General features: G+C 56.2%; 89 protein-coding genes across 89 annotated transcripts in view; 41 read left to right on the top strand and 48 right to left on the bottom strand.

Annotated features, from left to right (window-relative positions):
- The window catches only part of WHR41_02906 (uncharacterized protein), a 1,257-nt gene extending 189 nt beyond the window's left edge, over window positions 1–1,068 (top strand). The window contains exons 1-2 of the mRNA XM_069371512.1: window positions 1–709; window positions 770–1,068. The exon at window positions 1–709 is cut by the window's left edge and continues 189 nt beyond it. Coding sequence (XP_069231320.1) covers window positions 20–709; window positions 770–1,009 — 930 coding nt within the window. The 5' untranslated portion in view covers window positions 1–19 and the 3' untranslated portion in view covers window positions 1,010–1,068. The remainder of the gene's footprint in view (window positions 710–769) is intronic.
- A 1,352-nt stretch (window positions 1,069–2,420) lies between these two features.
- On the top strand, window positions 2,421–3,821 carry WHR41_02905 (uncharacterized protein; the record flags this gene model as incomplete). Its single annotated transcript, XM_069371511.1, has 1 exon — window positions 2,421–3,821. The coding sequence occupies one exon, from the start codon at window positions 2,421–2,423 to the stop codon at window positions 3,819–3,821; it is 1,401 nt and encodes a 466-aa protein (XP_069231317.1).
- Window positions 3,822–4,629: 808 nt separating this feature from the next.
- Window positions 4,630–6,267, bottom strand: WHR41_02904 (uncharacterized protein; the record flags this gene model as incomplete). Its single annotated transcript, XM_069371510.1, has 1 exon — window positions 4,630–6,267. The coding sequence occupies one exon, from the start codon at window positions 6,265–6,267 to the stop codon at window positions 4,630–4,632; it is 1,638 nt and encodes a 545-aa protein (XP_069231318.1).
- Window positions 6,268–6,685: 418 nt separating this feature from the next.
- On the top strand, window positions 6,686–7,387 carry WHR41_02903 (uncharacterized protein). Its single transcript, XM_069371509.1, has 4 exons — window positions 6,686–6,797; window positions 6,849–6,956; window positions 7,017–7,044; window positions 7,102–7,387. The coding sequence occupies exons 1-4, from the start codon at window positions 6,730–6,732 to the stop codon at window positions 7,156–7,158; spliced, it is 261 nt and encodes an 86-aa protein (XP_069231323.1). The 5' UTR covers window positions 6,686–6,729; the 3' UTR covers window positions 7,159–7,387.
- On the bottom strand, window positions 7,308–10,038 carry WHR41_02902 (uncharacterized protein). Its single transcript, XM_069371508.1, has 4 exons — window positions 9,739–10,038; window positions 9,433–9,648; window positions 9,281–9,384; window positions 7,308–8,914 (listed from the first exon to the last, which is right to left on the bottom strand). Exons 1-4 carry the CDS (start codon window positions 10,009–10,011, stop codon window positions 7,696–7,698), a joined length of 1,812 nt encoding a protein of 603 aa, XP_069231324.1. The 5' UTR covers window positions 10,012–10,038; the 3' UTR covers window positions 7,308–7,695.
- A 143-nt stretch (window positions 10,039–10,181) lies between these two features.
- WHR41_02901 (uncharacterized protein) lies at window positions 10,182–10,925 on the top strand (the record flags this gene model as incomplete). Its single annotated transcript, XM_069371507.1, has 1 exon — window positions 10,182–10,925. One exon carries the CDS (start codon window positions 10,182–10,184, stop codon window positions 10,923–10,925), a length of 744 nt encoding a protein of 247 aa, XP_069231321.1.
- Window positions 10,926–10,970: 45 nt separating this feature from the next.
- WHR41_02900 (uncharacterized protein) lies at window positions 10,971–12,302 on the bottom strand. Its single transcript, XM_069371506.1, has 2 exons — window positions 12,007–12,302; window positions 10,971–11,949 (listed from the first exon to the last, which is right to left on the bottom strand). The coding sequence occupies exons 1-2, from the start codon at window positions 12,124–12,126 to the stop codon at window positions 11,200–11,202; spliced, it is 870 nt and encodes a 289-aa protein (XP_069231322.1). The 5' UTR covers window positions 12,127–12,302; the 3' UTR covers window positions 10,971–11,199.
- Window positions 11,944–15,423, top strand: WHR41_02899 (uncharacterized protein). The gene is made up of 2 exons (XM_069371505.1): window positions 11,944–14,099; window positions 14,151–15,423. Exons 1-2 carry the CDS (start codon window positions 12,728–12,730, stop codon window positions 15,329–15,331), a joined length of 2,553 nt encoding a protein of 850 aa, XP_069231636.1. The 5' UTR covers window positions 11,944–12,727; the 3' UTR covers window positions 15,332–15,423.
- Window positions 15,424–15,765: 342 nt separating this feature from the next.
- On the top strand, window positions 15,766–17,310 carry WHR41_02898 (uncharacterized protein; the record flags this gene model as incomplete). The annotated part of the gene is made up of 1 exon (XM_069371504.1): window positions 15,766–17,310. One exon carries the CDS (start codon window positions 15,766–15,768, stop codon window positions 17,308–17,310), a length of 1,545 nt encoding a protein of 514 aa, XP_069231637.1.
- Window positions 17,311–17,350: 40 nt separating this feature from the next.
- On the bottom strand, window positions 17,351–18,916 carry WHR41_02897 (uncharacterized protein; the record flags this gene model as incomplete). The annotated part of the gene is made up of 2 exons (XM_069371503.1): window positions 17,351–17,881; window positions 17,936–18,916. 2 exons carry the CDS (start codon window positions 18,914–18,916, stop codon window positions 17,471–17,473), a joined length of 1,392 nt encoding a protein of 463 aa, XP_069231638.1. The 3' UTR covers window positions 17,351–17,470.
- Window positions 18,917–19,328: 412 nt separating this feature from the next.
- Window positions 19,329–21,047, bottom strand: WHR41_02896 (uncharacterized protein; the record flags this gene model as incomplete). The annotated part of the gene is made up of 1 exon (XM_069371502.1): window positions 19,329–21,047. One exon carries the CDS (start codon window positions 21,045–21,047, stop codon window positions 19,329–19,331), a length of 1,719 nt encoding a protein of 572 aa, XP_069231639.1.
- A 430-nt stretch (window positions 21,048–21,477) lies between these two features.
- Window positions 21,478–24,110, bottom strand: WHR41_02895 (uncharacterized protein; the record flags this gene model as incomplete). Its single annotated transcript, XM_069371501.1, has 10 exons — window positions 21,478–21,801; window positions 21,854–21,998; window positions 22,114–22,156; window positions 22,214–22,543; window positions 22,634–22,937; window positions 22,992–23,023; window positions 23,082–23,249; window positions 23,309–23,640; window positions 23,701–23,733; window positions 23,792–24,110. 10 exons carry the CDS (start codon window positions 24,108–24,110, stop codon window positions 21,600–21,602), a joined length of 1,908 nt encoding a protein of 635 aa, XP_069231640.1. The 3' UTR covers window positions 21,478–21,599.
- A 2,540-nt stretch (window positions 24,111–26,650) lies between these two features.
- Window positions 26,651–28,188, top strand: WHR41_02894 (uncharacterized protein). The gene is made up of 4 exons (XM_069371500.1): window positions 26,651–27,248; window positions 27,321–27,530; window positions 27,589–27,786; window positions 27,847–28,188. Exons 1-4 carry the CDS (start codon window positions 26,786–26,788, stop codon window positions 28,002–28,004), a joined length of 1,029 nt encoding a protein of 342 aa, XP_069231641.1. The 5' UTR covers window positions 26,651–26,785; the 3' UTR covers window positions 28,005–28,188.
- A 3,529-nt stretch (window positions 28,189–31,717) lies between these two features.
- On the top strand, window positions 31,718–35,755 carry WHR41_02893 (uncharacterized protein; the record flags this gene model as incomplete). The annotated part of the gene is made up of 1 exon (XM_069371499.1): window positions 31,718–35,755. One exon carries the CDS (start codon window positions 31,718–31,720, stop codon window positions 35,753–35,755), a length of 4,038 nt encoding a protein of 1,345 aa, XP_069231642.1.
- Window positions 35,756–36,186: 431 nt separating this feature from the next.
- WHR41_02892 (uncharacterized protein) lies at window positions 36,187–37,121 on the bottom strand. The gene is made up of 3 exons (XM_069371498.1): window positions 36,949–37,121; window positions 36,767–36,893; window positions 36,187–36,700 (listed from the first exon to the last, which is right to left on the bottom strand). The coding sequence occupies exons 1-3, from the start codon at window positions 37,072–37,074 to the stop codon at window positions 36,633–36,635; spliced, it is 321 nt and encodes a 106-aa protein (XP_069231643.1). The 5' UTR covers window positions 37,075–37,121; the 3' UTR covers window positions 36,187–36,632.
- A 152-nt stretch (window positions 37,122–37,273) lies between these two features.
- Window positions 37,274–38,254, top strand: WHR41_02891 (uncharacterized protein). Its single transcript, XM_069371497.1, has 2 exons — window positions 37,274–37,387; window positions 37,454–38,254. The coding sequence occupies exons 1-2, from the start codon at window positions 37,366–37,368 to the stop codon at window positions 38,149–38,151; spliced, it is 720 nt and encodes a 239-aa protein (XP_069231644.1). The 5' UTR covers window positions 37,274–37,365; the 3' UTR covers window positions 38,152–38,254.
- WHR41_02890 (uncharacterized protein) lies at window positions 38,135–41,434 on the bottom strand. The gene is made up of 2 exons (XM_069371496.1): window positions 41,025–41,434; window positions 38,135–40,975 (listed from the first exon to the last, which is right to left on the bottom strand). The coding sequence occupies exons 1-2, from the start codon at window positions 41,250–41,252 to the stop codon at window positions 38,318–38,320; spliced, it is 2,886 nt and encodes a 961-aa protein (XP_069231645.1). The 5' UTR covers window positions 41,253–41,434; the 3' UTR covers window positions 38,135–38,317.
- A 234-nt stretch (window positions 41,435–41,668) lies between these two features.
- WHR41_02889 (uncharacterized protein) lies at window positions 41,669–47,601 on the top strand (the record flags this gene model as incomplete). The annotated part of the gene is made up of 2 exons (XM_069371495.1): window positions 41,669–41,762; window positions 41,814–47,601. Exons 1-2 carry the CDS (start codon window positions 41,755–41,757, stop codon window positions 47,599–47,601), a joined length of 5,796 nt encoding a protein of 1,931 aa, XP_069231456.1. The 5' UTR covers window positions 41,669–41,754.
- A 1,460-nt stretch (window positions 47,602–49,061) lies between these two features.
- On the top strand, window positions 49,062–51,700 carry WHR41_02888 (uncharacterized protein). Its single transcript, XM_069371494.1, has 4 exons — window positions 49,062–49,279; window positions 49,421–49,697; window positions 49,746–50,272; window positions 50,327–51,700. The coding sequence occupies exons 2-4, from the start codon at window positions 49,618–49,620 to the stop codon at window positions 51,478–51,480; spliced, it is 1,761 nt and encodes a 586-aa protein (XP_069231455.1). The 5' UTR covers window positions 49,062–49,279; window positions 49,421–49,617; the 3' UTR covers window positions 51,481–51,700.
- A 628-nt stretch (window positions 51,701–52,328) lies between these two features.
- Window positions 52,329–53,320, bottom strand: WHR41_02887 (uncharacterized protein). The gene is made up of 3 exons (XM_069371493.1): window positions 53,156–53,320; window positions 52,975–53,087; window positions 52,329–52,914 (listed from the first exon to the last, which is right to left on the bottom strand). Exons 1-3 carry the CDS (start codon window positions 53,309–53,311, stop codon window positions 52,743–52,745), a joined length of 441 nt encoding a protein of 146 aa, XP_069231460.1. The 5' UTR covers window positions 53,312–53,320; the 3' UTR covers window positions 52,329–52,742.
- Window positions 53,321–53,488: 168 nt separating this feature from the next.
- On the top strand, window positions 53,489–54,757 carry WHR41_02886 (uncharacterized protein). Its single transcript, XM_069371492.1, has 2 exons — window positions 53,489–53,571; window positions 53,625–54,757. Exons 1-2 carry the CDS (start codon window positions 53,549–53,551, stop codon window positions 54,652–54,654), a joined length of 1,053 nt encoding a protein of 350 aa, XP_069231459.1. The 5' UTR covers window positions 53,489–53,548; the 3' UTR covers window positions 54,655–54,757.
- On the bottom strand, window positions 54,652–57,295 carry WHR41_02885 (uncharacterized protein). Its single transcript, XM_069371491.1, has 6 exons — window positions 56,661–57,295; window positions 56,570–56,603; window positions 56,286–56,480; window positions 56,180–56,234; window positions 55,888–56,115; window positions 54,652–55,837 (listed from the first exon to the last, which is right to left on the bottom strand). The coding sequence occupies exons 1-6, from the start codon at window positions 56,780–56,782 to the stop codon at window positions 55,044–55,046; spliced, it is 1,428 nt and encodes a 475-aa protein (XP_069231458.1). The 5' UTR covers window positions 56,783–57,295; the 3' UTR covers window positions 54,652–55,043.
- A 2,574-nt stretch (window positions 57,296–59,869) lies between these two features.
- Window positions 59,870–61,648, bottom strand: WHR41_02884 (uncharacterized protein; the record flags this gene model as incomplete). Its single annotated transcript, XM_069371490.1, has 1 exon — window positions 59,870–61,648. The coding sequence occupies one exon, from the start codon at window positions 61,646–61,648 to the stop codon at window positions 59,870–59,872; it is 1,779 nt and encodes a 592-aa protein (XP_069231457.1).
- A 2,129-nt stretch (window positions 61,649–63,777) lies between these two features.
- rpt4 (putative 26S proteasome subunit rpt4) lies at window positions 63,778–65,475 on the bottom strand. The gene is made up of 4 exons (XM_069371489.1): window positions 65,070–65,475; window positions 64,620–65,006; window positions 63,998–64,560; window positions 63,778–63,933 (listed from the first exon to the last, which is right to left on the bottom strand). Exons 1-4 carry the CDS (start codon window positions 65,278–65,280, stop codon window positions 63,919–63,921), a joined length of 1,176 nt encoding a protein of 391 aa, XP_069231464.1. The 5' UTR covers window positions 65,281–65,475; the 3' UTR covers window positions 63,778–63,918.
- Window positions 65,476–65,958: 483 nt separating this feature from the next.
- WHR41_02882 (uncharacterized protein) lies at window positions 65,959–67,766 on the bottom strand (the record flags this gene model as incomplete). Its single annotated transcript, XM_069371488.1, has 3 exons — window positions 66,730–67,766; window positions 66,543–66,674; window positions 65,959–66,481 (listed from the first exon to the last, which is right to left on the bottom strand). The coding sequence occupies exons 1-3, from the start codon at window positions 67,278–67,280 to the stop codon at window positions 65,959–65,961; spliced, it is 1,206 nt and encodes a 401-aa protein (XP_069231463.1). The 5' UTR covers window positions 67,281–67,766.
- Window positions 67,767–68,190: 424 nt separating this feature from the next.
- On the bottom strand, window positions 68,191–68,825 carry WHR41_02881 (uncharacterized protein; the record flags this gene model as incomplete). The annotated part of the gene is made up of 2 exons (XM_069371487.1): window positions 68,191–68,281; window positions 68,350–68,825. The coding sequence occupies 2 exons, from the start codon at window positions 68,823–68,825 to the stop codon at window positions 68,191–68,193; spliced, it is 567 nt and encodes a 188-aa protein (XP_069231462.1).
- A 280-nt stretch (window positions 68,826–69,105) lies between these two features.
- Window positions 69,106–71,817, bottom strand: WHR41_02880 (uncharacterized protein). Its single transcript, XM_069371486.1, has 3 exons — window positions 71,604–71,817; window positions 69,908–71,542; window positions 69,106–69,849 (listed from the first exon to the last, which is right to left on the bottom strand). The coding sequence occupies exons 1-3, from the start codon at window positions 71,677–71,679 to the stop codon at window positions 69,467–69,469; spliced, it is 2,094 nt and encodes a 697-aa protein (XP_069231461.1). The 5' UTR covers window positions 71,680–71,817; the 3' UTR covers window positions 69,106–69,466.
- A 2,477-nt stretch (window positions 71,818–74,294) lies between these two features.
- On the top strand, window positions 74,295–75,965 carry WHR41_02879 (uncharacterized protein). The gene is made up of 6 exons (XM_069371485.1): window positions 74,295–74,608; window positions 74,662–74,680; window positions 74,749–74,838; window positions 74,891–74,922; window positions 74,973–75,227; window positions 75,282–75,965. Exons 1-6 carry the CDS (start codon window positions 74,342–74,344, stop codon window positions 75,771–75,773), a joined length of 1,155 nt encoding a protein of 384 aa, XP_069231596.1. The 5' UTR covers window positions 74,295–74,341; the 3' UTR covers window positions 75,774–75,965.
- WHR41_02878 (uncharacterized protein) lies at window positions 75,933–77,789 on the bottom strand (the record flags this gene model as incomplete). The annotated part of the gene is made up of 3 exons (XM_069371484.1): window positions 76,777–77,789; window positions 76,658–76,709; window positions 75,933–76,603 (listed from the first exon to the last, which is right to left on the bottom strand). Exons 1-3 carry the CDS (start codon window positions 76,846–76,848, stop codon window positions 75,933–75,935), a joined length of 795 nt encoding a protein of 264 aa, XP_069231597.1. The 5' UTR covers window positions 76,849–77,789.
- AMT16 (Phospho-2-dehydro-3-deoxyheptonate aldolase AMT16) lies at window positions 77,102–78,524 on the top strand. Its single transcript, XM_069371483.1, has 2 exons — window positions 77,102–77,174; window positions 77,272–78,524. Exons 1-2 carry the CDS (start codon window positions 77,166–77,168, stop codon window positions 78,412–78,414), a joined length of 1,152 nt encoding a protein of 383 aa, XP_069231600.1. The 5' UTR covers window positions 77,102–77,165; the 3' UTR covers window positions 78,415–78,524.
- Window positions 78,525–83,884: 5,360 nt separating this feature from the next.
- On the bottom strand, window positions 83,885–89,857 carry WHR41_02876 (uncharacterized protein; the record flags this gene model as incomplete). Its single annotated transcript, XM_069371482.1, has 1 exon — window positions 83,885–89,857. One exon carries the CDS (start codon window positions 89,855–89,857, stop codon window positions 83,885–83,887), a length of 5,973 nt encoding a protein of 1,990 aa, XP_069231601.1.
- A 2,872-nt stretch (window positions 89,858–92,729) lies between these two features.
- On the bottom strand, window positions 92,730–94,247 carry WHR41_02875 (uncharacterized protein). The gene is made up of 3 exons (XM_069371481.1): window positions 94,068–94,247; window positions 93,701–93,944; window positions 92,730–93,646 (listed from the first exon to the last, which is right to left on the bottom strand). Exons 2-3 carry the CDS (start codon window positions 93,902–93,904, stop codon window positions 93,206–93,208), a joined length of 645 nt encoding a protein of 214 aa, XP_069231598.1. The 5' UTR covers window positions 93,905–93,944; window positions 94,068–94,247; the 3' UTR covers window positions 92,730–93,205.
- Window positions 94,248–95,129: 882 nt separating this feature from the next.
- On the top strand, window positions 95,130–97,346 carry WHR41_02874 (uncharacterized protein; the record flags this gene model as incomplete). Its single annotated transcript, XM_069371480.1, has 1 exon — window positions 95,130–97,346. One exon carries the CDS (start codon window positions 95,130–95,132, stop codon window positions 97,245–97,247), a length of 2,118 nt encoding a protein of 705 aa, XP_069231599.1. The 3' UTR covers window positions 97,248–97,346.
- WHR41_02873 (uncharacterized protein) lies at window positions 97,229–98,916 on the bottom strand. The gene is made up of 2 exons (XM_069371479.1): window positions 97,969–98,916; window positions 97,229–97,896 (listed from the first exon to the last, which is right to left on the bottom strand). The coding sequence occupies exons 1-2, from the start codon at window positions 98,679–98,681 to the stop codon at window positions 97,455–97,457; spliced, it is 1,155 nt and encodes a 384-aa protein (XP_069231604.1). The 5' UTR covers window positions 98,682–98,916; the 3' UTR covers window positions 97,229–97,454.
- Window positions 98,917–98,922: 6 nt separating this feature from the next.
- Window positions 98,923–100,249, top strand: WHR41_02872 (uncharacterized protein). The gene is made up of 2 exons (XM_069371478.1): window positions 98,923–99,253; window positions 99,312–100,249. Exons 1-2 carry the CDS (start codon window positions 99,224–99,226, stop codon window positions 100,095–100,097), a joined length of 816 nt encoding a protein of 271 aa, XP_069231605.1. The 5' UTR covers window positions 98,923–99,223; the 3' UTR covers window positions 100,098–100,249.
- Window positions 100,250–100,330: 81 nt separating this feature from the next.
- On the bottom strand, window positions 100,331–104,029 carry WHR41_02871 (uncharacterized protein; the record flags this gene model as incomplete). The annotated part of the gene is made up of 1 exon (XM_069371477.1): window positions 100,331–104,029. The coding sequence occupies one exon, from the start codon at window positions 104,027–104,029 to the stop codon at window positions 100,331–100,333; it is 3,699 nt and encodes a 1,232-aa protein (XP_069231602.1).
- A 759-nt stretch (window positions 104,030–104,788) lies between these two features.
- Window positions 104,789–105,331, top strand: WHR41_02870 (uncharacterized protein; the record flags this gene model as incomplete). The annotated part of the gene is made up of 1 exon (XM_069371476.1): window positions 104,789–105,331. The coding sequence occupies one exon, from the start codon at window positions 104,789–104,791 to the stop codon at window positions 105,329–105,331; it is 543 nt and encodes a 180-aa protein (XP_069231603.1).
- A 1,840-nt stretch (window positions 105,332–107,171) lies between these two features.
- hcr1 (Eukaryotic translation initiation factor 3 subunit J) lies at window positions 107,172–108,618 on the bottom strand. The gene is made up of 2 exons (XM_069371475.1): window positions 107,567–108,618; window positions 107,172–107,513 (listed from the first exon to the last, which is right to left on the bottom strand). Exons 1-2 carry the CDS (start codon window positions 108,370–108,372, stop codon window positions 107,498–107,500), a joined length of 822 nt encoding a protein of 273 aa, XP_069231406.1. The 5' UTR covers window positions 108,373–108,618; the 3' UTR covers window positions 107,172–107,497.
- A 1,153-nt stretch (window positions 108,619–109,771) lies between these two features.
- WHR41_02868 (uncharacterized protein) lies at window positions 109,772–115,350 on the top strand. The gene is made up of 3 exons (XM_069371474.1): window positions 109,772–110,020; window positions 110,102–114,721; window positions 114,786–115,350. The coding sequence occupies exons 1-3, from the start codon at window positions 109,958–109,960 to the stop codon at window positions 115,164–115,166; spliced, it is 5,064 nt and encodes a 1,687-aa protein (XP_069231405.1). The 5' UTR covers window positions 109,772–109,957; the 3' UTR covers window positions 115,167–115,350.
- Window positions 115,351–117,660: 2,310 nt separating this feature from the next.
- pyc (Pyruvate carboxylase) lies at window positions 117,661–121,649 on the top strand (the record flags this gene model as incomplete). The annotated part of the gene is made up of 4 exons (XM_069371473.1): window positions 117,661–118,039; window positions 118,303–120,123; window positions 120,181–121,484; window positions 121,545–121,649. The coding sequence occupies 4 exons, from the start codon at window positions 117,661–117,663 to the stop codon at window positions 121,647–121,649; spliced, it is 3,609 nt and encodes a 1,202-aa protein (XP_069231402.1).
- Window positions 121,650–123,978: 2,329 nt separating this feature from the next.
- On the top strand, window positions 123,979–124,960 carry WHR41_02866 (uncharacterized protein). Its single transcript, XM_069371472.1, has 3 exons — window positions 123,979–124,367; window positions 124,424–124,557; window positions 124,623–124,960. The coding sequence occupies exons 1-3, from the start codon at window positions 124,320–124,322 to the stop codon at window positions 124,651–124,653; spliced, it is 213 nt and encodes a 70-aa protein (XP_069231401.1). The 5' UTR covers window positions 123,979–124,319; the 3' UTR covers window positions 124,654–124,960.
- A 304-nt stretch (window positions 124,961–125,264) lies between these two features.
- Window positions 125,265–126,555, top strand: WHR41_02865 (uncharacterized protein; the record flags this gene model as incomplete). The annotated part of the gene is made up of 2 exons (XM_069371471.1): window positions 125,265–125,376; window positions 125,435–126,555. 2 exons carry the CDS (start codon window positions 125,265–125,267, stop codon window positions 126,553–126,555), a joined length of 1,233 nt encoding a protein of 410 aa, XP_069231404.1.
- Window positions 126,556–126,999: 444 nt separating this feature from the next.
- On the bottom strand, window positions 127,000–128,298 carry WHR41_02864 (uncharacterized protein; the record flags this gene model as incomplete). The annotated part of the gene is made up of 1 exon (XM_069371470.1): window positions 127,000–128,298. The coding sequence occupies one exon, from the start codon at window positions 128,296–128,298 to the stop codon at window positions 127,000–127,002; it is 1,299 nt and encodes a 432-aa protein (XP_069231403.1).
- A 372-nt stretch (window positions 128,299–128,670) lies between these two features.
- On the bottom strand, window positions 128,671–129,747 carry WHR41_02863 (uncharacterized protein; the record flags this gene model as incomplete). The annotated part of the gene is made up of 1 exon (XM_069371469.1): window positions 128,671–129,747. One exon carries the CDS (start codon window positions 129,745–129,747, stop codon window positions 128,671–128,673), a length of 1,077 nt encoding a protein of 358 aa, XP_069231398.1.
- A 407-nt stretch (window positions 129,748–130,154) lies between these two features.
- WHR41_02862 (uncharacterized protein) lies at window positions 130,155–131,736 on the bottom strand. The gene is made up of 3 exons (XM_069371468.1): window positions 131,494–131,736; window positions 131,259–131,438; window positions 130,155–131,207 (listed from the first exon to the last, which is right to left on the bottom strand). Exons 1-3 carry the CDS (start codon window positions 131,719–131,721, stop codon window positions 130,248–130,250), a joined length of 1,368 nt encoding a protein of 455 aa, XP_069231397.1. The 5' UTR covers window positions 131,722–131,736; the 3' UTR covers window positions 130,155–130,247.
- Window positions 131,737–132,237: 501 nt separating this feature from the next.
- Window positions 132,238–134,999, bottom strand: WHR41_02861 (uncharacterized protein; the record flags this gene model as incomplete). The annotated part of the gene is made up of 2 exons (XM_069371467.1): window positions 134,895–134,999; window positions 132,238–134,838 (listed from the first exon to the last, which is right to left on the bottom strand). Exons 1-2 carry the CDS (start codon window positions 134,988–134,990, stop codon window positions 132,238–132,240), a joined length of 2,697 nt encoding a protein of 898 aa, XP_069231400.1. The 5' UTR covers window positions 134,991–134,999.
- Window positions 135,000–137,188: 2,189 nt separating this feature from the next.
- WHR41_02860 (uncharacterized protein) lies at window positions 137,189–138,641 on the top strand. Its single transcript, XM_069371466.1, has 3 exons — window positions 137,189–138,152; window positions 138,207–138,309; window positions 138,379–138,641. The coding sequence occupies exons 1-3, from the start codon at window positions 137,922–137,924 to the stop codon at window positions 138,444–138,446; spliced, it is 402 nt and encodes a 133-aa protein (XP_069231399.1). The 5' UTR covers window positions 137,189–137,921; the 3' UTR covers window positions 138,447–138,641.
- Window positions 138,642–139,268: 627 nt separating this feature from the next.
- WHR41_02859 (uncharacterized protein) lies at window positions 139,269–142,595 on the top strand (the record flags this gene model as incomplete). The annotated part of the gene is made up of 1 exon (XM_069371465.1): window positions 139,269–142,595. One exon carries the CDS (start codon window positions 139,269–139,271, stop codon window positions 142,593–142,595), a length of 3,327 nt encoding a protein of 1,108 aa, XP_069231571.1.
- Window positions 142,583–143,708, bottom strand: WHR41_02858 (uncharacterized protein). The gene is made up of 3 exons (XM_069371464.1): window positions 143,651–143,708; window positions 142,855–143,579; window positions 142,583–142,782 (listed from the first exon to the last, which is right to left on the bottom strand). The coding sequence occupies exons 1-3, from the start codon at window positions 143,674–143,676 to the stop codon at window positions 142,700–142,702; spliced, it is 834 nt and encodes a 277-aa protein (XP_069231433.1). The 5' UTR covers window positions 143,677–143,708; the 3' UTR covers window positions 142,583–142,699.
- A 578-nt stretch (window positions 143,709–144,286) lies between these two features.
- WHR41_02857 (uncharacterized protein) lies at window positions 144,287–145,445 on the bottom strand (the record flags this gene model as incomplete). The annotated part of the gene is made up of 4 exons (XM_069371463.1): window positions 144,287–144,577; window positions 144,634–144,879; window positions 144,931–145,261; window positions 145,315–145,445. 4 exons carry the CDS (start codon window positions 145,443–145,445, stop codon window positions 144,287–144,289), a joined length of 999 nt encoding a protein of 332 aa, XP_069231575.1.
- A 1,465-nt stretch (window positions 145,446–146,910) lies between these two features.
- WHR41_02856 (uncharacterized protein) lies at window positions 146,911–148,134 on the bottom strand (the record flags this gene model as incomplete). The annotated part of the gene is made up of 1 exon (XM_069371462.1): window positions 146,911–148,134. One exon carries the CDS (start codon window positions 148,132–148,134, stop codon window positions 146,911–146,913), a length of 1,224 nt encoding a protein of 407 aa, XP_069231576.1.
- Window positions 148,135–149,505: 1,371 nt separating this feature from the next.
- WHR41_02855 (uncharacterized protein) lies at window positions 149,506–150,472 on the bottom strand (the record flags this gene model as incomplete). The annotated part of the gene is made up of 4 exons (XM_069371461.1): window positions 150,257–150,472; window positions 150,020–150,092; window positions 149,758–149,916; window positions 149,506–149,680 (listed from the first exon to the last, which is right to left on the bottom strand). The coding sequence occupies exons 1-4, from the start codon at window positions 150,327–150,329 to the stop codon at window positions 149,506–149,508; spliced, it is 480 nt and encodes a 159-aa protein (XP_069231577.1). The 5' UTR covers window positions 150,330–150,472.
- Window positions 150,473–150,577: 105 nt separating this feature from the next.
- WHR41_02854 (uncharacterized protein) lies at window positions 150,578–151,867 on the bottom strand. Its single transcript, XM_069371460.1, has 4 exons — window positions 151,666–151,867; window positions 151,581–151,589; window positions 151,453–151,524; window positions 150,578–151,394 (listed from the first exon to the last, which is right to left on the bottom strand). Exons 1-4 carry the CDS (start codon window positions 151,693–151,695, stop codon window positions 150,909–150,911), a joined length of 597 nt encoding a protein of 198 aa, XP_069231656.1. The 5' UTR covers window positions 151,696–151,867; the 3' UTR covers window positions 150,578–150,908.
- A 171-nt stretch (window positions 151,868–152,038) lies between these two features.
- Window positions 152,039–153,289, top strand: rpl-11 (60S ribosomal uL5 domain-containing protein; the record flags this gene model as incomplete). The annotated part of the gene is made up of 4 exons (XM_069371459.1): window positions 152,039–152,041; window positions 152,201–152,399; window positions 152,478–152,727; window positions 152,782–153,289. The coding sequence occupies 4 exons, from the start codon at window positions 152,039–152,041 to the stop codon at window positions 152,906–152,908; spliced, it is 579 nt and encodes a 192-aa protein (XP_069231572.1). The 3' UTR covers window positions 152,909–153,289.
- Window positions 153,290–153,340: 51 nt separating this feature from the next.
- Window positions 153,341–154,645, bottom strand: WHR41_02852 (uncharacterized protein; the record flags this gene model as incomplete). The annotated part of the gene is made up of 2 exons (XM_069371458.1): window positions 154,063–154,645; window positions 153,341–153,948 (listed from the first exon to the last, which is right to left on the bottom strand). The coding sequence occupies exons 1-2, from the start codon at window positions 154,121–154,123 to the stop codon at window positions 153,341–153,343; spliced, it is 669 nt and encodes a 222-aa protein (XP_069231444.1). The 5' UTR covers window positions 154,124–154,645.
- A 356-nt stretch (window positions 154,646–155,001) lies between these two features.
- WHR41_02851 (uncharacterized protein) lies at window positions 155,002–156,035 on the bottom strand. Its single transcript, XM_069371457.1, has 2 exons — window positions 155,550–156,035; window positions 155,002–155,480 (listed from the first exon to the last, which is right to left on the bottom strand). The coding sequence occupies exons 1-2, from the start codon at window positions 155,764–155,766 to the stop codon at window positions 155,110–155,112; spliced, it is 588 nt and encodes a 195-aa protein (XP_069231573.1). The 5' UTR covers window positions 155,767–156,035; the 3' UTR covers window positions 155,002–155,109.
- A 654-nt stretch (window positions 156,036–156,689) lies between these two features.
- On the bottom strand, window positions 156,690–158,578 carry ENO (Enolase). Its single transcript, XM_069371456.1, has 4 exons — window positions 158,487–158,578; window positions 158,082–158,271; window positions 157,677–158,016; window positions 156,690–157,623 (listed from the first exon to the last, which is right to left on the bottom strand). The coding sequence occupies exons 2-4, from the start codon at window positions 158,260–158,262 to the stop codon at window positions 156,828–156,830; spliced, it is 1,317 nt and encodes a 438-aa protein (XP_069231574.1). The 5' UTR covers window positions 158,263–158,271; window positions 158,487–158,578; the 3' UTR covers window positions 156,690–156,827.
- An 866-nt stretch (window positions 158,579–159,444) lies between these two features.
- WHR41_02849 (uncharacterized protein) lies at window positions 159,445–162,996 on the bottom strand (the record flags this gene model as incomplete). The annotated part of the gene is made up of 1 exon (XM_069371455.1): window positions 159,445–162,996. The coding sequence occupies exon 1, from the start codon at window positions 162,937–162,939 to the stop codon at window positions 159,445–159,447; it is 3,495 nt and encodes a 1,164-aa protein (XP_069231388.1). The 5' UTR covers window positions 162,940–162,996.
- Window positions 162,997–163,995: 999 nt separating this feature from the next.
- On the top strand, window positions 163,996–165,231 carry WHR41_02848 (uncharacterized protein; the record flags this gene model as incomplete). The annotated part of the gene is made up of 1 exon (XM_069371454.1): window positions 163,996–165,231. One exon carries the CDS (start codon window positions 163,996–163,998, stop codon window positions 165,229–165,231), a length of 1,236 nt encoding a protein of 411 aa, XP_069231387.1.
- Window positions 165,232–165,340: 109 nt separating this feature from the next.
- cmkB (Calcium/calmodulin-dependent protein kinase cmkB) lies at window positions 165,341–166,993 on the bottom strand. The gene is made up of 2 exons (XM_069371453.1): window positions 166,560–166,993; window positions 165,341–166,501 (listed from the first exon to the last, which is right to left on the bottom strand). Exons 1-2 carry the CDS (start codon window positions 166,813–166,815, stop codon window positions 165,603–165,605), a joined length of 1,155 nt encoding a protein of 384 aa, XP_069231396.1. The 5' UTR covers window positions 166,816–166,993; the 3' UTR covers window positions 165,341–165,602.
- Window positions 166,994–167,164: 171 nt separating this feature from the next.
- WHR41_02846 (uncharacterized protein) lies at window positions 167,165–168,858 on the bottom strand. The gene is made up of 2 exons (XM_069371452.1): window positions 168,551–168,858; window positions 167,165–168,499 (listed from the first exon to the last, which is right to left on the bottom strand). The coding sequence occupies exons 1-2, from the start codon at window positions 168,655–168,657 to the stop codon at window positions 167,251–167,253; spliced, it is 1,356 nt and encodes a 451-aa protein (XP_069231395.1). The 5' UTR covers window positions 168,658–168,858; the 3' UTR covers window positions 167,165–167,250.
- Window positions 168,859–169,533: 675 nt separating this feature from the next.
- Window positions 169,534–171,273, bottom strand: WHR41_02845 (uncharacterized protein; the record flags this gene model as incomplete). Its single annotated transcript, XM_069371451.1, has 2 exons — window positions 170,210–171,273; window positions 169,534–170,140 (listed from the first exon to the last, which is right to left on the bottom strand). The coding sequence occupies exons 1-2, from the start codon at window positions 170,500–170,502 to the stop codon at window positions 169,534–169,536; spliced, it is 900 nt and encodes a 299-aa protein (XP_069231394.1). The 5' UTR covers window positions 170,503–171,273.
- An 869-nt stretch (window positions 171,274–172,142) lies between these two features.
- Window positions 172,143–173,056, top strand: WHR41_02844 (uncharacterized protein; the record flags this gene model as incomplete). The annotated part of the gene is made up of 2 exons (XM_069371450.1): window positions 172,143–172,809; window positions 172,878–173,056. 2 exons carry the CDS (start codon window positions 172,143–172,145, stop codon window positions 173,054–173,056), a joined length of 846 nt encoding a protein of 281 aa, XP_069231393.1.
- Window positions 173,057–173,128: 72 nt separating this feature from the next.
- cyt-1 (Cytochrome c1, heme protein, mitochondrial) lies at window positions 173,129–174,643 on the bottom strand. The gene is made up of 4 exons (XM_069371449.1): window positions 174,474–174,643; window positions 174,201–174,349; window positions 173,452–174,114; window positions 173,129–173,392 (listed from the first exon to the last, which is right to left on the bottom strand). Exons 1-4 carry the CDS (start codon window positions 174,546–174,548, stop codon window positions 173,302–173,304), a joined length of 978 nt encoding a protein of 325 aa, XP_069231392.1. The 5' UTR covers window positions 174,549–174,643; the 3' UTR covers window positions 173,129–173,301.
- A 457-nt stretch (window positions 174,644–175,100) lies between these two features.
- Window positions 175,101–177,761, bottom strand: WHR41_02842 (uncharacterized protein). The gene is made up of 3 exons (XM_069371448.1): window positions 177,061–177,761; window positions 175,620–176,983; window positions 175,101–175,564 (listed from the first exon to the last, which is right to left on the bottom strand). The coding sequence occupies exons 1-3, from the start codon at window positions 177,692–177,694 to the stop codon at window positions 175,187–175,189; spliced, it is 2,376 nt and encodes a 791-aa protein (XP_069231391.1). The 5' UTR covers window positions 177,695–177,761; the 3' UTR covers window positions 175,101–175,186.
- A 157-nt stretch (window positions 177,762–177,918) lies between these two features.
- WHR41_02841 (uncharacterized protein) lies at window positions 177,919–178,550 on the top strand. Its single transcript, XM_069371447.1, has 3 exons — window positions 177,919–178,091; window positions 178,143–178,286; window positions 178,343–178,550. Exons 1-3 carry the CDS (start codon window positions 178,056–178,058, stop codon window positions 178,424–178,426), a joined length of 264 nt encoding a protein of 87 aa, XP_069231390.1. The 5' UTR covers window positions 177,919–178,055; the 3' UTR covers window positions 178,427–178,550.
- A 2,836-nt stretch (window positions 178,551–181,386) lies between these two features.
- WHR41_02840 (uncharacterized protein) lies at window positions 181,387–181,899 on the bottom strand (the record flags this gene model as incomplete). Its single annotated transcript, XM_069371446.1, has 1 exon — window positions 181,387–181,899. One exon carries the CDS (start codon window positions 181,897–181,899, stop codon window positions 181,387–181,389), a length of 513 nt encoding a protein of 170 aa, XP_069231389.1.
- A 216-nt stretch (window positions 181,900–182,115) lies between these two features.
- On the top strand, window positions 182,116–182,734 carry rpl-38 (60S ribosomal protein eL38; the record flags this gene model as incomplete). The annotated part of the gene is made up of 3 exons (XM_069371445.1): window positions 182,116–182,179; window positions 182,328–182,453; window positions 182,554–182,734. 3 exons carry the CDS (start codon window positions 182,116–182,118, stop codon window positions 182,616–182,618), a joined length of 255 nt encoding a protein of 84 aa, XP_069231616.1. The 3' UTR covers window positions 182,619–182,734.
- Window positions 182,735–182,803: 69 nt separating this feature from the next.
- WHR41_02838 (uncharacterized protein) lies at window positions 182,804–183,874 on the bottom strand (the record flags this gene model as incomplete). Its single annotated transcript, XM_069371444.1, has 1 exon — window positions 182,804–183,874. The coding sequence occupies one exon, from the start codon at window positions 183,872–183,874 to the stop codon at window positions 182,804–182,806; it is 1,071 nt and encodes a 356-aa protein (XP_069231617.1).
- A 414-nt stretch (window positions 183,875–184,288) lies between these two features.
- WHR41_02837 (uncharacterized protein) lies at window positions 184,289–186,148 on the top strand (the record flags this gene model as incomplete). Its single annotated transcript, XM_069371443.1, has 1 exon — window positions 184,289–186,148. One exon carries the CDS (start codon window positions 184,289–184,291, stop codon window positions 186,146–186,148), a length of 1,860 nt encoding a protein of 619 aa, XP_069231623.1.
- A 475-nt stretch (window positions 186,149–186,623) lies between these two features.
- On the top strand, window positions 186,624–187,490 carry WHR41_02836 (uncharacterized protein; the record flags this gene model as incomplete). The annotated part of the gene is made up of 1 exon (XM_069371442.1): window positions 186,624–187,490. The coding sequence occupies one exon, from the start codon at window positions 186,624–186,626 to the stop codon at window positions 187,488–187,490; it is 867 nt and encodes a 288-aa protein (XP_069231624.1).
- Window positions 187,491–189,212: 1,722 nt separating this feature from the next.
- WHR41_02835 (uncharacterized protein) lies at window positions 189,213–190,451 on the top strand (the record flags this gene model as incomplete). The annotated part of the gene is made up of 1 exon (XM_069371441.1): window positions 189,213–190,451. One exon carries the CDS (start codon window positions 189,213–189,215, stop codon window positions 190,449–190,451), a length of 1,239 nt encoding a protein of 412 aa, XP_069231621.1.
- Window positions 190,452–191,612: 1,161 nt separating this feature from the next.
- WHR41_02834 (uncharacterized protein) lies at window positions 191,613–193,759 on the top strand (the record flags this gene model as incomplete). Its single annotated transcript, XM_069371440.1, has 3 exons — window positions 191,613–192,933; window positions 193,000–193,432; window positions 193,738–193,759. 3 exons carry the CDS (start codon window positions 191,613–191,615, stop codon window positions 193,757–193,759), a joined length of 1,776 nt encoding a protein of 591 aa, XP_069231622.1.
- A 4,870-nt stretch (window positions 193,760–198,629) lies between these two features.
- Window positions 198,630–200,076, bottom strand: WHR41_02833 (uncharacterized protein; the record flags this gene model as incomplete). Its single annotated transcript, XM_069371439.1, has 2 exons — window positions 198,630–198,813; window positions 198,872–200,076. The coding sequence occupies 2 exons, from the start codon at window positions 200,074–200,076 to the stop codon at window positions 198,630–198,632; spliced, it is 1,389 nt and encodes a 462-aa protein (XP_069231619.1).
- Window positions 200,077–202,750: 2,674 nt separating this feature from the next.
- Window positions 202,751–203,998, top strand: WHR41_02832 (uncharacterized protein; the record flags this gene model as incomplete). The annotated part of the gene is made up of 1 exon (XM_069371438.1): window positions 202,751–203,998. The coding sequence occupies one exon, from the start codon at window positions 202,751–202,753 to the stop codon at window positions 203,996–203,998; it is 1,248 nt and encodes a 415-aa protein (XP_069231620.1).
- A 64-nt stretch (window positions 203,999–204,062) lies between these two features.
- WHR41_02831 (uncharacterized protein) lies at window positions 204,063–205,128 on the bottom strand. Its single transcript, XM_069371437.1, has 2 exons — window positions 204,822–205,128; window positions 204,063–204,764 (listed from the first exon to the last, which is right to left on the bottom strand). Exons 1-2 carry the CDS (start codon window positions 205,005–205,007, stop codon window positions 204,555–204,557), a joined length of 396 nt encoding a protein of 131 aa, XP_069231618.1. The 5' UTR covers window positions 205,008–205,128; the 3' UTR covers window positions 204,063–204,554.
- A 270-nt stretch (window positions 205,129–205,398) lies between these two features.
- WHR41_02830 (uncharacterized protein) lies at window positions 205,399–207,957 on the bottom strand (the record flags this gene model as incomplete). The annotated part of the gene is made up of 1 exon (XM_069371436.1): window positions 205,399–207,957. One exon carries the CDS (start codon window positions 207,955–207,957, stop codon window positions 205,399–205,401), a length of 2,559 nt encoding a protein of 852 aa, XP_069231293.1.
- Window positions 207,958–208,335: 378 nt separating this feature from the next.
- Window positions 208,336–209,877, top strand: WHR41_02829 (uncharacterized protein; the record flags this gene model as incomplete). Its single annotated transcript, XM_069371435.1, has 1 exon — window positions 208,336–209,877. The coding sequence occupies one exon, from the start codon at window positions 208,336–208,338 to the stop codon at window positions 209,875–209,877; it is 1,542 nt and encodes a 513-aa protein (XP_069231423.1).
- A 7,016-nt stretch (window positions 209,878–216,893) lies between these two features.
- WHR41_02828 (uncharacterized protein) lies at window positions 216,894–218,750 on the top strand (the record flags this gene model as incomplete). Its single annotated transcript, XM_069371434.1, has 1 exon — window positions 216,894–218,750. One exon carries the CDS (start codon window positions 216,894–216,896, stop codon window positions 218,748–218,750), a length of 1,857 nt encoding a protein of 618 aa, XP_069231422.1.
- Window positions 218,751–221,770: 3,020 nt separating this feature from the next.
- Window positions 221,771–225,265, top strand: srcA (Endoplasmic reticulum calcium ATPase srcA). The gene is made up of 3 exons (XM_069371433.1): window positions 221,771–222,066; window positions 222,123–224,596; window positions 224,654–225,265. Exons 1-3 carry the CDS (start codon window positions 221,949–221,951, stop codon window positions 225,062–225,064), a joined length of 3,003 nt encoding a protein of 1,000 aa, XP_069231344.1. The 5' UTR covers window positions 221,771–221,948; the 3' UTR covers window positions 225,065–225,265.
- Window positions 225,266–226,016: 751 nt separating this feature from the next.
- On the top strand, window positions 226,017–227,315 carry WHR41_02826 (uncharacterized protein; the record flags this gene model as incomplete). The annotated part of the gene is made up of 1 exon (XM_069371432.1): window positions 226,017–227,315. One exon carries the CDS (start codon window positions 226,017–226,019, stop codon window positions 227,313–227,315), a length of 1,299 nt encoding a protein of 432 aa, XP_069231343.1.
- Window positions 227,316–227,936: 621 nt separating this feature from the next.
- Window positions 227,937–229,899, bottom strand: WHR41_02825 (uncharacterized protein). Its single transcript, XM_069371431.1, has 3 exons — window positions 229,669–229,899; window positions 228,157–229,587; window positions 227,937–228,072 (listed from the first exon to the last, which is right to left on the bottom strand). Exons 1-3 carry the CDS (start codon window positions 229,838–229,840, stop codon window positions 228,002–228,004), a joined length of 1,674 nt encoding a protein of 557 aa, XP_069231346.1. The 5' UTR covers window positions 229,841–229,899; the 3' UTR covers window positions 227,937–228,001.
- Window positions 229,900–230,276: 377 nt separating this feature from the next.
- On the bottom strand, window positions 230,277–231,950 carry WHR41_02824 (uncharacterized protein; the record flags this gene model as incomplete). Its single annotated transcript, XM_069371430.1, has 1 exon — window positions 230,277–231,950. The coding sequence occupies one exon, from the start codon at window positions 231,948–231,950 to the stop codon at window positions 230,277–230,279; it is 1,674 nt and encodes a 557-aa protein (XP_069231345.1).
- Window positions 231,951–232,102: 152 nt separating this feature from the next.
- Window positions 232,103–233,949, top strand: cct2 (putative T-complex protein 1 subunit beta). Its single transcript, XM_069371429.1, has 3 exons — window positions 232,103–232,199; window positions 232,250–232,304; window positions 232,358–233,949. The coding sequence occupies exons 1-3, from the start codon at window positions 232,197–232,199 to the stop codon at window positions 233,875–233,877; spliced, it is 1,578 nt and encodes a 525-aa protein (XP_069231348.1). The 5' UTR covers window positions 232,103–232,196; the 3' UTR covers window positions 233,878–233,949.
- Window positions 233,950–234,176: 227 nt separating this feature from the next.
- WHR41_02822 (uncharacterized protein) lies at window positions 234,177–235,274 on the top strand (the record flags this gene model as incomplete). Its single annotated transcript, XM_069371428.1, has 1 exon — window positions 234,177–235,274. The coding sequence occupies one exon, from the start codon at window positions 234,177–234,179 to the stop codon at window positions 235,272–235,274; it is 1,098 nt and encodes a 365-aa protein (XP_069231347.1).
- A 209-nt stretch (window positions 235,275–235,483) lies between these two features.
- WHR41_02821 (uncharacterized protein) lies at window positions 235,484–237,558 on the bottom strand. The gene is made up of 5 exons (XM_069371427.1): window positions 237,233–237,558; window positions 236,651–237,181; window positions 236,231–236,558; window positions 235,653–236,157; window positions 235,484–235,575 (listed from the first exon to the last, which is right to left on the bottom strand). Exons 1-5 carry the CDS (start codon window positions 237,407–237,409, stop codon window positions 235,551–235,553), a joined length of 1,566 nt encoding a protein of 521 aa, XP_069231425.1. The 5' UTR covers window positions 237,410–237,558; the 3' UTR covers window positions 235,484–235,550.
- A 1,136-nt stretch (window positions 237,559–238,694) lies between these two features.
- WHR41_02820 (uncharacterized protein) lies at window positions 238,695–243,484 on the bottom strand (the record flags this gene model as incomplete). Its single annotated transcript, XM_069371426.1, has 3 exons — window positions 238,695–238,781; window positions 238,854–243,192; window positions 243,249–243,484. The coding sequence occupies 3 exons, from the start codon at window positions 243,482–243,484 to the stop codon at window positions 238,695–238,697; spliced, it is 4,662 nt and encodes a 1,553-aa protein (XP_069231424.1).
- A 1,040-nt stretch (window positions 243,485–244,524) lies between these two features.
- On the top strand, window positions 244,525–245,994 carry WHR41_02819 (uncharacterized protein; the record flags this gene model as incomplete). Its single annotated transcript, XM_069371425.1, has 1 exon — window positions 244,525–245,994. One exon carries the CDS (start codon window positions 244,525–244,527, stop codon window positions 245,992–245,994), a length of 1,470 nt encoding a protein of 489 aa, XP_069231614.1.
- Window positions 245,995–247,055: 1,061 nt separating this feature from the next.
- On the top strand, window positions 247,056–247,706 carry WHR41_02818 (uncharacterized protein; the record flags this gene model as incomplete). The annotated part of the gene is made up of 1 exon (XM_069371424.1): window positions 247,056–247,706. One exon carries the CDS (start codon window positions 247,056–247,058, stop codon window positions 247,704–247,706), a length of 651 nt encoding a protein of 216 aa, XP_069231615.1.
- Window positions 247,707–249,114: the final 1,408 nt, after the last annotated feature.

Raw genomic sequence — 249,114 nt, 5'->3', positions numbered from 1 at the left:
TCCCGGCACGCACCCAACCATGCCGTTCTCGCACCATTCGCACTCGGGCCAATTCTGCGGCCATGCAGCCAACACGCTCGAAGAAGTGGTGCAATCCGCCCTCTCAAAGGGCATGTCAACCTTCTGCCTAACGGAGCACATGCCGCGCGAGGCAGCGGACTTCTACCCCGAGGAGGTCGACCACCACGACGAAGCCAGTCTCGCAAAACTCTACGATGATTTCTACGTGGAAGCGCGGCGGCTGCAGAAAGCTTACGCGTCGCAGATCCAGCTCTTCGTTGGGTTCGAAGGCGAATGGATCAGGCCTGGGTCGTTGAAACTCTGCCAGACGATCTTGGAGAAGCATGATGTCGACATGTTCGTTGGAAGCGTGCACCATGTTCACACTGTGCCTATCGACTTTGACACGCCGATGTATCACAAAGCGCGGAGTCTTAGCAATGGAACGGATGAGGGAATTTTCGCGGATTACTTCGAGTCACAATATGAGATGCTGCAGGCGTTGAAGCCGCCTGTCGTGGCGCATTTTGATCTGATCAGACTCAAAAGCGATGACCCGGAACGAAGCTTCAAGACATGGCCTCAAGTCTGGGACAAAATTGAGCGAAATCTGAAATACATCGCCGCATACGGCGGCGTGTTGGAGCTCAATTCGAGCAGCTTGCGGAAAGGCATGACTGAGCCGTATCCGCAGGTCGAGATTTGCAAGGTGAGTATTTCTCGCACGCTCAGATATTTACACGTCCGGAAGGTGCTGACCCTGAACCAGAGATTCATCGAACTGAACGGCCGTTTTACGCTATCTGACGACAGCCATGGCGTGGATCAGGTGGGACTGAATTTCTCGCGCGTTTTGGAATCGATCAAGAAGGCTGGCATCGAGGAGCTGGTGTGCCTGGCGCCGGCCGGATCGCCGAATTCAGTGGCCGCGGACGAGCGGTTCCCTCATGTCATCTGGGCGACAATTTCTCTGAAGGAATTAGAAGCTCACAGATTCTGGAAGCGCTGAGAGCCAACGGCGGGATTTTCTTAAACATCTCACCATGATCGACCATAGAAAACGGTGAGAGATTTTTTGAATCGGCAATCGCTGTGGTATGAGCGACTTCTTCCTCGAGCGCACGGAACATCGACCAAAAACCATAGAGCCATTTTGATCGCGGCATGTGACACTGTATTGGGGAGCCCGAATCAATTGAGCGCCAAAGAGCCAAGTCGTCGAATTGGAGAGCGCCGAATCGCGCAGGGATGGCGTTTCATCGAACGTCACACGCGCGAATCGTCGACGAAAAGAGGGTTATACATCGTTATATATCTGCGAAGACAATATCGAGAACACCTCATGCCAATTAGCCATGGCCATGATACAAGACGCCTATGCTGAGACATCCAGAAGTGACGACATCAGGCACCGGTTCACGCGACGGCAGACGGCCGTTGATGGCGCGGGACATCTGCAGCGATGTGCCTGCGCCTGTGCCTGCGCCTGTGCCTGAGCCGTGTTCGCATGAGGCCCGCCCGTTCCGCTACCAGACGCCACAGCAGCATCAGAGCCTCTTCACGCGCCAGAGTGGGCCCCCAAGCCACGAGGGCGGCGGTGGTTGGCCACGCGCCCGAGGGCCCGACGGCCATGACATCGCCGCGCCCGTCTGCGCAGCCTCGCCGTGGAAATAATCACGCAGCCTAAGCGAGCGGATGAAAACACCTCACGCACCGCTGCACCCAAAACACCCCTGCGCCCGGGCGAGCACACCGTATTATTCCCCTACTTAAAATCAACTTCACTTCACTGCTCGCCTCCCGCTGCCACTGCCACTCCCATCCGCCCCAGCGTTTTGTCCCGCACCGCAGCGTGAGTTGCCCGTTTCCCCCAACATTCGGGAGCGGCTGCCGAGGCCAAAACGCCAAACCTGGCCCGGCGTCAGCAGCCTAGCCCACCACCTGCCCGAAATCCTTTTCACCACTGCACTCCCTGCACTGCACCAGCACGCTCCCATCCACACGCCTCGCTAACGTCGCCAGGACAGCAAACTGGCTCCTTCTACACCGTAGACCCGCCTTTGGTCCTCTCAAAGGCTCCCTTCGCACCACGGCCCCGTCGGCCAGCGACCGAGTAATCAGCCAAATTGCATCCATTCGCAAGAACAAGGACACTCTCAACAGCAAGCCTCCCCCTTTTGGATTCGCCTCAGGATCTTGAACGCGTGCTTTTCGAGTCTTCACCAGACCCGTCGCCATCTTCGCCTCCCTCTCAGCTGCCGCATAAGAGTATCTCTGGAGCTCTTCCCTTCGCCGGGGAAGACTCTGCGAGGCCTCGCCGATCGAGTCTACTTGCATTGGGCTTTACGATCTTCAAACCTCCCTAACGTCCCTACACAATCATCCGGACTATAATTTTACCCATTACCTGTACTAAGGGAATGGCACCTATCGCGATCGACATCCTCCCTGACAATGCGCCCTGGTCTGTGAAGACCAATCATTTGGACAATCCAGTCTCTAGCGACACTGGGTCGAAGAACAAGCAGGATGGCGTCAAACTAGCGAAAGAGATGATTGGTGCGGCGCTGCAGAAGCACGTACAGGCCGTGGACACCGATGACTGCGAGCCGGGAGACGAGGACGCTTTCTTCGTGGCAGACCTTGGAGATGTCTACCGCCAGCACCTGCGCTGGAAGAAGCACCTTAACCGCGTCATCCCGCACTTTGCGGTCAAATGCAACCCGGATCCCATGGTCATCCGCCTGTTGGCTGCCCTTGGGACTGGCTTCGATTGCGCCAGCAAGTCTGAGATCGAGCAGGTCTTGAATGCCGGCGTTGACCCGTCGCGCATTATCTATGCACAGCCCTGCAAGACCAAGAGCTACCTGCGTTACACCGCCAAGGAGAGGGTCAAGCAGATGACTTTCGACAACAGCGACGAGTTGTACAAGATCAAGGAGCTTTTCCCGGACGCAGAGCTCTACCTCCGTATCTTCACGGACGACTCCCAGAGTCTCTGCCGCTTGAGCCAGAAGTTTGGTGCCCACATGGACACCGCTCCGGAACTTCTGGTCCTCGCTAAGAAGCTCGACCTCAACATCGCCGGTGTTGCGTTCCACGTCGGCTCCGGTGCATCCGACCCAAGCGCCTTCCTGAAGGCCGTCACCGACGCACGCAGCATTTTCGACCAGGCCATCGCCCTCGGCTTCAACCCGCACACCCTCGATGTCGGCGGCGGCTTCGTCTCCGAGACCTTCGACGACATGGCCGGCGTCCTCTCCGCCGCCCTGGACGAACACTTCCCTCCCTCCGTCCGCATCATCGCCGAGCCCGGCCGCTACTACACGTCCTCGGCCTTCACGATCGCCTGCAACGTGATCGCGCGCCGCACGGTCGAGGACGCCGCGCTCGCCACCAAGAGCTACATGCTGTACCTCAACGACGGCGTCTACGGCAACTTCAGCAGCATCATGTTCGACCACCAGCACCCGGTCCCGCAGATCCTGTCCACCCGCCGCCGCCCGGACGGCTTCAACTACAGCACGGACTCGCTCGCGGACTCCGGCTACGCCTCCGCCGAGGAGAGCGACGGCGGCAGCGGCCCCGCCAAGACCGTCGAGTACTCCATCTGGGGCCCCACCTGCGACGGCATCGACTGCATTGCTGAGAAGTGGCTCGCCCGCGAGACCGTCGACGTCGGCGACTGGCTGTACTTCGAGGACATGGGCGCTTACACCAAGTGCTCGGCGACTCGCTTCAATGGCTTCACGGACAGGCACGAGACGAAGTATGTCTGCAGCGAGCCGGGTGCGAGCGCGCTGTTGGGGTTCGCTGCTTGAGGGGATGTTGTGTCGTCGTTGAAATATAGATTGGGAACCATCACTGGGAGGGAGAGGAGGAGGACGGTGCGTTTGACTTTTTGATTGATTGTTTGTTTGACGTCTCGCGGCTGTTTGCGGAAAAAAGTCTGTTGCATCTTTGCCTGTCGCTTCGGATTATCCTTGTGAATATTTGGCTTTCGGTAGTCGCATTAATGGCATTCATGAGCATGGACATCGTTTCTTTTCACACGACATCCTCTGGTGTCAATATCGGCGGGTCTCGTAAGCGTTGATCTTAGCTCCCTAAGATTCTCCATGTCAAGAGTCACATCGTGCTCACCGAGAGATTATCTTGGGAGACTTCCACTGCAAAATTGTCACTGTGTCATGTTTGCGCCACAACTTCATTGCTATGGCGATTTTCATAGGCCTCTTGCAGCTTCTACCAGGGGCTGGCGCAGGCTGTGCGGATATCTATTATGCGCTTTCATAATACCAATCGAAGCGCGCGTCCGCTCAGTCACCCGACGAACGGAGACTATGCCTCCCTCGCACCCTGCGCATCCGCGCTCTGCGCAGCCTCTCCTGCTCGCTAGTGCTATTGCCTTCCTCCGCCTGCGAATCGCTCAACCGCAACCGACGCAACGCCGTCGCCTGCTCGTTCCTCTCCGCAGAAGACTCCACACCCGCATCTCTATTCGCATTCCGCCGCCTCCGCTTCTGCCTTTTCGCCAACCGATGCGTCTGCGCCCCCTGCACGGTCCTGTGGTCTTCAGGCGTCGTGGCGGCCTCATTGCGCGTCGTCCGAGTACCTGCGCCGCGCACGTTAGCAGCTGCAGCCACTGCTGGCAGGCGAGCGATCAGAGGGAGCGGACCCAGCAGTCATACTTCTTGCGTCGTCGTCGGCGCCGCCGTAGGGGTCCCAGGCGTCTTCGCCGTCGTCCACGCCGTACGTGTTGTGGTAGTCGGCGTCGAAGATGGCGTGGCCGGGGCCGTCGTCGTCGCCGTCGCTGTCGCCTGGGTAGTAGGATTCGTAGGCGCCGTAGGTGCCTTCGTGGCCGCTGGGAGGGGAGGCGGAGCCGCTGGCGGCGGCGACGCCGCCGTTGGAAGAGTCGGGGGAGGAGAACTCGTGGATGGAGGCGTTGGAGTTGTCGTTGTTCTCGTTGTCTTGGCCGTCGCCTGAGGACTCTTCGTCGTCGCTCGAGGAGAGCTCGACGATTTGCGGTGGGCGGCGGTTGGGCTTGGGCCGGCGCTGGAGCTCGCGCTGAAATGTAGTAGCGGCCGGTGCATCCTCGTCTGTGTCGGACTCAGGCAGTGCAACGACGTCTCGGCGCGCTGGTCGCGGCGGCTCGTCATCGTCGTCCGAGTCGATGGTGATGGGACGTGCCGGCATTCTACGCCGGTGACGTGGCGTTTCTTCCGCTTCCTCCTCACTGTCGTCCTGCTCGTCGCCGGATTCGCTATCCGAACCTTCGGGCTCGCCCTCGTCGTCATCAACGAGGAACCCATCCATTTCGGGATCATTATCTGGATCTTCTGAATCTTCCGAATCTGATTCGCTATCAACGCTCAGCCGGCGCGGGTGATTCCTGGATTGTCTCAAAGCCGGGGCAGGAATCGGCATCGCGCCGAAAATGTTAATGTCGATGCGAGGACGTGGATGCGGGCTGTCAGGATCTGGACTCCATTCGCGGTGTGCGTCCTCCCAGTATTCGTCCTCATCCAGCCCGTCGAAATCCCCTGACCCATCGCCTGGAATGCCCTGGTCGCTGAGATCCTCGTCGTCGTCCACCTCATCGTAGCCAAACCCGTCCCCGTCTCCGACCTGAAGACCGCAGCTGTTGCACACGCCATCTTCCTCCAGCTCCCAGTGACAGTTCGGACACCTCTCGACATCATCACCGGGATCATGTAGCGGCTGCCACTGTGTGCGCTCTCCGTGCTTGAACATCCCGTTGAACAACCCCCTTCCCTCCTTGTCCTGCGCCACCTTCGCCACAGCCTCTTTGATGTACTCGTCGTGCTCTTCCACTGTCTCTCCATCGGGTAGCAGCTCGGCGCGGTATGCAAACACCCTCGTCATCTCGCGGATCAAGAACGAAGGCACAGGCTGCTGTCTGATCACGGCGCGGCAATCGGGACATGTGCGCTTCTTCTGCATCACGAGCCAGGCGTCGAGGCAGACGTAGCAGTATGTGTGGCCGCAGGCGAGGCCGTAGGGTTCGGAGAGGAAGCGCTGGCAGACCTTGCAGGTGATCAGGCCGCGCATGGAGTCCAGGTCGGGTTCGAGGCGCTTGAGCGCCTGCTCGTAGTGGCAGCTGTGCTCGCCGCCGCCTGGCGCGAGGCTTGTAGCGGACGGCATGTCGGTGAGAGGGGAGCCTGCGTCGCTGTCGTCGGAGCTGTGGTGGCGTTTCTGTCTCTTTCGTGGATTGCTTTTGGCAGTCGGCTGAACGCGGGAGAACATGGTCGAGTGTCGGGAGTCCTGGGCGAGCCGCTCGAGGACGCCGGTGTAGAAGTTGGGAGGTGCGCAGCCTGCGTGTCACGAGTTCGAAAGAATGTGCCCAACCAATACGCGCGATGGGTAAGGTGGGCTGCGGGCTTGCAGTAAGCGGCAGCCGGGCGGCCGGTGTGTGTTTGTCGTTCTCTGTCCTCGCTGGGGGTCGGAGGATCACGTGAGGTTGGAGTGAAGGTGTTGCATTCTCCTGCTTCCGCTATAAGATGAAGTAGCAGATATTGCCTGGGATGTCGCGTGTGTCGTGATCGCCCGCTCGTCAATAATTGTGCACGGTTTCCGCTCTGCAGGGAAGGCGGGCTCGCACTAGCGCGCGGCTGACCCCGCAACCCTAACTGCCTAATCCATCGACTGCGACAGACATCAATCGAGACGCGGTGACCGGCGTGTAAGTGGTCAAAGAATCTGAACAACATGGCAGACGCTCCCAAAGCCCCCGAAGAAGACTCGAATTGGAAGAAAGGCTCATCGCAATTCAGCAAGTATGCAACTCCAGCTCCATGCATTCAGATCGTTCACTAACACGGCACCAGCAAACGCTACAGCGAATACTTCGACCCCTGTCAAGACGCGGCGAACAAGAGTCTCAAATGTCTACGAAGGAACGGCGGTGATAGGGAGATGTGCCAGGACTACTTCGAGTAAGCCCGGGCCTTTTGCGACTTCATCTAGATTCGCCACACGCTGACATATTCTTGCAGGGCATACAAAGAATGCAAGAAGAACTGGGTAAGCACGATGTCATCTCCTTCAATTCTTTTGCATCTCCTGGCTAACACTTCCCAGATGGAGGAAATGAAGGAAGAGAAACGCAAGAATGCCAAGCCCTGGTTTGGGTCCTGAAGTTAGGAAATACAGGTGGCGAGGCGAGCAGAAGAAGAGTAACCTTGGGAGCGAGCGCATCAGAACAGTGCGCATGTAAGATACGAGAAGTGACTGCTCCTACGAGGGCTCTGGGAAAGTTTCGAGCTGGGAAAGCGCGCCCACGTTTCTCGAGTGCAAGTTGTACATTCAGCAGGACAATGTATTCATACTCAACCCTGACAATTAAAACATCAACAGAATCTACGCACGACCGGCATCGACGATGAAACACGTAAACGTTGCTCGCAGATCTTTACCGAAAGTATTTTCTGAATCAAAACTACTCTCCAATAGCTAGACGCAACTCTCCTTGGGAGTGCTGACTTGAGCGCTGCGGTCTTCGCACGCCACATTCGGTATAATACACACGACCACCCAGTCCGTGTCAAGGTCCTCACAGGCCTTCACGCAATAGGCCCCCACTGAAGCAAATCCGCCCATTGACCCATACCTAGCCCATCGTCAAAAGTTTACAGGGGTATCGGATCCGTCTCGGCCGTTTCACTGCCAGTGCACTTAGGCACCGGAAACCTTCTGAATGCTCGCCGGACCATTGAGCTCCAGATCGAGCTTCAGAAGCTCCGCGATTGCATCCTTTCCTCCACGCTCCTCCAGGTACCTCGTGTACTGTGAGCTCAAGCTCTTGATAAGCTCCGGCGGGAGCGTAGATTTCGAGCGGATCGCCTGATGCACAGCCCTGATGCGTTCGTGCGCCGCCGACTCCTCCGCCTCGTTCGACGGCTGCTCGATCTCGAACATCAGCCAGCTGCTCCAGAACGGCTGCGAGTCCAGGAACTGGTTCTGCGCGCTCTGGAAGAGTTTGCGGGCTCCCGCGGTGTCGTTTCGGCAGCGCCAGAGGATACGAGCCCACTCTGCCACCAGAGCGCCGCGTGTCTGAGGCGTGCAGTTTCCGTCCTCGGTGTATCTTCTCAGCACCTCCACGGCAGCGTCCACGCCGTATTGGCGCCTGTGGAGGTTTACCAGCGATCTGATTGTTTCCAGGTGGCTAGGGATGTGCATGAGGATGGCCTCGTGGATATCGTTTGCGACGTCGGGCCGACCTTGCGACTCTTCGAAGTTGGCGTACGCAAGGCGAATGGCAGGCTGCGCGATGGGGATGTAGATACAGCTCGCGCGTTCGTACGCATTGCGCACTTCTTCCTGCTTTCCCTTCTGCGCCGCCAGCCATCTCGCGTATCGGAACCAAAGCTCATCGTAGTTCGCTGCAGTGACTAAGCAGCGCTCATAGAGGAATTTGATGCGGCTGTAATCTCCTTCGGCTTCTTCAGAATCCAGATATTTACCCCAATTCGTCAGCTGTTCTTCGTCCAGCTCGGTGACGTGGTAGTAGGGACGCTTGATGCCCTGCTCATAGGTCCAGCGCTTCGTCACTTCGGCCTGGGTCTGACTGAAGATTTCCCAATGGATAGCTTCTATTTTGGTGCGGACTTCTCGTTCCACGTCCGCTGGATTGCCTGAAATCTGCTGGGCTTCGCCCTGTAGCTGAGCAAGTACTTCCGGAGCTGCGAGCTTCCCGATGGGTTGCTGCTTGCTTATAGAGTTGTAACGTTCAAAGTAGCGGGAGTACTGATGCAGAGGTAGATGGATTACTCTGCTCAGGATATCGAAGATGCGGTTCTGCTCCTCGAGTCTTTCCTCGAATTCAATGTACTTGTCCCAAAAGGGGTGTGCCAGAAAGTCTTGACCGCAGCTCTCTGCACCTCTCTCGAACAGTCTAGATCACTTAACGTTAGTCGCTAGAGGCTATGTGGCGGGAGGGGTGGGTTCTGGGGCAAAGGAAGGTGGAGGCGAACATGATGCGGAAAAGAGCACTTGTGCTCGTGGAGCAATCTTAATTGCACGCATTCAGCATGCGGATCGTGGACGTGAGATGAAGGGCAGGCTCGAGTGCAAGAAATCAAGCGTGGCGTATGAGTGCTGATGAAGCAGACGTGAGACATAATCGCAACCTGTCGCAGGGCTGGAATGCTCACCATGCGTGTCGCGACTGCGTTACACGTGCAAAATATGCCAGGATGCCTTCGGCCTTCCGTGCTGTGGTCATGGGCAATGGGGGAAGAGGGAATGCCCTTGAACTTACTCTCTGATCAGGTCGGATTCGTGGTTTGTCTCGACTTTGAAGCCACAGTAGTTCGTCCAGAGGTCGACTGAAATGCCAATGCTCGCGACGCCGCGTTCGTAGACCTGCACTTGTCAGCGCAAGTCATTTATCCATATTCCAAGCTCACTTACCATCTCAGCCGCCTCGGTTCCTGCGATCGCAAACTCCATATCGGCATATCTCTTCCAGAAACCGTAGAACAACGGGTAACGAGCGAGGAATCGGTCATATGCTTCTCGGGTGGACGCGATTGCTTGGGGGCTCGAGTTGCGGTTGAGGCCACCTTCTTGTGCTTCGGCGGCGCGAACGAGTTTTTCCCAGTGCTCGAACTCTTCGGGATCAGAAGCCTGTGCCGATATTGTTAGCTCATGCCTCTCGTGGACCGTACGTTGTTTGCGACACAATGCGCCGGCCGGCCATCAGTTGAGGCTCTTTACCACTTGGGCGCTGAGCTTTTGGAGCTCAGCGTCATCGCTGAAGCTGAAGTCGATCATCTTGTGCAGTGTTGTCTTTCCGCTTGCGTGCGACGGCGCTGTAGCAGCAACTGTCAAACTCACAACACGAATGTTGCGAAGGGCGAGGAAGAGGGCGCTGACCAAAGCAGAAGCTAAGCTTTCCAGCTGCGCGGGAGCCGGCCAGCCGGCCAACCAACCCTGGCTAGCGCGTCTCCGCACTTGCATGGGCGATCGACATGTGAATGTTGGAGGCATGAGATCACCACGACGGAACCACGACCTGTAGTGCTTACGAGTGAATGCGCGCGAGTATATATATCAATGAGAGGACTCGAAATGTAGCAATAACACGTCACTAGTGAGCTTGACTCTCAATCTGTGTCACAACTATTTCCACCACTCCGTTGCCACCCCTCTCAGGCAGCATGCCGCCAACCACGCGAAGCGGAGGCAACAAACAAGCGCACATCGACAACCCAAAAGAGACCAAAGCAGCAGTTACAGGCACCAAAGACAAGGCCAAAACTAGCGATAGCTCATCAAAGAAGCGCAAAACATCCCCCTCGAACGAGAAACCCCAGAAAGCATCCCGCAAGGACAGTCCACAAGACGACCAAGCCGAAGATTCGAACGATAGCATCCTCATCAATCGCGCACCAGTCCTGGAGCTATGGGCAGCGACTGTGACCTCATTCATGTATCCTGCCCTTTCCTGGGAGACGTGTCTCAGCGCCGGAAGTGCCATCTCGACGCTCTGCGCGGTATCCAAAGGGCGTGCCATCGGCACCATAGACCAGCCGGACCCTGCCGCCGCGGAGAAGAAGCGCGAGGAGAGGCGGCGGCGCGCTGAAAACGAAGAGCTCGAGGAGCTCGAGGTCATGGGTTTCCATTTAAAGCTGAAGGATGGGTTCGCGATGGTCGGCGATAAGCCGAAGAAGGCTAACGAGGCTACGCTGATGAAGAAGTTTGGTGAGAGCGAGTACGCAAGGGCGAAGGGTGTGTTCCAAGATGCTCTGAAGGATTGGAAAGGCAAAGAAGAGGATTTGAACGCGCAGGCGTTTCACCATTACGAGGACTTCCGGCCAACCGTGGCGCAGGGACAAAAAGGATGGGGTAGGAAGGGGATGCTAAATCTGCAAGCGGTCAGAGAAGCTGTCTCGACGACTTAGTCAATGGTCAGGAACTACTAAGGAAGCATTAGGTTTTACGATGGATCCGTGAAAATTCTAATGACATACGACGTTACGAATATCCGATCCCTGAATCCCGGAGTTGTTCTGCAGTCTCAGAAAATGCCATTCCTCGTCCTCAAATCGATCATGATTCATGTAAGGAGCACACGATCCAGCCCTCCCGACGCGGACTGTCCTTCCAAACGCCAGCGCTAATATCTCGAATCGTAACCTGCGCCCATTCCCAAATGTATTCATAGCAATGGTGCTTCTATTTTTCGTTCTCGTTCTCGTCACCGATACGCGGTGGGCTCCTGCTTTTCGAATTGCCTTTCGTGTAAGGCGAATGGCTTCGGCTCCTCCTCCGCTCGCCTTCCTTGCGCCGGGCCTCAATCACTCGCAGCATCTCCTTACGTCCGTTGTACGCATCGACTTCTTTTCCGCGCATACTCATGCTGATCTTGTCCTGTGCATGGGCCTTGAGTAGTCGCGACATGAGTAGATGCTGCATCAGAAGGCAGACGTACACGCCGCAATCCGAGCTGTTCTCTTGCTGAGGGGAGTCGTCGAGGTTGATGAACTTGAGAGGCTTGCCGAGAAGCTGGCTGATCCTATGGGCTACAAGCTTGGCCTCCTGAATGTTCGCGGGCGTGAGCGAATCGTAGTGAAACGCAACGCCATCAATCACCGAAACGAGCAGCAAGCTCCAGTGGGAACCGCCTTCAGCGACATCGACGCTACGACAGTCGTTGATTGGAAGAAAGATATGTGTGGTCTTTTCGAAGTTCGGTAGGGCAGACTTCAGGCTGAGCGGGTCCTTGGTGTTGAGGAGGAGGAAAGCCATCGAAGGCCGGAGGAGAACAATGTTCGCTCTGGGGTAGTCGCGAAGCTTCTCGTGCTCGAGGTATTCTTGCCAGAAAGCGATTACGTTGTCGGTGAGCCAGTCGTCCTTGATGCACTGGACATCCTCACGGGTCAGGCGCACATCGTGGTAAGATAGGTAGGCGTCGTCTGGAGACAGCTGCTCACGCGCGTCAGCCGGACAATCTTCACTTGCGGATTACTACATCAGACGCACCATATCGCCAAAGTGTTTGCTTACGCGACCACCGAAGGGGTGGAAGCCTGAATGCGAGCCTTTTCCCGAGTGTGCGGGCGAGTTGCGTCCAGACGACGATCCGGGTTTGGTAAGCGGCATGTGGGCTGGTTGCGGCGTGTTGAAAAAAGCTGTGATAGAAGCTGTCGGACAGTGCGGCGGGAGGAGTCCGAGAGACTCTTTGCTGTGAGCTGGCAAAGGTAGAGGTGGAGGGGTAGGTGAAGGTTGCTCGGCTGGTGTTGTGATCTCTGCAGGGACCACTCGAGGGTTCAGATGTCGGAGGATGGAGTGAAACAAAGTTGGGCGCAACTCCAGACTCCAGACTGTCGCTTTGCTCACAGGCTGACGCGCGATCTCGCGGGGAAGGCGACGAGGCAAGCGCGGGCAGTGACGTCGTCCTTGCGCCAGCGCCAGCGCCAGCTCAAATCGCAGGACAGGAGCCTGTTTATACAATCCACACGTCTGCACGCGTGTCCAACGAGTCTGCCTTCTTCTGATACCTTGATATTTGCAGCAGCACACCATCGGTCTTCCGTCTCTGTGTTTACTACGTTCGGATTAGCAGTCTTCTCAAAAACCCGAGGAAGAAGCACCCTCCCGGACCAGCATGTATCTCTGAACCTTCACTGCATCCCGAAGCGCGTCGACAGCACATTGCTAAGCTTGAAGCTGCTATTTATCAAGGCTTCTTGACAGCATCACAATGAGCATCTTGGAAACTAGGGGAGGGGGATATGGTGGTCACCGTTCCTCAGGATCAACCTCGGGGGCCGCCATCCTCGCTGCATTTGTGCCGACCCTCGTCTCTGCCCTAGTATACCTGGCAATCTTCGTGGCGATCAGAAACAAATTTCAAAAGCACTATGCCCCTAGAACGTTCTTAGGCACAGTTCCTGAAAAAGACCGAACTCCGGCACATCATTCTTCAGGCGCAGGATGGTTCCACGATTTCCGCAAACTTCCCACCCGCTTTGTGTTGAACCACAGCTCGCTGGATGCGTACCTCTACCTGAGGTTCCTAAAATTCACCATTGCCATCTGCATTTTTGGATGCTGCATCGCACTTCCCGTCCTGATTCCGGTCAATGCAACCGGTGGCGGCCATGCTTCGCAGCTGGATAAGATCACTTTCAGCAACATCGACAAGAACAGTCATCTATGGGCACACACAGTCATTGCATGGGTGTTCTTCGTGGGTATACTACTCTTGATCGCCAGAGAGCGACTGCTTTTGATTGGCACGCGGCAGGCATACTTGTTGGCGGAATCTCGTGCCAAAAAGCTCTCATCGCGAACCGTACTGTTTCTCAACGTGCCTCTTGAAGCACTTCTTCCTGAGAACTTGAAAGGCTACTTCGGCGGACAAGCTGAACGCTCTTGGCCTGTGAAGGATACCAGTGAGATATCAAAGGTGGTCTCGCAGCGCAACGATGCTGCGATGCTACTGGAGTCTGCAGAGTACGACTTCGTTGCTCGCGCGGAGAAGCAGTCCCGTAAAAAGTCAAATACTTCATCGACAGTTGAGAACGGCCATCCCTCAGCAGGCGTGCAGAGACCAACAACACGACAGCCTCCTCTATTTGGGAAGAAATCCGACTTGATCGAAAAGTCCCGAGCCTCTGTTGTTGATTTCGCCAAGCGAACTGATGCTCTTCGTGCTGCGCCTAGTTCGAAGCTACCTGGACAGTCAGCTGTGTTCGTGGCATTCTCTAACCAAGCAGCAGCGCACAGAGCTTTCGAGAACTTGAGCTTCAAGACTCCGGCTATACCGCTCGAAGACCGATACTTGGAAGTGCTGCCGAAGGAAGTCCTCTGGGATAGTCTCTCTTTGCCTATGGAAAAGCGACTATCGAAAGCATCTCTCGGCTTGATCTTCGTGATTGCGTTCACCATATTTTTCTCAATTCCGGTCGGAATCATTGGCTCGATCAGTAACATCAGCTACCTTTCGGAGCAATACGAATGGCTTCACTTCCTCCAAGATTTGCCTGACTGGCTGCTGGGCCTGGTGTCCGGTCTCTTGCCGCCATTTCTGGTCAGCTGGTTCGTATCATACGTACCCAAGCTTTTCCGACGTAAGTAGCAATTTGGCTTCTTTTTTCACGCGAATACTGATCAGTTTGTAGACATTGCGAAACTCTCTGGCGAACCGACTACTCCGCAGGCTGAACTAAAAACGCAAGCTTGGGTGTTCTTCTTCCAAGTTTCTCAGGTCTTTCTTGTGACTACCTTCTCTTCTGGCGCCGCAGCAGTGGCCTCCAAAATCATGAGAGAACCACACTCGGCTCCGAGCTTGTTGGCGGAGAGCCTACCCAAAGCGTCAAACTTCTATTTGACGTACTTCCTGATCCAGGGTCTCACGAGTGCAGCAAGCAACGTTTTGAACTACTCAGACCTCTTTGAGTACCTGTTTTACCAGTATTTTTGGGACAAGACGCCGCGCGAGAAGTTCGCATCCTACTCGCAGATGAAGGGTATCTCTTACGGCAGTCTTTATCCCAAGTTCACGAACCTGCTAGTGATCGCGGTCGCCTACTCGTGCATTGCGCCATTAGTGCTTGCTTTTGCCTCTATTGGTCTGACCTTTTACTACTTCAGCTACCGGTACAACCTGCTTTATGTTTGCCTGAGCAAGATTGATACCCGAGGAGAAGCCTACAAGCGCGCTCTGCAGCAGATTCCCACAGGCATCTACTTGGCGGAACTTGCTCTCATCGGATTGTTCAGCGCACGCAAAGCTCTGATCCAGACTATTTTGATGGTGGTCTTGCTGGTCTTGACAGCATTGATCAACCTTGTCTTGGATCGCATACTGCGCCCTCTGGAGCTCTACCTAGGTCTCGACACCCTGCAAGATGCCGAAGTGCCGTTGCTCGCGGAGGAAGACGGCGTCCCCGCAGACGACGAGGTAGCCCTCCACATGTCAGCTCACAACCGCCGGCTCGGACTGGAGCGTCTTGGAAAGGGCCCTGCGACTCGTCTGTCAGAGTTCTTCGACACCTTCATCACGTCCTCTCGCGACCAAGTCAAAGGCTGGCTCGCGACGCCGGATCGCGAAGACGACACTCCGGCTCCTACCGAGGAAGAGCTGGCTAGCGCATACGAGAACCCTGTCTTTACGTCCAAGATGCCGAAGCTTTGGTTCCCTAGGGATAGGGCTGGCGTCTCCAAGGAGGAGATTAGGGAGAATGAGGAAGTTGGCATTCAGTCTACGGATGAGGCGGCTGATTTCGATGAGAATGGAAAGCTTCGGTATGCGAGGAATTTCGAGGAAGTACCTATCTGGAAGAAGCCGCGGAGTCTGTGATGAGCTCCACCTGAAAGTGATTTCTGTGGATGTAAATAACATTTATGCGTACAATGGCAATGCAATCAAAGAGTCAATTTCACATCTCAACAGTTCAAGCTTCCTTCAACCAATACTGCGATAGGCGCCATCTTCTACATGTTCAACATGTGTTCCGCGGACTTAATGAATAGTACGGTATGTATCAATAGTTCGCGGGACGGGAATCCTGCCGAGTCCAAAGCACTGCGTAGCTACGTAGCTGATCTGCACAACTGATGCACTAGCTTCTAGGCGGCAACACCGCCCCTCACTCGTTTCTACCACTTTTCTGCTCACTACCTTACAATTTAACGCGGAAAATTGACACCATTCCTTGCTCAGATAAGCCCTTTTGTCAACAATCACTTACTGTCCATACCGAGGTATTCATTCCTCAAGATCACCGTGCAAGCATGGCTGAGGAGGAGCCTTTCACCTTGATCGAAGAGAACAGCCATGCAGGCCCGCATCACCTGTTCAACAATGTCGTCGATCAGTCTTCTGCAAAAACTGCCGACCAGGACCTGCAATACGTATCTGCATTGCGAGATGCCAATCCGGACATGATAGTGACTTCTATACCCGCGAACAACGTCAACCTCCGTGCTTTCGCAGCTTCTGGTAATGCCACATGCGAATTGGACACAAAGACCGACTCCTTCGCAAGCTGGAGGGGCTATCTCGCACCCGTCGTTCGATCTAAGAAGGGTCAGCTCGGCGAGCAAATTCATTTTGCCAAATATCATTACAAGTGGAATAATGAGGACTTCATCTTGTACACAGTCGGTAATGTGCAATATGTACTCAAGGAACGAAACCCATCAGAACCAACGCTGGGACCGTCAAAGACCACAGACATACTCATCATGACCGCTGGGGAGTGGCAAAACTCCGGCCTGAGCGAGACCGTCCTTGTCTACGACGGCTACTGGCAGCGAAGCCGGGACCTATGGCTTGCCGTCCAGAAAGCGAACTGGGACAAAGTCATCCTGGACGAGAAAATGAAGAGCGAGCTGACCTCAGTCGTCGATAAGTTCTTCGACTCGAAAGACGTCTACGAGGAGCTCGGCGTGCCCTGGAAGCGCGGCTTGATCTTTGGCGGCGAGCCAGGCAACGGAAAGACCATCTCCATCAAAGCCCTCATGCACACCCTGCTTTTCGACCGCAAAGAACCCATCCCGACGCTGTACGTCCGCGACGCGCCGGCCAACTACCACATCCGCAACGTCTTCACCATGGCCCGCCGGCTGGCGCCGTGCATGCTCGTGCTTGAGGATATCGAGACCATCGTTACGCCACAGACACGGAGCTACTTCTTCAACGAGATGGATGGGCTGGAGAACAACGATGGTCTTTTCGTAGTTGCCTCCACCAACTTCCTTGACCGCTTGGATCCTGGCCTCTCCAAGCGGCCCAGCAGGTTCGACAGGAAGTACATCTTCCCAATCCCCAACGAGCACGAGCGCACGCTCTACTGCGAGTTCTGGCGGAGGAAGCTGAAGGGCAAGCCTAGCATTGAATTCCCGCACAAGCTCTGTCCGGCTATGGCACATATCACCAATGGCTTCTCGTTTGCATTCTTGCAGGAGTGTTTTGTAGCGACTTTGCTCACGCTGGCTCGCGGCGAGGATGACACCTGCGTGTTGCAGATCGCACAGCTGAGATTGCATGACGGCAGAAACGGCCTGGACCAGTACGTGTTGTGGCGAGCTTTCAAGCAGCAAGCGGATGCGCTTCGCAAACAGATCGAGAGCGGCGGCGACGTTAAGGAGAGCTTCCAAGACAGACACGAATGTGTGCCGATGGCGCCAGGCCACGATCAGGATCCGATGTTCTCGGCATTCGAGAGTGTTCAGCACGACCTTTCTGAAAGCCCTGATACAGGCATGCTTCCTGACCTCCCCTACGGTCATGGCAAGAGGAGGGTGGTCAACTCCTCTGCCTTTGCATTGGTCTAAGTATTTAGAGTATCATCTCGGGCGGAGCGGACCAATTCACTGGCAACAAGACGCAATGTCAACAAAGGTTTTGACTCCTAAATGCAGCATCTATGTATCTATATTTTGTCTCTACCGGTCTGTGCTGTTTGAAGGGCCTATAAGTGTCCATACATCCCTCCTACTTGCGGTTCCTGCATTCCGTCACCACATCGGTCTTCTTCTCATCGACAAGCGGCTTCTGCACACCGGCCTTCTTGCGCTCAGCAGCAGAGACAGGCTTCTTGAATTTGGCCTCGATTTCCTCCTCCGTGAATCGCCTCGTCTTGGTGCGCAGCATGTCCGCGAGCTCCCGCTGCGACATGCCAATCTGGTCGCCCATGGGCACGAGGCAGTTAGCAAGGTACATATAGTCCTTCTGCATCAGCTTAAATGTCATCATCAGGTAGTCGATATTGTGGAAGACAAGCGCTCGGCCGTCGCGGTAGGCGGCCTTGGATTCGATGAAGTGCACGGGCTGATCGCGCCAGTGTCTGCGCGGGTTCAGGTGGTGGCCGGTGTGGTAGCCGTCATTGAAGCAGAAGCGGTTACTCTGTGAACGCTATTAGTGGCTTTGCGTGTTTTCTTAAGGCCTTATTGAGCTTACAGGTACGTCTACCAGAGTGATGCTGGACCGGTAGTCTGAATCCGGCTCCAACTCGTCAACGAGGGCGTGCTGGCCCCAGTTCCCGATCATGAGACCCAAGCGCAGGAGCATGAAGGGGATGATGAGGACGGAGGTCGATGCACGGGCGTTGACGTGGAATGTCATGTAGTAGAGGAAGGCGTAGGCAGCGTACTCTGAGCCTCCGGACTGCAGAGCAAGCTTGTAGTTACCTTTGCGAACAAAGTACAGCGGGAGATCGAGCCAGATGAGGAAGAGGAATCGGCCGACGTAATGCAGGAAGTGCCAGATGTCGTCACGTTGGTATCGAAGCGTTGAAGACAGGTCGTTGGGTCCGTTGCCTTCGACGTGATGGTGCTTTACGTGGTGGTAATAGTAAGAGTCCCATGTGTGGCCCATCAGTGGCTCTAGGACGTAAGGAAAGCAAAAGTCAAATATTGCCCATTCTCTTGCCAGGATACCATTGTTGTGGATGTGGTTGTGCATTAATAATGTGAAAGATCCGGCGCACCAAAAGGTAAAGGCGGTGTGAATAATTCCGTGGAGGTACGAAAAATTGTAGAAAAGATAGATCGCACTGGGTAGATTGACAAATGTGTAGAGAAGAACATGCGTCAAAAAGACAACATCTGCTGGATGGCGGACAATGCGTGAAGCGACCTTTGCATATGGCCGGATGAGGTACTCATTGATAATAGGATGGATGTCTTTTTCGTCCCAGGTGACCAGCACTGTAGGCTGAAACTGCGAATTCTCCGGATCGTTCAAAGCTTTCAGACGGTCCAGTGCGCCTCTGTCGGTCTTGAGATGGTCGATGTCTTCTCCTAAGGTCTTGTCGCTCTTAGGGTCTGTCTTCGATTCACCCGTCTTTTTCTGATCATCTGCTCGACTGACATCGTTGAACAGATTCCGTAGGACTATGATATCCGGCTCTGTGAGATACGGATGGATTGTCGAAGCCATGACGGCGGCGATGCTGTGTTACGAAGCACAAAGGAACGCTGTGCCAAGGGGCATCTGGAATCAACAGGCAGCTTGGGACGAGCCACGCGTAGACCCTTGAAACGCTAAATTGAGACAAGCTCGGCCCCAGATCGGACATTTTTTGACCAATGAAAAGTGGGCAAAGCATGGACCTCAGTGTGCGCGGAATGTAAACACCGCGACCGCTTTGCCTTTGATGAACAAACAACAATATTCGTCACCAGACAGCAATGCGACGTCAAACCACCCTCAGTCGATCATCCGCTGATGTCATTGGCGTCAAACGTACGCATTCTATGAAGAACGGTGGACACGTCAGGCGGGCGTTCGAAACTCGCATTATTGACTGAGCGATCTATAGATACCGAAATACATGGAATAGATGTCAGCGTCACGACTCTCTGCATGATCTCAATGCGTCTAGGACACGCATCTCCACTAATTCATCTTGCTTGTGATCAAGACACAACGCGATAGCTTCTACAAATTTTGGCCCGACATGGAATGAGAGCTCCTCCTGGAAACCGGTATCCCTGGAAAGCTCGTTCAAGGACGGAAGCCTTTGCTGTAGCGTCGACGCGCGATAGTTGACCAAGATTTCCTCCAAACGTCTCCAGAGAGCTAATTCGGTGAGCACGCACGCGAGACCGTACATGTCAAAGCGTGTCTGGAAGGAATGCCTCGCTTCGCCGCGGGCATTGGGGTGTCGGTAGAGGTCTCGGTTGGTGGCAGTCACAGGCATCTCGGTCATGACTGCGGCGCTGACTGTGTCTGGCCTCGCATACCCGTACCCGAATAGATACGGTCTCCCTGTGAGGATCTCCCTTTGGCTCGACCTTGCAGCTGCGACAAACACCACGTTCTCTGAGCAAATTCCCTTGTGAAGCCAGCCGGCAGTGTGAAGCTGCAACACTGCCTCTGCAATGTCACATGCGATACGCACTCGATCTACCATAGAGACGAATCGACAGCCTGGCATGAGGTCAAACAGTGATCGACTCCAGATAGATGTTGCGTCAGCACCCGAGGCCAGCTCCGTGACATCGTATACGAAGCCGAAGCGACCAGACTCCTGGATATCCACATATCCTGCACAGGGCAAGCTGTGGAACGACGAGTCGTCCGCTTGCTGAAGAAGCATCGCGAGATCACGGAGGGATTCCCTCACAGCCTCCCAATTGGCCGTGATCGTCCGCCACTCCACCATCACCACACTTTGATTGTAAGTCGTGATTCGCGTTCCGTAGGACTCTTCTTCCAGGTTGGCCATCAGCTTTTGCGCTCTAAAATGTTTGCAGCCTTCTACGTGAGTCGAAGAACCGTCCGTCATGATGGAGAGCCCGCTACTACTTCTGGCAAATTTGAGGGCGAGGCGTAGCTTTTTAACATGTGCAGCGGCGAGTATCGCCGAGGGAGCATCTGGCGGCATCGATTGACGGACCACATCAAGCTCGTCGGTGGCCTTACACTCCGAGACTAAGGCTCGGTAGAGAGTGCTAATCTCATGACTGAATACCTCTTTGTCGGAGTCGTTCAGGAACTCGACCAGTTGGCTGTTCAGACCTGTGATTTCCGAGATGATATTTTCCAGCTTCTCCTTGTCTTTAATAGCCCATGTCATTCTCCGAAGTATGCCGTTATGCTCGCGGATACTGTTGGCTGCATCCTGCCGCATACTGTGTGTGCTGAGAAAGAGTGGTTTCAATCTCTCGACTATGTCTGGTGTCTCATATCTGGAGCCCTCTGGTTCGACTGAAAAGGGATGCTCAGCAATGTTGTGCAACAGCGGCTGCTCATCGCCAATACTCAGCCGATACCGCTCATGCAGCGCCTTGGCAGAGCGGAGGAGCTCTTGTTGTTGGCCCAGGATAAGTATGATTGAGTCCCATTGAAGCCGCTTGAATGGACCGTTGGGGAGGCCAGCCTTGCGAGCCCAAGCTACGAGCCTACTCCATTGTACTTGGAGCTTCGTGTGCAGTCTGCCGCCGTCTTTGCCTATATTCTGAGCACTGTGGCACAACTTGTACCCTTCCACACACCCATTGAACAATTGGGCAGCAAGAGAGACGACGCTAAGAGCCGAAGCCGCGGTTTCGAGACCTGTCACCATTTTCGGAAGGTGTAATGCTGCTATCAGAGCTTGTGGAAGAGCACTAATTTATGAACACGCAATGTTACGATGGAGGAATTGATTACCCGTCCGAGCACGACCCTCAATATGTACCTGCAGTTTGTAGGACTTGCAGATGACTGAGTTGGCAGTGCTGGCTGCGCCACTTGGCTGCGCCCAAGCAGTCTGCATGATCAGCACGGGCTAGTCTATAGTGGTCTAGGATTCACCGGTCCATCTTCTCAGCTGCTGCTGCGGCGAATATTCAGAAGATACGATGACGAAATACCGTGGACGCAGTTCGTTTCAGTTTCACCCAGCTAACCACTGCGGACGTACCCTGCATGCGAGATTAGGGTTGCTCCAATATACCAAGTCCTGGCAACCAATTACGCACAGCCAACAATCACCAGACGATTCCACTGGCTCATTCGGTGCAGAATCTTTCATTCTCTGAGAAGTGAAGGACGCTGCAATACGCTGGTCAAAGCCACAACAACACAAATCCCATCTTTGGGCAGCTTGACAACGAATGAAACTGATCAGATGGACCTAACCATGTCTCATCATCTCCATATCAGGACCCGGTGCTCGCTTCTCCAACACTGGAACACTCAGCTTCTTTTTGGGCGATAGGCACCATCGCATTACAGCTCTGGCTTGCTGTATGCCGAGTCTAGCATGCCTGGCCGTTGAAACACGGAAGACATACGAGAGCTCCTCGAGTGTCAAGCCCTTTGTCTCTGGCACAGTGCTTATTTTTGGTCAGCAGGAATCCACGCTCGAAAAGCCTTGACGGTACTTACAGGAGTATAATCACCTCGCCAGCAATGCACCACCCGGCGTACCATATGAAAGCTCCATACTGATCGAAAGCTTTGAAGAGTGGTGGCCAAGATATCGCAATCACGAAATTTAGAAACCAATTGATGGATGTCACTGGCGCCAACGCTTCAGCCTTTCGCGTCATTCATGTACTCAGGTCGACAAGACTCACCTATGCCCATGCCTGCGCATCGAATTGTCAGCACTTCCATGATGCAGCTGGAGTCGAGCAGACACGTACCAATGTCACGATTATATAACGGCATGCTCTCAGCAGCATACACCTGAGAGCCGGGTCAGACGATGAACGAGAATCCGCTATTTTGAGGGACCAGTCATACAAACGGAACCGGTCCTTCTCCTGGACTGTACGCGATGCCGAAGAGGTACATGCTCGCAATAGTGAGCCCAATCCTGAGAGGACTATCCTCGTTCGATTTTGTGACCCCAAATGCGATGGCAATCAGGGCATGACACAGTGCCATTAGAGGGAAAGTCGCTAATAGTAGACTTCGTCTGCCAAAGGTGTCAATCGTCCAAAAAGCCGGAAACGCAAAAACGAAATTGATGACGCCGAATCCGAGAGATCCAAGCAAAGCCGGTGTAGGCTGAGAACCAGCGCGAAGAAGAATTATCGTGCTATAATAGGCAATCACGTTGACACCGCAGAACTACAAACTCAATGAGCATAAGGCATGTCCAACAGATCGAGCGGTTGAGGATTCGGTTTCGGTAGTTTTCGTTTGCCTGCGAGGACTTACCTGCTGGAAGAACATGCATGTTACGCTGGCAAACAGTGCGCGAGCGCTCCGGCCATTGGTGAAGAGTGTTGCCAGCGGTCTCTTGGAAGATTCGGCAATGTAGTCAATTTGTTGGAGCTCATGATGTATGAGAAAAAGGTCTCTCGCGGCTTGTAGCCGTGTGGGACGGAGTCGAACCAGTGAGTCGAAGGCTTCCTCGTAACGTCTTCGCTCATTAGGGTGATTGTGGGCACGATTCAGCAGCCATCTTGGACTTTCCGGGAGAGTGTAGACGTATGCTGCGACTATCAAAGGCAATACCATGCTGAAGTGACAAGAGTCAGATATATCCCAGACTAAGCTTCCGAATGGAACTTACGGACTAGCCAGCATGAGCCTCCAGTTCCAGCTCTACCTGCTGTCAGTTATCATAGCATTAGTGAGGCACACAAAGCAGAAGCTCACTCACACAAGCCAGACGAAGTAAATTGGACTCCCCAGAGTCGTCAGGGCAGCTGTGGCTAAGACTAAGGTTGCCTTCTGAATCTTTAGGCTGGAACTCAGATCCACTGCCAGCAACATCGTGTAGCACCGCCCCTGCAGCGTATCCAAGCATGATTCCGAACGCTGTCCACATCTACGGCGGAAAAATAAGTAACCCTGGTTGAATGCCATCCAAGCTGCGGTGGAACATACCTGCCACATCATCACTAGAGCACCACGGACCTTCGCTGGCGCACATTCTGCGGAATATATGGGAACCGTCGCGCTCTTGGGGCCAATTCCGAGGCCAAGTAGTAGACGGGCAATAAACAGCTGTTGCCATGATTGTACGAAAGCCTGTCCAAGGCAGGATGCGAAAGAGAGCAAGCACGTGACGAAAATAGCGCCCCGCCGCCCTAGTCGATAGTTCAATGGGTATGTTAGTAGACAAGAAAAAGTACAAAACAAGTATGGGGCGCTGTTGACGAGTCCGAATTTGACATCATCCGGACCTATCGATAGAGCCTGCGAATAGTATATCTGGGCTACAGTATTGTCAGTCTCTTAGCCTCCTCGTTCTTCGCTTCACCGAGGGCCTTACTCACCACCGTTGACAGCTGATTCATCCCATCCTTGGACTGAAAACTGCAGGTCAGCGAATCCAGTGCAGATGCGGTCGTGATTCACGATTCGTACCCGCTGCTGCGGCTGAACAGAGAGCGACCAGAAGATAGAGGCCTCTGGTCTGGCGAAATCTGTCAAACCCACTTTTGGGGCATTGCTCGACATTCAAAGCATTGCATTCCTCTTGAGAAAGCCTGTGGCCATCCTGACGGATACTCTGAAATGCCTCCGGGTTCAGATTGAGTAGTCCACCACGCACGAAGAAATCTTCGTAGCTGTGAAGCCCGTTGCCCCGCGCGAATTCCCGAGCCTTCTCCTTGACCTCCTCCTCGTCCCATTCATCGAACGGGTTCTGAAACTCGAAAAACTGATCCGTATTCTGAGAGACCATGGTGCCTTTGTACTCCGAAGACAAGCCTTAGGCGCAAGCAGCCCGCCCGCCGTACTTATAGTTATGTGTACGAGGCTGAACCCGCAGATGCAGACCATCGTGGCGATGCTCGGAGTGTTCATGCACTCCATATGCACCCCTCATCCACACCGGTCGCCTGGTCGGCTCAGCCTGGAATTGGCATCCAGTAAGGTCACGCGGCATGTGTGTCAAGATCATTCACGGGACTCGCTTAGATGCACTGTATGCTCTTCCCGCCGTGGGGGATTGCCTTGAGCCGGGTACTGCAGATGCGAGAGATCACGGCATCGGGGGCGGTGTTGCTGCCTCGTATTTCACGCCACCCGGATCACTGGTAGAACTTCACTGACAACCTTGTGCGGCTTTGAGGGCTTAGCTATGTCCATTTCACTTTCGCTTTGAACATGCGAACAAGTATAGGCCTTTGAACTTTTCATCGGCGCAACATGCCCCCGCGGGCCTCCAGCACATACTCCGACAGTGCATCATCCATAAGATGGGTCGGTATGCACTCTCTTTGCTGCAACAAGGCATTGCGCACTCGTCGATATTTTTGCCGCGCATTGTGCTAATCTGACATAGACAAAAAGCGTCTAGCCGAACACTTGGAGGCGAAGATCTGCGTCTTACTGCCCTCCTTGCCTTTTGAGAAAGACTATGCCAGCAGGAGCGACGTGCTTTCAGAGAAAGACTGGGAAAAGTTGGAAGGGATACTACGATCGGATGAAAGAACGGAGCCATGGAGCGAGAACGTCCGGCTATATGTGTTGCTTCGCATCACGACGGGCAGCGGTGAAGAAGACCTGACCGACAGACGATACGCGCACGATGAGCTACTTGCTGCGGGCCTAAGCGACTATGCTATTCCATACACTCACGAGCTTCTCCCACCGATCATCAGGAAGCAAAGCGTCTTTTCCCGACGCCTTCTCCAGCTCCAGGAGGCCGTCAAAGACTGCGCGGATTTGATACCCTTTGGGGGCACACATGCAAACAAAGTGCTTCCGAGGCATTTCAACTCGGTGGAGGCTTCGTTCACGACCATCAAAGAGATATCTCGAGGCACATTTGGGAGTGTAGAGAGTGTACAAGACAGTGAAACCGGCCGCGTTTTCGCGCGCAAGACCATGCGGCGTTCGTGCGAAGGCACGATGTCCCAGACTCAGCGCTTAGCCCTCTTCAAGAACGAGGTGGAGGTGACAAGGAAGGCTCAGCAAATTGGAAATCCGCATGTTGTGCAACTGGTGGCAAGTTACACCGATTCCATATACTTTGCCCTGTTGTTATTGCCCGTTGCCGAGCGCAATCTTCATGACTTGCTGGCTCAGCCCGCGCCAATCTCTAGCGAGGACAAAGCGATTCTGCGGCTATCCTTTGGCTGTCTGGTATCTGGACTCGCATCGCTACATTCGGTACTGATTCGGCACAAAGATGTCAAACCCAAAAATATCATCGTCAGCGGAACCTCCTTACTGTTTTGTGACTTTGGGTCTGCTAGGGATGCAGAGTTCAAAGACACAACCGAAACCGAAGGCATAGCACGCAACCGAACGCCACGATACCTCTCGCCAGAGGCCCACAGCCAGAAACCAAGAAACGAAGCATGCGACGTATGGTCGCTCGGCTGTGTGTTCTTAGAAATGCTGACGGTACTCATTGACATCAGCGTGGACGAGCTCCTCGAGTATGTTCGTCGGAAAATCAACAATACTGGTTCCACGCAAGATATATGCTACTGGATGGCCGCGGATTCAGATGTATTTCAGAGCCGACTCGGGCAAATAGCACAAGACGCTAGCTTGCCAGAGGCCGCTAAATGGACGGTCCAAATGGTAACTATAATGCTGCATCACGCTGACGACCCGCTGGTGAGCCCAGTTCTAATTCTGCCTCAGATGAAAAGAGACCCTCGCAGCCGACCTACTGCGGAAGCTCTGATGAGGCATTTCCAAGACCATGCTGCCGTCAATCCAGAATCTGGCCATATTGGACCGTGCTGCATTGAGGCTCCCGCTCCCGCCATACCAGAGCGTCAGCAATTTAGCCTCCCTATTAGCGAGCAGCGACAGCCACATCTACTATGGAAGTCTGAGCACAGTACTGCTACCAATGGCCCATCTGTAGGGGATCATCCGCAAATGTGGCGGAAAGCTGGTGGCTCGCTCGACTCGGGCTATGTGACGAAGCCACGTACAGATTCTTCGTCATCCCAAGTGCAATCTGCTCACAGAAGATCAGAGTCAACATTGAACAGGCGAGTCTCCGCTGCAGACACACTAGTGTTTGAAGCAATGCTCAATGAAAATCCATTGCAAATCCTGCAAGGCAACCCGTCCGAAGGGACCTTTGCTGCTGCCACTTCTGTGCTACACCTCTACGAGTCTCGAAAAGCCGATCTCTATCTTTCCACACGGCGACTGGTCTTTTTGCTCTCTGGCAGCGATTATGTTGGATTGGACTTCTGGTTACCTCTTGCCGATATCACCATAGAACGACGAGACACTCACGTACTACTGTCGTGGTCGGATTGTGACCACGATAGTCAAGAGAAGGCGGACGGTACGACCTTACACTCCCGGGTGTATTCCCGCACGCACCCCAACAATACTGTTCTCATCCATTTCTGGTCGGTAGAGAATGCTCGGGAATTTACCATGAAGATGAACCAGCCATGCGACGGGATGCTCTCCCTCCGGGACAGTCCGATTGATCTTTCTCCGTACCCTGCCCAAAGTGCGTGGACATTGACAGGGAACGATGAAGCTATGAGACATTCCATGCCTGATAGAGTGACCCATACTGTACAGGCTTTTGATTGCCCGGATATCGACAACCGTAGCGCGAAACGTGGGCTACTCGTTAGAGGACGTGACGACGCAGCAGCTTCTACTTCACGGATATACTGGCTACCTGAGATGATTGACATGATGTTAGGAACCGAGGTCGAGGGATCATTCTCTAGATTCGAGCCTGGCTTAAATCTGATTGGACTACTTGCGGCAGACTATAAGTCCGACGTTCAAGGTGTTCGCGGCTACCAAGCACCTAGACACGGCAGTTGCGTATCAGCTGAGTACTCGAAATGTCATACGATTTGGACCTTCACTTCTCTGGAAGGTATCGTACGCCCCATGAGCATCTTTCAAGATGCGGTCGCCAGTGCAGGGTGTGTGATTGACCGACAGATAGACAGGTATAAGCTCCTCAACAGCATCGGCTCCTGGGCTTTGTGGTACTGTGTAACCACGAGTGACCTCTCTGTAAAGAGAAAGCCCTTCCCGCATCGCCACGGCATGGCTGATCTGTTTTTCTGGGTTCATGAAGGCAGTGGAACTGCTGCACTGACTTTTAGAATGAGAAACCCAAGGCCACAGAAGCCTTGTTGGATCACTGGTCGACGTAAGCCTCCCCTTTAGACATCGTTGAGGACGTTTACACCTGCTGACTACACCTTTAGTCCCAAGAGAAGACCCTTCCGAGAGTTATGGAGACAGCAAAGCGAGTGTCAAATTGATTTCCTACCAGGAAGGGGGGATGCTGCACCTCAACTCGATGCAAGCGTCATCACCAGAGCGCACCCAAATTTCAGGCGCACATCACAGTCCGAAGGGATCTCGAGAGAAAGTGATCACAATACAATTCCGAAGTGCAGCTGGTGAGTCAGATCCAGCGTCGTATCTTTCATAGGATTGCCATCTAACCCTTGGTTCGGCAGACAAGATTCTTTTCAAACAGTCTGTGATACGGTACCAAACACACCATGACAGCGACAATGTCACGGGATTTCAGCTACCTTTCACAGCCGAAAGGAGTACCCAAGACAGGTATTCCCTCGATCTTTCATCCACCAATTCGTCTTCACGGCAGAGTTGAGTGATTTTATGAAGCCCGAGGCTCGCACGCGAGAAGCTTCTATAGACTATGGGTTGTATCGGTCTGGCCACATTGCACATACTCGAATCACTTGCTTTTGATACCCCTGACTGTGTCTCTGAATCCGCAATCGGCGTTGTTGAAGCATTCGCGCAGCATCCTCGCCGAAAACCTGTCAAGTGCCCGTTCCAGTAACTGTCCACAAAGTGAAAGAGCCTATGCTGCCGCTCAAGGAGCGTCGTCGCATGAGGCCAAACTTTGGGCTAGAAGACAACATCGCCAACTCAGTCGCTCTGATCTCACGTCATCCCCATTGGGACAAGAGAAGACTTTTCGGGAGACAGAAAGACGAGCTATACCATCAAAATCGAGAGGGAAGATACGTATCGCAAACTTGAGAGGGTGATGACAATCCACCAGCGTGAAAACCAGCAGTTGAAACAGACACAAGTGTGATCCTAGATACTTGCGGTCCAGAGCGGTCGTCCACGACGCTCTCTCATAGAACCCAGATCACCCGGCGTTGTCGACAGCCTTGGCCGCATGCTGATATCCTACGAAAGAATCCTTATCTCGTGGTCGTGACCCTTCACATTGCACCTATTAGACCCAGCCTCGTGTGAGCGCAACCCTCATGCCAACTATCGGTGCCACGGGCGCTGCTTCCTTTTTTCAATCCAATCTCCCAGACCGTGCCATCAAGACATAAAGCGTCTGACTATTGAGTAAAATCGCCATTGAGATTTCACAAGAGGCTGTGCCAGTTGCTGCGCTGTAGCGTGAGCCGCCGTCCCACAGCTTTTGTCTTGTTCACTCTCGCGACCCGCCAAGAGCGCGCGCGCGCGCGCGAGACTGCCATAGAGAAGTCGCAGCTTTTCGACGCCGCCTCTCTTCTCCTCCTTCTCTCTCCAGCGCGGTTTTCAGCAGTGTGACCTCCCATGCTCACACAATCCTGAAGTAAACGTGCCGCGCTCACCCCCTGACTGCGCCCTCGAGCGTCTCCCCAGAGCGTGAGAGGTGCGCGCAGTCTGCCTGCACCCGGCTCGCTCATTTGGGCTTGCTGGTGTTGCGGCATGCCAGCACCCGACTTGCTCACTCGAGCCTGTCGGTGTTGCGGCCTCCTGGGACCTGGCATTTGCCGGCCCCCTTTTAATACTTCCCCCCACTTGCCTCTTCATTGAGTGCATGTGACCGGGTCTGGTCTTTGTCAGACCCTTGTCAATACATCAGACATATGTCTTGCGACGTGTAGTAATCTTCCAACGAAGGCAATGGCACTGGCAAAGCCGTCGGTCCGCCTGGCCTGGTGGTCCGCGGACTGGAAGGCGGAAATCGCTCGATCCATTGGGCGAGACTTCGATGGCATTACGCATTCTCCTCCCCATCGGTTGCTTCGCAGCAAACGCGGTAGGAAGTCGGCGTCGACGCCGATTACGATGCTGTCGCCGACATTGGCAGCTCGTCCGGAAAACAGACAGCCGCCAGCGAAACTCGACAAGCCCTCACTTGACAAGCTAGCAAATCAACTTCAAACGGGTTGGCCAGGATCGACCGTCGTGATAGGTCCGTGGAAAGTCAGCGAAGAACTACACCATCGATACATCCGGGAGAGAAGCTCTCTTGACAACTTCAAACCACTCGTCATTCCAAAGGCCGGTATGAGTCTCGCATCGTACGAGAGGGCGCTCATTGCGTTATCCACAAAGTCGGCAATCCTTTCCGGTTTCCATGAACGAGGGGCCCAATTCCAAAAGATAAGTCTTGTCACTGAGCAGAGCCGTCCTCGATGGCAGCGGCTGCTTGTTCCGTCCCTGGGTCGATGCAGCATCTTGTGTCAACCATGACGCCTTCGTCAGGATAAGAGGTTCATATCGGGTCCAGAACAGGCTAGCCCACTGGAGCTGCTGTGGAAAATAAGGGAGCGTCAACACATATGAGCAGGAGCATAAGCAGCAGCTACAGCTTTCGGCATGTCGAGTCCTCTGTAGTTCTTAGCAGTGCTGCCGCGGATACTTTCCATAGCCATTGTTGGCATGCTAGAAAAGAAAAAGAACACCATCACCGCCATCGGCATGAAGCGACCACGACACTCCTCGCGCCTAAGGAGCGCACAATAGGGAAGCGCAATCTGCGCGCACATGTGTCAACAAGGACATCGCAGATTGTGCGATATTGACCTATGCAGGAAGCAGATATGAATCCCGGTGGACACTCCTGAGATCAGCCCTTCAATTTCATCCGCCGCGTGTAGATGCTCGTTATCGCATCAGTATGATCAAATGCAATCAAAGCAGGGCTAGGCAATCAGGGCAAGCCAACACACAGGCTCGACAGGTCAAACTTCGCCATGGAACTCTGGACGCCCGGATGCCCGCGGACAATTACGCCATGTGGCCATGCCAGTCAACAATAGCAGACCCCGAATATAATGGCGAACGACGGTTGAGAGTCGGGGTCAGGCCAACAAGGCGTCGTCATGATCCAGAAGACAGCAGCGGTACGCGGCTGCTCACCTCATGTGCTAGCGCGAGAGTCCTGCCAACTTCGGGGCTCGCGGCAGCACATGTGTGGACTCTGAAGCTTGGCCAGGCGCAGTGGGTACCTGCTGGTAACCGGGCAAGCCTGCTTTGGGAACCGGGAAGCGGCCGGAAAGCCGACACGCCGGGGCACGAAGTGGGAAATCCGCATAGCAGCATGCACTGGGCAGTGCTGCATGCGATTGGCATCGAGATCTGCAGCGTTAGAAGCCAGCGACCGAGGCGATCTGGCGCGAGGAGTTCATAGCTCCTGTGCATGCACCGCAGCATCGATAGCGCGGGTGGCGCAACACTGTGGCTGGGAGCAAGCGGTTGGCCAGGGTACGTGGATAGCGGCCGAAGCTACAAGGATTGTGTTTACAGTGCGCCGTCAGCATCCTAACCGCTGATCTCGGAGGGACGGCGGAGTGGTGAACGAGTTTTCAACATGCAAGTAAGCGTATGGTCTGCACATACATGTATATACTGGTCGGCCACCGGACACAGGTCGACAGGACGGGCGTATCACCAACTTCGTGAACGCTCTTGGTGAAACGACCGACCACGGCAACGCGACACCTCGAAATTGGAGAGGCTGAGCCCCACTTGGGTGCATTTGCTCTGGAGGTTTACCAGAGCTCTAGCTGAAACGCGGGCGAAGCGCCGGGCCGCTGGCATCATCGCTGGCCCGTCCAAGGAAGTCGTCAGTCAATACTTCGGCCTTGCAATCCGCAAACCTCGCAGCAGGAACATCGCCAACCTGGCACCCTTCACTCCTCGACACTGTGAGACCGAGACCTGTATCTGGGTGTCCGACCGTCGCTGCAATGTCACCTTGAGCGCCTCACTGCACCTCTCTACCAACGGCTAGCGATAATAAAGTTCCGCCCTAGCAGCGACGCCCTAGCAACCAACCAACGGCGGTATTGTCTCACGATGGGCTATGTTCCCTCGCCACCAAAGGCGAAGACACTGCTTTCGAAACCGAAGACACATGATCATACCTCGACAAACTTCTCCCGACCTGGCCGGTCGTCTTCGTCTTCGTCTTCGTCGTCGTCTTCCAAGAGGCCCTCGCAGCGAGAAACTAACAAAAATGGCCCCAAGAACTTGAAACAACAGCTGCAACAGATTCCGGAAGCCACAAGGAGGCTCTCACTCGAAACCTTCCGTCGATCATCTAGCGACTCCGCAGATATGGGTGTCAAGGATCGCTACCCCAAGGCGATTACCACTGCCGCTGCCAACTCCAGCGCAAGCACGAAATCGGCATCATCATCGCTGAACAGCCCCAGCCCGCTGGCTCGACAACTCTCAGTCGTCCACGAAGCTCCAGGCATGGACATTGCGTCTGCGATCAACCTTCTGCAAGAGCTGAAGAAGACGGCGACGCCGGAAGAGCTGGTCGCTTTGCATCGGGCGTTGCTGCCTCAAGCAAGACAAGGGGACAGCGGCATTGACGGCTCGCTGCCGCGAGACGAGCACCGCGCTGTTCAGTACCCGTCACAGCGAAACTCGAAGTTGCCTCCAGGGTTGAACACACGCGGAGAACCTGGAGATGATCTGCTTAAGAGACTGGGCGATGAGGTCCGGCAGCCAGAGTCGGTACGACGTCAAGATTCAGGAGTACGACAGTCGTCTGCGAGACGATCGGCATCCGTTGGCAACGCAACTGTTCCTGAAGTAGTACACAATTTTCATGATGACACGGCCAATCGTTCCACGACGCCAAGCGACCAGGAATATTCGCAGACCGGAGCTTACCGGACGGGCACTCTGCGTGTTACCAATGGTGCTGCCTCCCCAGATCCGACACAGATGTTTCGACAGGCCACTCAGCTGGAACCAATTTCAACTTACGACAATTTCTCTGATAGCCCGATTGATCCTCATTTCACACCAAACGGCACGAAACCCGCCTTGACCGAGTCTTTTCCCGGTGTGCATCGCCTACTCCACAGCGAACAAAGGAAACCAAGCCGCCCTTTGCCACCACCTCCATCTGATTCGCGCAGAAGTTCGGATGCCTCGGTCAACCAAGTTCCGAATCTTGATTCGCTGGTGTTGGAAGCCACTCCCGCAGAACCCCAGGAGCCGGAGAGCAATGACCGCGCATCCAATGAATCTCCTGCTTTCGTGCTCGCACGACCGCCATTTCCCCGGCAACATACAAACAACACGGATACGCCACCTTCGTCAAACCGAGCTTCCCTGAGCGAAGATAGCAGCAGCCTCAACGGATCAAAGACAACCGTTGCCCAGTTCGCCTCAAGGCTAAGTACGGTATTTGGCGAGCCTGAATCGGGCGAAGACTCGCCTGGAACACCAAATCACGCGTGGGCAAAATTGACTGGCGAACCACGGCCTCTAGGCCCACGAGAGCCCCGATCGATCAAATCTGCAAAATCCTTGAACAGCCAAAGACCTGACTCGGCTTCAAATGTCGACAGTGGATACGGATCTTCTGATGCGTCCTCTCAAAATCAAGACTCTTCTCCGAAACTTTCACAAGAGACCCCGCGCGCGCACGACATGGTACCTCGGGACGATCTTACTTCGAGACAGGATGGTCTTGCAGCTAAGGCCGACGGAGACGCTGGTAGTTTGTACACCTTTTCGGAATTCATCTCGTCAGCGAAGACACCCTCAGAAGAGATCTTCTCGACTGCCAACCCTGCAAACTCTTCAGGCGCTGCAGCAGACATTCCAAAGAAGGATTTGCCAGCCTTCCTGGGACTTCGGGACAAGGCCCCTAGCAAGCGCATGAGTCTTCCAGCAGGGAACCTTGCGTCAAATGATTCTTTGACCTCTTTGACGTCGACCAACGGCTCCGGAAAGTCATCAAAGCCAAAACGAAAACTGCGCAAACCTATGCCAGAGCCGGAGCGCATCAGGAGAGAGAAGAGCTTCCGCGTGAGGCCTACTAGTGAGATTTTCGTGAACGAGTGCCCACTTGTGTCAGACGACATGAACAAGTCACTGGACCAACGATACTTCCAACCATCCGAAGACCAGGAGATCAACCGCAGCGCGTCCGAGACCCAGAATTATTGGGATGACGGCTCTCGGGAATCCGGACGCAACGTGAAGGTTAACGCTCCGTCCGGAGCCCGCAAAAATCCTTTCCAGCGCAATCGCAGTGCTAGCCGAGGCCGCACGGCGAATGCTCGCGGCCGCGAAACGACTGATGACCAGGAAGGTACAGAAAGAGGCGGCCGGTTCCAGTTTTTGCGAAGTCTGAGCCGCAGTCGCAGTCGAAGACGGCGGGCGAGCATCGACTCCGCCGATTGCAATACACCGACACGCAATGACTTTGCTTCGGTGACAAGCAGCAACGCACCCTCAGGATACGACACTCCCAGAGCTCAGCCTGACCGTGGCGGTAGCAGGGAACGAGGTACCGAGACCTGGCGGACTGGCCCTCCCCTCAAACAAAAGTCGAAATCAATGGGAATGACGGAGGCCATGGCTTCCGAACTCGCCCGCTCAAAGAGTCGTGACGTGGCTGGCCACGAGCGCGCTGCAAGCCATGATCGACCTCGCATGGCGACGCCCAAGAAATCGAATGCACAGAGTCACAGCCGAAGTCCAAGTGTCGGTCCGCCGAAGTCTGGCAGATCGGTGGAAGACTTTGTTCCTGGCTGGCACAGCAAAGAAAGCTCTCCCGAACCTGCCTCCGCCCTTCCGCGTCCCGATCTTGCACGTAGACCGTTCAGCATGTATGCTGACAGCATCCCGCCGATGCCCGACATTCCCGTCGACGTTGCGGCAAAGGCTGCGAAAGCCAACAAGATGATGCAGAAAAAGAAAAAGGACGGTGTCCAGCAGTCGGTTGACTTGTCGAATGAATCTGCTGTGCAGTCGGCTCAGAATTCTGCTGCTTCCTCACCAAACATCGGTAGAGTCAAGAGAGCTGTGATGGAGCGCGAAGAACAGGAAAGGAGGCTCGAGGAGAGAATGGCAATCGATCGTGAAGCCGAAACTGGTCAACATGCCGCTCGAACATCGAAGTCGGAGGGGAGGCAGAACGCCCTTCGCGAACTACAGGGCTTGGGTTCCGAGCAGTCCAGCATGACAGGCACAGACTCCCGGCCCAGCACTGCAGGCCGCGGAAATATTCAACAAGCAGCATCGCCGACGCAAGAGCAGGAAGCAGAGCAGCCGAGCCGCGAAAGTCAATCAGAGCTCTGGCGTGAGCGCAGAAAGTCACTTGGAACATATCTTCCAAACTCCTCGTACGCCTTCAGTGATGATGGTTCAGAAGTCTGCGCTGCGCCTCCACTCGCGTCGCCGGATATCGTCGTCTCACGCTACATCACGCCAATGGGCAACGTGGCAGCCCGCTCATACACCACCCCCGACCCTACAAGCGAGGCCGCCCGTCATGCCGACCTTTACCGCAGTCTGCTCGACGACGATGGAGCCTGTCCGTCGGGCTTTGATATCCCAAGAACAGACAGCGCCTACTCGAGCGCGTCCTCGAACGGCACCGTGCCGAAATACCAGGACTTGCCCACTGCGTTTGCTTCCCGCCCTGTGAGACCTGTCCAGTCTCGCACAGTCTCCGGCTTGACCGCAGCTTCTTCGGCCTACAGCTCACAATACACCCCTCTACCTCGCACCCGTAGCCCTGGTGGCCGCGTCCGCACGCCTTCTGGCAACTTCTACGCCTACGAACCCACCGCCCATTCCCTCCAAGCTGAGCAGTCTCGCGCCGCCAGCCTGGGCAAACTCCACCCCGGCGGCCTTAAACAGGGCCCCAACGGCACCCTTAGCCCCGCTAGCAGCACCGACGGCCTCTCGACCATCTTCTCCGACACCCTAACCGTCTCCTCCTGCGGCGGCACCGTGCGCGCAAAGCCCAAGAACCCTCACCAACGCCACCGCTTCCCCGACCCCCAGCCGCAAAACTTCCGCCAGCAGCAACAGCAGCAGCAGTACGGGCAGCGCTCCCGCTCCAAATCCCAGCCCCGCCGCCCTCGACCCGTCAGCAGCCACTCGAGCAATCTCGCCGACCGCTACTCAGGCGGCTTGGCTTGGGAGTGGAACCGGGAGAGCGGTTTTGGAGGCTCTGCTGGCACTAGGCTCACTGGCGAGACCGGCACGCGCCGCAAGGGCCAGAGACTTGCGGAGAGCTTTGGCGTGGATCTCGGGGATGTGCCGATTTTCTTGTGTCAGAGCCCGGACGGCCTGGCGCCGGCGCAGCAGCAGAGGCAGGGGTACTTTGGGCGGTGATGACTGATTAGCTAGATGGTCTCTTGCTTGGTGGATGAGAACTTTGGGGGGCACTGGGGAGCTTGTCATGCAATGCTCGGATGGAATAGGAGTTTCAATGGGTAGGAGACGCAGAGTTGGGTTCTTTTCTGTTGTCACTGGTTGACACAGGTATACACGTAGCATAACTTAGCGTAGCATAGCGTAGCATAGTGTCTGAACAAACGGAGTAATGCAAGCACATCAAGACGTCCACATCTCCGGCAGTGATACACGAGAATTATAATACGGCTGCAATCATAATGCTCCATCAAATCCTATCCTCGTCATATATTTTCGAGCGCGGATTGGCATGTAGGTGAGACGTCGGTGAAAGTTCACTGTCTAGGAACATGGCGATCTCCCAGCGTTTCGCTTTTATGAACTCATGGAAAATGTCAAGTGACATGGAGTGATGGTACAAGTATTCTTCCTTTTTAGTATAACAGTTGCTATACAGGTTTGAGTAATCCTCGCGAGGACCCTTCATCCGGGCAGCGGTGCTCAATAGCCTGCTAATCTGAAGTTGAGGGCAAAACCCAACATCTTATTCCGAAGTTCGGTCTCAGATTGGTGATCGTGAGTCGGTAGCAGGCTGCCGCAAAGTTCCGAGCATTTCGGCGCTCTCGCCCACAATCCTCCGGAGTCTCCTGTTGGAGCAATGTGCCAGCATCTTGTGCGAACCTAGGTGAATCTAGGTGCAGGGGCTGGCCGCAGCAGCTTTTCGCGCACGCGCGGGCATACATTCATAGTCGGCCACTCGAATCGAACTTGCACTGCCTGGTCTAGTAGGTAATGTGACCCACCACCAGACATGAAGGATGGCGGCATGTCTTCTTCTCAATCGTCGTCGTGTACGCTAGGTCGAGCCGCTCTTTCTGCCTTGGGCATGACGCCGAATCTCGGATTCAATAGACCTGAGTTCGCCTTCCATCCAAGATCAGCCAGTGTCCGCCAATGTGTCGCGTCGCGCTCATTCATGCTCTTGCGTACCCTCCTTGTTATGCTTGGTCTCCATGCTCTCCAGTTTAAGCCAGCCCCAATACAAGACCTGGTATGTGAAGATGGCGACCAGAACGCTCTTGAATACTGGTCGGCTTCGGTACTTGTAAAAATCGCGCTATTGAATGTCAGTATCGTTTCTTGCATTTGGAATGTCTTCGTGGACCGCTTACGTGAGGGTTGCTCTTGGGCTCCTCGGATTTGGGCGGCTCTGGAGGCTGCTGTGTTGACTGTAGGCGGCGTTGGAAAACAGGCATGCGGCGCGTAGCCGTTCCAACTAGTCGTGTGGTGCGAAACATTTTGGTGAGGCTTTTGATGCGCACGTCAAGAGGATTGTCTCGAATGCGCCCAAGCTTGTCGCGACGCAGGGCGACGTCTTGGTGGATGAAGCTGCCTCGGCGACGGAAAGCAGCCGCGAATGGGATTGCCTCTTTGGGACGTCAAATGCAAAAACCGATGCGTCGTTCAACGAGACCGACTCGCGATCGTTTTCAGAAATCACATTGGAACTATTAAACAGATCAGTCACTATAAGAAAGGAAATGCGCCTTTGAAAACTCAGAACGTCCAGGAAGACTGAACATTTCAAAATGCGTCTCAACGAGCGCATCGGTCAGTCATCATCCACTCAAGACTTCGAAACTAATGAGACGCCGAATGACTGAATCTTCCACTCAGCTCTCTCTACGAGCAAAGCTCTTCTCGTGCCCTATTCAGCTCACCATGTTCCAACCTACCACGAGTGGATGCAAGACCCCGAGCTCCAAGCCGCCACAGCATCAGAGCCTCTTTCTCTCACAGAGGAGTACGATATGCAACGAAGCTGGCGAACCGACAACGACAAATTGACTTTCATCGTCTGCCTTCCGCGTAATTCGGATGACTCACACGTGAAAGGCGGCATCGAAGATAGCCCAGAACAAATGATCGGCGACATCAATCTTTTTCTTTTCGAGCCTGAAGACGAAGATGAGGACGATGACGGGACTTCGCCGGCTCCCAGTGCCACAAAGCCGTCGACTGCTATCGTGGGTGAGATCGAGCTCATGATCGCTCGCACAGATTTGCATCGGAAGGGTTATGGTCGCGCCGCATTAGTCTCGTTCACCAGCTATGTCCTTGGCTCTTGGGCGCAGATCGCCGCCGAGTACGACGCTAGAAACGCCTCGCCCAGGGCATTGGGGTATCTGCGAGTGAAGATCAACCAGTCCAACGCACGCAGCATTGCTCTGTTCGAAAGCGTTGGCTTCAAACAAACAGCTGCTGGAGCCAACTATTTTGGCGAGGTCGAGCTGCGATGGCAGCCCAAGCAGTCAGAACTTCGGGACTGGAAAGGCTGGGAAGAAGTTAAACCACAGGCGTATGTCGAGCCCTAGGGCATGAAATATTCTGATATTCGCATGATACAGATACTCGTAGGCTACATAAAAGACTAGACCACTGCAATCTGGGCCAATTTCGCTAACCGCAGCACGAATGCCTCCCAGGACCAGCTAGGAGACACGGGTAAAACTTTTCGCAGCAGATCGAGGCAAGCCTGGCTCAGTCAAAATCCATGGGCTTGTCTTCGAGCTGCACGCCCTTGGAGACTGGCTCAGGCTCTGCATTCTGCGCCTCCACGGGGCTTTGAACCAGGCTCTCGGTGGCGATGCTGTCGCGCTTCGAGATGACACTCTGGCGTTGCAGGCTGCCGGTGCCCTTTCTTGTGAATTGGCCGCGGGCAGCGCCAGAGCGAGTGAGACTATCGCGCTTCGCAGGGACGCTGTCGCGGTTGGACGGGCCGTCGGACACCGTCGTGGCAGGAGATGAGGTGTCTCCGTCGGCATGAGAAATTCCTAATGGAGTAGAGCTTCTGAGGGATGAGCCAGTGTCACTGCGCTCACGAACCTTATCGGTCTCGTTGCTACTCGGCTCGGCAGGTGGAGGCTGGTGCAGAGACCCGTTCGTTTTCGGAGGCGTCTCAGGCGCTTCGTCTGAAACATTGGCGCCGCTCTGGGAAGGTGGCGAGGCGGGCAAAGTCATTGGCTGAACCTGGCGAGTCTGCGGCGGACTCAATGGAACCTCAAGGCTCAGCCTTGTCGATCCTGAGTTTGGAGACATTATGCGCTTCTCTGTAGGGCTGGTAACGTTGCCGGTGGAGATTGGAAACCTGGTTTCGGGGCCTCTACTACGATCGCGGCGGTGTCCGTGTCCTTCAGGCAGAGGGACGCGGCCTGTAGGGCCTGGACTCGGTTGTCGCGACCTGTTGCTGTTACTGCGTTGAAGGCCTTGTGCTTGCTGCGCAGCCGCGATAGCACGCTGACGCTCAATCATGTTTTCGCGCCTGCTGGACTCGTCGGTGCTGATGGCACGATTGGGTCGGGTGGCGCCCGAGCTGGAATGTGCCAGACTGGATTGCCTCTTGAGCTCGCCAAAGATCTCATCTTTGTGTGTAAGCAAGTCGCGAAGCAGTCTCACGTTGTACTTCTCGGTCATGCTCAGACCAGTCTCCTGCTTCGGTCTGAGGATACAAGGAGCTAGAGTACTGGCCAATTGAGTCACGTAGGCCTCGTCGGCGTTGGTTAGCTCGATCAAGCGAGCAAAATGGCTCACAATGGCATCGAGTGTCGCGATATTCGCAAGCCTGAGCTGGCCAAGAGTGGACTGAATGACCTGCACTCGTGCACTGTCGCTGGCAGTCTGCGCAGTAGAAGCGTAAATCGTCTTCACGATCTCATACACATGGCTGCTGACCAAAGAATCCGGGAGCTCCAGGAGATAGAGTTTGAGCACAGCAGCTATGATGGGCACTTCGTACTTTTCGAGAAGTGCAGGCGACACGGGCTTTCCGGTGTTGAGTAGACTGCGCAAATGATGAGTTGCTCCCAGAGGCACATCGATCACCCAAATCCTGCGGCGAGCTTCATCGCCTTCCAGTTCCGGGTATTGGTTGTCCAAAAATGTCAGGATCGTGGTCACAAGCAGCGGAACGCGCTTCCTGTCGCTCCGTGCTCGAGCCTCAATGTCAACACCAAATGTCTGCTCGTCGACCGTGTTATAATAGTTTTCGTAGATCGTCACTTTGGGAATGTAGCTTCCTGTCCGGTAATTTTCCAGCAAATAACGGACGTCTCCTAGAGGCTGCACAGTTTCTTGGTACAGCATCATATTATCAACAGTGCTCTGCAGACTGGGGATCACATTGCTGATCGCGCCGCTAAAGTCCAGGATTACAGCCTTAATGGCTTTCAGGCGATCGAGCTCACAGCGCTCCATGAACTTCAGATGGTCAATGATAGCCTCTTCAAGATTGCAACGTAAACCGTCCAGTTTCCTGACAGCAGCCTTGTACCGCTCGTCGGCTTCACGGGCTTCCCGTCGGAGCTTTTCGGCTGGCGTCTCGTTAGGGTGCGCGTTGTTGAGCGGGTTCCAGCCGCCAAGGTAGTCGCCCATAGCAGCTATCGAAGGGCTGTCCGGGCTGGAGTCTTGACTAGCCATGGTCGATGTTCGGCTGAGAGGCTTTGATTTCTTCTCCGGGATGCCAGTAATTTGAAAGACCTTCGGACGCCATTGGTAATTCATCCTGCTGCTGTTCGCAAAAGTATTTCCCATGTTGCCAACCAGCCGCAGAAAGCCATTGTTGACCAGGTCTTGACCAATTCGCTCAGCGTAAGGAAGCGATGTCGTGCCCATGTGCCTCTGGATGTATTCCACAATGTCGGCGCCAGTCGAGACATTTTGATACGTGCCGAGAATGGGGACCTTGGTCTCGCCGAGCTTGATGTGGTCCAGCATATGGGTCAGAATCTTCTTGACTTGCTCAGGCTGATATGTCTCGTCTCCAATATCGATGGGTTCAGGCTCTTCCTCCGACTCTTCTTCCTCCACCTTGATGCTCGGCACAGATTGAGGACCGGGTTTGGGAGATCCTGTGGCTGCCGCAGAATTGGGATCCTGGAAAGCAAGCTTTTCCTCCTCGTCAAGGTCCTCGACTCTCCTGCATTTATTGAAGTAGGCGCTACGGTATTGCCTAACGGTCTCCGCTTGGCGGTCGTGAGCCTTCACCCGGTTGTGCAAGTCGTCCTGACTATTTTGGACCCGTGCAGCGTGCTGATCGCACCACCTGCTGAAGGGATTGACAACCAACTCCCGTATGTTGGATGCGATCTTGCGGTGGTTGCGCGAGGCTTCGGACATCTCGGTGCGCACGCCCTCGTATGCCTGTGCTGCTCAGCTAGTATTCACAGTCAAAGGCTTCCTGCTTGCATACCTTCTTGACACTTGCTCCATCGTCCTTCTGGAAGCCGCCGGTAATTCTGTTCGTGGCTGCTTCGATGTCACCCAGCTTCATTCCATACGCATCCTCAGCTTCGGCGCGCATGCGCGCGACGGTGATAAGCTGGGAGTTTTCCTGCACGCCTTGCTGGAGCTTTCCAAATAGCACTCCAAGCCCGGCTGCATAGTCGGTCGACCAGAACGAGCTGGCAAAGGTCGACATGATTGTTGTTGGTCCCGTGCGTGCTAGAGAGCCTGTGCAAGGTTTAGGGGTAGCGAGAGGTGATTGCAACTGCGGACGAGCGCGACTTGGATTGCTGAGTATGGGCGTAGTCGCGTAAATGCGCCTAAGGGGGCATTTGCGTATGTATCGGCAAAGGGAAATGAAGTGTCGTATTCGGGCGTGGAAGGAGCTGCGTAAGGACCAGGCGTCGGCGACGGTAGCGCTGCGTTTACAAGTAAGGTACGGAGACCCTGCGGAGGTGCAACCAGCTGCGCCTTGTCTTCAAAGCTGTAACCTGGCTTTGGCCGCAGCGAGTGCATTTAGGGTTAGGGTTCAGGTTACCTGATAGTCGCATCTCAAACGCGACGTCACTACCTACCAAGCTTCTCCTGGAAGCAACACGGCCTTCACATCTCAGACCCTCAGACCGCCGCGTCCTCGCGCCAAACTGCTGTTGGCGTTGGACACGAATACCGGCTTTTGATATCGATAGACACAAGCCATGAGATTGTAGGTGAATAACACGCGTACGTCCTGAGCCAGCTGACAGGCATCCCCTAGCACTGCCGGCGCGACGCGGCGCAACGCCTTGGACAGGCTTGCTTGTCTTTCGGCGCAAACGGCAGGAGATCAAGGTGGCAGGCAGGACTTTCAAGAGCTGTGCAGACTTGGATCCCCGAAGGCAAAGTCAGGCAGCCATGGGCTTGCTGGTAATGGCGAAGGCGCAGTTGCGATACCAATGAGCACACGCGAACTGGATGTGCTCCTTGCGCTTTGCAAAGCAGCTCCGTTGCTCCAGAATGTCGAAGATGCGGAAAAGCTTTTGCTCCAGCTGGCGCCGTACATGCCTGAGGCGCATCGACAGTCAATCAGATCGACCTCGTTGACCATGCACCTGCCGCCATGGGAGACATTGGCTTTCGAACTGACGTCTGCTGTGCTCATTCTAGCAACCAATCACCCCTCATTGGCCTCACGCGCCTTTGGGTGCTTAGATGAGACTATTCAGGTGCTCAGCAAGAGCGCCGAGAGTGCCGCTTGGTTGCAGTCGCAGCCGGACGAAACTGCCGAACGCTATCTCGATCAAACACTCCGTTCCATTCAACTTGCTGTATCTCTTCTCGGGCTACTGGATGCTGCGGCAACACATGTGCGAGCGTGGTCTCCAGAGCAGCGGCTGGACATCGTTCAAAAAGCCCGTGAGATACTATCAGAGAAGTTCATGGTATCATTGGAGGGCTCACTTTCTGCGATTCGGAATATTCGTTCTGGTAACAGATCTGTGAGGGAGTGGAAGCGCTGGCTTCGCCAGTATGCCCTTCAATCAAGACCCTTAGGAGCAATGCTTCTCCAACGCGCGTTCTCTGCTCTCGTGGAAGAGAGCGTCCTTGTTCTTGTCTCTCCCTACGAACGCCTCACGGATGCCAGTGTGCTCGATACTTTGCTGCATCGGTCTCCACTGATCAATCGCTCGGGTCTTGTGGCCAGTGATACGATGCTTGAAGGATTTGCTGGCCTCATCGCCGCTGAGATGGATCTTCTCGAAGCTGACGCTGACTATCTCCAAGTCAGTTCGGCCTGGCAACAGCGACTGGCACTGGAAGTCAAAGCCAGTAATCTGCGTAGCTTCCTTTGTTGCACACTCCTCGACAGAGATATTGCCGACGACGATATCCTAATGGCGTGGTTGGATGCTATCACCGCTGACCCGGTGCAGATGAGCGACGATCAGACCGCACAGACAGTACTCAAATCCATGGCCGTCCTAGCAAGAACGTCGCCTACAATAGCCACAAACCTGAGTCGTGCTTTGCCACGCCTCATCGTTCAAGGCAAGATGACGCCTCAAACATCTGTGGTCGCAGGCCTGTGTCTTGCCCAGGTGCTGAAGCTTCTCTCGCAAGACATCGTGATCAGCACGCTCTACTCGCTAGGCAACGTGCTAAGTGCAGGCTCTTCAGAACATCCTAACGGATTCTCGCCCTTCCTTGATGGGAGTTCGAATAGTATGATTGCCCACAGTTCATACGGCAACCACCATGCGTTGGGCAGCAACTTGTCACTGGTGCTTAGCGATGAGGAAGAGTCTGCAGTTGTATATGCAGCCATCGTCCATGCCATTGTCGCTGTCGCTGATGCGCGCAGCGATGAGAAGATTACGGCGCTCGTGATTTCAATGCTGGTACAGAAGATTGGCCGCGTGAACCAAATCGTTGATGCCAAGATCATCACCGAGACCGCCTCATTAGGATCTACTGGAAGCTTGAACGAGCTGAAGATGCTGCTCAGGCTCTACCCCCGCGTCGCCTCTCAGGCAAACGTGAATGGCAATACGACGATGATTAACGCTGTCACCGAAGCACGTGTACGCATAGCCTCTGCTATTCGGAAAGACTCACCGCATTACGAGGTTTTCCTCGCTCAACTTCTAGGTCTCATTGTCGGTAGTGGCGATGCGGCTGGAGACGGTGTAGTGGATGCTGCATTGGAGGCTCGAACGATCTCCCAACTCTTTAGGCCACTCGCCGCATTGGTCTCTAGAGATTTGCACGTGACACCAGTCTTCGAGAACGAAGATGAAATCCGTCAGCTTGGACGTGATGCGTGGTTCAACATCGTCGCTCACGGGTTTACTATTCATTCCGTCGGCGGGAAGGAGCACGCTGCAGACTTGGAAATCCTGGCTCAGTTCAGCCTGCCGCTCGTCGATGAGCAACGCGTGGATATGCCAGAAAGTGGCATCGAACTCAACACGGTCTTGCGTCGTGGATCTAATCCTCAGACAACTATCGACCAGAAGTCAGCCCTCGTCGCTTCCATTCCGACTCGCGAAAACGATATCAAGGCTCTTAGTTACCCCGACTGCGTTTATCTCAATACCGCTGTGCTTGTTTCAACTTTGAGAGCGCGTGCGGGTGATTGTACTGCTGTCCTGCCTTACTTCCTGGAAAACAAAGTCAAAACGACAAACATGGGCAATTGCATGCTTGCCATAGCGCTTAATGCTGTCGACATCTATCTGCAACGTGCGATCTCTGGCAAGCAGCAGAACTTTGCCGCGCCTCAGGTCGCCTTGCAACTCGCTGCATTCTTTGAGGGATGCTGCCATCGCATTTCCAAAGTACAGCAGGCTGCTGTATCGGCTGCGGACAGAATTGTCAATGCCATACCTTCGGCTTTATGTCAGAAGACTTCGCTGTTTGCACTCCTTGAGTTGCTGACACTTATGTGGAGAAGTTGCCTGGACGCTGAGACTGACGAGTATGATCTCAAATCTCAATACACGTCCGACAAAGGGAACGTATCAGTGCAGCTTCCCGACGACGTCCACTACCGCCAGACGACTCTATCGAACTTCCACAAGCGCTGCCGTGTGTGGGTGACTCAAGCAATTGATGTCGCTCCGTTGGATACCAAGGGCCTACTGCAGGCCTACCTTGAAGATTACGCTGATGATGGCGCATATGGTCATGTTGGTCTCGGAAGGTCGTTTGCAGTTGAGATGGGCACTATAATTCCAAACACGGATCAAAGGCTGACTTCCCTCGAACCGCAACGAGACGTTGGCATTAACACCGCATCTGACTTCATTGCGCAGTATACTACAAGGCAAGAATATCGCCATGTTGATAGCAAGCTAATCGACATGGATGACTGGACCTTGGTAGAGCACAATGGAACATCGCGGCCAATGCCTGCTGGTCTCGATGCCGAAATGACAAATGATCGGAGAGAGCTTGCACTTCTTGAACAGCGGTTGAAGCATCACGAGACGGTGCCGTTTTCGGCGGTGCGGGAGACTTTACGCAATGCGGCGGGTATGCTCAGCCGGATCACCACCGACACCGCCCCATTGATCCGTGGACTTGTACACATTCCGTTCATGCTCTTCACGAAAGATTCGATCAAACTCGGTATTTCTTTGTGGTTGGGTGTCGCGAAAGAGAATCCGAGCCTCGAAGCGAGGATCCTTGCCGAGGTCGCTGCTGGGTGGGAATCTTCAGTTCGTCTGCGCAAGGGATTCTTCAGCGCAGGCAATACGCACGTTGACCCGTTCTACGTCAAAGAAGAGTTCGCGCCCACCAATTGGGAGGCTATCGCGAAGTATCGTCACATGGTCAGCGATCTGATCGCGCCGCATCTCCGCCTGACTCAGTTCCTCTCGAGCCATTTCAACTCCTCTCGATTGACCGCTCCTTCCGTGGAGCGCATTTACGCGCGCCTCATCCGAATCACAGCAGCGGCTATGAAGAATGCGATAGGCCACCCTCTGGCCCGAGAAGTTCATTTTCACATCGTCTCACTGGCGCTTGATTTCCTCAAGCTCAGCACGAACCTCACCTCAGCAGCACAGTGGCGCCTAAAAGATTCCATTCTGTCGGCCGGCCTTGCTTGGTTCGCGAACCCTCCGTTGTGGTCTTATGGAAGTAACAAGCTGCAATTGAAGGCTGAAGTCAAACTGCTGTCTGACGTGACATACGCCCTGCAGCGTATTGCTGGTGTCAGTGCTCGGCCAAGTGGAGCTCAAGCATCGCTTCAGAACAAGCAAGAGCTGTTGCAGCATCTGCTGGCTCACGAATCACAACGCCTCAACGTTTGGATTCATCCTCTGACTCCAGACTCCCGCGCTACCGCAGGCCCAGGCTTGCAGAATCAGCCCGTCAAAGAAACCACGTTCTTACCTTTCGTCAAAACTGCGTGGCTCGAAAACCCGAGTATCGCTATCCATCTCACGACACGATTCCCGCGATCGGCGATTCTAGCCACCGAGATCAGGGCTCTTATACTGCTGAACCCGGAGAAAGCCATAACAGAGCCGGAGGCACTGTACCAATTGCTGGGTCAGTCTCTGCCGAAAGATGTCAAGTCACAGCTGAAGTATCTGCTCTACTGGGCACCGGTCAATCCAATGGCAGCTGTCACCTATTTCTTGCCGGATTATGGCAACCATCCGACCATAATACAGTATGCTGTCCGTGCGTTGGAGAGCCATTCCATTGACATCACCTTCTTCTATGTTCCTCAGATTGTGCAGACCCTCCGCTACGACGCTCTGGGGTACGTCGAGAGGTACATCGTCGAGACAGGCATGTTCTCGCAGCTGTTTGCTCATCAGATCATCTGGAACATGAAGGCAAACTCCTTCAAAGACGAAGACTCGCAAGAGCCAGACCCCGTCAAGCCGACTTTGGACAAGGTAACCACCGGATTGGTCTCTAGCTTCTCGAAGGAGGACAAGGCTTTCTACGAGCGCGAGTTTGACTTTTTCGGAAGGGTTACTGGCATCTCGGGAACCCTCAAGCCTTTCATCAAGAGTCCGAAACCGGAGAAGAAGCAGAAGATTGAGGAGGAACTCCGGAAGATTCAAGTGGAGTCTGGAGTCTACCTTCCGAGTAACCCTGACGGCGTGGTCATTGGCATCGACAGGAAGTCCGGCAAACCGCTCCAGAGTCACGCGAAGGCGCCATACATGGCTACTTTCCGCATCCGTAAGGAGGAAGACGAAATGCCAGGTGTCAACGATTCGGACTCCCAGGATGCCCTCGAAACGACCCGCAAATCGTATGAGGTATGGCAATCCGCCATTTTCAAGGTCGGAGACGACTGCAGACAAGATGTGCTGGCATTGCAAATGATTGCAGCATTCCGGGGCATTTTCAACAGCGCTGGCCTGGACGTCTTCGTCTTCCCATACCGCGTCACCGCCACAGCGCCTGGTTGCGGTGTGATCGACGTGCTCCCTAACTCGATCTCCCGTGATATGCTTGGCCGTGAGGCAGTCAACGGCCTCTACGACTACTTCATTTCGAAGTACGGATACGAGGACTCGATACGCTACCAAGAGGCCCGCAGCAACTTCATCAAGTCTATGGCTGCTTACTCTATCATCTCGTACCTGCTGCAGTTCAAAGATCGTCACAACGGCAACATCATGGTGGACGACGCAGGACACATTCTGCACATTGATTTCGGCTTTTGCTTCGACATCGCTCCTGGTGGAGTCAAGTTTGAACGTGCACCATTCAAGCTCACGCCCGAAATGGTCGCTGTCATGGGCGGCTCCAATTCCGCTCCTTTCCGTATGTTCGAAGAGCTTTGCATCAAGGTCTTCCTAGCGGCACGGCAGCACGTGGAGCAACTCAGTCACATCGTTCTGACCATGCTGGATTCCGGCCTCCCATGCTTCAAACCGCAAACTATCCAGAACTTCAAAGATAGGTTCGTCCTGGAGAAGTCGGACCGTGAGGCAGCGGATTTTGTCCGCAAGCTGGTTCACTGGAGCGAGAGAAGCTACTCCACGGCAGTCTATGACTATTTCCAGTTGCTGACCAATGGAATCCCGTACTGAGCTCGGTACCGAGGGGTTCTCGGTATGTAGCACCTCGGCTCCGCGAGCGGTTCGTCTCGAATATTGGCCGAGGACAAGGAAAAGCAAAGGCACGACGGTTCACGGTGAGGTCGAAATTGCCGAGCCTTCGAGCCGGGAGCTATGGATTTGACTGATATCGATTATCGGACAAGTTTCCGTGACTTGAGCCGCTCGTAGGAATATGTGTAACTTGTACATAAATGAAGAGCCCCGTATCTTATTCGAAACCGATGCGAATGTGCCTATTGCTTGAAGTCCCACAGTCTCCTCAGCAAGGGTGGCTGCAATGTTCATCTAATAGATCTTAATCTTGGTTCTACCTTCTCGAGAAGGAAAACGCTCGTGATCTAGGAGCGCCCTCAGCCGAATCGGCGCGACTGCCAACTGATGCCAGGGTGAGTGGCGACTTGACCTCGTGGAAACGACCCGGAACAGCTAGAGCAGTTGTCGGGGGCCGCTTGTGTGGCGTTACGCCATCTCCACATGGGAGCCGCGCAGCCTCGCGAGTCATTGGCTCGTCGGCTTCGGACATGCCTCCGACGACTCAACTTCAGGTGGACCCTCCGAGCGCGCGGATGGGTTTGACATTAGGCTTGGGCTCCGCGCCCGTCATGCCGCCAACAGTCCGCACGCTTGCCACAAATGGAGGTCTACGCATTGAACATGTTGCTGGACGCGCAAGACGCTCAAAGGCGATTCATCGCCTGAACTATCTGCGCATGGTGTCGTCCTGCGGTCCCCGACGGCGCTCGATGCGACGACGCAGGTGGCGACCCGCACCTCTGCCACGCGATCCAGGCGGCTGCCACCAATGGGGCTCTGGACAAGCCTCCACTCAGTCGCCCGACGATGCTTCGAGCGATAGACTCAATCTTGTCGTCACGGTGACGGCCCAAGAGGCTCGAGCCGCCGACCCACAGAGCTATTCCAAAAGCGCTGTATCTCGAGCCGATGAGCCTTTACCGCGTAGCCGCGGAGCGGACAATAATTGACAGCTGAGCAGTGGCGCAGCTGGGCGGCGAAGGCACCACCAACAGACAGATCACAGCAGGGAGCTGGATCGAGGCCTTGAGGTTGCCAGCCGGACGGTGCTCTAGGAGCAGACTCCGAAGCTCATTTCTGGGCCCTCTTGATCCGCTAGAAACAGTCTTCAAACGGGAAGCGATCTCTCATCCTGCTCCGGCACACGCTTCGATTTGTAAATGCTGGTTTCTGAAGGGCTGGCCCGACTGTCCGCTAACGTTGGCACCGCAGGGTCCGCGCGTAGAGGCCACTGGTTCATCTTTTCGTGCTGCGAGTCGCCACACGTAGAAAGCTTCGGCCAGCCTACCGCCGGAGACTGGCATCCGGGGCAACCTGCTCCACGATTGCTTCCTTGTGCACGTGTCGCTTTTCACTTCCGCCCTTTTCTGTCTGCCCATGTACGCCCGCCTGCTCCCGCATACGCTACGCCCTGCCACTGCTCCCGTCAGACACTCGGTCTCGCGGCATCTAGAATCAACGTTCAGGGAAATCCGCGTGCCCACGCCTCAGCCCCGGAGTTATCTCCCACCTGGCACTCCTTTCATTCACCGTTGATGTGCTAGACCCCGGGGCGAGCTCTGATTTGCCCTGCGAATGCCATCAGCGCTGCTTGAGTTTGTGCCCGCCCACCAAGGTACGTTACTGCCGATGAAGTCAAAGGTACTCATTGCCGTGCCTGCCTTGAACCTCTTCCTTGGCGCCTTCACAATGACCCGCTAATCGGCTTGCATCCACTCGAATACACGTCGTAATCCTGACATTTGCATTCGGGCAGCTCTCCTTCTCCGACATTAGTCCAGATTACTCTTTCAAGTGCGTCGGCGCGCTCTGCATCGCCCAAGACTCTACAATCACGCTTCTTGCGCCCCAACACGCATTCCTCCTCGCCGTATACATAACCTTTTGTCCCGTTTTCCGCGCTCTGCATTCAAGCGCTCTTGGATTTTTGGCAGTACCGCAGCACAACCCACGATGGGCGACCAATCTGCGGCTTCCGGCTATGCGCCCCCGGATCTGAGCAGTTTGTCTCCTGGGCAAAGCAAAACAGAGCAGTATGATTCACCTTGTTCATTCTCGTGTGCGCGCACTGACTGTTCTAGATATCCATTCCATGCACAGTTAGACGGTGTCGCTCAGCCTCGCACAGATGGCGACGGACCTCGACCCTTCGACCTCCGCTCAATGGCAAACGCTCTCCCCCCAAATTCCTCCCAGGCGCCCATGGAAGCAAGACGTCCTTCCGGCCAGTTCAACGCTCCCATGTCAAGTGGAATGATGGGGCCTGGCTCTTTCCCCTACATGCCGCACACTCACCAGTATGGTCAGCCACGTCAAGACTCGAGGGCATTCGCCGGCGCACCGCAGCACCAGCACCAGCACCAGCACCAACAGCAACAACAACAACACCACCAGCCGCAGCCACAGTACTATTATCCCGCACAAAATGCGCAGTACCAGATGGCGAACAGGCCTCAAGCGCCGCAACTTCAAACGAACCCGCAATTTGCGCGAATGGATCCTTATGGGTATGGCATGGCTCAGCCCACCTACTCACCCGTGGATATGCGATTCCCGCAACCGCAGCTTCCGGTAGGCTACGGTGCGCCTGGCGGTTACGCGGACATGAGTTTGTCGACACCCAAGCCGGTTGGTGAAGCATTGACTGATCTGTTATCTCAAGGCCATTTTCCCCGGCGCGAATCAGAAACAGCGGCTATTCCGTCTTTCCCTCGAGGCCCTCCGCGAAAACCAAAACAATCCGGACATGCGCTCTGGGTCGGCAATCTCCCTCCGGCCGCAACCGTCACCGATCTGAAGGATCATTTTTCCCGAGACGCAACTACGGACATCCAGAGTCTCTTTTTGATCTCGAAGAGCAACTGCGCTTTTGTCAACTACCGAACTGAAGCTGCCTGCGTCGCTGCAATGAACCGATTCCACGATTCGAGATTCCACGGTGTCCGACTAGTATGCCGTTTACGCAGAGGATCCACAAGCACCAGCAACGCATCCGCGGCGGCAGAGACATCGAGGCCCAGCACTGCTACCATACCTGACGGCAACGCTGAAATCAAAGCCGAGGACTCTTCCGAGGATCCTGTCATTGTAGGAGGCAGCTCCGGAAACACCCCAAGCTTAGACGCTCAGACGGCGACACCCTCGCAGTCAACAGCTACCAAGGTTCCCGAGAAATTTTTCATCGTTAAAAGTCTCACCTTGCAGGACCTCGAGGCGAGCGTGCGGAATGGAATTTGGGCAACGCAGTCGCATAACGAAGCGACGCTGAACCAGGCATACAACGAAGCGGATAATGTTTACTTGATCTTCTCGGCCAACAAGTCCGGAGAATACTTCGGCTACGCGCGAATGGGCTCCTCAATCAAGGGCGAGTCAGTCCCCATTGGTACCACGCCGACTCCCCGCGAAACTCCAGCAACGAGCGACGGGCCCAAGTCCATTCCTACGCCTGCGACTGCGACCGCGCCCCGCGGCCGGATCATCGACGATTCGGCGCGCGGCACGATTTTCTGGGAGGCAGAGTTGTCGGATGAGGAGGGCAGCGCGTCGCCGGATAAGGAAGTGGACGAGGGAAGCGGTGGTCAGGATCTGGGACGGCCCTTCAAGATTGAATGGATTTCCACCGCGAGATTGCCGTTCTACCGAACCCGAGGCTTGCGCAACCCGTGGAATGCGAACAGGGAGGTCAAAATAGCGAGGGATGGAACAGAGCTGGAGCCATCGATTGGCAAGAGGCTGGTGCAGATGTTCCACCGTCCGGCGCAGATGGTTGGTCCGCCGGCTCCGATGCAACCGGGTGGTATGCCGTACGTATAGCCCTAACATCAAGAGCCGTGGCGAGAGAGATAAAGACGAGGTCATTTCATGGTCGGAGGTGCGAACGGATACTTCTGCACGAGGCGTACACGGCTGGGGATATGAAACAAGCAATATACCATGGGAATACACAGGCAGCATAGGCCAGGCGTTTTGAACAGATTTGAAAATTAGCATTTGCAAGGCCAATATTGACCCAGTCAAACATAGCTCGCATCTTTGAGGACCTTCCCACGTCCGAAAAACAGGCATGGCTCATGAGACGGAAAGGTTACAGCAGGTACCGGAGCCAGGTACCGGTGAGCAGCCGCCGAGCCATCAATGCCACCTGTGCTCATCGCACAAACGAAGTTGGCAAAGTCAAATCAGTGCTTCATGTTTTGGCCCCAAGAGCCCTGAAAGATCATCACTAACATTCGTGCTGCTGTCGAGAGGGGCAATCATTCAAACATGATCTTGGCGTGATCGACCGTGAAGATGGGCGATCTCGATCTCGCAGTCAAGACCAACCACATATGATAGGCCCACGACGTCGTGGAATCGTCATCGAGCTTTATTTCCATTATTCACCTGTATCGAAGCTGTCTATGTTTGCAGGAAGAAGCTCTGATCGAGCGGTTGCCTTTTTGGGACGACTTGTGGTTCAGGGCAGGAAGTGTTGCTTCACGAAGCGGCGGAGCACGTGCCGAATCATCGGGGAAGGCAGTCCTGTGTGGCGTCTAGGCCTGGGTTCATGCACGCAGCCAATCGTCAAAGGCTCTAGGCGTTGTGGTGAGTAGGCTCGATGGATTTTCCTCGGTTTCGCATACAAACTCAAAAGCGCGAGGAGGTCTCGCCACAACATGGTGCTCTCTCCGTCTATCCACAGGGTGAGTAGGTAAGGCACCTGAAACTTGCATCGGGCGAACAACGTCACAGGCTTGGATGAAGAATCTGTTGCCGCATCTTCATATTGAGGTAAGATCTTCGCTGAGTCGCTCAGTCCTCCGACATTCTATTTGAGCTAAAGCAACGTCACTTTGGACCTCCAGTCGGACCAGTGTACCCTGTATCAAAGAAAGCTTTTTTGCCACCTCGATCCAGGCCAGGCTGATGAAACAACATCTGCCAATACGGACATACTCTCATCCATGTAATCACATATCAGCCATAGACGTCTCACCGAATCCTTTAAACTTGCTGGGCAGTAGCAGAAGGAGCGAGAGATTGTGTTCGTTTGCGGGTAGGTCAGAGGCATCTTCGACGCATGCTATCACACAAATTCAAGCACGCAAGGCATCCACACGGTTTCTGATGCACGCGCTCAGCTGTTCTGCCACAGCCGAATCGGCGCGCTCTAGATTCTCGCAGAGCCTTTCGATCTCGATCTCAAGTTTCTGCTTCCTCTCAAGAAGCTGGGCGAGGCGGTCGAGATGCGGACGCTGCGCCTGTTTGCTTGGCTCAATCAATACATCGAGGGAATCGAAAGGATCGTGGCCGGTAGATGCCACTCACAGATTCTCCTCATAGGAAGCCTTGTCCTCGTCATGTCGGCGCTTCAAGTTCCCAAAACCCTCCGCGTGCGATTGGCGAAGCTGTGACTCGACGTTGCGGCGCCTTGCTTTCACCTATTCGAGGCCTTTGGCAAATTATTCCAAGATGATAAAGCGTCCATTCGTTGGAATTGAATGCTAACCGTAGCCGTGTGCTGCGCCTGCATGATGCTGAAGTCCAGGGCTTGCGAGCCGCCTGGAGACTCTCTGTTTAAGTCGTTTTCCTCGCTTGAACTAGCTTTTAATGGTATATTCGCCATTTTCGAGCGTTCTCCTTTCGCGTAGTTCGTTAGGTGCATGAGGTCTTTGAGGAGCGAAGTCGAGTTTAACTTCGTCTTCTCTTGGAAGGCACGCTGTTGTATATTGCAGCCTGAGGCACTCATGCATTCGCCTAGCGCCAAACCGCACCCTGCAGCGCAAAAGCCGAGACTGCGAAGAATTCGGGCCCGGGCGCAATATCAGCGCCTGATTTCTCGAGGCCGCATTCTCACCAAGATTCCCGCATACGCAACCCTCCGACACTAGATCTGTTCACGATGGGACTCGCCGGGCAGAAAAGGTAACCCAGTTGTGCCAACTCCCTCTTATTTCGGAGACTAACCGCCCCGCCAGACGCAACAAAATCGGCGCCGACCCCAACAATACCGCCTGGGCGAAGTCGAAGGACAACTACGGCCACAGGCTCCTGGCCAAATCCGGCTGGCAGCCCGGCCAGTTCCTCGGCGCCGAAAACGCAAACCATTCAGACCACTACACCGCCGCGAACGCATCGCACATCCGCGTCGTGCTGCGCGAGGACAATGCCGGCCTGGGGATGCAGAGGGGGAAGAGCAACGCGGAGACGTTTGGGCTGAGCACGCTGTCGGGTATCTTTGGCAGATTGAACGGGAAGAGCGAGGCGGAGGTGCAGAAGCAGTCGGACTTGCAGCGCGATTTGGAGCTCCAGACTTATCAGTCGAGGAAGTGGGGGACGCTGAACTTTGTGTATGGAGGGCTGCTGGTTGGCGATAAGATGGAGGAGAAGAAGAAGCTGGAGCAGTTGCAGGCGGAGGCGAACGGGAACAAGCGCAAGGCGGAGGACGAGGCGCCGGCCGTGGAGGCTGCGTCGTCGAAGAAGAGAAAGCACACGTCCGAGGCTGAGTCTGCGTCTTCATCAAACAGTGACGAGAGCGAGGCAGAGCCGGTGCCGGTGCCGGTCAAGGAGAAGAAGCAGAAGAAAAAGAGTAAGAAAGAGGCCGCAACGGAGAACACGGAAGAGGCCTCGGAGCGCGTGTCCAAGAAAGAGCGCAAGGAAAAGCGCAAAAAGGACGGCAAGTCAGGAGATTCTGACGAGAAGGCATTGGCCAAGCAAGAGAAGCGCGCCCGCAAAGAAGAACGCAGGAAGCGAAAGGAGGAGAAGCGACTACGGAAAGAGGCCAAGGGCAAGACATCATCACAACCGTCACGAGACCAGTCTTCAGACTCTTCCTCCGACGAAGACGAGAGATCCTCAACAGCACCGACGCCAAACCCACAACCCGCAGCGATGTCATTCGGCGGCACAAGGCACGCCGTGCGGCAACGGTACATCCAACAAAAACGCCAGGCAGGCATGAACCCGCAAGCCATGGCCGAAATTCTGATGCTGAAAGCAACCGCATAATCGATCACGAGAAGTAATACAGTCTCTCCAGAATATTATCGAAGTTTATTACCGAGCGGTGTGTGTATATATTCGTGCCATCTGTCCTGCCATCTGTCCCATATTGCTTTGCTCGCGAAGGTCGTGATCGCGTATGTGCATGCGTGCATAGCTCAACCGGTGCCACCCATAGGCCACCGGTCTCAATCTCGCCATGTCCAAATTTAAAGAAATGGTATCACGCTGAAAGAAGCCAAAACCAAAATGTGCGCGTTCCGTGTTCATTGTTGCCCCCGGACCAGATCTTCGGGCACCATTCCATTCCTGCCTAAGCACCAGACTCCTGCGTGATTGTCCTGAGAAGGTTTTTGGCAAGCGAAGAATAAGATCCGCCGCTGTTGAGAGGTCGCTTAAGCCCTCGACTCCGGGTCATAGATCTCTGGACGGGCGTCGTCTCTAGATCCATTGGAGGCCAGATGCTCCCCTGCGCGCAAGAGGGTCGCGAGTCCAGAAACCTGCGGCGAATAGATCCCGGGGGAGCCGGGGGCCTTGATGGGAGGGAGCGATGGAGTCCCGGACGAAGTTTTGGTAAGAAACGGAGGAGGCAGCTCCCTGCTCGGAAGCGCGCGATTGAAGGGAGGCAGAGATCCGTTGGAAGTATTCAAGGGGGAGCCCGCCGAATTGCCAGAGCTCAACGATTCCGAATGTCTCAATGAAGGCAGAGAGTGTTCGCTTGCCAGCGTGGATCTCCGCGACGCCAACGAGGGCACAGGCGAGTCAGATCCATTCGTGGTTAGCATTGGATGAAACCCGTACGCAATGCTAGTGCTTACGGCCATAGGGTGGTCACCCATCGGCGTCGCGCTCTGGCTCATGTGACGATGGGAATTCAGATGGGACGTGTTGTGAGGCTGGGATCCGTTGACGCTGGCGAAAGTCGGTTTGGCGGGTAGGGGTGAGTGGTGCGGTTCCATGGCTAGCCTGCTAGACGATGATTCTGTGCTGCTCTCTTGCGGCATCGCGGGACGCCAGTCCCCACGGCCGAGCATCCGCGGCGAACCAAAGCCCGAACGACGTTTTTCACCGCGAGAATATTCGCTGCCGTTGTTGCTGCTGTCTCTGGTATCGGGGCTGCTCATGAACCTATCGCCGCTGTCTCGTCGGCCTGGACTTGCCGGCGAGTCTTCTTTCACTCTTTTTCCGGCTGTGATATGTTAGAGAAAATCGGTAATGGTTGTTGGGGATCGAACATACTCCTCGGCTCATGTTTGGCCTTGAAATCGACGAGATATCGTTGGTAGTCGGCATAGTCTTGCGTCTTCTTATACTCGGCAAGCTGAGTATAGTAATGATCTTTCATAGCTTGACTTCTGCTCTCGAAACCCGCCTTCTCGTCAGGTGGGAGGACCTGCCATTTTTCACCCACTGTCTTGGCGATCTCAGTGAAACTATACTCCTGCCCTTTCAGGCTTTCTCTCACTTCTGCGATGGCGGTTAGCTGACAGATTTCTTGGTGGAGACGAGGGTTGCGAACGCAATTACATACGGTTGGAGAACAGAACATAAGCGGACGGCGGCCGGTCGGGCGCATTATCGTCAGGCTGGAAATTGGTCAGTCATGCAACTCGAGCTGAGAAGACCGCTGCATATACCTTTGGATGACGTCTGTATTTTCGTTTGCCACCTGTTTGCACACGAGGGGGTCCGCTCGCTTCGGTCTGGTGATCTGGTATGCCGACAGATCCGTTTGATTTCGTAGTCTTGTGCTTGGGTGCGCTCGATTGATCAATGGCAGGCATCGACTGAGGTTCATTTTGGCGATAGTCGGCAATTGCTCGCTGTAGGATCTGCACGAATATGTTAGAATTTGAGCCGTGTAGGCGGGCGGATGCGAGAGGCAACGCGACTCTTGCCGTCTTGCCAGGCGGTAACACACCCTGCGATGGCCCAATTTTACCCCGAGGGCGTCTCTGAAAGGGCTGTTAGTATGGAGATGTTGTCAAGGTAGATGGTTGTTAATGACGCACAGATCTTCTTCCGTTATGTCGGCAAGGACTTCCCAGGAATCGAAAGCTTCCTGAACAAGGCCGTCGTGATATTGCGCAAGGCCCAAGCGATCCAGAGCCTCACGAAATTCGGATGAGGCCATCGTAATGCGCAGTGGTGGGGCGAAATTGAGTCTGCCCACGTTCGAACACCAGAGCTGGAACAAAAGCGCACAGCGCTTGAGTGCGAAATCGCGTCAGGTCACTTCCAAGCGCTGCTTCAGGGTGTTGAGCAGAAGCACGATGTCATGGCCAGGGAGCGGCGAAGGTGGGTTCTCGATGCTGTCGTCCTCCCGATCTGCGCGGTAATTGGGGCCCTGTGGCTCGCGATCGAGCCGATTGGAGTGGCAGATGCGTTTCTCTCTGAGATCTCGACGATGCAGGAGATTTGCGAGGAGCCTGGGACGGCTAGCGCTTCCAGTAGGCCAACGCGGGTTGGCAGCAAGGGTTGCGATGATTCATGGGACGAAGAGTGAAGCAGGTCGCTGCGCATTGTCGGCCACGCCCTGGCCCGTCCTATGACCAGCGTGGAAGCCAGTCCTGTGCGCCCGCTGTTATTGCGTCGACGGAGGGTTCTCCGCGTCCGTACCGAGCCTCCCCTCCGCATCGCGCCTAATGGGAGACGTCCGCCCTAGCATGCTTTGCTCCTGCAGCGCCGGGCGCTCTCGCGGCTGCGCCCGCATTCATTGGGCCGAGAAATATCGCAAGCCGGCCATGCCGGTGTCTGTAGCGTTTCGGCACCCCGTCCGTTGGCGTGCCAGAGCCCAAGAGCAAACCTTCCGCGAGAAAACGCTGGAAGTCACGAGAGACAGGCGGTACGGCACAGTGCAGCCTGACACGCGGGAGCTGCAACGCCTCTTCTCCCAACGAGCGCCCTGCGTTCTCATTGGCATTCAGACACGGACTCGAGTCCGCGCGAGCCGTGCAGAAGGGTCGCAGGCTGCAGCCACCGGCAATCGTCGGTGCGTCTTCGACGAGAGAAGGATCAGATTCCGATCACAGGTGCCTGACGCTCTTGAGAAAGGCCCGAGCTATTTGTTGTTGCATTCCTGCTCTACGAACTCGACATACTGGCTCGAACCGCCTGCGCGAGTCTGTACAAGGCCAGCGGTCTCAGGGAGTATTGACCGTGTGACGGGCAGGCTTGCCGAGCATCGCCGATGCCAATTCGGGCAAGGGTGCTATTTCGGTTTCCCGCACTTGGAATCGCCAGATCGAATGTGATTCCTGGCTCCCGTTTTGACTTCTGCATCTTCGGCTGATTTCTGCGCTTTCCCATGGCTTGTGGCTGGAGGCTCACATCCGCCGCCTTGGTACGGTACATTACACTCCCAATAGGATCGTCGCACCACGCGACATAAGCGACTTAAGGCGTAATCGCAGGAGTCGTGTGTCTTTCTTCTTTGACAAAGGTAACCCGTATACTGTACATACTGGCCTGGAAAGTTCGCATGCTTTGCGGCTTCGACATGATCGGCGATTGAATCGCCAGAATCGCTGTATCGAGGGCAGGCATCGATGATGAGCAGGCTGATACGGCATATGGGCCAAGTGCTATTGCATTGGTCCTTCACACTTCAAATGTCGCGAGCGGGCATAGCAAGGGTTTGAGGCTGCCGTTCAATCGTTCCTTTCTTGCCTGCCTACGATTGAGTGGGTAAGTGTGTCGAATTTCCGCGCACGAGTCTCATGAATACTTCAGGCCACTGACTTTACCTCACTTCGATAATAGCGTGAAGAAACGCAAACCGGCACATCTGTATTGGATGCGTCTTCTGAAATGCGTATCGTGTTTCGCCATGTCTTGTAATTTTCTGTTCAGATTTGGTCCGGATAGACCACAGCGATCTGTGCGTAGTTGCGATCGCCAGGTGTGCCTGATGAACAGGAGCTTCCGCAACCGCTAAAATCAAGGTTTGCAGTAGCAGTACGTACAGAGCACGAGGCTAAAACCTGACGCGTAGCGCGTGGATCCTCACCGGGTGCGTATCTACCAGTAAGGCCTTTTCCGTACAGCCCTACGTAGCATAGCATATGCCTCGCGAAGCACATCGCATCAACACCAGTGCATCTAGGCACCACCGGTACAGGTACAGCGCACAGCTCTCCCCACCCCACGCGCACTCTCGAGAGACAAAGGCGGGAATGGTCGGACGTAGGTCCGCCGGTGCAGCAACAGCCAAGGGAAGCCACTCGACATGATCTGCAGGCCAGCGCTCGCGATCGAAACCTGCGCGTGCAATCGGCATGACGTGTAGGGCAAAAGCGTGAACGCTGGCACACATGGGGGAGTGGGACTCCTGCCTCTGGTCCCCGGCACACAACGCACGCTATCACCACCGGGCCGAGGTCCGCTCCCTTGTTGATTAAAGTGGGATTAATTGGTCTCGCGCGGTCTCACGCGTGAATGCGCACGCGGCAACGACTTGGTGAGGCTGAGCTGAGATGACATCCGAGTGGCGATACGGCCGTTGGCCGTCGACGGTCGCATGATGGGCTGGGTCTCGATGGCAAGTATGTGGTTCGAACAATCATAGACCATTAGTTGAATAACTGTGATTCGACAAACATCGCGAGCTACGCGGCATCTCATAGCAGGACGTCCCGAGGTCTCGTATCGTGTCGTTTAGAGGTTGCAACAAACAGAGTTGTAAGGTACTCACGGCTGAATCACGCTACCAGACTTGCGAACATCGGGATTCTCAATCAGACTTTCGATGGCACATTCCGCCAGGTGCTCAAAATTGACTTCTGCATGTCAAAGGGCAGGCTGACAGGCATCTGCGTGGCACAATTCGCTTGTCGACTAGGCTAGGCTGCTTTCGAGTGTTTCCAGTGGAAACGCTCAGGACACCGCGCGGATCACGGCACCCGATCACACAGCGTACCAGCACATGTACAGTCGCGGGGGTCTGCGCCGTGATCATTACGCACTGTCCCTCAAAGTCGCTCGCAAGAATGTGGGCATCATTCTTGCGCACTACACCCTTGCACTCGCCCCTGCAGCCTTGCTTTTTTCGCCTATAGAGTTCCTGTGCGCATCTCGGGAGGGTCGGAGCAATCTCCAGGCTCGCAAGAGATCCCTGACCGTCAAGTTGAAATGGGAATGGTTGGAAACAGAATCCTCGCAGGATCGGTGCGGCAGCTGATTGACTGCATTTGATACATTATGATATACACGCCAGGCCAGATCAGTCGAAGCCCGCGAAGTCGCCTGCATCGCTGTCCTGAGCACCATCTGCCGCGTTCGACTCGTCGGCGCCCGCTCTTCGCGGCACGTTGAAGAGCACCGCGCAGTTCCTTCCATCGAAGCTCTCCCATCGCCCGAGCTTGTGCTCTCGGCCGATAGCTGCAAGGACGTAGCAGCCGCTCTTGCCGCGCTCGTCCTTGTCCACGATGGCCAGATCATTGACGACTCCCCTCACGAGAGACGGAGCTTGCGCTCCTCTTGAGATGGCGTCCATTGCATCCGCTCCCAGACCAGCGGATGAGATTCCTGCGTCCTCCAGCGCAGCGATAACATCGATTTCGGGCGTTGCGAGAGGATCAAGGGGTTCAATTCGGCGTTTGTCCGAAGAAAGACGCCAGGCTCTGACGTACCCGTCCCAGCTTCCAGTTACGAAGACATCTGAGAAGGGAATGGCTTTCAGGGCGGTAATCCAACGAGGCTGCGGATCGAGCAACATTGGACCTTCAGCATCCAATGATTGTGTGGGGTCCATCTCTGCGCTCCTCTGCTCGATCGGCGCAGGAGGCTCGAGACCATGCGCCAGAGGGTAAGTGAACACCGGCTTCTTCTTGTGGATGTTCCAGAGTGACAGCGAGCCGTTGTCAGAGCCTGTGATGAAAGTGTCGTCGTCTATGCATGTTACGCGCTCCATGCTTCCCTCGTAGTGTGGTTTGATGCCTTCATCATCTTCTCCCTTCTTTATCTTGCGATCAGGTCCGCCGCCACGGAAGACAAGCTGGCTCTCCTCCACGACTTTCCAGAAGCGTGCGGTCCTGTCGCGTGCACCCACCGTGACGCAAGTCTCGTTCGCCAGAGCGCTCACATCGAGGATCTCGTCCTGATGACCGAATAATGTCTCCACATATGCCAGCTCGTCCAGGCTCCAGATCTTGACCGTTCTATCCTTACTTGAGCTGAACAATTGGTTTGTTCCTCTTCGGAAAACAACAGATACCACACTGTCTCTGTGTCCGTTGTCGCGAAGAAGCCCGCTGAAGATCTTTAAAGGCTTCAGTGTGTTTGCGTCCCAAATGATCAGCCTGTTATCCGCGCCACCAGTCGCAACGAACTTGCCATCCTGCGATGCTGCGACGCAAAGAATTTGTTTCTGATGGTGTTGTGTTGCCGTCTTGCTACCACGGGTGAAGCCCACCTTCTTTGGTTTTCTTGAGGTCTTTTTCTTAGAGACGCCGTCTTCCGAAGAGGTCTCGAGTTCCGGCAGTTCCCACTTCACTAACGCGCGATCTTGTGTAACGAAATAGACATGCCTTCCAGCAATAGCCACGCCGTTGACGCCTTTTGTGTCCGCCCTGAAATGATCGTGCTGTGCTCCAGTCCAGTCCAGCTCGTCCGCGATAAACCGATAGAGCTTTCCCTTGCCCTCTGCTGTGTCCTCCTTCAGCCGCTCGCCCATGCGGCTCCGCAGAATTTCCTGATCGATTTCCGCCGCATCGAATCCTCCCAGCTCAAGAACCTCCTTTTGCGTGTTCGCAAGGTACTGCTCGGCCAGCCGTATCCTCTTCGCAGCGGGGTCCTCATTCTTGAACTCCTCATCCTCCGACTCCGAGCCAGAGTAGTCGTCTGCAGGCGCATCGTCGTCCGAGACGTCGCTGCCGGAGATGGATTCGTCGCGGCTTTCCTGGCGTCGCGAGGACGCACCGCGCTTTTCGGTGGCGTCTCCAGCTGCTTGAGGCCTCTTGCGCTTCTTCTGCGAGGCGGGCAGCGTGAAGAACGACGACATGGCTGGTGGCGGGCTGGAGTGCTGCGGCGAGCCCTTTCGTTTTTAGAATTTGATCTCGGGCTTCAGACGCCGCTGGAAAATATTATCGGCAAGCTTCTCGACGTACCCCAGGATGCGCGCCGGCCCGCGTGCCGAGGGACGCTAGCAACCTTACAGAGTGCCTGTCATTGGCCTGATGAATTGGAAGTCCATGTTCCTCGTCTTCCCTCACTACCTAGGTATTCTCATAACCTACATTTTTTGGTCATTTCCTCTCTAGCTGATCTCGACACCTGCATATCTTTCACTACGTCAGTTCAACCCCAAGCCATCGACTCAGGGGCACAAAAGACCCCCGCCAGACTTTGTCCGTGCATGTAACCGCGTGAATACGTTCGTTCGAGTAGATCACCACAATCATCTGGACGACTTAGAATCTCTGGTACCCAAAGTTCCTCAGTCGATGGGTGACTCGGGATTCTTCCATTGTCATAAGAGCTATGGGTCGCCTGCAGCATCTCGAAAGAATGGCCCTAGGCCGATCGGCTTTCCAACCATTACCGGAGACACCAGAACCTGAAGAGGATGATCACCGCCCTGACTCTGACGACAACGCGACAAATATCTACAGGCAGCAATACGATTCCAAAGGTCGACCGACATGTCCAGAGATAGATGCCCAGAAGGCTCAACTTCGACACGCCTCGAATTCCGTGCTGGCCCTCGTTGGCGTTGTTGAACGAAAAGAATCCGCCGATGCCAAACTCCAGGTGGACATGACCCTCAAACGCTCAATGCGAGAAGTGCTTTTGACCCAGGAGGATGGCAGAGGCCAAGAATGGGGAGCGCTCGCCGAGGTGGTGGGGTGGTTCGCTCTTTGGTGGCCCACTACACTCATTAGGAGAATCCAAATTGGCCTTTACTCAACAAATTTGCCTTTCCTGACCATTCTACGAATAGAAGCAAACATGGTTTTTGGGCACGGCTGGCGTGGAATCCTCTTGGGCCTCTTGCCAGGTGCGGGCATCGCCATCCTCCACAAAGTCACCTGGCAAGTCCTCGCCTTAACGGCGGAAGAAAGCATCGGTGCGATCCAAAACCGCATCGTCGCCTCCAACACGCCCCGCCGCCAAGCGCGACGCCTCATCCGCTCGCTCACTATTTTGGTCGACGTCCTCCTCGTCGCCATCGACGTGCTCCTCCTCCCCCTCGAAACCTACGCGCTCGCCCGCCAACTCAACCTCGCAGCGCCCACCCCTTGGCGCCCCCTCTTCACAGCCCACCTCCCCTCCTTCACCCGCGCCTCCTACAAAACCACCTTCGCCAGCCCCGCCTCCTTCCTTACAACCTCCGCCCCCTACCTCATAGGCTACAGTCTCTTAACCCGCGACCCCAGCCCCGAAGCCCCCGCCTTCAGCGACCTGACCTCGCACCGCCTCCCCGCCATCAGCGAACCCATCAGCGCCAGCACCCTCCCGCCCACCTCGCCCCTCCTCGACCCCTTCGGCACCATCCTGCACTACACCTGGACCATCAGACAGAAATTCCTGCACCTCGCCGGCTGGCGCATGTACGAGACGCACCGCGCGGGCGCGACGCACGGCTTCGAGACCGACGTGCACTACGGCTCGGCGGCGCGGGAATCCTACGATCTCGGCGTTGTCAGCCACCGGAGCACGGCGCTGGCGCGCTTGCCGGCGACGTGGCTGGGGATGCGGGTCGATATGTTCCTCGTGAAAGTGCTGCTGCTGCCGGTTGAGGTGGCGGTGATGCGGAAGGTGGCGAGGGAGTATTTGGCGTCGGAGATGCCGCTGACGGGGGCTGTGGCGGGGTCGGGTGTTGGGGAGAGGGTTTGGGGTATGAGGCCGGGGCAAGGAGGGTGGGAGGGGCTGGGTGGGCATTTGAGTCAGCTTGGGCTTGCGATGGCGGTGAATCTTGGGGTGGAGGCGGCGTGCTTTGCTTGTGTGTATGCTCTAACGAGGAAGCAAGGTATTGGGGGCTTTGGTTGGAAATATCAGGATGACAAGGACGACGAGGGGAGAGCGGGAAGATGATGGTCTAATATTCGACGGCCTTCAGAGCAACGATAGAATGGACTGTAATATCACGTCTTTAGGCTTCAAGCCACGCTTAATTATGAGACGAAGACGTGCGTGGTATGACGTTCAATATCAGTACGGCGGCGCCAATCCGCCATTCATGATTAAGCTGATGTTGGCTTCTATGATACATTTTCACTTCCGCCGATGTATAACGCTCTTCCACACCATAGCGCAACACAAGAGTCAACCTTACAACTTCTCGTACTGCAAAATACAAGTCAGCAAATATCCTCAACATTCGGGGACAATCACAAGCGACCCCACTTACCTCGAGCTTGCCCTCAAGCTTCTTGCTCTCAGCAACCTTTCGTACCGCCTTGTTGAAGTCGTCCTGGTTGACAACGTCCCTGTAGTCCTTGATGGCGAAAAGACCCGCCTCGGTGACGACGTTCCGCAGGTCCGCACCGTTCAGGCCATCGCTCATCTTCACCACAGACTCGTAGTCGATCTCGCCGTCCTTCTGCACACTCGCGGCATGGATCTTCAGCACCTCCAATCTACCAGCCTCATTAGGCAGCGGGATCTCAATCTTCCTGTCCAGGCGACCGGCTCTGAGAAGGGCTGGATCGAGGGTATCGGGGCGGTTGGTTGCCATGATAATCTTTGTCTTGCCCAGGTAGTCGAAACCGTCGAGCTGGTTGAGGAGCTCCATGAGCGTACGCTGGATTTCGCGGTCGGCGGATGTGCCTTCGGAGAAACGGCGGCCACCGATGGCGTCGATTTCGTCCATGAAGATGATGCAGGGCTCGTGCTCTTTGGCGTAGCCGAACATTTCGCGGATGAGACGGGCGGACTCGCCGATGTATTTGTCTACGATGGCGGAGGAGACGACTATGTTGTGTTAGCAAAAGGGGAACGTACTTCCAGGAACAAATCAAAGTATGGCTTACCCTTCAGGAAGTTCGTCTCCAGACCGCTGGCAACCGCTCTTGCGAGCAAGGTCTTGCCGGTACCAGGAGGACCGTAGAGCAGTACACCCTTTGGAGGCTTGATACCGACACGCATAAACAGCTCGGGGTTCTTCAGAGGCAGCTCGATGACCTCTCGAAGCTCTCTGATCTGATCGTTCAAGCCACCAATCCCACCAAACGAGACCTGCCCAGGGTCCTCCAGCGACATGTTGTACACCAGCGGGTCGACCTCACGAGGCAGCATGCGCATAATGGTGAGCGTTGTCATGTCCAGCGCCACTCTTGTGCCCTGCTTCAGCTTCGCCTTGTCGACCTTCGAGCGGCAGCCGACGACATAGCGCGGTCCTGACGATGCCTTGACAATGACTAAACGACAGTCAGCCTCCATCCATGTATCCTATCTTTACCCATGTAGTATCCAAAACTTACATCGCTCTTCATCCAGCTGCTTCAGCACCTCGCCGATGATCTGTCCCACGCTCTGCAGCGCCTTGATGTTGTCCTCTGAAACGTCGAAGTCATGCTGCAGGCCCTTGATCTCTAATCGCAGCGCCTTGAGCTTTGCCTCCCACTCTCTCGACTCGAGCAGCGTCTTTTTGTACTCCTCCAGCGCGTGATCTCTCTCCGGGTCGCTAGCCATCTCGTCCGCGATGTCTTTCAGTGTGTAGCTGTTGGGGGATGTGTTTCCACACGCGATCGATGGCGCGCGCTGACTTTTGGCTGATCGCTACAATCTCTGGCAGGCAGTGGATGCAATCGGGATGGCGTTGAGATTTGATGAGAAGGTGAACGTGTGACGGGGACAGTTGGTTTGGTAGGCTGGTGATTGAAGCCGCTTGGGCGAGCGAGCTTGTCCCGTGGCGCCGTCGTCACTCGACGTCTTGCAACAGCAGCCTGGCGTCAACGGGGCAGGTGCGCCGAGCTGATCGACCACGCCGCCAGCAACTACACTGCCGTGACTGCGGTGTCACCAGCTGACTCGCACACTTCGACGACAGCCATGTCGCATCGATGAGGCGTCATGTTTCCTGGCTGGTAAGATCGGATCTAACACTCAATTGTTGCTTTGAAGCACGACCCAGCGGGCAATTACTATCTCCAGGTTTCTTCCACTTAACACGATAAACATTACTCTAAATCTATATCGCAATGCAACATCAACACATCAAGCAACGTGGATGATTGCTCCCCAAATTTGGCCTTTGTTTTCTATGGCCGACCACATAGATCTGCAGGCGCACCAAGAAACATCATTCATCTCATGAACGACCAATCCAAAACAGCAAACCAAACTCCTCTCATGCCCCCTCAACCCCAGCTAGTGCATTTCCAACTCAGTCGTCTTCGTAATGCCCTCGGGCTTAATTCCATTGCCCAACTCAACATCATCCTTCTTCTGAGCCCCCATCTCCTCAAGATCCGGCTTACCGCCATAGCAAGTCGCCAAGCTGAGCACCGCCCCACCCGAAAACGGCTTGAACAAACTCCTCCTAAACGAAAGCATCCCGACAGCCGGCTGCTCCTCGACCCGCGCGGCCTCGACCCGCGCCACATCCACCGACTTATCGGATGACGTCTTCGAGAGGCTCGAAGCCGAGCCGACGGCCGTGGCGGCAGAGTCGTCGCGGGCGGAGCGGCGCCCGGACGATGCGAGGGAGTCGAGGAATTTGGGCCAGAAGCGCTGGACGAGGCAGCGCAGGGTCGGGGCGCAGGAGCACAGGATGGCGACGTTCATTTCGACGGCGGACCAGATGCAGAGGAGGGGCGAGTGCCAGGTTTGGTCGGGGTTGACGGCCATGGGGTAGATGTAGACTAGGCGGAGGATGGAGATGAAGCAGGTGCTGGGCGGTGTTAGCGTCTGAAAACAGGTGTGACGATAGCCGTGAGACGGCAAGGACGTACATGAGACCGATGCCGAAAACACCGAGGAGCAGGTTCTTCTGACGCCGCGGCATGTCGAGACTGTTGATTACACCGACGGGGAGGAGCGCCGTCATGCAGTCTGTCACGATGTTTATGGCGGCGTTAGCGTACCTGCGTAGGTCAGTTGGTTGGCCTTGAACCGCAATCGACACAGCAATCAACTTACCACACCTCCAAACGCGGCAAGCAGCGCGGATCATTGAAGAAGTCCTCCGCGGTCCAGAAAGCATGTATCGGAACGCACATGACCAACGCGCTGACGACAGTCCACAAACTCCACAAGACGATGAACCCGATCATGGCGAAGCAAAGTCTCCTGAAGTTGATCTGAGGGAAGATGCGGAGATACTGCAACAGAATCGAGAGCTTCGTGAAACCCAACGCAGCATAGTACGTCCAGACCGAAGCCCAGAACCACATGGCGATAACCGCCTTGTCATGTTGCGGGAACTCCCAAGCGTGCTTTCCCATGCCATATTCGGTCTGTTTGTAGGTGGTGATGCAGAAGGCGACCGAGAAGATACCAGAGATGAAGATGAAGCCATCGTCGGTTCCAGCCTGCTTAGCGACGACGGTGCGGGCGAAGACACGTGCAAGGATGGCCAGGCACGCGACGGCGGTGAAGATCACAGTCACCACGTAGAGTGAGGTCTGAGAAGCGTGGCCAGAGATGGTCGAGCGCTGGGCGGCGATAGCTTCGATATCCATTTCTGCCATTGCGTTGACTGAGGATGCGAACGAGTGATCAGAGCTCTACAACGAGACGCACCTGGTGCAGCGGAAAAGAAGGGTGTGGATAATGCCCCCGGGGGCGTTACATGATGGCCCACCTTATACCTCGCCTGCGATCCAGTAGACGCGTGGGGTGCGGTCGGTGAGCATAACGGCGCCACATTATGAAGAACAAGATGAGGGTCGGATGCGGGTTGGGACCCTTGATGCTCTGAGTACCGTGTCCACGGGGTACGTTGACTCTGGGCTCTTAACAGTGGTTCGCTATAGCGCTTTCTCGCGGAGACGCGCGAAGTGAAGGCGGTTGTCATTCAACGGTTCATTAGGAATCGTGTTTTCCATACGAGTGCATCTCACAGTGGCATCGTGAGTCGCTGTTAGAGAGATCACTCTGTATATTTGCCTGCTCTGTGTCAATGTACGGGCGGCAGTGAAGGATGAAGAACGACGGCGTCGCGCCTGTCGGCACCTCGTCTGCCGGCATGTTCTTGGTGACAACGGGGAGGTGGCGCCTCGGGCCGCAAGATGTGCCAACGGCCAAGAGCACCCTTTATTCAAGGACAGATATACCAGAGAGCGACAAGATCACAGGGTCGTATGGTACTTAATCTGCGGAGTCGCCATAGCTCCTTGCATCGACACGAGCTCTGACGCGTCGTACTGTAGTCTGCCCGTTCGTCGTAGAGCTCATACGCGTTGCACTTAATGAAAGGGCTCTACCAAGAGCAATGTGTGTCCTTTCGGGTTGAGAAAGATCAGACTGCATTTCCTGCACGGGTGCCAGTATGGATATCATCATTGCCGGCTTTCCCACGGACAGGGTGAACGGGCGCTCCGCCCTCACGACCATCCATCTATCGTGGTGCAAAGCCCAAGGCCCATACCTCAGATGATCTCAATCCACACGCTTCTCCAACACCGTCGCCGCCCACCCACTCTCATCCTCCACGTCCCCCAGCGACCTGAACCCCAGCCCCTCATAATACCTGCGTGAACAACATCAGCACAGCAACAACAACATCACCCCCCTTCCCCCCAAAAAACAAAAACTCACCCAACAAGCCCACCCCCACCACCCCTCCACGCATCCAAACAAACCCTCCGCACCCCCACCTCCCTCGCAACCCCCTCCGCAACCCCCACCAGCACCCTCCCACTCCCCCTCCCCTCCTCCCCCGCCCCGCGATCCCTCACCACCAGCCTGACATAAACGAACCCCTCGCGCCCCAGCACTCCCTCCGCGTACTCCGCCCCCCGCGCCTCAAGCACCATCATCGCGACCGCGCGGCCGCTCGCTGCTTCGAGCACGTACGCGCGCGCCCAGCCCGGCGCGCCCCAGGCGAGGGAGCGCTCGGCGCGGGCGACGAGGGCGGCGTATTTGGCGCGCTGGGCGGGGGAGGGGAGTTGCGGCTCGGTGCCCCATTGGGCTGGGGGGAGGTGGGGGAGCTGGCTGTCGGTGAAGGAGAGGAGGCGGAGGTGGTCGGCGGAGGCGGTCGTGGCGGGGCGGAGGGTGTGGTGGGGGGCGGGCATTGAGGGGACTGCTGGGGCGGAGGGGGCTTTGGGACGGCGGCGTGGGACTTGGATTATTGCACATGCGGCTTTGGGCTGATGTGGTTGTGGGTTTTGGGGAGAGGTTGGGTCGCTAAGAAGGTAGGAGGAGGGTAGGTAGGCGGGTGATTTTGCCTGCTTATGTACGTTTGCAGCAGGATGACTGTCGTCCGGCGGGGTTGGGGATTCGGGAAGGGTGGTCGCTCTGGGTCTGGACGCGAGTCAAGCGCGATGGATGAAAGAGAAGACCATGAAAAAGAAGCAGCCCAAATGGAACACATTTCGCATACAAGACAACAGACAAAGACAAAGACAACCATTCTGTATCTCGCTGTAGTAAGGTAGTCTCGCTCGCAGCTGGCCGGAACAATCGTAGCGTAGCGCCTTCATCAACGCCCCTCGGACCCACCAACACGTTCTGCTGTTGTAGTTGGTGTCCAATTACTTTCCAAAAAAGAAAAAAAGGACAAGATCAGAAAAGCAAAAAGCAGAAGCAACTCCCCTCGCTGTAGGCTGTATTCGTGGCACGAACCATCTCGCTCCCCCAATTTTTGATTCTTTTTTCTCCCTTCTACCCGCAGCACAGAACCAGCTGAGCCCGGCCGCCATCGTCCTCCATTATCTTACTCAACCGTGACCGACTTCGCCAAGTTCCTCGGGAAATCGACGTTCAGCCCCTCGGCGACCGCAAGCCAGTACGCCATGAGCTGCAGCGGGATGACGTTCAGCAGGCCCTGGAGCAAATCGTGGGTGTGCGGGACCTCGATCTTGTCCGTCTTCTCGCCGGGGAACTCCTCGTCGTCGGTGTTGCAGATGACGATGGGGCGGCCCTTGCGCGCGATGACCTGCTGGTAGGCGTTGAGGGACTTGGCGAAGATGCTGTCGCGAGTGAGGATCATGACGATGGGCAGGTTCTCGTCGACGAGCGCGAGGACGCCGTGCTTGAGCTCGCCGGACATGACGGCTTCGCAGTGGAGGTAGGAGATTTCCTTGATTTTGAGGGCGCCTGGGAGGGTGCGTTAGTGGTTTCGGGGGATGGGTGACGGGGTATGATGGGAGCTTACCCTCGAGAGCAGTGGCGTGCTGGGAGCCACGGCCGAGGAGGAGGAGAGACTTCTGGTCCTTGAACTTGAGGCACATCTCCTTGATGCTCTGGTCGAGCTTGAGGATCTCCTTGAACTGGTCAGGGAGCTTGCTGAGGCCCTCCATGATGTCCAGACGCCTCTGGTGCTTGCTCGCGCGGTCCTCAGACAGAGAAAGAGCGAACATGATCATGCAGACGAACTGAGAGGTGTAGGCCTTGGTGGAAGCGACACCGATCTCGGGACCGGCGTTGATGTGGACACCGCAGTGGGTCATGAGAGAGATGCTGGAGCCGACGACGTTGACGATACCAACGGTCAGGGCGCCGCGCTCGAGACAGTAACGGAGGGCCATGAGAGAGTCGGCGGTCTCACCAGACTGCGAGACGAAAACGCAGGTGTCGTCACGGAAGACGGGAGCTTGACGGTCGAGGAAGTCAGAGGCAAGCTCGACCGAGATGGGGATCTCAGTCAGCTCCTCGAAAGCACCACGGACAGCCATGCAGGAGTGGTAGGAAGTACCGCAAGCAATGAAGATCAGACGCCTGCAGCGCCTGATGGTGCTAATGTACTGCCTAAGGCCACCAAGTGTGACGGTCTTCTCCTCAGCGTTCAGACGACCACGCATGGCGTTGACGACGGACTCGGGCTGCTCGAAGATCTCCTTCTGCATGAAGTGGTCGAAGCGGCCCTTCATGATTTCCTGGAGCTCGATCTCGATGGTCTGGATGGCACGGACGTTGCTGGTGCCGTCAGTCTTGGACAGACGGTGAATGTTCAGCTGGCCCTCGTGGATGTGCGCAATGTCGTCGTCCTCGAGGTAGAGCACCTTCTTGGTGTGCTCAATGATGGCGGAGGGGTCAGAGGAAAGGAAGAACTCGGTCGGCTGGGGCATTCCGTCGTCAGACAGGAAAGCGCGAGACTGGGAGCGGTGGAGGAGGGACTTGTCGGCGGAGAGACCAGGCACAGACAGGAGGTCGTTGCCCTTCTTAAGAGCGACGTTCTGGCTGGCACGCTCGGCGGGGAGAGCCTGGCCGTCCTCGGCGAACTCGACGTCAACAAAGTCGACCTTCATCTTCTTCTGGGTCTTGACACCGATGACGAGAGGAGAACCCTTGCGGGCAGCGACAACCTCGCCAGGGAAGTGGACGCTCTTCATGAGCAGACCGAAAGCGCCCTCCAACTCCTTGACGACGGCCTTGACAAGGCTGGTGAAGTCGAGGCTGGGGTGCTCGTCGAAGATGTACTTGGCCAGCTTGGCAATGGCCTCGGTGTCGGTCTCGGTCTCAAAGCGCATGCCCTTGGACTCGAGGAGAGCCCTCAGCTCCTTGTAGTTGGTGATGATACCATTGTGGACAATGGCGAACTGCCACTTGGGGTCGGAGCGGTGGGGGTGGCAGTTGACCCTGCTGGGCGGGCCGTGGGTGGCCCATCTGGTGTGTGCGATACCGGCGTGGTTGTCGAAGACCTTGGTCAGGTCGGGCTTCTCCTCCTCAATGAGCTTCTTCAGCTTGGCAACCTTGCCAACCTCCTTGTACGCGAAGACCTCGTTCTTCTTGTCGCCATCGACAGCGACACCTGCAGAGTCGTAGCCGCGGTACTCGAGACGGGAGAGGCCTGCAGAGAGGAAAGGTCAGCTGGGATTGCGGGCTCGGGTCCGGCGATTGGAGCCACGTACCATTGACGAGGGTGTCGAGGATGAACTTCCTGTCCTTCTCCACCAGGTAGTTGATGTAGCCGAAGATGCCGCACATGTTGGCTGGTTGTGGTGTGTGTTTGTGGGAGGGAGAGAGGGTGGTGGGCGCGGGAGAAGCAGGTCAATGGCGCGGCAGGGCGGTCCAAGCGGTCTGGAGCAGGCCCGGCGGAGGGCGGCGGTGGGGAGTGGGGTGGGTGGGATGAGGCTCAGCGAGTGGCTTGCGGCAGATAGAAGATTCGTAAGCGGTCGTGAGCGCTGGCAGAAAGACAAGCAACGGCGAAGGGAAGCGAACGGGCGGGATGGAGGGCAGATGGGGGAGGAAGGCTGGGTGCGAGCGGTGCGGGCGGGCTCGTCTTGTAGTCGTCGGGTGGTGTCTGGCGGCGCGGGCAGAGGGTGGTGCAGCTGCTACGACGCAGGGTCCGGCCGGCGGCAGCCCGCAGACCACAGCAAAACAACAGCCTGTCCACTCGAGCCACTCCACCGCGCCGCCCGTTGTCCCAAGCTACCGCGACGCCATCCACGTGACCCGCCGCGCCCTCGAAACCATGCGCGTTTCACCATGCGAGCCCGCCGAGCATTCACTCCTAGTACTGCGCACGTCGACACGAGACTGCTGGCGCTGCCCTGAGCGATCGCCGCCGACGCACCCGCCATCCCTGCTGTCCGCAGCCTCTTGATCGCCCCGTCGTCCACTCCCTACGGTGCAGTACCTGGCATTCGCCCACCGTGTCTATTTCCGCCGCTCGCCACGGCCGCGCTGGGGCCTGCAGGCTGCGGGTGCGTGCCCGGTTTGCATACCGCAGAGCCAGAGCCATCGCACGCCCTGCTGTCAACCGCAGGGCGTCCACCCGCAAACAGAGACCAGACCCCTCTAAGCGCGCCACTCGCGCGTCGCTGGCGACAACCGTGCCGTCGGCCTAGCGCCAGGAACCGACGGAGCCATCCACGCCATTCTATTCTCAGGCCCGCCAAGCCCTGAACAGCCACAACACCTTCGTCACCGCGATCGCAGTCGACTCGTGTTTGCCCTCCCAGAGCACCGCCTGCCGGCATCCGAATACGACTGCACCGTTGTTCTGTTCGTTATACTAGCATCGATGTCCATGCTCCACCCTATTCCTGGCAACAGCGCGCTCCCGTTCCATGTGACGTCCTCTCCCGGCGCTGCGAAGACGTCGTCTGGTGCCCAACGGCGCTGCCGAACTTTTGCTTCAAGCGTCTGCTTCCAGAACACCTCGGCTGAGCGCCGCTATTGTTGGACTAGCCCACGGCATAGCGTAGCAATAGTGGCGACGGGGTGTGGAGATCTCCTTCTGTTTACTTCTGTACTGTTTTTGGTTGAAATGGTCCGTGTTCTACAGCGAGACGCCCCAGCAGCGCCTTCAGCATGGGCGTGAAGCTGGATTGCTTGATCTTCACGCTTTTTCGCCTAACCAAAGGTTCGGTGGCTTGAGACATTCAGCCTCACGGTTCTCCGGCCTTCAAGCTCGCTCTGGACGCCTCGCAGTGGCACACACATTCCCATGTTTTTCCAAAAAGTCAATCCCTCTCAGAAGAAGCTTCTCAAATTCTAGAGCTCAGCAGTCGAGCCAATGGCTGGCTCGCGGCTGTTTCCCTTTCGAGGCTTGCCTGCGATCCTGCTGAATCCTCCTAGCCCTACCAAATACCCGGCTTTTGCGACTTGCAGTCCCTTGACCTGGTCCTTGTCATTTCTTCAAGAACAAGGAAACGTCCTGCGCAATCAGACATAGATTAAAACATCGTCATGGAAGCTGTCATATGCCAAGTGACTGCTATACATGAGGTGACGGACAGCGCGATGTGAATGCACGCACTTATCCATTCGACGATGTCTTGCAAATAGCATACGCAGCTCGTGCACTCTGCTGCTCTGCAGAGTCCATAGCCTACACCCGTACAAGGTGATCCTCAGGCTCGTTTTCTCCTGTCTTCGCGCCATGGTATTTTGAAGCAGCACGGCTGCACACCTGACCCCATGGCGCAGTACGGTACTTCTGCGTGGCTCTCCTCTGCACTGCTCAAGCACATGCATTGAGTTTCTGGCCACGTGGGGCCGCAAACGACAAGATCGAGCCGTCGAGAACAAGCTTCTCGTAAGTGCTCGCTCGACGGCTCGGGACACTCGGTTGCCCAGCGACATTTGCCAAGCGTGCGCCGCCGGCGAAAGCAGGGAGTACACGCACAGCATCATCAAGACGCCAAAACTACATAGCAAAGCTGCTACAAAAAGGGACTGTACAGCTGATCATTGCCCTCCACTCCATTGTCGAAAAAGACGAGGAGCGGACGGCACCCAAGATCCTCTGAAAAGTCGTTCTCCACTAGCACAGACGGTTTTCGTCGTCATGGAGCATCACCTGTTAGGCGGCTCTCGAGTCGAAAATGCTTTTAAAGGCAGTGTTGTTATTTGCGTTGTTCATGGAGAAAGGAAAAGGGAAGAGAAGGGCGCGGCCGCGCGCGAGTTTTATTTTCTTGCGCGCGGGCCTGAGCGCCTGCGGGCGGAGGAGGGAACGCGGCGGGCCGGCCGCGGCAAGCGAGCCAACGAGCGGCCGATATAGGGACCAGTCACCTCACATTTTTTGGCCCGCGCGTGAGTGACGCATCGCGGTGGGCGGGACGTAAGCTAGTTAACTACTTGTACAACTGCCATTGGAGTCGTTCGATTGATCTCCAATACTACCCACATCCACACTTCCACAATGTCGTCAACAATCCTCCACGTCAGAGCCGAGACCAAGCCCCTCGAGCACCGTACGGCTATCACGCCTACGATCGCTAAGAAGCTCGTCGATGCCGGTTACACTGTCAACGTCGAGAGGTCGCCTCTGAGCATCTTCCCGGACTCGGAGTACGAGGGCACTGGTGCTTCTCTTGTTCCTACCGGCTCGTGGACGGATGTTCCTAGCGACCATATTATCATTGGTCTTAAGGAGCTTCCTGAGGAGGATTTCCCTCTCAAGCACACTGTTAGTGATCAATAAATAAGTTACGTTAGACAATTGGCTGACACTCATACCAGCACGTTCAATTCGCACACTGTGAGTGACTATTCCGCATTTTTCCGGAGCCATTGCATCTTTCCACAAACGAATCTAACAAGTCGTAGGCTACAAGGGCCAGGGCGGCTGGGACACCGTCCTTGGCCGTTTCCCCAGGGGCAACGGCACTCTCCTGGATCTCGAGTTCCTTGAGGACGGTACGTATTTCTGTAAAGATGGCCAAGAGCCTTGATACTAATAATGTCACAGAGAATGGCCGCCGTGTTGCTGCCTTTGGCTACGTAAGTCTCTCAATCGACAACGCCACCGAACGAATCTAACAACACTACAGCACGCCGGTTTCGCTGGTGCTGCCCTGGCTCTCCGCACTTGGGCCTGGCAGCTCACCCACGGCAAGGACGAGCCTCTTCCTGGCGTCTCCAGCTATGAGAACGAGGACCTTCTGATCGCCGACGTTAAGAAGGCCGTCGAGGAGGGTAAGGCCAAGGCCGGCCACTACCCTCGTATTCTTGTAATTGGTGCTCTCGGTCGTTGCGGTCGTGGTGCCGTCGACCTCTGTGTCCGCGCTGGCCTCGAGGACATCATCGTAAGTCAATTCGGCTTCACTCCTGCACTCTCTACAGACTAACCCTATCCTCAGAAGTGGGACCTCCCCGAAACCTCCGCCAAGCCCGGCCCTTACCAGGAGATCATCGAGTCCGACGTCTTCGTCAACTGCATCTACCTCTCCGCCAAGATCCCGCCCTTCATCGACGCCAAGTCCCTCTCCGCCGCCTCCCGCCGCCTCAGCGTCGTCTGCGACGTCTCCTGCGACACCACCAACCCGCACAACCCCATCCCCATCTACGACATCAACACCACCTTCAGCGAGCCCACCGTGCCCGTCCCGCTGCCCGAGGGCAGCAACGGCCTGCCCCTCAGCGTCATCAGCATCGACCACCTGCCCAGCCTGCTGCCCCGCGAGGCCTCCGAGGCTTTCAGCGCTGCGCTGCTGCCTAGCTTGATGGGCTTGAAGGACTGGAAGAACGTCCGCGTCTGGCAGCAGGCGGAGAAGCTGTTCAAGGACAAGGTCGCGACGCTGCCCGAGGGCGCGGTGGACGGCAAGACGGAGCTGCTCGCCAAGCAGTCGTAGGCGCTTGAGCTACGTTTCGAACGAGAACGGGCCATTGTGCGTCCGTAACTTTGTGAATGATACATTGTTATCTCTCCGGCCCATGCGGTCCAACCAACCATGCGCACGTACATATTCCTCTCCCTCGCCGTCCCTTCTCCCCCCTTCCCTTCCTTCGCTTCACGTGTCAAACTTGCTCCTCCTCCCCCCACCCGCCACCCCATCTTTCCCCTCCGTTTTCGCAGCAACAAACTCCACCCCCCTCCCCCTCTCCCTTTCCCTCCTCCTCCCCTCCCTCCTCTCATTCCCCCCCACCAACCCCTCCACAAAGCAAGCCCCGGGCCACTCAACCGGCACCCCCAGCCCCTCCGCCAGCGAACTCTCGCACGCTTCCAGCCCCTCTATCCCCGCGAATTCCAGCAGCTTCGGCAGCAAGCTCGGATTCCGCAGCGAGGCAGAGGCCGCGAGCCGGGAGTTGAAGTGCGTGTGCTGCGCTTTGAGGGCGAGGAAGCGCTCGAATTGTTTCGTCGTTTGCGAGAGGAGGGCGGCGGGTTCGGAGTTTGGGGGCGGTGGGGAGGGCGGGGAGGGGAGGGAGAAGTTGGGGACGGGCGGCATTGTGAGGTCGCGTAGGCGTTGGCGCGTGAAGGTGTAGGGGGAGAAAGCGGGGTCGGTTGGGGAGTGTGAGGTGGTGGGGAGGGCGGAGGGGCCGGGGGCTGCGCCTGGGGCTAGTTCTTGGGTGGGAGCGGTGGGTTGTTGTAGCGGTGGTGTGTTTTGAGGTTCGGCGGATGGGTTGATTGTTGACGCTTGGAGGGGTTGCGTTTCGATTGAAGCTTTGGGGTGGGCGGTGGGTGCTGGGTGAGTGGTTAGTAGGTCGCAATGGTGGGATGATTTTGGTTCGATTGTACTCTTTAGAGGTGCGGTCAGGCGGTCTGGCGCATTGTCGCTCGTCTTCGCTACCTAGCATGCGCGCATCGTTAGTAGGTATCCGCGTCTTCGCAGTCGAGATTTCTTAGCAGTGGCCTACCTTTGCCGGTCTCTCTGGGAGGACGTCGTCTTCCTCTTCGTCGCTGCTGCCATATCCCACGAGGCCGTTCATTGTGTTGTTGCACGCGGTGTTTGGTGTCCGCCCAATCTGCAGGGCCGCTGTCACATGGGATAAGGTACGAGACGGCGTTTCTGTCGGCGCGTTCCTCACCAGGCGCACGTCATGGCGCGCCTGGCCCTGGCTGCTGCAGCCATTGAGGGCCCTTCGATTCGCGGCGGAGTCATCCAGCGCCCATTGGAGTCAGACCTGGGCTATATTTTGAGCCGCATTCCAGCTCTCTGCTGCTGAGACTGTTTTTGCTTCGTGAACTACTCATCAATCATCTAAATCTCACTGCTTGTTTGTAACAGTAGACCGTCTGTTCCACCATGGCTGAGGTACGATCACATCCAGCTGCCGCTCCATCAAGTGGGGTATCAGCATTGCAAATAATGTCGCTTGTGCAGAACACCAAGAGACTGACCATGCACGCAGTTCTTCTTCCCAAACAAGTCGGTCGGCGACCAGGATAGCGTGGAGGACTGGCGCATCCGGGGCATGACCCCTCTGACCCCGCCTGATCTTCTTCAGCATGAGATCCGCCAGACGCCCAAGTCGCGGGAAGTCGTCGTTCAGTCTCGCAAAGAGGCGGTGGAGGTCGTACACGGCGTGGATGAGAAGAGAAGGCTGATGGTCGTGATCGGCCCCTGCTCGATCCACGACCCCGCCATGGCCTTGGAATACTGCGATCGTCTGCTCGAGCTCAAGAAGAAATACGAGGATGACTTGCTCATCGTCATGAGGAGCTACCTCGAGAAGCCCAGAACCACCGTCGGCTGGAAGGGCCTGATCAACGACCCGGACATCGACAACACCTTCAACATCAACAAGGGTCTCCGCACGGCCAGGCAGATGTTCCTCGACCTGACGACCAAGGGCATGCCCCTAGCCAGCGAGATGCTCGACACCATCAGCCCGCAGTACACCGCCGACCTGCTGTCCGTCGGCGCCGTCGGCGCCCGCACTACCGAGTCCCAAGTCCACCGCGAGCTGGCATCCGGCCTCTCCTTCCCCGTCGGCTTCAAGAACGGCACCGACGGCACGCTCGGCGTAGCTGTCGACGCGATCGGCTCCGTCAAGCACCCGCACCACTTCCTCTCCGTCACGAAGCCCGGCAACGTCGCCATCGTCGGCACGGCGGGCAACAACGACTGCTTCGTGATCATGCGCGGCGGCAAGAAGGGCACCAACTACGACGCCAAGTCCATCGGCGAGGCCAAGGCCGACCTCGAGGCCAAGGGCCTGCGCCCGCGCCTCATGGTCGACTGCTCGCACGGCAACTCGCTCAAGGACCACAAGAACCAGCCCAAGGTCGCCGCGGACCTGGCCGCGCAGATGCGCGCCGGCGAGACCGCCATCATGGGCGTCATGATCGAGTCGAACATCAACGAGGGCGCGCAGAAGGTCCCCGCCGAGGGCAAGGCGGGCCTCAAGTACGGCGTCTCGATCACTGATGCTTGCATCGGCTGGGAGGACACCGAGAAGGTGCTCGCGGAGCTGGCGGCTGCTGTTGCGGCGCGCAGGGAGAAGCTGGGCCACAATATGGAGAAGCACGAGGGCGCTAACGGCAGCAAATAGTGGAGCCTAAGGCGTGTGTTGGTTGCGAGTTGGCCTGGCGTTGCTGTTTGTACGGATATACCACTGGATGCATAGGTATGAAAAGTCAATTGATCTCTTCAGAGCGGACAGCCTGCTTCACGAACTCGTCTTCATTCACTATTGGTGCTGCTGCTTACCTTAGTGCGTCGGAGGATGTTGTACAAGCTGAGGCTCTCCCTCAGGGGATTGTTTGCAAGGCTACTACAGAAATGCCCGATTGATCGATGGCTCACTGCAGAGTAGTATCTGACGAGGATTGCGAAGATCGGCCAACGTCTAGCGATTCAAGTGTCTTCCTCGCCTGGGAATCACAATGAGCTTTGCCTGACCCATTTACCTCTCAGCCAGCTTCTAGTGACCGCCCTTCTACGGTCTCGAAGATGAGGAACATTCGGACGAGCGCACCGACTACCTCGTGCAATCTGATTAGCTCTGATGCCTGCTATGAAGCCTGCGTCGCGTGCTCTACCGCGAAAGGGATGCTCCAAAGAAAGTCCTCCACACCCACGCGTGCCGCCACCCAAGCCATCCCGTCTCGCTCGGATCAAACTTCGCGCACGCCGTGAGGTGTGTTGCGGCCGGGCCGGGCTCCGTTCTCATGCAGGTATGCGGTGTCGGAGCGACCGATGGTTCTATGCTACACCAGGCAATGCCACGACGAAGCAGAATGATGCACCGATCGACAGACGTCCGCCTCGTGTCTCTCGAGCACACTGTTGCACATTCGCTTCGTGATGTGGACCATTCGTTAAGTCCAGTGTAAGGCCCACTATGTCCTGGAGATAGTCATAATTGAGGTGTCTGAAGCATTGATTCGAGCACGGAGGATGCCAATTGAAGGGTCAATCGAGCATGACATCTGTTTACTGATCACTCTGCAGATACTGACTCTCGCTAAATCGTTATAGTGTTGGTGTCTCGGAGATGTTGATGTGGGTGCCTCAGGTCCCATTTGCACCGGGGCCGTCCGCTTTCTTGGCAAAGGGATGAGGTGAGGTCGCTGGCTTCACAACATCCACCTTCGTATTCGCCTGACCCAACGACAAGCCACCATTGGGCTTGCACTGCTCTTGGCCGGACTGCATAAGGTTCCAAGCGACTAACACTTTTCGTGCTGGAGCTATTGCGTTAAAACAGCTTCTTGCATTGATGTGCTTGCAAAGCAGGTGAGTAGACTAGGGTATGTTTGCTCCAATCCCTAGCTCGAAAGAATGCAAATCATCGGCCATTGTTCCGCCAAAGCCGCCAATCTCAACATGTCTTCAAATCAAAAACCGCACTTGCATAGACTCTTGATCCTACTAAACATCGTCCAAGCCCAAGAGCAACACAAGGCATCAGCACTGCCCCTACGCGCGTCATCTGGCTCATACATCGACTTTCGTCGGCTATTGAAGCCTTGCAGAGTCCACTCGTGGAACACGGGAAACCTTCAGGCCGCAACGACTGTCCTTTGCGCTAGGTCAAGCCCAGTCTCATTACGTCCTTGGAACGAGCAGTGCCGCATTGTTGGGCATTAGCCATCCTTCTAGACTGTCACACGAAGCAGCCGAGCAGCAGCTGTCAGAATGCAACTCCCTACGCTTCTGGCAAGCGTGAGCAAAACATACTTCGCAACATTCATGCCCGGGCTCGATTAACCGAGCAGGTAGCACGAAAATCGCTTGATTGAGAGTCCCAAGCCACAAGAGTGGATCAGGCGCGTTCCACTCGCGTCGAACTGAACGTTCCCCGACGCGGACTGCTATCGTGACTGCCATTCAGGGCAGTGGCTGCATGGAGGCAGTGTCAGCGTCTGTCAAAAAGCCGGCGCCCACGTTGATAGCCGACCCATACTTCGCGAGCCGGCTCGCTTACCTCGTTACCTCGTCCTATCCTAGGAGATCAATGGCCGCCACCGGCGCCATGGACGACGCCCACACATGGCAAAATGTCAGACTCTGAGACCAGCATGGCAGTCAGTAGGGCATGTTCCTGGACCGTGGCGTCAAATGAGCATCTGGGGCCTGCACACAGCCGCAGGATTTCTTGCTTCGTGTGGCCACACCACATGGTCTGATGCAGGGTCTGTTTTGACGAGTGAAGTAGGTAACATCGTTAACAAGACCTTGGCAATGCCCATCCGACTTCCGAGCACGAGGCCATGTGGACATTGGCTGTTTTGCCACTCTCGCCGCTTGGTTGAGGCGCACACGTGCGCGAAGAGGCTTAATTACGCGCATTCTGCGTGCTTCTGGAAGACTCAATCCGTCGCCGACTGGCGAAATTGAGCGCCTCCGCGAAGTTGAGTTAAGGTCGTGCGCGCATGCACGCCCATTCGGCGACTTCCCGACCCGATGCTTGTACCCGCGTGGAAGCCCAGGCTATCCTTGCTCCCATGGGACGGATCCTCGAGAAGCAATCGAAGGAATCAGTCAGAAGATGCTCGTCAGCAGAGCAACTGCACGTGCGCTTCGTAATGGCTCGCCAATGCTGTCGATCTCACTCTGATTAGGCCTGTTTCGCATGATCTGTGCTATCGCAAACAGCTTGCTCAACGCAGCCTGCAGCATCTCGGACGGACCCCTGGCGAAATCCTGCTGAACTATCGTCGAACAATGTTGTGACACCAACGCTCCCCTTCCTCTGCTTTCAGTTCCGCGTGCCACGAAAACAAGCTCGTCTTTCTTTCGTTCCCTCGCCAGAGCTAGAGCAGCTGGTCGTTCACGATTGGGCATGCACTTTACGACTGATTCCGCAGCGTGCAGCAACAACGCCTCACCAGGACCGGATTGTCCGGAGCACACCGACCCTCCCACGGTGATCTCCTTTGATATAATCACGCGCAACGCGAAAAAGTGGATGCCATGTGCGGTGTATCCGGAGAGTTGTCGTTACATGAGGCTGGATACTATCACAATGATGTGACGATGGTTCGATGTTCATTTCAAGCTTGTGCTCCACGCCCTGGATCTAGTCGAAGAGCGCGCTTGTGACAACGCCCTGCTTGGGCACAACGCCCTCGCGAGTCGCCCTTCCTAAAATGCGCCCTCTCATCCGGGCGACCGCCCGGGTCGCAGGTATAAGAATGACTTGGTCCTCGAGAAAACCCTCTCGACTTTCATCACTCAACCGAACAACTCTGATTGTTAGCAATACTACGACGAGACATCACAATCACCAACACACCACGATCTACCAAGCCTATATCAACATCCGCCAGCTACAACACAATGTCTTCCCGTCCCAGCAAATCAATGCACTGCAGACACGACCCAACGACATTCTGCACACCTTGTCGCCGCGAGCGCGAACGGAATGATCTGCAGCATGTCGGCACGTGGGCCAGGGGCTCCAGCAACGGCCGCAACGAGTCCACAGATTACGAATCATTCCTGCGCAACAGTAAGCCTCCCGTCTCGCCTATAGGGCGAATACCACAATTGTACTCCCCCCGCTAACGAAAACGCCAGACCCGGACGCCCTCTCTTCCGGCCGCGGCACGAGCAGCGCCACTTCACGCCACCACGCTCCTTCTAAGAAGCCCAGTAACCCCCCGAGCCACAAGTCGTCAGACAAGCATCACCAAAAGGGCTCGTCGCACACCGCGAAGCCCGCCAGCAGCGCCGCAGCCACTCGCTCGTCCAGCCCTGCCGCCCAGCGCTCGCCGCACCACGGGAAACCGGCAGCTTACAGCTCGCGCCAGACGCTGCCGGCTTCGAAGAACGCTGCCGCCGTCGCTCGAGATAACCTGCGAGCCATGACGCCGCAGACCGCGCGGCTCGTCGGTCTGCACATTTCTCGTGCGCCAGAGTCCGACAGCGACAGCGATAGCGACAGCGACTAGGCAGGGCTGAGCGTGCCGCCACCAGCGCTGCAAGCAGAGCTTCACCGAGTCTTGGGCCCTCGTGCAGGTGGGGCTAGGGGAGGCGTTCAGGCGCGGACGGAAGGCTGCAGTGTGAGAATTGGAGGAGGCTCGAATTGGAAGAATCTCAAATCACCCAGAGGCGTTTTCGAGTCCCTTTGTAGATGTTGCCCCAGAATGCGCTCTCAGGGGGTTCGGCCGTGTTTCTTGTACTCTCGCAGTCTGTTCAACAAGCACAAGCACATATAGAGGCAGTCCCGTCTATTCTTCCTGCATTTCACTGCACTGTCTTATCTCAACCGCACCGGTGCGGCTCAGTAAGATCATGTAGATGCCTCGATACTGTACATCTTCCAAGTTCAAACGATTGGCCGCCCTCATCTTGGTCTTCATCTGCACCGCTCTGGAGCATCCCCTCTCCTCCGGCCCAACCCCCAGCACCTCCCCCTCTCATCCATTCCTTCTCCCGTCCGTAGTTGAACTCACATCCACATCTCCATCCCAACACAGATCCCGCCCTCATCACGTGCAACTCAGACCGGCAGCCCGCCTCCGCATCCGACCAACGCACAACAGCGCCCTTCCGCCTCAAAACCCCAAGAACGAAGAGCGCAGCGAGCCAGCTAACGCCGTCGTCGCGGACGAGATCGGGGCGTCCGCATGTTCCCCGACGACCTGCCGGCCGATGGGCACATCCATTTGGTCTGAGGAGTGCACAAATTCGGCGTTCACTTGGCCCCTCGACATCCCCACTCACGGAGCGAAGACCCGGGCGGGTGTGCTTGAGCGGGAAACCAGGGCATCCGTCGACGGTGCGGCAACAGCATTAGCGCGATGGGTTTGAAGATCAGATGGAGGAGTTCACAAGTCCCGAAAAAAAGTGCCATTCCCGGTTCCGATACACAGGGGCCCATTCACATGTATGTATACTCTGCCCGCCATTCATCCTTTCCTTCCCAACCCACTCCGCTCCTCTCCTCTCCTTCCTGCCTTTCGCCGGGCCAAATAATGTACACGATCCACGCCTGGACTTTCCGTCCCATCCCACCAGTGAACCCTCTCGATCAATTCCAAGCCCCGATTCCCGATTCCATTCGCATCTGTGCACAAACCCCCCTTGCAACGCCAAACCCCAAAGCCAAACCAAATCAAAGCACAGAAAAGAGAAAAAAAAAAAGAAAAAAAAAAGCATTACCCTTTGTTCGCCTTCCCGGTCGCCTCGCGGTCTCTGTATGTGTGGGTGTGTGTGTCGATTGGCCCATGTGTGACGACTGATGCTCGTATCCTGCGTGCGTAGTAAAGAAACCCTTCGGTAGGAAAGCATCGGCAAAAGAAGAAAGAGAGAAGAGTGCCGCATCGGGTCACGCCTCCTCCCTCGCGCTAGGGGCAGGTCCGCACGCTTAGGGTTCTCGCTCCAAAACGCGAACAAAAGCCAGGGGGAAAAAAAAGCAGAAAGGGAAAACCCGCGCTCGAAACGCAAAGCCCGAAACCAGAGCCCAAAAAAAAACAAAAAACCCCCAAGACCCCTCGTCGTCAACCCCCGTCTCCTCCCTCCTCCCTCCTCCCTCCTCCCTCAACGCATCGCCATCAAACCCCTCCCCAAACCTAATCCTGCGACAAAATCACAAAGTGCTGCTCCCAGATCCAGCCGAGACTATTCCCCGCGTCGTCCTGGTTCTTCGCCAGCCAAAGTTCGCCCTTCTGCGCGACGACGTCGAAGACCTCGCCCTGCACGTACGTCAGGTACGGGTATCCCCCTTCCTTGCGCGCCTTGTCGATGTTGAACTCGAAGAGCGAGGCGCAGACGAAGAGCACGGAGGTGCTGTCTGTGGCGGGCAAGCGGGAGGTGGAGAGGGTGGAAGTCGAGGAGGCGGGGCGGGGGTTGCTTGAGGTTTGCTGTTGCGGGGCGGAGGGCGTGATGGTCGAGGAGGTGGGGACGAGGGTTAGGTCGGGGCTGGTGTCGGAGGGGGGCATGGCGGAGGAGAAGATGCCGCTGAAGCGGTGGGAGGGGATGTCGTCCATGCCGCGGGCGGTGAAGTAGGTTTGGCTGCTGGAGGGGCGCGGTGAGCGCGGGTTGTCGACGCTTGGGCGCGGGGAGAGGAAGGCGGTTGTGGGGCTGGGCTGGTTGGCTGTTGAGGGGCGGCCGGAGGTTGTGGTGGAGGTTGAGGGGTAGAGGCCGGAGGTGTTGATAGAGTTGGACCATTGCCTGGCGGTGGAGGAGGAGCTGGAGTTGGCTGCTGAGAAGCCGCGGGTTGAGACAGAGGAACTGGAGCGCATGCGGCCCCCACCTGGTAGCAGTGCGGCTTCCATGGCGGCGGTGTCGGGGGTGTTGATGCCGCTCTGCCTCTGGCTCGAGCTGGGCGTGTGCAAATTGGGTGAGCCCTCGCTGCCCATTGACAGTGTTCGCTTAGAGCTGCTCAAAGTCGAGGGCCGCTTGTTATAGCCAGAGTCAGAGTCGCCAATAATAGTGTTCGTAGGCGACAAGAAGTTGTCCGCATTCGCAATAGCCGAGCCATTGACGATGTTCAGCTCCATGATCTTCGACCTCACGATCTCATAGTCCGCGTGGAAAGCAGGACCAATATCTTGGAGGCTGAGAGGAATGTCGGCCTCCTCGATCAAAGGCCGCAGCTTCTTCTGCCACGTATCCTGCCACGTGAGCTGGATGTCCAGGAAGCAATTGAGACACGCGCGGACCAGCGAGCCAGTCAGCTCATAGAGCTTCGGCAGGTCGAGCTTGAGCTGGTCGTTCAGCGCGACGTACATATCGGCGGCCTCAGCAGTCTTCTTGTCGGGCTTCTCGCCGCGCTTCTCGATCGACTTGCACCGCGCGTAGTCGACGATCCGCTTCTTGCGCTTGGCGATGGCGGCCTGGGGGTTCTCGTGCAGCTTGATGCAGGCGATCATAGGCGCGACGACGCGTTTGTGCAGGGTCGCCTTGTGCTCCGCCAGAGCGACTGCGGTCAGATCGCGAATGGCATGCCCGTAGCGACGCCACTTGCTCGAAACCTCAGGCAGGCTGCCGTGCGAGACGTCACCGTAGGCCTCGAGCGCGGTGGCGAATGCATTGATCTGCTCGACCGCCCTGCTGGCCTGGTTGACGTAGTCTTGGACGTCGCGCATGCAGATCTGCAGCCGGATGTAGTGTCCGCCGAACTTGTGCGCGAGGGCGTCGAAGTCCGCGTCTTGGAAAGCCTCGTTGATGCCGACACGTTCCCTCAGCTTCTCCGTCCGGCGGCCGAAGGCTTTGGCTAGGCCAGTGCGGACGTCGGACTCCTTGCCCTTGTTGCGACCGATCATCTGCTCGACGAGATCCGCCCGCTTCTTCGCCTCGTTGATTCGAGTGAGCATGGCGATGGAATCCTTCGATGCGGCTTTGAGCGCATCGTGATCCGGGTGATCGCTCGGTGTAGAGTCGAGAAGTTGCTGCAGCATGAGAGGATACTTGGAAACGCGCTGCGTAGGCTTGACAAGGAGAGAATCCAAGTCCCACGCCGAGGTGATATCGCTTGCGTTGTTGTGGCACTCATCCAGCCAGCATTTGACTGTAGGATTGCTCTGGAGAGCCGAGAGCCTCTGGTTGGCGGCGTCGTGGTTCTTGAGGTAGTTGCCGTAGATCAACTCCATGTAATTGAGGTTCTCCAAGAAGCACTTGCCGATCGTCGTGCCACGGTCCTTCTCCTCGTCAACAGACTCAGAGCTCGAATTCGTGCCGTCGCTCTGAGTCGTAGAAATACTCCCGCGCTTGCCGTGCCAGCGCGTGCTCTTCGAAGGCTGATAGATCGACGTCACAGCCTTCCGCAGCTCGTCGTAGAACTTCAGCGAGAAACGCTCGATCTCGTCGCAGTTGCCGAACAGCGTCTTCTTGTCCTCGGCGCTGACGAAGTCGTCGACAGTAGCCTTGTAGATGTCTTCTATGATCTTCAAGTCCTGATGATAGCTGTTCTCGGTGTTCAGCAGCTCCATGATGACGTGCCGGCGCTTCTGCAGCCGCTTCTGCTCAGGGCCGGGCGAGGCTGTCTTCACGGGCTTGCCGTTACTGTCGCGTCCCACATCCAGGGAGGGAACACGGGTAGAATCAGCACCAAACGATGACATGGACACAGAGCTCGGAAGAGGCGGCGGGTGACGCTGGCTGTCGACAGAGGGGCGAGACGAGCCAGGACTGGGGCCCCACAGATTCTTGAGAAGACGCGGTGACGCCTCACTAGAAGCTCTCTCCATGGGCGGAGCAGGGATATGCGGCGCTTCAGACATGCCATTGGGAAGTGCTGGAACAGGCGGAGGTGGCGGCGGGGCATGGTTCGGCAGCGGAGGCGCAAAGCCTGGCGACGGCAGCTGAGACGGCGGAGCAGAGTCGGTGACACTGTTCTTCGCGCTGTCCCCTGCGGCGTGGATTTGCGACAGATCGAGTTGGCCGGAGGTCGATATGCGCAAGCCTTCAGTCATGAGATTGGCAGAGATTGACTCGTTCGTAGGGCCGGTGCTGGACCTTGGAGTGTAGCCCAAGTCCTTGGGAGGGGGAGTCGGCGGCCTGAATTCGTCCTGCGCATCCTCCGTGTCCTCCTCACCGCGTTGCTTCCTCTCCCACTGCTCGTTCGCCTTCCTGATCTGGGTTGCGAAATCATCTTCGTCCTCCTGCACATGCACCTCAGGTGGAGGTTGAAGACCGTCTTCACCTTGATTGTCCACATCCTCGGTGCGGCCGAAATTGCGGAACCCGTCATCCTCGCGACCAAACACGACAGCCGTGCCCATCGTGATATCCGCGTCCGGTGGTGTATCAGGCGTGACAGCCGGCAGATCATACTGAGAATTGCTTCGAGACGGTTCGTCCAAGGGAGGCGGTGTCATTGATCGCTGGCTCGCGATGCTATCCAACAAGTTCTGGATCATGATCGCGTCCGAACCGCCGTTGTGAGACAGCCTCTCGAGGTCGACTGAGTGCTTCTCCATCTCGCGCAACAAATCGGGTGCGATGACGCCAGTGGTGTTGTACTCGTCCAATGCCCGGGAAATGGCAGTGTTGGGTACGACATCGTCGCTAGTAACGGCTATGGCGGTCGCAGGCTGGAAAGCCGCCGGTTTGAGCGTATCCTGTCGGTTGTCGTTCTTTCGAGGTGTTTCCTGAAGTTCGCTGTTTTGGAACTCCTCGCGATCAGGGGACTCGGTCCAGCCATTGGCCGTGAAAGCGTCATGGCTCTGCGCTTGACTGTTCGCGGCTTCATCCTGAAGAGCGCCGTTACCATGGTCGTGTCCGATTGCATGGAACTCGTTCGGCTGGTGCTCATGTTGCAGACCATTTTGTGCCGGGGCAGGTTCATTGTCGAACATTATTCTTATTGAACCTTGGTCGGCAGTCAAGGCAGTCCCGATTCCCCAGCCGTCATCTGCATCAATTGAGGAAGATTCTTCCGCCGAAGGTCCGCTGGCCTCATAGCCATCGTCGGCTGAGGATTTGTTCGAGGAAGACCCGCTCTGTTGCCGCATGAGCATGACATTGTCCAGGATACTATTTCGGACGGGATTTGAATATGTCCCTTGAACGTTGTTTTGATCCGCTTCAAGATGTGCTGAATGGCTCGGCGCTGATTGGTATGTTGCCGAAGTCAAAAGCTGAGGCTGCACCTCTTGCATCTCACGAGACTGGTTGCGTTGATGAGAAGCATGACCAAGGACGGGGCTCTCGTCGTCAAGCTCAAAATCAGTGTGGTCAGTACCGGCTGTCAAGGGTTCTGCTGGATCAAGCAGTCCTCTCGGCAGACCTAGCGAGTTAGTGTCCAGACTCAGGCCTCTCGGCCTCTCCAGCATCGTTTCACTCCTTGGCTGCAGGGCCATTTCTTGAGTCTCCTGATTAAGCTCAGACGCCTGGTGCTGATCGACCTCGTTAACTCCGTCGTCAGCCAGAGCACCAGCAACTGCTTCCGGGGACTCCTCGACCGAAGGCTGACGCGATCGGCTCCTCGATCTATTCTTCAGATCGTCCTGCGATTTGCTTTCCTCAAGATTCTGCGATATCGCCTGCTGTATTCGCGCGCGGCGTTCCGCGAAATCGACCTTGCCGAGCTCTGGAATCCTCCGCTTTGTGTGCTCCCGAGATGCGTCGTACGGCTTCCCGAGCCACTGTTCACTGGGTCGTCCTTTGGCTGTGCTATTGTGCGCGCGATCGCCTGCTGCACGTGCTCGGCTCGCTGCCGTTGTCGCGGCGCTGACCGGCTGTCGGGGTCTGGAGGAGCGCAAGGGCGGCGAAGTTTTCGGCGGAGGAGCTACGATCTTCGCTGAAAGTAGCTGGTTGTTGTTGCTCGTCGTCAAAGGTGGTGGGTTGTATCTTCGGCTGTGTATTGTCGCGGGCTTCTCGTTCTCCTTGTTCAAGTGCTGTTTCACGCGAGTTGGCGATTTCGAAAGCCTATTTCGTCCGCCGTAGTTCGACAATGAAGAGCTGGCTCGCGATTGAGGTGCTGAGGTAGAAGAATCGCGGGACTTATGTGCGTTTTTAATGGGTATGCGCGAAGTCGGTGAATCCTTGCGTAAGGTCGATTTCGCAGAATACGTTCCCGAGGGGCTGAGGATCGGAATATTCGCTGTTTGGAGGTTTGGCATACTAGGTGGTTGCGCCGGCATGTAAGCATCCATTTCACTCCTGCTGCGCTGATGGTGAAGCCTGTGGTTCTCACGAGGAAATGAAGGCTGATAGATCTCGTGATGCGACTGGCTTCTCCCATGGCTCAGCGCAATGCTGCCATCGCTTTCTCGACGCGCTGCAGAATGGAAAGTGGGCAGTGGCCCGTATTTGTCCAACATGAAGTTGCCGTTCCACTGGCCGTCCGCTGTTATCTCGCCAAAAAGAGGCCGGCTGTCCTTCTGCTCCTTCTGTCTCGCCTGTCGCGGACTGAAAGCGGCATGCGGCTGACTCTTCGTGCTTAAAGTGCCAGAACCGAAAGAACTGCCGGTGTCAAACGATGTGGACGGGCTCTTGTGCGGCGATCTCGGCTGTCCAGGCCTCCTCTTCTGTAGCTTCGTAACCCCAGTCCCGCTCTTAGTTGGACTGGTCGGAGATCTGTTCTTGGAAATGTCGCGTCGATATCTCTCATTACTCGTCCGTACCGCTAGGTCAGGCTGAGCGACGCCCGGTGCTGCGTTGCGATTGAACCTGTTGGCGATGTCCTTGACGGTACCCGGAGCGCGCGAGGATGGCAGCAGCACCGGCTGCGACCTCGCGTTGTTCAGTGATTTCCCAGCGGAGGGTACGCCGGAATTTGCAGAGCCAGAAGCGCTGCGGAGTTTGTTCCTCGAGGGTGACCGTGAGACAGCCCTGTGCGCTGCTTGTGTAGTAGACGCGCCCGCACTGACGGTCTGCACGGCAGCAGGTAGAGAGTGTTCCATGGAGGCAGATTGCTGCTCCAACGGCGGGGGCGTGGGTGTGAACGAAGTCTGGTAGAAGTCCGAGGGATCGACAGGGCCATTGACGTTAGCGCCCACAAAGGGCGGCGGAGACGTGTTGTCGCGGGTGTGCTGGGAGCGCATCACGTCGAACTGCTGTTCCTGCTGCGCCCACTGGTGGTGGCCTGGGGCTTGCATGGCGGCGGATGCATTCGCGGTAGGCTCATCGCATGCTGATGCGGATGTAATTGAGGTGCGAGCGAGCAAGCGTTTAGCCGGGCGACGTGGACGGGTGCAACGGCGTGGTGAGGGAGAGCGTGCGGCAATCGGATCGCGGAGTCGGGCTCCAGGAGCACAGCCGATGTCTCACGGCGGCGGAGGCGGCGTGTCGAGGGGGGAGTATGGGGAGAGGACGCGGTCGGGGTCGAGGTGGTATGTCAGGTCTTGGATGATGTCTCGCGCGGCCAACGTCTGCCGGCGGATCGGGCTGGACTGGGGGAGCAGGTCGGGGCTTGGCAGGCAGCTTGCTTTGGGTGCAAACGCGGCTGGTCGCTGGCGGGGCGAGGCGCGAATGGGATGTTCGCGGGGAGAGAAGTGAGGCAGTGAGGCAGGTGAGGTGTCTGGAGGTATGAGGCAAGGCGAGCGCGAAGGGCGAGGTGTGAGGTGTGCGACAGAGTGCCGTGTCAGGCAGGCAGGCAGGAGTGCCGGGCGGGATCAGAGCAGGGCAGCAGGGCAGGGCAGACAGGCCAGAGGCCCGGACGCCGCTGCACGTGCCACGCCGCAACTCTCGAACGGCCACGGCCACGGCGACGCCTACAGCGGCAGCATGCACACTGATCCTCCGAGTCCTCCAACGGGCGCTGCAGCCAGGAACGCCGTCTCCGCTGTCAGCTTGTCACGACTCACGGCGCAGACAGCCCTTCACCGCAGCCTGCGCGAGCCCGTCGAGCGGGGATCCGCCTGAGAGAGTGCGTCCGTCTACACTCACGAGATTCACTACTCATAGACCGCACTCCGCGGCGTCGTCGTTGGAGGAAACAGGTGTGCCCTCCCATCTGCTCATCATCACACACTGCACCTCACAACCCACTCCCACTCCAACTCCCACACCCCCCAGCCAGCCGGCAGGCACCGCAAGCCGCCATCCCCGTCTGACAACCAACCTTCTCCCCATTACTCCGGAGCCAAAAAACGACCTATCACCCACCCTCTTGCCATCATCCCAACCCTTGCACCTTGCAACACCTACCGTAGACGTTTCCCCGCCCAGAGCCGCCATCCCGCCGACCAGGCCAGGCACACCAGCACTCGTCTCTCGACCGACGTAACAGACCAACCCAGCGCCCAAGCCGCCCACTGGCTCCTGCGCCGCCTCGATCTGCAGGAACCTGGACTGGCTCTCAAAGCCCGCCCCGCTGCCCGGCCCCGGCCACTGCCGGCCCGGTTCGCGCCCGGAACACCCGCGACTCCGTGCGTGCTGCTAGGACGCCAGCGCTCGCTGCACCACGTGCGTTCTGGCGCGGCGGACGGAATGCACGCCGCTGTGAGCGTGAGAATGGTGAAGATGGGCGGACTGAGGAAGTGAAAGGGGGACTCGACAGGACAGTACAACACAGTGCTCTGCCAGTGTGCAGTAGCAGTAGTAGTACCTACACCCTGTCACGTCACGTCACCCACCTCCCAGCCAGCCAGCACCAACCCACCCCAGCTACCTACGCACCGTACCTGCACCTATGCGCTGTTCCTGCGCCGCGTGCCACCACACCGCACCCATCGAACTACCCACCAAAGGAAACCGCAAGGCGCAACAATCTGCGCTGCAGCACGATAGATAAGGTAGGCAAGCGCACCGCAGCAGAGCCTCACATCACCGCCTCACATCACGTGGCGCTCTGAGCGGTGACACCCATGCGCTCGTGGGGTGATGCGGCGGCGGCGGCGGCCGGCACTGCAGCCGCATTGCTGCACACAGGGGACTCCCTCCCTTTCCGCGCAGTGCACGGCTGCGGCGAGTAGGAGGTGTTGGCGCGTGAGGTGCAAATCATGCTCGGTTCATGACTCGATGCCGGCTGTCGGCGCTCGAGTCGGGGGGGAATGAGGATTGGAGGTGGGTGAAACGGGCGGTGGGGGTTGGGTGTTTGGGGGCGTGGGCGTTGCGAGTGCGCAGGTGAGGTACATATTTACAGGGCCAATTGATGAGGAGCGAAGCGGTGTCCAATCGTAGCGAATCGGCGAAAAAAAAAAAGGCTAGTAGGAAGGAGAATTAGAGAACGGGGCATCCACGGTTCGGCCTAGGTACGGTCGATGGAGCTTGGGGTCAGGTACCTACATATGTATGGGTAGGTAAGCTTTTAGAACCACAGAACGGCTCCGGCCGGACGATTGTGAAGAAGATTCACTGATGGTTCCCAAACTCAAACTCACTGCGCGGCGCGGCGCGGAATCCGATGTGATGAGATGAGATGAGATGCGATACATGCTCCGAAGCCCTAGGTAGGGGCTGCGATCCTCAAACGCGCTGTCACGTCCTCTCACGCCCTCCGAAGTTCGACGGCTGATGAAACGGCGTGGGGTGTGGTGTGATAGGCACCTCACGATGGTGAAACAGCTCCAACCAGGACCCTGAACATCACGTACGTATCTTTCCAAACCTCTCGGGGCAAATCATCTTGAAACCCACCCGTCGGCATGAAACGCATTGCCAATCCTTCCGCGCCCGCTTGTTGCTTCAGAATTCAAAACATACAATGCACCCAGACAGACGTGCCCTGATTCTCCGACTGCCATAAGGTAGCCGCGACGAGAGGAAGCCTGTGACAGTATGTCCTTCGTGGGACCACGCCCGAAGCAGCCGGATTCGCGAGGTGTTTGCAGGTCGGGTACATGTTCGTTGCGTCGGAGTTGCGGATTGAGGTTGCTTTGTGCGTGAGGTGAAGGGATGGGGCATGCTGACCTTTGCTTTGGCCGTGTTTATAGGTCTGGTGAGGAAGAAGGTTGGGTGATTAAGCTTGATCGATGCAATGTCGATTGGTGAACCTAGACGTCACGTCCGAAATGATAAATGAAGAGATGTTGTAAATGAATTCGTTCCTGTTCATTACAGTGCTAAAGCCGCCGCAGTCCGAGCGGACATTGGCTGGTACGAGAAGTAAGAAGAAAGAGGAACAATGATTATACTGAAAGCCACCCTGCTCCTCTCGCCCCTGCAATGCCGGAGATCGCATCCAACAAGCAAGCAAACAAACATTACCGCGTCGACTTCCTCCTCTCTCTCTCTCTCTCTCCCTCTTCTTTTGCTGCGCGTCTCGGAGGTGGTGGGATTTCGTTCGTTGGAAAGTCGTGAAAAGGTTTTTTTGGTTTCGAAAGTCGTGAATGGTGAAGATGAAGAAGCGCAGGGCCACCGACCGAACTAGACCGAGCTCGAGGATAGCCCGGTGTCCGCACGCTGCCCTTGCCCTTGCGAGCTCTTTACATGTGGCTTTTGTCCGCGCCGACGCCTACGCCAACGCTGTTGCCGAGCATCAATCAATCGACGATCGATTCGATTTACAAAGCGAGGCCGAAGGCGCCGAGGATGCCGGCGGCGAGCAGGCCGGTGCCGTAGGTGCTGGCGAGGTTGAGGGCGACGGCGGCGGAGTCGGCGGTGGCGGAAGCCGCGCCGTCGGAGGCAGTCTGCGAGGCGGCCTCCTCGCTGCCGGACGTCGAGCTGGCGGTCTCGGAGGCCTCGGAGGAGCCGGAGCCGGTGCTGCTGGCGGACTCGGTGGCGCTGGAAGCGGAGGAGACGGTGCTGCTGGCGGAGTCTTCGGTCGGGAGCTTGGTGCCGCACTCGATGGCCAGGCAGGCGTCCTGGGCGTCCTTGTCCGTAGGGTTGTTGGCGACGCACTGGTCCCTGTACTTGCGGCAGACGAAGCTGGGCAGAGTCTGCTCGTAGTCGGAGGTGTTGGGGGTGGTGCCGTCGGCGCAGACGCAGCCGTAGGTCAGGGTGTTCTGTGGGAAGTCAGCGATTGGTCGTGCGATTGATGGCATAAAGACAGCGCTTACCGGGTCGCAAGTGTTGGAGTCGAAGCGGCCATCGCAGATCTGAGGGCAGGTCTGTGTCTGGGAACGGCACCAGTTCTGGCGCTCCTGGTAGGGAACGCTGTTGGCATCAATGGTGGGGCCAGTGCCGGTCTCGTTGGTGCCGCTCTGGGCGAGGCCCAGGCTGGAGAATGCCGTGGCGGCGAGGAAGACGGCGGAGTAACGCATGCTTGCGGAGGAGAGGGGTTTGAGACGTGGAGATGGAGATCTGGAGGTGGCGCACACCGCGTCAGCAAGATGATCGTCTGCGTGAACAGGCCGGCCGTGCGTTTGGACGGGCTGGCGCTGGGCTGGGCGAGCGCTGGGGCGGCGCTGTTGGGGCAATACGTACCTGGGTGTCGGCGGCGATGGAGGGACGATGGCGTATCAATGGCAGAGGCGCGGAGGCTGAGCGGTGCGGTGAAGATGGAGCTGTGTGTCTGACGAGCAGAAGAGCGGCGGCGCAGCGGTGGCGGGCGGGCTCGCGGGTATTTGTAGCGGTGGCAGCGGCAGCAGCAGGCGCTCTGGCAGTGAGGCACGGCGAGGGCTCGATAGCGAGCTAGGGAAAGCTCTGGCCATGCCTGGCAGAGAGCCACCGTGCCAGCGTCTCCCGGCAACACACTAAGATCGTGCTTGGCGCCCGCGAGATTGTTGGCCTCACGCCTGCCTCAGGTAGAGCGAGATTGCGGTGTCAGCGTTGATTGAGCTGCTGCACGGCCGCTGTGCGCCCGCCCGTGTGCCAGCACGTCGCTGGTTTATTCGTCGCAGTGCCCAACACCGACGCTGCTCCTCCGCAAACGCAATGCCTCGGTCGCTGCCCATCGCCGCGCATCCATGCCGCTCTCGGCCAGATCGTCCGTGGTGCACGCTCTTGTGCACATGCACGGCAAGCGGCTCCAACGGCCTGCCCACAAAAACCCGCACGTAGCGTTCACGGCGCCCCATCTGCATCGCCTAGTTTGCGCCGGAAGTGCATCTCTCCGGTCCGGTGATTGGCTCGCCTCGCCACAGCTTGATAGCGTTCGCTGCAGGTGAAGAGATGGAGTGCCGAAGCAGGCTGCATCACGCCCGCACGAGTGGCTGGAGCGAGCGTGAACCTGCAGCTACTGGGCATGGTACCAATGTAACAGCAACACCGATGATCCCTACTTTCATGTACGACAATCCAATGTCGCCGCTGTCGTGACGGCTCCTCGGCAGTGACATACCACCATCCCATCGCCACCGACTTTTTTGCAGCGGCCGCTGCCCACGGTCCACGTGATCTTAGTCCCGAACTCTCCGTGCTAGCCGAACCTTTCGCGAGCTGCCGCCTCCAACGGCCACGGCCAGCGGAACGTCAGACCGCGGGAGTCCAACGTCGGCCCAGCTTTGCCGCAACACCGACCAAGCAATTTAATCAACCATCGACACAATGACTCGAAAGTGCGTGCTGGCCACCTCCCAGCTGAACCAGTGGGTGCTCGACTACGACGGAAACAGGGACCGCATTGTCGAAGCAATCACCCAAGCCAAGGCCAAGGGCGCTTCAATCATCCTCACGCCCGAGCTCTGCATCCCTGGGTATGGCCTGCTGGACCACTGGCTGGAGAACGATGTGTACGCCAACTCCTGGGACGTCGCCGCGGACATCATTTCGCGTCCGGAGTGTCAGGACATCATCGTCGACCTTGGTCTGCCCATCCAGCACCGAGGATGCAGCTACAATGCAAGACTCATCGCTCTCAACGGCGAGGTGCTGGCCATCAGACCCAAGTTGGATCTCTGCAACGATGGCAACTTCAGGGAGATGAGGTACTTCACCCCGTGGCCTCGAGGAAGGGTGGACGACTATGCTTTGCCTCCTGTAATCCAGGACCTTGCGGCTAAGCAGAAACGCTGCCGTATCGGTGAAGTCGCCTTCGAAGCCCTTGATGGATCGTTTGCGTCCGAGACGTGTGAGGAGCTCTGGACGCCAAACTCACCGCACTCTCTCTACAGTCTGGCTGGTATCGAGATTGTCATGAACTCCAGTGGTAGTCACCATGAGCTGCGTAAGCTTGACACCCGCATCAACCTGATCAAAGAAGCCACTGCCAAGACTGGCGGTGTTTACATGTACTCCAACCAGAGAGGTTGTGATGGTGATCGTCTGTACTACGACGGCTGCTCGCTCATCCTCAACTCCGGCCATGTGCTTGCTCAAGGCTCGCAGTTCTCCCTCCGCGATGTGGAGGTGCAGACCGCCACCGTAGACTTGGACGAGATCTGGGCATGGAGGACTTCACGTAGTCGTGGCATGCAGGCGAACGATCCGAATGTTCACAAGCTCGAGCGGATACAAGTTGACTACAAGCTCTGCAAATCTGCGAAAGCGCTTGATCCGCGCCAACGACTCTCTCCAGCTATCAACCCATTCTACCATGTCCCCGAAGAAGAAATCGCTTTGGGTCCGGCATGTTGGCTGTGGGACTACCTTCGTCGAAGCAGGACAGCTGGCTATCTCGTCCCGCTCAGCGGCGGCATCGACAGTTGCGCGACCGCAACCATCGTCTTCAGCATGTGTCGCCTGGTCATCAAAGAAATCAAAGAGGGCAACGAGGCAGTCATCACCGACGCCAAACGCCTCTGCGGCGGCACCGAAGACGTCTCCCAGCTAACTCCTCAGCAATTCTGCAACCACATCTTCACAACCGTCTACATGGGCATGCAAAAGCAATCGTCCAAAGAAACCCGCGACCGCGCCCGCGACCTCGCATCCGCCATCGGCGCCCACCACGTCGACACCAACATCGACCCAATGTTCAACGCCCTCTTCGAAGTCGTCTCCTCCACCCTCTCTTTCCAACCCAAATTCAAAACCGACGGCGGCCAGCCCACCGAAAACCTCGCCCTCCAAAACTTCCAATCCCGCTCCCGCATGGTCCTCGCCTACGGCCTCGCCCAGCTCCTCCCCTCCTCCCGCGGCAGCGCCGGCAACCTCCTCGTCCTCGGCTCCGCCAATGTCGACGAGTGCCTGCGCGGCTACCTGACCAAATACGACTGCTCCTCCGCCGACATCAACCCCATCGGCGGCATCTCAAAAACCGACTTGAAGTCCTTCATCGCCTGGGCCGAAACCCACTTCGCCCTCCCCATCCTGCACTCCTTCATCACCGCCGTCCCGACCGCCGAACTCGAGCCCATCACCGCCTCCTACGTCCAGTCCGACGAAGCCGACATGGGCTTCACCTACGACGAGCTCTCGACGCTCGGCCGCCTGCGCAAAACGTTTAAACTGGGCATGGTCGGCATGTTCGAGCGGCTGGCTGTCGACTGGAGCGACCACATGCGCCCGCGGCAGGTTTATCAGAAGGTCGCGGATTTCATGAAGTTTTACGCGATCAATAGGCATAAGATGACGACGATGACGCCGGGCTTGTACTTGGAGAGTTACACGCCGGACGACAATCGGTACGATCTGAGGCCGTTTTTGTACCCCGTTTGGTTCCCGTTTGAGAGGAGGAAGATTGAGAATTTGCTGCGGAGGATGGAGGAGGGGGAGGCGGAGTGAAGACGATACCTAGATCAAGACGGACAAAAAGGGGGAGAGAGCCACGCAAGTCATCCGCGATAAACGAGCCATACACAATGCAAAATACATTTTAGAGCACTTCTGGCCACGTAAGACTTCATTGCTGGCCCTCTATCCACCCACCAAATCATGTCGTTTCACGTATCATATCGTTTCATTCCATGTCATAACATCCCTCCACCCCACTCAAGACCCCTCCTCACACTCCCTCAACAACCTCTCCTGCGTCCCCATCGCCTCCCTCGCAAACTCCCCCATCTCGTAGTCCTTCCCCTTCCCATCCGGCCCCTGATCAAACACCTCGTAGCTAAAATACCCCCGGAACCCCGTCTGCAGCACCGCGCGCGCAAAGTCCGCGCACGGCAAGTACCCCTGGTAGGGCACGGGGCGGTACGCCGAACTCCAGCGCGCGCGCGGCCGCATCCCATTCGAGTCGGCTTTGTCTTCCAGCGGCGGGTCCATGCGGTAGGCGTCGGAGATTTGCAGGAAGAAGATTTTCGAGGCGGGGATGCTGGACGCGAGGGTTTGGCAGGAGGCGCGCCAGTCGGCTTGGAGCTGGGAGGCGTCGCGGCCGTCGGAGAGGAGGCCCGAGGGCGTCGTGGGGTCGGCGTATTCGCCGCCGGCGGATCTGGGAGGGGGTGGTGTTAGTTTGGGTTTGGTTTGGATTCATGTGGGGGGGGGAGGGGGGATAGACGCATACTGGAAGGTGTCCAAGCACAGCCCGAAATTCTCCCTGTCGACCTTCTGACAAATATCCCACACGTCCTTCCAGTCCGGCGCGTGCGTCGACCAGCACCAGTTCTCGTACGCGCACCGGAACCCCTTGGTGGCCAACCGGTCCGCGAGCTCTCTCAAATCGCTCACGAACCGCTCGCGGTCCGTCCCGATCTTCTCCGCCGGCGAGTCCGACGAGCCCACCTGCAGCATGTCCGTGCCCGCCGCCTCCATGATGCGCATCCAGCCCGCCAGGCGCTCGAAAGCGTCCTTGCGCTCCGGCGAGTCGGCCGGCCAGCCCTCGAAGTTCGCGAAGGGCTGCAGGATGAGGATCTTGAGGCCCTGCGCGTCGCATTGGGTTTTGATGACTTTGGCTGCTTCGGCGAGGTCGTCGTAGTCGCGGGGCCCGAAGGAGTCCGAGGCCGTGTCGCCTTGCTTGTGCGGGCGGAGGTGCAGGTTGGCGAAGGCGACGATGTCGGGCATCGAGAGCTCGATGGCGGTGAAGCCGGCGGAGGCGATGGCTTGGAGTTTTTTGGGCAGCGTGTGCGAGGGTTTGCAGCCGATGGAGCAGGAGGCGAAGGCGAGGGGGACTTGGGTGTTGGTTAGGGGAGCCATGGTGGAGGAGGATTCTTGAGGTGGTGGTTTGGAGGAGAGTGCTTTTTCGCCAGCGAGGAAGGCTTCGAGTCTGGAATCTGGCATTGTAGCATAGAGGGAGGAGGGGCTTTTATTTTGTTATTTACATTGGTGGGCGGAAAGCATCATGATGGATCGATCACTCGTTCATGGTGATGTCAAGTCGAATGACGTCGATTCTCCCCATTTGTGAGGAATTCTATGCATATTCTCGGTCGGCGAGGGTAAGAGTCGCTATTTGTGATTGTAACGATCGATAGATTGTTTTCATCCTCACACGTGCATCGAATAGTTAAAAAGATATGTTTCTGTTGGTGGCGTAGACAACAGAAACAACGAGTCAGCATGTGACAACTGATGTCTGGACGGGAGCAGCCGTCGGAGGCTTGCCCGACAGCTTCACGCGTCAGTCAGTGGTCGGCCTAGAGCCAGCAGCCAGCTACGGTCACCACCACTGCACCCATCACCAATCCACGCTATACCAACAACACCTGCCCAAACCCACCCATCGACTCTTGCACCAGCATTTGACCTCGCATACCTGCCGAACACATCCAGACTATCGCATCGGCGCCCACCTCTCCGCCACTTTACTCCATACCGCAAACATGAACCACTTCCCCGTCGGCTGGGGCAGGGTAGGCTACCCACGTACATCCAACCGTTACAACAATACATCGCTAACCTCCTCTCCAGCCCAGAGATGATGTCTACGGCGCATACAACCCCTCCTACCTCCCCCAATCCCACGGCGGCACCCAAGCCAACCCGATCACGCACACCCAGTCGCCCATCGTAACCGGTACCTCCGTGCTAGCAATCAAATACAAAGACGGCGTCGTCATCGCCGCCGACAACCTCGCCTCCTACGGCTCGCTCGCGCGCTTCACCGACGTCAAGCGCCTGAAGCAGTTCAACCGCAAAGCCGTCGTGGGCTTCGGCGGCGACGTCTCCGACATGCAGTACCTGGACCGCCTGCTGAACTCGCTCGACGTCGAGGAGAACTACGGCGGCGACGCGCCCGCCGAGTCTGGCCCGCACATGTCCGCCAAGAACCTGCACGCCTACCTCAGCAAGGTCATGTACAAGCGGCGCAGCGACTTCAACCCGCTGTGGAACGCGATGCTGGTCGCCGGCCTCGACGAGAGCGACAAGCCCTTCCTGGCGTACGCGGATCTGCTCGGCACGACGTACTCCAGCCCCAGCTTGGCGACGGGCTTCGGTGCCCACCTGGCGCAGCCGATCATGCGGCGCGCGGTGCCGAATGAGGCGGCTAGCCGTGAGCTGAGCAAGGAGCAGGCGGTGGAGTGTATCAAGGAGTGCATGAAGGTGCTGTTCTACCGCGATGCGAGGAGTATGCCGGTCTACTCGATCGCGGTGATTGACGGCAAGGGCGTGGACTTGAAGGAGGATGAGAAGCTGGAGAACCAGAGCTGGGCGTTTGCGGAGCAGATTCGCGGATATGGCACGCAGACCGTGTAAGCGGTGAACGAATTGTGGAAAGATTCTACGATGGGAGAGCACCAGTTATGATCTGTTGGCCGAGAGGAGGCTGGCTTATGTATACTATACAATGAAGCATCCAGCGGGAAACGGCGTAGAGGCCGGATGAAAATGCTGGATAATCTTCGTCACTGTCTGTGATATTTCATTGGCGTGAATCCGATATCATATGTGCTGTTACATGGTACTATTACATTATGATATTGGGTGACCTATCCAACCTTCGACCTCCGCGAACGTTTGCGAGCAGGTTCCTCTTCATATTCACTCTCAACGTCGATTCCTCGCCGTGAAATCGATCTCCTCCGCGACTTCTTTGCCGGCGCCACCTCGCCAGCCTCATCTTCTCCATCTCCCTTCCCAGCAGCCTTCCTCGCAAACTTCTCCTCCCCCTCATCCCCAAACCCCATCCTCCCCCTCTTCGCACCCTCCATCTCCTCCGCCGTCGCCTCCCTCCTTCCCCCACCCACCGGGTCCCAAACCCACCCCTCCCTCAACCACATCCACCTCAAACAAGCCCTGAGCTCCTTATCCAGCGGCAGAACCCTCTTCCACTCCGGCTCGAACTCGGCCCCCTCCACCGCTCCCTTGCCATTATAGTCCTCCGCAACCCCACGCACAACATCCCGGCAGAAAATTCGCCAGCTGTCCCACGCGTACGGCCCACAGCCGGGGATATGCCCGATCTCCAGCGCGCCGGCACAACTCTGCTCATCCTGCTCCAGAAGCTCGTCCCTCTTGATCCCCTTCCCATCGCCCTTAGCAGGATAATGCAGCGTCCGATACCGCACGCCCCTCACCGGCGGACCCGCGAACCACGCCCTCGCGATCGCGACGAGCCGCTTCGCGCGCTGGTTCTGCAAGCCCAGCGAGGCGATCATCTCCACGAGGTCTGCTTCGCTGGCTTGCGAGAGAGCGAGGGGCGTCGGGTAGAGGGCTTTGAGGGACCAGAAGATGGGCGCTGCGGAGCGGCCGGCGGTTTTGTTGAGGAAGGTGACGGCGATGAGGAGCCAGAAGGGCTCGTGGGCGAGTTTTTCTTGGATGAGGCCGAAGTGGGGCGCGGTGATGGGGGGGACGGGGGAGGTGGATGTGCCTTTTGGGGGGCGGGGGAGGGGTTTGGTCGGGGAGGGGGAGAAGAAGGTGCTTGTTTTGCCGGTTTGTTTTCTTTTGGGTTTGGGGGGTGGGGGTGAGGGGGTGGGAGAGCTGAGTGGGGATGAGTCTTCTTGGGAGGGTGCTGGCTCTTTGGCTTCTTGCTTGGGTAGTGACTTTTGTGGGGAGAAGTGCTTGCTGGTAGTACCTGTCATCCTGCGCTTCTTCTCTTCGGAGGATTCGGCATATCTGCCGTCTTCGATGGTCTGACTAGTATGCTCATCGACGTGCTCGTCTTTGTTGCCTTCGATTACATGTGCCAGTCGGCCCAAATCGTCAAGCGGTGGTGGCGATGGGGTCAGTGAGCTTACGCTGCTGAGCGGACTGCTGTAACGTCTCGTCTTCGAATTCCCCGGCAAATGCAACAATGGCCGCTCAGCTTCTTGCTCGCTCTCCTCGTTGGCAGTCTCGATGGCATTGTCTGGTGCTCTATCGCTTCCAACTTCAATATCATTCACTATCCACACCATTGGTGAAGATCCGCGCGGGACATAGCTGAGAGGTATGGCCTTGTCCGGCGTCCTATCGCCAGTCAATGTCTTCTTTAAACCATGATTGCTGAGAGATTCCGTTACAGGGTGCTCTGTTATGACGTCCATGAGATTTTGTGGTAGCTTACAGTCAGGCAGTGCGCGTGTGGATCCAAAGACCTCGCGAGACACATCTTCAATCGATCGGTACAGATCGTCTGTATCTTGTGTCGAGGTGAGCTCGCCGCTGGCAAGTTGTGATGAGAAAGGCCGAGCCTTCGTGCCCGCAGAGTGATCATCGCTCTGGCCATGTCCAGAGGGATCGCCACCAAGACCTGCGCCTAAAAAAGAGCTCGAGTTTGGAAGGTTGGTATTGGCGGGTTGGTTCGGATCCCTGGTATAAAAGTCACTAAACAATGGGAGGTCGCTGGCGCGTTCCATTCGCGATCCTGGCTGAGCAGCTCCGTTCGAACGACTTTCATGTATGATACCTGGGTGATCGGAGCTTTCGTTGGTGGGAGCCTGGCTGCTTTCGACCAGGGGTGGTTCAGGCCGCTGCGTTGTAATATCGTGGTTGCCCTCCTCCACAGCTTGCTCATCGTCGACCTCGCTCTCATTCTCCTCGGACGAAGTTTCTGTTACATGGTCTTGCGCAAGCGCCCCGTCATGCTCGTTCTTTCTTTCTTGTTCAAACTTCCCTTTGCCATCTTCTTCAGGCATGTCCTGAGAACTCATATGAGGGCGGCTTTTCCCCGTGGGACTTGCATCACACTTGGCAGAGGATTTCTGGACTTCGGCATTCTTCACTTCTGCCTCACGTTCGCTCTCGCTATCGCTGCTGTCATCACTACTCTCGCTACCTTCGTCGCTATCGGATTCATCCCGATTGTGCGCGAAATTATTGAAACGTGCAAAGGCAGCTTTAGCATCACCTCTGCTCGAGTATGACGGCACACTGGTAGCCTTCAATGCACTCATGGGTTTGACAGAGCCCCCAAAAGAGCCCGTGTCCATTCGGAGACCGCTGAGGCCTGATGCGCGCTTCTGGTTCGAGGGAACGCTAGCGGGCTGTGGTGTCATCGGGAATGAAAGCGATGTGACTGTCTTTACGACTGGCTTCGTAGTCTGTTGCGTGGGCTTTGTAGAGACGCTTAATTTCGCGGAAGTCTCCGCTTCGCTTGAACACTCTGAGTCTGACTGTTCCGGCGAGGAGGGTGCTGCGTGCTGGGAATTTGGACGTGGCGAGCTGACCTTGCGCTCATTTTGCGGAGGAGAGGCGACAGATCCATTGTTGGTTTGTACGTGTTTTGATGGAGCCTGGGCCTCGCTTTGGTGCTCTGGAACCTCGGCCTGGCTCATATCATTTCCAGTATCGGGAATGTCAAGCTCATCCTGCTGTAGCCACTCCTTATGTGGCCTTGCCAGGAGATTGGTTTGAGCCACTTCCCTAATTGACGGCTGCTCAACATCAGATTCAGCATCATGTACCCAATGTTTCGTCGGTCGCGGAAGCAGGTTCGTTTGCGTCGTCCGTTGCAATAACGATGCATTGATGGGATCCCTTTCCTTTACATCACTGGAAGGTTTGAATGGATTCGCAGGAGCGGAAATTGAAGCGTCTTGAACAGCAGCCTCAGCCGATTGCCCTTTGCTATGGCCAAAGTTGGCAGACTCGCTGTGTTTCGCAGCTTTCAACTTCTGTCTGCGCCGTTGCCGTTTCGAAAGCTTACTCTCCGCTTCTTTTGGTAGCTCGCTCGAAACTTGAGTGAACGAAGTAACAGCTGGCGAGTCTTTGGTGCTCTTGTCGTCTAAAGGTTGACGCTTCGCCTTGGGTGGCGGCACTGTCGGAATAATAGTCTGTGTTTTGGGCTGTTTAATTTTGCTTTTTGAAGGTGGCGGCTGAGACAATGGCGCGAGAGGATGTGGTTTCTCATTCGTCCTTCCGAGCGCCTCGGATTTGGATTCTTCACGCTTCGCCTTTGGTTCGTTGCTGGCAGATGGGTTCTTGCTCTCTTTGCGGACTTTCTGCCTCTGCCGTTTCCGCTTCAAGGCAGATCTACTGACTTGTGACTGCGCCTCTGTTTGAGAAGCTTCCGGCCGAAGCTGAGCCTTCTGCCTTTGGTTCTTGACTTTCGGCGCTCTATCAAGTGGATTGGAACCATCCTTCACTTTGATCGGTTTTGGTGTTCCAAGAGATTTGCCGTCAGTCTTTTGCTTTTTCGAATCGGGTTGCGATGGCGTTTGTGTAGCATCTCCCGAAACTAAAGGCTGGCCACGCTTGCGTTTGGCCATTTTATTATCTTCACTGTGACGCTGCGTGAAACACAAGGCGAAGCCCGCCGATAAATGCGTGCTAATCAAGGAGTGCTGAGAAATTTGCCACGATCAATAGAGAAGTCAATATGCAAGTATGTCGCTATGCAGAAGAAAAAGCTGGCGGGGTGAAACGAGCGTGTGTTTGACAAACGGCGAATGTAAGAGTTTCACATGGGCAAAAGTGATCAATCGAGAATCTCTCGAACCCCAGATTCCCGGTTCGGAGAGCGGGCGTCGGCGCGAGCCGTTGACGCTTCGGCCACCTGTTTCGTGACCTCAAGGCAGGCATCAGGGGACACATGCACGCACATGAGTGCGATTGTGAATTGATCACATTCTCCTCCATTCACGTGCGATGTGACAAGTAACAGCTGACCCTGACATGACGTCTATGATTCCAGGCATAACGCGTGTGACTTATTATGCAAGAAGCAGCAATGAGGCAGGCTGCCCTGTTGGGTAATGGCAGGGCGGCAGGACCCTTATCTTGCATATAGCCGACAAGGTACAGCATGCGGGACAACTTAGCCCTCGGTACACCCAACTCTGTTTCTCCTCACACCGATTCCGCCTAGCAGCATCGAGGTCTTCGTTTGTAGACCCTGCGGCGCTTCGTGGAACCAGTCTCTACCCGACCACGCGTTTCTCCGTGCGCCACATTCATTCTCGAAGCTGTATCGCCAGCGCAATAGCCGACTCACCGTGACCGGCAGAACATCACCGGGCACCTTCACCATGTTGACTTCCAGATCAAATCCCACCAGAGCTGCTTCTGTGGTCGCGTCCAATTGCCGGATTATATCGGCACATCGACGCACCATCCTTGGCTCACCAGTGCAGACCAATCGACACAACTCAACACGGCATGGAATCCAGCAACCGCGCAACGCCACCTCCCGATCAGAACATCTATTCTCACAACTCCGAGACATCGAGAACAATCCTCACATGAACGCAGCGGACAAGCTCCGCAACTCCACACGAATCTTCGCAGAACTTGAGTGCGCCGAGGCATGGTCAGATTTCGACAACATGATGCGCGAAAGTCTGGGCGGCCGAATACCCCTCGACAGCGAGTACAGCTTCAGCCAAACCTACTACCTCAAAGGCGCGAGAATTGCCGACACGCAATGGACGGCCTCTAAGCTGGCGGTCTCGGCACCGTTGAGCGACGCGGGATTGATGCCTAGGATATCGCGATTACTTGGTCTTTCTTGGGCGGCGTTGGGGTTTCCGGTGGCCATGTACCAGGTCATTAAAAGTGATGCGAGCGTGTGATTTGCCTTTTCGGAAGGCTTTTGCATGACCCAAAAGTAACGTTTGCTGGGCTCGGTTTTCGCTATATGCATGGCGGGGCGTTATGGTCTTTGCGATGAGTTTCATGGACTCACCGCAAACGCATCCGAGTTGATCATAGGAGCTTCTTGGCGTAGCGAGGCTAGATGTATGCATTGACAAGCCGCGAGATCCCTTGGTCATGGAAGTCGATGACCGCTCGTTCGTATCAAGCTTGGTGATCTTGATTTCAAAGTATATGTGGTCGGCATTGAATATTGTGAGTGCTGTGGCGCTGTGAAGGCTCTCACATTACTCCAGCTGGTTTCAACATTAAACCTCACTTCAGCTTCCCAAAAGGCGCTAGCTCGCCCCGCATCGCATTTGGCCCCCCATTCCTCCTGCCATGATCGCTGCTGTCTCCCGACAACTCTTGCAGATACCTTAAGGTGTCACCAACACTTTGAAAAGCGCTGCTCTGCACGCTGCCGCAGCAATCTTCTCCCTCAGTGGCTCGCTCCTTTTTCGCAGCCGCCAGCTGGTTTAAGCGAAACCTCGGCATCCTTGGCGGAGGAATGATCGTACCTTGCATGCCTGGGCCTACCTGACGCCTCCTTTCCTCCTACTCTTTCACCATCATTGGTTGTTCCGCTTCTGCGCACAAATACCTTATCATGTCGGTGACGATCGCTATGCGTGGCATTCGCGGTCCATGCTTTCTTGGAAATCACGCATCGGCCGCGAGTCTTGTGTCTAGGTTCACTGGGCGGCACTATTCATCGGGGAAGCCCTCGGAATCGCAAGTTTGGTTGCGCCTTCAAATTTCCCATAGAAGAAATCGGCTGCGAACCATCAACGCAAATCAACAACTAACAGATGTCGCCAAAATGCGGAATGCCATCCGGGTTTACAAAGACATCGATGCCTTGGAATGCGCCATGCGAATTGACAAAGTGATGGAAGAAGTAATGGAGGAAACCGAGGATGAAGAAACTGTTCCGGAAGATTGTGATGACGACGGCGTTGATTTTTGGGAGTTGATGGAGTTACTGCACGCCGCAACCGTAAGCACCGTTTTCGCCCCATGGTCTGATGTCGACGTCCTGGAGCGGACACTGCGTGCTATGGAGTGCCTAGTTATTCTCTCGGTGCTCGCTCCTGTGGCATCCTTACACGATGTTCTGAGAATTCTCAATCAATGGGCTGATAAGTAAGAACGTCGCTGCCTGGCAACATTACGCAACGCGAAGCCTAACGCCCATCATCTTCACCATGGGAAGCGAACGAATAATAAGCAACGTCAATGGCCGCTCCACAACTCTATTTTTCGAGCTGGAGGTGCTGCGTGAGCCGTCTGTTGATCTGGTGGGCGGTGGTGAGGGCTGATGGTCTGCAGAAACGATTCATGAAGAATATCGGCATTGTGTGTTCGAGTGTGATGTCTGTCGGAAGAGTTGTTACTCGGGCAGACGCAGAGTAGTCAACAGAGGACCAGTGAAGGAGACTGATTGCGAGTGTTACACAGCATGTATTGCCAAGGACCCTGTCCCTTGTTGGATGCATTACCACTGCCCTCGCTTGATAGCAGTCCCGTCTGCACCTTACGCTGGCGTCTTAGCCTACCGTGTCTGTGAACAATGTACCTGGCATTAGCCTGAGATTGTTGTGAGATCAACAGCAGGCTTCTGGTCGGGTGGCACCATGCACAGAAGTAGAGTGTCTCTTGAACTGAGTGTGAGTGTTTATAAATACCTTCCAGGCGCTGAAGGGAGCGGTCAGAGGCTTTCGACGGGAAACAGCCGTGGTGCTAAGTTTTACCACTGAAATGGAAATAGGAAATGGACTCGATGAACCTTGGAAATTCGTTTTCTCAGAAAAACTACCGTGCTTTCTACCAGAAAGTGAAAGGCTTGCCGGATGAGACAAAAAAAAAGAGACCCCTTTTTCTACCAGATTATTAAAATACCGTGAGGAGAGCGCTCTTGTAACCCATGCGATCGAGAAGAAACGCCTATAGGAAATGAACTTATTGCCATGCGCGGCGGAAGGCCTTTTCGGTCGTTCGGCGCGGTCGCGAAGCGGAAGCCTCGGGCGAGTTGGGATATCGTCGAAGAATTGACGCTGGGGCGAGAGGAAATGTAGTAGCCGTCGTGGGGAGGAGCGGGTTGCTCACATGAAGTCGTCACTGTTTTGTGCTTAGAAATATCAAACATGCAGTCTCAAGCGCCGGGAACTTACTCATCGAGTCCGTCATCGTAGGCCATGGTGTCGGCCCTGGTGCTGACATCCTTGGATGCAACAACCGAGGGCTTGGTCTTCGCAGCCTTGGTCTTCTTACCGCCCTTCTCGGCAGCCTTCTCCTCCTTCATCTTCTCGTTGCTCATGGTGGACAGACCAGTAGAGATCTTGCGGATCTGGTCGCTGTTGAGGTCCTTGACGAGCTGCTTGGCGAAGTCCTGCATGAAGATTGCGTATTGCGGCTTCTTGGAGTTCTGGGTGAGAAGGCCGGTGAGCACCTCGTTGAGCTTCCTGAACTCAGCGGGTGTCGACGGCTTGAAGAGCTTCATGCTGGAGAGGTCGACGGCGGAAGCGGGGTCCTCGGACTCCTGCACCGTGACGGCCTTGTTCGCGCCGCGGTTGTTGGAGATGCCGATGTTGCCGAACATGTCCTCTGCGTTGGCCAGATCACTCGCCTTCTCCTCCTCGCGCAGGCGGGCGCGCTTCTCGGCCTCGGTCTCATCGTCGCTCTCAGCCTCCATGTCCTCCTCCATCTTCTTGCGCATGTTCGCCTGGCGCTTCTCTTCTATGCGCTGGCTCTTGCTCTTGTGGTTCGCCTTAGCCTCGGCCTCGGCCTTGGCCTTGGCCTCAGCAGCCTTCTTTTCCTTCTCGCGCTCAACCTCGCTGTCCTCCGCAGCGTCCCAGGACTCAAGAACATCGTCGTCATCCTCCTCATCGTCAAACTTACCACGGCGGGCGGCAACAACAGGAGGCGAGGACGGGGGAGTGCTCTCGGACTCCTCGTCGTCCCAAGCGGATGGCGCCATGTTTGCGATTTTGTGCGTGTGCGGGTGGTTGTTTTGAATGCGAAGCCGGTCGCGCTGAGTCACAGCGGGGCTGATATAGTCGTGTGCGCTTGGGAGGAAAGGGTGCCGGTCTCTTTGTTAAAGGGTAGAGAGTAGAAGGGAAGTCACAAGACCCTGTTTGCGAGTGCGCGACGGCTGTATTAAAAGTAGGGGATCGGAAGGAGGGGAGAGAAAGGGAGTGCGGCCTTCAAATGGTTGGTGGGGGCGAGCGAGCGTTGTGTCATCGTGCAAGGCTGGCTGCAAATAATTCTTAGCGTCCTCGGGCGCGTTAGCGTCCTGCCGCGATGGTGCGACACCCAATGAACTCCCTATACTGTTTTACACTTTACATATAACAGCCCCTGGAGGGGGATTTTGAGGCTTCAAGCCAACCTTGGTTGCCATCGGATTTGAGGTTCATAACCGTTTGTCGACCGGGCTTTGACGCGTCGATATATGCCCACGTGACCTTGCATTCGCACTCTTCGCGCCGCCTCGTGATGCGCAAATCAACTCGTTTTAATACGGCCTTGCCTTGAGCTCGAGAGTTTTAGTCTCAGTCAACAACCCATGTGCAAGGATGCATGGAGCCTCATGTGTCCTCATGGCTATCTGGTTGGGCAGTAATCGATCCTTCCTCCGTGCAGCGTTGCTACAGGTCGGGGCCTGTGTTTGGGCAGCAAGCTCTAACCCCAACCCTAACCCTATTAAACACTCGGGCTTTTGGGTCTGCGCCTGTGCAATCGCCTTGCTAAGACGAACGTAGTTGCACCATCCCTATATGATTATTGTTGATTGCCATTGTAATCTTTGTGTGGGTTTGAAGTGGTAAATATGCGTGGGTGTGCCCATGTGCTGGACATTGACCTGGACATGAAAGTCGGCGCCGGAGGTCTGATCGTCCGGGTGACCATCCTCTGCGCATTTGGAGGCATCCCACCTACACATCGCATGCAACATTGAATCGCCGTGAATAGGTTGCTCTGACACCGTGAATGAGCTGTCATCGAACACTTGTCGAAAGGAAGAATCATACAGGGCCCCCAAACAATACATTGCCATCGTCACGTGTGGATTGAAGCAATGAACGTTCGTCAAATAATACATGTCTCAAGTCAGTGCCATTATGCAAGTGCATCCTACTAATAAGGTAGCATTACCGCACGATAATCCTCGGGCGACAGCTGAGCATAGGTTGTTGCTCGTCCATCCAAATACTGCATGTGATTCCACCACAAGTTTCACTGCCCAGGAGTTTGACGAAGTTGAAGATCACAGCCTCCATCATTGAGCGCACGGCCCGCTTGGCAGCGTCGTCGGCTGTCGACGCAACGCAAGCTTGCAGCTCGCTGATGGCATACAAGCTACGACTCCTTTCCGCCTGCACAACCTCACATCTACCCACACTGCTCCTTACACGCCGTCACGAATCCCGTTCGCTCCTTTGATCCTTTGGTACCGCGACTGAAGGGTTTGTGCCGCCTCACTTCTGCTACGGGCGACTCGTCCTAAAGGGGAAACGTTGCATTGAGGCCAAACACGCGCGCTGCGCTACCACGACAACAACATGGCTTCCCAACTCCCCATCAAGTTCACGGAACTGGTTTCTTTGACCTCCTGTGGCGTCCAGGTGAGTAATTTTCTAGCTCAGAGCGTTGCGGTTGCAAGCGACAATGCCCCAAACACAAACACATACTGACGCCTGGAGCAGCCGGCGTCGATAGGTTTCAACTCATGTACATTAGAATCCGATTCCTTTGTCTGCGTGCGGCAACAGGCCGAGGGAAGCGCCTCTCCCGAAGTTCTGATCGTCGACCTGAAGAATGGCAACAACGTAATGAAGCGGCCCATCAAGGCCGATAGCGCCATCATGCACTGGTCAAAGCAGGTCATCGCGCTCAAGGCCGGCGGCAAGACGCTGCAGATCTTTGATCTGGCGCAAAAGAGCAAGCTGAAGAGTGCTACAATGGCGGAGGATGTGGTTTACTGGAAGTGGTTCAGCGAGACCTCGCTTGGCCTGATCACGGACACCAGCGTCTACCACTGGAACATCTTCGACCCGGCGCAAGCTAGCCCGGCCAAGGTTTTCGACCGCAACCAGAACCTGTCGGGCTGCCAGATCATCAACTACCGCGTGGCCGATGACGAGAAGTGGATGGTGGTGGTTGGCATCTCACAGCAGAACAACCGCGTGGTGGGAAGCATGCAGCTTTACTCGAGAGATCGCGGCATTAGCCAGTCTATCGAGGGTCATGCTGCAGCTTTCGGCACTCTGCGCTTGGAAGACGCACCCGCAGACTCCAAGCTCTTCACTTTTGCGAACCGTACAGCGACTGGCGCGAAGCTTCACATTGTCGAAGTGGACCACCAGGCGCCGAACCCGGTTTTCCAGAAGCGCGCGGTGGACATCTACTTCCCTCAGGAGGCCGCCAACGACTTCCCGGTTGCCATGCAGGTGTCGAGCAAGTACAAGGTGATCTACTTGGTGACCAAGTACGGCTTTATCCACCTCTACGATCTCGAGACCGGCACCACCATCTTCATGAACCGGATCTCCAGCGACACTATCTTCACAACCGCTCCCGACAGCGATTCATCCGGCATTGTTGGCGTTAACCGCAAGGGTCAAGTGCTCGCGGTGTCCGTTGACGATACTACCCTCATCCCCTACCTCCTCCAGAACCCCGAGAATGCGGAGCTTGCGTACAAGCTGGCATCAAGAGCTGGACTGCCCGGCGCGGACTCTCTCTATCAGCAGCGCTTCGATCAACTTCTCTCCTCCGGCGACTACCAATCAGCAGCGAAGACGGCCGCGAATTCACCTCAAGGCTTCCTCCGCACACCTCAGACAATCGAGAAGTTCAAGTCTGTACCGCAGCAGCAGGGCCAGCTCTCTGTCATCCTGCAGTACTTCGGCATGCTTCTCGACAAGGGCAAGCTTAACGAGCATGAGACTCTTGAGCTTGCGAGGCCCGTCCTGCAGCAGGGCCGCAAGCACCTGCTTGAGAAGTGGATGAAGGAGTCCAAGCTCGCCTGCTCCGAGCAGCTTGGTGATCTTGTCCGTGTTCACGACGCCAACCTCGCGCAGCAGATCTACCAGGAGGCCGGAGCTTCCCAGAAGGTCATTGCCGCCATGGCCGAGTCCGGCAACTTCGAGCAAATCCTGCCTTACTCGCAATCGGTTGGCTACACTCCGGATTTCAACGGTCTTTTGCAGCACATTGTCCGTGTAAACCCGGAGAAGGGCGCCGAGTTTGCCACTGCCATCGCGAAGGAGAACATCAACCTTATTGATGTGGAGCGCACCGTCGACATCTTCCAGTCTCAGGGCATGGTTCAGCAGGCAACTGCGTTCCTCCTCGACGTTCTGTCCGCCAACCAGCCTGAGCAGGGCCACCTCCAGACCAGACTCCTCGAGATGAACCTCATGAACGCTCCCCAAGTCGCAGACGCCATCCTCGGCAACGAGATGTTCTCTCACTACGATAGGCCCCGCGTTGCACAGCTCTGCGAGAATGCCGGCCTCCTGACCCGTGCGCTTGAGCACTACGAGGATCCCGCTTCTATCAAGCGTTGCATCGTTCAGACGGACAAGATTCCTGAAGAGTTCCTGATGAACTACTTCGGTCGTCTCACCGTCGAGCTGGCTCTTGAGTGCCTCGACGAGATGCTCAAGGTCAACATCCGCCAGAACCTGCAGGCAGTTATCAACATCTCCAAGAAGTACTCTGATCTATTTGGTCCTACCAGAATCATTGATTTACTTGAGAAGTACCGCACCGCTGAGGGTCTCTACTTCTACCTTGGTGGCATTGTCAACATTACCGAGGATGAGGATGTCACTTTCAAGTACATCGAGGCTGCGACCAAGATGGGCCAGCTCCAGGAGGTTGAGCGTATCTGCCGCGAGTCCAATTCCCTGAATGCCGAGAAGGTAAAGAACTTCCTCAAGGAGGCCAACCTGACCGAGCAGCTGCCTTTGATCATCATCTGCGACCGCTTCAACTTCGTCCACGATTTGGTGCTGTACCTTTACAAGAACCAGCAGTTCAAGTCCATCGAGGTTTACGTCCAGCGCGTCAACCCAGCTCGCACTCCTGGCGTTGTTGGTGGTCTCCTCGATGTTGACTGCGATGAGAACATCATCAAGGGTTTGCTCAGCTCCGTGTCTCCAATGAGCATCCCAATCGATGAGCTTGTCCAGGAGGTCGAGTCTCGCAACCGCCTGAAGCTGCTTCTGCCTTTCCTCGAGGCTACATTGGCGTCCGGTAACCAACAGCAGGCTGTCTTCAACGCGCTTGCGAAGATCTACATTGACTCCAACAACGACCCCGAGAAGTTCCTCAAGGAGAACAACATGTATGACACGCTCACCGTTGGCAAGTACTGCGAGAAGCGTGATCCCAACCTGGCCTTCATTGCCTACAGTAAGGGCAACAACGACCTTGAGCTCATCAGCATCACCAACGAGAACTCCATGTTCCGTGCTCAGGCTCGCTACCTCATCGAGCGCGCCGACCCGGAGGTCTGGTCTTACGTTCTCTCTGAGAACAACATCCACAGGCGTTCGCTTGTCGACCAGGTCATCTCGACTGCTGTCCCGGAGAGCACTGACCCTGAGCGCGTCTCTATCGCCGTCAAGTCTTTCATTGATGCCGACATGCCCGTTGAGCTGATCGAGCTGCTTGAGAAGATCATCCTTGAGCCGACCACCTTCAGCGACAACGCCAACCTTCAGAACCTTCTTATGCTCACTGCTGCCAAGTCTGACCGTGGACGCGTTGCCAACTACATCCAGCAGCTCGATGCTTACAGCCCCGAGGACATTGCTCAACAGTGTATCGAAGTTGGCATGTACGAGGAGGCTTTCCTCATTTACAAGAAGGACAAGAACCACTCTTCCGCTACCAACGTCCTTGTCGACCACGTCGTCAGCATTGATCGTGCCCAGGAGTATGCCGACCAAGTCGACATTCCCGAAGTGTGGAGCAAGGTGGCCAAGGCACAGCTCGACGGTCTGCGTGTCACTGACTCCGTTGAGTCGTACATCAAGGCCCAGGATCCCTCGAACTACAACGAGGTTATTGAGACTGCCACCCACGCCGGCAAAGACGAGGATCTCATCAAGTACCTCCGCATGGCGCGCAAGACTCTCCGCGAGCCGCCTATCGATACTGCTCTCGCATTCTCCTTCGCTCGCACCAACCAGCTTCCCGAGCTCGAGGACTTCCTCCGCGGCACTAACGTCGCTAACGTCGAGGAGTCTGGTGACAAGGCTTACGAAGAGGGTTACCACGAGGCCGCCAAGATCTTCTTCACTTCCATCTCTCACTGGGCCAAGCTTGCCACCACTCTCGTGCATCTCGAGGATTATCAAGCTGCTGTCGAATGCGCCCGCAAAGCAAACAAGGTCAAGGTCTGGAGACAGGTCAACGAGGCTTGCGTTGCCAAAAAGGAATTCCGTCTTGCCCAGATCTGTGGTCTCCACCTCATCGTCGATGCCGAGGAGCTCCAAGTCCTCGTCGAGCAGTACGAGCGCAATGGCTACTTCGACGAGCTCATTGCTCTTCTCGAAGCTGGCCTCGGCCTGGAGAAAGCGCACATGGGTGTTTTCACTTCCCTTGGCGTGGTGCTCTCCAAGTACCATCCTGAGCGCGTCATGGAGCATCTGCGTCTCTTCTGGGGCAGGATGAACCTTCCGAAGGTGATCACAGCTTGCGAGGTGGCTCACCTCTGGCCTGAGCTTGTTTTCGTGTACACTCACTACGACGAGTACGACAACGCTGCTCTGGCTATGATGGAGCGTGCAGCCGACGCCTGGGAGCACCACAGCTTCAAGGAGACGATCGTCAAGGTCGCCAACTTGGAGATCTACTACAAGGCTCTAAACTTCTACCTGCAGGAGCAGCCTTCCCTCATCACAGACCTTCTTCAGGTCCTCACTCCTCGCATCGATACCAACCGTGTTGTGCGCATGTTTGAGAAGTCCGACAACATTCCGCTCATCAAGCCCTTCCTGCTCAACGTGCAGACCCAGAACAAGCGCGCGGTCAACGATGCCATCAACGACCTGCTCATCGAGGAGGAAGACTACAAGACCCTCCGCGACAGCGTGGAGAGCTACGACAACTACGAGGCCGTCGCGCTCGCGCAACGCCTCGAGAAGCACGACCTCGTCTTCTTCCGCCAGATCGCCGCCAGCATTTACCGCAAGAACAAGCGCTGGGACAAATCCATCGCCCTGTCGAAGCAGGACAAGCTGTACAAGGACGCCATCGAGACTGCCGCCATCTCGGGCAAGACCGAGGTCGTCGACGAGCTCATCAACTACGTAAGTTTTCCTTGTCATCAAGCCACCAATCACTCAGAACCAACAACTAACAATCGCATCCCAGTTCGTCGACATCGGCAGCAAAGAATGCTTCGTCGGCATGCTCTACGCCTGCTACGACCTCCTCCCGCTGCACACCGTCATGGAGCTCACCTGGCGCCACGGCCTCACCGACTTCTCCATGCCCTTCATGATCAACTACATGTCCCAGCAGGCCGCCGCCATCGACTCCCTGCGCCGCGACAACGACGAGCGCAAGGCCCGCGAGGCCTCGCAGACGAAGCCCGAGGACGACGGGCCCATCCTGGGCCAGAGCAGGCTGCTGCTCACCCAGGGCCCCATCCAGCAGCAGCAGACTGCTGCGCCGCCCATGGCGGGCGGGATGTATGGTGGGGGTGCTAATGGGATGGTGCCGCAGGCGACGGGGTTTGGGGGGTTTAGGTGAGGGAGAGAAGGGGGAGAGTGTATGTTAGGTAGGGAGAGAGAGGGGCGTGGATGGTGAAAGTTGTTGCATTGTGGGACGGTTTGTGAGTGTGGGATGTGGTTTGGCTTGGTTTCTTTTTCTTCTTTTGCGGGCGGAGCGCTGTACAGTACATTACCCGTAGCTTACTCCTTTTTTTTTATCTTGATTGTTTGGGTTCAAGGGTTACTTTACGTGAAGTACCGCTGTTTTGCTCATCGAGGAAATGTGTGTTTTCAGAGAGCTGGGGGAGAAGGCAGCACCCTACCTTATTAGACCCCATCATCGAGGACTCAACCAGGAAGATGAGAATAGGGAAACTCCTAACCCAAGTGCGCGACTTTCACGCGCGTCCTGATCCCGATCGATCCTTCGCCCGATCACGTAAAACCCGCCCGTCCACGAACTCACTTTGGCTATAGCGGTTCCGAATCATTTCATCGCGAGAAGTAACCACGCCCTACCTTAGGTAAACACACCCGTGCCCGGCTTTACTAGAGCACACGCGACTCTAGGCCGTCCCCAGCCGACGTCTGAGACTGAAGTCCGTTCTCGTGCCCTTATGGACCGACTTACCCGAGGGCGAGGAGCGTCGTCGGAGGGCGGAGGAATCGCTCGCGAGGGAAGATGGAGAGGTGGCGCGAGGGGCGGTCCTGCTGTCGCTGTCAATTACATCGAGATGTCGAAGATTGGACGATGGACTACGAGGTGTTGTCGGAGAGTAAAGTGGTTCCCTACGCCCGACGTGAAGTCGGGACGAGAGGCGGGGGGTGAGGTGTGCATGCGAGAGGTCTGGACTTGGGGCGCTTTTGGGATTTGCCGTTTGTCCGTGGGATAGACCTAACGGGGAATGATTATTCTTTTTCTGGGATTATTCTGGTGCATAGTGAAAGTGAGGGTGTTTTACTTTTGCGGAGGGGTCGCTTGCCGAGGTGGGAAAGGGGAAATCTGGGGTTTTCGCTCGCGTGGTGATGTACTTGCACCCGTACCTTTGGGTGAAGGAGCAGGATCGCAGGGTTTGCATGTTTATTTCCGGACCGTGGCTGCGGTGATCAGGTCATTGATGCGTCTCAGACAGATGATATGCGGTGTAATCCTCAACGACAGGCAGTAACGCTGGTCGCGGGATGTCAGCGGCCGAGGCGGCATGGGATGATACGGCTGTGTGGTGGGAGCGGAAGAAGCAAGCAAATACACGGGTGCGACGGTTGATAAGGCGATTGAGCCATTGTTTGTTTGGATGATGTGCGGATAATAAGCTACAGAAGATGGCACAAAACAATATTCACAGGGGACGTCGCAGAACCTCGACATAGTCACTACTTTGGTCCATACCAAGAAATGACAAGAACAAAAAGTGACGATCGTGATCGACGGCTAACGTTCAGATGGTTGTTGAGATAACGGACTGGCAAAGGTGTGCCTCGCAGTGAGCTGATCACACACCGCTTGCATGGCTCTATCGCGGAAGCGCGGCGGCTGAACGCATCGCCAAGCTGGAATGTTACGACGCGCTGGACGGTAGGACCGAATGCGCCGTGGAGGGACAGAAAAAGAGAGTCACCACACCTCGCCTCTTTCACGGCCGGCCATCAAATCTTCCGCCGTGAGGATAATAGTAGTGACCCACGCAACCAGAGTCGAGTCACAGTCCGGCCTCGGCAAGACGGGCAGACCAGGCAGCTCGTGCAAAAAGCGTTTCGTAAAGGCCGGCCGGGTGCAGCGTGGGAGGCGGTGGTTATCTCTGCGGCTCTGGCCTGCCACAGCGCGCGCGCGCCCTCTCTGGGCAACGTGTGTGTCTTTTTTCCGGCGCGAGTGTGCTGGGGTGGGGCGCGCGTGGCCTCAACCAGTCTTGGTGGCTCAGCAGATTTCGCCGGGCCCAGGGCAGCGCATAGGGCCAGCGACAGCCGGTCGTCGCCAGAGCAGCTGTATAGCGCCCAAGAGGTGTCAGAGAGGTCTGCGATGCTTGATGGAAGCAAGAAGGCGGGTTCTAGTGCTTTTTTGCGACTCTTTCCGAGCGCGTGGGCGCGAACGGGGGATGTCGGAAGCGGCGAGCCCTGCCCTCGGCGCAGCCTTGTCGCTCCCCGTGGGCGCGGGGCTCGCGTGCACGGGCCGCGCGCTCGTCATATGGCTCTGGAGGGAGCTCGGGCGGGACGCGACAATCCACGCTGAGGAGCTCGAGCTTTAACCTTTTGGCCCTGCCCAGTCAGTGGTAGTAATACCGTATGCCCACCGTCCTGCCTGTTCCTCTCCTCGCACCCTCTTCCTCCTCCATACACACACCGCAACCCCTCCTCCCACCCAAGCTTCCATCCTCCAAGCGTTGCGATTGAGCAGCCGGCTGCCATTGGGGTTTATTGTTGACCAGCCGAGGCATTGAGCCGGCGTCGACCACTACACACGACCACCGACGTCTTCTCGTCTCTGCCAATTTCTTCCTCCATACCTCCCCCTCTCTCCCTCCCTCTCACACACAGCCATGTCTTCCGACCTCGCGGCCAGCAACCGCGCGACCATCATGGCCGACGCCGCCAACAACCACGAGTTCGGCACGCCGGACGAGCACGGCGAGACCCACCACACCGCCAACACCGTCCACCACCGCCTGCGCGCCAACAGCAGCATCATGCACCTCAGCAAGCTGCTCGTCGCCAACCGCGGCGAGATCCCCATTCGTATCTTCCGTACCGCCCACGAGCTGTCCCTGCAGACTGTCGCCGTCTTCTCCTACGAGGACCGCCTGGGTATGCACAGACAGAAGGCCGACGAGGCCTACGTGATCGGCAAGCGTGGCCAGTACACGCCTGTTGCTGCTTACTTGGCCGGTGATGAGATTATTAAGATTGCGCTTGACCATGGTGAGTTGACTTGGCTTTTTATTTTTGGTTTTTCCCAGTTTATGCAATTTTCCATGGAAGGGACAGGCATTGGCCTCCTTTATGTGACCTCCAAAGATGAGGTGTGATCTAAGACCATGGTGTATCCAGATCTCTGGATTACCGCAGACACAACTCATCTGACGTTGGCTTGGTCGTTCCTTCCTTGGATTTTCGCACTGGACCAGAGAGCCAAATTTAGAACACTGCCTATTTCAACCTCATTCTCTAACCAATGTCCACAGGCGTCAACCTCATCCACCCCGGTTACGGTTTCTTGAGTGAGAACTACGAATTCGCGCAAAAGGTGGAAGATGCTGGCCTTATCTGGGTCGGCCCTACACCCGACACTATCAAGAACCTTGGCGACAAGGTGTCTGCTCGTGAGCTCGCTATGAAGTGCGAGGTCCCTGTTGTCCCTGGTACACCCGGCCCCGTGGAGAAGTACGAGGAGGTCAAGAAATTCACCGACGAGTACGGCTTCCCGATCATCATCAAGGCCGCCTTCGGTGGCGGTGGACGTGGTATGCGTGTCGTCTGGAAGCAGGAGGAGCTCAAGGACTCTTTCGAGCGTGCGACCTCCGAGGCCAAGTCTGCTTTCGGCAACGGCACTGTCTTCGTCGAGCGTTTCCTCCACAAGCCCAAGCACATTGAGGTCCAGCTCCTTGGTGACAGCCACGGCAACGTCGTCCACCTGTTCGAGCGTGACTGCTCCGTTCAGCGACGACACCAGAAGGTCGTCGAGCTTGCTCCGGCCAAGGATCTCCCTGTTGAGACCAGGGATGCCATTCTTGCTGATGCTGTCAAGCTCGCCAAGTCTGTCAACTACCGCAACGCCGGTACTGCCGAGTTCTTGGTTGACCAACAGAACCGCTACTACTTCATCGAGATCAACCCGCGTATTCAGGTTGAGCACACCATTACTGAGGAGATCACTGGCATCGACATTGTCGCTGCTCAGATCCAGATCGCTGCCGGTGCCTCCCTCGAGCAGCTTGGTCTGACCCAGGACCGCATCACCACTCGTGGCTTTGCCATTCAGTGCCGTATCACCACTGAAGACCCCTCTCAGGGCTTCAAGCCTGACACCGGCAAGATCGAGGTCTACCGCTCTGCCGGTGGCAACGGTGTCCGTCTCGACGGTGGCAACGGTTTCGCTGGTGCCATCATCACCCCTCACTACGACTCTATGCTTGTCAAGTGTACCTGCCAGGGCTCGACCTACGAGATCGCCCGCAGAAAGATGCTCCGTGCATTGGTCGAGTTCCGCATCCGCGGCGTCAAGACCAACATCCCCTTCCTTGCCTCCCTCCTCACCCACCCGACCTTCATCGACGGCACCTGCTGGACCACCTTCATCGACGACACCCCCGAGCTCTTCAAGCTCATCGGCAGCCAGAACCGCGCCCAGAAGCTGCTCACCTACCTCGGCGACCTGGCCGTCAACGGCTCCCAGATCAAGGGCCAGATCGGCGAGTCCAAGTTCAAGGGCGACGTGATCATGCCCACCATCGCCGGCCCCGACGGCAAGCCCATCGACACCTCCGCCCCCTGCACCAAGGGCTGGCGCAACATCATCGTCGAGCAGGGGCCCGAGGCCTTCGTCAAGGCCGTCCGCGCCAACAAGGGCTGCCTCATCATGGACACCACCTGGCGCGACGCCCACCAGTCCCTCCTCGCCACCCGCGTCCGCACCGTCGACTTCTGCAACATCGCCCGCGAGACCTCCTACGCGCTCAGCAACGCCTGGGCCCTCGAGTGCTGGGGCGGCGCGACCTTCGACGTCGCCATGCGCTTCCTGTACGAGGACCCCTGGGACCGTCTGCGCAAGATGAGGAAGCTCGTGCCCAACATTCCTTTCCAGTGTCTGCTGCGTGGCGCCAACGGTGTCGCGTACTCGTCGCTGCCGGACAATGCTATCTACCATTTCTGCGAGCAGGCGAAGAAGAACGGAATGGACATTTTCAGGGTCTTCGACGCTCTCAACGATGTCAACCAGTTGGAGGTTGGCATTAAGGCTGTTCTCAAGGCTGGCGCTATCGCTGAAGGAACATTGTGTTATTCAGGCTGGTCTCCCTTTCTCACTGACACTCGTGGTAGTACCATCGGCTAACGATTCGTAGGTGACATGCTCAACCCGGAGAAGAAGTACACCCTCGAATACTACCTCGACGTGGCGGACAAGATCGTCAAGATGGGAGCGCACGTGCTAGGCATTAAGGACATGGCTGGCGTCCTCAAGCCTCGTGCGGCAACTCTCCTGGTTGGCGCTCTTAGGAAGAAGTACCCCGACCTCCCCATCCACGTCCACACCCACGACTCTGCCGGTACCGGTGTTGCCTCGATGGTCGCCTGCGCCCAGGCCGGCGCGGACGCCGTTGATGCTGCCACTGACAGCATGTCCGGCATGACTTCTCAGCCTTCTATCGGTGCCATCACGGCATCCCTGGAGGGCGGCGACCTTGACCCCGGTCTCAGCGCCCAGCACCTCCGTGCTATCGACAGCTACTGGGCCCAGGTCCGCCTCGTCTACTCTCCCTTCGAGGCCGGTCTCACTGGCCCCGACCCCGAGGTCTACGAGCACGAGATCCCCGGTGGCCAGCTCACCAACCTGATCTTCCAGGCCTCCCAGCAGGGTCTCGGCGCCCAGTGGGCCCAGACCAAGAAGGCCTATGAGCAGGCCAACGACCTCCTCGGCGACATTGTCAAGGTCACCCCGACCTCCAAGGTCGTTGGCGACCTCGCCCAGTTCATGGTCTCCAACAACCTGACCGCCGACGAGCTCCTCCGCAAGGCCCCCGAGCTCGACTTCCCCTCCTCCGTCCTCGAGTTCTTCGAGGGCCTCATGGGCCAGCCGTACGGCGGCTTCCCAGAGCCCCTCCGCTCCCAGGCCCTCCGCGACCGCCGCAAGATGGACAAGCGCCCCGGCCTCTACCTCGAGCCCTTCAACTTCGACGCCATCCGCAAGGAGCTCAAGGACAAGTTCGGCGGCTGTTCCGAGACCGACGTCGCCTCCTACGCCATGTACCCCAAGGTCTTCGAGGACTACAAGAAGTTCACCGACAAGTTCGGCGACCTGTCCGTCCTCCCGACCAAGTACTTCCTCAACCGCCCGGAGATCGGCGAGGAGTTCCAGGTCGAGCTCGAGAAGGGCAAGGTTCTCATCCTCAAGTTGCTCGCTATCGGTCCGCTCAGCGACCAGACCGGCCAGCGCGAGGTCTTCTACGAGATGAACGGCGAGGTCCGCCAGGTCACCGTCGACGACCAGCACGCCGCCGTCGAGAACAAGTCCCGCCCCAAGGCGGACACTTCCGACAGCTCGCAGGTCGGCGCCCCCATGTCGGGTGTCGTCGTCGAGGTCCGCGTCAAGGACGGCAGCGAGGTGCAGAAGGGCGACCCCGTTGCGGTGCTTTCGGCTATGAAGATGGTAAGTCTTACATGTACAACGCCCCCTGTGGCTGATATCAGGTTTGCTGACGATTTGCAGGAAATGGTCATCTCCGCCCCGCACTCCGGCAAGATCGGCTCGCTCGGCGTCAAGGAGGGCGACTCGGTCGACAGCCAGGACCTGGTCTGCAAGATCGTCAAGTAGACGCTTCGCGTAGAGGGGAAACTTTTTTTTGTGGGTTTTCTTCGCTGGGCGCTACAGGTTTGGATTCAGGAATCCTGGGCTTCTGCCCCTTTCGGGTCGATTTTTTGATAGGTATCGGACGATGTAATGAATTTTCTGTTGAAACGTTATGCCTGGCGCTGGTGATGTGCTGTTTTGGACGTGTTCGGATTGTGTGGCTCTCGGGTGAGAAAAGGGGATTTGAGGTGCTACCATCGGTGCTGGACTGCAGAAAAGGTAATTTTGGCTCGGAGAGGCATGTTTGCTTTGACTTCCTGAGATTTGTTCGTTTTCAGGGGGAACTAAGCGAATGTGAGGTGATACCATCGATGCTAGACTATTGAGAAGCTATTTTTGGGCGGAGAAGCCCGTATGTTTTGACTTTCTGAAATTGATTCGTTCTCAAGGGATGTGAGGGTTAGTGAGGTGCTATCATCGATGCTAGACTACTGAGAAGCGATTGTTGGGCGGAGAAGCCTGCCAAAACTGACTTCTCGGGACACAGTTTGTTTCTCGAGGAGCGTAGGGAGATGAGGTGCTACCATCGCCGCTGGATTCTGACAAGGAACGTTGCCGGGGCGGAGAAGGGCTCTTTGTTGGCATGTATCTTTCGTGTGCACAAATGTTCTCTCGACGCAATCGGGCCAAGGTGACGTGCTACTATCCTCTCTAGATCGACGGGAAGCAAGTTTGTCGGGAGGAGATCTCTGTGCCATGAGAATGGTGTCAAGAAAGGTAATGAACATGAGCGTGCTACCATCTCCCACAGACTACTAAGAAGTGCTTCTAGGTCGGAGAGCGCTTCGACGGTTGGTTTGGCATTGAGAAGGATGTATTGAGCTGCTGCCATCCCCTCTCGATCAAACACAGATAAAACAGGTGACGCGGGGAGCCCTGACACTAGGGACGGGTGAGTAGTCCAGATGTAATGGTGTAATGTGAGAGAGACACGAGTGGTTTCCTCTCCTGTAGACTCATGAGAAGCAGTTCTGGCTCGGAGATATGTTCTTACGGGGGCAATGGGCTCTTGAATGATTCGAGATGTGTCAGCGTGCTACCTTCTTCTGTAGATTGAGAAGAAACAAGTTTGTGTCGGAGATCTTCGAAGCCGGGAATTTGGAAGGAGACGAGTGACATGAGGGTCATGTGAGTGCGTCTAGGGTGCTGCCATTGCTTCCGGACTTTGGTGAAAGGAAGTTCGTGCCCACGATCCATGATTGAGCAATACTAGAGGATGTGACATGCTATGCTCTGCCTCAACATGATGAGAAATCAGTTTGATCCAGGGAGATCGTCACGCCATCTACATTCAGGCTAAGTAAAATCTGTGGGAGCCACAACGAGGTGGAGAGCGACGTGCTGCCATCCCCACTGGAATCCGCAAAAGGCATCTGAAAGACTTTGATGCAAAAATGTCGCTGCCGGATACGCGGCGCTATTGACGAGCGGTCGGCTGGCCTAGTCGTACGCTGCGTCGAAGTAACAAGGAGATGTTTCACTACCACTCTTTTCTCCCTTCTCGATGGCTTTCTGGCCGAGCAATCATCATCAGGCCAACATGGGTAGGTTGATGCGAAGAACCCGAGAACAAATGTGTTGTAAGGCATGACCGAATGATGTACGTCAATCGTTTTAGCGTCAAGACTCTACCAGATTAATACAAACCGGAATTGCAATATGTAGACAAATGATTACCTCGGCCGCTTTGCTGTCTATGCTTGCGACTCTGAAGTCCGGCGTGAAACATCTAGATCCTCGATGGACACCTGTCAGGGATCAATGACATCTGCTATCTCAGCATCGACAGGTGCCCTTACATCGTACGGTTCCTCGTGAGCTCTATCGGTTTGCATACAGTTTACCTGCGCCGCTCGATCGCCCTAGGCCCTGGGAACACGAATTATCAGACACGAAGGCCCGGATCGAGGTAGAGTCGTCATCGCAGTCGTCTCGACGGGCCGATCCCAGAACCCATCGGCAGCAACGCATGCACTCCCAAACGCAGGGAAATGCTTTTTCCCCAGGGTTTCCATGCGCTCACCACCAAAGGGTACAGAAAATACGACCATCAGCGTTTCACTTCCCTTGCAGCCAACGGCCATGACGTCAAGTGCAGCGTCAGCGTTGAAGCACATGCCTCGAACAGAAAGCTTAGATTCCTGTCAAAGATCGTTGATCTCATCACATCAGATCGTCCCTGGATCCTACCCGCGAAAATAGCCAATGGCGCCGAGTCGGTGGGGTGCGGTCGGCCTTTCGATCCAGGCACGCGACGATCCGCAGGCGCGATCTGGCCCGCCTCAGCACTTCCTGCGGGGAGTCGATGGCCGCATTGCACGCGAGGTGGCTCGGGGCGCGGATTATTACGCAGGGCATCTGATTTGGAGCCAGGTCCGCAGCCGTTAAGAATGACCTACAGGAGTCGTACGTGGACCCCGATGATGGAAGGGGCTTGCGATCGTCTGGTAGGGGTTGACCGATGGGACGGGCTGGGGTGCTGGTGGTATAGATAGAGCAATTGGGATGGACTGCTCTTTTCTTTGATCATTTCTCTTGCATCTACCTCTGTTGCACCATTATCACGCTTCCACCGTTCTACACATTAAGGAATCAATCTACCTAACAACCACTCTGTCCAACACACCAGCCATTATGGACGCTCAGAACAACAAGACCCCCACTGACGGCCACCGTCGCTCTGTACGTCTTCACTGAAGCAAACTCACCGCTTGATGTAGACTAACAATTCTTCTCAGTCTGGCGAGCTCTTCAACAAGATCACCAACATGAAGCGTGACCCTCAGAACGACAACGCCGCCGCTCGCAGGGCAAGCCTCGAGGAGCAGACCGTCCCCAGAGGAGCTGGTCCCATCGGTGACATGTGGAACAAGTACGTCATTGACGATAAAAATGAGACCTCAACTTGCGCGATCAGAGTACTAACACATGGAAAAGGTTCACCAGGGGCACTGCCAACAGCAAGTAATGATGTTACGACGACAAGACGAATGTATTGGATGACGACCGACACTGGGAACTTATTGGATCGCGGCGTTTGATTGTATGACTATAAGAAATGGTCATTTAATTGTTCAAATGGATACCACTTTGCATGTTACAATTCCAACCACTTGCACGCTTCAATCGTTTACCATAGTGCCATTACGCTCAGGTTTTTGGTATTGCCTACTGCGGCATTAAGCTGCAATAGATTGCCGTACACGAGGTTGTGGACAACTCAACAGTTGTTGCAGCTTTTCAGCTTGCCGCCTGTAGCAAAGCACACACGCTTCATCAAGCCACCCGCCGGTTGAACCAACACTGAGTCTCTTCAAACGTGGACTTATTCCTTTATCGACGCTTCGGTCATTCTGGTCCCTCGGATTTGCTGGGCTGTGGTTGCTGGGTTAAGGCCCTGGAATGTACATCTCGGAGGAATGGATCGGTACGACTGTTCTATTGACATGCGCCGCGCCATGTGTCCTTTGTTCACAGACGATCATCCGGGATCCTGGAAGCCTCGACGCCTCGTTATGATTCAAAATATCCTGCCCTAAGTTTATGCATCTTCGAATCAGATTGGTCTGATCAACATCAATGGCTACCAACAACGATCTTTTGACCCTCTTAGGAAACCTGGGAAACGTAGACGGCGGCGGCTGCCCCAGACCATTCATCGCCGAATCGCTGCATCCATACAAAGGAGGCTGTATGTTGGTATTCCGGTCCCAGGAATTGCAACGGCCCAGCTAATAGAGCACGACAAGTCTTTCCCGGCCGCAACTGTGCTCCAAACCCATTGGACATCAGCAATAACGGGTCTTCGTGCTGCATTCCCTGCCCTGTCTTCGACTGGGTCTATGGCGACAACTTCAAACGACATACGGACGGCGCGGCTTGGGTGCACGTAACCGGCTTCATCCTCAATATCATCCTGATGATATCCTACATCGTCCTACCCGTCGAAGTCAGCCGCCGCGCCTATCTCAACATCATACTTCTCGTCGGTCTCATGCTCCTCGAGCTCGGCTTCCTCATCCCCCTCGCCCGCCAACCTCATCAATGCTTCGATCCCATCACGCCCCATGGTCAATCTTCCAGCCTCACCTGCGCCTTCAGCGGTGCCTTCGCCGCTTTCGGCGGCATGTTCCTCGTGACCTGGGTGCTCATCCGCGCTCTCTTCATGCACCTGCAGATCTGCTGGGCCTGGATGCCAGGCAAGATCAGCTACTGGATCGCCAACGCTGCGGCCCTGACCATCACCGTCGCCCTGACCGCCGCGACACTCGCCCACGCCGGCGTCTCCTACCGCTTCGGCGGCTACTGCCACGTCAACGTCGGCTCCATCGGTACCTACTGGGGCTGGCTGCTGGCCTTCGGTGCCCTCGCCTGCCTCCTACAAGCCGCCACCTTCGCCTACTGCATCAAAGTCTACCTCACCAGCCGCCTGCACGGTACGCCCACCGCCGACAGCTCACAAGCCGAATCCCTAACCGGCTCCTCGCGCTCGCGCACCGCCCGCGCCACGGCCCGCCGCGTCTACGAAGCCCTCGCGCTGCAATGGCGCTCGCTCGCCATCGTGGCGGTCGCCATCGCGACGACGGCGATGGTCTGCGTGGTCTTCATCGTGTTCGACGACGAGCTGACGCGGCGGGCGTTCGCGAACACGGACGAGCTGATCCCCTGGATCGTGTGCCTGATCAGCAGCCAGGACCGCAACAAGTGCCTGGGCTTGACGCGCGCCTTCATCCTGCCGGAGAGCCTGGCGGTCGCGACGCTGTTCGTGCTGGGGTTTGTGGGCGTCGAGGCGTTCCTGCTGCTGTGTCGCGTGGAGATGTTGGTGGCGTGGTGGGGTTTGATTAGGGGGAAGGTTGGGGAGAAGCGGTGAGTTTTGATGACTGAGATGGGATGAGACGGGATGTCGAAGGAGTTGGTTGGGATAATGGGCGTCGTGGGTGACTTTATCAGGCTGCTGAATACGAGAAACTGCTCGGAGAGTAAGTATAGTTTTTGCGGCGTTTCGACGGATATGGACATTCGTCGCTGCTACCAAGTCAGTGGCTCGAAGGCTGCATCTTCTATGTACCGTGTATCACTCATTTCAGACCAATTCTCCCACGAATGAACAATAAAAATGCAATAAAGATCTTACAGAGCTGAATAATGTCTTTTCATTGAATCATCAATGTCTTTCGGATGCCGAGCGCGATGAGAGAATCCGATATATCCCGACCGACGTCTCGTCTCATCTGCCTAACCGTAATAAACTTTGCAATGCATCTTCCCGCTGTCCCAAAAAAGACTCCATTAAACCCGAACAAACCGACAACGCTTACTCGACCTCGACAGGCGCATTCCTCTGGCGCATGTTGGGCCTGTAGCCCTGGCCGTTCTGCGGCGCGTTGAGCTCGGCCTCCTTCTCCCGGATGAACTCCTCCTTCTGCGTGCGGATCACGGACAGCACGTTGACCAGGCTGCTCCTCCAGTTCTCCAGTCTGCTGGCGACCTCGCGCCACTGGTTCTCGCCGAATACGCGGTAGGTGCTGCGGTGGATGAGGAACTCCTGCTTCTGCTGGCTGAGCTTGCCCTCCACCAGGCCGGAGCGGATGCAGTCGATGACCCACATCTCAACGTCGTCAGTAGGCACGTTAAGGGCCTTGGCGATCTGGGCGTAGGGAAGGGTGCGGGTCTGTGATGCCTGGGCGGCGAGCGAGGCGAGAGTGAGCAGACGCATCTTGCGGTCAAGCGCGTCTTCGTCCAGGTTGTTGTCGGAAAGGAAAGAGCCGTTGCTCTCCTTGAAGTCGGAGAAATCCTCGAAGTTCTCGGCGCTGAAGACCTCGAGCAGCTCAGACCAGGTCTGATCGCTCTTGCGGAGGGCCTGGACGCTGTCGAGGGAAGTGAGATCCTGGAAGTCGAACTGCTTGTCCTTCTGGAGGGCGGCCTTGAGGGCCTTGAGGGAGAGGTCGTGGGCCTCCTTGGAGGTTGCGTCGTCCTGCACTGTCCTGAGTGCCTTCAGAAGGTATGTGTAGCTAGACTCGGCGTTCTTGCACGCGGCGGCGGTCTCGGAAATGGCAAGGTAGAGCTTCCTCTGCTCCGCGGGGTTCAGCTCCCACTCCGCTACCCACGCATCCAGGCTCTTGAGCTGCGGTGCCAGGGTGTCGTAGTTGCCAGATTTCTTGATCATGTCCACGATCGCAAGGAGAACGTAGAAGCGCGTCTCGTCATCGGGGTCAATGGTGTTGAAAATGGAGCCCAAGATGCCGAGAGCGATGCCAGTGCCGTTCGCGGGGGAGGAGGTGATGGGCTGGGTGAGGTTCTTGCAGATAGGCGGGAGGTAGGTCTCGGGGTCTTCTGAGAGCGACACAAGGTGAATGAGGAGGTTGTATGCAGCCTGCAGTTCCCTCTCGGCGGCAGTGTTGAGGATAGCGCTGGAAGTCACGAGCTTCTTAAGCACGGCATCCTTGTTCGACTCCTGTGGCCTTCCCTCCTGCTCCGGGTCTTTAAGAAGAGGAGTGATGTCGGCGGCGATTGTCGAGCTCTCGCCCTTCATGCCATCAATGTAGACGGCGAGCTCGAGCGCGAGTTCCTCGAAGGAACCCTCCACGAGGGAGAGCTTAGGAAGACCGGGCATGGTTGTGTGAGGATGCGGGCGGCGCGCGGTCGATTCGTCGAGGGTGTTGATGAAGTTCGCGGTCGCGGGTCGGCCTCGTGCGCGATCTGGCGGGTTTCTCGGGAATTACTGCGGCGAGGGACGCTCCTATGCTCGCCGTTGACTTCTTCGCACAATTCGTGACTTGCCGCGTGAAATCTTGGGCTTGGCGGCGGAGGGGAGGCTGAAGCGGAAGCGGAAGGTAAGCCGGAGTGATTCACTTCGCATAGCTGCCTGATTGGGAGCATGCTTGCATACTACACGTACAGGCAAAATTACAGCATAAGTCTTCCACTTTGTTGATGTACACCATGATTGGTGTGGGTCAATATCCTGCCTCCAATGGTCTTTGCTTCATTGAATAGCATCCACAGCATCTCCTGTAACACGAAATGCTACACTATGGCAATGATTCCGCCTTCCACTTAGTGGTTGCGAAAGGCCATCACGCGACGTCGCCTTCGCCATCACTTTATAATTGCCTGAGTCGAGAGCTGTCACAAAGCTGAACTTTTGCCAGCTAAAGTCCACGCGCGGCTCCACCTTGGCGCCCATCCATGACTGGCCATCGTCAAAACTAACCTCAACAGTATTGTCGTTTCTTGAACTCCACGCCCAACCCTCGACTCGTACCTCAAGACTGGTCAATTTCTCGTCCGGTCGGGGTTTGACAATCATCGAGTTGGGTTCAACACTCCACACCGGCCGCATCGCGCCTTTTGGACCAGAGGGATCCGGCTCGTTGTAGAACCTCGTCGTGAAAGGTCCAGTAGCCCTGTGCTCCTGCAAAGTGATCCTCGAAATCCACTTGGTGGAATTCGTACCGAACCATCCGGGCACCACTAAACGCACCGGCCCTCCTCGTTTCTGGGAAAGCGGCTTCCCGTTCATCTCGAATGCCAACAGGACTTCATCGCTCATCGCTTTCTCCATTGGCAAGTCTTTCTGATATCGATCTGATTCAACGCCGGCGAACTCGCCGCAATCCAACCCTTCTGACCATACGTATGATGCTTCCGATAGTGGCCTTGCAATTCCTAACAATAGATTGAGTGGCACGCCGGTCCACTGAACGTTGCCTATCCGCCAGAGTGCAGTAGTAGCTGGCTTGAGGGGGCTTCCGTAGCATTCATGGAGAGAGGTTATCGTCCGACAAGGTAGCCTCTTGAGCGCTTCGAGATTGATCGCGAATGGCTTCTGCACCAGTCCATCCACCACCAACATCCATTTACTTTGATCCACGACGGCTGCGCCCATGTGGATTGTCTGAAAAAGCAGCTCGTCTGGTGTGATGAAGCTTTCGAGTAAGTGAGGCTTGGGCGGATGTCTGATGAAGAAGCCAGGTGGGTCGAGCTTGATGAAAGCGTTCCGTTCATCGCCGGGCTCGGGTGGCTCGAGCAAGTGCGAGCTGATGTCGGACTCTGCAGACATTTTGCTCAGAGGCACTCCTGCGCAGAGCTCCCGTTGGTATTTGGGTAATCGATATCCACGTAATGTAGAAAAACCGAGTGTCGCGGAAGCTCGCCTGGATGCAATTCCTGGCGAAACGAGCGAGCCCTGACTCCGTTCAGATTCAACTTTGAACTAACATTGCTTCCAAAAGGTGCATGGCGTGTATAGACCACCGCAGCCGGTCCGTGGTCATCCATGTACATTTTGAAAGATGGAGCAACCTGAAGTGAGGAGCTCGGTTTCGAGCCGAGGAACCCCATCATCTTTTGCCTCGCGCTATTTTGTCCCAGATCGGCATGCGAGGGCGAATCATGTTCTCCACTTGAACACAACACTAAGCCGTCTCGACAAGCAGAAATATGGAATTTAATCCATTTCAGGTGGCACAAGGTTCAATGCATCCTGTGAAATGTCTATTTGATGTGATTCTTGAGACTGACGAAAGCCATTTGGCAACCTAAGCGCAAGCCACATAACGTCTACTTCTTCTTCCTCGCAACCCAATGCTGCGCCAAATACGCATTCCTATTCAAACTCTCCTCATCATGCGCATACGGCACATGCGCCCCTCTCACCCTCGAATCGAACCCCATCACCCGCCCGCATCCCTCGCCCGGCTGCTCGAGCTCGAATCCCAAGCTCTCGGCCATCGCGATCACCTCGTCGAGTGAAAGCTGCAGAGTCGGCATCGAGCCGTATAGCAGAGGCCCGAAATTGATCCAGACGCCGCCCGGCTTGAGCATGGCGTGGATGGTCTCCAGGTACGTGAGGATGTTGGTTGCGGTGTCGATGAAGAAGTGCGAGACGAGTGCATCGTAGGTTCCTAAGTGGGGTTTGAGGGCTGTGGTGAATTCGCCTTCGATCAGGGAAATTGATGGCTGAGAGAGGATGGAGATGTTATCTGGGAAGGACACGCTTCTTGTCAAGTCGGCTGTTGTCGCGCGGTGAGACCACCAGTCGATGTAGGGGTGGATTGCGCTAGCGTTGACGGAGCTGAGCGTGGTGATGTAGTGGTAGGCGATATTCATCGAGTAGGAGAACTCATTCATCGTCACTTCGAAGTCTCCGAGAGCGGCGATCTCGTGGCCTAGTCTTCCAAGCCCGGAGCCAGGAACCAGGATTTTTGCAGGCGTCGACGGAGAAGTCGCTGGGAACTCCTTTCTGACTGCGTCCAGAACACACGGATAAGTCGTTTGCCGCTCGTATAACCCTTCGTTGGACCAATCGCGTACGAAGTGCTTCACGGCATACAGCGTGTTGCCCTTTTGCTTGTTCGTTTCGTTCTTCGTGTCTTCCACAAATTCGTCGAGCTCTAACCTAGCCACGCCATAGAACTTCAGGCCATAGCTGAGGATATCTTCAGCCAGACCAGAGTTCTTAATCATGAGGGCTTCCACCGTGTTGAGCTTGTTGGTATAGCCGACTGTGCGCTCAAGGTTCTTTCAAAGTGTTAGTATCGCCTTGTTGCGAAATTCTCTGACAACGCATACCGATCGCTGTTCCCGCGACAGCTTCTTATACCGCTTCCTCCAGGTATCCAAGTCGGCCGTCCGCTCCTCTCCATAGCGGAGATACGCTTTCAGCGAGTTCAAGAGGCGGTACCGAGGATGGTTGCTGTTCCACTTGCCAGAATCCCGGCGCAGGTCTTGAAGCATACGAGCTGCATCTTCCTGTGATGAAGGTTAATGAACGAAGCATTTCGCTCGGCGTTCATTCTGGACGAACCGTCTGCTGATTGGCAAAAACCGGCGCCGGGGAAGTCGCGTTCAGCGAGCTCTCGCCAACCACACCCTCACTCCTTCGCCAAAGAGCCGGCACATTAATCTCCGACAGTCTGTCTGAATACGCATGCCATAACAAAGGCAACAGAAAAGAAAGCGTAAGTATCACAGCCGACCGCAGAGGGCTGTAGTTGCGCCCTGCCGTCGTTGGTCTTCGGGGCCTGGTTGTCATCGCGAACGTGACACCGAAGATGCAGGCATTTTCAACAGCGAAAATTTATAACCTCTTTGCAGCATCCTTCGCGCCATGCACGCTCTGGTCCGTGGCATGTTCGTCTCGCCAAGCTTCCAAGACTGGGTGAGAACGAGGATCCGTCACCTTGATGGACAGTGAGGATTGAGAAGTGGGTCTGACTTTGGCGAAGTCTGTGGCTCGCTTGGAACATCAAGACTTCGATCCTTGTGAGGTAGAGTATCCTGAATCACAGAAACTGATTCTCGCGTAATGAGTTGGTCGAATTGAACGCATATTTTGAAGGAATCGAACGATCGCTTTTCCCCCGAGTAAGCAGAGCGTACTTTTTCTATCAACCAGTCTCACTAGCACTATCCCGTGAAGGATCTTGAAATAGCATCGCCCGCAACAAGTTTTCGAGCCTGTCTTGCGACAGGCAATCCTCCCTCTGTAAAATTTCCGATCGAAAAAAAAAAAAAAAAGAAAGTCCTTCCAGTTTGGGGTATCATCAGATCAGTGAACAAAAGAAAACCCAGCCGCGTCCGACCTTGCCCTGACCCTCCCGCGCACCTCGTCCGACACAGAGGCATTCGACTCCGTAGCTTCTAGCTCGTAGACAGCGCTGAATCGCGGCTGCGACTCTTCTCCGGCCACACTGTGTCCTTCATCCTCACTGATCCGCGGATCTTTGCCCATGCGGTACGACGAGAAGCGCGAAAGCGCAGGCGTAACGGACGTCTGCCTCTCGAGCCCGCTCGGGCAGTAGCAGCCTGCGTTCAGGCTGGGTCGGGCCGAGGGTTCGGGCTCGGATTGCGAGTCGAGGAGGCTGATGTGTTTTGGCCGGGGGAAGTAGGACGACGATTTGAAGCTGTGGCGTGGTGAGGAGAGCGGGCTCTCTGCGGGGGAAGAGTACATGGTCGCCGGCGTGACGCAGTCTTCGGCGAGGTAGGAGGAGCGCAAGGAGTTCGGGTCTGTGGAGCAGGTTGTGGCAGAGATGGGCTCGTCGGGGCCGGGCCGGGAGGACGACGGGATGGCGGTGGTGAAGTCTGCGTCTGTGGCGAGCCAGGAGTTGCGGTTGCCAGGGGCGGTTTTGTCGTATTCGTCGACGCGGTCGAGGTCGCGGGCGTATTCGGGCTCGGTGGGTGTTTGCTCGCGTTGGCCCAGTTCTTCGAAGCTGAACATTGAGTCGAGATGGCAGTCGTTTAAGATTGGCTCTTCTGCGACATTGTGGAGGCCGAAATCGAACTCTTGCCAGGGGTTGTGTGTCGTGCCAACAGACTTCTGTGCCGGGGAATCTTGCGAGGCGCCTTCCAATCCCTCTAAGGCCTCGCGGTGAGATGCCTCCCTTCGCTGAGTGCTACTTCCAAATCCCTGACCTACGATCTCATATGACCCTTGTCTACGGTGCCTGGGAGCTTGCATTGATTTTCGCGAGCTGTTCCGTCGAGCGAGACTGAATGAACGCTGCAGGGAGTGGACGCTGGAGCTCATGCTCATGCGAATGGATGCAGTGCGTGTAGGGTGCTGGATGCGGAGCGGTGGTGGGGTGAGATCCTGGGCATTGACCGAACTGCGTCGAGAGTTGGAAAAATAATCGGCGGCGTTGTCCGCTTCGCAGTCTGGGTGGATGGAAATGCGTCCTTCGGTGCTGGGGCGTGGGCCCTCATCTGGGGTCGACGGGAAATCCTCTCCTTTACCGAGAGTGCTGTTCGAAGATGTCGATTTGGTTACCTCATCCGGTTGGTCGTCTTGCCATGCAGGTGAGGCCACTGTCAGAACGCACAGAGGGTACGACGCTGACCCGACCTCGACACCAGCAGGTGAGTTTGTAATGCTCTTGAGCATTTGGAGAACGCCGTAGATGAGCAGCCAGCGGACCTTTCGGGCTTCCTGCACAGTGATTTTCTCTTCGGGGCGCGATCTCTCGAAACGGCGGTAAGCGTCGACAATTTTTCGGTTGGCTGTCCGATCAGGCAGGCTGTTCGTTGCCTGAGCGAGCGCCATTCGAGGCGGTAGGTGGACTTCTGAGCTTGAATTTGAGCGCACGAGTCTCAGGCTGCGCAGTGATCGTTGAGTATCAGTTGATCGCTTCGCCTCTGAAACTGCCGGTAAGAGCGGAGACGGATGCGGCAATGGCTCGCACCCATATCGTTCATTGAAAGCGTAGGTGTTCTGCAAACAGCAGATTCCTCCGCTGGCATTGGAGGCATTGTTCATATCATCGTCCGACTTAGTGTCCGCCAAGAGCTCGTACAGGCTGTCGAAATCATTGTGGAGATCGTGCCATAACTGGTTGTCGTATGGATCACTGTGACTGGGCGGGAAGTATCCGAGCTGTTCCATGTAATGAGTAGAAAGAAAGCACCGGAATCGATCCAAGTGAGCGCGAGCCGGTTTTGAGAGCCCTAGACGGTCGATGCCAAACTCTTCCTCAAGAAACGAACCGACCGCTCGCATCACGCGTGACAAGTGAAGATCCATCTCCAAAGAAGCCCTTGTGAGGAGCGCTTTGGTCATGTTGCTGAGTTCGGTATGATCTGGACCTAAATCAAAGCTGTCGTGCATGCCCACACAGTGTACGAAAGAGTTTGTCCACAGTTCCCGGAAATGAGCCTTCTCCGCGAGATTGAGAATCGCAGTCGCATATTGTACGTTCTCCGCCAGTGAGAGGTAGCCTTGCTGGTCGCAGTAGCTCAACAATCGAGCTTTTGCATCGTCCTGTGGTTGCCAATCTTGCGCTCGTTGCCAGAGTTCGATCAAAGCAAGTCCGAGTTTCTCGCCAACCAGAGCTTGATTCAAGAGGAAAGCGAAGAAGTTCCGAGTTGTTACGTGGTATGTGTAGGCTTGCTCGCGACTAAGGTCCACTGGTGCAGGTACGAATAGATCATAAATCTTTGGCTGTGGCGATGGAGAACCGCAGGAATCATATCCGCTGTCAGAAGTCTGTGATATCGTTGACTCTCTTCGAACCGAGAGGCATTGGTCGAGGAGATACGAGCAATTCGAGAGTTGGACGGCGGCAAAAGGTATCTTCAGGCTTGGGCCTCGTTTTGATGAACCATCTGCATGAAAGTGAACCAGGCAATTAGCGTCCTCGTACCATAGATCGTGATCCTTGCATCATGTTAGCTTGGGCTCGTGGAAAGGCGTAAGTCTGATTGTCCACCAACCTTTCGGAGACAATCCCATCGAGGCGATGTCTTTGCAACCCCGTTGAACCTGCGGGTTTTCGACTGTGCTCTGTCACGATTTAATCTCGGCTCCATGATAGCTCTGGAGGAGCCAAGGCGTGGAAGATCGCGCAGGTGATTGAGATCGCCTCCTGTCGCTCCGTGAAATCCTATTGCCAGGCGATGTCAACAGCATTCACGTGTGGACCAGCCAACGAATGCTTTTTGATATCCAGGCCGAGATAATGTTATTAGACAATAGGCAGGTGGCGGAGTGCATTCAAGACGCTGTAGACGCGATGCCGTCCCCTCCGCAGTAAAAGTCGAACGTAGTGTGAGAATCCAGGGCCGCGGGAGGTGGGTATGATGATAATTAGATAGCGGCTCGGACAAGGGTCTCGCATGGGATGATAGCTGGCGATGGGGACCTCCTCCAGAACGACACCAACCTTAACGGGCGTATGGTAACATCACCGGCCATAGCGCCTCGCCGGACAACGCGTTGCCGCCTAGTGTCACAACCGCCTTCTTCACGCCAACGGCTCGCGAACGCACGGCGATGCGATGCGCATGCCGTGCTCGCCGCGGCACCCGGTTGGACGGTGCCACTCGGTGAGCTCTGCAGGCTCGAGCCTATCTCCTGCCAGGAGCGCGCAACTTGCGAGCCGGAAGCGTTTGCACTGCGTCTTCGTCCATACCAGCGCGCCAGCGCCTGGGACGCCAATGACGATCGGTGGCGCTCGCAGACCCGGCGGCCCTGGGCCGTCGATGTTGCTTAGACTTCCGACAACCCCTGCAACTGGCCCAGAGAGGGCGTCATCCAGCCACGGACTTTACTCCCCACGCCCAAACTTGACACAACCTTTCCGACATCAGTCCCAATGGGTGCAACACACGCTGCATGGCCGCTGGACTGCTAACCCTGCTCCCACGCACACACGCGGCGGTTCTGAAACACCGTCCACCGTCCACGCCGCCTGCACGTTGCCCGCACGACCGCGCCTTAGACTGCCGGGACGCGTTAGGCTGACTCAGTCCACGCTCCTCGTCTCAGCACGGCCTTTTAGAGCGCCCATGCACCAAACTGCCGGCGAACGCTGCACGAGCGTCGCGAGTATAAGATCGTGATACTGCCGTCCTCACCGAGCGGTATTGTCCCTGCCTCGACGAAAAGGCTTTTGACGAGGTCGGCGTGGTCGGGCGCAGAGCCGCTGGAAGACGTGTGTCGCAGATCTAAGTGGAGTCCATCTGCATTCCCCGGACCTTTCTCTCACCATCCACGGCGCGTGTGAGATTTCACCGCGGAAGGGTGCACCATGTCAAGATTCCCGCGATGGAGCGTGTATGAGGAGCCGCGTATGCACACATGCGTGCAAGACGATTATCGTTCGGCCCTGCGCTTCGCGTCGTAATGCCACCGTGGACGATACCATAAGCTGATGGATGTTCGTCTGGGTGGTGCAGCAGCCAGTCCATTCAACGACTTCCACTGGCTGAGATATCGGACCACCCCACGAAATTGTCCGGCGAGGCGTTCTCCACCCGAAAAGCCACTTCCGGCACCCAGGCAAGCCCTAGCCAGCCGCCAGATGCCGGATCGCCGTTCGACATCACGCATGCGGTGGTAATAAGGCACATCATCCTGTACCTGTGCGTATCTTGTTTGCGCAAAGCTCACTTCTAGCTCCAGCTTGCACTTGCAACGATAAGCCCTATTCGTACGTTCGGTGTTCTATGCGAGCCCTCTGACGCCATTGAGGCGATATCAAACTAACGCTTCTTTGGGCGTTTGCACTAGAACGTTTCTCTCTGACAATCTCGCTCCTACTACGGGGCAGTTTGCACCATTCCTTCCATCCCTTAACTACCGACGAAGGCATCACGCTATGGCTTGCACAGAACCTCGCTAGGAGATGCACTGACTAATAACACCTGTGGATTCACATACGCTTGTCCTTGGGTATGCATTAGCTTGGCATCAGCGCAGACATGCGCGCCATAATTTGCTGCAGTAATGCACTTCTGGCATGATGCAGCAGTCCGTTGAGCAAAGCTGGACAATCTTTGAGAGCTCATGCTTGAGGCACATGTGAAAAGAGCTCCACAAGATCGTTCATATCCGGTAGCTGGACAGAAGCGCCAGACACAGCAGACAAAATCATGAATGCTGCGCATGCCGCTTTAGGCCATGGCGCTTTATGCTTCCAGCGTCCACGGAGCCAACTCTACCGCAAGGACTGGCCCTCCCGTCCCCTTCTACTCGATCCCTTCGCATAGATGATTCGAAACTCTCCGAACCATTTCAACTCTACCCCACGATCGCTTGGCCGTGGCGTGATGCTTGGCTCGTACCAAACTCGCGCTCTTCGACGTTTCACTTCAGAAGGGTTCGGAGAGTAATACTGTGGTACTGCCATGACGGCCCCGACGAGTCCGTGTGGGAGCGTTACATCTGTCGCTGGGGCTTGCTGGGGCTGCGATGGGATTTGCGAGAGCTGGAAAGTGTAGGCACACACGGTCTCACGACTTTTCCACGGCGAAGTCTTATCTCCGACGAGTATCGAGCTCGCTGGCTCCTTGCTCGAAGTGATGTCTTTCGTGAGTTATTCTCTTCGCAGCTTGTCTGGGACAGTCACGATAAGCAAATTCGAAGAGTTCTGCCCACATTGTTCTCATCACCTCGAGATGTCCTCGTGTTCAACGACGACTACCGTCTTGCACTAGTTTGCGGACATCGTGGACCAACGATATTGGACATTGGGACTTTTCAAGGCATCATCGTACACGCTTGCAAGATATTGCATTCACGATGCTAGTAGTTCAAGTCCTGCAAGAAGCCACAGTACACACGATATCCTGGGCGACGGTATGCCATGTCTTTCACCGTGTGTCAGAATTCATGAGCCACCACGCAGATCATTCACAGCTTTCACTTGAGCAAACAGCAGCACCTGTGGCCCAAACACTGGTACTCGTACTGGGCATCTGGCTTATTCGAGTTTCTCAAAAGCGAAGTGAATACACACCATGTCACAAATCTTGACGCAACCCCGCAACATGATGCTGGTAGGTCGGCCGTATAAAACCCCCCTTCTCATTGACGCAACGAGACCGTTCTCCTGCCACCACCACAACTCCCACTACAAACCTCTTCTCATCCACAAACCACGCACTACAATGTCTTCCAAGAACTCTTCTACTCCCTCCGGCTCTTCTAGCAAGGGCTATTCCACCACCAGCAGTGGTACCAACTCCCAGGTAAGCATCGCAGAGATATCGTACCTCGAGCTCTTTACCTGACTCTGCGCCTAGGGCAATCACTACTGCTCTCGCGACTACGGTGCCTCCGCCAGCAACCAGAACTCGTACCACTACTCCAACGCCAACGGGAGCTACTACTACTCCAACCCGAATGGTATGCCGGCCATAGCTTTCGCGGTGCTAAATGCACGCAGCGTTATCGATGGTGACTAACAGACACTAGGCTCCACTTACTACAACAACGGTTCTGGTGGGAGCAAGTACACTCCGGGCAATGGCAGCAAGAAGTGAAGACCGGCATCGTGCCAGGCTGGAGTCATCGCCTCCGTCAGGTGTTTCAGACCATGCTGCGATGGAACTGGTGCGAACATAAGCTGACGCGTGTGCCCTTCGCTTATAGAGGGGCATTGACGATCAGACGGCTGTACAGTAGAAATCCTTCTCTCATGAATGAATGATGCATCAAATGCAGGCTTTTCCAGCAAGTTCCACATTGGTTTCGTGAGTACAGCACTCGTTTGATAGAAATATTTCTCTGGTTAAGGAAGCTTCGTGCATTCAGATACCGGCTATTTCACGATTGTCACGAGACCACGATCGCCCGCAATGCTGGCTTGACCCTGTGTGGTCCATGCCCAGCCGTCTGCAATATATTTTCTCCTTTGTCCTTGCTGCGCACGCGTCACACAGGGGTGCCGATCGTGCATCCGAGGCGTGTGCAGCGGCAACGCATGGCTGCAGAAAGCAGTGACGGGCGTGAAGAGCGTGCACGGAAGCGTTTTGTGGCAGTCAATGGATGAACGTGAAGACTCGAGGAACGCAGCAGATCGTTCACGATATTGCCGTTGCGCACAATAGAAATAGCAGGGCCAGAATCGAAACGGCGCACGGGAAGCGGCGGGTGCCCCACGGGTGAGCACGAAACCCTGCACATCGCCTCGCCCGTGCGTCTCCAAGCCTGACAACGCAAGGGCACACGACGCTTATTGAAGCGAAGCGCGCCTGGTATTCCACGCCCTTCGATCCCTCCGTGCAATATCACCACCACCACCACCACCACCTCCACCTCCGCTGAGCATCTCTTCCGCACTCCCCTACCACGTCTATGGCGACATGCCGCCGGGTCCACCATTGCGCCTACGAGATGTGCTGTGGACGCTCCTCGTCCCCATCGCAGTCGCTCTGCAGCAGCCTGACGATGCCTCCTACAACACCCAGCTGAGCGGCCAGCCCAGCTACCGCGACACCTACCACCACAACCCGCGCACCTCCTCACAGCGCGCCCTTGCGACTTTCTCCCCGGCCGAGTCGGCCGTTCGAGCACCTCCTGCCCACAGGTCGCCGGCATCCACCAGTGTCGGCCTGGCCTCGCGACACCCGGCGCGATCCCTGCAGGACTGGCAAGTCGAGGACATCATACTCCTGGCGACAGTTGACGGAAGCATCCATGCGCGAGACCGCACCAATTTTGCCCCGAGGTGGCAGCTCGAGTCCGACACGCCTATGGTCGAGACGCTCTACCACCGCATGAGCAACAAGTCCGTCGGCAGAGAGAGTGCGGACCACGAGGATCCGTTGTGGATCGTCGAACCCAGTCAAGATGGGAGCCTGTACATGTACGCTCCGGCTTCGGGGATCAAGGGGATGCAGAGGCTGGGCTTCACTGTGAAAGAGCTGGCGGACATGTCTCCCTACGCGACGGAGGGGACACCGGCTGTTGCCTACACCGCGGACAAGAAGACGACGCTGTACACTATCGACGCAGCGACGGGCAACATCATGAAGATGTTCAGCTCTAGCGGCTCGTTGACGAACAGTGACAGGAGCTGCCGCCGAGTGAATCCCTTGGAATCTATGGACGAAGAGGAATGCGAGAAAATTGGCACTCTCACTCTAGGACGCACAGAATACACCATCGGCGTGCAGGATCGCAACACCGGAGACCAGATCACCACGCTCCGCTACTTCGAGTGGGCACCGAACAATCGCGATATAGATCTCTTGACGACGTACAAGAACACGCTAGACAACAAATACGTTTACACCCGTCATGACGGCACTGTCTTCCGACCGGCTCGGAAGAACGAGAACCGCCCGGCTTCTCTTCACCACAAGTTCTCCTCGCCTGTTGCGAGAGTCTTCGACATAATCCGTCCTGCGGATGAGCTAGGTGACGATATCTCCTTGGTCGTGCTTCCTCAGCCAGTACCTCCGCGAATCAGCGAATACATCGAAGACGAGTCCCCGCCGAGCGTCTTTGTGAACTGCACCTCGGCGGGCAGTTGGTACGCACTCAGTGACCAGAATTACCCGGAAATCACTTACGAGGCCCCGTTCGCCAAGTGCTACGAGACTAAACTGCCCGGGCTACCTTTGGCGAAGAGAGAGGTCAAGAAGTTCATTGGTGTTCACCCATTACATGGCCTTGACGAGGCGCCTAGCATGCCGATGATCGGTGGCACACAACATCTAGGCCTTGACGCACCGCCGAGGCAGACTATTACAGATGCTCTCACATCTGCGGGGAACTTTCGGTCGGCTGCTCAGAACGCGTCGAACATTCTCGCACTCATCATGGTATCTCTGTTTGTCGGCCTGGTCTCCATAGGGTGGTATGGCCAGAGAAAGGGGTACCTTACCATCAAGATCCCTTCGCAGCCTCAGGCCGCTGCGAAGCATGAACCCTTTTCGGTCACTCCCTCCGTGGATGCCGTGGAGTCTTATGACAAGACCATGGTCCGTGATTCGGAGCCGGCTCAGGAGACGATCTTTGCTCATACGAGGGAGCCATCTCAGAACGGCGCTACTCCGCCGGGCCGCGTTGAGGAGGATGATGATTACGAGAAAATCGACTCAAAGGACGCGGTGCCAGCTATCGATGGCGTGGATTCGATGGAGACTCCCAAGAAGAAAAAAGCCACTCGTGGCCGTCGCGGTGGCAAAAAGCAGAAAGAGAAGGATGCCGCTGCTGCTGAAGCCAGGGCGAAGCGGAACGGCGTGCAGATTGCTGAGCCGGCTGAGATCATATCTGTGGCAGCTTCCGAGAGCCCTCAGGTCACCGGGCCGCTTCAGATCAATAGCCTTATTATTCACACCGACAGAGTGATCGGACAAGGCAGCTGCGGTACTTCCGTCTTTGAGGGGTCTTTCGAAGGCAGGGCCGTTGCCGTCAAGCGCATGTTGTCTCAGTACTACGAGCTCGCGTCTCAGGAAGTTTCTTTCCTGCAACAGAGTGACGACCATGAGAACGTGATTCGTTATTACTGCCAGCAGAAAGACGATCACTTCTTGTACATCGCCGTCGAGCTTTGCCAAGCTAGCTTGTTCGAAGTTTGGGACGCCGATAGAAACAGAGACGACGACCGGCAGAAACAACTCGCCGCTCTCAAGCTGGAGATTCAAAGCGACATCCCTCGCAACCTCTACCAGCTTGCCAAGGGTCTTCACCACCTGCACAAGCTGCGAATCATCCATCGAGACATCAAACCTCAGAATATTCTTGTTGCTTTCCCCAAGCGATACGTTGACACTGGCCCACGTATGGTCATTTCCGATTTTGGCCTTGGTAAAAACCTTCCGGAAAACGTCAGTACACTGATAGATCCTACTGGCAATGCTGGTACATCAGGCTGGAAGGCTCCCGAGCTCATTTCTCAGCCTCGCGAGACTGAGAGCAAGCACAGCCAGAGCAACTCTGTAAACGGTAGCGAGAGCGCTACAAATGGCACGGCGAGCGGTGTCAAGCGTGCAGCTGACGTATTCTCACTCGGCTGTCTATTCTTCTGGATGCTCACGGACGGCATTCACCCCTTCGAAGACGACAACGGCTGGACGCAGCTCCGCGAGCTCAACATCAAGCGCGACCGCAAGAACATGGAAGTCCTCGAGCGCTGGTCGGACGCCTACGAACCCATGCAACTCATCACGTCCATGCTGGCCCACCAGCCCGAGCACCGCCCCACCGCCCTCCAAATCCTCAACCACCCCTTCTTCTGGTCGCCCGAGAAGCGCCTCGCCTTCCTCTGCGACGTCAGCGACCACTTCGAGCGCGAGCCTCGCGGGACCTACGAGGACTACTACGCCGGCGACTCCCAGCACCTGATGTGGCTCGAAGACTACGCGACGGAAGTCATGGGCCCCGCGCCCAACTTCCTCGCCCGCCTCGACCGCTCGTTCGTTGAGACGCTAGGCAAGCAGCGCAAGTACTCCGGCGACCGCTTGCTTGATTTGCTGCGCGCGCTACGCAACAAGAAGAACCACTACGAAGACATGCCCGAGGACGTCAAGAAGCGCGTCGGCCCGCTGGCGGGTGGGTATCTGAGGTATTGGACGGTCAGATTCCCGAGGTTGTTGATGGCTTGCTATGATGCTATTCATGACTGTGGGGTGGAGGGGAACGATCGATTTAAGGGGTATTTTGAGAATAGTGTTCAGGCTTAGTGGGCTGATTAGATGCTCGTATGGTATTGGCTATTATTCATTTTGGTTATTGGCCGCAGTCATTGCTCGCATTACATTGCATCGTTATGATCGCAGCGCGTCGCTCAACTGAAGGGTGTCTTTGGCTGCTCCAGCCACTCGTCGTCGACCTTGATCTTCACTTTCTCGTTGTAGAAGCAAACAAGCCCTACAAGCAAGCTAGTCAGCATGCATTCCTTCACGGGTGAATGAATGGGAGAATGTCAATGATCGACCTCACCTTCAATCTTCGCACACTCCAACGTAGGCCTCTCATAAAACCAAACCACATCCCGCGCCACCCCTCCCTCTCCCTTCCCCACATCCACCGAGTAATACTCCGCCTCGCCTTTATACGGACACTGCGTCCGGGTCTCGCTGCGCCTCAGAACCCCCAATTCCACGTCCGTCAGCGGCATGTAGAACCGGCACGGCAGGCCCGTCTCGAACAGGTGCACCGAGGCCGTCGTGTCGGCCACTTTCACGTCGTGCACGAAGACCTGGATGCGTCTGCGCGAGGGCAGCGTGTCGACGCGCTTGAAGGGGTCTTTCGGGTGCACGGATATGGGCGCGGCTTCCTCGAACCACCTGTCGGCGGCGGAGAAGTCGATTTTCGCGAGGCCTTTGAGTTCTTTGGCGGGGCCGGAGAGGTTGTCGGTGAAGATGAAGCAGGCGGATGTGGAGCGGGTGCCGACGGCGAGGGTGTAGGTGTGCGCGATGGTGGTGCCGGATGAGTCTTTGATGGGTTCGCCCTGGGTTGCGGAGAAGTCTTTGGGTTTGGTTGGGGAGTTGAGGAGCGCGGCGGCGGGCAGGTAGTATTGCGGGTAGTACGGGTGTTCCCAGACGAAGAGGGCTGATGTTGTGGAGGCGATGAATTGGCCGTTGAAGAGCACGCGAATCAGGCGAGGAGTTGGGAGGGTTTTGACGGGGCCGGAGGAGGCGAGTTTGAGGGCGAGTTCGGGGAGGCTTTGGGGTGGTGTTAGTGGTGTGGCGATGAAGGGCTGGAGAGAAGGGTTGTTGCGTGGTGGGAGACTCACGTTTTGGCGGCTGAAGGGGGTGGCATATTGAAAGACTCTTCGTCCTGGTAGTAGCTATGATTTGGTCAAGGTGTGTGGACAGAGAGTTTCTTGGTTTATTTGATGGTGAGGAGTGGTGGTTGATGAGCTCGATGGAAATCGTCGGCTCCGCTCACTCAGCAAGTGGGGAAGCTGCTGTTGATGACAAGCATTGTGGATTTGTGAGCATCTGAAGTCTGACAGCCTGGATGGGATCAAAGAATGCCTCAGTTCACTGGGGCGATGAATTCAATCTCTGTCCACTGATCACCGTTTCATTTGAGGAACATTCTCAAAAGCCGCGCCGTTCCTTTTCCAATCGGAAGAACAGAGCTGCGCGGCGTTTGTTGTACCATCGAGCGTCGCTCGTACGGTTTTCACAGAATCAGGCATTGTCTTGACTATTATTTAAAATCAATCAGATGTGTTCGTCGGAGTCTTCTTTTTGGTCAGGAGATTCGCAAAAGGTACCAGCGATCGATGAGATGGAACTGTCTGAGCCAACTTCAAGTGATGACTAGTAGTCAAACGAATCCCGAACGAAAATCAATTGATTCTGAAAGCTATCGGTCTGCCTGTGTTCCCTCAACCCGGTTCCAACTTCCTCTGCCAATTAATCTACAGAGACTGAAGGAGAGAAGTGTACGCGACCTTCGCGTTTCCGTTGCCATCGAAGAGCAGAGGGGAGGAGGAGGCGCGCCAAGAGGTGTTGTCAGTGACGCCCCAGCTGGTGATACCGACACAGTTGCTAACATTAAGGCACGAGTTCTTGGCCTTCTGGTAGTCGGAGGCAGAGGCACCGGCAATGTCAAGCTCGGTGACGGCGCACTCAGGAGCGGCGGCGCAGAGAGCCTTCATGGCGTTCTCGACGTCGTCGGAACGAGGCCAGCCGTTTCCATTCTGAAGGTGCTGGAAGACAATTAGTTTTTATTCAGGCGTGAGAGTGTGAATGCTCCAAGACTTACCATCTGGCTGCCAATACCGTCGATCGGGACACCGGCCGCACGCCACTTCTTGACATATCTGATGAGACCCTGGGTCTTGCCGTAGTTGGCAACGTCGAGGTTGTAGTCATTGATGTAGAGCTTCGCGTTCGGGTCGGCCTGGCGAGCAGTCTCGAAGGCGATGCGGACGTAGTCCTCACCGATGATCTGATACCAGTGGGAGTTGCGGAGGGTTCCGTCCTCGTTGAAGATCTCGTTGGTGACGTCCTGGGTCGTTCAGTATCGTATTAATCGAAGCAAATGGTCGAAGGTACTTACCCAGGCGTAGATCTTGCCCTTGTAGCGACCCATGACGGTCCTGATGTGATTTTGCATCACAGAAATCAAGGTGTTCTTGTCACGGATCTGGCTGACCCAGCCGGGGAGCTGGGAGTGCCAAACGAGGGTATGGCCGCGGATCATCTTGCCGTTGCTGGTGGCCCAGTTGACAAGGTAGTCAGCTCCATTGAAGTTGAAGTTGCCGCGAGAAGGCTCAGTGGCATCGAACTTCATCGAGTTCTCAGGCGTGATCTGCCCGAAGTGGGTCTTGGCGAGGTTGTTGATAACGCCATTGGAAAGAGTGCCCTGGTCACCAGCAGTGCCCCAGTACCTTCGAAGCAGTCAGTTTGGAGTGTCAGACACCACAAGGTGTTAGAAACTAACTTCTTGCCCTTGGCCTTGAAGCCAGCGTTGACAGTGCTGGCTGCACGCTCCTCGATGTTGGCATCGGGAATCGCCGCAGCAGATGCGAGCGAAAGAGCAGAGAACAAAGCGAGGGCGTTGGTGATCAGCATGGCTGCAGATTTCCGACCGACTTGGATCGCAAGGGTTTGAGGAGAGGGTTATGCTCAGGAAGACTTAGGGTTGATGAGATGCGATTAGGGCTGCCTGGAGGAGGATTGCTTGTGGTATTTATCTCCTTATGGAAGACTACGGTCGAAGCCATAATGCCTGAGCGCCTGTCACGTAAAGCATGGATCAATGGTTCTTGCACCCACACCACCTGGTCACACCGGACGTAACGAGTATATTACCCTGGAGGGGTCATGCACAAAATTGCGGAGTGAGGATGTAGCAGATCCACCTCTAAGGCGGCCAGTTGCACTTTACCCATCGCCGGCCTGGCTTAGGCGACTCGTGATGCATTAGATTAAGGGAGGAGTGTAACGTTGTGGTGCTGGACCAAGCCTCGGTCGAGGTCCGGTCTGAAAGGAGAAACAACACGCACGGAGGCTGAAGAGGCGTCTCGGCTAAATATGTGAAGCGTGGCTTGGCCCGAAGAAGCTTCGCTGGAGGCGGAGTCGCTTCTGCTTCCACCGTGGCGTTGGCCGAGGTGTTTCGCGTTGGATATTGCGCTCTAGTTCCTGTTTGCTCCCGAGTAATAACCCAATCACAACATTCCAGAATCCTGGAAATTTACGGACTGACCAGGACGTTTGAAGAATCCAAGAACCAAAGATCGCGGACAAGGACTACCCCTCAGCTCATTACCCACCTAGTATTCTGGGCATACATAATGAGTTGGTATTTTACCACGGTGATCTGCGGACTAGTACAATGAAGCGATGTGCCTAGTACCTACCGTCATCAATAGGATATGTCTAGCTGCATCTCGTATCCGAGGTCTATGGCCTTCTTCGCTATGAATCTTTCAAGGCACTAAGCAGGCGAATTGTTTAGTGCTGAAGCCTGGGCCTTCGGTCATGACTATCAACCTTCGAAGGGTGGTTTTAGAGAAGTAGCACTATGAAGTCCTTGGCAGGGCATCATCCAAAATAACCTGGCAACCGTTACTGGTGGAATGTGACAAGTCTGACCGCCTCTACTCGTAGCCGCAGGAGACCGTCATCTTGGTGGCGCGTGGGTGTTGTCGGCAGTGGTTGACGTCTACTTCAGTAAAGGCGCATTTGTTTAGGGAGCTGGCTTGCTCAAGCGGTCAGATTGCCGGCGAATCAGACCGAGAGTGTCGGAGCGTGGCCGGAATGTCTCCCTAAACGAGCTGGTTCACGCTTTGAGCAAGTAATACGGAGGTCTCCAAGATGAGTGGCGTCTTTGTGAAAGTGCCTTCAAAAGTGCCTCAGAAACTCACCGCCTAAATGAGAGAGCAAATGAGACATGTAATCTGGGCACATTAGCTACAAATGACACGGCCCACGAAGGAGTCCGCGGCAATGAGCAGACTAGCAGTCCGCGGAGTCGCAAAGATGACCTGTGGCGCTCAAGCTTTCTACGGGTTTACCCACTGTTAAGAGCTGTCACTCAAAGCTTCTCTCTCCCGTCCCTGAGTGCCCTCCAGTCCTCCTGGGTGAACGGCTGATATGAAGTCGCTCCAGACGGTAGCCAGTAAAGTACGTCTTTGCTGCCAGTCTTGGCGATGACATCTGGCTCCACACCCTCCCTCTTCGCTTGTCCCTTTTGTATCTTGAATGTGCCTGTGTATGAGAGCTCAGGCGTTATTCGCAGGAACAAAGGCACGGCATACCGAGGGAGCCGATCGGTGGCATATTGTGCGAGGCCCGCCAAATCAAGAGTCTGTGGCGTCACTCCAGCGGACAGAACAATAGCAGCACATCCGCACCTTCCATCAGCGTTGGGCACGCTTACGCCGTAGACGTTGCATTCGTCGATTTGATGGAAGTTCCCGACAACATCCGCCACTTCGTTCGTCGAAACGTTCTCCGAGCGCCACCTGAACGTGTCACCAAGACGATCGACGAAGAACACCCGCCCATCTGCATCTTGCCGCATGACGTCGCCGCTGCGGAAGTACAAGTCGCCGCGCTTGAACACATTGTTCATCCATCGCTTCTCGGATGCAGCGCTGTTGTCGAAGTACCCATGGAACACCGCTTCTTTCATAGCAGGATCGACGCGGTGCAGAACCTCTCCTGGCTCGCCGACACCGCTCCTCTGGACGAATCCGTCGCTCCCGCGAACGATGTCCTCGGTGTCTGGGTCGATCCTCGCGCGAACTTCTCCTCCGTCGTTCCAGTGGTTCCACAGTGACCCGCGAATTGTAATGGCGTTTCTCCCAAACTCGCCTCTGTTCCTGTTGTACGCGCTGCCGGTACCATCGGTTGCTGCGTAGAGCTCGTGAATGACTGGGATGTTGAACCGTTGTCGAAATTTTTCCCAGACGTCGGGCCTCATGCCATTACCCCAGGCCTCCTCAAGTCTATGCTCCCTCTCCAAAGGATGAGCCGGAGCGTTGACTAAGTACCGACAGAGCTCGCCGACATACTGTAGTCTATTGGCTCCGCTGGCGAATACTCCAGGCCAAAACGTCTTGTGAGAGAACTTTCTTCCGATCGCAATTGCGGACCCAGCAAAGATCGAAGGCACCGTGCAAAGACCTTGGCCCGCGCCATGGTACAGCGGCAGACATGTGTACATTTTGTCTCCTGGCTTGAGCTTCAGGTAGAGCGCGACGGCGCGAGCAGTGTTGATCCAGCGTCCGGCGGTGATCATGGTCGCTTTCGGCATGCCAGTCGTTCCAGACGTGTAGATTAGCTGTCGGAGATCTGTTTTGGATGCCAGACCTTCGACTGACCGGCAATGGTGTCGGGTCGTGACATGAGTTGACGAGTTCGAGGTCGTAGTACTGTATGCTCACGTTGACCTCTGACAAGGTTTCCTTGCATGGCTCGACGAGATGTTCGATGCCTCGCTCCGCAAGCAGGTATCTTGCACCAACCAGCTAATGTACGTTCAGCTTCGGATCTTTGCAAGTCTCGTCTAGACTCGTCTTACTTACCTTGACGCAGTGCTGCAACGAGTCTCCCGTCAAATTGCTATTAATGAAAGCCGGGCAAGCTCCAATCCCTTCCAAAGCGAACCACAAAAGCAAGTAGCTAGAGCTGTTCCGTCCATCAAGAGCAACGATTTCGCCCTTTTCGATCCCCATGTCCTTCAGAAGCCAGTTGCCGACTCTCTGCACATCCTCGTAGAACTCTCTGTAAGTCCATCTGCGATTCTCAAAGATCGATTCCAGGAATAAGTTGTCAGGCCCCGCCTTCGACGCCCATTCCTCGAGGAAGTGGTAGACTAGAAGCTTGTCCTCGCTTTGCCTCGCAGCGATGAACTTGAAGGACTCTTCGGCCGCTTTGCTGAGGCTGCCTGCTCGGAGGTCGTGGCGAATGTGATATTTGGCGTCCAGGTACGCTGCTGTAGCAGTAATGCCTGCTATAGCGGCAGCGGCAGGTACTGCGATGCTTCTATCAGAGAGTGGGTAAATTCCGTGTCGGGACGATTCACTTACGCGCCATTGGTCGTGTAACGATCGAGTTTCTGCTCGCGGTAAACCGAGAATCAAGTCGGCAGGGTCATCAGAAGAGCATTCCCAAGATTATTCTTTCATTACATCGCTCTTTTTAAGTGGATTATATGTTGTCCTGCTGACTGCCTCGCGTAGGTATTGCCTCGGTGATCTGCAGCGTCCGCAGCGTCCGCAGCGGGGAAATACTCAGGCTAGTCGAGCATAAACGGCACAACATTACCGGGCCCTGTTGGTGACGGGAGATTCTGGTCTGCTATGATTAGTCGTTGCCTCGTTGCGAAATCATTGGCCGCATGTTGCCGTTTTTGGTGACGGAAATTATCTATACCGTATGGATATATTTCCTAAATACCTGTTCCCACCCAAGCAAACAGTGAAGATCGTGCCCTTTCAGAACACAATGATAAGCAGCTTCGCACTGTACAATAGCTGCAGTTCAGACGCTCCCCTGAGAATGTACACAGGCGCCGTCTTCGTGGTGTATCAACGCAGGAGAATGTATGCAGACACGCAAGCTTTCTTCCTCTCTGCATCCGCCTCTCAAAAATCTCTACCCAACGTTTTGTCGTCGGACGTGTTTACTTCGTGAGCTTCTCGGCCTCCTTCTTGGCCTGCGAGCCGAGCTGCTCGGCCTTGTTGAGGGCGGCGTTCGCGCCCTCCTTGGTCTTCTCTGCGGCTTGGCCGATCTTGTCCTCGACGGCGGCGAGGCCGTCCTTGGCCTGGGCCTCGAGTCTCTGCTCACGGCCACCCATGCTATCAATGGTTAGTGCCCGGACGCCTTCGTTGTCTAGCATTCGACAAGCCTCCAAACTCGTCGTTGGTATACGTACTGCCAGTGGTTGATGTAGCGGTAGCCCTGAGTCGTCTGTGCGCCGAAGTTGACCAAGTGGCAACCGAAGAGGAGGTAGTTTCTGGGCGAGACGGCCATGGCGTAGCGCATGAAGGTGGAGCTGTAGCCGATAAGGGCGGCGGTCATGGGACCGGAGATGCTGTTGTTGAGGTCTCGGTCAGCCTCTGTTCCCATTGTGATTGAGCATTTCAAGCCGCGCGTGCGCAATTGAAGCAGTCGTGTAAGCGCTGTGATATACATACATCTCGGGGTCCTTCTGAGTGTCCATGACGGCGGCAATGGGGATACCGAAGTTGGAGGCCGGGCCCCAGAAGTCTGCGCGATTGAGCATCCGTCAGCTACATTCGCCCTGCCAAATATTCGCGCATCCCTTCCAATGCCTGCTCTTCTCCAATTGCTTTGATATCTTCCCAAGCAGCGCAATGCGCCCCGGCATGCGTGCAACCAATCCTCCTCTTCTTAATCGGCTCGAGACTCACGGGTGGAGCAGAAGTAGTCCAGGACCGGGTTGGACCGGATCTTCGCGTTGAGCGCCTTGATAGCTGCGGCCATTTTGTCGACGTCGGCGTGCGATTGCTCGGGTTGCGATGTCGGGCGGGCGCAAAGTTGTTGCTGGAGTCGTGTGAGGTTTGATTTGGCTGACCTTGGGCTTTGCAGCGAGCAGCTCCGATGCGGCTGGCGGGAGCCGGCAAACGCGGGTGGGGACTGGCTTTTGGGGCAGGACGCCGCAACAACGGGCACATCGCATGTATACTTCCATAAGACCGGAGCTAATGAAACAAAACGCGAGAGGATAAAAATGACAATTCGAGGTATGTTTTCATTGTGGCGCTTGAAACTTTGCGCATTTGCTATAGTACCGAAGTGACCCATCTCACGTGGAACCTCATGACTTCGACCTGACTTCGAGGTCTTCTTTCGTTTTCGCCAAACGCCTCGCTATCGCATTGCAGCGTTTCCCTTCCTTCAAATGTCCACATTGAGACATCGCTGTCCGACCATGTACATGGCGTGCTCTGAGTTGCAGACTCAGCTCATCGCTGTTCTAGAGAGATGTGTCGCAAACGCTTGACTGGTAGCCTGCATCGCCGTTCGAGCGTAACTTCGCAAGTTATCCATCATCTCAACTCATTACCGCGGAGGAAAGCCACGGCCACCGGGAGGGGGCGCGAAACCGGGAGGAGCACCTCCAGGTGGGGCGAAGCCTGGCGGCGGAGCGAAACCTCCAGGAGGGAAGCCCGGGGGGAAACCAGGCGGAGGCCCTCCTCTGCCCGGGAATCCTGGGCCGCCGACGCCAGCCGCCGGGCCTTGCAATCCGATACCTGCGCCTCTTCCTGCCGGTCTGCTAATACCTGGGCCTGCTGCCATCGCTGCGGGTGCGGTTGCGCCAGGTGCACTGGTACCAAGTCTTGCGCTGGGGTCTGCGGGCGGAGGTCCGTCAAGGGAGCAAGAGACTACGTTGGAGCCGCGGATGATGGCCAGACCGAGGGCGCGCTTCTCTTCGCTTTCAACGGTTTGTTGCGCGCTGCTTCCTGCCGCGCCGGGGGCGCCAGAGGCCTTAGACTTGCGCTTCACTCTGCGGAACTCTTCGGTGTCGGCGAGGACGAGGTTCATGTGCTGAATCATGTCAGTGACCAAGCGTAGGCAAGAAGATGCGACGGCAGAGCAGACATACCTTGTCGAAGGCCAGCATCTGACCAACGAGCTGTCTTCCATCCTTCATCGTGACGCGCATCTTGTGGTTGATCTATCGCGATTGTAAGCGCATGCGGCGGGCTACACCTCCATGAAGAGATCACTTACGAAACCTGTCTATGAGTCCGCATCGTCAGCTGCGTCCGTCAACATATGGAGCATCGCCGGAGCGGGTCGCGCGCGCGCAACTTACCATCTTTCCCTGCTTGTTTGATGCAGACATGCTGGGTGTCGGGCGTGCCTGGGCACGACTTGGGTTCTTGGGTGTTTTGGTAGGTAGGCGTGGTGCTGATCGCGCGACCTGATGGACGTCGAGGTAGCAATGACGGGAAGTGCAGTCGCGCGCAGAGGGTCTGCGCCAATCACATGCAATGGGCTCGCGCGCCGCTGGCGAAGAAAGTGAAGTTCGTCGCAGCAAGTCGGCCGCGCACCCGAGTCATGCGGGCTGCTAGCGGCACTTGGCAAAGCGCACTCTCCTCCCGAAATCTTGCTCTCCAGGCCAGCGGACTTCTCGACACCAGCGACTCCGACAACAACGACCACCGGGACGACTCAAATCCAACAAAATGGTACGACTGCCCTCTATACACCCAGAACAATTCGAGCATATGGAATTGGAGCGAAATTTGGCCTCGAACGGCGCAAGAGATTGGGACATGCGACGGACTTTGGCGATCGGAAAATTGCTGCAGAGGAGGAACTGCGGGCTAACACATCTCGACGTATAGGCCATTGGACAGTCCTCGCAGCAGCAGGCCGACGGCCAGAATGTCAAGACCCAGGGTGCCGTTGACAAGGCCGCCAACCCCATGCGCGAGCTGCGCATCCAGAAGCTCGTCCTGAACATCTCCGTCGGCGAGTCCGGTGACAGGCTCACCCGTGCCGCCAAGGTGCTCGAGCAGCTGAGCGGTCAGACTCCCGTCTACAGTACGTCGAATCACCGCCCAAAAACGAGGCAATATCCGAAGATGGCATGAGGGAAATGGAAAATTAACGCCTCGACAGGCAAGGCCCGCTACACCGTCCGTACCTTCGGTATCCGCCGTAACGAGAAGATCTCCGTCCACGTCACCGTCCGTGGCGCCAAGGCCGAGGAGATCCTCGAGCGTGGCCTCAAGGTTAAGGAGTACGAGCTCCGCAAGCGCAACTTCTCCGAGACCGGCAACTTCGGTTTCGGTATCTCCGAGCACATCGACCTGGGTATCAAGTACGACCCTGCGATCGGTATCTACGGCATGGATTTCTACGTTGTCATGTGAGTGCATGAAAGAGTTGTGGAGGTTGGAGCCAGTAACTAACAAGATTGAAGGTCCCGTCCCGGTGAGCGTGTCGCCCGCCGCAGGCGCGCGAAGACCCGCGTTGGTGCTTCCCACAAGGTCAACGCCCCCGAGGTCATCAAGTGGTACAAGAACCGCTTCGAGGGCATCGTCAGGTAAAAAGCTGGAAGGTGGATTGTGGTTTTCGATGACAAAATTCAAATGTGGTTTCGGCAACGGCGCAAGAGCGAGGCTATTTTCCCGTAGCATGAGGATATATCCGGGCCTATCGGAGCTTTACCTTTACGCTTGAGCAAGATCGCAAAAATGGAGGCCTCGTTTATGACGCGAGCTGGCCGCTTAACCATTGATCGCTGCCTCGACGCTTTTGTCTCTCCAAAATCTCAATCTGTGTCTGGTGGAATGCTGGGCCTGGACGTGAAAGAAATCAGGGTAGGTGGAAATGTTTTCCCTCTTGTACTTTTCTCGCTACCCGTCAATCGTCTCAGAAACTGTTCATCATCGAATACCATAATCGAATTGCCGGCGTCAACCGCTCAATTCTTCGCTTCTTCACTTCATCCACTCACGCCCTAACCATTACACCCTGCCCTACCCAAAAACACACAACATCCCCGCAATCCCCCCAAGCGCAACAACAGCACCCCTCGACCTCGCCACCGCCACCGCCGCACCGCCCGTCGCCGCCGCGCTCGCGCTCTCGCTCTCAGACCCAGACCCCGTCGCACTCTCACTCGCACTCTCACCCCCCGACGCCGTCGTAGCAGAAGCCTGCACCTCCGTCGTGCTCTCCACCGTGCTCCTCCCCTGACCCGAAGTCGCCGAAGCCTCCGCAGTCACAGTCTGGTACGCCGCCGTCGTGCCCCCGTGCACCAGCCCGCTCTCCCCCGCGCTGACTCGCACGCCGCCGACCAGCGCGTCCGGCCCGCCGGGCGTGAGCGTGTAGCCCGCGATGCGCAGCGTGCCGTCCAGCGCGGTCGCGTCGTATTGCCCGCCGTTCGGGGCTGTGAAGGAGGCGAGGGCGGTGAGGGTTGGGGAGCTGGTGCTTGTTGTTGGGATAGAGGAGGTGCGGGGAGGGGTGGTGAAGGCGGTGCTGTTGGCTTGCGTGCTGAAGTTGGTGATGGTTGGGTTGCGGAGGGAGAAGGTTAGGGAGGGGTTTGGGTCGATGGGGTCTTGGGTTTGCGGGTTTGGGTGGGGTGCTGGTGGAGGTGTTAGTTAGCGGTGGGTTCTTGTTTGGTCGTTTGGTTCGCGAAGATGACGCTGGTGTGGTGGCGGCGGCGGCGGTTTGGTAGGTTGCAGGTGTTGGTACTTACAGGCTGTCGCGAGGGCGAGGAAGCCGATTGCCAGCATCTGCTTGAGACCGGTGTACTTCATGTTGGCGCTGCGTAGCGTAATGAATACGTCTTCAAGTGGCTGCTGATATGCCGTGCGTTGGTGTTTGTAGCTTTGTAGCGGGGCAAGTCGCAAGTCAAGTGAAGTCGCGAGAATAATGTCAGCTCACAGCTCGCTCAATGGCCGTCAGCTGTCAAGTCGCACCACGCACGATCACAAACTCCAACAGTCGTACGAGCATGGAGCGCGAAGGTAAAGGAACAGGTCCCTCCCCCGGCGAAGCAAGAAGCTCTTATCGCAAACGAATCGAGCGCCTCTGCAAGCGTCCTTGGAACCAGTTCCTAGCGGGAAGCTGCCTATGCACGTCTGCATGCGCCGGCTGCAGGGCTTTGCGTCACCGCCCTGTGTCCCCTCAGATTTGTTGCTCACGGCGGAGATATGCAGGTGGTGGTTGACAGCTGCAGAGGGGAGAGGGGAGCAGAATTACATTGCGTACGAGAGAGGGATTATTCCTGCGATCTCTACATCGATTGCTTGATTTTGACGGACAAATACTCCGCTGCTCGCAAGCTGAAGCTGGAGCTTTACGAACACCATGTCGCAGCCCCAGACTGCAGGGCCGCAGAGCCGAGAGCCGAGTGGGGGTGATGGGCCAGCACGGCAGTGGGTGGTGCGCTTTTGCGCGATTTATACCCGAGTGGTAAAGTCAGATAAGATATAAGAGCTCGTGTTATTTGGCGTGGAACAACACTATATATGTATCCAAACAGTGATGTTCCCCGCCAAAAGCGTGTGTTATTAATGTAGCATTGCACGCAGCGTGGCGCAAGCACAAGCAGCACTGCCCTTGCATGGAGAGCAAGCGAGAACATGACATCGTAGCAAAAGTCCGCACAGCGCACGCGAAGAGGCAGGTAAGGAAAGGAGAAAAAAAGATCAAAGGTCTCAGTAAACTGCTAGCAACGCCCCGAAACCCAAGGTATCGTACCGCAACATCTCCATCCCCAATTTCCCCTCTCCATCCCTCACTACAAAACGGCCACCAACCCCGCCGCGAAAACCACACCCCCCAACCCCACAGCCAGCGCCTCCGCGCCGCCCGTCGACGCCGCCGGCGTGCTGCTCGCCGTCTCCGACCCCGTCTCGCTGGCCGAGGAAGAAGCCTCCTCCGTGCTCGACGACGTCTCCTCCGCCGAAGCCGTGGAGCTGCTGTCCTCGCTGGCGCTGGCGCTCGCGGCGGACGCGGAGGAGGTGATGGACTCGGTGCTGGCGGCGCTGCTCTGCGCCTGCGAAGAGGCCGCGGTAGTAGAGGCAGCGGCGTCGCCGGCGCAGGTCGCGGCCGTGGGCAGGTTGCTGACGCCCTGGCCTGCGCAGAGGGAGTTGGCGAATTGGAGGGTTTCTGTGGGAATGTCAGTCGCCGTTCATTGTCCGGTCATTGCGTTTCTGTTTGAAAGCGGCGACAACTTACTGTCCTGGTCCTCCTTGCTGCAAGCCTTGCTAACGCAGCACGAGAGGCCGCTGAGCAGCTCGGTGTTGCTGCAGATGCACTGGACGTCGAGCGAGTTGCACGACCCGAAGCTGTCGCCTACGCAGCTGGCGGCGCAGGTCGGGAGGCCGGGGATCTGCGCGGAGGCGAGCGAGGTGAGGAGGGTGAGGGTGAGGGCGGTCAGAGTGGTTGTGTGCATGGTTGCTGAGTTATCAAGATGAGACTTTTGACGATGTTGCTGTTTTGCTGCAGGTGCGTAGGGTAAGGTAAGGTACAGCAGGCGAGCAGAACGGAGTGGGTCAGTAGGTAGCAAGGTAGTGAGGTGAGGTCGAGAGTCTCAGAACAAACCACAAACACTCCCACAGCAGCAGCGAGGCGGACCCTTCTTTTAAAAACCGTACGACACTCTATTGACCAGCCCAACGGGGCAGCCCTGCGCTCCGCATTCCCTGTGCCTCGCTCGCGGTTGGAATGGCGTTGCGCAGCCATTGGTGTCGGGTCGCGGCGCGCGCGTCTAGAGCTGGCCGGCGCAAACGCCCAAAAACGCCCGCTTGCCCTGATCCGTCCGGTCACGCTGTCCAGGGGGGCGTTTTTGGCTTTTTTTCCGTGTCGGGCAGCTTCAGGTGTCAGGATCGTCTGGCTTTTGGCGGAAACAAACTTGTCACATCTTGTTTCTTCACGGCTTTCGCTCGAGCATGGTCAGGGGCCAGGGCTGCGCGCGCGTACGTACGCTCCGTCCGTTGCTCTCTCGACGAGCCCGGAATGCGAGAGCCAGGAATCGCTGCTGTGGACTTGCAACCGCGTCGCATTCGCGAGCCACGCGGCTGATGACTGCGATGCCCTTTTCTGCGCGGCAGTCTCTTGTTTCGACGTGAAGATCGTTCACCCACGCAGTAGTACATGACAACAAACGCTCCCTGCGAGTTGAGGAAGTGATGTCGCTCGGCCGGTCCCTGATCTGCAAGCCGGGCGGGCAAAATCCATCGCGTCGTCGGACCCACATTATTATCATTGTCAGGGCAAGTACTTTGTGTATGTTTTGACGACCGAGCAATACCGGCGTTTCACTGCATGGAGAGCGAGGGATGACAAGGGCATCAAATAGAACCTCAAGGGCGATGATTGATGAGAAATCCGTTCGTTTACTTTTCATTTTTGTGCTATTCATTCGACCAGCCCTAGCCATGCATCCGAGCCGTCATCCTCGTCATATCATTGAACCTTTCATGAAGAAAGCCAGAGCCACTACTAATCAGCAGCTTAAAGGTTGACGGAAGTGCGGAACTTCTCGCCGGCGTAGACAGCCTTGTCGCCGAGCTCCTCCTCGATGCGGAGGATCTGGTTGAGCTTGGCGAGACGCTCAGAGCGGGCGGGGGCACCAGTCTTGATCTGGCCGGTGCGGAGGCCGACGACGATGTCGGAGATGGTGACGTCCTCGGTCTCGCCGGAGCGGTGGGAGACCATGACGCCCCAGCCGGCGGAGAAGGAGTCCTTGGCGGCGTTGATGGCCTCGGTGATGGTGCCGATCTGGTTGACCTTGAGCAGCAGGGCGTTGCAGGCCTTGGTCTCGATGGCCTTCTTGATGAACTCCGGGTTGGTGACGGTCAGGTCGTCGCCGACGATCTGGAAGTCGGAGGTCTTGTAGAAGTAGCTCCAGGCCTCCCAGTCGTCCTCAGCGAAGGGGTCCTCGATGGAGACGATGGGGTACTTGGCGGCGAGCTGCTTGTACTGGTCGGCCAGCTGCTCGTAGGTGATCCACTTGCTCTTGTCGGAGTCGGGGTTCTTGAAGTCCAGGTCGTACTTCTTCTCCTCGGCCTTGTAGAACTCGGACGAGGCGACGTCCATGGCGATCTTGATCTGACCGGTGTAGCCGGCCTGCTCGATGGAGTCGGTGATGAGGTCGAGGGCCTCCTCGGCGGTCTGAATGTCGGGGGCGACACCACCCTCGTCGCCGACGTTGCCGGCAGACTGGCCGTACCTCTTCTTGGTGAGGGCCTTCAGCTTCTGGTAGACCTCAGCACCCTGGCGCATGGCCTCAGAGAAGGAAGGAGCGGCGCTGCATGTCGTCAGCAAAAGAAGCTCTAAGATGTATGCGTTGCCAAAACTCACGAAGGAACGATCATGAACTCCTGGAAGGCGAGACGGCCACCGGCGTGGGAGCCACCGTTGACGACGTTCATGAAGGGAACGGGGAGGACGTAGGGCTTCTTGGTGCCGGCGAGGTCGCTGATGTGAGCGTAGAGGGGGACACGCTTCTCGGCGGCGGCGGCCTTGGCGACGGCCATGGAGACACCAAGGATGGCGTTGGCGCCGAGGTTGGTCTTGTTGGTGGTGCCATCGAGCTTGTTGAGGAAGGCGTCGACGGCGGCCTGGTCCTTGACGTCCAGGTTCTCCTTGATGAGCGCCGGGGCGATGACATCGTTGACGTTGGCGACGGCCTTGGTCACACCTGTGTTGCCCTCATGTCAGAGCTCTGTGTCCTCGCAATGATGTGTTTTCTCTGTCAATCCTTACCCTTGCCACCCCACTTGCTCTTGTCGCCATCACGGAGCTCGCAGGCCTCGTGGGAGCCAGTAGAGGCGCCGGAGGGGACGATGGCGCGGTGGAGGCCAGTCTCGGTGACAATGTCGACCTCGACGGTGGGGTTGCCACGGGAGTCGTAGACGTAGCGGGAGTGAATCTTGGAGATAGGCATGATGGCGGACTGCTGGCGAGGAGGAGGTGTCAGCAGGAGTGTCGAACAATGAGAGTGACGTGCAAGTGAAGTGACGGGCAGACCAGGGCCGCAGAGGCACCTAAATGGGTTGCTGCGGTCCAAGGTCGAGCAGGCATCCCGATCTGACCCGCGAAATGCGGAGCTCCCATGGGCAGCGACGTGAAGGGGAGCGCGCTAGGGCGAATGGTGCAGTGGAGGCGTACCTGAAGCTTCTCGGGTGGTTGTGGTATGTGTGTTGTGGTTGTCGGAGGAAGGAGGACGCTGGGAAGTGACACGAGGTGTTGTTATTTTTTTCCCACTGACACCCCGCCAGCTGCGTTGGGAGCTAAAATGGAGGGGGAGATCCCCGCAGCGCCGAGCTCAACCAGACGCTGCACGCCGTCGTCGGCCACCACCAAAGAGTCATCGTCATTTCAGCCTGGCAGCCTTGCAGTATGCGGCAGCATTTCCAGCGAGCTGGTCAATAATGAAGCGCCTATCATGCAGTACCGTCAACCGCATGAGCTCACCCAACACGCAATTGAACTTCCCTCAGAAACGCCATACAAATAAATACATCAAACAGCCACATCATCACAAACCTGATAGGCCGGCCCCGCGCTGCCAGCCAGCTATCGCCCGTCCCTTTCTCCCCGAAGTACGGCCTTCGAACGCGATGTCGCCAGAGGGCAACGTGGGCGACGGTCCGGAGATGGCGGAAGGTGGGTTTTGTCTGTTGGTCATCACGTAGGACCAGCTTATCCATGAAGATTGTGCTTGTCGTCAGTACCCCGCGTATCACGAATTCCTTGTGGCATGGATTGGATCTTAGACAGGTTCCTCAAAACACAGAAACGAGGTCGGGATACGCTGGCGTCGGAGACGGCAATCTCTTCAATCGTATTCGGATCGAGGAGAGGCATCTGTTGTCACGCAGGTTCCCAGATGCGTGGCGGGCGTGCGTTTCGACATGGCGGAAAACGTCTCCAAACGCCATCGAGGTGGATTTCTGCGCTGATTAGATCGTTGTGCGACGTCCGCTCATCACGTTATGGAAATCAAACTTTGAACACAGAAAGCCAATGTGATCCTTCACTAGCACCTTCAGATGCTGCTGATGATTATATATACTCGATATATCCCTCTATATCCCCCCTCCTCCCCTCCAAACCTCACCCCACCTCACCTCTCCCTCCCCTCCTCCTCCTCCGCCCCACTGGCAACACTCAACCCACTCACGCTCGGCGCATCACCGCCGCCCCCCTTCTTCTTCCCAATCTTCAGCGCATTGCTCCAGCTCCGCCCACCCCTCTGCACCTCCTTGCTCTCGCGGCCGCTCGCGCTCAGCGCCTCCTCGTCGTCCTCGTTCGCCGCCGGATCCAAGCGGGACTTGTCGCGCTTGAACGTCGGCAGCGAGAACTTGCCGCTGCTGCTCTTGCGCGTGAGCTTCGACATGAACGACTCCTTGCCGAAGGAGCCGGAGCCGAGCATGGGCGAGGCGTTGGAGGCGGCTTCGCTGGCGTTGGAGTAGGACGGCGTGCGCGCGAGGTCGGTGGAGTTGCGCATGGATTCGCCGACGGAGGACTCGATGGTTGTTGTGCTGCGGGCGTCGCGGGATTTGCGGGACTGCGGGGGCGAGTCGTCGTCGTTGTTGTTGTGGGCGCTGAGGTTGGGCGTGCCTTGGGGCGTCTGGGCGGCTTCGGCTTCCTTGAGCTTTTCTTTGTCTTTGCTGCTGAGGCGGATGGATGAGAGGAAGGACTTGAAGTCTTTGGCGTTGGGGTTGAGTTTGGGGTCGGTTGGGTCTTCGGTTTCTTGCTGGTCTGCTTTCTTGGAGCCGGCGGACGAGGGCTTGGTGCCGATGGGAGCCAGATGAGGCTTCCTGTCTGAGTCCAGGGCGTCGGAGTCCTCATCCTCCATGATGTCCTCGGGCGGACCGGAAGCGCCGTGCTGCACTGAAGGTCTCCTAGACGGGTGGCGCGAGCCGAGCATACGCGACTGCTGGCCGCCAAGCGGCACATTCCATCCTCCTCCTACAAATGAGAGCGGACTACCTCGGACGCCGCTGGCAGCATCGTTAGAGGGCCATGTATCCACACCCCAGCGGCTGCTGTCAAAGCTCGGGCGAGGAAGTTCCGAAGAATGAGTTGATCCCGGACGAGGGGAAGCAGGACGGCGTCCCATAAAAGTAGACGGCCAGCCGTCAGGCCCCTTGTCTCTACTAAACGGGTTCAGAGTGAACGGGCGCCTTCTAGGCTGGGAGCTCGGCTCATTGGAGGTGCTGTCCGCGCCGCCATCCGCATCTGTAGTCTCATCCTTGTTCAGAACGGCGCCGAACATCGTTCCAGAAACCGAGCTGTTCCGTCTCCTAGCGGCAGAGTCGAGCCCAGGAAGGCCTTGATCCTGGCGAGGCATGGACTGGGACTGGACTTTACCCAAAGCCGGTCCTGCACTGCTGTCGTCCATTGACGAATTCTTAAGACGCGGTTTGATGCCGAACATACTACTGAATCTGCTTCCGGCGTTTGCACTAGAGTTCGCGCGGTTCGATCTAGTAGAATGAATAGATCGCCGGTCGGAATCCATGTAATTGTCGGGAGAATTTGGCAGGTTGTTCTGCGAAACGCGAGGCGATGCGAACAGGCTGGGTGTGCGGCTTGGTGGTGAAGTCGGCGAAGCTGGGCCCGGTGCCGTAAACTCTTGCGGGCCTGGCTGAGTCCCTAATCCGGGCAGACTCATGCCTCCAAGTCCAGGTAGTGCACCCAAGCCTGGCAACGGCTGAACGTTCTCCGCTGAAGGGCGGTTGTCGTCGTTGGAGAACAGATCTGCGGGTAGAAGCTCGGCGCCAGCACCGGGGCTCATTGGCGCACCGCCGGTCAGTCTTTCCTTCTCTTCCTCGTTGATATTCAAACTTTCCGATGGGCCCGGAATAGTCATTCCATTGTGGATGTTGAGGAAAGGTGCCGCGTTGAAAGCAGTCGACGTCAAGCCACTGCCGAATGGAGAAGACGATGCCACCGGGGGGAATGTGCTCATGCGTGGGCTGTCGTTGCTGGTGTGGCGACTGCGTTGGCTGTCACCTCTCCTAATGCCACGGTCAGATGCGGGAGGTGGGCTTGGAAATTCTCTCGCAGCAGTGGCTGCAGCAGAAGCGACAGCAGCTTCATCAGTGCGTCTACGTTCTGCTCGCGCATTCTCAAGATATTTCATGTGCTGAGCGTGCATGTTCCTGGCTCTGTCGAGATTTTGCGCGACTACAGCATACTGATGTCCAAGGTCGTACCTCCGGATCTGGTGAGCGCGGTCTTCGTCGGCATCCTGCTGGAGTTGTTGAACGAGGCTCGGTTCCGGCTCCGCGCCGTTCGGAGAGCTGTTCTTCGCGGCACGCTCCAGCTTCTTAATCTCAGCAGTAGTCTCACGAACTTCCTCATCGAGAGCTTTCAAAGATGCCATATCGTCCACCTGCTGTTGGCGAAGCTTCTCCTTCTCGGAGGCAATCTGCTCAAGATATTCGATCTTCTGCTTCTTAATCTCCTCCATCTCAAGCTTGAACTGCTCCGTCTCCTGCTCCCATTTGATCATATCATCCTTCAACTTCTGTCTTTCCTGTTTCTTCTGCAACAATAACTTCTCATGCTTGGTCCGCTCGTTCTGCGCAGCAGTATTTTGCCTCTCCAGGACATTGACCTCGCGCTTCAGGTTGCGATTGACCTGATCCTTCTTCTGGGCATCCGTCCGCAGTGCATCTCTCTCTTTAATCAAATCCTCCTTCATGCGAGACTCCTCCTCTTCGTCTTCTTTCGCCAGCTTCTCCGCCTCGTCTGTTTCGAATCTGATCTTGTCGAGCTTCTGGGTCAGTTGCTGAATCGTCTCCGCGCCTTCGGCAGCTTCCACTGCTCCAGCCGCTGTTTCATGCTTGCTCTCGATGCCCAGAGTCGCCGGAGACGGCCTGCGCCCAGTGCTGCTCCGCTTGTGCACACCGCCGCTGCTGTTCTCCCTCGCCATCGGAGGCGCGATCGCTTGCGGCGACGCAGGCGTGAAGTCTTTAAGCCCACGGAAGGGCTTGACGTGCGGCAAGATCTCCTGGGCGGTCTCGTGCTCGGCATCGTGTCCTTCGCCCACGATCCTGTAAAAATCTCCTGAAGCGGCTTGCTTGGTGCGGAAGCGGATGGGCGCGCTCTTAGAGCTGAACTCCAAGCTGTTGACGAGCGCCACGCGCACGACGTGGAAAGAGTCCGGCTGGAGGCCGGTGATAACCACAGCGGACTCATGCAGTGACACGGTGTCTATGATGTTTCCGTTCACGTGTATCTCGTACTTCAGCGTGTTGCGGTGCTTTTGCTTCTCCGGGAGCGACCAGTGGATGACCGCGCCGTCGGCCTTCACGCCAGCCAGGTCGATGATGGGCGTGAACGGGATGTCGAAGCCCAGCAGCGAAGCGAGCTCGTCCAATGGCTTGTTCAGCACCTGGTAGGCGCGGTAGATGAGCCAGACCAGAGCGAAGGCCACGCAGACCGGCTTGAACCAGAAGGCGAGGGGGAAAGCGAGGGCCTGGGCGGAATACATGATGCGCGATGCCCAGATGGTGTGCGGCAAGAGGCTGTGGTTGGCGCTGTTCGGGTCGGGGCTGGCGAAGAGAGCCCGCTGGAAGGGCGAGGGCGTGGTGACCTGGGCGGCCATGGATCCGAGTTGTTTCCTCCTCCTCTCCCCGGCAAGGGCATGTGTATGGGCGGGAGAGGGGGCAGGCGCGAGGGTGTCGATGGGTTGGTGTAGCAATTTGTGAGAGAGGCCTTGGCCAAACGAGCTGGACGGGCGCGCACGAACTAGCGGATAAGCTTTGCCCACCTGTGGTCTGAAAGTTTGTAGGCTTGAGAGGTCTGCTACGTATTCGAGTGCACTACATGGCCTAGATGCTCTGGGGAAAAAATTGATTGTAGTTGATTAAGAGTAGAGGTAGCGTGTTATGGCTTCTCTCCCATTTGGAGAGCTGACAATGTGGAATGACCACTGTGCCACACAATCTCGTAGGCGTCAAACTTCCGGATGAGCGACGGGAGCCCCAGCCGACTTCCACACTCGAGCCGCTCCATACTTGCCGCTGCGTCTGTGAACCTCTGCGGGACACACGACAACGACTAAAAGGAGTATCGATGTAATACAGATGCTCGGCGCTATAACGTCCGACTGATGGCCTGACTTGTAGCCTTGAACTCCACTCTGCTTGAGAGCAACCCAGATGAGTCAGTAGTCCCAGACTCCCCGCCTTAACGTGAGGCCTGAGGATTTGCCGGCACACCTTAGGGTAGGGCGGTAACCGGTCGATCATGGCGAACCTTAGAAATATGCAACGCCATCAGCCCGACGTATATACGCTCTGCTTAGAGGACACACTCCACAGTTCTACAACTCCTACTGCTCAAGCAACATAGCGTGGCTCTGGTACAAATCTCCATACCGCACGCAATGTTTGCCCTGTCCCGTCCAGCCGGTTGCCGCCGGATGCATCCGACGAAGGAGCCGAGGTGTTTCGCGGGGAGCTCCACGTCGTCTGGGCTTCTGGGCTGCGAGCTCCATGACATCGCCTGCACCCCAGGTGTTTGGCGCTCACGCATACAATCGCCATTCACGCTCCTCCTCGCCGCTGGTGGCACAGCATTTGAAACACAAACAAACAGTCCTCCTATATTCATACTATAAACCAAACACTACTGCCCTCCACCCTCCACCCCGGGAGCAATGTCCCGCTCCGCCCTCCGCCTCACCCACCCCTCCACATCCCTCCTCTCACTCCCACCAACCCTCCGACCAGCAATATACACAACCGCCAAAACCACACCCCAACAACCACACACCCAACCCCACCGCCATGCCTCCACCACACCCCCGCCCAAAAAACGCCCCCGCACCGCCCTCTTCTTCCCCGGCCAAGGCGTGCAGCGCGTAGGGATGACCACCGACTGGCTCGCCGCCTTCCCACGCACCGTGCAGCCCCTCCTCGACGAAATCGACGCCACCCTCAACACAAACCTCACCCGCATCATCGCCGACGGCCCCAACAGCGCCCTGACCGCGACCCAAAACGCCCAGCCCGCCATCATGGCCACCAGCATCCTCATCCTGCGCGTCCTCGAGCGCGAGTTCGGCTTCCGCACCGCGGACCGCATCGACGTCGTCCTCGGCCACTCCCTCGGCGAGTTCGCCGCGCTCGTCGCCGGCGGCTACCTGCGCGAGCCGGACGCGCTCAAGCTCGTGCGCCGCCGCGGCGAGGTCTTCGAGCGCTGCTCGCGCGGCCTGGGCGAGGAGGTCGGCATGGTCGCGCTCGTCGGCGAGGCGGAGCACATGGGCGCTATGGTCGCGGCCATCCACTCGTTTCTGGGCCACGGGCAGGACGACGCGGCGTCGACGCCGGCCGTCGAAGAGGTCATGGTGGCCAACGTCAACGCGAAGAACCAGATTGTCCTCTCGGGGAGTATTCGCCGGATCAACGAGCTGCTGACGCACCTGCGGCAGTTCGCGGGCCACGACCCGCGCGCCGTGCGGCTGAAGAGCGATTCCCCCTTCCACTCGCCGCTGATGGCGCCGGCGGCGGACCTGATGCGGCGCGCGCTGGCGCAGGAGTCGCCGACGGCGAAGGGCGAGGATGTGGTTATGTGGCCCGGCAGGATCCCCGCGATAAGCAATGTGACGGCGCGGCCGTTCGAGAGCAAAGAGCAGTTGAAGGATCTGCTCGCGCGGCAGGCGGTCGAGACGGTGCTGTGGCATGATAGCATTGTGTATTTGCACAAGGAGGACAAGGTGCGGCGGTGGATTGGGATTGGGCCGGGGAAGGTGGGGAGGAATTTGGTCGGGAAGGAGGTGGGGATGAAGGGGAGTGTGAAGGGGGGTGGGGTTTGGGGGATCAGTGATCCGAGGGAGGTGGAGAATGTATTGAGGGAGTTGGATGCGACGGAGAGTGCGGAGGAGGAGGATTAAGGGATGTTGGAGGGTTGTGGTGTTTGAATGGAAATAGAGCATTGGGCGGAACTCATGTACGAGACGGACGGAGACAGTGATGATAATCCAGCGAGCCTGGAACATTGGGTTGGTGTTGCTGAAATGCCACTTTTCAATTGCAATACCTCATCGATCTGTGAGGCTTGAATTGCCAATTGCGCCGAGAATCGGCCTTGGTAATGTTCTGCTTCAAATAATATTTCCTTGGTCTGCTACAGGCCGTCCGCCCGAATCCTCAATCAAAACGCCAGCGTCATAGATTGTGAGTCTCGCCTGTTATATAACGACATGTCCAATGGAGAAGATCGAACACCGCAAAACGCCCGTCTCTCCACACGCTCTGGCCCAAATTACGCCGCCTGGCCGGCCTGCTGCGCCCTGTTGTCCCACAGCCCGCGACTCGTCTCGTCGATCCGCCTCTGCTGCTGCTCGATCTGCGCCTCCGTCTGGCCCTTGCCGTCCCCCGCGCTCGCCACATCCTGCATGCTCGAGTCCCCGTCCTCGTCCTGCACCCTCTTCGGGTTCGTCGAGCTCGCCCCGTCCATCATCCCCAGGCCCCCGGAGCGCAGCTGGTTGATGGCCCGCACGGTGTCGATCGCCTTGTGCAGCGTGCGGCGCGCGTTGAAGTTCTTCTTCACCGTCGGCAGCAGGTCCTCCTCGCCGCGGTCGGACTCCGGGCCCGCGATCCACGCGTGCGACAGCGCCTCGTGGCTCGTCATGCGCTGCGTCGGGTCGATCGTCAGGCACCGCTTGATGAACTGCCGCGCCTGCACGCTGACGCCGCGCCAGTACTCCAGCGGCGTGAAGCTGTAGTCCGCGACCAGGATCGCCTGCATTTCCTCCAGGTTGCTGTCGCGGTCGAAGGGCGTGTAGCCGCACAGCAGGAAGTACGTGATCACGCCGATCGCCCACACGTCGACGGGCTTGCCGTGGCCGCTCTTTTTGAAGATTTCGGGCGCCATGTAGCCCGGCGTGCCGCAGGTTGTGGTCAGGACGTGGAATTGCTCTTCGTCCATGATGCGGCTGAGCCCGAAGTCGGCGATGAGGAGGTCCGCGTTGTCTTCGGGCGTGCGGAAGAGGAGGTTCTCGGGCTTGAGGTCGCGGTGCACGATGCCGTGGTCGTGGAGGTATGCGACGGCGGAGAGGGTTGCGCGGATCAGGTCTGCGGCGTCGGATTCGAAGTAGGAGCCTTTGCGGCAGATGCGGTCGAATAGCTCGCCGCCCAGGGCGAGGTCGGTGACGAGGTATACTGTAGGCAGAGGTATCGGTACATGCGATTCTCGTCTGTCAACTAGGCTGACACTTACGGTTATTCATGGTCTCAAAGTAATCGACGAGCGTGAGAATGTTCTGGTGGCCCATAGACACACGCTTCAACACCGCGATCTCGTTCCGCACCATGTGCTCACGGCCAGCCATGAGGCGCTTATTGATGACCTTGGCCGCATAGTAGCGACCGGTATCGATGTGCACACACTCTTTCACCACGGAATATGAGCCAGCTCCCAGGGTCTTGCCCGTCTTGTAGCGGCAGGGCTGAACCTGCGCTTGGGGCTGCGCCATGGTTTTGTCGTTTCAGACTCCAGTCGGGGATGCGTTTGGGTTTGCGGTCGTGCGTGGAGGGAACGGGGAGTCGGCGAGAAAAGGGCGAAGGGTTCGTTGTTTGGAGCGTGCGGTGTTTGTCGCAGAAGGAGGGGTGGTGTGAGTTCCAGATAAGCCAGCAGGGACTGGACTGTTCAGCAGTGGGCTGACAGCCGGCCCTGACAAGGCGTTGCATCAAGGCCTGGCTGAGACTCCACAGGGCTGCGGGGTTGGTTCGCCGCATGTGAAGAGCTTGTTTCAGCTCACTAGGAGCCTTTCGGAGACAGGCGGCTACTGCGAGAGGAAGTACATAATGGCAGGGAATACACCATGGCATGCGCACGTCTTGAATTCACTTAGCATACATGAAAAATAAAGTAATCGCTTCATAAACACCCCTTCTATCCGTTCATCCGATCACTTGGTGTACTCCTTCTGCAGCAACCGCGCAATGGTCGACAGCTGGATGTTGCTCGTACCCTCATAGATCTGGCCGATCTTGGAGTCACGCCAGTACTTCTCCGCAAGACCCTCTCTCACGAAACCCATGCCACCCATCCACTCAATCGCCTGCCCGCTAACCTTACCGGCAACCTGGCTGGCGTAAAGCTTAGCCATCGCAGCATCCCTGACGAAGTCCTCGCCCGCCTCCTTCTTGCGAGCAGCGTTGTAGACGAGCGCGCGCGCCGCGCTGATCTCTGTGAACGCCTGCGCGAGCTGGAACTGCATGCCCTGGAACTCGCCGATCAGCGAGCCGAACTGCTTGCGGTCGTTCCAGACGTAGTTGGCGGCATTGCTGAAAGCGCCGAGCGCGAGGCCAGTCATCTGCGCCGCGATGCCGATGCGGCCCTCGTTCAGCAGGCCGATGGCGTACTTGTAGCCCTGGCCCTCCTCGCCCAGCAGGTTCTCGTGGGGCACCTCGACGTCGTCGAAATTGAGCACGCAGGTCGACGAGGCCTTGATGCCGAGCTTTTTCTCCTTCTTCGCGATCGAGAGGCCCTTCGTCTCCTTGTCCATGACGAACGCGGTGATGCCCTTGTAGCCCTTCTCCGGGTGGAGGTTGGCGAAGACGATGAAGAAGCCGGCTTCCATCGAGTTGGTGATCCACATCTTGCTGCCGTTGATGCGGTAGCCGTCGGCGGTCTTCTCGGCTTTGGTCTTCAGGGCGAACGCGTCGGAACCGGATGCAGGCTCGGACAAGCAGAAGGAGCCGACGGTGTTGGTCGCGAGCTTGGGCAGCCACTTCTTGCGCGATTGCTCAGAGCCGTACTTCAGGATGGCGGTGTTGACAAGCGTGTTGTGTACGTCCACCATGACAGAGACCGAAGGGTCCACCTTTGCCAGCTCCTCGATTCCAACAATAGCCGCTGTGAAGTTCATGCCCGCACCGCCATACTTCTCAGGAATTTCAATGCCCATGAGGCCCTGCTCAAAGGCTTGCTCTATAATCGCGGGGTCCATCTTTTCGTTCTCGTCCATCTCGCGGACCTTAGGCAGAATGTCCTCGTTGGCAAACTTCGCGACCGTGTCCGCCATGGCCTGCTCGACTTCGCTGAAGTGTGTGATGGGCGTGGGGAGCATGGAGGAGAGATCGAAAGGCTCGCCCTCGGTTGTAACATTATCAGTATCGTAGCTTCTTCTGGCGGTGGTGGAGAGGCATCGTGATCTACAAGCAGGGTCAGAGCTGTCCTCTTGATACTGTCCATGTTCGACTTACGCAGCGGATGATTGAACGAAGGGCGAGCGGGCGGCTGGCACGCGTCGTACAGCAGTGGTGGTAGCAGCACGTGCGAGTGGCCTCAATGTGCGGGCGAGCGGCGCCATTGTGTTAGATGTAGTGTGTGTGGAAAAGAGAGGAGGTCTTTGGTGGGGAAGGAGGAAGGCAAGCTTGGTGTTGGCAACAAGTAGAGAGACAATGACACAAAGACAGAAATCGGCTGGCCAAGCAAGATACTCGGCGTGTGTTATGGACTAAAGGTATACCTGGATCTCTGACTTTTGAATGCCGGCGGCAGCCGGGGCGATCACAAGCCATGATGCTTATACCGAGCAGGGCGAGATACCGCCAGACCTCGGCTGCGGAGACATTCTGGGGGCCGGGGTGACGAGAGTTGAGCGGACTTTGCTCGGCGATGTCGTGGGGAAACGGTAATTGCATTGTGAACTACCATGAATTGGTGGACCTCTTCGTATCAAAAATCAAAAAGTATCAACATCGTGCCATTGGTTGCTTCCCTTCAAAACGCCAAAGAAATTTGTGTGATGCATGTCGCATTGCCCTCGACCTTCTTTCGCCATTCGATCTTTTTTGCACTCGTTGAATCTTCGTCCAATCGCCATTCCATCGAGTCTGCAGGTCATCGTTTCAAGACAACATGCAGCAACTAGTGCGTGGAGTAGGTATTGGACGGTACATGAATTAGGTATTGATGTTTTCAGAGACCAGAGATGAGGTTGTCTCGTTGCCTTTGTTTCGTTGCCAGCTGAGGCAATTGCTTGATGGGTCGTATAGGCCTTTCAGTGAGTTTGGTAATGGTGTTTGCAGACATGAAGTCATTCGGTTGCCAGCTGAGGCAGTTGTTTGATAAGTCATGTAAGTCGTTTCATTGATTTCGTATTCCGGAACTGAAGCTGTTCGATTGCCAGTCGAGGCGATTGCTTGATAAGTGTGAGTCTTTCATATCAAGAGACTCGAGTTCCTCAGAACGTCGCCAGGAAGAATGCCACCATGTTCTTGAAGTCGGCATCCGTGAGCTTGGTGTTCTCCGTGTCAGCGATCTTCTTCATCCCAGCCTGGATGAGATCAAGTCGGGCTTGACTGCGCCGATCCCTAGCAGAAGTCTCGACATTCTTCATGTTAGTCGAGAAGCGGACGAGGTAGCACTCGTTCCACGGCTTCTCGAGTCTGCCCTTGGCGCTGTACGATGCGCCCATGATGCGCCATTGGAAGTTGCGCATGTGCTTGGTCCAGCCGGCCTTGCGGGCGTAGTTGAAGTACTTTCTGGTCCTCGGGGCAATTTCGGTCTTGTGGTCGCCGAAATAGTGCGACAGTGCGATGGGCTTCGCTGGCTCTGCGGTGACGACGACGGTCAAGGTGGTCATGTGGAAGAAGAGCGGCAGAGTTTCGCTGCGGAGTTGGCGGCTGACTTGGCTGATGGCCGGAGGGGCGGGGCGTACACGCGGCTTGGTGTCCTCGAGAGCAAGACGGTAGATTTCGTTGCGGCACTCGGCCGGTAGTTCGGTAAAGCGATCGAATCGCGGTTGCTTGTCTGCGTTCTTGAGAGCAGATACCATGTCCTCTTTGTCCCTGTCAGATTGTCAGTGCTTGGTAACTTGTAAGACGGGAAGCGCGATGAGCGAGATGATATCGACGTACATGAACTTCATTTGCTGTCTCGACTTGATGCCTCTGGCAAGCAAAGACTTTGCGAGCTTCTCTGTGTCCCATGTGGAATAGTTGCAAAGCGGCTTCTTGGTGTATGGCATCTGTGGCTGGTAGCCCGGGTCGTCACGAGTGGCCTTCAGCAAACCGTTGTCGATGCGACCTTGACGAAGATGCGCAATCTTCGCGTTGGCGCCTCTGATGTCATTCATGGTAAGGTTCGCAGCGTTGACACCGGGAGGGTAGCAGTAGTGGCTGGCCTTTGCTAAGAAGTTGAAGCTGGGCATCTTGTCTAGATGTCGAGTGTGATTGGTTTTGCTGGGTGTGAATGTAGAGTTGCGTAGGCTGGAAGGTAAGCACAAGGTGCGAGTTGTTAGCTTGCTCGTCAAAGTGTTGAGGTGATCGAGTAGGATTGTGTAAAGTTGCTGATGTTGATCGCAAGTCGTTGATGGAGGGAGATGGTTGTGTGGTGGGCGGTGACCGGCCGAAGCTGTTGTATATGTATGTGCCTCGAAGGAACTAGAATCTTGGCACGCGGAGGTAGTAATCGCATTCACTATTGTCGAGGGCTTGCCAAGATATATGCAGCAAGCGTGACAATAGGAAGTCGTATCTCAATGGTGTCTGAAACACTTTGGGGTCTAAAGTGGAGTACAGGGGCTCTTGCCTCAGCTACCCGCCGAGAGCTAGCTTTGTGAACTCACTGCAGGACGCGTCCCCAGCCCGAGCCTCAATTCTTCTCATAGGCTTTGCGTATCTGAGCAGTTGGCGACTGCTTCCGTCAATCCGATCCTTTGCTCATGTCGAGATTGCTCTTGGGCAACTTTCGTTCGGGTTTTTGCAGTATCCCTTTCCGCAAGCTTAAAATCGCCGAAAGCGTCGATTCTTCCAAACTCGTAGATTCAAGCGATTTTATCTGATCTCCAGCATGACGGCCGTAATCTCAACGATCATGATGTATTGCTCTGGTGACGGCGCATTTGCCTCAGAGACACCTAAGAGATCCGAGCGATGAAGCACCAAGGGAATGACGTTTTTCGGCAGCAAGGTTGAGCAGTGAAAATCTGCTCAGCAGCAGCAGAAATCGATGCCTTGACTACAATATGAGTCGATCGAGTTCGGTCGGCAGCATTGTGGCTTTTGGCTTGGTGCTGGGTTTTGAGGCAATGCTGCAAGCAAGAGTGGCACTTTAGAGGCAGGTATTATCTCAAAAGACAGTAGCGAAGTGGAAAGTTCGACTGTAGATCCCCGATCAAAATCACATGCCATCATCTCTTTCTCACTTTACTCGATTCACCGAGCCACTTAGCCAATCAATCGATGAGAGGCAGCGAAAACATCACGTACCTCGGTGGATCTCGAGACGAGAGCGCGCTCTTCAGATCAGGCAACCTCTGTGAGCTGCGGCGAATCGTTCACGAATGTACATTGTTGCTCGCTTGCCATGTTTCAACCTGTGGAGGATCGTCCCCTACATTCTGGATGCATCCTCCTACGGCGTGTGGCATGCCGTCAATGCATCGGAGACCTTTGGACTACCGACTTGTGGGATGCCTCGATTATGATGTTCCATCGGTTCTTCCATTCGAGACCTCTCAATCGATAGACTTTTGAGTGTAAACAGTGTCAGTGATCTCGTGCTGATGAAAGGGCTTAAACGAGGTGAAGTTGAAGCTGGCCGACCCCACTTCATCCGCTTTGATCGTCACGGCTGCACATTACACATCGTCGTCACCTGTTTAACACAAGCAGCTCTTTCAGACTGCTGTTATGAGTACATGATAATATTGTCTGAGCGACTTATCAGCAACTGCCTGAAACTACGCCTTGTATCCGAGTTTCCATCTCACCGTACTGATAAGCTCTTACCCCAACCCGAACCCTAATAACAACACTTTACCACACCATCACCTAAACCGCCCACACAATGGCGCAACCAAACCCCCACAACACCTACCTCCCAGGCTACAAAGAAGTCGGACATCACGAATGGCGCACAGCCGAAAATAGCGCCCCCTACCTCCTTCCCACCCTCCAGAGCCTCGCCGAAACCAACCCATCCCTCACCCTCTTAGACGTCGGCGCCGGCTCTGGAACAATAACCACTTCCCTCGCCAAATACATCCCACAAGGCCACATAACAGCAATCGACCTCAGTCCCGACATCCTCTCCCGCGCCGCCTCGCACGCAGCCTCCGTCAACGCAACCAACATCACCTTCCAGCCCGCAAGCGTCTACGAGCTCGCGCAGACCTTCGGCCCCGCGGCCTTCGACGTCGTGCACGCGCACCAGGTTCTGTGCCACCTGGACGCGCCCGTGCAGGCGCTGGCGCAGATGCTCGCGGTCGTCAAGCCGGGGGGCGTCGTGGCGGTGCGCGAGATCGATATGCGGGTTTGGTCGTTTCATCCGTTTAGCGAGACGATGCGGGCGTGGGTGGAGGTGCAGAAGGCGACGCACGCGGCGGCGGGCGGGAGCAATGAGGCGGGGCCATCGTTGGTTGCGTGGGCGATGAGGGCGGGGGCGAGGAGGGAGGATGTGAAGGCTAGTATGGGGACGTGGTTGTATGCTACGGAGGAGGAGAGGAGGGTTTGGGGTAAGTTTTGGATGGGAATTGGTGGGGACTGGTTTAGGCGGATGGCTGACTTGACTCCGCTTGTGCAGGAACTTCGTTCAGAGACCGGATTGTGGGCGGTGAAATGCGGAAGAAGGCATTGGAGCTGGGCATTGCGACGGAAGCTGAGCTGGATCGCATGGGCGAGGAGTGGCAAAGGTGGATGGAGACGGAAGACGCCTGCTGCGGGACTTTGCATGGTGAGATCCTTATAAGGAAACCTAAATAGATAAGATAGATCCAATCGCGATTAGAGACGACTGATGACTTGTCGTGTCTACACACAAGTGAAAGAGGACCGTGTTTCTTGCAACTTGGGAAATACAATTCAAATACTACCACATTTGATACAAACAAAGGGAAGTGCGCTAAGGTAGACTGTACATGCACTCTCCACCCTGGCCACACCGCCGTCATCAACATTTTCTCTTCTATGGCCACAAACTATATCCCCTCTTTCTCCCTTTAATGGATTTAGCGGCGGCTCTGGCGGGGGTTCATCTTGCCGGGGGCGACGGGCGGGTTGTACTGGAGGTGTCTGGTCTTGATGGTGGACCACTTGTACCTGTATTTCTCCGTTAGCAAGCCGTTTCAGAAGGATACCTCGTGTCCCCAAAAACATACCTCTTAACCCAAACACTCATGGCGAACAGAACGGAGCCAATAGCCATGACCTTCCAGCCCATGCGCTTGCGCTCGTCCATCTCAGGCTCGGCGCTCCAGTTGAGGAACTCAACGACGTCCTTGGCCATCTGGGAAGTGGTGGCGGGGGTGCCATCCTCGTACTCGACAAGGCCGTCGTAGAGAACACGGGCCATGGCGATACCGGTACCGGGGAAGTAGGGGTTGAAGTTGAGGCCGGACTGAACAACGGCGCCCGCAGGAGGCTCCTCAGGGTAACCAGTCAGAAGAGAGAAGATGTAGTTGCAGCCACCGTGGCGGGCCTTGGTGATGAGCGAAAGATCCGGGGGCAGGGCACCGTTGTTGGCGGCACGACCGGCCTCGTCGTTCTTGTAAGGGCTGGGAATGTAGTCGGAAAGCTTGCCGGGGCGCTTCTCAATCTCACCCTCGTCGTTGGGCTCAGTGTCGTACTCGTTCTCCTCGGCAAGGGCCTTGGCCTCGTCGACGGTCATCATAGTACCGACAAGCGCGCGCCACGGGATGCGCTGGAGGGAGTGGCAAGAGGCGCAGACCTCGCGGTAGACCTGGAAACCGCGACGGAGAGCGGCGTGGTCGAAAGTCTTGAAGAACTTCTCGTGCTCCCAGGGGTAGGCAGTGGCGTGGAGACTGCGAGCGATGCCCGTTAGTCCGTGTTCTGTGTATATGGATATCCTCCTCTTGTGCCTCTTTCTCGGCCCATCCGATTGACTTACCCCTCCTCAGCCGGAGTCATGGCGTGCACCGAGCGGCCAAACTGGAAGTAGTAGAAAGTGCAAGATCCGATGGCGAGCGCGGTCGAGGCGGACAGAGTCGCGGTGTTCTTCCAGGAGGCGGCGCCCTCGCTCTGGGTGGAGGCATTGCGCTGTCATTCATCAGCCGTCAGCTCCACTATGTACCACCTAGCTTCTGCATCCGCCGCTTTCGCCATTGGCATCGTTTCGGGTGTGGAGAGAGCTCGGTCGGGGTGCTGGGTATATTTTACGCACCGTAGCGTTCCTGGTCGCGGAGGTCCTTGCGGAGCCGAAGGCGCGCGCGGTGCGCAGGCCTGACCTAGCCAACATGTTGTCGGGAGCGAGTCTCAGCGCTTGAGACTGCGTTGCGGGAGGCGGGTGGGGATGGGAGTGGGAGGGGTGTGGTGGTGGTCGTGTTGCAGCAGCGAAAGGATGTCGCCGGGCTGGCTTCTCTGGCTTCGCTCTGGTCAGCGATGCCGCTCCGCTGATTGGCTGCGGGAAGGGGCGACTTGGCGGCCAGCGGCTCAACCTCAGGCGCTCGGGCGTGGCCGGCGAAAGCTGGAGCTGGCCCGGCTGGCTGGCTGCGACCTGTTGGTGTCATGGATTGTACAGGTACCTGCACACCCTCAATCTGCACGATCGGGAAACTCAATCTGGCTATTTGAGCAAACATGGACCCTGCCGTATCACATTACGCCCGCAATATGAGGGAATCACAAGATCTCATGCTGTGGTGTATTGATGGCTCGTCTCATTGATCGCAACTGCAACAACATCTACAAGGAATCGTTAGTCCGAATACGCTGAGATGATGGTGAAACGATTCATTCCATTGAGTCATGCCAGTCTGGGAGCAAGGCCTTTCAGCTTCCCACTGAAGGATATGAAAGTGGCAACATGTACTTTTCATTACCTATGCAAATGCAAACCCCAATAGCCTAGCGAAGAAAATGCAACAGCTCCACCTATCATACAGCAGGCTTCCTAGTCCCCTCAAGCACCACCTGCGCCCCAGCAGCCTCCGCACCAGGCGCATCAGTCGCAGTCTGCATCTTGGCCAACTCGCTCGTCTCAGCGCCCGTCTCCCTGGTGTCGATCGTCTTGGTGACCATGACAGTCTCCATGCCGTCCTTCGGCTTGGCAGTGTCGTCGGGTGCGTGAGTGGTCTTCGCCTCCTTGATGATCTTTCCGTCTGGGCCACGTGGTTTGCGTTGCCAGCCGGTCTCGAACAGCTTGCCCATCTGGAAGCGCGGGAAGGCGTGGGCTTCGGTGTTGAGGACGACGTCGGTGAGCGGGAGGATGTCGTCAGGGGAGAAGAGGAGATAGAGGTATTTCAACGTCTCAGCCTGTAGGATACCGTGTCAGCAGGTTTATGTTGCATTGGTATTCAATACCACTTACCAGCCAGAAGCTCTCCATGTTGTCTCTTGTCGGCGGAGGAACCTTCATGACATCGCTGACACTGCTAAACCCGGCGCCATCTGCCAGCGTCGTCCACTGGACGAAGCTCTGGAACATCTCCCAGCCCCACTCGCGGTACTTCTCATCGCCCGTGATGCGCCACATGTAGAACAGACTCTCCACGGTCTCCGGGCGCTGCAAGTTGTGCGAGTCAGCAGCCTTGATCACAAAATCACGCTTGCCCACGTAGTCGCCCTCCAGCTCCGGGGAGTTGGGCGGGTCGAAAGCCGCAGGAGACTGAGGCAAGGTCGACGGCGTGAAGTCCTCGTACATGAGCGGCGGGTCGTGGATCTTGAAGTGCGCGATCTCGGGCGCGAGGCCTGTCGGTGTGACCTTGTACATGCCCCAGCATGTCTTCATGAGCTCTTCGGCGAGGCGCATGTCGTCGTCTTGCTGTGGTCCCCAGTTTGGCTGCTTGCGAGCCTGGGAGAGGGGGAGGCCGTTCGTGGTGGCGAGCGCGATGGTGCCGGGCATGAAACAGACGAGGTGATCCATCTTCGGGCTGATCTTTTTGTTGAGGCCATCCGGACGCTCAGCCAAAATAGTGAAATTTGAAGGGGAGCTGTAAGTGATGAGGTGCTTCTTGACACCAGCGAGGGTCTCGTTCCACATCTCCTGGTAGACTGGTTCCTGCTGGCTGGTCTGAAGGTACTGCTTGATGAGATACTCGTAGTACGAGTCACCTCTGCTGCCGAGGCGAATGTTGTCGCCGCGGAAAGTGCCACGGTCGGCGTAGATAAAGATAGGCACTAGCCCGTCCGGAGAACCGTTGTCGTCGACAACTTTCATGACGTGCTCTGAGCTCTTCCAGTAGTTGGTCTCACCCGTGAGCTTTGCCAGGTACTTCATCTCAAGCTGCAGCGATGTGGCCTCAGCCGTGGAAGAAGCACCGGCATCAGCATGTGAGGGAATGCCCTTCATGGAATGCAAGTTGACACTGGCGAATGGCACACCCGAGTTGCTTTCGTACGCGCCCAGCAATCGATCTGCCAGGTCCGTGGCTTTCTCAACGTACAGGTCATCGCTTAGCTCGTCGCTGATGGGCGCGTACTTTCCGTCGAACGATGTACTGAGGTAGTGAGCGGACAACAGACCACCCAGCATGCGAATAGTCGTCTCGAATGTGTTGACATCGTGATCTTGATCGTACGTCAAATTGTTGTGCACCCATTCACGGGCGTGAGTCAGCTCAGTTGTGAGGTTCATGAGCATCATCGTATCCAACGCATCGACAATGATCCATCCCATTCCCTTAGGCGTCATTTGCCGGCCGTCTTTGCTCTTTGGGTGGAACTCGTCGTATCCTAGTAGCTATCGTCAACAACCATATCGAGTGTAGCTTCCATTCAGCTTGTGCAGCAAAGCAGAAGATAAGACTCACCCCATGCGTATTTCTCGTATCCTGCCCACGACAGCTGGAAAGCTTCCCTGACGTTCTGTGCCCGCTCGTCCCAATCGATCTTCGGCTTGCTCGAGCCGAATAGGCTCCACGACGACGTGGACTTCTTATCTCCTTCCGACGACACGTATGACAGCGGCGACAATATCCCAAACCACCAACTCAGGAACGCAAGTGTACCCAACACCAACCCAACCGTCCGCCTCTTTCTAAACCAAGGCAACCTCCTCGAGCTCCCAGAGTAGCCGTAGGGCTTGTCTTTGTACATCGGCAGGGAGTCCCTTCGATCCGGGTTGAACATGTTGGTCACCTTCTCACTTATGCCGCCCTCATCATGTCCATTTTGCCCGACTCGTGACCATTGATCGGTATGCCGTTGCGTCGGCCCATTCTGCGGCAGAGCGTACGACATGGTGGCAGCACTGGCGTTATCCGCAACCTCTCCCAAATCGTCGTCTTTCTTCTTCGCCAGTCCGATTTCGTCCGTTTCCCCTATCGCAGAAACAATCCGTTGTGAGGCCTGCGCTGCTGTCCGCTGGAGGGTGTTGGCGCCGTTGCGGAGCAGGTGGAGCGCCGGAGATGGGCTGCGGCGGACGTTGAAAGGGTCGCGGTTCATGCCATGTGCCAGGCACCAAAGTAGTGCGTGGGGAGTGAATGCTGCACTTTGCTCCTGCTCGGCCTCTGCTGCGGCCGTCACATGCCAGATGTCCGCTTCAGGGATGCATGGCGTGGATCTGCACCCCAGAAGGCTGAGCGGGCCGACGGCTTGCTGCCGGCGCCATGGGTGTGGGTGGAGTCGTAGCGGAAGGCAGCAGGTATCTGGATGTCAGGTAACAAACAGTTGTACAAAGGTCGCGCAGGCATTCTAAAAGCTCGATTGGCCATTCTCGTCCTTCATTCCTCGTGATCATCGAACTCGTCAATCCAACACCTTGATCCAAGGGCTTGCTCGTGCTACAAAGCCAGCAAACGCCACCATGCCTACTCCCATCGATCGAGCAATGAACTCTCGAGTATGTTCTATTCTGGTCATCCTCCATCGAATTGGCGCTGACATGAGCAAGAATCTCTTCTTTGGTTTCGCCGGTCTAGTCACAGCAGCTGCAGCATGGTCAATCTGGGGCCAGGATATGTTCCCGCAACCGGAGGATCCAAAAGGTGACCCTCAGAAGTGGTCTGAATCCGAGCTGAGACAATGGCTTAATAGCGTAAATGCACCGACAGCAAAGGACGAGTGTGAAGAGCTGCTGACGACAAATGACAGAGGAATTTGCAAGTCACGGGCAAAGAAACCCGCGAGGAGTTGTTGGCGAGAGTGGAGGCAAACATGAGGGCTCCAAGAACGTGAGTGTTGAGAATAGGCATTCTGGAAAACAGTTTTCAAGACCACAGCCATCTCCGTGCTGCGGCTATTATCTGCCAGTCATCATTCCTCTCTCGCTCCAAATCGCAACAGCATCGCAGTTTTGTCACTTGTCGTTCCATGCCCTCTCACGGCTGCCTTTGATGCGAATCCTCAAACAGTCTCACTCACTGAACCCCTTCCTCCGCTCCGGCATCATTGTTGAAAGCTCTACGCTCCATTCCTTCATCCTCCGCGAAAGCCCCCATATCCTCGTCCTCGGCCCCGGCCTCGCGGCTCAGTGCCTCCCTCTCCGCTTCCATAGCCGCAGCCCTGCTAGCCTGGTTCATCGCCAGAACCCTCCGATTTTCCTCATAGTGACGCCTCCTTTTCGCCTCCGCCGAAGTCGCCGAAGTCGCCACATCCTGATGTTCGGCCTCTGCCTTGCGCCTCGGCGCCTCCCTCTCCGCTTCCACAGCCTCAGCCCTGCTAGCCTCGTTTATCGCCAGAGCCCTGCGATTCTCTTCATAGCGACGTCTCCTCTCCGCCTCCGCCCGGGCGCGCCTCTCCTCATCGGTCTTCCTCTGTGTAGCCGCTTCGCGCTGGGGCTTGACTTCCGCCTCGACTTCGAGGCACGCGTTGTCCACTGCTAAATCGTTGAGCTTGGCTCGCTTTGCAGGGGTAGGAATGTCCTCATGGTGTAATGTTGGATTTGTGGAAGCGCAACCTTCTGCACGAGTAGCGGTCCGCCCACGGGGCGATTCTTGGGTAGGGGATTTGGTGCGCTTGGAGGGGACGCAGGAAGGCCGTGTTGCGGACAGCAGGCTGGTTGCTGAAGCCAATCTGTGCGTGGCGGGTCGAAGGGAGACCGGTGGTAAGCTTGGCGCTGCTAGGTCGTCTAAGCGAAGGTCCCTCTGTGCAGGATTTGGGATCTCGTCTGGGTCCCTAGTCTTCTTTGGAGGACCCGAGAAGAGCGGAGCTGCAAGAGACATACGGGGCGTGAGGTCTGTCGGTGGTTGAGAGGCAAGACCATACCTTGGAAGCTGGACTGGCTGTTGAGCTGCTTTGGGGAATGTGATAGGGCTCTGGCGGTGGTCAAGGTGCTCTTCCGTCCTAGGAAGGGTTGGGGTGGGAGTCCGGTTGTCGTTTTCTTTGGTACCAACGATGGGCACTGAAGGAGCTAATTCGTCGTCGTGAGTTGGAAGACCTGGTGGCTGTTGGAAATGCCCCAGCTTCGGCAACAGCAACGGTTGACCAAGTCCTAGCACCTTCTTCCGCTCGGGAGGCGCTTGGGGCGTCGAAGGTGGTGCCGAAAGGGCAGGTAAGGGTGATTGCTGTTTTGATTAGCATCGTGCTCTGATTACGGCATTGAAGTTCATTATGCATACCTCATCGCCAGCTTTGACCTGATCCCTCGCCCTGGTGAACATCCCGCTGTCAGGCGGCAAAGCCTTGCTCTCGGTGAGCGGCACACACCCTGCCGCGTCAATGGCTTCCTGAGTCCTGTAGTAGAAGATGAAGTACGCCCAGGCCGCTTCTCCATATCTAACTGCACTCCTGTCCCTCCAGAACAAAGTCGCGCGCTTGTCTCTGACGGGGTTCGAATCAGAGAAGATACTCATGGCCATCTCGTGCGACGGTCTGATGCCGCTATCCTTGACATCTGAAACGCGATCGCGCCAGCTTCCCAGCGTGACATCTGAATAGGCCGGCTTGCCTTCTTCGCCGTACGTATCAAACGCCTCCTGGTTGAGCGAGACGACTAGAGTCAGCGACCCGACGCCGACTCCCGTAACATCCTCGCCGCCGTCGAGTCGCGAAGCCTGCATGGCCCTCGAGAGCCGCTTAGAGACCAGGTTGCCTTCGACGACCTTCGGGCGCAGCCGAGGCTTATGATCAGACAAGTCCGGCACGTTAAGGAAGGTCTTGACCTCGACCCGCCGCTTATCAAAACACTTCAAGATTCCCTCTTTGCTCTCGGGGCCCTCGATGACGCGGTTGGCGACGAAGGAACCATCGGCGAGCACATCAACTCGGCCGAAGAGCAGAGAGCCGGAGACAGTGCCTTGGATCGTGATGGTGGCATCGTCCGGGATAGGGATGAAGCAGATGGCCGCGGTCGGCTCGTCGTCGGTGCTCGGGATGATGAATTCGGGGCATTTATTGCCGTTGGCGAAGACGCTGAGCTCGACCTCGCAGTCGGTGTTGGGTTTATGAGCTCTCATGGTGGTTGAGTGATGAGTTCGTCGGGTCGCAGCTCAAAGGTTACAACGGATGGAGACGGCAGCAGTTGTTACTAGCTGTTTGGTCTTAAGAAGAAGAGGGTGCGGACGCCAAAGTCGAGTCATCAGCCGTAAGCGCTGTTTCTCAACTTTCCTGGCATGTGACGAGGTGAATAAGCTTCTCCTTGAGGCTAGGAACAACTCAAGCATTCCATCATGGGTGAATGCATGTTGTGCCTCAATTAGCCGCAGACATAGAGCTAGGTTGAGACGAACATTGCAATGACTTGTCTGCCATCGCACCGGAAAGACTAATGCGTTGCAATAACAAACATGTGAGCTGTCGCATAGCTTGCCTGTGTCGTCGGACGTTCACATTTGCTCAACCTGCTGGGCGGTGAGGATGAGGCTTGTCTTCATGTGTGTGGAAGTGAGCCTAGCGCATCACAGCTCGAACGCGTCTTAGTCGATTGAAGCGATTGTCCATGGCCCAAACAGCGGAGGCACGATGATGCCTTTTGTAACACTGGGGTGCTTGGAATCGCGACAAGCTGATCTGACTTCCCTGGTGATGTGCAGCCCCAGACGTCTGCATGAGAGCGTATGAAAGATTGAGCTCGCTGGGCACAGCAATGAAATGATCTCTTACAGATAACTCATGCCTCATGCTACCGCCGTGCAAAGCTCGCGAATCTGAACCTCCAACGCCACGCTAAAAGCATCATGTGCAGAACCAATCCGGAATCAAGTGACGAATCTCAGATTCTGTGTCTGAATCACCCATTGCCGTCCTTGACCCGACTTGCCCGTTCCTTTGGCCCCAACTTCCTCCTTGTTCGGCACCAGTACGAAGCTGTCGCTGAACCCCTTCATTGGCCCGTCTTTCCTCTCGTACAGCCGCACGTAGCCCGAGACCTGCACGGTGAGACTCATGTTGCGCTCCAACTCCTTCTTGCTCTTCCCTTCCACCGGGGTCAGCGCGCGGTTTAGAACATGCACGTCCAGCGACTGCGGCTCGAAGTGCGTCCAGGGCATCTCCTTCTCGAAACGTGTCGCAAACGCGACAGGGTCGTTAAGCACATCGCCGTTGTAGCTGATGTGGGGCAGACCGCGACCGCTGGGCTGAGTGATGGCCGGCACGTAGAAGGACGCCAGCTGGTTGCGCGAGCCGTTCAGCGCTGTGTAGAAGGCATCGGCGAAGCTCTCAGCAGCGTCAGTAGAAACACGTGTGTAGTCCGTCTCAGTGAGTGTGGCCATCTCGAGCAATTGTGTTGTCGCAGTGGCCTTCCATCAACATCGTTACAGCACAGCCAAAAGATTGAAGTCTCGCCCGCCCTCCGCCAAGATTCGCAGATGGGCGGAAAAAGTTCCGCAGCCGCACCGCGAAATCGCAGTGGGCATTGGAGAGCGCCAGCAGCAGCTTCTCGACCGATTGCTATCTCGACACCCACCAGTCAGACAAATACCGCCAAAATGCCTCGCGAAGTCTCCGACATCAAGAACTTCATTGAGATCTGCCGCCGCAAGGATGCTTCCTGTACGTTTCACCCGAATCGAAGACACTGGACCGAGTAAAGAGCGAGGAAATTGAAGGAATCGCGAGATCGCGGAATGAAAGCAAATGCGCAGAGCGATTAGGAATGCATTGTTGGGAAACATCAGTGGCTGACTGGGATGTTTCACAGCGGCGCGCATCAAGAAGAACTCTCCCCAGCAGATCAAGTTCAAGGTCCGCTGCACCCGGGAGCTCTACACTCTCGTCCTGAAGGACAACGACAAGGCCGAGAAGCTCAAGCAGTCTCTTCCTCCCGGTACGAAATCTCTTCCAGTGATTTGTGATTCGATGCCGTCGAATCGTTCAGCACTTTTCGACATTTAGACTTTGGGATTTGCGACTGACAGCATATTCAGGACTCACCATTGTCGAGACCCCCAAGAAGAACGCCAAGGGCAAGCGCGTTGCTAAGTCCGACTAAATGTTACAAGGCCGAATTTGAGGTGTAGGGCGTTGGACGGTTATGGCATGAAATCATTGAGTGGCGCGGTGATGCTAGCGTAGCATCGATAACAACGAAAATCGTCCAAACCTCAATCGATGCCTCCATTATGTGCTACTGACTGTTCGATTGTCACCCCGGGAAACCACACACCAATCAGGATCTCATCTCAAGACATTAAAACGATACTGGTCGCCCCTATCCAAATACACCACTTTCTCTCCCCAGCCTGCACTTTCAACCGCCTTCTTGAAATCCTCGAGCGGACTGAGGAAAACATCATAGTCGTCATAATGAATCGGTATAGTCAGATCCGGTTTGATCAGCTGCATAAGCTGTATGCCCTGAGTCGCATCCATGGTCACCATCAACAGCGGCATCTTCGGACTAGGGATTGTCGTTCCACCCAAGTGGACAAGCATGAGGTCGATCTTCTGGCCAGCGTATCGTTTGGGAATCTCTTTCAGCTCGTCGACCATGAGCGTGTCACCGGAGATGTAGATGCGGTAGCCGTTGGAAAACGTGGAGTCCGGAGCCGATGGGCTAGGCTTGTAGCCGAGCTCGACCATCCAGCCATTCGTCGGAGGTACAGCAGCGAGAAAATCGTTGGCTGCTGATAGTGGACCGGGCGGTACGTGTTTGCCCGGCATTCCGGTGACTTTGATCGCCGGGGTCTTGGATTCGTTTGAAGCGGATTCGGCGTTCTTACTGTTCTGAGCGATAGATACCAGGCATGACTCGAAGAAGTCGAGATCGTAAACATCGGTGAATTTCTCCTCGTCGGTCTTCTTCTCATGCAAATGGTGTTTGGCATGAGGGGTGGTCACTATGGGCAGGTCCCTCCGGAGAGAGCTTTCAACCTTCTCGTCAAAGTGATCCGCATGGTAATGCGACAGCAGCACGGCATCGATGCGAGGGAGTTGCTCGAGATCTACCGCGGGGTTGGTTTGTCTCTGCCCGGTGACTCCGGGCCCAAGATGGACGTGGTCGCCAGCGTGGAGGAAGTTTGGATCTGTCATGATTCTGATGCCTTCCCACTCGAGAATTGTCGTGGCTGTGCCAACGAAGTACAACGAGGCATTCTCATCGTTGCCCGCGCCTGTAGGCTTGACTTTCGTCTCTTTAGCAAGTGGCAGGCTCTCGGGATGAGTGTGGTCTACAACAACTTCCCGGGTCGGCTGTTTGTCACTCCCTGGTTGGATGGTAAGATGATGCTTGAATTGTTCGGAAGACATGTTAGCAGGTAATTTGGGTCGATTGGACTTAGTGATGAAGACTTTGGAAGAATGTCAGAAGAGATATGTATCACACAGATGCTCGCGCAAGAGGCCCTCGTCTGCTCTCACCATCCACATCGCAATCCAGACGTCACCTCTCCATGTACCTGACGATCCACTTATCCGCCCACGGACGTGAGGCCGAGACGACATAGTAATATGGGTTTACATTGCCATGTAGCCTAAGGTCCTAGTGCGTGCGAAATGTATTGATCTAAATGAGACAGTGTATCCTTGATGAGAGAAGAAAGACTTCCTTGCAATGCTTCGCGAGCCGTTGGTGAGGTCCAAGCACAAGCCGAGGTCTGAAGCTTTCGCAACTTCGCGATCCGCGAACAGCCCTGAACGACTTGACAAAGAGTATCGCCCATCATGCGCACTGCAGCCACGTCGGCTGCGGGCGCCCTTAATCCTTTACAATCATTGATCGCGCGAAGATGGCGGCCTCAATGGGTCTGCCAGAATTGCCGCACTGCGCAATCACCGCGAAACCCCTCCTACCGCAGAAGCCTTGCGACGGCAACCAAGTCGAATGAGACGAAGCCATACTACGCGACCACGCCGATTTTCTACGTCAATGCCGCCCCTCATGTGGGCCACATGTATACCATGCTCCTCACGGACGTGCTCAAGCGCTGGCAAGAAGTGAAAGGTCGAGAAGCCATCCTCTGCACGGGCACGGACGAGCATGGCCTGAAGATCCAGCAGGCCGCTGCCAAAGCAGATGCGGAACCCAAGGCGTTTTGCGACAAGGGAGCTCAGGTGTTCAAGGATCTTGCTGAGAGCATAGATGTTGGCACTGACATTTTCATCCGGACGACGGACAAACAGCACAATGAAGGTGTCGAGTACGCCTGGCAGATACTACAGGAGAAGGGATTCATCTATGAGAATAAGCATGAGGGTTGGTACAGTGTTTCGGACGAGACCTTCTACCCTAAGAGTCAGGTACACTTGATTGTCGACCCGCCGACTGGGAGGAAGATTATGGTGAGCATTGAGACAGGAAAGGAAGTTGAATGGACCAGCGAGCGGAACTATCACTTCAAGCTCTCAGCGTTCAAGGATCGCTTACTCAAATGGTACGAGGAGAACCCGGAATGGATTGTGCCGCGAACGAGAATGGAGGATGTCATCAGGCAGGTGTCCACAAACCTGGAGGATCTTTCTATCTCTCGCCCAAGCAGCCGACTGCAATGGGGCATTCGTGTCCCCACAGACCCTTCTCAAACCATCTATGTCTGGCTCGACGCATTGCTCAACTATGCTACTGCGGTCGGCTACCCTTTCACCCCCGGTCAAGAGTCCGCGACTGGTTTTCCACCGGACGTTCAGGTCATTGGTAAGGACATAATTCGCTTTCACTGCATTTACTGGCCGGCATTCTTGATGGCTCTTGACTTGCCGCTTCCCAATCAAATTCTCACACACGCGCATTGGACTCTTGGTCGCCAGAAGATGGCGAAATCTACGGGCAATGTTGTGAATCCGTTTTTCGCCCTGGAACGCTTCGGCATCGACCCTCTGCGGTGGTATCTTGTGCAAGAGGGTGGTATTTCCCAAGATGCCGACTACGACAATGAATTTGTCATTGAGAAATACAAAAAAGGCCTCCAGGGCGGTCTCGGCAACCTCGTCGGCCGCATCATGCGCGCAAAGAACTGGGACGTCCAACGCGCCGTCCAGCGCTACGCCCATCCCGACCTCGCCGAGGGCCAGCACCCAGCCGTATCTGATGAAAGCGGCGATGTCAACCGTCGCGCTTACGGCCGCCTTCGCGAACTCCCTTCGCTGGTCGAAAAGCAAATGCGCGACTTGCACCCCAACCGTGCGTTGCAGGCTATCATGAACGCAGTCTATTCTGCCAACGGGCACCTGCAGAAGACGTCGCCGTGGGTCACTGCGACGAAACTTCGCTCTGCCATGGCCGATACCACAGGCCAAGAATTGCATGATGCGGCGAAGCGAGGAGAGAGCGTAGAGGAGATGGAAGCTGAGATCGACCGTGTCGTCTATATCAACGCCGAGACGCTGCGACTGGTTGGGATCATGCTGCAGGCTTTCATTCCTAGCAGCGCTGCGAGAATGCTAGACATGCTCGGTGTCAAGCCAGAGAGGAGGAGCTGGGAATGGTGTGTCGCCGGCAAAGATGATGCTTTTGGAGACCCATTGGTGGATCTGGGCAAGGGAGCGAACGGTGTCCTGTTCCCTGCACTTACAAGCGATCGGTGAATGAAAAGTAAGTCATCATCCATGCCTTTTCATTCCCTTGTAGAAATATCAGTTGTATACTATATCTGTATTACCAGAGGTGGGATCAGCCAAAGCTGCTGCGAGCCATTCACACACACACACACACACACACACACACACACACACACACACTTCGGCTTCCCCATGATAATGCAACGCAAGCCATCGTAGAACCGACCTCCTTGCGCCTTGCTGAGCGCGAAAGCCAGAACTTCGAGTGAGTGCACAAAGAGACCAAGTCCCGAAGCAATGAACCACCACACAAGGCTATTGTTTGGGCACAAATCCTTTGTCATAGACGAATAGACGACAAAGGGTGAAACTCAGACAAAGACCCGACGATTAAGTAACCAAGTAGTATATGAGCCATGTCCCATCGACGACCGAACGGTGCAGGGACCAGACGCATCTGCCATCGTCTCTGCGGCTACCAAATCAATCTTGCAAAGCGAAGATGTCTCTCCCAACTCGTGACAGCTTCATGTCTACTGGACTGGTTCCAGTGACTTCAGAGGAGCCGTGCTCAATCTGCCTGACCGAGCCAATGGCCTCCCCGGTCAAGACTCCCTGCGACCACGTCTTCTGCCGCGAGTGCATCACCCAATGGCTCAACCAGCCCTCCAAGGCTAGCTGCGCCATGTGCCGCAAGCAGCTCTTCCAGAGGAATCTCATCATGCGGCACCTCCCGCCCGACCAAGACCGCCACGACAGTGTCGTACGTGCTCTGCGCGCGTCCGGGCTGCTCGGAGTCAACGTTCCCGCGGGCGCCCTCTCCAACGCCGCTCCCTTCACCGCTGTGAACACTTTCAACGGCCGCATCGAGTACACGCGCGACGGCATCCAGCGCGCCACCGGCGCCGCCATGATCGCGCTCGGCTGGAATGACCGGATCTTCACCACCGGCGCCGTGTCGGTCGACGCCCGCCTGGGCTCCGCCTTGATTGTCATGGCTAACATGCTGCGCGCCCTCGCGGCGGACTCCGGCAACGACGAGCCCGCCGTCCGCGCCAGGGTCGACGCCTACGCGCTGAACATGTGGGGCACGATCGAGCGCGTCGGGGCCCGTAGGATGGAAAGTCGCCAGCTCGCTGAGGTTCTGAAGGCGGGCTTCAACAGGGATTTCCCGGACGTTGTGCGCCATGGCGTCCCGCAAACGCGCGAGAACCCGGATGTGGTTGATGAGCTGCAGATCTTCCTGGCCTACATCGTCAATGTAGCGAGGAACTTGGCGCCTGGTCCTGAGAATGAGGCTGTTGGGGAGGATCTGACCGAGGTCTTGTTCTTGGCTGATGGCCGGCGCAGAGGCGCTTTCAGCCTGTGAGAAGATTTCTTGGGAAAGTATGAGAATGAGCGTTGGGATGGTCCTGTCTTCATCGCGATGCTGGAAGTCTCAAAGTTCGATCACATGTAAGTGAAAGGTAAGCTGAATCAATGTTTTTTTCCGCGTTCAAAGTCTCAATGTATCAATCTCAGGGTCAATGTGTGTAGCGAGTCTTCGAAGAATAGCCTCTCGGGAAGAACAATAGTCTACTAGAAAGTATGATGACATTGTTGGTGGTATCTCCGCCGGTAAATGATTCTGGTATATAGACGATCTTTCACCTGATGGAGTCAAGCCTTTTGCCGAGGGAGCCGAACTGTACTTGATTCAACAGCGCAGATACTCGATTGGCACGACTTATCGGACCTTGAATGCGGATGGTCTCCAACGAAGCATCTTTCAAGGGTTGACCAAGCCGTGCTCTGAGGTGTGGAGCATATTGGTAGAATGTTACGACGTTGGCAACCGCTCGACCTCGAATCGAGAGGTGGACTCTGGACACCCATTGGGTGAACGCTATCGCTGCGGATGTAAAGTGGTAACGTTGACGGCCATCGTTGCAATGATCAGAAGTCGCTCGTTTGCGCTAAAATATTGTTATTGTGCAGTAACGTCTCTGGAACGATGTCGTTAAGGACCCGCGACAAGAACGCAGACGTCCAGCGGGACAGCACCCGTCTTGCCAGCCGCGTGCCAAGCTCATGGCGTTTTTGTCTCGCAGATCGACAAACGCTCAGCTCTGGGCGCGGGCAAGCAAGAGATTGACTCGATTGCTTGTATTTCTCTACAAAACCATCCTGCACTGCCGCCGCATTTTGCGGCGCAAAGACGGTCACATGAGTGCACTCTCCAGGCCAAATGACCGGTGTGCAGTCCCGCAGTGGATTCTCACTGCGGCGTATGAATGGTCGGAGAAATGCGGGCACGTGACGGGATGGAGGGCGCAGCGGAGTCGGACATGCCGCGCTTGACGTCCATCCCTGCAACATCGCGGCAATAGGCGAGCGCCACGCCGTAATGCCCTTCATTCTCGCGGGAAGGTGGAGGAAGGATCCGAGCGAATACGACGACTCTGGATACATGATACATCGAGGACGTCTAGCAGGCCGGATGGATTCGACAAGAGAAACACAGGCTTGTGGACGCTGGCAGACGAAGAGACAACATCGAGATTATCCGATCATGTCTTGCCGTGTAACGACACCCGTTATTATTAGCCGCGGAGTCACCGCCTTTAACCAACTCTCGCTAGCCGCGCTCGACAGCACTAACGGACCTGTCACTGGCCACACAACCCGGCTACCGCGGCTCATCCACGTGGTTATGGCCTGCTTCTCCTGCTCCCCAGCGTCATCGTTGTCCCCCGCAATTTGGAGGCTCCAGGCTGGGGCTCGGCGTGGCCGTAGAGTTTCGATCGGCCAGTGTGCTTAACCTTCTTGTCTCCCACCCATTCGTTACAGCGTTACAGCGACGGACTTTCGCCGATCCGGCTCTCTTCACGCTGCTCGATGTCTGCGGGGTCCCGGAATCCTTCTTGGTACAGCTGAATACCTCTCTCCTATGCTCTCTTTCCCTTGATCACACTCGTCTCTCACTAGGACTCCACGCACTCTAGGTGGACTCACGATGATCAGAAGCCTGGAAGATTGGATGCGATTTCAACCTCACGACTTCACTTGAGAGAGCGACCCGCCCCTTTCTGGTCGTATCCCCCGCCACAGCATGACAAGCACCGTTACAGGAAGCACAAGCACAGCGCAGGATGTTGCGTCCTCGTCGAGCTGGCTCTCACCCGGCGCCGGCATCACAGCGGGCTACAATGGACAGTCGACGTCACTTCGTATTGTCATTATCTTCCTTAGCGGGTTGGCGATGTACAATTCGGTAGAGCTCATCGCTATGATCAGCTTGACGTTCACGCGTCACCGCGGGCTCTACTATTGGTCACTACTCATATCTAGTATCGGTATAATACCTTACTCTCTGGGCTTCTTCCTCAAATTCGACAATCACACCCCTGGAGACCTTCGGTGGCTGTCGGTCTTCTTTCTGACTATCGGCTGGTACCCAATGGTCACGGGCCAGAGCTTGGTTCTTTGGTCACGTCTGCACCTGATCGTCTCCGGAGAGCGCGGTGACCGCATCCTCCACTGGACGAAATGGATGATTATCTGCAATGCAATCCTCCTCCACATTCCCACCACCGTTCTGACGTTCGGCTCGAACGGCGACACCAGGACCGACGTTTTCGTCCGCGGCTACAACGTAATGGAAAAAATCCAAATGGCCGGCTTCTTCGTGCAGGAAATCATCCTGTCGGGCATCTACATCATCGAAACGAGCAAGATCCTTCGCACCTCCCTCCAACCCAACACCAAGCGCACCATGTACCAGCTCATCACCATCAACGTCGTCATCATCACCATGGACCTCGGCCTCCTCGGTATCGAGTGTGCCTCCCTCTACATCCTCGAAACCCTCGTCAAGGGCGTCGTCTACTCCATCAAGCTCAAGCTCGAGTTCGCCATCCTCGGCAAGCTCGTCAGCTTTGCCATCGGCCAGCGCCCGGGCTCCGACGGCGGCTTGCGCGCCACCTCCATCGGCTTCCTCGGCGAGCCGACCGCCGAGAAGAAAGGCAGCCGCGGCGGCGGCGCCTACGCCCACGGCCACGGCCACGGCCACAGCCGCGCCCGCTCGGACGATTTCAACGATATCGACGTCTCGGACTTCGTCGACTTGAACCGCATGAGCACCAACATCACGCACCCTTCCGCTTCGCCGACGCACGACGGCGCCACGAGGCGCAAGACGAGCCGCATCAGCCATAATTCAGATTACAATATGGCGCGGTTTAGGCACGTGGAGGATGTCTCGTCGCTCGGCGATAGTGATTCGCGGGAGAGCTCGAGGGCGGCGTCGCCTTGTGATACGAGGAAGAGGACTGGGGAGGGGGAGGTTTGAAGGAGCGGTTCTAGACACCTCTTATTTCACTTGAAAGGAACATGGGAGGTGTCTCGTACACAATCAGGCGCCATGCTAGAAGTATGGGCCGCAAGAACATATGCCCTTTCACGGTCGACGGAGCGGAAGAAGCCGATGTATCGACTGCGCCATCGCAATCTGGATGCGATTTCGGTCAGCAATGGAAGGTCAGCTCGCGAGCAACACGAAGAAGAAGAGCAGCACGCTCAGTGTTGCTGTAGAGTTTGGTCGTTCGAACGGACAGCAACGCGTTAGATGGTCAGATGAGCATACAACGCGACGGAACCTACGCGAGAGAGCGTGAAAAAGCACTGATCGAGTACTTACACGAGCACATATGACGCCTGCATGTGAGTGAAAGGCCATGGTTTACGTGTGAGCATGATCGATAAGTTCATATGCAACGATGATTACGAGACTCATTTTACCACTGAATTTTATCATAAGTATGCGCGGTCGAAGTTTCGCCGACGAAGACTCAGCCCGCGAAGGGAGTCAACACTTCAAACCTCGTGCCGCGGTGATCACAAGCCTGGCGAAGACGGTCTCGATTCTTGAGAGGCTGAGTATGTACCTTCACGGCAACCAAGGCCTTGGCGGCTACAGGCAATAAGACGATGGCTGATGCAAAGTCAGCCTGAATGGCTGCGCCATGTCACCCAGCCTTTGGAGCCAACTTTTCGTAGAGCTTACTTTAAGAACCGACGAATATCTTCGAATGGGCAACAGGCAGCAACCATTCAATAGGTTCAAGCCTAGAGAATGATGCCGTTCAAGATGTCAGGCTACTTTCAGGGCCCCGGTGGGCGCAGCTACATGCAAGTTGCCTCAGCTCTTACCGTTCCACAGCAGGTTGTGGTTTTGATAGGTTGCGATAGCCATCAGCTGAAGGCTCGGCGGCCCGGTGATTCGTGCAAACAACGCCTTTGCGCAGCCTCGCAGCCATCGCTACGTGAAGCTGAGCCCGCCACCGCGCCTGCATTTGCATAACGCCATGTGTGCCCAACCCCACCCGGAGAGCAGAACACAGCCTCGTTCATTCTCTCGAATGCGGATTGCTCTTCGCTCATCGTTCTCTTCTGCAGCAAGACTTCAGCAGGTTCAGCTTCTCGTCCTTCGGCATTCACCATCGCCATCGACATGGAGGGTGTAGCAGTCTTAAGCCTTGTCAGCAGTGTCATAACCGTCACTCAATTCACAGCAGAGCTCACCATTGCCACTGGCAAGCTTATCAAATCAGCCGGCGATGCTTTGCCAGAACAAGAGTGGATTGAAGAGGTAGCCGGCCAAAGTCGACAGCTGGCAGAAGATCTTCAGAACATGAGCAAGGATACTGGTCCTCTGACCAAGCCTGATGCAGCCGTGGCGAAGCTTGCAGGAAGATGTCTAGAGGAGTCTTCGGCCATCACTGCTCTACTCCAAACGATGAAGGTCCCTCTACGCTCTGATGGCACTAAGTCGAAGCTGAGAGCAGCAAGAACAGCGTGCAAGGTCATGCTGAAGCGTGGCGATCTTCAGGCTAGGCACAAGAAGCTTGGGGATCTCGAACGACAACTTGCTGCGCTCCTTCTGTATGCTATCAAACGATCCGATCAAGAAGGCTTCGGAGAGCTGCGAGAGATGGTGGACCGTCAGGGCAGGGACTGTGTCACTGTCGTGCGGGAGGCACAGACTGCGCTGGTGAACAAGCTCAATGCGCTGCAAAATGCAATGCAGGCCGTCCTACAGCAAGTTGCTAGGGTGGCGCAGCACCAGCTTAATGCCCTCGAGAAGCAAAGAGTCGAGGACCTCTTGTCTAGCCTCGCCTACAACAGCATGAACTCGCGGAAAGAAATGATTGCCGATCCAACCGGCTCGTCCTACGATTGGGCGTTCGAGGACAGCAAGCAGCCAACGCACCAGTGGTTGAACTCATCAATCTCACATTGCTGGATCTCCGGCGAACCAGGAACTGGGAAATCAGTATTCATGAAGTCTTTGCGTCTCGACAGGCGCACCTCTTCCGCTCTGCAGACACATGCAAGCGGGGACAAGGTGCTCATGTTGGATCACTATTTCTGGATTGCAGGAGGCGATCTCCAGCAACGCTCTTTGAAGGCTATGCTTCAACACCTCTGCTACCAAGCCATCGAGCAGTACGACGTCCTGGCGAAGGTTGCTTTCCCGGATGAATGGCAGCGTGGCATGTCCATGCGTGGACTGTCCTGGAATCCAAAATCGCTGCTGCAAGCCTTGACGAGGATCATATCAACACTGGGGTTTAAGACCTACATCATCATTGACGGACTGGACGAATGTGGGGCCAAGGAACAGCAAGAGAGGCAAGAAAGGCAAGAACTTATCGCCCTGCTTGTCGACCTCCTCAAAGAAACAAATGTCAAGGTATGCGTGTCAAGCAGACCCTGGACGGAGTTTGAGAGTGCATTCTCTGAGTGGCCACGTCTCAAGCTGCCGGAGAACAGTGCGTGGGATATTTTCCAGCTGGTTTGCCATCGCCTTCAGTCAGCCAATAGGGGTCTCTTCGAAGATGCTGGCAATGACATGGGTCTGTTCGAGCTCACGTGCATGCGGATACATCAAGGCTCCTACACGGAATACTGGAAAGCGCTCGACTCTCTGGATCCTCCAAAGCGTCTCATACGTGAACTTTGTGCTAAGGCGGACGGCAACTTACTCTGGGTCACTTTTGCGTTAAGCCCCGTGTGTGAACGGTTGGCCGGCGGTGAAAGCGCAACTGAGATGGGTCGATACATCAAGAAACTCCCTCAAGAAGTCGAGAAATACTTGTACCAGCTGGTCTATTCTCGAATACATTCTACCTACAGAACAGACGGGAATTCTGAGTGCGCAATGGCCCTCAAGCTTGCCGCAGAAACCAACGACTCCCACATCCGATATTTCTTCATGTGGATGCTGCAAAAAAGCATACAAAGCGGGCGTGGTATTGCGCACAGCCAAGGGTTTGCCACATGTCTTGCGTCCGTCGATGATGATGTGGCTGAGTGCCGGGCTGTACATAACACAATGCGTGTCTTTGTGGAGACACGCTGCAAAGACTTGATGGCCCTTTCGCCAGCCACGGCGTATAATCCTTCATTGATGCCACATGGGATCGAATACCAGCATAGGGTCATCTACGATTTCCTTCGGTCAACCAAAATGCGGTCAAAGATCGATGCCCATGTGCCCAAGCATTTCAAAGCGCCGGAATTTCTCTTAGAACTGGAAATGTTAGAGTTTCAAATAAAGGTTGACAAGTTCGAAGGGGCATCGAATTCATCTCTTAGGGGTCTCGATTTGCATACAATCCAGCTCGCCAATGGTCTGGAGGATTACTCTGCGGCGACGTTGTGGCATGCAGATGGCACTTTCAACAAACCCGCAGTTCAAGCCTGCGAAGATTCCGCCAGAGCAGCTTTCAGACGTCTTGTTTCTCATAGCTTTCAACGAAGTCGACTCCGTAAATATTGGGATGGCTGGGCTTATCTCATACTCCAACTTGCCCGATATCGGCATTATGGTCTAATTGAGGACGTCGTCAAACTCGTATTCGAAACAAAAACAGGGTTTGTCGATCCGAAAGAGATTGAGAGCGACAATGCATTTGACGATGTGGAAGGGCATGATCTTCGCCTCTGGTATACACGCCGTGCTGTGTCCGAGCACGAGCTGTCTGCTCGAGACACTGCCACTGCGTCAAGCCAACCGAAGGCGTACTATTTACCTTGCAGCAATAATGTATGGACCGATTTTCTGCGAACAGTGTGCGGGTTCATGAATATGCTCGACCGGCAATCTGTCCCAAAAATCACATTCGCTAGGGAGAAGTCTGCGATTTTGGAAGCAATGACCATATTCTTGGAAGCAGGTGCAAGCACCGAAGTGGAAATTTGCGTCAGCGCACCACTCTGCCATGGACCCGTCTGCGTCTGTCCTGATGCAAGCACACACAGTGGTCTCTATGAGTGTCCCGAGCCATATCCAAGGTCCGGGGATACCCACGAGTGGGTCGAGGCGAAAGATGTTGTGCTGCAAATCCTTGGGATACCCCAATCAGAGCTAATACAGAAGTTTCCGAAGTCCCAAGAATGGGGGAGGTTCTCCCATGCAGAGCTTCTTGAGAAGGCAGTCAAGGTAGATTCTGTTTGGCGGAAGTACGTGAAGGAATGCGTTGCCAACAATCGCAGGCCTTTGGAATGACGATAGCATGACCTTGGGAAGCTGATACAGAGAGACTGAGTCTGGAGGTGGAAGTATTGCGATAAGTCTTGGTTCCACAGAGTCTCTAAAGACCGTCAGGTATCGTAAGCAGTACTAGTGGCGATGAGCACAGCAGACCGGCGCTGAAGCTCTGCGTCCCTGCTGGACCAAAGGAGGCACGTTATGAGACAAAGTAATTTCGCGGGAAAACGCACAATTCGATTTCTGTTCCTAATCTGCAATGCATGAAAAACTCAGCATCTAACTCCATCAAAGGAGCGAAGTCCTTTCGACGAATGCACCGCAATCAGTGCGTTCTGAGGAAGACCACATTTCTCCATCTATACGACCCTTCAGGAAGAGCCCCTGCGGCTGCTCCCAGCCTGACTCCTAGCCTCCATAGTTGGCACAGCCGAGAACGGAGTGTCATCCGCATACGGGCATCTGCCCCTCGAAGCATGCGAAGGAGTATAAGCCTTCGACGGCGCCGAACTCCTCACAGAAGACTTAGCGGAAGCATACCCATTCCTCGGACCCGGGAACTTCGGCGTCTTCTCCCTGCTACCGCCGTAGGAGCGGGCAGGATACTGGATGTTGCCGCCGGCTTCGAGATGGCCGGGGCTCACGTGCCTACGAGTGCGAGCGCGGGTGTTGCCTGAGTTGGCGTAGGCGGCGCGGTGGGAGCGCACGGCCCAGCCCATCATGAAGAGGAGGAGGGCGATGCCGACGATGATTGCGAGCACGATGCCAAGAATGGCGCCGGCGTGGAGGCCCTGGTTTTCCTTGGAGTCGATGTTGCGGGCGTGGAGGGCCGGAGAGTGGTAGACCGCGGTGTGGGCGTTGTGGATAGTGCCGTTCATGAGGTGCCTAAAAGGCATGCTCATGTTGGCACAAGGGAAATTGGAGGGAGACGACGTCTTGTTGGCCGAAGTCGGGGAGCCCGAGAATAAGCTGCTATTGTGGGACGTCGAGACGTTCATCGTAGCAGCGAAGGAACTCTGAATGGTGATTGTTGGGGTTGAACAGCTGGTATCGGAAGAAACTTCGAAGCACTACCGGAGTGCTTTTGGATCTCTTGCGGTGGTGTTGTTCGCTGTTGGTCGGAGGAGACTGACTGCGATGTACATTGTGGGCGTAATATACACATGGCGTATGTTGTGTGAAATCCAACAAAGATTTCGTGGGCTCGACCAGATACAAGGTTGACAAAGAACGAAGTGAACTTGCTGGGCATTGAAGCCCACCCATGCCTCTTTGTTAACGTCCATGTAACAATACAATTGTCCTGTGGTCGTTGTGATGGGAAATTGCCATTGCCAGAGATCAGTCGTGTGACAAGGTCCGACCAACCCGAGGTGTGCTCAAGCCCCTTAAGTGATTCAGACGATTGGAGAGATCATATGACATGTTCCATGTTAGTATCCCTCCGCATTGCCAGTACCTGTTCGACGTGTGGAGGTAGATCAAACGTTTCTGATAAGCCAGCCGATTGAAGTGCGTTGAGTCGCATAAGCCCAAGTCTTACTGTGGGGCAGATACGGCATTGATCTCTGAGTAACCTGTTCCAGATATCGAGTAACTGTTTTGACTTCATCGCATACTGGGCGCTAGGAGCTTGAACGAGTAAAAGAATGATGAAGTTTGAGGTAACGGCGAACCCGATGCGAGACCCTATCAGCGATGATATGTTAGTTCGTCTTTTGACCACAACGTGTGACGTCTATGAAGACAGTGCCGCAAATGTACTTACAGGAATACCAGAACCTGCTGAGATCTCTAAACGAGAAATGGCCTACCAGGTTCATCATACCGGCAGCACATTCGTTCGCTGCCCGTGTAATGTCTTCAATGACTTCCATCTGCGAATCCGATGGGCTGTCCAGAGCTGGGAACGGCACATCGTTTGCCATTGCAGCCGCGTCCCAATTAAACTCCGGGAGACCTATAGGATCGTCCATGATCGGCTCTTCAAGATCGATTATGTGCGGTGGGATGTTGGAAGGCACCATCGGCCTGAAAAGTGCGCGGTACACGTATATCACCAAGATATAGTACGCAAAGTGAATGGACGATTGAGTTCCCGTGCCATGGCTCAAATGATGACCATCTGCAAGGCGTACGCTGTCTGCCAGTGTTGACCGCCAGACGTTCAGTCGTGCCAATAGAGGTCTGGCCGTCTGGACAGAGGCAGTCAAATCAGTCGACAAGCGCTGCGAAGCCCTGAGTGAGTACAACGATTGTTGTATAGACTCAGCAATTCGTGTGAGTGCTATAAAACTCCGAAACCCAGCACCGCCCTCACCCGTTGCGTTGGACGATCCGAGTGCGAAGTGGCTAACGTCCAAGTCTTCAATGTCCCATTCCTGACTGTGAATGTACGGAGGCCGGCCCATCAACAGAGATCTCCATTTGTCTTCGGCATAGACAGCCCACCAGAGCCTTTTCCGAAGCCGTTTTTCCCAAGCTGGAATGGCCCACATCGAACACTCTGTTTGAACGCCAAGCGACATGGTAAGACCAACAAGCTTGCCGACCCATGACCACACGAAAGGCGTGTCAGATAGAGAGTATTCTCTTTCATCGCCAGGCTCTTTGTGCAGATAGAGCAAAGTCGCTTGGAGAACTGCAAGCTGAGGTCGATGGACCTCTTCTTGCAACTGTTCGTACACCAGCCTCCACATTACGCCGCTCGAAGGTGAGGTCTGCGAGCTCCATACAGCCAGATAGTCGTCTTCTGAGACGAATCTCAATGCAAGTGCATATATGGCTCCCAGGAGGTGTAAAGGGCATCTCTGCAGGGCTGCCCAGGACGGGAGAGGGTTTGTTGGCGTTATGCCTAGCTGCGAGCGAGAGATAACCGGAAGCATCGGGAAAACATGCTTAATGAAGCTGCAATTTGGTCAGTACTGAGGTATACATGGTTGCATGATGCATGACGAACTTACAGCGCAACAAGCCGTTGCCCATAAACAGGTGGCACGATGGCGTCCAATTCTTCGCGGGAGGCGATCTGCTTCTCGGGAAATTCGGTCTCTCGCTTCGCACTCTCGCGAAGTCTATCCGACTCGATCAAGAAATGAATCGGGATCTTGTGTGCGAACGGCACGCCGCCAGCATTCCGGTATTGCGAGTTCTGAAACGACCGACTGCCGAAGTCATCGAACTTACAGTGGCGTAACAACCATGGATCGGATTCTGAAGAGGCTCCGAAAAGTTGAGCAGAGATGCCTTCAATGCCTTCCAGGCTCTGCGAGAATTGAGTATTGATCTTGAGTTCTGCCTCGGAATTCTGTATGGCCGGCGTATGTTGGGCTGACCAAATGCGGTCACCGGTCTGCGAAGCAGAAGCAGCGGTGGCCGCACTTGCCGTGGGAGTCTGCGGCCACGGCTCGACCGACGAGCCTTCATGCTGGCTTAGAGAAGTAGGTGCTGGAGTTGTCTGGACATCATTCTCAGCTCCAGAACCGAGCCCTGTCTGCGATGTGCTGGAGAAGCTACAGGGCAATCTTGCTCGCTGACATTTCGAGCATGACGGGCCTTCGAGGACTTGACAGCGCGTTTTCGCTTCACGACACCTGTCGCATGGCTTGCTACGTTTCAAAGAACGATATTGTCTTGCTGGAGATGCTCGGGGCATTGCGTCGATGAGGTTTGATGTTGGGCGAAGTCCAGTTTCTTTGTTCGGCGTCCTCGCCGAAATGAGCCAACTTTCGGCGAAATTGCTCTTGGCTCAACCGATGACTTGCTGTGGCGTGGCATGCAATCAAAGCCGACCGCGTCACCTTGCTGTGAAAACGATCTTCTGCATGTGAAAAACATCCCGTGTGAGAAATTCCACATCGGCCATCAGTGTAATCTACCTATGAGATGGCAAAACGCCTGACCTTGTCCTGACGTGAAGTTGGGCACGGCCTGGCTTTGCGGTCTTGAGATGCGACAACAACAATGGCATCAACCTCAGATGTCATCTTGAGAACAGTGCTTCTCATTCTTACTGCGACGTCTCAAAGTGTACAGCTTCAAAGCACCAAAGCACGCTAGCCCAGCGACATAAGAAGCCCCTGCGAACACAATCAAGCCCGTGTACCCTACGCCGTCGCCGTGCACAATTTCGCCGGCAATGGGAACGCCAGTGAGAGCCCTACCAAAGAAGTTAGAACAGATTCAAGGCTTCTCCAATATGTGAATGATCAACTCACCCGATGCTAACCACAGTATAAACAGTGGTATAGTAGCGTCCGTACTCCCGCGTGTCGCACAGCTCGCCTACGCAAACCGGCACCAGGCTGATGTTGCTTCCGCTCGCGAAGCCAAAGACTACTGCAAAGACAATGGTCGCAGCCAAATTACCATTGGCCGGCAACCATATGGCCAACATGGCAATGGCGCAAAGGATGTTCGTAGCAATCATCGTGTTCAGCCGACCAAACTTGTCCGCAAGAAATCCCGGCAGCCATCGGCCTGGGAACGATCCCGCATTGAGATAGACGACCATTTGATACGCTTGATCTCTCGCGATGCCATGGCTCAGAGCATATGAGGCGACGTACTCCAAGCCGACGAAGAAGCCCCATTCGATGAAGAAGACTCCGGCAGCCATGAGAGCGACTGAAGGTATCAGCAGGATCGAAAAGTCGGGAAGGACGCTTCGCTTGCCTTTCGAACTCTGTTCGTGTCCGAGCGGGAAGTCTGGATTCGGTCGGATCAGAATACAACCAAGCGCCACAAGAACGATCGTGATCAGACCAACGGCCCTAGTCCCCCATGCGAAACCGATTCGACTCCAAAGGTGATCGAGCAAGAGAGGGAACATGATGCCGCCCAGGCTCCCTCCGGACATTGCCAGGCCAGTGGCTGCCCCTCGTCTTCTGTCAAAGTAGTGGCCGAGACAGGCCACGGGCACCACGAATATGATCGATGTAGCCGCGCCGCCAAATACTCCAATGACCACGAAGTACTGCCAATAGGCTTTGCAGAAGCTCAAGAGCACGAAGAAAGCGATGTACAGAACGAGCCCAGCCAAGAGAAGCCATGTCGGACCGTAACGGTCAAAGAGAGGGCCGATCTGTATCCCACCGAAGAAGGCCATGAAATTGTAGACACCAAAGATCCATCCAATCGAGCCGGTCGAGATCTGAGGCAACTGGGCAGAAGCAACCCGGGCCTGGTAGATGCCTATGCTGTTCATAAGGCCAAGACCGCCCATGATAGCCATGAAGCTACCAAACAGGACTGTGTATCCACGGCGTCCACCTTCGGGGACCTGATACTCTTTCTTGAGCAAGTTGTCTGGTATTCCTGAGTTGTTGTAGTCGCCCTGTCTCGAGGCATCGGCCGCGATTCCCCTTTCCACGGATGCGTCCCTTTGCGCCGAGAATTTTGCGTTGTCTTCAGTGTGAGGCATTGCCAGGGAAGAGAGATATATCAAAATTGCTAGTTAAGAAGTGAGTGAATGCGGATGTTGCCAGTGTCAACGAAAACAAGTCTAGCTAGTATGGTTCCCTACTTAAATACCTGCTTGTCAGGATGCTAATTCGGCGAACTTGAGGCAAGATTGATGCCTGCGATTCTGAAAGGCACATCATGCTCGAAATGAAAGCATTACTCATCAGTGTTGACTCTGCGATGCATTGCCCTGCTCTTGTCAAGATTTGTTCGGCGGTACTATACGTGTCGCCGATTTCGCCGAAAGGTTTCGCCGAATTTGTACCACACCTAAGCGCTCTGTTACGCTTAATACACACCTTTATATATCAAGGTGAATGCTGACTCGCTCTACAACGCCCGCTGTGTAAGCAATTCATTTGATGCATCGGAACGCTCCTGCGGTGTCAGCGCAACGTTTACAGTACCCAGCTTCATCACAGCAGCAACCTAATTGATCAAAGCTCACCTCTCACGAGACAACAACATGGACCCAAGCTTCACTACCGGACCATTTACGTCTCTAGCGATCACCTGCTCCTCAAACCCATCGCAGTCGATGACGAAGCATCCAATCTACCGACCAGGCAACGTCATTCCAGTATCGATCTCAGTGCACAAACACCGACCATTCGAAGCACTGTCGTTACACTGCTCACTAGTCGGTAAGCCTGACGCACCACTTCACTCAAGTCGATGCAAAATACTGACATTCCATCCAGGCCAAACCCGCGTCTGGTCGCAACCACCAGCCCTCCCCGACTTCTACCAAACAATGATCCACACACACCTCAGTCAATCCACCAACCCCTCTCACGCGCGCGGCCAAATCAACACCACCAGATCTGGAGACTCGACCACTATATCCGTCGGCTTCGTCTTGCCCTCTCTGGCTCCTTCCCATAACTCCAACCAAAGCAATCTCCCACCGTCCTGCGAAGCGGGCTCCCCGTACGTCGACCCCTGGGGCCGCCTCTACATGCAGCCGCTCATTGAATACAGCTTGCAGGCTACGCTTCGATACCGACGGCCGGGAGAGACAGCGGTGCAGACGGTCTCCGCCTCTCGGAGGATACAAGTCACGACTGCACCGCAGGATGAGCCACCGAGTTACGCGGAGAGCTCGCTGGAAAGGAAGTCTGTGACGGCGAAAGCAGATGTGAGAAGAGGGAGGTTCTCAAGGCTGTTTGCGAAGTTGAGGGTTGCTATGGAGGAGCCACCGCCAGTGGTTGGAAGGTCTGGTGGTGGGGGATTTGGGACTGTGGGACGGTTGAGATTGGGGTGGGAGACGGCGAGCAAGGCGTACGATGAGTTTGAAAGTGGAGAGCGGAGGGTGAGGGTCGAGTATTTTCTGGAGAGCCGGACGAGGTGGCGGACGTCGGTCAGGGAGACGGACCTCAACGAAGCGAGGGCTGATACAAATGAAAGGACGGAGACAAGACAACTGGGCAAGTTCGAAATCCGCGCCTCAGATCGAAACAATGTCAGCTTAGATGTTGACGAAACCGATGCCAGGAGCCATTCGGGAACGATACCAATTCCAATCGATGTGGCTGAAGGCACCGTGCCGACGTTCTCGAGCCAACTATGCAGCCGCGACTACACAGTAGTCGTGAAGGCAAAGGTGAATGGCATGCAACATGCGGAATTGGCATTGCGAGTACCGCTGCAGATTTGTGAGAGTCATCCTACTGACGGCGAGGGGATGGCTCCGGCGAAGATCAACGAATGCGAGGACAATTTTGCCCAAGAGGTGAGTGCTTCTATATCAAGAAGGATTTGGTGAATGAATGACCTTTTAGCTGACCTCCTCCAGATCCTGCCGAGATACGAAGACCATGGACTCAGCCTTGCGCTGTGAACGTGGACAGCACGTGGACATTACAGCCACGATTGCGTGCGTCAGCTTCATGCAGCGATGCTCCTCAACGCTGACGACTCACGACTTTCCTTGTTTTTCGGTTTCTGTCGCGGAGGATGTTGGATCTGAACAAAGACTTAAGATGCAGAGAAAAGTAACGACTAATTCACACTGAATTTGTACAATGCATGCTTTCATATCTGCACCCCATAACCATAACTGCAAGCATATCCGTTTTCCGGAACGAGCCGCACAACAAGGCCCACAAAAGCGTGCTATAATTGATTCAGGCTAGCTTGTGTTTCGCCATCCTGCCGAGCGCCTACTTCCTTCACGGGGAGGTGCGGGCGGCGATCGCAGAGCTAGTGGAGGGGCTCTCCATGGCCTCGAACTAGTACTGCCACGCCGTCGGTGTAAGCGGCGCCCACGCAAGCAAGGAGCCCGCGCCCACGCACGGCGCGAGAGGCGTGCGTGAGATACTTGTAGCTGCGGCTGTAGGGTGAGATCTCGCATACTGCTGTATACCTACAATTCTTGATTGCCGTTGCTGGTATTGTCGCGACTTGCGCTGCATATCTTGTTGGTTATCGGCGCAGGCTAGAGGCTCCAGGGACCACACCACACCACACCCATGCTCGGCTAGCGACAGGGCAGCGAAAACGGAGACCTCGCACCGCCTCAGACTACTGTACGCACCGCCCTGGCCGGGCCCGGACGAACCGCCCTCCAGACCCTACAAACCCACCCTCCTCACACGGCAGACGTCGCAAAAGCAACATATATATAGGCAGGCATGAGCGCCCCGACCGGCTCGCGGCCGCCCTTCAACCCCGTCGACACATCCTCCGCCAGCGAGGCGCTGCCGACCCACGCGCCCGACGATGTCGAATCCCCCTCCTTGAGCTCTAGCAATGCGCTCGCGCGCTTCGAGTTCGAACCCGGGCGCAGCAAGGAGGGCACGAAGGTGCTTATGGTAGAATGGGAAGACGACGAGACGACGCGGGACATCGCTGGAGACTGGGAGATCAGCTGGGAGGGCAAGAGGACTGTGTTGCCGGCTCGTGAGCAAGGAAACACAAGCAGTAAAGACGCGGACAACGCTGAGGTGCCGGTCAACAGGCTGTACTTTCTGCTTGGGGCGGGCGTCGCAGTGCCCACGGCTGTGAGATTGCAGAAGGGCGCTGTGACTTGGCGGACAAACCCTTTGCCGGCGATCTTCAGCCCAGAGTTAGGTGCTACGGCGCGCGCGGCGGGCAAGAAGGGCGTGCTGCACACGATCTGGGCAAAGAAGCGTTTGCAGGTGCTGCAGAAGGAGATCGATGCCGAGGCGAAGGAGAATGTCGAGGGAGTTGGGTTCCAGATGGCGATCGCGGAGAAAGAATGGATCGAAGGGAACTTTGGCGTCTTGTCCAAGCCTTCGACTATGACATTGCAAACACCGCCCTTCGCAGCTGCCGACCTGAACGGCCCCGCAAGCCCCAGATCACCCGGAGGAGGAAGGCTGATGGACAAGCTAAAAGGCTTGAAGATTGGTACATCCACAGAGGCACTGAGTCCCGGAGGCTCGTCCTCGAAACCTGCCCCCGAGCCGAGCGACTCTTTCAACCCGCTGAGCCCGGAGAGCTCAGACGTAGCAGTAGGCTCGTTCGGCGCCTTTGCCGCTCTAAAAGGCATGCCAGCGCCCTCGACTCTCGCCGCAAAGCCCGCCCAAGCACCCTCTCCAGCACCCCAGCTCAGCCAGCCCCAACAGCGCCGCATGCAAGCCCAGCGACCGCCAGACTCCTTCGCAGCGCAGCAGCGTCAAGCAGGGCTCGGATCACTCAACGCGCTTGGCACGAGCGGAGCCGGAGCAGGAGGGTTTACATCCTTTGAGGATACAGGATTCGCGCGACCTCCTGCGCCACAGCACTCCTCCAGCGGACAGGACGAAGACGACCTCTTCGCCCTGCCAATGAGCCCGCGTAGCCCTGAGATGACGAAAAGCCCCTTCTCGTTCGCGGCGAGCGACACGGGGCGGTATCTGAAGGAGAAAGCGGCTTGATAGTGTGGCATGCGGGCCGGATTTGGATGCAAAGACGATCTTGATGAATTTACGTGAAAGATGGTTTGAGGCGAAGGGGTTTGAGGCGCTAGGATAGATCTACGAATTAAGAAAGCCCTCCATTGTCAACGGTTTAGAAATGTGATTTCCCCAGTGATCGTGATTGTATGACTTTCCGATCTTGGCTGTGGGTGGCATCTCGCCGGGTTGCAGGGTGTCCTTTGAAAGCCGCACAAGTTCCCACTTCCATCGACATTTTGAGAGAGCTGTTATTTTGCAGTCTTGGACGCCCCCGGCTTCAATGCATCCGGCTTCCCCTCAGCCAGGGTCCGCAGCCTTTTATTAGGCAAAGCCCCAAGGACGGCAGCGAGCTTTTTGTCTTTACCATCTGAGCTCATGACAGATGCGCGCAACTTTAGATATGCCCAGTCATCTCGTAGCATGAGCACTCCCTGTTAGCTTCCCTCTCAATCATCTCGTCCCAAAACGCCCATCGCCTCGCTGGCATCATTCGAAAATTTCGTGAAAAGAGAACAAAAATCATAGAATGCTTCCTTCAAACCATGTGGCTCGGAAGCAAAAAGTTCGCGATCCCCTCTTTAATCGCATACTCGTGCTCGCAGCTGCCGCAGACCAGCTTGCCGTTCTGCACGTTCATCTCCATCAGCAGCGTGTGCAGGTCCTTCAGCGTCTGCGTCGGCTCGCCCTCTTCCGTCATGAAATCCTCAGAGTCAGGCGCGCTTTCGGGCAGGCTGGGGAGACCGAGCTAAGATTGTGTCAGTGTTCCGAAGTTTCGATTGACTTGGCTCTGAGAGGGCTTTACTTCTTGCGAGATCGTTTTAAGAACTTCCCAGTTGATCCGGGGTAGAAGATTTTGGATGAGCAGAGGGTTGATCTCGGCTTCGATTTGTTCGAGCTCGGCTTCCCTTGGGTGCAGGGGAAAGGCGGCCGGGTTGGTTTTGCAGGTTTTGCGGGCGCAGGTGAGGAAGTTGAGGGTGAGGAGCTTCATCTTTGGCGGCCTGGTATTTTGGTGCCGATGGAAGGATGCTTTTGATGTATGTGCCGGTCCAACAGTCTTTCCAGGTCAAAAATGCAATCTGCGCGTGTCGCTAACGTATCGATCGGGGTTTGGTATAGTCACTTTCTTTAGAAACTTTGCGGCGGCGAATCAGAGTGAAGTCTGTGCCAAGACTTGAGCTCAAATCGTCTCTTTATACCAACCTCAAGATCTACGACCGCTTTCTAGACACGATGATAAATACCCAGATTTCGAATAGGCTGAGTTCTGCTAAATGACATATCATCGTTAAAGCTATCGACATTAAATAATTACAAAGTGGTCACGCTAGAGCGCTCGAGCGAAGCAATAGTAGTAGGGTATCATCAGTACAGAACAAAGCTCAAACGTCCACATCCCCATCCAGAAGATTGGCATCCTCTACCGCCGCAGTTTCCGCCTCCGTGATCCACACAGGATCCAGCGGCGCCACCAAGCTTGGGTTCACAAACCGCATGCTGGTGTCGCTGCTGGCGTCTTTGCCTCGAGCTCTGCCGTCTCTGCCCCACCTATTGCGGACACTCTCAGCATCTGCCCACGGATTGCGATCGGGGCTGAGATAACCCGAGGGCACGGGGTTGTCCGGCTCGTCCTCGTACGCAGTCTGCTCTGCCCTACGCACACTTCGCAAAGCGATGAAGCGGAGAAGCGGCTTGTAAGTGTTGCCATAAGCGATCGACATCCAGATCGTGCCGATAATAAGCGGCACCAGAAGCAGGCTGCGAGGGATGGCGCCGCGAAGAATGAGTTGGCCGGCAGTCGTGATCTGGAAGAAGACGAGGCCGACGAAGATGCGGTCGCAGATCATGCCCCAGCCACGGCCGGTCGAGTGCTGCTGGTGATCCATGGCGTAGAGAAGTTGGTACTTGTACACAAAGTGACCGAGCGCGAAGTATGCGGACCCGGCGAGTAGAATGCGCCAGGATGAGTGCAAAACGCTGTACACCATGCAGATAATGTACACGAGGAGAGAAGTCGGCAGGTAGAACCCATAGCTGAAAGTCGGCGGTTGCACGAGCTCTGCATAGTCGCGCGGAGTCTTTGCGCCCATTAGATAAATAGGGTAGAGCACGACGCTACCAAACTCCAATAGCCTGAAAGGTAGCAGGCCCAGGCCCTGCAGGATGATGAAGTTGACGTAGAAGCCGAGTAGCTTTTGCAGAGAAACTGCAAGGGTGATGGCGACTCTTCTAAAGTCTCGAAGGGCGTCTCCGAACCGCTCGAAGAATTGGTAGAATTGAGAGAAGGTGCCCAAAGCAGTGAAGACGACGAAAAAATTGATGAAGACGAACAGGAAGTTCTTCGAGATGGCCGACAGCTCCATGTCACCCAGCGAGATCCATCCTTGGTACCACGAAAGGTAATAGTACATGTAGGGCACAAGAACCATAAGCAGCGAGGCAATGAGCGTAGGCAGCTGAGCAGCCACGAGCGATTTGATATTCTTATGAGCGTCCAAGAATTCGGCCAGCTGCGGAAAAACCTTGCCAATGGTATCTGTGTTTAGCAATCCGGCGACTGGGACAAGGATGATCGACCAGAAGATGGACAAGAACAGAATACCTAGTGTGACCGACCACGATCGAATCATGCGGCTGCGGCGCGGAAGGTAAGTATTCCGCCACATGACCTCTGACGGCGCAGGACTAGGGTTGGCAATAAGCTGAAGTGGCGACGGATCAAGTACTGCCTGAATAGCCATCTGGCAAGCTGCCACAGAATCCATAGTGACGAAGGCGATCGGTGTTGCGGGATACTCTTTCTCACGGAGACGCTTAATCTCGGCATCAGCCTCTCGCAACTTTTCCTGGTAATAATCGATCGCGTCGACCTTCCGACTTTGCAGGCCGAACCGGCCGTACCAGATCCTCGTTTTAGGACGCAATTTCGCATACGGACGAACATGCGGCTGTCCGTCAACAAGGACCAGCCGCTCGTGCTCATCTGTGTTTTCCTGCTCGAGTTCCGGCACACCATCCGCCGTCGGGGCTGGAGGTGGAGGCTGCGCAATCGGCAAAGACTCCAGATTCCGCTCTACCGTCCGAAATCCCATATGGACTGCGTAAGCCTCTTCGAGTCGCCTCATGGTGTTTGTCCGATTCGTCATAGCCGTGTCCAGCTCTTTCCAATCCCGACATATTGTTACGCTATCCACCTTACCAATGTCCAGACTTTCAATAAACTCCTTGATCTTTTCCTCTTCCTGAAGATGGGCAGGAATTCCAGATAGCCGTATTGTCCGGTCGGTGACAGTGGTCTGAGACCCGAGGTAGTCTTGACGAACTTCGATGATCTTGCGGGTGTACGCAAAAACCATGTAGACCGCAATGCCCGTGAACAAATACGCAAAAGCGACATACATCCAGAGATAGTCGGTCTCGAAGTCGTCTGGAAAGCCCGGTACGGTGTAGTTGTGCGAATGGACGTCGAAAAGATTGACAGAGCGACGCATGTCGTTGTGATGCTTTTCCGTGCTGTTATGATCGGTGTCATTCCCGGGCAGGTCGTCGTCGTCTTCGTATGCATCGTGGACTGGCTTGATGACGATGAGAGAAAAGAACAGAGTGATGAAGCAAAACTTCATGGCCATCTTGAAGAACGCAAGAAACGCATATGCATCCAAGCCCGCAGACGCAAGGACCTGCTGGTCGGTGATCCTCCATAATGGTCCTATCCATCCAAACATCGTATCCGGAAGCTCTGGTAAAGCACCAGCGTCCAGATGCTTTTTGCGCGCCGCGTAGAGACCCGGCCATCGTGTTCTGAGGATGCAGAAGGCGAAGAATGCTCCGATTCCAAGTGCCAGCGAAAGGGCGATTTGGATGGAGGTTTCGCGCGTGGTGGACGCCCCAAGAAGGTCTCGGTATCCTGGGGCGTGATCGTCCAGCATGTGCAGGTCCATTTTGAGGTATGGGGACCAAAGCGGCGCTTCTGGCGCGCGTGGGAGGAAGACTTCACTTGTGCGCTGCGAAGATGCGCTGGCGACTATGCTGAGGCATCCATCGCTCGGCTCGGTGACAGTGCTGCTTTTGCTTGAAACGCTTGAGGGAAAACGGTAGGCCCTGAAGAGTCCGCATCTAGGCCTCTAACCATCCGTGCGTGCATGATGGCACGGGGCTCTAACGTCACCGGGAAAGCGGCACACTCGGGGCTGTAGTCCGCCGTACCTAGGTAAATCGCGCTGCGCGTCTTGCTATCTCACGCGATGGAGTGGGCTCCTTCCATTCTCTCTCTCCCCTCTTCTCTCCCACGGCGAGCATCTGAGCACCAAACACTCATGATGGCTCTGCCTTCGTCGCCTCCACTTCCATTCGAAGATCCTCCTTCGTCACCTCCATTGTTACCTACGCTCAGCGATATCTCATTCACAGCGAATGCGGGGCGCAAACGCCTGCATTCGGATTACGGCAGCTTGAGTAGCGATCCTCTATTCTCCGAGGATACGTCCGAGTTCGCGTTCCACGAAGATGAGGAGCAACCAAAGCGCAAACGGATGGTTAAAGGTCCTTGGTGGAACATGGCACGGAGATCGAGGCATGACTTACGCAGGAGCATGATCAAAAAGGATGGATTTAGGAATGTCGACAGTGGTGTTTGGATGGGAAGTGACGACAGTCTGGAAAGCTTTGGTTCCGAAAGGAGCAGACATGAGCACCTGGCTCGCGAAGAGGTTGTCAAGCAGCGCTCAAGGATTGACGCGACAGAAGATGACCCAGAAGGTTTCGCAGCAAGGGTCGTACAGGGCTGTGTGGACAACGGCAAGGAAATGATCGATTTATCCGGTATCGGGTTGACCTCAATTTCAAGCGCTGCTCTTCTGCCCCTACATCAAATGATTCGGCATGCTCACGACGACCTCACACAACCACCGAGTGAGGATCAATACTCTTGTTTTACGCCCTCGATACAACTCTTCCTCTATGGCAACTTGCTCTCGTCTTTGCCAGCTGAGCTTTTCAAGTTGCGAAACATAACAGTCTTGAGTCTGCGTAACAACAGCCTCGAAGAGCTTCCCGCGGCTATTACCCAGCTTAACAGACTGACGGAGCTTAACGTTGCCGGGAACAGACTAAATCACCTACCTTGGAGTGTACTGGATTTGCTGCGTTCAACAGAGGACGTTTGCAAGGTCAGCCTGAGGCCAAATCCCTTCCGGGTACCTAAGGTCACTATCGACAAGGACTCATCCAAGCTCATGCAACTAGATGAGCAGCTGGGTGATGACCAACACCCTGCTGCTTCAGCAATTTCCAAATCATTAGAAGCTAGATTTCTGAGAGGCCGCCAAACACTCAACGGCGGCGATGAAGATGCCACTCCCAAAAAGAAGCGCAACAGTCGAGAGCAGCTCATTTTCCTAGCACCATCTCGAATTCGATTTCTGGACAGCGAAGGCTCAGTCGTCCGCCCCTCAATGACTGCACATCCGAGTGGGGAGATCGATTGGGAGGCACCAGTCCTCGAACCCCAATCACCACCGGTTACTCAGGCCAGCACCACCGCGCCATCCTTGTTCGAGCTTGTGCTCCGCTCGGCGCAAGAGAGCTACGATCTTCGCGACGTAACAGCTTTGCTGCCGCTTGACACACCTTCCACCGTCTCTCGAGCACTTGAGCAAGCCGCCAGAGGTGTCGAGTACGGGAATGACCAATGCTCAACATGCAGAAAGCCCTTTGTGATGCCGAGGGCGGAGTGGCTTGAGTATTGGTTCCATGGCCACGACTATTACAATCTGACCCAAGATGCCATCCTCCCTTTCAAGCGGACGGCCTGCAGTTGGGCTTGCGCCCAAGTCACATCTGTAGGCACGGCGTTCTGTTGATTTACATCTTGTGAGCAGATGTAACTTTTGATGAGATCATCCCTTGGTGTGTTCTGTCGAAAGAGCAGGCATTCAACGCGAGTGGTTTGGAGTCGACTCGGCTTTGGATTATCATTATCGAGCGTATACCCTATAGACCATTGTTTCTAGCTCAAGGGGCACCATTGCCTCTCCCTTGTCCATTGCGGAGACCAGCGGCCTCATAGCCTCAAGTCTTTGATCTCCAATCGCCACTCAAGTCTCGCCGCGGCTGCCCAGTGACTCTGTGAATCCCCAGAAGCTTGTCCTGTTCGCGACAGACTTTGCGATCCGCTTGGGGGTGCGCTCGTTTCACTTTGTAGACGCCTCCATATGGCGTGGGTTTACCATTCAACAGCACGGCAGCGCGCCCCGCCTCTTCCACACTCGGCAAATCAACGAAGCAGTAGCATTGCCCTGTTGCTGGGATGCGCTCGTCGCGATGGGCTGGGAGGATACGCTTGCTGACGGCTTGGATGTCGTGCCCTTCAAATAGCTGTTGCATTTCACGATTGACGAAGGATTGATTGGAGATGTCGGACAAGCCGCCGACGAATAGTCGACGTCCTTCGTCGACAGGCTTCGTCCAGTGATCGCGGGCGTCTGTGCGGGTCCATCGATCGAATGCGAACGTCGGAACTTTCGATGATTTATTGGGGAGCTCGATTGTGCGCCACCTGCCGGACTGATCTTCTGTTTTCATTCCACCAATGCGTTGCTGACGTTTGCATGTATTGCGATTCACTCTGATAGGTCTTCCGCGAACGAGAACGCCTTGAAGACGCTGCAGCACATCGTCTAGATCTTCACGATCGGCGAGGTCAACGAAACAATATGAGGGGTTTCTGCCAGAGAACGGATCGATCGCCATGTCGAGTTTGTCACTGATTGGATTAGCTTAACGCTACAATTGAACTATTAGAAGCGTACATGGCGATCCTCTTTTCCTCAAATATCTGAAGGATTTCTTCGGGTTGCACCTGATACAGCAGGCTCCCAATGTATATTCTGTCACTCATGGCGCGGTTGGGCGAATCGGAGGATAAGTGTTCCGTTTTCGTAATCATAGTGATGTGGAGATCTAACAGGTGGCCAATGAGCCAATTCATACAGCACAGGTCGTGCATTTCTTGCCGTTTGCTGCCAACCGTTTGCGTTCTTGCGTGTCAATCAATTGTCTTTGTTCCCAAATTAAGCTTTCAGTAGCACGCGCGCGCACGAGCGTGCGGCTACTCCCGTGCGTTCCCTCAGCGCGCTTAGCGTTCTAAAAGTGGGGCTGTCGCGAAAAAGTCGCGATCGGCGCGCAGAGCTTCAAGGTTTCAGGTCGCAGGCCGACGCCGAGCTCACTTCACAGCGGATTCGAATATCCTCTTTGCCGTGGCATGAAACCGCCTTGACAACCAACTGACGGCAACGCTGCTGTCGCCAACGACGTTGCCAGCACAGAAGCCGCAATGGCTCCTCAAAAACGCAACGATGAGGATCAATTCCGCTTCATCGTCAAGATTATGCCGCCCCGCCGGCCGACAAATTCACTCTTTAGGCGATTCCAGCAACCGAAGGTTGAAGAACCTCTGCAGGTTATAGCAGTGCCCACTCGAGCTAGTGAGACTTTTGCCGACGTCTGGAAACATATTCGGGAGCGATACGAGCGCAATTATGGGAAAGAGGAAGTTGCAAAAGGATGGTTTCACAAGCTCCAAGACCGTTTCGGCGCCGACATCGACTCGCACGACGGGGTTGGAGAACTCGGATACTCCTCGAAATCTCCAAAGGAGGATCTGGTGCTCGTCATGCTGCAGAACGCCATCGACCGCGACGGCTCTGTCCCAGACACTTCTGGCCTGCGACCGCCGGGCTTTTCAAGGCCAGAGTTGACCTCGGAGCAACAAGAGCAAGTCAAGCGCCGCAAAATACAGCAGGAACGCTATGGTGCCTCATTGGACGAAGTGGACGAAGACACGCCTATAGAGTCGCATGAGAGGAGCATGGGACCTGGCAGTCCCGAGCGAAACGAAGCAGATGAAGGCAGCCGCAAGGTGGATGCTGATGGCTTCGCTGTTCCTGCGCTTCCTGGCGTTTCTAGTCGGAAAAGGAAACGACCTCAGCGGAAACGTGACGACGTCATTCAATCGAGTATGGAGGGCGAGAACGAAGAGGACATTCTTGTCTCCGGCTCGCAGGCACCGCAAGGCGAAGAGGAGAGCGTCCCAAACAGCTTTCCGGAAAACACGCATCAAACGCGCTCTCGCGATCTACAGTCTGTACCCGTAGATGCTGCTGCGGGTACTTCCAACGCCGGTGCAGAACGATTTCGAGCATCGACTGCTGGTCCGGAAATTCGCAGGGACGTGTCGCCTGTCGTCAGTCGACCGCGGCTACAGAAGCAGACGCTCTCAAAGCTGCAAGCTACTTCTGAATTGGCGAGCGCTGATGATCAAAACGACCGAGCTCAGCCGCGATCTCCTACACCTGTTTCTGGCAAATCTCATACTTTCACCCAACAGCCACCCGAGTCTGCTCAGCGCCCAAAGCCTACGCCATCTGGAGTATCTTTAGCAGCCGCAAGTACGCAGAGTCAACTGAATTTGCAGCGAGAAAATTTGGAGGACGACGAATTTGATCCCATCGAGGACGATGATCTTCTTCAGGGAATCGCAGGCGAAAATGATTTCGACGACCTCTCGTTCGACCCACCTCCTCCAGAGGAACAACCCCTCAGTACTGCTCCATCTACCGCGAAGAAAGACCAAGGCAAACTTAAAAAGGTTCAAAAGATGATTACTTTGACACCAAAGCCAAAAGGATCGGAAAATTTACCTGGTACTCAGGGATCATCTAGCAAGAACCCACGGTCTCATCAAGGACCGAAGAGCTTTTGGTCGACTGAGGAAGATACATATATTCTCAAAGGCTTTCGCCAAGGCCTCAGTGCGGCAGAGATAGTCAGAACATTCGAGATCCAGCACCGCACGACGAGTGCTGTGCGCAGCCGGCAAGCTTTGTTACTGAAGCAGAACCCCGACATCAAGCTCTTGAAAGGTGTCAGTGAAGCGCCCAGTGACTACAGCAGTCCTGGCCCAGGATCTGGTCAAGGGCGGAAACCTTGGCCGCTCGGCGACATTCAGGTCATGAATCGTGCCATAGCCGATGGTTACGATGCTCTCGAGATCAAGGACACTCACTTTCCGAAACGTTCCGAGGATTCAGTCTACCGTAAAGTGTTAGCCTTGCAAGACCAAGCGTGGAAAAATGCGGAAAAGAATCCTTTGTTTCCACAAAACCATGCTCAACTCGAGGGCTGGACTTTGAAGGATAGCTGCAAGCTCCGTCGCGCTTTCCGCGAGGGCCTGCCAGCAGGAGAAGCGAAGGGCCGGTTTTTCCGTCGGTGGGAGATGTCCGAGGTGCAGAAGCAGCTTGATGGCTACAAAGCGCAGATCAAGGCTTTAGAAGCCGATCAGGGGCGTTCGATACGCGCTTCGAGGATAGCTGATGAGCCAGAGATCGAGAGCTCTCAACTACTGGCCAACAGCTCTCCAGTCGAGCGCTCAATGCAGGCTCGTGCGGCCCGTCGACCGTCTGCCACGACTAATAGACAGTCTCGGCTCGTGGAAGTCCCAAGTTCGCCACCCCAGGTTCAAAGGAACCGCGACACTGAACTGGGCAAAAAGCGGCCGTCGACGAAGGCGAAGCGCTCGTCGAGCCCTAGGGTCGAGGTAAGCTCCGCCGAGCAGGAGACTGCTCGTGGGAGTCTCATATGGCCTTCTAGTGGAACGCAGACGACTCTCAAATTCACTCGCGACAAGGGCAAGCAGCGTGCTGGTGCTCCGAGACCGACCGACGAGGAGCTCGATGCGCAGTACGACCGTAATCGTCGGACGACTAGCATTGAAAATACTACGGAGCATGTACCACAAGAACCTCCCGTCAAGGACACTAGCAAGAGCGATGGCTTCGTTAGAGATGAAGATCAAGAGCAGACCCCAGCAGACGACTTGGATATGCTGGAGGCGCAACTGGCTAGTGAGGGCCAAGATGTGGAAGACGATGGTAATGTCCCGCCTGACACTTCGACGCAAGAGCAACAACAATCTTCGTTAGCTGAATCTACGCCCAAGCGGAGTTCTGTCACCGTGAGAAAGCAATCAGACGTAAATGCCCCATCGCCGGCAGCGCAGCCAACACCATTGTCAGCTCTGCGAAGACAAAACGAGGGAACTCGGAAACTCCTGTCACCAATGAAGACGGGAGAAGGCAGTACGCCGATCTCGTCCGATCAGCGCCGCCGTTCAAGGATGGAATCTGGCATTGACACTCGCGCCGCCGTGCAGCTCTCGCAAGAATTGCAGAGATCCTTGTCGAGCGAGGACCGAGCAACTCAGGAAAGCCAAGCATTTCAGACACTAGATCCTTCCACGACAAGGTCTCAGAGAGCTGCTGTGTCCGTCAGAAGCAACGATGTGCCTCATATACACGCTGAACAGGACGAGGAGACCAGTAATGCCTCCCCCAGCAGCAAGAATCAACGGGGACTGCGACCATCCAGCCAGCGAATAAGCGCCTCGCCAGAAGGTGGTATGCCTCATAGCCAACCTACCTCGCTACAGCCATCACCTCAAATCGGAACTCTTGAGCCCGATAGCTCGCATGCGCCCACTCCTGCTTCCGGAAGGCTTCCTTCCAGAGGGCCGTCGTACGCATCAAGAATCAGGGACCTGCAAAGGGCTCCGTCAGCGACTGCGCCTGCACTCAACGATTCAGTTCAGGCGCCTGAGATCGCTCCGCCGAGCTCTGCCGATTTATCTAGCGCTCGCAACCACAGAGAGCCGACTCCCACCGATGCTGAAATTTGGGAGAAGACCGCGAACGCAGCAAGTCTCGGACGTGATCGCCAAGAATACTTCGAAGAGCTGAAGATCAAGACCTTCTCTGTCCGTGCCATGTCTCGCGGCGATTGGAACGAGGTCGCCCGGCTCAAGGCTGCCGAGCGTCGACTGCACAGGCAACGAAAGGTCTCTCGTGGCGGAGCGACCTTGCCGCAGGTCGATGTGCAGCACATGGACGGGCCGGCTCAGGGTGGCGATACTGAGCAGGCGGACGAAGACGTAGTCCGTGTTGACGACGAATCAAACGCGGACTCTGTCCCGAACGATGATTTTGGAGAGCAGGTGTGGAGTGATGAGGATTTTGAACAGCCGGAAGAGATGGATGTCGACAGACATGTGAGTGAGGTTGATGATGAGGAAGAGGCGCCTGGTCCAAACGGTGATTCTCCTGAGCCAGAAAATGCGACGAACGGGCTTAACGAACGTCAAGCCAATGTGCAGAACGGCGAAGTGCCTGATGGTGGCAGTGATGTTGAGCAAGAGCATCTGAACGAGGTTGATCAAGATAAAGAAGCCTTTGATACGACTGCCATTGAGGACGAGGTACCGCATACGAACGGCGTCGACGCTATGGGCGAACCCAAGCTTGATGGCGAAGACGAAGAGGATGAGCCTGAGCTTCCCACCGTTGCCAATCTATCCAACACCAATAGCGATGCCCGTCACGCTTTGACGGACGAAAACCTGCAAGAGCTCAACAACAGCGGCGCAGAAAACTCACCACAGCCGTTCCGCAAGCGAAAAGCCACCGCCGTCGATAGCACGCCACCCTCACATCTCAGCAAGGTCAAGTCAGACGATAGAACCGCCATGCCTCCTCCACTGAGCACAAAAGCCGCAAACAAACGCGCCCGCCGCCGCCATCGTGGCGCCGTGCGTCGCAGCAGCGAAAGCGGCAGTGAGCGTCGCTCTTCTTTCGATCACCACCTCACAGCGCCTGATGGCCAGCACCAGCACGCGCCTTCCACACCGGTTCAAAACAGCTCTTCAGCGCACCGGAAGCCCAGTCTTTCTACGCCAGCGCCTCAGAGTTCGAAAGCCAAAGGCAAATCGCCCCCGCAGCCTAAGACCGCTGCGCCGCCCACGTCCTCAATGGGCGTCAGCCAAATGTCCAGATCTATCGGGGGTGGCTTGTCCGGTTTGGTGCGTAAGGCACACATCCCCTCGCCGCCCAAAGCCAAGAAGGCGCCACCGAAGCAGGATGAAACACAGCAGCGCCGCAAACTTAGCATTCGACAAGATGATGACGAAAGCGACGATAGTAGTGATAGCAGCGATTGATGTTGTTCGGAAATTGGCGTTCGAAAGGAGCATAGGATATTGCAGACGGGTCGGCCGGTTAATGAGAATTTGAGCGCCGCGCTTCCATCCTAATACCATAGCATTATTAGACAGCATCGCGAAAGAGTGCAACGCACGTGAAACAATGAACATTGTACGTATGACAGAAACGCAGATAAGAAGCCACAGCTGTATCCCACTGAAACCATGTCCTCAGCGCTCTTGACGCCGCCTTGCTCACCGTGCCACGTCACGCAAGGGACGCCGAAGTCCTCTCTCCTCACCTCAGCCTCACTGACCTTCCGTAGCCAGCGATGGCGATCAGACAAAGGCCGCGAGGCCCGCGCCACGGGCGCAAATGTCTCTCGTATTGCAGAAATAGCGATACATGGGAAGGGCGGAGAAAAGCAGGGGACGCGACTTTACCTTGCTGCGTTACGACGCGTGGTTGTGCCCTGGCATGTAAATATCGCTTCATCCCTTTGGCATCTGATTCGAGCCCTCGTTTGGCTGTCGTTCGTACATATCTGATACCTGCGGGTATTTGCCACTGTTTGCGTTTCGTAACTTCATTGCAAGCATCAATTTCAGGGAATCAGAAACTGTCACGCTAACGAACAGGGAGGAAGGAGGAAGAAAAGTTACGATGCCTTCATCGTACACCTCTCCATCTTCATCGACGCCCCGTATAGAGATTCTTCACCGTCCTCTCCGATCTCTCCATCTTCTCTGCCTCGCTGGCTACGGCCGATACGGGGCCGCTCGGCGCTACTGGGGAACAGCAGGATCCGGTTTGCACTTCTGGCCTTGAGTTGCGTGGTGCTTGGCTGGATGGTGACGACGACACTTGGCCCCTCAGAAGGAGGCGACGATGTCTTACAAGGATACGATGCGGCGTCTGGAGGCCTGCTGCATGAGCTGGTTGGTTTTGGTGGAAAGGAAGCGATTGGGGATTGGATGGCAGCAGGGGGTGAGGGGAGGAGGAAACCGAGCGTGAAAGGTGCGTTGGCTGATTTGCACCATGCGGTCAGCGATACGATTCAGTCGTGGAACCCGTACGGTTCGAAGGAGGCTGGAGTGAATGCATCTGGACTCACGTCGTTCGAGGAAGGGGCATTGAACCAGCAGCTGGAGATGCGGACGCGGGTGGGCAAATGTACGATCCTGCTCGACGGTGACAGTCTTCGGGAGAGAGCGATTCGAACGCATGAGGAGCATGATCGGCTTCATGGATATCGGCTTCATGTTCTGCGGCAGCCATTACTGGGCGAACACTGGAGCAAGCCGGCGTACATTCTCAGTCTGCTTCTGCAAGAGTTGTCGAAGCCGGACGAGGAGCGCTTGGAGTGGCTCCTCTGGGTCGATGCGGACACGGTCATTCTGAACCCGCGGGTGCCGATCGAGACCTTCCTTCCACCTCCTGACGCGGAGTTCGATGATGTGCATTTGCTGTATTCGAGCGACGAAACTGGGTTGAATAACGGCGTCTTCTCCGTGCGAGTCAACCAATGGGCCGTTAAGTTCCTCACGGCAACCGTCACTCTGAGACTCTACAAGCCCGACGAGCCGCTGGAGTTCCGTGACCAGAGTGCCATGAACACGATAATAAAGGAGCGGGCATTTGAGAGGAACATCGTCCAAGCGCCGCAAAGGTGCTTCAATACTTACCAGGGTGAACACAACCAGACCCTAGCGCCTTTCCAGGTCCGAAGAGGCGATATGTTGGTTCACTTCGCTGGTGTGCCTAATCAAGAAGAGCGCATGGCGTACTGGATTGAGCGTGCCGAGAAGCATCTGGACGATTGGGAGTTGCCTCTAAAATCGACTGCCTATCCAGAGGAAATGAAAGACTTCTGGGATGGGGTGAAAGCAACTCGAGAACGTGAGAGGGAGGCGATGGCTGAGTTGAGGCTCAAAGCGGCACGTTTACTGTCCAACGTGGGCACTCAGCTGGAAGAATACAATGGCCGGCTATCAGATGCTGAAAAAGAAGCGATAAACAAGCAGCGAGATGAGTTGAATAGGGTGCTCATTAAGGAGGAGTACACCCACGACACGGCGAAGATTTCTGAGGAGATCGGTAAGCTCGAGCAGACGGCTCAGCCTCTCCTACATGCCCTCAAAGAAAGTCAGAAAGCTTGGCTGAACACGGCTCACGAAGCAATTTTTGCCGGAGAGAAAGAGCTGCTCGAAAATAAGTCTATTAATGGATCATCAAGTCTCGAAATGCAAACACTGAACACTACGATCCAGCGCCTGAAAATGCTCATCACGGCACCGCAAGAAGAGTGGCAGAAAGCTACCATCACCGCGGCTACACACCAACTGACCGCAGCACAGGCGAAACTGCAAGCTAAAAAGGCAGCAGAAGCAGTTGCGGCGGCGAAGAAAGCGACTGCTCAAAAGCTTGGACAGTCAGAGGACCAACAAGCTGAAGAGCAGGATGGCAATGAATCTGCGCCAAAAGATGCGGTCGTAATAACAAGCGTGGGCCCCGCAACCACGGTGTTAGTGGTTCAGACCGTGGCAGGAGAGGTCGTGGTTGCTACAGTTGTCGGTGAGCCAGTCATACAAGTCGTCACGCAGGAGGAAATGGCAGTGACTCTGTGGACAACGGTCGAAGAAAGTGTGCCGGCAGCCACGGCGGAAGCGTCATCAGATGGGGCGACAGAGACAGAGGATAATTAGTAGAGTTGCTGGAACGAATATTGGAGCTTTGTCTTTCTTGTGTGTTGTTTCTAGATGTAACAGAGACCTTGTACTTTGGATGTCTGTAAGAGAACACACGTCGAAGGCATGCAATCTTGGGCAAACCAAGACACTGCGTTCGGTCGATCGGAGTGAGATCGTATCTCCCACGGTTGCTACCGACGGTCCCAGGCATCTGGAGTCATTCGTTGAGTATGCTTTGCCTCCGAAGTGAGAAACATGGGATAGCACTGCCGTGCAACCATCGACATAAGTCGATCGGCCTTTTTAGGCACGCTCCGCGGTCGAAGCCTGGCTCGTACGGACGTAACGGAGTACTCCATTCCCGACAAAGCCAACAAGGAAGAACCAGGCCAGGCGCTTTAACGTCGTGAGATCCAGCATCGATGGTGTCGCAACGTCCGTCTTCGGGTTTTGTAGATGTCGTGTAAGTCCCAAAAACCGATCCGCAGCTTCGTCGCGAAGCCTTTCGTCGCTAGACCATTCGGCAGGGTATCGTACATCTGTCGGCAGAATGGAGCGACGCAAGAAAGCTCGAACCTCATCCTCTCCTGGTTGGAGATCTGAGCGAGAGTCCACAAATGCGCAGTATTGGAAACAAAAGTCGAGCTCGACCAGAGTAAGCCCAGCTGAAGGCTTCTGTTTCTCGCCCATGGCTGCGTACGATAGCCAAGGATTTAGCGAGTTGGAGACGTCGACCAAGATCAAGTTTTCGTAATTTATCTGAGGCACATAGGAGGTGTGACTGATCGCAATATGAGGCAAAAGGTGGTATCGAGAGCCGGTAGCTTCAGCTCGCGAAGGTGAGAAAGGGTCGCGCTTCAGCAGAAGCGACGATACTTCTATCTTACCGTTTCAATCCTCTCTTGTCACAGACGCTTAGTCTTGTAGGGCAACTGCACCGCCGATCTATGTGGAAACGTTGAATCCTCCGACTGTAATCCAACCCACGCTTTTACAAGATCCACTTTAATGAAGCCGACGTCAAATAAGCTTCACCGACTGCTGCTTGATTTGCTTAGCAACACGTGACCAATGAATGATCTCGCGAGAAGTGCAACCAGCATCATTTGCAAGCGAGGTGAAACGCCAGTATCAGCAAAATATTGCAGGAAACATACGTCTCTCTTTCCGATCATTCCTTGATGCCCTCTTGCGTCTCCAGTCGCATCCTCCAACATGTCAACACGAACGAATCGGCGCATGCACGTGGGAAAAGATGCAAGATTAAAGTTGAAAGGAAGGCAAAGCAAACCAGGCGATGCTTTTTACATTGCCCGTCTTGCACCAGCATCCGTATGCCCTTGATGTGACAATGCTTCACTTTCAATCAAGCAAAAAGCTGATCCCGAACGATCCATGGAGAAGCAACAGATCACCGTGGAGTTCTAATCGCGGACCGAAAGCCAGGGTGACCTCAAGCACGAGAAATTAGTCCGACTGGCTATCCAAGGACTTCAACCTTTCCCTAACATGTACTCCTAGCAGCATACAATTGAACTTTGTTCCAGTCTTGAGTGGGGGCTCATCTTTTGGGAGCAGAAGGTTCGGCCTAGGTCATTGATAGTGAACAGCCAGTCGTTTGACGTGCCTTCGAAGCGAAAAAGATTAGTGCTTCGCGCACAAGTAACTGCGACCCAACATTTGCGTCCAGTGACCTCGCAACAAACCTACAGCCACTCAAGATTATAGAGAGTCTTGGAGAAAATGTTTTCAATTAGTTCCGATAAATTCCAAGGACGGATCGGACCAGCCGTGTAAGGTCATACTTCGATTACTCGGCTGCGGTGAAGCTATTGGTGCCGTGAAGCACAGCTTCGAACAAGCACTCCATCCATGCAGGACTGGTATGAACTTGTGGAAGAATCCTGGGTTGTGGAACACGCCAGCCTCAGTGAGAAAGCCTTGCGACGAAAGCATTTACAACCAGTGCGGCTGCAAGATATCCATTGCTCGGGCCATTGGGTGGCAGCCTGTACATCTACTAAAAAACGTCATGGAACGCACTCTATCAGACTTGCGTCTAAACTCATCTTCTGGAATGAATACACGGACGCCTTGAATCAGGCCCGCATGAGTGATGTTTCTTTGGCAGCCATGATCCAGCAGCTTTTCAGGCACTTGCAGATAGACATCGCCAAGACATATCACCGTGACCATCCTGTCTCAACAGGACACATGTCGATTACTCGAGACCTTCAACATCACATCGTCCTCTATAGTCAACGGATCACGCGTAAGTGGCGCCCAGTACTCGGGATCCGAGCCGAGAGTGCATGTTCAGGAAAGTATGCCAAGCGCGGCTCCAGCGACGTGATCGATGGTTGGCATTGTCCTGCCATGATCCAGGATTGGTGAACCACGTCACTACGGGAGCACAACGCGCTTCCTCGAGAACGTGACTACGTTTCCAAGACAGCAGTCGTGACGTCTACGCAAACGCTATGCTCAATCCAATGAATCCGCTGCAGCGTCACGTCAAGTCGCCCCGCGGAGTGAGCTTGGGGAACGAGAAACTTCCTGATATCTCCAAGACCGCGCGGACCGGGCGGGTGAGCTTCGCGAAACTTGGTGGACGAAGGAGGTTGAGTGGGTCGTAGTCGGTGCAATAGGAACTGCTACTGCAATAGCGCGGGCGTGCATGATGAGTGCCAAGCTGTTAGGGCTGAGGTCTGGGGTACAAGGGTTTCCGCGTGTTTCTGGCCTGCAGATGGCGGGTTGATGGATATTCGGGGCTGTAGAAGAGCTTTGATGTTGGTCACTCGTGGATTGAGGCGCGGGAAATATTGATGGTTGAATATTTTCAACTTTCAATGAATATTGATGGACCCTGCAAGCCTTGAGGAAGTCAAATGGTCTGAAGATCTCGGCCTTAGGAGGCTGAACACGGGAGCGGCCGCTGCAGGTTCGGCGGAGCCCTTGAGGGTTGCCGATCGGCTTTTACAAAAAGCCAGGTGGTGCCTGTCGGCCGCGGCGGGGTGGTGAATCGCTGCTAGTCCTCCGAGTGACGTCCGCTCGCTAATCGCTACACCACCCGCATCCTACCACGTTGCCCGTCGGACTTTTGGCCCGTCTGCCATTTCTCTTTTCCCCCAGAACCGACGTCGTTCGGCTTTCGCGACTGGGAATTCGACACTACGAAGCGTAGGCCCGCCCGAAGGCCTAGAGTAGAGCAAGATGGACAACGCATATGTGCGCTCGCCGCGCGATGTTCTGGCCCATTTTGGTGTCACCGAGCATACTGGATTATCTGATAGCAAGGTCGAGGCCTCGCGATCGAAGCACGGCAAAAACGGTAGGCAATCATGCAATCTTGGGAACAATAAGAAGCATTTGCTAATGTACCAACAGCTATCCCCGAGGAACCGCCTACTCCCCTGTGGGAGCTCGTTCTCGAACAATTCAAAGATCAGCTAGTTATCATTCTCCTGGCCAGCGCTGCTATCTCGTTCGTCCTCGCGCTTTTTGAAGAGGAGGAGGGATGGACCGCCTTCGTCGACCCCGCCGTTATCCTCACCATCTTGATCTTGAACGCCGTCGTCGGCGTTAGCCAGGAATCGTCGGCTGAGAAGGCCATTGCGGCCTTGCAAGAGTACAGCGCGAACCACGCCAAGGTCGTTCGCAATGGAACAATCAAATCTGTCAAGGCTGAGGATCTCGTCCCCGGTGACGTCGTGGATATCGCAGTCGGCAACCGTGTTCCCGCCGATTGTAGGGTCTTGAGCATCAGCAGCAACAGCTTCCGCATCGATCAGTCTATCCTGACTGGTGAGAGTGAAAGTGTTGGTAAGGATGTGGATGCGATCAAGGACGAGCAGGCTGTGAAGCAGGACCAGATCAACATGCTCTTCTCCGGCACCACCGTTGTCACTGGACATGCCCGCGCTATCGTCGTCCTGACTGGCACCAACACCGCTATTGGCGATATCCACGAAAGCATCACTGCCCAGATCTCGCAGCCCACACCTCTGAAGGAGAAGCTCAACGATTTCGGCGATCAGCTTGCCAAGGTCATCTCCGCTATCTGCATCCTCGTCTGGCTGATCAACATCCGTCATTTCAACGACCCCTCTTTTGGAGGTAACTGGACCAAGGGTGCGATCTACTATCTGAAGATCGCCGTCTCGCTTGGTGTTGCTGCTATTCCTGAGGGTCTCGCGGTCGTCATAACCACCTGCCTCGCCCTCGGTACTAGGACTATGGCGAAGAAGAACGCGATCGTGCGCAGCCTGCCCTCCGTCGAGACTCTCGGCAGTTGTAGTGTGATCTGCTCTGACAAGACCGGCACTCTTACCACCAACCAGATGAGCGTGAACAAGATCGTGTACGTCAATGAGGCTGGCAATGACCTTGAGGAACTGGATGTCGAGGGCACTAGCTTTGCGCCTATCGGTGCGGTCTCCAAGGCTGGCAAGGTCATCGACCACCCTGCTGCTACTTCGACCACTGTCGCCCAGATGACCGAGGTTGCTGCGGTTTGCAACGACGCTGAACTCGCCTACGACCCTAAGACTGAGACATACAACAACATTGGTGAGCCCACCGAGGGCGCTCTCAGGACTCTCGCGGAGAAGATTGGCACCACTGATGCAACCCTCAACTTGACCAAGGCTCAGCTCGGACCCGAGCAAATCCGCCACTTCGCCAGCGCTGAATACACCAAGCGTGCCGAGAAACTTAGGACTTTCGAATTTTCTAGAGACCGCAAGAGCATGTCTGTTCTCGTCAATGGCGGCAAAGGTCAGCGTCTCCTCGTCAAGGGTGCGCCGGAATCGATCCTCGACCGCTGCACTCACTGTCTCACTGGTAGCAACGGCAAGCGTGTTCCTCTGAATGATAAGCTGGCTTCACTTCTAAACACCGAAGTTGTCGAGTACGGCAAGCAAGGTCTTCGTGTCATGGCTTTGGCTAGCATCGACAATGTCACCTCGGATCTGGCCAAGCGTGCGAAGAGCACTCAGGAATACCAGCAACTGGAGCAGGGCATGACCCTTCTTGGTCTCGTTGGCATGCTCGACCCGCCCCGTCCGGAGGTCGCAGACAGCATCGTCAAGTGTCGCCAGGCTGGTATTCGTGTCGTCGTCATCACTGGTGACAACCAGAACACCGCCGAGACTATCTGCAGACAGATTGGTGTCTTTGGCCCCACGGAAGATCTCACTGGCAAGAGTTTTACTGGACGTCAATTCGATTCTCTCAGCGAGGCTGATCAGCTCAAGGCTGCTCGTACCGCTTCTCTCTTCTCTCGTACTGAGCCTGGACACAAGAGCAAGCTTGTCGATCTTCTGCAGTCTGCTGGTGAGGTTGTCGCTATGACCGGTGATGGTGTCAACGACGCTCCTGCTCTCAAGAAGAGTGACATCGGCGTTGCCATGGGTACCGGTACTGATGTCGCCAAGCTCGCCGCCGACATGGTTCTTGCCGATGACAACTTCGCCACGATTGAATCTGCCGTCGAGGAGGGTCGCAGCATCTACAACAACACTCAGCAATTCATCCGCTATCTGATCTCTTCCAACATCGGTGAGGTCGTCTCTATCTTCCTGACCGCTGCTATTGGCATGCCTGAGGCTCTCATCCCTGTTCAGCTCCTGTGGGTCAACCTGGTCACCGATGGTCTGCCCGCTACCGCGCTCAGCTTCAACCCGAAGGATCACGATGTCATGAACCGCCCGCCGCGAAAGCGTGACGACCCTCTCATCAGCGGCTGGCTCTTCTTCAGATACATGGTCATCGGCACCTACGTCGGTCTGGCGACTGTTGGTGGCTACGCCTGGTGGTTCATGTACTACCAGCACGGCCCGAACATCTCCTTCTACCAGTTGGTAAGTAAACACGAGCCTCCTCCATCTACCCACCACTCTTGCTAACATACATACCAGACCCACTTCCACAGCTGCAGCGCCATCTTCCCCTCCATCGGCTGCCACATCTTCTCCGACAGCTCCGCGCGCGCCGCCTCGACCGTCTCGCTGTCCATCCTCGTCGTCATCGAAATGCTCAACGCCATGAACGCCCTCTCGTCTTCTGAGTCCCTCCTCACCCTCCCGCTCTGGAAGAACATGATCCTCGTCTACGCCATCACGCTCTCCATGGCGCTGCACTTCGCCCTGCTCTACACGCCGATCTTGCAGAGCGTTTTCGGCATCGTGCCGCTCGGCTGGGGCGAGTGGAAGATTGTTCTGTGGTGGAGCGCGCCGATCATCTTCATCGATGAGCTGCTGAAGTTGGCGGAGAGGAGCTTTTTCATGGAGAAGGCGGAGGTGAAGCAGGTGAGGTCCAAGGCTGAGTAGGATTGTATTTTGAAGCGATTCGTAGAAAGAAAAGAAGCGAAGACGGAAGGGAGCAATCTAGGCCGGATCATGTTGGGGCCATATCTCAGATGCTACCTACTTGGTTTTATAGATTTCTAGACTTAGATCCGGACTCCGAGGTCTGCGGTTCATCTGGTCGTGTTGTGTATCAAGTAACTACATTTTTTACTCATATTAGAAGGAACACTTCGTCGGCTATTGAGTGGCTTCGAATTGTTGGTATAGCTTAGCCTGCGGGTCGTCGCTTATGTAGGGTTTGCTCGTTGCCGTGATCTAGAGCGATGCGGGTATAGGCGATTATACATCATGCCGAGTACCGGGTCTCTGTAGGGCTGAGGTAAGGTCTGGCGATCTCTATCATGCATGCATGCAGGCTAAGGCGAGGTACATCCTCCGGTATAGGCCAGCGTGACATCCCGTCCTGTCACGAGACACGTCAAAGCGACAGGTCTCGCCACGCAATAGATCATCACCCAGGCACCCTTTCTCGCCCGGAATAGACGGGCCAAGCGAAGAGTGGCTCTCGTGGCTCGGTGGTCAGACTGCAAGGGGCGCACCACGCGCGCGCGCCGCTGCAGCCTCGGTCCAACGTCATGCAGGGCGCGCAGGCCCGCAGATTTTCTGGCCCTCAACGACGCCCGACGCCATCGACCCTCGCCCTAGGAGGAAGGCGCGACGAGCGAGAGCAGCTGCGCCTGCTACTGTTACTCTTCCATTTATGCCGCTGCTGAGACACACACGCCTCTTCTCTTCCACCACTATCACCAACACCGCTACACATACACCGTCTGCTGCTCGATTCACCTGCTTCAACAAGAGCTCCAGCTCCTTATCGCGTTCCTCAACCTTTCGCTCGCCGGGAGCTCGACCTCTCCTCGCCTACCCCTCTGTTTCCCTCCCACGATTCTCTAACACAGCACGGTTCCTCAATATGGCGAGCAACAGTAACAACAATGCCGGCCTCGGCGTGCACTCTAAGAAGCACCGCGTCGCTATCGTCGGCTCTGGCAACTGGGGCACCACAATCGCCAAGGTCGTTGGCGAGAACGTGCAGGAGAACCCGGACCTGTTCGAGCAGGAGGTCCGCATGTGGGTGTTTGAGGAAGAATACAGCATCCCCAAGAACAGCAAGCACTACGACGCAGGCTCCTCGCTCTGCACGAAGCCCCACAAGCTCACCGAGCTGATCAACGGCCTGCACGAGAACGTCAAGTACCTCCCCGGCATCGCGCTGCCCCAGAACATCGTCGCCCACCCCGACCTCGCCACGGCCGTCCAGGATGCCACCATCCTCGTCTTTAACCTTCCCCACCAGTTCATCGCCAAAACCTGCCAGAGCATCGTCGGCAAGATCGTCCCCTACGCCCGCGGCATCAGCTGCATCAAGGGCGTGGCCGTCAACGACAGCGGCTGCGAGCTGTTCTCCGAGTCCATCGGCCGCGAACTGGGCATCTACTGCGGCGCGCTTTCGGGCGCCAACATCGCGAACGAGGTCGCGCAGGAGAAGTGGAGCGAGACGACCGTCGCCTACGACCCGCCCAAGATGGACAGCAAGCACCCTTCGCCCGTCGGCACGCCGCACGCCAGCTCTCTCGACCTCACGCAGCTCAACGGCGCCGAGCCCGAGTCTAAGAAGCTCAAGACCTCCGGCCCCAAACTCCAGCCTCTCCCCAGCGAGTTCCCGCCCCTGCACCACGCCAACATGAAGAAGCTCTTCCACCGCCCCTACTTCCACGTGCGCATGGTGCACGATGTCGCGGGCGTCTCGCTCGGCGGCGCCCTGAAGAACGTCGTGGCACTCGCCGCCGGCTGGGTCGACGGCCTCGGCTGGGGCGACAACGCCAAGGCCGCCGTCATGCGCGTCGGCATCATGGAGGAAGTGCGCTTCGGCAAGGCCTTCTTCAGCGCCTCGACGCGCACGGAGACTTTCACCGAGGAGTCCTGCGGCGTTGCGGACCTCATCACGTCGTGCTCCGGCGGCCGCAATTTCCGCTGCGCCAAGATGAGCGTCGCTGAGGGCAAGAGCATCGACGAGATCGAGGCGCGGGAGCTGAACGGGCAGAAGCTGCAGGGCACGAGCACGGCGCACGAGGTCTATGCATTCTTGAAGAAGGAGGGCCGCGAGAGAGAGTTCCCGCTTTTCACGGCCGTGAGGAACATTTTGGAGGGCGTCAATGAGCCGAAGGATATTCCGGATCTGATCGAGGAGGGCCAGAGGGAGATGGAGTGAGTGCTGATTTTCCCCCGATGTTGCTTGTTTGACATTTGACGACATGCGTGCATGCATTATCATGGCTTTACGGAAGAGCAGGAGTGGAGACAGGAGACGCGAGACGCGGGACATCGGCGGGAGACGCTGCCAGACGGCATGCACATACGATGCGAGACAAGGCAAGGCAAAGCAAGGCAAGGCAAACGAGACAAACGAACACAATGAAAAACGCAAACACAAGCTTCACGCACGAACATATGACTGAACGAGCCGTCTTTCCTTCATTCATAACTTCTCTTCGTCTCCGTCTCGTTTGTTCGCTCGTCGCTGCTCGCAAGACTCGAGCCCCGCCAGCCAGGAATCCAGCCTCTCCATCCCCGTCTCGTCTCGTCTCCTCCACACCCCTCGCCCTGCAACGCTGGCTTCTCCTTTTGCACCTCGCTAACGTCTCCCCTCTCTCCCCTCTTAGATCCCGACAAGCCTCAGACTCCAATAGCGAAGACGACTCCGCACCCTTACGAGCTATGGACGTGCACGAGGTGCTCAAGGCGACCGAGCAGGCTATCGCGGCGAGGGGCCCGCATTTTGTTGTCAAGGTTTTGAGGTCGAAGTTGTAATATATGGGAAAGGGATAGGGGGTGTTTTGGGATAGATTTTGTTTATTAATAGATTTGTAGCATATCGCTTGTTGTATTATGGAACGGTCATTTCAAGTGGAAGAAGTCGAGGATGTCGTGCCGCGCGAAGAAAGAGCGGTTGCGTTTGCCGAAGACGTCTGCGTGGATCACCGTATGTCAGCACACACCTCAACAACCACGGTAACTCAAGAAAAGACAAAATGAAGAAAAGAAGCACTCACACAACACCCCCGCCAAACAGCAAATCCCCACCTGCACACTCCCCACCGCCACAAAAACCTCTTTCACGCCCCCCCTCACAAGCCACTCATACCCACTGAACGTCAGCCCGAACGAAAACACATTCTTGAACACCAGCAGGCACGTGAAACCCTCCACCGCGACTTCCCGGTGCGCGTCGACGACGTACAGCGCGCTCGCCACCGCCCCGAGCACCATCCCCGCCACCACCAGCGCGAAGCAGAAGTCCGCCCAGAACCACCCGTACCGCCCCGTGTCCGCCGCCGTGACCCCGAACCCGTACAGCCCGCCGCAGCCCAGCAGCAGCTGCGGCACGACGAGCAGCAGCCGGAACTCCGGCTCGAAGACGCCTTTGTTGCGCTTGGCGAGCCAGCGCGGCACGCTGTCCGCCAGCGCGCCCGCGAGCACGAAGCCCAGCAGCGCCCCGAGCGCCGCGCCCGTGTACATGTAGCCTGTTTGGACTTCGTTGAAGAAGAGGGGCGGGCCGATCATGATGGCCGCGAGGACTATGCCGATGAGCACGGTCCAGCCGATGAGGGTTCCTTGGAGGAGGCAGGAGAGGAGGATCGAGGGGTGCAGGAAGAGGGGGAAGGGGCGGAGGAGGAGTTTGGGGAAGGGCGTGGGGGTTAGGCGGGGGGCGAAGAATGGGTGGTGGAGGGAGAGGACGGGGCGGGGTGGGGGGGAGTTGGGGGGTGAGGAGGGCGTGGTGGCGGTTTGGGGTCGTTTGTCGGTGTGGGTGGTGTCTGGGGTGGAGGCGGTGATCATGGCGGTGTCGGTGTCGAGTTTCGCGTCGCGCTTGAAAGCCGTCTCTGGCACGAGCAGGAATAGGAGGGGCAGCATGGCGGCTGCAAAGATCGCCACGAAGTAGTGCGTCCATTGCCAGCCGAGCGAGGCGGTCATTTTGCCCACGATGACGGGCGTAAGGAAGGCGCCGCCGAAGACTGCTAGGTTGGAGACTGCCATGCGTTTCCCGCGCTCGTGTACGAAGTAGAGGTCGCCGACGCTGGCGTTGACGAGGGCTTCAAAAGGGGCCAGTCCGACGCCTTGGAAGAAGCGTGCCGCGAGCAGGCTGCCATAGTTGCGCCCTGAGGCGCCGGCCCAGGCGGAGCTGACGATGATTATCACCGTGCCGAGCAGGTACAGATGGCGCTTGCCCCATATCCGAGCAGAGGCCACAAAGACGAAACCTGCGACGCCGACGCCGAGAAGGTGGTGACCGGTCAGCAGAGCGACGTCGGTGAAAGAGCGCTGGGGTGGGCGCGGATCACCAGGTGAAGCGGGGCTGTTGTAGTAGAGGACCATGGAGAGAGTGTTGGCTGCCAAGAGGGGTGAGAGCGTAGAAGCAATGACAGAAGCGAGACAGAGGATTGAAGTGATCAAGTCGCGGCGCCAGAGAGGGTAGTTGAGAGGGTCTGGATAATCTGGATGTCAGTCGCGCGTTGAAGGTGAGGCGATACATATCGCCTGCGCGGTGGAACGGCATTTGCACCCACCGTTAGGGTCATCGCTAGGTTGCGGTACAAGTATTGTGCCGTTCTTGCTCTTCTTGAGGTCTCCATGTATACCATGCTCTTGCGCGCCTGCATTCTGTTCGTCCAGATCGTCCAGCGTCGCCGTACCAGGCACATGCTCCAGGTGTCTGTCTTCCAACACGAAGAGTCCCATGGCGCCGACACACCGAGCGGTGCTCGAAGCTCGCAGGTGCGAGCAAGGTAGCTGTAGTATTAATATACAAAGATGTGACGAGGATGTGACCGGGAACCCTATTCACTACATGTGGGTCCGCGACACAGCTGAAGTCCAGGGTCGACATTCCAGGCGTGGGGAGGCGAGGCTGCAGCTAGAGAAAGCCAAAGCGCCTGGCGTGGCTGCGTTGGGCATGGTGCAACGGTCAGGCAAACATGATCAATTTCGACGCGTTTGGAGATTTTGTCGCATGAAAGCAACAGATCAGCAACAGTCGACCGCGATGCGAATAGTGAGTGATCCTTCACCCGAGTAAAAACGTGGCTGGAGGCATCCATGTCGTCAAATCGACGGCGTGCTCCGATAACATACAGCCTTTTCCTCATAATGTACAGTCCCTAAAAGTCAGAAAGGCTTATGTTGCCTTCGACTTCCCCTTCCCAGCCTTCCTCCGCTCCCAGACCATGACATAGGCCTCCTTCGTGCTCAGCAGGTCCGCATTGACCTTATCAACATACAAATCCTGCATCTCCCACCACTGCTGCTGCGCGCCCTCGCCACCGCCCTCTTTCACCTGCGCCCTCCACACCTTTCTCTCCGCCTCGCCCTCAACCGAGTCGTCTCGCACCTTCACACCTTCGTGGGTGATGTTCGCCACGAGATCGTAGATGATCGGCTCGTTGAGCGGATGCAATTTAGGGTTGGGCTCAACGTACGGCGACATGTCGAGAGCACGGGGGTTAAACGTGACAATGGTCGGGTTGCGCTGGGACTGCAGGAACTTGTTGGACTCGAAGCGCTTAACGTGCATGATCAGGAACGGCGGCAGCGGGTGCAGCAGGCGGTACCGCACGCGGTTGTTCATCTTCTCCTGCGCTGTGATGCCGTTGTACTTGTTCAGCACGGTCGTCAGGGGTACTTGCGGGATGATGTTCTTGTCCGTGTCGTCTTGGAACAGAGGCGCGGGTGGCAAGTCGAGCGTGAGGATCATGAAGGGTGATGTTTGCGATTTGATCGCGGTGTCTTCGAAGCGCAGGCGGTCGCCGGCATCTGCGCGCGCGGTGATCGATTGAGACTCGATCTTGATGGAGCCTTGAAAAATTGTTTGCACGATGGAGGACTTGGGCTTGGTCTTGCTGCCGCCGAGCGAAAGGTGGAGATTGTTCAGGAACCAGCTGAGGAACTCCGCAGGATCGGATTGTTCTGTCAGTGTGAATTTTTTGCTTGACCGCGAGCTGATCTCTTGCATTAGCTCGTGCGGGCTGACATGCGATTTGAACGCTCTTGAGTTCCAGATTTTGCGAATGAGAATGCTGAAGCGCTGGGCCAGTTGCGGTCTTGATGAAAAGTCTTCGAGCATGAAGAAATTCCGGAGAGGCGCCACGTGTGCCAGTGACTGTACGACGGCATTGTGGTAGTCATTCGCCTTGATGTTGTTCAGGCCGACGAATCCGGGTATGTACTTCTTTCCTAGCAGATCCCACGATGGTTCTCGTCGCTTGTCCAGTGTCTTCACCTCTTCAGGCGTGAATTTTGGATCCACCACGATCTTGATATCATTGAGACTGCCGCTCTTGACCTCGTAACCTTCAGGCAGCACGTAAACCTTCTTCGTCTCCATGTTTATATATACATGGTGGCCTACCTCCAGCGCGTGGAAGTATGCCGGCGTCTTGTGCCCTCTCCCTGTGAAGTACTTCCCGCAAACCAGACAAGCGTAGACATTGATGTTGCTCAAAGTCACCGAACACAGCTTTTCGAAATCGAAGTCCAGTCTCGCACGGTCTATTGTGTCGAGGTAAAGGTCGCTGTAGCCCTCGGCGGGCTCTCGTTGTCGCGCGCTAGGCACGGGCTCGTCGAGGTCTTCGTCGTCGAGGTCTTCGAGACCCACACGCTCATTCTCAGAGCTTTGTTGTGTTGGTTGTGCGCCATTCGAGGCCGAGTGACCGTTTGCGACGGAGGGCTCTGCTGGCGGGGGAGGCGGAGGGAGATCCTGGTCGGCGACATCGTCGACTCGCACCCGTTTCGAAGCGGGAGATGCAACAGTGGTCGCATCTTCAAGGGGCTCGTCAGCCGATCGCTTGATCATTGTCGCGACAGAGGGTGGAGGATTTGTTGATTGGTGACGTTGTTGCGCAGGCCGAAGCTCCCCAAGGCTGGCGCCCGGCGCACAGTCTCCGCGTCGAGCAACGTGAGTCGCGAATCTGGAAAGTTTGGAAGCCGCTGGCCGACAGAAACACCTGGACCCCTCCAACATCCTCCAAATACCCCCTCACCACCCACACCGAGCTCCCGTCCGACTACTACATAACCCGGACGGCTCAAATTCGCTACAATGGTACGCTGGCTTGTGTTCGATTCGCAGAATTTTGACTGACACTGGCACAGGCTAGCATCTTCGCTGAGGATGTCCAGGAGGAGAAGGGCGAGAACGCCCGTCTTAGTATGTTTTGTGTCTATGGAGAATCGATGGAGCACCCATCTAACCTTCTTCAGGCTCCTTCGTTGGTGCGATCGCGGTTGGCGACCTTGTGAAGTCAACACTGGGCCCCAAGGGCATGGACAAGATTCTGCAGTCGGCAAGCACAGGCACGGTCATGGTCACAAACGACGGTGCAACCATCCTCAAGAGCATAGCACTCGACAACGCAGCGGCGAAGGTTCTGGTCAACATCTCAAAAGTTCAAGATGACGAAGTGGGAGACGGTACCACGAGTGTAGCTGTTCTGGCCGCTGAGCTCCTTCGCGAGGCCGAGAAGCTCGTGGACCAGAAGATTCACCCGCAGACGATCATTGAGGGTTACCGGATAGCGAGCGCGGCTGCGCTGAAGGCACTTGAGGAGTCGAGCGTGGACAACAGCTCGAACCAGGAGAAGTTCCGCGAGGACCTCGTTTCGATCGCGCGCACGACACTGAGCTCCAAGGTTCTGTCTCAGGACCGCGAATACTTCGCTAACCTCGCTACCGATGCCGTGCTTCGTATGCGCGGTGCTACGGATCTCACCAACATTCAGATCATCAAGAAGGCCGGCGGCAAACTTTCAGATTCATACCTCGACCCTGGCTTCATTCTGGACAAAAAGTTCGGCGTGAACCAGCCCAAGCGCGTGGAGAACGCCAAGATCATGGTTGCGAACACTAGCATGGATACGGACAAAGTTAAGATTTTCGGTGCGAGAGTGAAGGTTGAGGGCACGGGCAAGCTGGCTGAGCTGGAGAAGGCGGAGCGTGAGAAGATGAAGGCTAAGGTTGAGCGCATCAAGGGTCATGGAATCAACTGCTTCGTCAACAGGCAGCTTATCTACAACTGGCCTGAGCAGCTGTTCTCTGACGCCGGCATTGCTTCCATCGAGCACGCCGACTTTGACGGTGTGGAGCGTCTCGCGCTTGTTACTGGCGCTGAGATCACCAGCACTTTCGACCACCCCGAGCACGTCAAGCTCGGCCACTGCGATGTCATCGAGGAGGTCATCATCGGCGAGGACACCCTCATCCGCTTCTCTGGTGTGGCAGCCGGCAGAGCCTGCACTGTCGTTCTCCGTGGTGCTACTGAGCAGCTGCTCGACGAAGCCGAGCGTTCCCTCCACGACGCTCTCGCCGTCCTCTCTCAGACCGTTGCCAACCCGCGCACTACCCTCGGCGGTGGTTCGGCAGAGATGAACATGGCCAAGGCCGTCGACCAGGCGGCGCAGAACGTCGCGGGCAAGAAAGCGCTTGCCGTCGACTCCTTCTCCAAGGCTCTCCGCCAGCTCCCCACCATCCTCGCAGACAACGCCGGTCTCGACTCCTCAGACCTCGTTGCCCGCCTGCGCAAGGCCGTCTACTCCGGCATGAGCAGCTCGGGTCTCGACCTGATGACTCCGGGCGGTGCGGTGGCAGACATGCGCCAGCTGGGTGTTATCGAGAGCTACAAGCTCAAGCGCGCCGTCGTCAACTCGGCATCCGAGGCTGCCGAGCTCCTGCTTCGCGTGGACAACATTATCCGCGCTGCTCCGAGAAGAAGAGAGCGTATGTAAAGGTAGTATTAGAGACATGAGCATACATGAGTACGACAAAATTCAGCACGCTGTACAGTGTTGCACAAGGTATCTCTCATCAATTATTTCTGATTCTGTGAAATCCCATACTGGCATGACGGGATTGGTGGCAAATCTGACGAAACGAGACATCGAAGCGGAGGATGAATAAGCACTATGCTCGAATCGTCAAATCATACGATAGCGTTGCACCTCGGCCTCTGCAGATACTGCAAACTCATCGCGGTGCATAGTGGTAATGTTGTGAAGTTTCAATCGATCGCAGTGACAATTTGCACATGGCAACGTTCCGGATCCTCGTCACAGGCGGCAGCGGCTTCCTCGGACGCGCCGTCATCAAAGCATTGAACGAAAAACATCCGACATGGACCATCGACGCCCTGGACATCCACCCACCGGATGAAGACATACGGCAGATAATCGACCAATTCTTCCAAATCGACATCCGCTCCGAAGCCAGCGTCAAGGCCGCTTTCTCCAACTACCATCCGGACCTCGTCGTCCACACGGCAGGCATAGTCACCAGCAGAGAACTCCGCTACAGCACGAAAGACTCCGACTGGCAACGCGTCAAGGCCATCAACTACGATGGCACCGTCCACATCCTCAACGCCACCCTCGCCGCCGGCTGCACCCGCTTCGTCTACACCTCCAGCGTGACCGCAATCATCGACGACCTCGACCACGACTACCACAACATGCACGAAGACACCACGCCCACCGGCCTCGCAACCCTACACTACGGCCGCTCCAAAGGCCTCGCCGAAGCCTTCGTCCTCTCACCTTCCAACGCCCAGCGCGGCCTCAAGGCCTGCGCCCTGAGACCCTGCACCGTCATCGGCCCCGACGACACCCAGGTCCTCAGCCTCCTGCACGACCTCATCGCCAAAGGCGAGACGCACTTCATCATCGGCGATGGCCACAACCTCTATGACTGGGTGTACATCTCGAACGCCGTGGACGCGCACGTACTGGCGATCGAGAACCTCCTTCCTGGCGGAGCTGGGACCGCAGCCGGCGAAGCGATCTTCGTCACGAACCACGAGCCCGCGTATTTCTGGGATTTTCTGGCGTTCGTGTGGGCGCAGTTCGGGCACGAGCCGCGCGTGAGGGTGCATGTGCCGGTTACGCTGGCGGTCGTTGTGGCGTGGGTGTTGGAGGTGCTGACGTGGGTTACGGGGCGCAGGGCGACGTTGGATCGAGGGAGTGTTAAAGATGGGTATCGGACGCATTATGCAAGTCCTGAGAAGGCGGTTAGAGTGTTGGGTTATAGGCCTAGGGTTGGGTTGAGCGAGGGTGTGAGGAGGAGTTGTGAGGCGTTTAAGAGGAGGTTGGAGGAGGAGCGGAGAGGTATGTTGAAGGGGGAGGAGGGTTGAGGAACATGGGACTCGTTGGAGGTAGAGCTTGCAGTCTGAGGATAGTTCCGGGGTGCGTCAGAGGAGCACGCCTACAGGTGGGACTTGGAGAAGAAATGACGATGCAACGATATTCAATGATAAGTCAACTCCCTTAATTCCATCTCGTATGGAAAGACAAATACGCATTCTCTTTAGCTCTCACCTGAGTAAGTCGAGCTAAGTCCTTTCAAACCAAATGATGTCGCGCACGAGTCGGATCGCTGCAGATTGACCAAGAACAGCGGCACGACTCGCTCACAGCGTATAGATGAAGTCCGGCCTGCACATGGTCAGCAATCAATTCGAACCACATTCCAAGATCCAGATTCCGAAACAGAAGAACGAATCTCAACTCACCTCTTATCGCCCCTAACCTTCACCTCCTCCCCACTCAATCCCTCCAACATCCCATTTCTCACCCCCTTCCTCCTCTTCGCATTTTCCCCCCTCAGCGCAAAGTACGTCACCAAACTGCCCCCCAACAAAAACAGCGCCAAATAAGCCAACACCACGCCATGTCCCAACTTATACCCGGGCTTGTCCTGCGCGCGGTAGATATTGCTCGCCACAATACCGTTTAGATTGCCCCATCCGATCACAAACCCCAGCGTGACGCCGCGCTTATACACGCCCTCAGTATTGTTGGCGCACCACGAGATCGTGTTGGCGATGCACGGGTAGATCCCCACGGCGCCGAGGAAGGTGCCGGCGTATTTGACGCCGGCGTAGGAGGGCGAGGAGGGCGAACCTAGGAGCATGGCGAAGCCCGCAATGCCGATTAGGGAGATGCCGATGTTGCAGAGGCCGCGTTGGCGCGTGCGGTCCGCGTACCAGCCGATGAAGACTGTGATTATCGCGGCGGCTGGGAAGGGTTAGCTGATGGCGAGATGGAGGGGGCGGCGTTGCTTTAATCGATCGGATAAAGGATAACTTACCTGCGTAGGGCGGTACGGACAGCAAATTCGCTCTCGTGCTAGAGTAGCCGAGCTGCTGAATGATTGAAGGCAAAAACAAGGAGAAGGCATACAAAGAGCCGTCGCAGCCCATGTAGATGATGGCAAAAGCCCACGTCTTCCAGTCCTTAACCGACGCCCAGAAGTACGCCATCTTAAACTCCTCACGCTCAGCGGACGCCTGCCCGTCGGCTTTCAGTCGCCTCAGTACACGCTTGCGGTCGTCGTTTGATAGGAACTTGGCGTCGTCTGGAAAATCGTGGACGAGCCAGTAGCTCGCGATGCCGATGAGGACAGTGGCGAGGCCCTCCTGTGAAGTGAAGTGTCAGCCAACCGTGACCAAACCGCGCAGCGTTGATACACAACCCAAGCCACGGAGAAAAACCAGACGCAGCAACCTACCAAGATGAAAATCCAAGCCCACCCAGGCTTGCCCCCGATCCCTCTCATCTGCGCAATGGCCGCCGCCAACAATCCACCAAAACTGCCCGCCAACGCCGCCGCCGAGAAGAAAACCGCCGACCGCACGCCAAACTCGCTCCTCTTATACCAGCAAGACAAGTAATACGCCACGCCAGGGAACAGCCCCGCCTCCGCCACGCCCAGGAAGAAGCGCGCCGCCATGAGCCCCGCGGCATTGTGCACGAGGCCCATGGTCGTCATCACGATCCCCCACAGCACCATAATGGCGGGGATGAAAACGGAGGGCCGCAGGCGCTTGAGCAGGATGTTGGTCAGGGGTTCGAAGCCGGCGTAGGAGAGGAAGAAGAGGGATAGTGCGGCGTTGTACTGCCCGTTAGACATGCCTAGGTCTTCTTGCAGGCCGTCGACTTTGGCGTTGCCGATGTTGGTGCGGTCGAGGAAGGAGACGAGGTATAGGAAGGTCAGCCAGGGGATGATTTTGATGTCGAGCTTGCGGACAAGTTTGCGGTCCTGGTGGGTTGGTTAGCCGGGCAGGTGGTGTCTTTGGGGGGGTTTTGATACAATTGCTGCGCGCTCTTCGTCGCTTTTCCCGGCGTCTGGGTCGTCGAAGCCGGGGAGGCTGTCCTGATGTTCGGCGTGGGTTGCTCCTTCGCCTTTCTCGTTGTCGAAAGAGAAGCCGCCGACTCCTCTCCCTTTGTCGCTGTCACTGTCTCGCTTGTGATCCATCGTCAAAGCCATGATATCGTCACCTCACTTAACGAGCAGAACACAAAGTCCAGAGTGGTCAAACAGCAGAACCAAGAAAACGAAACCCCAAAAAGAAAAGCGCGACAGCCCTTTGCTTACCAACCTCCACTTGCGCTCTCCTTCCTAATCCCCTCCGCGATCGCCACGCAGATCCCACGCCCGCACCGCGACATCGTGAAGCCCACGCGACGACACCGAGGTCTTCACTCGCTCACCATTGGTTGAGGGCAGGAGCCGCATGGTAGGCTATCAGGCAGCCGAGGCGGCCTGAAGCCTAAGCTCTGCCAACAGGGGTCAAGCTTCGCCAAAGCACGCGCGGAAGGATGCTTGATGACAGCGCCAAGGCGGTAAGTGAGGTGCGGGGTCTGCGTGTGGGAGCCCCGCGGGGGATAGAGAGGCCGGGCGACGATCGGTTGAGGTACCTCGTCTCACAGGAGTGCAGGGCTTGAAGCTGGGGACGTCGACGGGGCTGTCGAGAGGGGTTCAGTACTGTACCTCGCGAAATGGTGGTCAGCGCGGTCACAGCCAGGCGCGGAACACCTGCAACGCCAGGGTGTATGCAGACAGGCGCGTCTTTCATCGTTTGGAATACTTCCTCCATATTTTGAGGTAAGTTCTAACTCACCTCTAAGATGGACAAGCGTCCGAACCTTCCGCATTACTTGAGAAAATGTCCTCGGGCATCTAATTGAGTGTCTTCGGAATAAGTTCAGCATTTTTCGCCTGCTGGATTGTGAGCAAAAAATCTACCCTTTCCGCGATCTTTCAGCCACTCCAGGGGGGTCGATTTCGGACCTCACTCCTGTAAAGAATTACTAGGAACCGGCGAAGTCATCGCATCATTTTAATCCCCCACTCAATACTTCGAGACGTTTATACTTTCTCGCCAGAAAGCAACGGCGAGGGTCAATCAAAGACGAACAAGCGAGATCGATCAGATTCGTCCTCCACCATTCGTACGAGGGGGCCCTGCTACAAGGTCACATTCAGCATCCTGGTCCACTATCATCAGAGGGAAAGCCACTTAAAACATATTGAAGGTTTCAGGAAGCTTTGTATTTACGTAGGTCTTCGTCCTCGTAAGGTAACAATAATCGTCTTCATAACCATCTCGCACGTCTATCAATTTCCCCCGCCCGCTTTGTGCAACACCTTCTCCACCAGAGAACCCTCATCTCAGGTTTCCACTTCCATCGCACAGCCGCATCGACCCGCTACCGCTCCAGAGCATAGGGTTAGGGTTGTAGCGTTCGACGCCGTCGAAAAAGCGCATCGCTCACTGCGCCGGCGGATCCAATCCATACTTGCTCGCGTCGTCGTAGAGGTCGATTATGCACCCTGCTGACCACGCTTGGGTCGGACACTGTCAAACGGCGTTAGCAAAAACCCCCAAACCTCTCCCACAAACAAGTTCAGAATGCACAGAAGAACTCACCGAATCCCCACAAAACGCCCCCTTCTCATTCGTCAGCTCCGTCAGTCCCGCCCACGGGCTCTCCTTGATCTCCTGCATGACGCCCCTCAGCCTCTGCGTGACCTGCTGGAAAGCCTCCACCCTCTCCTCGCGCGTCCTCCGCCTCTGCAGGTCGAACTTCAGCAGCGCGCGCAGGAAGAAACCCCTGGGCCACTCCCACTCGGGCCCGGAGTGGTAGTTGCGCCCCTTGGCGGTGTGGTAGTTCTCGCTGTCGTCGCTGTTGATGTAGTTGGGGTGGTACTCGTGGTCGGCGGGGTCGAGGGTGGCCATGCCGCGGGGGCCGGCGAGGTGCGCGTCGACTTGCTCGAGGGCCGCGAGGGCGTGGGCGGGGTCGAAGAGGTCGGGCGCCACGGCCATGGCGATGGGGAAGTTGGGGCGCAGCTGGTAGTCGCGGTACTCTTTGGCGCCGCGGTAGACGTCCTTGTAGATGGCGCGGCGGTTGACGATTTTCGGGTTGACGTCGAAGTGCGGGAATTCGGCGTCGTCCGCGGGGATGTAGTAGCAGTGCTCGAAGTGCTCTTTGATCTTGGAGGCCCAGGCGGAGTAGGTGATCAGGTCGCCTTTGGAGGTCGTGACGCCGTCGTATTTGAAGTGGCCGGCAGATTTGAGCTGCGAGACCCAGGCGAGGGCGCTGTAGAGCAGGCCTGTTATTTCTACGGGGGCGCCGTCGCGGCTGGTGCCCGGGTGGCCTTTGTTGCCGGCTTTGGTCGACTCGCCCATCTTGTCCATCCAGGTGCCGCAGTTCCATTCGTTGCCGCCGAAGATGAGGCCGGTCTTCCAGTCGACCTCGATGTCGATGTTGAAGCCCGGGTCGAGCATTTGGCTGTCGAGGTCGGAGCCCGCGTTGTACTCGCGGAAGTGCATACCGGAGGCATGGCGCTGGAGACATTCCTGGATCACGTCCTCGATGGTGCTGGTCTTGGAGTAGGCGCGGGGGTCGTCCCAAGGGAACCACTCATCGTTGTAGGGCAGGAATCGGCGCTTGACCTCCTCCTTCAAAATCTCTTCACCGTTGGGGACCAAGGTGACGTAGTCTTGAATGTTCTGGAGGAAGAACCACACGGAGTCTCTGCTGTTGTAACGAGGCAGCTTGCCCGATCCGAGAAGATTAGGGATCATACCATGCTTGACGACGGAGGCGAAGCACATGAGGTGCTCACGAGCATCGGCATAGCGGCCAGTACAAAGGAGCAGACCGCGCATGGCGATCATGATGTCTCTACCCCAGCAGCGAGCCCAGTCCTGGGCGAAGTGAGGCAGACCGGCTGCGAGAGATGGCACGAGCTTATCAGGCCAGAGCGACGCGTTAGGCATGTAGCCTTGGACCTGGTAGGAAACCATGGCCAATGACTTCAGGAAGTGCTGGCCGTGCTTGACATTGTCGTTCATCAGCTCAATGCCACGCTCGAAACCAGCCTTGTAGGCAGTGCGCATGACAAGAGCAAAGTAGCGGGGCAGGAGGAACGAGGGGAGCTTGCGGATGGCGTCGAAGCGCGAGCGGAGCCAGTCAGCCGGGCCCTTCAGGTTGGTGTACAGAGGGTCCTGGGCATGCTTGTCAAGGCGGTTGACAATGTAGTCGAGAGCCCACTGGCCATTGCGGAGGTGCTCGCAGATGGGGTGGCCAAGGTCGTTCTTCGCAATGACATCGCGAAGCACCGACCACCAACCCTGCAGTCCACAGTAGACGAGGGGCCCAAAGTTTGGGATGCTGTAGACTCCGTCGGCACCGCCAGATGCAGTACGCTCTTCGGCATCTGCGCGGTACATGATGGCGTTGAGATCAGTAAGCCCGACGTCCTTGAACGCATCGCGAGCGCCAGAGGTGACAAACTTATCCAAGCCCTCGCTGTGCTCAGCGGCAGGAATCCAGGTCTCGAAGACGGCGATGGAGCCAGGGGGGAAGTTGTTGGGGATGCGGATGATGCTATCATGGCCCTCGCCGTCAATCCTGATACCGCGAATGTCCTTGGTGTGGGAAGGAACACCGCGCAGCACCTTGTCGTGGATGGCCGCCTTCTTCGCCTCCTCGCTCTGATCGCACTCCAGGTTCCACGCGCCGAGAAGTTTGGCCTTCGTCCCAGTAAGAGTCTGTGCTCCGAAGCCGCCATTTCCATTACCGTAGCCAGGGAAAGCAGTGTGTGCGATGAGGTAGTAGCCCTTGCGAGACTTGGGGTGCAGACGGTGCACAGTGATGTACTCGCCGTCGTGGTGAACGTGGCACTCGTTGTAGCCGTCCATACCCATGATTTGGTGCAGCTGGTTCATCAACTTCTTGATGCTACCTGCGCCCTCGCCGGCACCGATCCTCATGCTTTCATCGTGCTTGAGGTTGCTGTACGGGCTTGTGTACGGCCGGGTCTCATGAACCAGGTCGACCAGCTCGGGGTAGCATTCGTCCATGCCGAACACGGATCCAGAAGCGGAGGCGCACATGGCGACGAGGGCAGAGTTGGTCAGCGTGTCACGGCCATCGCGCCGCTGCATAGGCGTTTCGTTGTCGTGAGTGCAGTCCATCAACAAAGCGTGGATCTTGGAGGGGATGATCTTGTGGACGATCTCGTGTCCAGTCGGTGATTCACCTTCGGCGAGAGCACCGTTAGCAGTAGGCTTGTCTAGGCCAGAGATGTCATCGAGCTCCAAGCTTCCAACCGGGCGGCCGCAGTTGATATGGACAAGACGAGACATCTCAGCGGTCGACCAGACCTGCATAGCCTCGCGAATCAGGAAGGAAATGCCGAGCTTTTGGCAGTAGAGGAAGTCGATGTCTTCGTTTCCGGAGAAAAGCTCAGCCGCGACGACCAGGTCATGGCGAACCTGGCGAGCGGAGTCAAGCATGTGCTCAGCCACGTGTGAGGGGGTCGAGTGGCAGTTGTCGATGCGGAAAGCGTTGAAGTGTTTCGCCATCATTTGGGTGTACTTGGTCATGTGCTCCCAGAGGTAAGGCGAGTCCTCAGGTCCAGAGCCATAGCGCAGCTTCACGCAGTCACCCCAGACTATGAGCTCACGGCGAAGGAAAACCTTGGAGAGCGGTCCAGCATTGTCTTTCATGACATCTGCAGCCCAGACCCAACCGTTGTTGGCCAGAGCGAGAGAATCAGCGTCGTGCTTTGCGGTGACGTCGTTCTTGGGGAGTCTCGTGAAGTAGGACTCGATGAGAGGATTCTCGTTGGTGATGTCTCCAATCTTCGGGCCGTTGGGCTCAAGACGCATGTACTTGGCGCGACCGAAGACTTGCTCCTTGATCGCTGCCACATCGGCGTTGAACTCGCGGTACCAGGCGAGATTGACTTCGTTCAGAAAGCGGTGCATGGTGCCGTAAGCGCTTCTTTCGTCACTGCTAAAGTCGTAGGCCGAAGCGTTGTACTTGCCGAAGAGCTTCTGGAGCAGAGCGGCAGCCTTAGACGGGATAGCCTTGCGTCGGAAACGCTCGCCCATGCGGTCGGTGCCAGCGAATGCATTGGCGACCAGCCAGTCCGCCTTTTGCTTGAGGCTCCAGTTGCTAATGTCTTCGGGGACTGACAGCTGAGAATCAACGTCGTGCTTCTTCCACGCTTCCGTGGCCGCCTTGGAGTCTTTCTCAACATCTGCGACGTAGAACTCCCAGAACTTGAGAGCGCCAATGACGGTGCTCTCCATGTCGTCCACAATCCTCTGCAAGTCGCTTTCGTTGTTGAGGTGCGTGGGCAAGCCTCTTGAAGCAAGAGAAGCAGAGTACTTGAGCATTTCACTGTCAAGCTCGTATGCTGGCCTCAGATGAGGAGCAGTCTTGAGGTTGTAGCCAGCATCCGGGTGGTGCTCCAGCCACTTGCTGTTGTTCGCGGTGTGATTCCAGACCACGTCGGTCATTGAAAGCAAGCTGTACTCTTTCTCCATCTTCGTGGTCATCTCCGAAATGTCGGCCTCGCCATTGGGGAAAAATGCAGGGTCGAAAGCGAGCTGGTCGTAGAGGGAGTAGGGCGAGTTGCTCTCACCGCGGATCATAAGCGGGGTGAAGTGCACCATGTTGTATCCACGCTCGCTGATGCCATGGAGATGGCGGTCCCAGTCTTCAGGGTATTTGCCCATGAATTTGGACAAGCAGGAAATGACGGAAATGGCGTCCAGAGGCAGCTTGGACTTGCCAATGTGAAGGCGGGGGGCGACATCGATGTAGTATTTCTTGGTGCTCGTCGGCTCGGGCTTGTCAATGGGAGCGGTGGTGAATTTAGGAAGAGGGGTGTAGGTGGTGTAGAACTCGAAAGCGCCAGCTTGGTACACAGGCACATCAATGGAGATGGTGCCGCTGAAATCGGGCTTCAGCCTGCGGATCTTGTCAGAATCACCCTCTAACAGCATGGAAACTCGGCCACAACGCACTGGTATTCCTTGAAACTCTTGCGGTCGAATTGCTCGCCCTTGCCGGGAAGATTCACCCAGAGGCTTCCCTCGCGGCAGATGGAGCTGGTGCCCTCAATCTCAAATCGGACGCAGTAGTGGGGGTTGGTGACCTCGGGCAGATACATGTAAGGGCGGTCGCCGGGGAGGTCCGGAGAGCCATCATCGCGGAGAGGAAGCAGGTAGACGGTAGGGTTATTGATCTGTGCGGGCGCCATGATTGTGATGTTTGCAGGTTACGAGGTGCTTCAGAGCCTCCTCTGGACGAAGCTATGGGCGAAACGAAGGCGCAAGCAGGCAAAGCTAGAAAGTGAGCAGAATGGAGTGCAGAATACCAGCCTGGTATCAATGCTGGCTGGTGCGGCGAGGAGCAAAGGTGCGGTGGAGGAGAGATGTTAGGTGTAGCGGGGTCGGGATTCGAGACGGCGAGGAGGTTGATGGGAGGTGAGGCCAAGGTGGTAGGCAATTGTTTAGAGCAAGAACTCGCCGCCCCTGCTGCTTCCCTCGTGGAGGATGGGAAGAGTGGTGGGAGGAAGGCAGAAAAGGCACTGGAGGGGAGGTGCGGCGGAGGAGGAGGATGAGGAAATAATCATGAGGGCATGCGAGAGTGAGAGATCGGCAAGGTACCAGGCCGGGTGGACTTACCGCGTATGCGAGCGACAGCTCTGAGCTGCCGGCGCCTCCACCCACGGTCTACGGCCCCCACGCAGGACAGGCCTGGCACTACTGCCTGCTGTTACTGTATCGACGGCGGCAGTGGCCGGGGGGAGGTTTTGTTGTCGGTTGAGTGACGCGCTAGCGCCAGCCATCTCCGACTCTCCACACCGCGACGAGCTGGACCTGCCCATGGGGTGTTCAGGATAGCCGCCTACGTCACTGCTGAGCTGCTGCTGTTTCTCTCTGCATTTGATTTACCCTCTCTTGAATTTGGCTGATTGATTGACCAAGCCTACTGATAGCACTGCTACGCCCTGCCACCATCTGCTTCCCCCCTCAGTGAATACTTCCCATATTCCATGGCAGCGTCAATGGTTGGGCCTCTCTGCCGCCGGCTCCAAGACACTTCGCGGCTCAACCATGTGAAGTTGGGCCGTGCGCGCTATCGATAGTGTGGATTTTTTGTGAGGCTCGCTTCGGCATCGGTCGATTGCGCAGAGCACGCGCTGTATGAGCTTGACGTCGGGTTGCGGATACGGATACCTGCAGGCAGCCTGTCAGTAGCCTAAAATACTACTACCTAAGGTAGTAATCACGAACAATGTCCGCCATGGAAGGGGTAGAGCAACAACCAGCACCCGTCGTATCGCCCTTTTTCCACCCGCCACTCACAGCGCAGGCAGACTCCCTGGCCATATTACATGTCAAGCGCGACAGTCTGCTTCCTGTCACACTACGAACGACTGCCAACGATGGATACGCAGAGGGTGCTGTTACCAACACTCGCTTTGGCTCTTACCCGCACAGCACCTTGATTGGCGTTCCCTGGGGCAGCCAAGTACGCGCCAGTAAGGTCGACACCGGCACTAGAGGACGTAAAACAAAAAATGCAAAAAGCGGCACTGCTACGCCGGCGTCTGAGCCTGCTGAGCAACCGCCTCAAGATGAAGCCGCCGCAGACTCGAAGAAGCGGAAAGCAGACGACGAACAGCTGCAGCCGCCCGAATCACCCACGAAGAAGATGAAGGCCGCCCCCGAGCCCACCATCAAACCTCCCCAACCTCCCTTGAAAGCAGCAGTCGAGGCCGGATCCGGATTCATGCATGTCCTTCCCCCGACACCCGAATCGTGGACCTACTCCCTGGACCACCGCACGCAAGTCGTCTACACGCCCGACTACTCCTACATCCTGCAGCGCATGCAAGTCAAGCCCGGACAAACGCTCATCGAAGCCGGCGCCGGCAGCGGCAGCTTCACGCACGCCGCCGCCCGCGCCGTCTACAACGGCTACCCCTCCGACTCCTCCGACACCACCAGCCACGGCAAAGTCTGCAGCTTCGAGTACCACGCGCCCCGCGTCGACACGCTCCGCAGCGAAATCTCCGCCCACGGCCTGCAGCCCCTCGTCCACGTCAACCACCGCGACGTCTACAACGACGGCTTCCTGCTCCCCTCCGCCGTCTCCCCCCGCGCCAACGCCATCTTCCTCGACCTCCCCATGCCCTGGCTGGCCCTCAAGCACCTCTCCCGCTCCTCCTCCCCGACCTCCCCCCTCGACCCCAACTCCGCCGTCAACATCTGCACCTTCTCCCCCTGCATCGAGCAAGTGACCGCGACGGCTTCCGCGCTGCGCAAAGCCGGCTGGACCGAGATCCAGACCGTCGAGGTGCAGAACCGCCGCCTCGACGTGCGCCGCGAGCGCGTCGGCATCAAAGAGGAAGGCCTGCGCGGCGTCAACTCCAACCCGGCCACGGTCGAGGAGTCGCTGAGCAGGCTGCGCGAGGTCGACGCGAAGCTGAGCGAGTTCCACGCGGGCAAGGCGGGCGTGCCGGGAGCGGGCAAGGTGCAGAGCAAGGCGGAGAGGCTGGAGGGGATCAGGGCGGAGTTGGGGGGCAGGAAGCTGTTCAAGGAGGGCAGGCTGGTGCATAGGACTGAGCCGGAGGTCAAGACGCATACGAGTTATTTGACGTTTGCGGTGTTGCCGATGGCGTGGGGGGAGGCGGAGGAGGCGGAGATGGAGGCGAGGTGGCCAGTTGATATGACGGTGTCGGAGGTGAAGGTCAGGGCTTAGGAGTGGAGATGGGAAGGGGTTGATTGGTTATTGAGATTTGGTTTTTGAAGATCACTAAGCGGTCAGACTGCATGTCATTCACGTATCAAGGCATCACTGAGAGAAAAGATATATCCACTTGACGCGCCCCCCGGCCCTTTCACTCAGGAAGCTGGTTGATTTCAAAAACACCGGCAACTTGCCAAGCAATACAGCTCGATCTCAGTTCAATACGTGAATTCATTGTGATGTTCAGAATGTTATCGAACTACAGGGCTGAGCGAGGGCTCTCATGTTGTGAGGCCTCTGGTGATGGCCCTCCTGCTCCCTGCTGGTACGGAATAATCCATGATACTATCTAGCATTCACCGCAGATTCTCCAAAAGAGATGAGTAATCAGACGCTGTTTCTTTTACAGACTTTCGAATGTACCTTTGAAGGACCACACTTTGACTGAGGCAATGTCAAGCACCTTCTTCAAACCGAGCATTTGATCGGATGCTCTACGTACGTATCTCGCGTCCCGCGGAGCCGGCACCTCGTGGTATGCGAATCCGTCCGTCTTACGTCGTCCGCTCAGCCTCAAAGCTTCCTTCGCGTCTTGTCGTGATCACAAAGATTAGCAGTGGCTGTGTTTGTAGGTAACCTCAATAATCTCAAGGCAGCTGAGATCTTCGGAGCCCGCGGGCTCCACTCCCAAAACTCCCCGCCTCCCAACTTCGTCGACCGCAGCGACCCTCCCAAGCTCCGAGGCACCAGACCCCAGCTCAGCTAGCGACGAGCGCAACCTAACCTTGAAGAAAGCGTTATGACTCGTTCCTTCGTCTGCGCTCGTACCGACTAGATCCTCGTACCGGTCATCCTTCGTATAGGATTTCAACTCATCAAGTGTATATAGACCTGGTCGCCGGTAGGTCTGCTTCTTTCTCTCCATCTCCATCTCCCAATCTATCTTTTGGTACATTTCACACTACACCATACAACCGTACACACACGCTCCAACTCACGACACAACATCACAAACCACACCCAACCCCCAAACCAACCGCACCAACAACACCCACCCACCCACCACCGCCAAAATGCCCATAACCCTCTCCCCCATGACACCCCCCGACGCCCCCGCCCAAACGGCCCTCATGAACGCCGCCTTCGGCCCCGACCTCATGTCCGTCTTCTACCCCACCGGCTGCCCGCCCGACGCCGCCGCCCACATGACCGCCGTGAACGTCAAAACCATCCAAAAGGCCGCCGCGCACCCGGACGAGCTCCTCTTCGTCAAAGCCGTCGAAGCCGACGGCCAGGTCGTCGCGACGGCGAAGTGGGAAATCCACGCGCGCCAGAGGACCGAGGCGGAGCTTGACAGGGAAGACGAAGAGGGACACCGCGACCCGCCGCCGGGCGCCAACGCAGAGGCCATGGGGGCTTTTTTCGGCGAGCTGGGGCGCAAGAGGCGGGAGATTTTCGGCGGCGAGCCGTATATGCTTCTGTCGATTTTGGTTGTGCACCCGGGGCATCAGCGGAAGGGCCTCGGGGCGATGTTGCTTGAGGATGGGTTGAGGAGGGCGGATGAGTTGGGACTCAGGGCGTATTTGGAGAGTAGTCCGAAGGGGAAGGGGTTGTATGCTAAGTGGGGGTTTGAGGAGGTCGGGGTCATGGATTTTGATGCGAGGGAGTGGGGGCGCGAGGAGAATGTGGTGCATACGCTTATGATTAGGCCGGCGAGGAAGTAGGGGGTTTGGGAGGGGGGCTGTGGGTTGTTAGGGGAAGAGAGGGGCTAGATGAGCTGGAACGATTGCTGACGCAGGGACGATTTTCATAGACCGATTGAATTTTTTTTGGCTACTCAGCTTCTTTGGACACTGCTAGAGTCGCATTCCAGACGTCTCGATACACCGTTTGATTTCTCTCACCTCCAGCACTCTGCCTCGCAGATTCCACCGAACACCAGACCAAACCGCCAGATCGTCACAGCCACAATCTCTCTCACTCACCCTCCCCACCAACCTCAACCACCCTCGCGATCGCACACGGATCCGGCAAAAAGCCTACCCCCATCCCCTCCACCGCCGGCTCCTGCCCCAACACCTCAAACGCTCTCACAGCATCCTCCACGGCCGTATACTCGAGCGTCATCAGCCCACTCTCCTCCTTGGTCCTCAAAGGGCGCCTCGGCGCACCCCACGCCATCTCGATCTTCCCGACCAATTCTTCAGCGCCGATGTCGCCGTGCACGTAAAGCACACGCGACCATCCTTCCTCGCGCAAGCCGCGGGAGAGGAAGAAGGGGATCGGCTTGCTGGCCGTGGGGATCAGGCTTACGTTCGCGGTGTGCGTTTTCCCACCAGAGAGCAGAGTCATCGAGTCTTTGGTGTAGGAGGCGCAGAAGCGGCGCGCGTCGATGTTGGCGATGAACTCGACGATGACGGTGTTGGTTTCGATCGGGGGCAGGGTTTGCATTCTTGCTGTGTCGACGTAGCGGATGCGGAGGAGGCGGCCGCCTTGGATGTTGTCGAGGACGGTGGTGAGGGCGGTGCTCGTGGGGATGTTGGTGATGAGGATCGTGCGGCGGAGGGTGGGGTCCGGGGAGCCGCCGTTGCGGGAGACGAATTGTTGCCATGGGAGGGGTGCTCTGGGTCTAGGCAAGGCGGGGTCTTTCGGCGCGTGCATAGAGTCTGAGAGCTTGTTCTTGGGTTGAACGGGGATTTGGGGGGCAGCAGGGGAGACGGACGCTTTGGAGTCGTGGCGGGAGATCTCCTGGCGCTTGACTTCCTCTTTGCTGTAGGAGCGAATGTGGATTGGGCGGGCTGTGCCTTCCTCGATGACTGAGGGTTGCGAAGTGACATTTTCCGGGTCCATGGTTGTCGTGGGGCCAGTGGCTGATGGCTTGGTGGGTGCTTGAACGCCTTCGGACCCTTCAACCTCGTTGTCTTGGACGATTTCATCGGCCCCGGGCCTGGAGTCTTCCGCCACGACATCGAGAGTGCGAGAGTCAGTGGAATCGAGTTGGGGCTCTCCGTGTCTGCCGCTTGGAACCTCGATCATACTGTGATTGGGAAGGATTGGGGATTGCAATCCCGTATCCGGACTTCCGACGCATTTACCGCTGGACGTGAAGTCGTTCATGTCAAGCAAGCAAGT

The sequence above is a fragment of the Cladosporium halotolerans genome (assembly GCF_011745625.1).
Source record: "Cladosporium halotolerans strain TM138-S3 chromosome Unknown Sca7, whole genome shotgun sequence".
NCBI lineage: Eukaryota > Fungi > Ascomycota > Dothideomycetes > Cladosporiales > Cladosporiaceae > Cladosporium > Cladosporium halotolerans.
Note: the sequence above shows the minus strand (reverse complement) of the source record. Positions and strands in the feature narration are given on the sequence as shown.

Bases quoted from the DNA above. Each gene is read 5' to 3' on its own strand.
- WHR41_02903 (XM_069371509.1), top strand. From the start codon at position 6,730: ATGGCAGACGCTCCCAAAGCCCCCGAAGAAGACTCGAATTGGAAGAAA. The intron at 6,798-6,848 runs GTATGCAACTCC...ACACGGCACCAG, and splicing joins GGCTCATCGCAATTCAGCAA to CAAACGCTACAGCGAATACT. The intron at 6,957-7,016 runs GTAAGCCCGGGC...ATATTCTTGCAG, and splicing joins ATGTGCCAGGACTACTTCGA to GGCATACAAAGAATGCAAGA.
- WHR41_02892 (XM_069371498.1), bottom strand. From the start codon at position 37,074: ATGTTTCGCACCACACGACTAGTTGGAACGGCTACGCGCCGCATGCCT. The intron at 36,894-36,948 runs GTAAGCGGTCCA...GACATTCAATAG, and splicing joins AGCCCAAGAGCAACCCTCAC to CGCGATTTTTACAAGTACCG. The intron at 36,701-36,766 runs GTACGCAAGAGC...CTTGGATGGAAG, and splicing joins GACCAAGCATAACAAGGAGG to GCGAACTCAGGTCTATTGAA.
- WHR41_02886 (XM_069371492.1), top strand. From the start codon at position 53,549: ATGGGACTCGCCGGGCAGAAAAG. The intron at 53,572-53,624 runs GTAACCCAGTTG...CCGCCCCGCCAG, and splicing joins GGACTCGCCGGGCAGAAAAG to ACGCAACAAAATCGGCGCCG.
- cct2 (XM_069371429.1), top strand. The intron at 232,305-232,357 runs GTATGTTTTGTG...AACCTTCTTCAG, and splicing joins GGGCGAGAACGCCCGTCTTA to GCTCCTTCGTTGGTGCGATC.
- WHR41_02873 (XM_069371479.1), bottom strand. From the start codon at position 98,681: ATGCCAGATTCCAGACTCGAAGCCTTCCTCGCTGGCGAAAAAGCACTC. The intron at 97,897-97,968 runs GTATGCGTCTAT...ACCCCCTCCCAG, and splicing joins CTGTGCTTGGACACCTTCCA to ATCCGCCGGCGGCGAATACG.
- WHR41_02891 (XM_069371497.1), top strand. From the start codon at position 37,366: ATGCGTCTCAACGAGCGCATCG. The intron at 37,388-37,453 runs GTCAGTCATCAT...TCTTCCACTCAG, and splicing joins GCGTCTCAACGAGCGCATCG to CTCTCTCTACGAGCAAAGCT.
- WHR41_02821 (XM_069371427.1), bottom strand. From the start codon at position 237,409: ATGGCTTTGACGATGGATCACAAGCGAGACAGTGACAGCGACAAAGGG. The intron at 236,559-236,650 runs GTAGGTTGCTGC...TTCACTTCACAG, and splicing joins GGGCTTGGATTTTCATCTTG to GAGGGCCTCGCCACTGTCCT. The intron at 235,576-235,652 runs GTGAGTTGAGAT...GACCATGTGCAG, and splicing joins AAGGTTAGGGGCGATAAGAG to GCCGGACTTCATCTATACGC.
- cmkB (XM_069371453.1), bottom strand. From the start codon at position 166,815: ATGGCGCAGCCCCAAGCGCAGGTTCAGCCCTGCCGCTACAAGACGGGC. The intron at 166,502-166,559 runs GTAAGTGTCAGC...CTCTGCCTACAG, and splicing joins CTTTGAGACCATGAATAACC to TATACCTCGTCACCGACCTC.
- WHR41_02900 (XM_069371506.1), bottom strand. From the start codon at position 12,126: ATGCCGCTTACCAAACCCGGATCGTCGTCTGGACGCAACTCGCCCGCA. The intron at 11,950-12,006 runs GTGCGTCTGATG...GCGCGTGAGCAG, and splicing joins GCAAACACTTTGGCGATATG to CTGTCTCCAGACGACGCCTA.
- WHR41_02868 (XM_069371474.1), top strand. From the start codon at position 109,958: ATGGCTTCCCAACTCCCCATCAAGTTCACGGAACTGGTTTCTTTGACC. The intron at 110,021-110,101 runs GTGAGTAATTTT...CGCCTGGAGCAG, and splicing joins TGACCTCCTGTGGCGTCCAG to CCGGCGTCGATAGGTTTCAA. The intron at 114,722-114,785 runs GTAAGTTTTCCT...ATCGCATCCCAG, and splicing joins TCGACGAGCTCATCAACTAC to TTCGTCGACATCGGCAGCAA.
- WHR41_02854 (XM_069371460.1), bottom strand. From the start codon at position 151,695: ATGTCTGCATCAAACAAGCAGGGAAAGATG. The intron at 151,395-151,452 runs GTATGTCTGCTC...GACATGATTCAG, and splicing joins AGATGCTGGCCTTCGACAAG to CACATGAACCTCGTCCTCGC.
- WHR41_02858 (XM_069371464.1), bottom strand. From the start codon at position 143,676: ATGCCACCCCCTTCAGCCGCCAAAAC. The intron at 143,580-143,650 runs GTGAGTCTCCCA...ACCACCCCAAAG, and splicing joins CCCCCTTCAGCCGCCAAAAC to CCTCCCCGAACTCGCCCTCA. The intron at 142,783-142,854 runs GTGAGGTCGATC...GCTTGCTTGTAG, and splicing joins GGAGTGTGCGAAGATTGAAG to GGCTTGTTTGCTTCTACAAC.
- WHR41_02885 (XM_069371491.1), bottom strand. From the start codon at position 56,782: ATGGCCTCATCCGAATTTCGTGAGGCTCTGGATCGCTTGGGCCTTGCG. The intron at 56,235-56,285 runs GTATATGCAGCG...ACCAATTTCCAG, and splicing joins AATACAGACGTCATCCAAAG to CCTGACGATAATGCGCCCGA. The intron at 55,838-55,887 runs GTATGTTCGATC...AACATATCACAG, and splicing joins GGCCAAACATGAGCCGAGGA to CCGGAAAAAGAGTGAAAGAA.
- WHR41_02872 (XM_069371478.1), top strand. From the start codon at position 99,224: ATGAACCACTTCCCCGTCGGCTGGGGCAGG. The intron at 99,254-99,311 runs GTAGGCTACCCA...CCTCCTCTCCAG, and splicing joins TCCCCGTCGGCTGGGGCAGG to CCCAGAGATGATGTCTACGG.
- WHR41_02899 (XM_069371505.1), top strand. From the start codon at position 12,728: ATGAGCATCTTGGAAACTAGGGGAGGGGGATATGGTGGTCACCGTTCC. The intron at 14,100-14,150 runs GTAAGTAGCAAT...ATCAGTTTGTAG, and splicing joins CGTACCCAAGCTTTTCCGAC to ACATTGCGAAACTCTCTGGC.
- WHR41_02880 (XM_069371486.1), bottom strand. From the start codon at position 71,679: ATGTGCGGCATCTTCGGCTACATCAACTACCTGGTGGAGAAGGACAGG. The intron at 71,543-71,603 runs GTACGTGGCTCC...TCCTCTCTGCAG, and splicing joins CCTCGACACCCTCGTCAATG to GCCTCTCCCGTCTCGAGTAC. The intron at 69,850-69,907 runs GTAAGCTCCCAT...GCACCCTCCCAG, and splicing joins GCACGCCACTGCTCTCGAGG to GCGCCCTCAAAATCAAGGAA.
- WHR41_02841 (XM_069371447.1), top strand. From the start codon at position 178,056: ATGCCTACTCCCATCGATCGAGCAATGAACTCTCGA. The intron at 178,092-178,142 runs GTATGTTCTATT...GACATGAGCAAG, and splicing joins ATCGAGCAATGAACTCTCGA to AATCTCTTCTTTGGTTTCGC. The intron at 178,287-178,342 runs GTAAATGCACCG...GACAAATGACAG, and splicing joins TGAGACAATGGCTTAATAGC to AGGAATTTGCAAGTCACGGG.
- WHR41_02894 (XM_069371500.1), top strand. From the start codon at position 26,786: ATGAAGATGAACCAGCCATGCGACGGGATGCTCTCCCTCCGGGACAGT. The intron at 27,249-27,320 runs GTATCGTACGCC...ACCGACAGATAG, and splicing joins GACCTTCACTTCTCTGGAAG to ACAGGTATAAGCTCCTCAAC. The intron at 27,531-27,588 runs GTAAGCCTCCCC...CTACACCTTTAG, and splicing joins TTGTTGGATCACTGGTCGAC to TCCCAAGAGAAGACCCTTCC.
- WHR41_02860 (XM_069371466.1), top strand. From the start codon at position 137,922: ATGTCACAAATCTTGACGCAACCCCGCAACATGATGCTGGTAGGTCGG. The intron at 138,153-138,206 runs GTAAGCATCGCA...CTCTGCGCCTAG, and splicing joins GCAGTGGTACCAACTCCCAG to GGCAATCACTACTGCTCTCG. The intron at 138,310-138,378 runs GTATGCCGGCCA...AACAGACACTAG, and splicing joins CTACTACTCCAACCCGAATG to GCTCCACTTACTACAACAAC.
- ENO (XM_069371456.1), bottom strand. From the start codon at position 158,262: ATGCCTATCTCCAAGATTCACTCCCGCTACGTCTACGACTCCCGTGGC. The intron at 158,017-158,081 runs GTAAGGATTGAC...AGGGCAACACAG, and splicing joins GAGCAAGTGGGGTGGCAAGG to GTGTGACCAAGGCCGTCGCC. The intron at 157,624-157,676 runs GTGAGTTTTGGC...GACGACATGCAG, and splicing joins GAGTTCATGATCGTTCCTTC to CGCCGCTCCTTCCTTCTCTG.
- cyt-1 (XM_069371449.1), bottom strand. From the start codon at position 174,548: ATGTTGGCTAGGTCAGGCCTGCGCACCGCGCGCGCCTTCGGCTCCGCA. The intron at 174,350-174,473 runs GTGCGTAAAATA...GATGAATGACAG, and splicing joins CCGCGACCAGGAACGCTACG to CGCAATGCCTCCACCCAGAG. The intron at 174,115-174,200 runs GTAAGTCAATCG...CATCGCTCGCAG, and splicing joins ATGACTCCGGCTGAGGAGGG to TCTCCACGCCACTGCCTACC.
- WHR41_02890 (XM_069371496.1), bottom strand. From the start codon at position 41,252: ATGTCGACCTTTGCCAGCTCGTTCTGGTCGACCGACTATGCAGCCGGG. The intron at 40,976-41,024 runs GTATGCAAGCAG...TGAGCAGCACAG, and splicing joins ATGGAGCAAGTGTCAAGAAG to GCATACGAGGGCGTGCGCAC.
- hcr1 (XM_069371475.1), bottom strand. From the start codon at position 108,372: ATGGCGCCATCCGCTTGGGACGACGAGGAGTCCGAGAGCACTCCCCCG.
- rpt4 (XM_069371489.1), bottom strand. From the start codon at position 65,280: ATGGCTAGCGACCCGGAGAGAGATCACGCGCTGGAGGAGTACAAAAAG. The intron at 65,007-65,069 runs GTAAGTTTTGGA...ACTGTCGTTTAG, and splicing joins GCAGCTGGATGAAGAGCGAT to TCATTGTCAAGGCATCGTCA. The intron at 64,561-64,619 runs GTAAGCCATACT...AACACAACATAG, and splicing joins GGAGACGAACTTCCTGAAGG to TCGTCTCCTCCGCCATCGTA.
- WHR41_02902 (XM_069371508.1), bottom strand. From the start codon at position 10,011: ATGCCTCCAACATTCACATGTCGATCGCCCATGCAAGTGCGGAGACGC. The intron at 9,385-9,432 runs GTAAGTGAGCTT...TGACAAGTGCAG, and splicing joins GAACCGAGGCGGCTGAGATG to GTCTACGAACGCGGCGTCGC. The intron at 8,915-9,280 runs GTAAGTTCAAGG...TAAGTGATCTAG, and splicing joins GAATCCGACCTGATCAGAGA to ACTGTTCGAGAGAGGTGCAG.
- srcA (XM_069371433.1), top strand. From the start codon at position 221,949: ATGGACAACGCATATGTGCGCTCGCCGCGCGATGTTCTGGCCCATTTT. The intron at 222,067-222,122 runs GTAGGCAATCAT...ATGTACCAACAG, and splicing joins ATCGAAGCACGGCAAAAACG to CTATCCCCGAGGAACCGCCT. The intron at 224,597-224,653 runs GTAAGTAAACAC...CATACATACCAG, and splicing joins ACATCTCCTTCTACCAGTTG to ACCCACTTCCACAGCTGCAG.
- WHR41_02875 (XM_069371481.1), bottom strand. From the start codon at position 93,904: ATGCGTTACTCCGCCGTCTTCCTCGCCGCCACGGCATTCTCCAGCCTG. The intron at 93,647-93,700 runs GTAAGCGCTGTC...GACTTCCCACAG, and splicing joins ACTCCAACACTTGCGACCCG to AACACCCTGACCTACGGCTG.
- WHR41_02862 (XM_069371468.1), bottom strand. From the start codon at position 131,721: ATGACAACCAGGCCCCGAAGACCAACGACGGCAGGGCGCAACTACAGC. The intron at 131,439-131,493 runs GTTCGTCCAGAA...CCTTCATCACAG, and splicing joins TTTTTGCCAATCAGCAGACG to GAAGATGCAGCTCGTATGCT. The intron at 131,208-131,258 runs GTATGCGTTGTC...ACACTTTGAAAG, and splicing joins TGTCGCGGGAACAGCGATCG to AACCTTGAGCGCACAGTCGG.
- WHR41_02846 (XM_069371452.1), bottom strand. From the start codon at position 168,657: ATGGCGCCGCTCGCCCGCACATTGAGGCCACTCGCACGTGCTGCTACC. The intron at 168,500-168,550 runs GTAAGTCGAACA...CCCTGCTTGTAG, and splicing joins TTCGTTCAATCATCCGCTGC to ATCACGATGCCTCTCCACCA.
- WHR41_02825 (XM_069371431.1), bottom strand. From the start codon at position 229,840: ATGGGACTCTTCGTGTTGGAAGACAGACACCTGGAGCATGTGCCTGGT. The intron at 229,588-229,668 runs GTGGGTGCAAAT...CAGATTATCCAG, and splicing joins ACCTAGCGATGACCCTAACG to ACCCTCTCAACTACCCTCTC. The intron at 228,073-228,156 runs GTGAGTGCTTCT...TGATCCACGCAG, and splicing joins CTGTTTGGCGGGGGTGTTGT to ACGTCTTCGGCAAACGCAAC.
- WHR41_02842 (XM_069371448.1), bottom strand. From the start codon at position 177,694: ATGAACCGCGACCCTTTCAACGTCCGCCGCAGCCCATCTCCGGCGCTC. The intron at 176,984-177,060 runs GTGAGTCTTATC...GATAGCTACTAG, and splicing joins ATACGAGAAATACGCATGGG to GATACGACGAGTTCCACCCA. The intron at 175,565-175,619 runs GTAAGTGGTATT...GGTATCCTACAG, and splicing joins ACATGGAGAGCTTCTGGCTG to GCTGAGACGTTGAAATACCT.
- WHR41_02851 (XM_069371457.1), bottom strand. From the start codon at position 155,766: ATGCACACAACCACTCTGACCGCCCTCACCCTCACCCTCCTCACCTCG. The intron at 155,481-155,549 runs GTAAGTTGTCGC...ACATTCCCACAG, and splicing joins CAGCAAGGAGGACCAGGACA to AAACCCTCCAATTCGCCAAC.
- WHR41_02879 (XM_069371485.1), top strand. From the start codon at position 74,342: ATGTCGTCAACAATCCTCCACGTCAGAGCCGAGACCAAGCCCCTCGAG. The intron at 74,923-74,972 runs GTAAGTCTCTCA...ACAACACTACAG, and splicing joins GTGTTGCTGCCTTTGGCTAC to CACGCCGGTTTCGCTGGTGC. The intron at 75,228-75,281 runs GTAAGTCAATTC...CCCTATCCTCAG, and splicing joins CTGGCCTCGAGGACATCATC to AAGTGGGACCTCCCCGAAAC.
- WHR41_02888 (XM_069371494.1), top strand. From the start codon at position 49,618: ATGGGCGACCAATCTGCGGCTTCCGGCTATGCGCCCCCGGATCTGAGC. The intron at 49,698-49,745 runs GTATGATTCACC...TGACTGTTCTAG, and splicing joins GGGCAAAGCAAAACAGAGCA to ATATCCATTCCATGCACAGT. The intron at 50,273-50,326 runs GTTTGTCGACAC...TGTTATCTCAAG, and splicing joins TGGCGGTTACGCGGACATGA to GCCATTTTCCCCGGCGCGAA.
- WHR41_02831 (XM_069371437.1), bottom strand. From the start codon at position 205,007: ATGAAGCTCCTCACCCTCAACTTCCTCACCTGCGCCCGCAAAACCTGC. The intron at 204,765-204,821 runs GTAAAGCCCTCT...ACACAATCTTAG, and splicing joins TTAAAACGATCTCGCAAGAA to CTCGGTCTCCCCAGCCTGCC.
- WHR41_02887 (XM_069371493.1), bottom strand. From the start codon at position 53,311: ATGCACCTAACGAACTACGCGAAAGGAGAACGCTCGAAAATGGCGAAT. The intron at 53,088-53,155 runs GTTAGCATTCAA...GGCCTCGAATAG, and splicing joins AGGCGCAGCACACGGCTACG to GTGAAAGCAAGGCGCCGCAA. The intron at 52,915-52,974 runs GTGAGTGGCATC...GATTGAGCCAAG, and splicing joins GCTTCCTATGAGGAGAATCT to CAAACAGGCGCAGCGTCCGC.
- WHR41_02866 (XM_069371472.1), top strand. From the start codon at position 124,320: ATGGACGCTCAGAACAACAAGACCCCCACTGACGGCCACCGTCGCTCT. The intron at 124,368-124,423 runs GTACGTCTTCAC...AATTCTTCTCAG, and splicing joins CTGACGGCCACCGTCGCTCT to TCTGGCGAGCTCTTCAACAA. The intron at 124,558-124,622 runs GTACGTCATTGA...CACATGGAAAAG, and splicing joins ATCGGTGACATGTGGAACAA to GTTCACCAGGGGCACTGCCA.